Source organism: Chiloscyllium punctatum, chromosome 18 (assembly GCF_047496795.1).
Source record: "Chiloscyllium punctatum isolate Juve2018m chromosome 18, sChiPun1.3, whole genome shotgun sequence".
NCBI lineage: Eukaryota > Metazoa > Chordata > Chondrichthyes > Orectolobiformes > Hemiscylliidae > Chiloscyllium > Chiloscyllium punctatum.
The window spans coordinates 99598414-99886771 of NC_092756.1; the positions used below are offsets into that span (position 1 = coordinate 99598414).

The window sequence follows — 288358 nt, forward strand, 5'->3', positions numbered from 1 at the left end:
ACTGTCAGGAGGAATGGAAAACACACAAGCTCCAAAATCACGAGGAGCTGTCAGAACCACAAAACCCCGGCTTGTATTAAACACAGGAATGGAATTGACTCCCACTCAACACCATGTTCATTAAAATTACGTAAATGTTTGCATACTGACTAACCACATGATAAGATCTAATGGGATAGTCCCACAACACAAGTGCCCACTAACTTAATGCAATTCAACTCTGAGCTTAAATTTGTGAATTCTGAAATTCACTGATAGGCTTTAGGTTGCTCTGCATTTTTGAAAAATCAAAGAAGAAGGCACATTTCAATCCAATAATCAAAATTAAATGGAGGTGGCAGCTTAGTGGTGTTACCGCCAGACTAATGATCCAGAAACACAGCTAATGTTCTGGGGAGCTGAGTTTGAATCCCAGGAATGGTGGAATTTGGATTCTGTAATAACCTGGAATGAAGAGGATATAATAACCATTGTCAATTGTTGTTAAAAACCCACCTGGTTCACTAACATCATTTAAGGGAAGAGGATCATAGAATCTCTACAGTGTGGAAGCAGGCCATTCGAGTCCACACTGACCTTCCGAACAGCGTACCAACCAGTCCCACCCCCATACCCTATCTCTGTAACTATGCATTTCCCATGGCTCATCCTAGATTAGAGTGGTGCTGGAAAAGCACATCAGTTCAGGCAGCAACCCAGGAGCAGGAAAATCGACGTTTCGGGCAAAAGCCCTTCATCAGGAATAAAGGCTCTATTCCGAAACGTCAATTTTCCTGTTCCTCGGATGCTGCCTGAACTGCTGTGCTTTTCCAGCACCACTCTAATCTAGAATCTGGTTTCCAACATCTGCAGTCCTTGTTTTTAACCATGGATAATCCACCTAGCCTGCACATTTCTGGACACTACAGGCAATTTAGCATGGCCAATGCACTTAACCTGCACAACTCTGGGAGGAAACTTGTGCACCCTGACAAAACCTATGCAGACACACGGAGAATGTGCAAATTCCAAGAGACAATAGCCCGAGGCTGGAATTGAATTCGGGTCACTGGCGCCATGAGGCAACAGAGCTAACCACTGAGCCACTGTGCGCCCAAAAATCGATCCTCCTTATCTTGTCTGGCCTACATGTGACTCAGACTCTTAAGTACTCTCTGGGCAACGAGGGATAGGCAATAAATGCTGGCCTAACCAATGAAACCCACACATTGTGAATGAATAAAAACAACTCTGAGCTTTGGGAAAGGGAACTGGACCTTGAATGCATTTAAAGTACATAACCACACAGGTATCTCCAAGTCTCAGCTGTTCAGTTGGGGTGTTTGCTCAGTAAAATCGAAAGTTGGTGTGTGTGAGAGAAGTCGAGAGTGTTGTTCTGGAAAAGCACAGCAGGTTAGGCAATATCCGAGGAGTAGGAGAATCAACATTTCCCTTCATCAGGAAGGGCTTATGTGTGTAAGAAAAGGCAATGAGAGAATGGGACCAAGTAGTATCCCTGCTTCTGAGCCAGGAGGCCCAAGTTAAAGTGCAGAGGTGTGTCATAACATTTCTGAACAGAATGTTGGAAATTAAAAATCAAAGGTGTGTCACAGCATCTCTGGGTAGAAAATAAACGATTAGCCTAAGCAGCAAAAAGAGTGTGTGCCTCAGCTGGTTCATAATGTTCACCATTTGGTTAAGGCACGCCAGGATAGTGAAAAATAAATCATCCAAACTGTGTGAGGTGTATAATGTTCACTGATGTCATTATAGACTGTGCAAAGTTCACCATCAGTTGAAAAGAAGCACCACCCCCTCTTCGATTGGTCTCTAGAAGCATTAAAACCAGCCCAAATGAAAAAAGGTAAGACTTGAAACCAGAGGACAGAGGACTGTGTGTAATATCAACAATAAATTCCTGGGAACAATTGGGAAGAAAGAGACTGGAGTGTAACTGTGTAAAGTTAGGGATGGATGGAGCTGAGACATATTGGGAGAAGGACGTTGTTTAAAGCAATTAGTGCCTGAAAGGATTAACTGTCATCACGAGATCTGCTCCATTCATCTGGATTTAAAGGACAGTTCCTGGGAGAGCTAACTAGTGTGTTTGCTCCCTCTTCATGGATGCTGTCTGACTCGCTGTGATCTCCAGAATTTGTTGTTTTCAATACATTGCTGAGTTGTTCAGTTGTTTTTGTGTTCAGGAGGTGAACTTACTCACAAGACACTATTATGTATATCAAAAGATTACATAAAACAGACAATAAGGAAGAAGTAAAAGACTATCATTATTAATCAAGACTGAACCCATCTCTTTTAAAGAAAGCTTTGTGTGGATATCCTTGTCCTCTTGGTTTTAGTAGATTAGACCATTTCCAGTAAAGAGCTCAAGTCAGTGAGTACATACAAAGGCATCCCATATGTGTTCCAACCACACCACCTCCTAATTAGTGGTTCCAGTGAGGATTTTTCTCAATTATAAGAATGATCATAGCAATTTATTTGTGGAATTGGGGGATATGATGAAATATTTGAGGAGAGCCAGAGAAAAGCAGAACTGAGAAAGGGGACACATGCAGTATTTAATGACAATCTCTAACTAGAGAGAATCTAGTCTCTCCACATTCAATGACATCACCAACAGATTTTAAAATTCACTCATGGGACATGGGCATCTCTGGCTGGGCCAACATTTATTGCCTGTGCCTAGTTACCCTGGAGAAGGTGGTGGTGAGCTGTTGCCTTGAACAACTGGAGTCTATTTGTTGTAGGGACACACACAATGCTATTAAGGAGGGAGTTCCAGGATTTTAACCCAGCAAAAATGAGGGAACGACAATATATTTCCAAGTCTGGATGGTGAATGACTTGGAGGGGAACTTGCAGGTGATATGGAAACTTGAATGGTGATAACTTGGGAAAGACAGGTATAATGAGACCTGGATGTCCTTATACACCAGTTACTGCAAGTCAGCATTGCAGGTGTAGTAGGCAGTGAAGATGGCAAATGGAATGTTGGTCTTCATAATTAGAAGATTCCAGTACAGGAGCAGAGATGTCTTGCTGCAATTACACAACAACTCGGTGAGACCATACCTGGAATATTGTGGGCAGTTTCAATTTCCTTATCGGAGGAAGAATGTTTTGGTTATGGAGAAAGTGTATCAAAGGTTTCCCAGACTGATTCCTGGATTGGCAGAACTGATGTATTAAGAGAGACTGGATCAATTAAAACCTGTTTCACTGGAGATTAGAAGAATGAAGTGGAATCTCATAGAAACGTATAAAATTCTAACAGGACAGACAGGGTAAATTCAGGAAGATGACAAGGGGAGTCCAGAACCAGGGTCACACTGTAAGGATACAGGGTGAATCATTTAGGACTGAGATGAAGAGAAGTGTCTTCATTCAGAGAGTGGGGAGTCTGTGGAATTCTCTGTCACAGAAAACAGTTGAGGCCAAAGCATTGAATATTTTCAAGAAGGAGTTAGACATAGTTCTTAGGGCTAAAGAGTTTGAAGGGTGTGGGGAGAAAGCAGGAACATGGGACTGATTTGGATGATCAGCTTTGATCATATTGAATACAGGAACAGGCTCAAAGGGCCGAATGGCCTACCGCTGGTCCTATTTTCAATGTGTCTATGTGCCAGGGTTCCTGTCTACCTGCTGCCTTTTCTTCTTCTAGATGCAGGCAATAGCCAAGTGTTATCATTGCTAGGCAATTAATCCAAAAACTAAGCAAATGTTCTGGGGTCTCTGACTCAAACCCTGCCACAGCAGATGGTGGAATTTGAATTCAATATTAAGAACTAAGAATCCACTGATGACCATGAAACCACTGTCAATTTTCAAGAAAAACCTATCTGGTTCACTAATACCCTTCATGGAAGTAAAACAGCCATCCTCACTTGGTCTAGTGAATCCAGACTCATAGCAATGTGGCTGACTCTCAACTGGCCTAAGAAATGGCTATTTAACCCAGTCATTTCAAGGGCAGCTAGGGAAAGGCAATAAATGCTCGCCAGATAGCAACACTCAAATCCCAGGGGTGCATTTGAAAAGGTGGTTGTGAATTTGGAAAGTGCCGTTGAAGGAGCCCTAGTAAACAGTACACACTGCTGCTACTGAGGGTCAGGAGTGAAGAAAGTGGATGCTTGTGGATGTGGTGCCAAACAAGCAGCTGCTTTGTCCTGGATGGTGTGGAGCTTCTTGAGCGTTGTTGGGGCTGCACTCATCCAGGCAAGTGGGAAGTATCCCATCACACTCCTGAGTTGTGCCTTGTAGATGGAGGACAAGCTCTGGGGAGTCAGGAAGTGCGTTACTCACTGCAGGAACACAAGTGTAGGATTGAAATCTGGTGTACTTTATTCAATCTGGTGTGTCAATACTCAAGACTGTCCAAAGATGTTGAGAGGTTTGCAAGAGTCACATTCTCTCACTCACACCCCCCCACCCCACCCCGTGGATCTGATTCTCATCGCTCCAATGGCTGTGCCTCAGTCCCCTGGATTTTGAACTCTGGAATTCCCTCCCCTAACCTCTTTCTGTCTGTAAGATGCACCTCAAAACCAAACTCTTTGAGCAAGTTTTTGGTGGACTCTCTGAATATTTCCTGACGTGAGCTGATGTCAGATTCTAGCTATCACTCCTTTGAAGCCTCTGAAGATTAACTACTTGCCTTTAAAGTAATTTATGTTGAAGACTGAAAGGAACATTCCTCCAAAGAGGAAGGATTTTGGTTGAAACTAAGGGATTAATATCCAGACTGGGTGGAATGACAGTTGGAGTTAGTTAAACAAATGCTTTCCCATTCGTGCCATTGTGGAATGACAGAATTTAGCAAATTAAAACAAACCACATGTTTTAATGTTGCATCATTTTGGTAGATGGTGAAAAAAAAAGCTTTGATTCAGACACAACATTTCCTCCAGGGATCCTGCAACAAACAGGAGATGGCAAAGAAACTGAACATCAAAGGGATGCTTTTCAACCAAGTTTCCATTGATTATAGAAGGAAGTCATTAAACAGAAAAATTAACAATTAGCCAGATAAGAAAGTCTGATGTATTGTAGAGCACAATTTAAAGGGACAGACATTTGTACAGTTCTGTAATTTTAATGAGGTCCTTTCCATTCACTCTGTTAGAATTATTTAAATTTGGATCAGTGAGAACCCCCTCACCTCTGAAACAGGAGATTGAAACATTACTGCAGGACCTCAGCCGGGGTGGGGGTGAGTGAGAGAATGTGACTCTTGCAAACCTCTCAACATCTTTGGACAGTTGCAGGAGCTACACTGTAAATGGTGTCTGAGGTCCTTCTGCCAAAGTTAAATTGAGATCCATTCAATTACAGACCCTCCCAGTGCCTCAATGTATGTAAATATAGCACTGTCACAGTTGCTGCACTGGAAGTGCCGCACTGTCATAAAAACCCACCTGCTTCAGTAATGTCCTCTTGGGACGGAAATTTGCCATCCTTCCCCGGTCTGGGCTAGATATGACTCCGGACCCTCAACTTTTGACCCTTGACTACCCTGTGAGCAATAAGGGATGGGGAATAAATGCTAACCCAGCCAGAGACACCTACATCTTGGGAACGAATAACAAAAAACTGCCATTCCTGACAATTGTGACCATGTATTGCTGAGGACATAATTCTTGACTTTGATTTTGTTTCCTCTCTATTCTGGGGTAAATGGTCCACTGTTTCAAACATCTACCACAGTCACAGGTGACCAATGGGAATCTTCAATTAGCCTGCTCCAGATGCCTCAGGCAGCGACTTGTGAACACACACTGATCGGGTATTGATCACATCGGTGCTTGTGGGATCCTGCTGTGTACAAGGTGAGTGCACTCTCTCCCTTCAAGACAATGACTGCACTTCAGAAAAATAAAGCGTCTTGTTGGCTGCTAAGATCTCAAGAGAAATCCTGTTCTGGTGAGTAGATCATAAATTTTGGAGAGGAATGCTATGGGCCAAGTACTGGGAAGTGGGATAGGAATAGCCATACAGAAAGAAAACAGAACCCTCAATCCAACCAGTCCACACTGAATATAATCCCAAACTAAACTAGCGGGTTCAGACAGCGTCCATGGAGAGAGAGCAAGCTAACATTTCAAGTCTACATGATTGTTCATCAGAGCTGAAGCTGAAGTTCTGATGAAGAGTCATCTGGACACAAAATGTTAGCTTGCTCTCTCTCCATGGATACTGTCCGACCTGCTGAGATCTCCAGTGTTTGTTGTTTTTAGTACAGATTCCAGCATCTGCAGGAATTTGCTTCCAAACTAAACTTGTTCCACTTGCCTGCTCCTGGCCCATACCCCTCCAAACCTTTCCTATACAATAACTTATCTAAATCTCTTTTAAACATTATAAATGTACCCACATCCACCACTTCCTCAGGAAATTCATTCCACACATGAACCACCCTCTATGTAAAAAATTTGCCCACGTCTTTTTCAAATGTCTCCCCTCTCACCATAATAATATGACCCCTCGTCTTGAAACCCCCCAACCTAGGGAAAAGGCAACTACCATTAACTCTATCAATATCCCTCATTATTTTATAAACTTCTCACAACTTCCTATGCTCCAGTGATCAGTGGTTGTTTTGACTGGTGCAAACTTGATGGGTTGAAGGGCCTGTTTCTGAGCTGCAGCTCTCTATGACTTTATGCCAATGACTAAATATCAGCAAATGCTAAAATGTGAATTATCTGAGCTGTCACTAACTGAATTTCCAGAAATGATAATTCTCATTTACATTCTCAGGTGTAAACAAAATTTACCCATCAAAGCCGATCCCCCATTCAACACGATCAGTCTTTAACTTTCTCACCCAATCCCCATCTCCCAAAATTTCCTGAGAGATCAGGAATCCATCAATCCCAGACTTAAATATTTTCAGTGGTGGAGGCTCCACAATCCCCAGAAAGGGAGGGGCGGGGAGAGGTGGAGGAAGAGACAATTCTGAAGTGAAGTAATGTCCCCTTTGTCAGTCCAAAATGATCATCCCCTGATCCTGACACTGTACCCCTGTGTTTGAGATTCCCTACCCCTGGGGAAATTGCCTCCCAGTTTTCAATATCTCACTCCCTGCTTATTGAGACCATACATTGAAAAGATGTGGATTCATCTCACTCAAACTCATTTCAGCCTGCTCCAGGCAAACAGAGTCTGCTCCTCAGGAGGCAGGCTGGACTTGGAGCCTTGCTGCAAGTCCCAGGGGTAGGAAACCAGGACTGAACCTTTCTGTACCCCACACTGAGCTATTTCAAGATGCCATAGAGGAGTTTTCTACTTGTAACTAGTAACTGCCTGTAGAGATCTAACCCCGATAATGGATCCTGAGCCCAGAATGGAATATCAGGATGTTTATTCTGTTTGGGAATGTTATCAGATGAGAACTTGTGGTGAACATTTTTACACATGTTTTCAAATCGTTTGGGATTACAGAACATTCTTACGTGGAGTAGTTTAAACAGACACAGTGTGCTGAACTAATTCATTGGACCATGAATGCCAAGCATTCAACATGAACCATCTAAACATGGAACACTAGGATGCCCCATTATGTCAGAGAATCCAAAGGAAGTAGGACTTGCATTTATGTAGTACTGATCACACTCTCTGTCTCAAAGTATTTTACATCCAATTAATTACTTTTCAAATTCACTCTTTATAATTTGAAAACCAATTTGCACACAGCAGTTCCCCAAAACAGGAAAAAAGATAAAGCCAGTGCTGCACCTTCAGAGGGTCAGTTCTGAGGGAGTGCCACACTGTCGGAGGGTCAGTACTGAGGGAGTAAGCACCGTCAGAGGGTCAGTGCTGAGGGAGCGCACCACTGTTGGAGGGTCAGTATTGAGGGAGTGCCGTACTGTCAGAGGGTCAGTATTGAGGGAGTGCCGTACTGTTGGAGGGTCAGTATTGAGGGAGTGCCGTACTGTTGGAGGGTCAGTGCTGAGGAAGTGCTATTAATCCGAAGAGCTGTTGTCTCTCTCTGGTGGATGTAAATGATCACTATTGCAATCAAGTCCTGGAATGGAATATTATAAGATGATAAGACATAGAAGCAGAAGTTATTCAGCCCATCGTGTCTGCGCTGCCATTCAAAGATGGCTGATAAGTTTCTCAACCCCAATCTCTTGCTTTCTCCCTATAACCCTTGATCCCCTTGACGATCAAGAACCTATCTATCTTAGTCTTAAATACACTCAATGACCAGGCCTCCACAGCGTCCTGTAGCAATGAATTCCATAGATTCGCCACTGTCTGGCTGAAGAAGTGTCTCCTTATCTCCATAATGTTGTTCTTTCTTTCAAAAGGAATCGAGTATAAAGTAGGGAGATTTTGCTAAAACTACTCAAGGCAATAATCAGATCTTGCCTAGAATACCATGAACAATTCTGGTCTCCTCAACAAAGGATAAAAAATTAGCATTGGAGGCAGTTCAGAGAATATTCATCAGACTGATTCCACGATTGGAGGGATTTTATGAGGAAAGGTTGAGTAATCTGGGCTTGTGCTTACTAGAGTTTAGGGGAATGAGCAATTACCTTATTGAGGCCTACACGATTCTTAGGGGACTTGACAGGGTGGATGTGGACTGATTGTTTTCCCTTGTGGGACAGTCTAGGATCAAAGGGTATCATCTCAGAGTAAGGGGTTGCACATTTATAACATAGACGAGGAGGAATTCCTTCTCTCTGAGGAGAGTGAGTCTGTGGAATTCTTTACCACAGAGGGTTGTCGTGACTGGGTCTTAAGTATATTTAAGACTGAGAAGGACAGATTTTTGATTAGAAGGTGAACCAAAAGTTATTGGGTTAAGGCAAGAAAGTGGGGTTGAGGATTATCTGATCAGCCATAACCTCACTGAATGATAGAGCAGACTTGATGGGCTAAATGGTCTGCTACTGCAACTTATGGTCTTCTCTCCAGTCCTGGACAATGCTAAATACTCAGTGACCCACCACAAAGCCTGACCGTTTACTCAGCACTATTTGTGGGACCTTTTGGTAAAAGAAAATGCCTCACATTTCCCACAGTGCACAAATGATTACACTTCAAAAATACACCATTGACTGTAAAGTGCTTTGGGTGCTCCTGCAATTGTGATAGGCGCTATACAAGTTCACTGGTTATGGATTTGCTCAGGGTAATGTTTAACTTTCAGTGCTAGCCCCATATTCCCCAAAATGTGTCACTTGCCACCCACCCCCCCGACCTCCCCACCCTGACTCTGCTGTAGCCTCCCATACTCCCCAACTGAGATTACAGCCAGAGGTTGTGAGGTTGACATTCTGTACATCACTGCTAATAACCCAAATGTCTGCAGGAATGACAGTGCCTTCCCTGTGCCCAATTCCAAAACTTCACCCAGTGGAACCCACACCTTCAGGATTCTGTGAATTCAGGACTTCTCGTTACCTGAAACAAATCATTTTCTGAAGAAAAGAATCTTGAAGAGAGCAAATTTGGCAGCAGCTGCCAATTTCATAATAGCTCTTCTGTCCTACTGTGACTCTTTGCCAAAATGCCCACACCCATCATCATCAGCTTCGTCATCACTTTGTAAATAAACTGACTCTTATAACTGTCCCTGAGCTCAGGGTTCCTCAGACACACACTCTGGCTGATCTTGTGGGTGTAACGGAGACAAAATCAGACCAAGTGCTGGAACAAGATGAGGATCCTGATTCTGTTCAGTCTCTGTGCTCTGGCAGTTGTCTGTGTTGCAGGTAGGAACTCCTGTCTAAAAATAACAAATTTCCTTCAAATCTCTCGAACTACATATTGAGGGGGATTTCACAGAGAGATAGCTTAGCGTTGAAAACTAAATGTTCAGGACAAGAAAGTTTATCTTAATGTTTGATGGAACATTGTTGCTTAATGTAGAGATGTTTCAATGCTGGGGTTAAAAATATAGCCTGAGAATACAACTCTTTGCAGAATGAGTCTCACTCCCAACTCTGACCTAGATGGATGTGTATTTAAAACCTCATTCCTGTCTTAGAAGAACAAAGCACTTTGCGACAAACAAACCCAGTGTTGAGAGAGTGCCGCACTGTCGGAGGGCCAGTGCTGAAGGAGTGCCGCACTGTCGGAGGGCCAGTGCTGAAGGAGTGCCGCACAGTCTGAGGGACATTACTGACGGAGGGTCGCACTTTCGGAGGGACATTAGATTAGATTAGATTACTTACAGTGTGGAAACAGGCCCTTCGACCCAACAAGTCCACACCGCCCCGCCGAAGCGCAACCCACCCATACCCCTACATCTACCCCTTACCTAACACTACGGGCAATTTAGCATGGCCAATTCACCTGACCTGCACATCTTTTGGACTGTGGGAGGAAACCGGAGCACCCGGAGGAAACCCACGCAGACACGGGGAGAATGTGCAAACTCCACACAGACAGTCGCCTGAGGTGGGAATTGAACCCAGGTCTCTGGCGCTGTGAGGCAGCAGTGCTAACCACTGTGCCACCGTGCTGCATGTTAGAGTTAGATTTTATGGATAACATCTGAAGCCAAGGGCTGTGTGCCATCTCAGGCAGATGTAAACATTCCCTCAGTCCACTGTCTGTGAGGCCATTATTTGTTTAACATTCATCTCAAAACATCATCGAAGAAACAGACTCATATACCTCACCAACGACTAGGGTCCAATGAGGTATCCCACCTCCGGTTGCAGACAGATGCACATCGTTCACTTTGGGCAGGCTTGACTGCTGTGAGCTGAGACTATCTATCTGAAATTTAAAGAGGACCAGTGTTAGTGTAATTAGTTAAAGCTTCATGGTTAGTTACTTCCATGTCCAAGTAATTTCCAAATTTACAAGTGACAGCCTGTACAAATTACAGCAGAGCAAGGACCTTGTTGTGGTGCTGGTGGTTTGACCAGCAATTAGTTCCAGATGATCAGAAAATCAGTCCAGTGGAGAGGTTGAGTGTGCACTGAGTTAGGGAACAGCAAACTTAAACTGATCTCCCCCAGAAACTGAGATCAAGCTGTGAGATTTGAAATGACAGAAAATCACCTTCATTCTAATCCTGAAGCCACTATTCATCAGTTATTCTATAGATTCTCTGAGCTGATGTCACCAAATTGGAATGGACATGAGAGGTATTTCCAACAGGAGAGAGATTGGAGACCGATATAGACAACATCTGGCTCAAATACAGGCTCCCCATTCACTCCAAGCTGCAGTCTAGTCCCTGGGGATCTGATCCTTTCCTCTACCCTTCCCCCCTCCTCACTTTTCCCATTCTCTCTCCCTCCTCTTACCCTCTCCCACTCCTTTTCTCATAAAGTTATCTAAATTTACATTATAGAAACAGGTCCTCTGGTCCAACTTGGCCATGCTAACCAGACATCCCAAATTAATCTAGTACCATTTGCCAGCATTTGTCCCATATCCCTCTAAACCTTTCCTATTCATATACCCATCCAGATGCCTTTGGAGATTTCCAAGCAGTTCCTGGTTCTGGCTCTGAGCACCCAGAGTGTTCACTTGGGAGAGTTATTACAGTGATTTGAGTCAGCTCATGGGGGTGAACAGAAGTGTGCTCAAGTGAGCTTTTTCAGGAGATAGTCAGTAAAGTGAAACACAGACAGAGACCATTTCCATTGAGTTGGGAATGTGAAATATTAAAACTCTTGGTTATATGCAGAATGCAATATGTTTGGAATGCGAGCTGGGCAAGTGTTAAATGAGTGTGTTGATGTTATTAATCAATGGGGAGAGGTGGTTAACATGCACATACAAAATTCCTCTTGGAGATCATGTAATCCACAGGATTCTGCCCAATTCTCCAGAGTCCAGGACAATTTATTGTAGAAACAGGTTTCTTGCAAAAGAGCCCTTTTCAACAATAAATTGTTCCGGACTCAGGAGAATTGGCAATCTGAGAATTCCAGCAATCCGGATATTCCTGCACTCTGGATATTCCAACAATCTTGAAACTCCTACAAACTGGATATCTCTGTACTCTTGATATTCCAACAATCCTGATATTCCTGCAATTTGGATATTCCAGCAATATCCCAATATTCTGGAAATCTGAATATTCTGGCAATGGTCCAGACAAATTCTCTAATCTCCGGCTGTGGAGTTCCTATTTGAGTAACAGAAATGTGAAAGACAGAAGAGAGTGAAATCTCGAAGCCATGCACAGCATCTGACAGTACAGTAGTATCCCTTAAGCCCATTGAGCCTGCGCCAACAAAAACTACTCTCAACTCTATACTAGCCCCACTTTCCCACACTAAGCCCATAGTCTCGAGTGTTACAATACCACAAGTGGCTCATTCAAGGACTTTTTAAAGGTTGTGAGGTTTCCCGCTTCAAACCCACCCTCCCAGGCAGTGCATTCCACACCACCCTCTGGGTGAGAAATGGTTTCCTCAAATCTCCTTTTAAACCTCCTGCTTTTCATTTTAAAATGATGTCTCTTTAACTAAGAGAAACAGCTGCTCCTATCCAGCCTGTCCATGCCCCTCATAATCTTACACATCTCTATCAGGTCCTCCTCACCCTTCTCTGTTCTAAAGAAAACAAATCGAGCTCATCCAGCCTGTCTTCATCGCTGTAATGCTCCATCCCAGGCAACATCCTGGGGAATCTTCTCTGCACCCCCTCCAGTACAATCACATCCTTCCGACAGTATGGTGACCAGAACTGCACACAATACTCCTGCTGTAGCTTCACCAAAGTTCTGTCCAGCTCCAACATAACCTTATTGCTCTTATAATTTATGCTATGACTGATAAAGATAAGTGTCCTGTATGATGCCTGAACTCCCCCGCTAACCTGTCCTACCACCTTTAGGAGGGTCCCTTGAGCAAAATGCTAGCCCATTGGCTATATCAATGTGAACACACCTTATTGCCTGTTACAACACCAGGATTCATTCTCATTGATATTGTTTAAAATCCCAGGGATTTCTCATTTTTATCAATTCTTTGTGGTATTTCATTTTCCCTGGCTGTAGAAATTCAAATTTAATCATTACAGTTTACTAGTGTAATTAGTTAAGGTTTGTTGATTTAGTAGATCTTTGCTGAATTGGCTAATTATGGATATTTTCCCTCACAGATTCCTCCGAATCCAATGAAATAGATGATCGTAAGTGAAACTTTCCTAACAGCCTCTTTGTGACCACACCTTTATGGAAACATTGATCTTCATCAAATTGTGAAATCAGAAGGTGGCTCACACTGGAGGGAGAGACCATAGCAGTGACATGGGGGATGAATGCTGGGGGATGGAGGGAAACGGGGAGTGACCCGGTGGGAGTAACGCTGGGTAAGAACGGGGGGGGGGGGAACTGGCACTGGAGGTGGGGTTCAACAACTGAGGGAGTGACCCTGGAGGGACTGACACCGGAGGCAGGGGGATAGGTAGCTGACTCTGGGGGGAGTGCTCTGGAAGGAGATGGTAATAGGCAATGCGGGGACTGACACAGAATTATCAGATGGACTGATGGAAGGTAGCTACATTTTCTAAAGTCAGTGCCTTTTCTGATTAATTGACTCCATTCATCTTCAATCCTGCAGTTCTGTTCCTCGGGAGAAGAGATGCAAACTCCTTTATGAGACAACCGAGAGTTCCCAATCACTGGGGCAGGTGTGTAACTTCCTTTACAATCTCAGGAGATGATGCCAGCATTTTACCAAATGCTGTTTTATAAACTCGAGTCTTAGATCGATGTAATCTCAAAGTACAAGTCAAGAAAGAATGAGGATCGAGAGGTTATCTGATAAATTAAATAAATGCTGAAAGATATCAACAGAGTAAATGTGATGAAAATGATTCAATTTGTAAAGGAGACAAAACTGGGGCCATAAACATGAGGCAGTCACTCATGAAACCAATCAGAAATTCAGGAGAACATCAGTTATCCAGAGGGGGGAGATTGTGGACATCACCACCCCCAATAGGAAATGGTCGAGTTGAACTGAATGGACTGGTTAAAGGGACTTGGGGTGTGGGAATCAAACATGAAATTGGAACGGAGGGGCTGGATCAACTCTGCTCCTGTTGAATGGCAGACAGGGTTGATGGGTCTGAATGGCAAACTTTTTAAGGTTCTTATTGGGGATGGGTATAATAACATGAGAGGAAAGGAATAGAGAGAAACGTTAATAGGGTGCGATAGAGAAGGCTCACATGGAACGGAAACACAGGGTTGGACCAGTGGCCAGCATCTGTCATCTCTGTGTAATTCTCCACAAAATGGAATTTTGATTGATGAAACAGCTAATGGTTTCTGATGTATTCCGGCAGAAGGGACCGATTCAAGTCTCCATATGAGATAAACCGGGAGAAGTGTGAGGAGTTGCTGCCATGTGAGCGTCTGTCCAGGCAAGTGGGCCTCAAACTGGCCTTTGGCAAGTATTTCAGTAATAGGAGACAACGTCCCAGTGGCTATGGGAGATCGAAGCCCAGGAGACATCGAGGAAGACGAAACAGGAGACATCATTACAGATACTAGGCCACATTGCCTATGGAACCATTGCCAAAAAAACAAATACATACAATTAAAAGTTAAATCTGCAATTAGCAGGATAATGTTACCTGGGCTTGGCACCTGGATCACAGTGACTGAATCTGAGAGGCCCAGCCTAAACATCAACTCCAGGTTCTGATCTGAATGGATTGGAAAAAATCTCTTCCCCTGCCTTGGTATTACAACTCCCTCACCTGGTGGGCACTGATTAGTATCATTCATGTGGTCTTTACTTGGTGTCATGGTCAGCAATGTAGCCTGGCTGGACTGGAGGAAGTTGTTTCGAGACTGATGTTAAAGAGACCGCAAACTGGCACTGACAAAAAGTCCAGCTCCCACCAGCTCCCCAAGTTGAGACCACCATTGGAGCTCCTCTGTACTCCATCATCCCACTCCCCTTCAAGTGCATCCATCTACATCCTCTCAACCCTGACTATACCTCCCACTTAGATCCCACGACCCCAGGCACTGACCCCACACCCTAACCTCAGCCCCTTCTCAGCCAGGCTTACTCCTCTGTAGATTCACAAAAGAGAAACCAGCCGGAGGATGTCTGACAGGGTGATATACAGCTGGAGGTCATTGAGAGATAGGATTCAGCTGTCACTGAGAGGGAGCTGTGAAAGCTCACAAGGGGTAAGGCAATTCCTCTTCACCACAATACAAGTTGTGGGTAATTCAAATGTAGCAGCTCACAAGCTCAGTTGTGATCCCAGAAGGAGACTCTGAAGTAGTGTAGCTCAGGTGATGTTGCTGGACTAATGATCCTGAAATTGCTAGCTCTATGTTGTGAATACAAACTCAGTCTTTATTGTTTGTTGTAAAAAATTGATTTACTAATGCCGTTTAGGGATTTAAGGATGCCTTCCATCAATAGCTGGAGTCTGGGCCTGTGACTCCAGTCCCACACCAATAGGTTGGCCATCAAGTGCTCTCTGAGGTGATCTGCAAACCAGGCAAATTGAATCAAACAGTCAACAATGGCTCGGGGAGAGGCTCCAGACCTAACAAGAACAGTGATTGGCTGAGTAATAAAGGTCTGGCCTGATCCAACTTCCCCCAAAGCTGTGAGTGATTTCACTAACAGACTTGACATTCCCACCACATGTCCTCCTGCACCTGAAATAAAATCTTTTTGATTCATAACAGGCTGATGCCAGGCCCGGCAGTTAGGAAGATCATTCAGGAAGTCTCCCACTAGTTGTCAGAACCTTGGCACTAGCCGAGAGAAAGATGTGAGACTCAGCTTGGAAGGGAGGCTATGGGGAGACGGGCAAACCATCAGGTAATGGCCAAGAGTGGGAGACAGAATGAGGAAAGGTGGGACCACTCACAGATATTCAGGCCCAGGGATGAGGAATGCCCTTAAAGCTGAAGCCTTGATGTAAAGTGGGGAAACAGGTTGAAATGTAAAGCTGTCCTAGAGTCGTGCAGGGCAAGGCTTGTCTATTTCCTCTGATCACCACTCTGCAGAAAAATCCACTTTGTTAGAAAGGCAATTTATTCAGAGAAATATCACAGCAGAGACTGGGATTTGAGGTTACATTTTGAATTGGGGGTGAGGGTGTGGGTTAGAGTTTAGAGGCCACACTACCAGCGGGAACCATCTCTCAATATATTACCAATTCCAACATCATATCCTCTCCCTTGAAACCTGATTGCTGGGTGATAGATTCCTTGGGCTCCTTGCTCCTGGTAACAATATCCTTCTTGCTAAATATCTATAATCAAAGCAGCCTGCATTATATCAGCAGAGAAAACCAGATTCTGGATTAGTGGTGCTGGAAGAAAACCAGAGACTATAGTCAGCAAGGATATATTGTGTAAATAAAGCCTGCAGCCTCACAACTCATATTGTTCCTATCAATGCCTGAAGCTTCCTGCCTCATCATTATTCACAAAGTCATGTGAATCTGCAATGACATTTACAGAGATATATAATAAAGAATTATAGGAACTCTCTCCGTGTGCTGTCCAATTCTTCATTATCATGTTTAATATATCGTGTTGTCTGTCTCACTCCTACCCGATCACAACATTTATGTTGGATTACTAACATTCTCAAATAGAGTGAATTCCAAAATCAGCCACCATCCACCTGGACAATGTCCCTTCTCAAAGTTCAGTATGGTCTAAGACCACACTCAGAGACCAGGCTACATTCAGCACTGAGCTGAGACTGTGGCTACAATGTGTACCTGGCCCCTGACGTGGTGAGTCCAACAGATTTCCTGCTCCTGGTCACTCTCGTGGCAGAATGCCTGAGATATCACCTGGACAATAACACTACAATCACCTACAGAGCCTTCTTTTGCCAAACTGGAATGGCAAGTCCGTGAACCTAGCTCAGATACTGGAGGAATTAGGGGCATTGCTGTGACAAAGTTATGAAGCAGGAGATTGGACTGTAATTCCTTCTCCACAGAAGGTAACTCCTAGACAGAATGAGATAAAGCCCTCATGGTGTAAGATGCGGAAGGGGACTTGCAAGGGCATGTGCACAACATTCCCTCTCATTCCCTGTCCAATTACACAAGCCAACAATGTCCATAAGCAGAAGTCAATGCCATGATTGATGTGTTGACACAGAATGCCATGTATGGAACCTTGGAGCAGCTGCACAAACACAGAGGGAATGCTGGTCATGTTCCCATGTACCTGCTGCCCTTGTTCCTTCTAGATGGGAGAGATCACAAGTTTGGAAAGTGCTGTTGGAGGAGCACTTGTTGAATTTCTGCAGTGCATCTTGTAGCTAGTACACACTGCTGCTACAGAGCACTGGTGGTGGAGGGAGTGAATGTTTGCAGGTCTGGTACTAATCAAATGGACTGGTTTGTCTTGGATGGTGTGAAGCACCTGGAGTGTTGTTGGAGATGCACTCATCCAGGCAAGTGGAAATTATTCCATCACACTCCTGACTTGTGTTTTTGTAGATGGTAGACAGGCTTTGGGAGTCAGAAAGCGAGTTACTCACCAGAGTGTTCCCAGCAACTAACTATGTTGTAGCCACTGAATTTGTATGGTTAGCCCAGTTCAGTTTCTGGTCAATGGGATGTTGACAGTGGGGAATTCAGTGATAATAATGCCATTGAATGACAAGGGGAGGTGGTTAGGTTGCGTCTTGCTGGAGGTGGTCATAGGCTGGCATTTATGTGGCATGAATATCACTTTGCCAATTGTCAGCCTAGGATATTGTTCAGGCCTTGGTGCATTTGAACATGGACTACTTCAGTATCTGAGGAGTTGCAAATGGCGCTGAACATTGTGCAATCAATCATCGGTGAACATCCCCACTTCTGACCTTATGATGGAGGGAAGATCATGGATGAAGCAGCTGAAGATGGTTGGGCCTGGGACACCACCCAGAGGGACTCCCGCAGAGATGTCCTGGAGCTCAGATGACTGACCTCCGACGACTACGACCATCTTCCTATGGGCCAGATAAGATTCCAAACAGCATTTGTTCCCTGATATCACCGATTCCAGTTTTGTTAGGCTCCTTGATGCCACACTTGGTCAAACGTTGACTTGATGTCAAGGACAGTCAGTACAACTGTCAATCATTCTGAGGTCAATGCTGCTGTCAATCATTCTCTGTGTTTGTGCAAAATACATTCTAAAGTCCATTGTCACTTCCCAAGTGCCTGTGTTTAATAACCTGCTGTAGATTCCAATGCAATTTGTCGTGCTGGCCAAAATCCACTGTGTCTGTGAATAATTAAATTATGGAGTAAGTCAGGAGATTACAAACCTCAGTCCAAAACATGGTTTTGTACAAATGTGCAAGACTGGTTTCCTCTCTAAATTAACCCACACAGTCCTGATGGAAACTGAACCCAATCTCCACCTATTTCCATAATGAGAACAGGCCAATCACAGGGCTGGGAATAAACTCTGCAGTTTTTTTTTAAAAAGTGACGAGACTTTGAATCCAGTTTATTTCTTTTGCACGCTTTTTCTCTTTTCTTTGCATTTATCCCCCACATTACCACTGTACACCAGTAGTGTTTATTTTTTCCCTACATCACCCATGGTTATGTGTGCAGTGACTCAGTAACACTATTGGGCAAGATCTTTATGCTAAATTTTCCACGACCAGGAAAAACACCCATATGGCCTGAGAACTAGCAACAAGCAAGGCCCAATGAGGCTAATGCTTATGTGAAAAACAAAAGGGAAGGGGGAGGGTGAGGAATAAATCAAAATGGAGTTGGAGGGGGGAATAAAGCACTCTGCACCCCGGGGTGCCCATCTCTCCCTAAAGGCATCACGAGTATTGTTGGACACTACATGCTCCCTCCCCAGGGACACCTGGGCTTGAACATAACTGCGAAAGAGGGGCAGGCAGTTGGCAGAGACAGTTCCCAACTCTGCAGTAACTACTACAACTACTACAACAACCTGTTATCTGTTCAGCACCCTCAATAGAGTAAAACATTTCGGTGCAGTTGAATGAGGGAGATTTTGAGGAAAGGAGGAAGAGAGAGAGAGAGAGAGAGAGAGAGAGAGAGAGAGAGAGACTGAGAGGGTGGAATTCTAGAACTAAAGGCCTCACTTGCAGAACTGCAGTTGTGCCAAAATATTACCATCAATTGTTGTAAAAATCTCCACCTGATTCACTCATGTGCTTTAAGAGAAGGAAATCTGCTTTATCTCCACAGAGTGATCTCAGAATAAAGGGGTGCCAATTTAAGATTGAGATGAGGAGGTGTTGCCTCTCTCGGTGGGCTGAGTACGTCTGGAACTCCTTGCCACAAAGAGCTGTGTGGAGGCAGAGTTCTTATGTATATTTAAGGCTGAGATAGATAGATGCTTGATCAGTCAAAAAGATATGGAGCAAGGGTAGGAAAGTGGATAAGGAATGTTGGATCAGCTGTGATCCTATTGAATGGTGAAGCAGACTCAAGGGGCTGAATGGCCTACAGTTGTTCCTATTTCTTCAGGTTTTACATGTTACTCGAAACCCACAGTGATATGACTGACAGTTAACTGTCCCTCTGCAATGGCTGAACAAGCCCCTTGGCTCAAGGAGCAATCAGGATAGGCAACAAATACTGCTCTTACCAGCGATGCCCGTAGCCCATGAATGGATAAAGAGCAAATAAAGGAGGCATGCTCACCAACAGCGAAACAATTCAAATCTGGGAAGCACAAAAAGAATTTAATGAGCACTAAGATGTCGAATGGCTGTTGGGGCTGGAGGAAGCAAAAGAGATAGAGAGAGGCAATTGATGATGGAGGAATCGAGCTGAGGTGACAGCTAGTGTAAGTCAGTGAGGCCAAGGTGATCCAAACTAGCTGAAAGCAGACAGATTTTAGAAAGGTGCAGAAGTAATGCGATTGTTGCCATGGGTGATTTTAATCTCCCTAGTATTGATTGGAACCTCCTTAGTTCAAATAGTTTGGATGGAGCAATTTTTGGCAGGTGTGTCCAAGAAGGGTTCCTGATTCAATATGTAGATAGGCCGACTAGAGGGGAAGCCATATTGGATTTGGTGCTTGGCTATGAACCAGGTCAGTTGTCAGATCTCTTGGTGGGAGAGCATTTCAGTGATTGTGATCACAACCCTGTGATCTTTACTATACTCATGGAAAGGATTAGGAGCGGATGATATGGAAAAGTATTTAATTGGGGGAGGTGGAATTACAACGCTATTAGGCAGTAACTGGGGCACCTAAATTGGGAACAGATGCTCTCAGGAAAATGCAGGACAGAAATATGGAGGTTGTTTAGGAAACACTTGCTGATAGTGCTGGATCGGTTTGTCCCACTGAGACAAGGAAGGGATGGTAGGTTGAAAGAACCCTGGGTGACAAGAGATGTGGAACATCTAGTCAAGAGGAAGAAGAAAGCTTACTTAAGGTTGAGAAGAAAATCTTCCACTTTGGGATCTTCCAACCATACGAGATCAATGTGGATTTCACAAGACTACCCCGCCCGCAACCTTATTCCTGGGCCAACAATTTGGCACCACCCTCTTGAACTGTCCCACCTGTCCATCTTCCTTCCCACCTATCTATTCCAGCCTCTTCTCTGACTTATCACTTTCACCCCCACCTTTATCTACCTATGCCATTCACAGCTACCTTCCCCACAGTTCCACCCACCTCCCATTTACCCCTAAGCCCCCCTGGCCCACAAGCCTCATTCCTGATTAAGGGTGTACGCCCGAAATGTTGATTCTTCTGTTCCTCGGATGCTGCCTTATTTGCTGTTGTTTTCCAGCATCACACTCTTCGACTCTTAAGATTGAGGAGGCAAGGAACAGGCAGGATTACAAGGCAAAAACAGGGTAAAAACAATGACTGCAGATGCTGAAAACCAAATACTGGATTAGTGGTGCTGGAAGAGCACAGCAGTTCAGGCAGCATCCAACGAGCAGCGAAATCGACGTTTCGGGCAAAAGCCCTTCATCAGGAAGGGCTTTTGCCCAAAACATCGATTTCGCTGCTCGTTGGATGCTGCCTGAACTGCTGTGCTCTTCCAGCACCACTAATCCAGGATTACAAGACAGCCTGGAAAGAACTGAAGAATGGAATTAGGAGAGCTAGAAGGGGGCATGAAAAAGCTATAGTGGGTAGGATTAAGGAAAATCCCAAGGCATTTTACACTTATGTGAGGAACAAGAGGATGGCCAGAGTGAGGGTAGGGCAGTCAGGGATAGTGGAAGGAATTTGCACCTGGAGTCGGAGAAAGTAGGGGAGGTCCTTAATGAATACTTTGCTTGAGTATTCACTACTGAGAGGGACCGTGATGTTTCTGAGGACAGCATGAAACAGAGTGAAATGCTTGAACAGGTTGATGTTAAGAAGGAGGATGTGCTGAAAATTTTGAAAAACATAAGGATAAGTAAATCCTCTGGGCCAGACGGGATATACCCAAGGTTATTGCAGGAACAGAGGGAAGAGATTTCTACAATGATCTTTGCTTCCTCACTTCCACTGGAGTAGTACCAGATGATTAGAGGGTGACAAATGTTATTCCCTTGTTCAAGAAAGGGAATAGGGATAATCCTGGGAATTACAGACCAGTCAGCCTCACGTCTGTCGTGGATAAAGTATTGGAGAGGATTCAAAGTTTGTGAGAAGATTTGTAGCTCAGGTGCTCGTTGTTATGGTTCTGTTCGCCGAGCTGGGAATTTGTGTTGCGGACGTTTCGTCTCCTGTCTAGGTGACATCCTCAGTGCTTGGGAGCCTCCTGTGATGCGCTTCTGTGATGTTTCCTCCGGCATTTATAGTGGTTTGTCTCTGCTGCTTCCGGTTGTCAGTTCCAGCTGTCTGCTTCAGTGGCCGGTATATTGGGTCCAGGTCAATGTGTTTATTGATTGAATGTGTGGATGAGTGCCGTGCCTCTAGGAATTCCCTGGCTGTTCATTGATTGGCTTGTCCATTAAGAGCAGTGTTGTCCCAGTTGAACTCATGTTGCTTGTCATCTGCGTGTGTGGCTACTAAGGATAGCTGGTCGTGCCGTTTCGTGGCTAGTTGGTATTCATGGATATGGATCGTTAGCTGTCTTCCTGTTTGTCCTATGTAGTGTTTTGTGCAGTCCTTGCATGGGATTTTGTACACTACATTGGTTTTGCTCATGCTGGGTATCGGGTCTTTTGTCCTGGTGAGTTGTTGTCTGAGAGTGGCTGTTGGTTTATGTGTTGTTATGAGTCCTAGTGGTCGTAGTAGTCTGGCTATCAGTTCAGAAACGTTCTTGATGTATGGCAATTATCGGACAAGCCAAACAATGAACAGCCAGGGAATTCCTAGAGGCATGGCACTCATCCACAGATTCTATCAACAAACACATCGACCTGGACCCAATATATTGGCCACAGCAGCGGACAGCTGGAACTGACAACCGGAAGCAGCAGAGACAAAACACTATATATGCTGGAGGAAACATCATGAAAGTGCTTCACAGGAGGCTCCCAAGCACTGAGGATGTCACCTAGATAGGGGACGAAACGTCTGCAACACAAATTCCCAGCTCGGCGAACCCAACCACAACAATATTGGAGAGGATTCTGAGAGACAGGATTTAGGATTACTTTGAAAACTAGTTTGATTAGAAATAGTCAGCATGACTTTGTGAGGGGCATGTCTCTCAAACCTTATTAAATTCTTTGAGAATACAATAAAACACATTGACTAAGGCAGAGCAGTGGATGTGGTGTGCATGAATTTTAGCAAGGCATTTGATAAGCTTCGTTACGGTAGCCTCATTCAGAAAGTAAGGAGATTTTGGGTACAGGGAAATATGGCTGTCTGGATACAGAAAACAGAGGCTGGTGGTAGATGGAAAGTATTCAGCCTGGAGCTTGGTGAGCATGGTGTTTCACAGGGATCAGTTCTAGGACCTCTGCTCTTTATGATTTTTTTTTAATAAATGACTTGGGTGAGGAAATAGAAGGGTGGGTTAGTAAGTTTGCTGATGGCATGAAGGTTGGTGGAGTGGTGGATAGTGTGGAGGGCTCTTGTAGGTTGCCACAGGACATTGACAGGATGCAGAGCTGGATTGAGAAGTGGCAGACGGAGTTCACCCTGGAAAAGTGTGAAGTGATTCACTTTGGAAGGTTGAATTTGAATGTAGATTACAGGGTTAAAGGCAGAATTCTTGGCAGTGTGGAGGAACAAAGGGATCTTGGGGTCCATGCCCATAGATCCTTCAAAGTTGCCATCCAAGTAGATAGGGTTGTCAAGACAGCGTATGGTGTGTTGGCTTTCATTAGCTGGGGGATCGAGTTTAAGAGCCATGAGGTTATGCTGCAGCTCTATAAAACCCTGGTTAGACCACACTTGGAATACTGTGTTCAGTTCTGATCGCTTCATTATAGGAAAGATGTGGAAGGTTTAGAGAGGGTGCAGAGGAGATTTACCAGGATACTGCCTGGATTGGAGGGCATGACTTATGAAGAAAGGTTGAGGGAGCTAGGGCTTTTCTCATTGGAGCGAAGAAGGATGAGAGGTGACTTGATAGAGGTGTACAAGATGATGAGAGGCATACATGGAGTGGATAGACAGAGACTTTTTTCCCAGGGCGGAAATGGCTATCGTGAGGGGGCACAATTTTAAGGTGATTGGAAGAAGATTTAGGGGAGATGTCAGAGGTAGGTTCTTTACACAGAGAATTGTAGGTGTGTGGAATGCACTGCCAGCAGTGGTAGTAGAGTCAGATACTTTAGGAACATTTAAGCGACTCTTGGATAGGCATATGGATGATAATACAATGAAGGGTATGTAGGTTAATTTGATCTTAGAGTAGGATAAAAGATCAGCACAACATCTGTGCTGTTCTACGTTCTAAGTTCATGGGCATCAGAAGGTAGTAGGTCAGGGTCAGCGGAAAGGCAGGGAAATTACAGAGTTGGAAATAGGTGTGCCTTTTAAGTGAATTCCTAACTCAGGGATCTGAGTTATGGGTATCGGTGCCAGTGAATGTGGCGATTAGGGCAGTATAGGTGGCGCCAGTTGGATTTGATGCAATCTCCATGTGTCTGAAACTCAGGCAGTGTCGTCTTCCTGGGTGTTTTCAACCAGGGCCCAATACACAGTCACAGAGGGCTGCAGTGGTAATGTACCTGCCTCTGGGCTACACATCTGGGGTTCTAGTGCCATATGCCCCATAGCTGCCATGCAAATCTGTCTCAGCAAATTGGTTCAAAGCAATTACAAGCAATCATGAGCGCAGTATTTCCACTCGACGTTCTACAGGCAGAAAGAGAGGAGGGAGGGGCTTGAAACCAGGGACGAGCTGGAGAACAGGGCCATGGGAGTCAGTCAGTATGAAAATCATTAAACAGACCCTGGGCTCGGTAAAACTCAAAACACTTATCACTGACATCAAAAATATTCACAGTCAGACACAGGATCTCAGTTATAATGCAGGCTACATGAGGACAGTGACTGGGACACTACTACCTAGAGATCAGACTGGGTAATTCAAAAGACCGACTCAGTGCCTCATTTCCCCAGATGAATCTGGGATACTTTATAATTAAAACAGAATCAGAATATTACTTGATATAGGACAAATATTAAAGGGTGGAGGGAAAGAATGGGATTAGACTGGGTGGGATATTAAAGGATGGAGAAAGTGAGGGGCAGTGTGAAAGAAGACTGGATGGGATATTATGAAGGGTGTGGGGAGTGAGGGGGAAGTGGGATTAGACTGGGGAAATATTAAAGGATGCCGGGAGTGAGTGGGAGCATGAGATAAGACTTGGTGGGATATTAAAGAGTGCAAGTGTAAGGGGAAGAGTGGAATTAGACTGGATGGAATATGTACAGTAAAGCAATGGGGATCATTTATTTCTAAGTGGTAACTTGCTCCTTATGATTTGCATATTTTACAATAAGCAGTAAATGCTGATTCTACCTCCCTTATCTGGGATTAACAGAGTTTCTGCAAATTGCCACCTTCCTTCTGGGCAGAGAAGTTCTGAGCTGACCAGCAGGAGAGCTTAAAACAAAAAATGCTGGCAATCACAGCAGGTCAGGCAGCATCCATGGAGAGAAATCAAGCTAACATTTCAAGTCTTGATGACTCCTCATCAGAGCTGATGTGAATTCACTTCAGCTGTGATGAAGAGTCATCCAGACTCAAAATATTAGCTTTCTCTCTCTCTCCATGGATGCTGTCTGACCCGCTGTGATCTCCAGCATTTTTTGTTTTCAGTAGAGATTCCAGTATCTGCAGCAAATAGCTCCTTAGGCAGGACAGCTAGCTCCTGGTGAGGCATATATTTGGATCTCTCAGTTGTATCTTCAGCGTGTCTGTCAGCCACTGAAACACAAGAGAGATTGCAACATTGGCAAAGAGAGCAAAATAAATCTTTCAGACAGCATCTCACTCACCCAAACAGCTTTTGTTTACACAGAGAGTCGAAATGGCTAAATAAATATTGGAGTTACCCCATTTGAAAGGTTAGTGGTGGTCTGATGGTGTAAGCCACAGTGACACAGCCAAATATATCAACTCCCTGAGGGCTGGAGGGAGTGACCAACAGAACCATCCACCTGTTTAATTAAAACCTGAAGGAATGCTTCCAGACCGAGTCTGTAATAAACACACAGACATGACAGTAAACTTTCACCACAGATATTTTTGTTTTTTTCCTCTTGCCTTTGCATCTTTCCTTCAACCAGCAATTCCCCTTCAGCCTGCCTGACTCTGAACACACTGCTCCCTCCACAACCCAGCTCCATCCAGGGCCCCAACAGTGTGTATTCCCCTCAGACCCTGAATACACAGACTGTTTTAGCATGTACTCCTTTCCTGCCTTGATTAGTCCTCTGATGCTTTCTGATTCTCGGTTTCAGAACTTGTTTCAAAGATGAAAACACTAAGTGTTTTGTATGAAGTCACTCAGCCAGCTAGGCAAAGTGCAATCACTGACACCTCCTAACACAGTTTCATAGCCTCTGGAGTGTCACAATAATCATCATGTAACCAGCATAAACTGAGGCACATTCCTATGGCTAAGATGGACGAGGCTACAGTTCCTTGATGTTATATGAGTTGAGTATTTATAATCAACAAAATCAAACTCTCCATTCTCATGTTTAATTGTATATTATGTCAGCTTTTTCATAGTAAATCCAAATATCTGTGTTTACAATAGGAATAGTCCACGTAAACCGTCACGGTGTAATTACAATGTCACACCAGCGGAGGCACTGAAAGGCAAAGTTCTTCATTACCTACATTCATCAAAAAAAAACTCCTCACCTTCCTTAGGGCTAAACATGAAAGAATTGGAAAGAAACTTTTACAATGTTGACAGAATTATATTACAGTTAAAAGTGTGGACCTGGAAAAGCAAAGTAGGTCAGGCAGCAGGAGAGTTGATGTTTCAAGCATAAGCCATTCATCAGGAACTCTTGCCTGACCTTCTATGCTTTTCCAGTGCCACACTTTTGACTCTGATCTCTAGCATCGGCAGTATTCACTTTCTCCAAGAATTAAATTACAACCTGGTTGAATTATGCTCCGGCCCAACACCAAAGATTAATCTCAGTATTCTCACCAGATGAGTTGGGCTGCTTACTTATGATATATGAAAAATGTTTCTACCGTTGAGTTACTTTTGCAGACTTAAGAGTTCTCAAAAGTCAGTCTGAAGTTGTGGTAGTTTGTGGAGTGTAATTGTTCGTACATGGGTTGACTGGTAGCAGAATCATTGTTTTGCTTACCACAGAAAGACCACGTTTGCCCAATGCTGACCAAGTGAACTTCAATCTTCAAAACAATCAGCTCCCAGACCTGCCATAAACATCCAATTAGTGACTGGATCAGTGAGACAGTTTTTGGCTTCAGTGCACAGACATTGTGGCTTACGAAGAGGCTTTGAAGGATCCTGCTCAGGAGATAATGGCTAGCTTTTGTGACATTAAGGAAGACATTTCAATATAAGTGTCTTTTCTCAGGCCAACATAGAATCTTACAGCACTGAAACAGGCTATTCGGTCAAACTCATCCATGCCGACCAGGTTTCCCAAACTGAACTATTTGCCTGCATTTGGCCCAATCCCTCTAAACCATTCCTATCCATGTATCTGTCCAGATGCCTTTTAAATGGTGTAATTGTACCCGCCTCTACCATTACTTCTGGCAGCTGATTCTGTACACGCATCATCCTTTATGTGATAAAGTAGCCCCTCAGGTCCCTTTTAAATCATTCCCCTTTCTATGCCCTCTAGTTTTAGACTTCTCAAACCCAGGGAAAAGACCTTGGCTATTTACCCTATCCATTCCCCTTATGATTTTATACCCTCAGCCTCCAACACTCCAGGGAAAGAAGACCAAGCCTATCCAGCTTCTCCTTATAACTCAAAATGTCCAGTCCCAGTGAATCCTTGTCAATATTTTCTGCACCCTTTCTAGTTTAATACTAATCCTTCCTGTAGCATGAGGCATTTCTGTTTTATTCATTACAGAACGTCTCTCGAGGATCAATCTCCCCAGTTGATTCACCGTTGAAAGTGAACTGCTTCCAGTCTACCTTACCCTTTCTCTCCCATCAGTAAGCCAGCCAAACATGACCTACCAAAGGGTACATGTCCCTCAATGGACTAACACCACCCCCTCTAACCCCCACCCCAGGAACAATGGATGCAATCTAAAGGGGGTGATCACGGTTCGGCTTCTGCAAATCGGTTTTCAGCTCTGAAACTTTGACTGCAGGGTCACAGGGAAACTCTAGTAGTGTCTGTGGGATGATCTTGGGTTAGAGGGAACAGGAAATGACACTAACCGCCCATAGACAAGTCTAATGGAATGCCTGCAACTGAAACTCAAAAGGAAAGGGAACAAAGCCTCATCAATTGACACAGCAAACTCCTTATCTGACAGCAAGGCAAGAGGACTGATATAGAGTCAACACACTCAAAACATTAATTTTGTTTCTCTCTCTTTCTCTCTCCCCCCACACAGATACTGCCAGGCCCGTTGAGATTCTACAACACTTTCTGTGTTTATAACCTGTAATGTTAACTCTGCTTATCTCTCTTTCTCCACAGGTGCTGCCAGACCCTTAGCATTGAAGCACTGGTTATTCTCAACCAGCAGCTTTAACCGTCACCTCAACCACATCATCTGATTACACACTTTCATCAGTAGATCTCTGCTCTGAGCCCCATCACAGAGAGTGGTGGAGGAAGAGGGACAGAGGGAAATCTTCAAGGACACCCTTAAAACATCTGTGAAAAATGCAATGATCCCACCAACTGGTGGAAATCTCTAACCAAAAGATGACTAACTGCAGAAGAAATATCCACAAAAGTTCCAACTGCCTTGAGCATCTCTGACAGGCCTAGGCCAGGCCCTATAGCAAATACTGAAAGGAGAGGATGAAAACTTGAGCTTCCTGCCCACCTCCTCAAACAGCACATAGCCCACCTGACACAGGATCTGTGGATCCATCGTTGGACTGCTCCGTCATCTCAGGACCCACACTGTGGACTGGAAACAAGTCAACCCTGACCCTGACAGACTGCCTCAGAAGAAGATTACCTGTAGTTTATTGTTTTCTTGCTTTTCTGAAACTGTGTCCTACTTTCTTCAAGTAACCAACTTCATGAGAAAGCACTTGTAATAGCTGAACACTGACTGCGCCTGTGAAGTTTCTTTCCACTAGTCCTGGTTTCCTATGTGCGTCTTTCTGATTTTGTACTTTAAAAATTGAATTGATTTTACTGAACTCCTTTGCCAAGACTGATCTTAATCTCTTGGTATGAATCTGCGTTGCTTCCTGATTTTTCTTTCCACTCACCATCTAAACAGTTTTCTCCAAAGTCAGGTCTTCTTTGGACGTTAATACATCTGACAAGATTCATCAGATATCACCACAACAATTCTGTTTCTAATGAATTCTGATGTAAAGTTACCTTCATTGTATTTCTCCATGAATCTGCAGAGATCATTAATGAAATTGTCTGACCTACATGCCGACCACTTCTGTTGAATCGTACTCCTTCAAGAACTTTATTTATTTGATATTGAAGTAATTGTTAAAAGCATTCAGTAACTTTTTCTAAATTATCTGATATTTCTTTTACTATAACATCATGAACTATAGCCCCAGTTTCACAGAAAGGTGTATTTACTTGTTCACCTTCTGACTTAACAAGTAATTTGGAAGCTAATCTGTACCTCAGAAATGATTTTCTCTTGAGATGTCCGATACATTGATAGGATCACCACTGTTACATTGATCAGGAGGTGGACCAAATGTTAAGACGCACTCCCTTCTGACCGTCCTGTCCATAAGTCCAAATGACATTAACTGAGCAAGGTCCTTATGCACTCCTCAGCACTAACCTATTCACACCAATATATAAGAACTCTAACACTGCGGCACCCCTTGTTACTGACCATCTGACAGTGCAGCACTCCCTTAATACTGAACCTCCAACAGTGCGGTACTTCCTCAGTGCTAACACACCAATAGTGCAACACACCCTCACTGACCTTCCGACAGTACTGACCTTCTGACAGTACAGCCCTCCCTCAGTGTTGAAACACCGACAGTGCAGCACTCCTTCAGTACTGACCCTCTGACACTGCAGCACTCCCTTAGCACTGACTCTCCGACAGTGTGGCACTCCCTCAGCACTACACTGGGGAGATCAGGCTGGAATTTCTTGTGGTGGTTTTGAATGGAGAGTTGACTCTGTTGCAAAGGGATTACCCACTGATCCCTGGCTGATCAGAAAGAAGGAGGTGCGCAACACTCTGAGGGGGGTACAGTCTATCCTATTGGTGGAGAAGGCTCCGGTAACAGCTGCCTGTGCTGTGATTCTCTCGCTTTAGCAGAGATGTGGTGTACATGGGGTAGTAGCTGGCTTACATTGCAATAATGGGCAGCTCAAGAGTGGTATGGCATTGTACAGACATTCTCTTTATCAGCTTCCACACTCACCATTGTGACTTTTCCTAAAACAGGGGCACGCACCACTGTGGAAAATTTTCAACTCAATCAACATCTATCTGAGTGCATGTTTCTGCATCTGGACGTAACAATCAGTGTCTGGACTCTGGGCCTCTTGATAATTAACCCTGGCTCTGATTTGGAAGGTTGCTATTTGTAGCCTGTGGTCTGGGATCAGAGAGATTGTTCTCAATCGCACTCTGGCAGTGAGGTTTCATTTGTTACAGTTCATAAAACGATAATGTTTGGAAATGCATCAAGCTGTCTGGGGGTGGATTACATTCCAAACAGATGCTACATCTAAGTTGGCACACGCACTATTTCATAAACATGACGAAAGATTTCCAGGATGGAATGTCGATGTGTTCTATTCCAGTCACAGACACCAGCAGCACGAGCTCTTTGCTGTTATCACTGACCCTCAAAATCTCCTCCACCACTCCAATTGCACATTCAGTCCCATTTCTCAAACACTGAGCCCAGAAATCTATCAACACAGGACTATCCTACCATTGCCCTTCTCACTGAGTCAGACGTTGGACTTGCAACACCACCTTCACAACAAATCTGAGCTATTAATCCCTCTGCTCCAATCCCGACCTCACCATCAAGCCAGCAGATAAAGGGGGCGCAGTGGTAGTCTAGCGCACTGACCTCTACACCCTGAAGCCAAACACCAACTCAAGGACACCTCTTCCTACCATCCGCTCGACCATGACCCCACCCCCCATCACCTCCCAGACCATACAGATCCTCATCAGCTCAGGAGATCTCCCACCCACAGCTTCCAACTTCATAGTCCGGGAACCCCGCACTGCCCGGTTCTACCTCCTTCCCAAGATCCACAAGCCTGACCACCCTGGCCGATCCATTGTCTCAGCCTGCTCCTGCCCCACTGAACTCATTTCTACCTACCTCGACATTGTCCTATCCCCCCTAGTTCAGGAACTCCCCACATACGTTCGAGACAACACCCACGGCCTCCACCTCCTCCAAGACTTCTGTTTCCCTGGCCCCCAACACCTCATCTTCACCATGGATATCCAATCCCTCTACACCTCCATCCGCCATGACCAGGGTCTCCAAGCCCTCCGTTTCTTCCTCTCCCGACGTCCCCAACAGTATCCTTCCACTGACACTTTCATGCGTTTGGCTGAACTGGTCCTCACCCTTAACAATTTCTCCTTCGAATCCTCCCACTTCCTCCAGACCAAAGGGGGAGCCATGGGCACTCGTATGGGCCCCAGCTATGCCTGTCTCTTTGTTGGCTATGTAGAACAGTCGATCTTTCGTAATTACACCGGCACCACTCCCCACCTCTTCCTCCATTACATTGATAACTGCACTGGCACCACCTCGTGCGCTCGCGAGGAGGTTGAGCAATTCATCAACTTCACCAACACATTCCACCCTGACCTTAAATTTACCTGGACCATCTCTGACACCTCCCTCCCCTTCCTAGACCTCTCCATCTCCATTAATGACGACCGACTTGATACCAACATTTTTGACAAACCCACCAACTCCCACAGCTACCTGGATTACATCTCTTCCCACCCAGTCTCCTGCAAAAATGCCATCCCATAATCCCAATTCCTCCGCCGTATCTGCTCCTAGGAGGACCAGTTCCACCACAGAACACACCAGATGGCCTCCTTCTTTAGACAATAGACAATAGATGCAGGAGTAGGCCATTCTGCCCTTCGAGCCTGCACCGCCATTCAATATGATCATGGCTGATCATTCCTAATCAGTATCCTGTTCCAGCCTTATCTCCATACCCCTTGACTCCACTATCTTTAAGAGCACTATCTTTTAGAGATTGCAATTTCCCTTGCCACGTGGTTAAAGATGCCCTCCAACGCATCTCGTCCACATCCCGCACCTCTGCCCTCAGACCCCACCCCTCCGCCCTCAGACCCCACCCCTCCAACCGTAACAAGAACAGAATGCCCCTGGTGCTCACCTTCCACCCTATCAACCTTCACATAAACCAAGTCATCTGCCGACATTTCCGCCACCTCCAAACAGACCCCACCACCAGGGATATTTTCCTTCCCCACCCCTTTCCGCCTTCCGCAAAGACTGTTCCCTCCGTGACTACCTGGTCAGGACCACGCCCCCCTACAACCCACCCTCCCATCCTGGCACCTTCTCTCACAGCATGGGTGGTTAGCACTGCTGCCTCACAGCGCCAGAGACCCGGGTTCAATTCCCGCCTCAGGCGACTAACTGTGTGGAGTTTGCACGTTCTCCCCGTGTCTGCGTGGGTTTCCTCCGGGTGTTCCGGTTTCCTCCCACAGTCCAAAGATGTGCAGGTCAGGTGAACTGGTCATGCTAAATTGCCCGTAGTGTTAGGTAAGGGGTAGATGTAGGGGTATGGGTGGGTTGTGCTTTCGGCGGGGCGGTGTGGACTTGTTGGGCCAAAGGGCCTGTTTCCACACTGTAAGTAATCTAATCTAATCTAAACCTCCTCCCTCACCTCCATCCAAGGCCCTAAAGGAGCCTTCCACATCCAAAATTTTACCTACACATCCACCAATATCATTTATTGTATCTGTTGCTCCTGATGCAGTCTCCTCTACATTGGGGAGACTGGACGCCTCCTAGCAGAGCGCTTTAGGAAACATCTCCAAGATACCCATACCAATCAACCAAACCGCCCCGTGGCCCAACATTTCAACTCTCCCTCCCACTCTGCCGAGGACTTGGAGATCCTGGGCCTCCTTCACCGCCGCTCCCTCACCACCAGACGCCTGGAGGAAGAATGCCTCATCTTCCGCCTCGGAACACTTCAATCCCAGGGCATCAATGTGGACTTCAACAGTTTTCTCATTTCCCCTTCCCCCACCTCACCGCAGTTCCCAACTTCCACCTCAGCACTGTCCCCATGACTTGTCCTACCTGCCAATCTTCTTTTCCACTTATCCACTCCACCCCCCTCCCCCCCGACCTATCACCTTCATCCTCTCCCCCACACACCTATTGTACTCTATGCTACTTTCTCCCCACCCCTACCCTCCTCTCACTTATCTCTCCACACTTCAGGCTCTTTGCTTGTATTCCTGATGAAGGGCTTTTGCCCGAAACGTCGATTTTACTGCTCCTCGGATGCTGCCCAAACTGCTGTGCTCTTCCAGCACCACTAATCCAGAATCTGGTTTCCAGCATCTGCACTCTTTGTTTTTACCTAGTCCCAACGCACTACTGAGGGAGTGCTGCACTGTCAGAGGGTCAGTGTTGAGGGAGTGCCGCATTGTTTGAGGGTCAGTGGTAGAGGGATGGCTGCACTGTCAGAGGATCAGTACTGAGGGATTGGTATAGTATTTAATGTCCTTTTTCTCTGGTTCAGCATTACGGGAGGTCCCTTGTCTGCTCTGGGTCGTGGTCACAAAAGACAACAGATTCACAACACAATGTCACTCCTACACTCACATGGATTAATGTGCTGTCACACTCACAAACACACATTTGTTCAGACACACATGGACACTATCTCTCAAACAATCTGTCACACAGACAAATACTGTCTATCATTGAGAAATTACAAGTTTGAATTGATGGCGATGATCCTGAGGAAGGTTACACAGTGACTGGACCCTGTGTTGTGGCTGATGACCTTGACTGACAGAGAGCCTAGTTCAGCCTGAGGGAGTGTATGACAGAATCACTGCCAATTCTGAGGTTTTCCCATAGCCCCCCACCTCCAAACGGATGCCTCTGCTGAACTGGAACCAGTGTGAAATGTTGCCAGTTGGAAATTTCCTGAGCTCAGCTGGGATCCTGATCAAAGCTGCACTGACAGAGGGTGCCCAGCCTCTGACAGGAGATTCTGGTTGTGCCGTGTTGACACTGTTAAACCTGCAGGATGTTCAGCCCCGGATATTTTCAGCCAGTGACTGAAATCACTTTGATGATTATTTGCTCAGTTTTGCTTCTGAGCTGACAGTGAAGACCCATATCGTAGGTGGATGCTACTAAAGACAGCAGTGGTTCAGTTAGTTCCTTAAACCTTCTCTCATGTTTCTTCTATAAATATGACAATAACAAACACTGTCACAATTTCTGCCTGTTCTGTTTAATGTCATTTTCTGTCTTGTCTGAAGTTTTATTAAGTTAAAAGACTGGCCCCAAGATAGCAGAAGTAACACACAATTCCGCTATTCACATTTTGAGCTGACATAGTATCTGGGGCATCTGTATATATCTGGAAGTTTACTGCAGTTGCTGGAACACACAAATTTAAACAGAAAATGCTAGAAATAGTCAACAGGTCTGGCAGCATCTGTGGAGGGTGAGAGAGTGAGAGAAAAAAATAGGGAAATCAATGTTTCAGATCGAAAAGATTTCCAAACTGAAAAAAAACTTTGAGGTGCAAAACATTTTAAGCCAGTTCAGGCAAACAGTGGGGAGGGTTGAGTAAATGGGAACAGCTTAAAGGATAAAGACAATGATGCTGCAAGGAAAAAGGAGATGGTACCAGACAAGAAACAAAATGGGTTTAAAGAATGTGTAAATGGCAAAAGTGGCATCCCGCAGATTGGAAAGATTAACTCAGTTTCTCTCACCACAGCTGCAGTCCAACCTATTGGGCATTTCCAGTATATTCTCTTTCTCTCCCATGTTATTCACATAATCTGTAATACACAGCTGCAAAAACTGCACAGTGTGACCAACACCAGGCATTATAGCATACAATTGGGAAGCTGCTTGCTGCACTCAAAGTGCAGGCAGTGAATGAGTCTGAGATAAACAGTCTGTGTGTGTCTGTGAACACAGCTTCCCAGTTTGGTCAGTGCTGGCACTCCCTGACCAATGCTGGACCATCTATTTTTTAAAGATTTTACTGTCATGTGTCAAATACAGGAGTAGAGCGAACAGTGTAACATCATCACACACAGCTCCATCTGAGGTAGAAAGTAGTGAAAGGAACAAAATTTAAAAATTAAGCATTTCATTCATAGAATAAGTAGAAAAATAAAGTTAGAAGTTCAACAGTCTTTCATGAGTCCTCCATTTATCTTGTTCTCCATGAGACCTCAGCTGCCTGCTCTCGACACTGCCACTGCAGATGCTGGGGGGAGTTCCCTCACCGCTCACTCTTCCGCATTGCGCCACAATGCCACTGCTGCTGAAGCTAGCATCTCCCTGAACTCCTCCTAGTGCCTTCAGAATATGCCCAGACTGGATCCATTCACACACCGAGAGGCCGCCATGCCAGGCCGAGAGACCACTTCAGCAGGCCGGCAAAGACAGCCACATCAGGAGACCAGGCCAAGAGGCCACCATGGGCCGGGTCAGGTGGGATAAGGATCCCTCACTGGGTCCGCACTGAGGCCAGGAGTGAAGTAAAGAAGAATAGAAACACCAAGAGAGAAAAAGAGCAAAAAAAAAAGACACAAGAACGAAACAAATGGAGCAGATGAGCTCCTGCTGAAGCATCCTATTCCGCCGCCATCTTGCCACTTAGTGACTGATGATTGGAAGCAGATGGACTCGGCTATCAAAGAAGAAGAATCCAATGTAGGAAACAATTACTGACTGTGCTTTGCTTTTAAAAGTATTACATGGGTTTCTTCATTTAGGGAAACATAAACCACCAAAGTGCTAGAGTCTCTCATTCAGATCCCTGGTCCCCACCAAATAATCCTCAGCCCAAGGTGAGTGTGGGACCAGGTTCCATGTCAATCTGGTGAACAGTGAGAGAGTATGTGGTGGTGCAGTGAGACAATGGAGATGAGGAGATAGGGTAAGGAGAACTGTGGCAATAGATACGAAGGAATAAACCAAGGGGGTAAGGCAAGTGGGAGATGGGATAGAGGCACTCGAGAGTCAGGGAAGTGGAAGTGGGAAAATGGAATGTGGAAGGAGTTGCAGTGATGGGCTGAATGGATTTTATAATCACTGTGACTGCCTCATATGTGCCTTTAGTGGGGGTGGCATCAAGGAGCCCTAGGAATCTGGAATCAAGGGGAATCTGGGGGTAAACTCTCTGCTAGTTGGAATCATACTTAGCATATAGGAAGATGGATGTGCTTGTTGGAGGTCAGTATCTCACCTCCGAGACATTTCTGCAGGAGTTCCTCAGAGTACTGTCCTAGGCCCAACCATCTTCCGCTGCTTCATCAATGACCTTCCCTCCATCATAAGGTCAGAAGTGGGGATGTTCACCAATGATTGCACAATATTCATTTGCAACTCCTCAGATACTGAAGCAGCCCAAGACCAAATGTGACAAGGCTTGGATAACATCCAGACTGAGGGGGTGACCTGATAAGATGCCTTTAAAATTATGGTTGGGTTTGATGGGGTCAACATAGTTAAGATGTTGTTACTTGTGTAGGAGACTGAAATTCGGGACCATAAATATATAACAAACTCAGTTGAAGGTGGTCAGGAGAAAGCTCTTTATGCAGACTGTGGTGAAAATGTGGGACTTGCTCCCATAGGGACAGTCAAGGTGAAAAGATGTGGATATATTTAAGAGGAAGCCAGATACAAACTTGAGGGAGAGAGGTGTAGAAGGACTCAAAAGCACAAAACATTGGAAATGTGCAGCAAGTCGAGCAATGTCTCTGGAGGGAAATAAGGTGAATGTTTCACGTTGATCAGGAGATGTGCTGCTCTGCTGAGATAATGAGAGGTGCAATGAGGCTGGTGTACAGCAGATAGAATATCAAACAGCCTGATTCGCTGGAGCAGATTATGTCGGATTTCAGTCCAGTTACACATGGGGCATGGGAACCTAGACTGTAGCTTTAGGGTGCAGGACCTGGAGTGTAGGGAGGTTAGGAACATGGCATCAATCTCAAAGGAGGGTGCCTGTAAACAGGAAAGTGGCTTGAAGTGTGTATACTTCAATGCAAGAAGTATACGAAATAAGGTAGGTGAACTTGCAGCGTGGGTTGGTACCTGGGATTTCGATGTTGTGGCTATTATGGAGACATGGGTAGAACAGGGACAGGATTGGCTGTTGCAGGTTCCAGGATTTAAATGCTTTAGTAGGGTCAGACGTGAGGGTAAAAGAGGGGGAGGTGTGGCATTGCTTGTCAAAGATAGTATTACAGCGGTGGAAAGGACGATGGATGAAGACTCACCATCTGAGGTAGTTTGGGCTGAGGTTAGGAATAGGAAAGGTGAGGTCACCCTGTTAGGAGTTTTCTACAGGCCTCCTAATAGTCCTAGAGATGTAGAAGAAAGGATTGCGAGGATGATTCAGGAGAAGAGTGAAAGTAATAGGGTGGTTGTTATAGGGGACTTTAACTTTCCTGATATTGACTGGGAAAGCAATAGCTCGAGTTCGTTAGATGGGTCGGTGTTTGTCTAATGTGTGCAGGAGGGTTTCCTGACACAATAGGTAGACAGGCCAACAAGAGGTGAGGCCATACAGGATTTGGATCTGGGTAACGAACCAGGCCAGGTGTTAGAATTGGAGGTAGGTGAGCACTTTGGGGACAGTGACCACAATTCAGTGACTTTTACTCTAGAGATGGAGAAGGATAAGTGTGCACTGCAGGACAAGAGTTATAGCTGGGGGTAGGGAAATTATGATGCGGTGAGGCACGACTTAGGATGCGTGGCTTGGAAAAGTAGGCTTCAAGGCAAGGGCACAATGGATATGTGGAGCTTGTTCAAGGAGCAACTATTGAGTGTCCTTGATAAGTATGTACCTGTCAGGTAGGGCGGAAAGGGTCGTGTGAGGGAGCCGTGGTTTAATAAGGAATTGGAATCCCTTGTTAAAGGAAAGAGGGCGGCCTATGTAAAGATGAGGCGTGAAGGTTCATCGAGAGTTATAAGGTAGCCAGGAAGGATCTGAAGAGAGAGCTAAGAGCAGCAAGGAGGGGACATGAAAAGTCCTTAGTTGGTAGGATTAGGGAAAACCCAAAGGCTTTCTATAGGTATGTCAGGAATAAAAGAATGACTAGGGTAGGAATAAGTCCAGTCAAGGATAGCAGTGGGAAGTTGCGTGTGTAGGCTGAAGAGATTGGGGAGCCACTGAATGAAAACTTTTCGTCAGTATTCACTCAGGAACAGGACATTGTTGCTGATGTGAATACTGAGTCACAATTAATTAGAATGGACGGCTTTGAGGTATGTAGGGAAGAGGTGTTGGAAATTCTGGAAAGGGTGAAAATAGATAAGTCCCCTGGGCCTGATGGCATTTATCCGAGGATTCTCTGGGAAGCAAGGGAGGAGATTGCAGAGCCATTGGCCTTGATTTTTATGTTCTCATTGTCTACAGGAATAGTTTCAGAAGACTGGAGGATAGCAAATGTGGTTCCCTTGTTCAAGAAGGGGAGTAGGGATAACCCTAGTAACTATAGGCTGGTGAGCCTCACTTCTGTTGTGGGCAAAGTCTTAGAGAGAATTGTAAGGGATAGGATTTATGAACATCTGGATAGGAATAATGTGATCAAGGATAGTCAGCATGGTTTTGTGAAGGGCAGGTCGTGCCTCACAAACCTTATTGAATTCTTTGAGAAGGTGACTAAGGAGGTGGACGAGGGTAAAGCGGTAGATGTGGTGTATATGGATTTTAGTAAGGCGTTTGATAAGGTTCCCCATGGTAGGCTACTGCAAAAAAATACAGAGGTATGGCATTGAGGGTGAGTTCAAGGTTTGGATTTGGAATTGGCTGGCTGGAAGAAGACAGAGGGTAGTAGTTGATGGTAAAGGTTCATCTTGGAGTGCAGTTACTAGCGGCGTTCCGCAAGGATCAGTTTTGGGACCATTGCTGTTTGTCATTTTTATAAATGACCTGGAGGAGGGGCTAAAACGTTGGGTGAGCAAGTTTGCGGATGATACAAAAGTCAGTGGAGTTGTTGACAGTGAGGAAGGATGTGACAGGTTACAGCGGGATATAGATAAGCTGCAGAGCTGGGCAGAAAGGTGGCAAATGGAGTTCAATGTGGGTAAGTGTGAGGTGATTCACTTTGGGATGAGTAACAAATAAATGGGGTACTGGGCTAATGGTCGGATACTTGGTAGTGTGGATGAGCAGAGGGATCTTGGTGTCCATGTACACAGATCTCTGAAAGTTGCCACCCAGGTTAATAGTGCGGTGAAGAAGGCATATGGCGTACTGGCTTTTATTGGTAGAGGAATTGAGTTCCGAAGTCCTGAGGTCATGTTGCAGTTGTACAAGACTCTGGTGCGGTCTCATCTGGAGTATTGTGTGCAGTTTTGGTCGCCATACTATAGGAAGGATGTGGAGGCACTGGAACGGGTGCAGAAGAGGTTTACCAGGATGTTGCCTGGTATGGTAGGAAGATCGTATGAGGAAAGGCTGAGGCACTTGGAGCTGTTTTCATTGGAGAAAAGAAGGTTTAGGGGTGACTTGATAGAGGTGTACAAGATGATTAGGGGTTTAGATAGGGTTGACCATGAGAACGTTTTTCCACGTATGGAGTCAGCTATTACGAGGGGGCATAGCTTTAAATTAAGGGGTAGATTCTTTACTCAGCGAGTCGTGAGTTCATGGAATGCCCTGCCAGTAGCAGTGGTGGACTCTCCCTCTTTATGGGCATTTAAACGGGCATTGGATAGGCATATGGAGGATAGTGGGCTAGTGTAGGTTAGGTGGGCTTGGATCGGCGCAACATCGAGGGCCAAAGGGCCTGTACAGCGCTGTATTGTTCTATGTTCTATGTACACATTATCACACTGTCTGCTCTGTCCATCATTTCTGGAGAGCAGGGGTTTCTGAATGCAGTGAGGTTAAAATGTCTGTCATAGTCACTGCAATATTATTGTAGTCCAAAATAGTTGCTGAGGAGGCTACACTTTATGGATAACTAACAGCAGCAAGTTCCATCTGCAAAACAGCCCATTCCACATCTGGTTAACTGCAGACAGATTCTTTTGAATGTTCATGACCATTCTCACTTTCCTCTATATCACATGCACAAGTCTGGACAGTAAACCTGATGATTGTTACTGTTTGTCTCTAATGGAAGGAGAGAGATATTTACCCAGTGAAATAGTCCAGTACAGCCTACAATCCACAAAATATAAAGGTTTCTTGTGTCATCTCCCACATTCCAGTGACTAATGCTGCAGTGGAACATGTGGTTAACACTTCCTCGTCAGTAGAATGGGACTTCCACCCACTCACTACCTGGCCTGACCAGATACACACTTTACTCCATTCCCACAAAGTCATTTCCTAATTCTCAACAGTGTTTCCAAACCTCTCCTATCGTTCTCCCATATGTTCTCATTTCGTTCATTCCACTTACAGACGTTCACAGTCCAATTCCACTCGGAAATGTTTTCAGACAGTTAGCAACGTGATTTCCCTCTCCCTACCCGCTGTGTTAATGTAGAGGAGGGACCAACACTACCCAAGGGTTTTTATCACCTTCCCAGGGGTGTGGGCACTGCTGGCAATTATTGTCCACCTCCTAGTTGCCCCTTGAGAAGGTGGTGGTGAGCTACCATATTGAACCGCTGCCGGTGTGACAGTGACATTAGGAAGGGAGTTACTGTGCAGCATTAACCACAGCCAATGTAAGACCGTGCAGCTTTGATCACTGAATGGGGTCAGAGAGGAATTTTGCTGATCTTTTATTCTGAATTGGCCTGTGCCTTAATTTCTGTTCATGGCTCCGAGGCTGCAAGGGCTGACTATAGATTGCTGAATATTTGTGTGGGATCAGAATTTTCTTTTTCCATGTTTCTGTCCCCTCCCAAACTTCCCAGCAGGTTAGTAATCAGGAATGAGATTCCCAGTGGATACTCCCCTGAAATAAAAGCAAAATATTGAGGATGCTGGAAATCTGAAACAAACACAGGGTATGTTGGAGAAACTCAGCAGATCTAGCAGTGTCTGTTGGGAGAGAAGCAGAGTTAGCATTTCAAATCTGGTAACAGTCTTCTTCAGAACGCATATCAGACTCCAAGCATTAACTCAAATACTCCTCAGGACCAGAGTTATTTCACCTTGCCCAGAGGATACAAATTGGGAACAAAACTGAGCCTATCCTTGTAACTGCTTAAAACTACTGTATTCATAGTCCTATTCATGCTGATCGGACTAGAGGCCTGTGACTAGTAGAGTGCCTCAGGGGTCGGTGCTGGTCCCATTGCTGTTCGTTATCTACATCAATAATTTGGATGAGGATGTTCAAGGCATGATTAGTAAGTTTGATGATGTCAATATGAGACACAGAAAGATTCCAACATTTTCCACCTTGCATCTCAGGAACAAGCCAGACTGGAGTTAGACAGCAGATATCTACACATGCATTGCAGTCCTAAGAAAGCAGGTCAGTTCGAGGGCTCAATGGCTCCTCCTGTTCCTTTAGCTTGGTCTGGAAGATAAATATATCTGGACGCAACTGGGCTGGACCCTCACACACCTGAAAGAAGTCATGACTTGGAGATGCCGGTGTTGGACTGGGGCGTACAAAGTTAAAAATCACATAACACCAGGTTATAGTCCAACAGGTTTAATTGGAAGCACACTAGCTTTCAATTAGTGTGCTTCCAATTAAAACCTGTTGGACTATAACCTGGTGTTGTGTGATTTTTGACTTTGTACACTTGAAAGAAGAAGCTTTGGGTAGAAGTTTGACCGGAGTTGAGGGTGAGGAGAATGAAGAGTTTAATATGGGTCAGGACTGAACGAATAAGATGAGTCTGAGAACCATTCAGTGTTTGTGATTCTTCAGTGGAAATCCTCTTTATAAAACTGGGAGGACCCTGTACAACTCGAAGGACTGTCGATCTTTTCCATTGGTTTTAGTGAAGACCCCAAAACAACTTTTATCAGAGTTTTTCATAAGAACATAAAGAACTAGGAGCAGGAGTAGGCCATCTGGCCCCTCGAGCCTGCTCCACCATTCAATAGATCATGGCTGATCTTTTCATGGGCTCAGCTCCACTTACCCACCATAACCCTTAATTCCTTTACTGTTCAAAAATATATCTTTGCCTTAAAAATGTTTACCTAGGTTGCCTCAACTGCTTCATTGGGCAGGAAATTCCACAGATTCACAACCGTTTGGGTAAAGAAGTTCCTCCTCAACTCAGTCCTAAACCTACTCCCTCTTATTTTGAGACTATCCCCTAGTTCAAGTTTCACCCACCAGTAGAAACAACCTCCCTGCTTCTATCCTATCTATTTCCTTCATAATTCTATATGCTTCTGTAAGATCTCCCCTCATTCTTCTAAATTCCAATGAGGACTGTCCCAGTCTACTTACTCTCATTTCCGGATCAACCTAGTGAATGTTTTCTGCAGCACTTCCAGTGCCAGTACATCCTTTCTCAAGTAAGGAGACCAAAGCTGGACACAATACTCCAAGTGTGGCCTCACCAGTAGCATAACCTCCTTGTTTTTAAACTCCATCCCTCTAGCAATGAAGGACAATATTCCACTGTTGCAGCCACAGATCAACCTTCAATGATTCATGCACAAGGACACCCAGTCACTCAGCAAAGCAGCATGCTACAATTTTTCACCATTTAAATAAAAGTCCATTTTGCTGTTATGCCTATCAAAATGAATGATTTCATCTCATCCTCATCAGGACCGGGATGCAAGCAGCCAAATTTAGATAGGGAACTACAATTTATACAGTATGAGAAGAGGATGCTGATTGGTTAGACTATCGTTAGTGTGTAGCTGCAATAGGAACGGTGACCAGTCAATCTTAATTAGGTGGTTTAACATAGGCCAGGCAGGAGAGATCTCAGGGGAATGCAGTCATGATTGACAGGCACCATTTCCTTTTGTCAGTGGTAAAAATGTAACATATGGACACATTCCTTTTGCTTGCAAAGTACAGGATCCTGTGTACATATGTTGATTCCAGCAAGGGGAAAATAGGTCACACTGGAGAAAACCCCAAATGGTCATGTCTCTCCTGAGACCAGCAGAAGCAGTGAGCTAGTCCAATGTAAATGAGGTATTTTGAGAAAGATGGAACTAGTGAATAGATTAATACAACAGCATCCCTGGAGAAAAAAAACTGCAGCATGTGTTGTCTTAAGCAGATTGACTGTTTTGTTAAAATGATGGGAGGAAGAATTTCACATTGTCTGAGTAAAATTCCATCCTAAATCCGGCAGCATTTGTTCAGATTGTGAGGTATTTTGTGTAATAGTGGTAGATGTTCCATCAGTCGCTTCACTGTTACTTCTTGAATAAATAATTGGAAATCTTATATTAACGAATACGAGGGCATTCACTTCCTGCGCTTAGTATCCTGAAGCTACTGAGTTTTTCAAAGCTGCTTCATACAGTGTCAGGCCAGAGTCAGTGTACCAGTCTAACAAAAACTTCACACCCTCTCCCCTTGCCTGAAATGTGGTGACCCTCAGATTAAACCACCAACTGTCTCTCTCTCTCTCTCTCTCCCCAACGGGAAAAATACTGTGTAGGATTATGGTGACTTTACCTTTATCGTATAGAGCATCAAGCTATTTGCCAATAAGGTGCATCACAATATGGCATTCACATTTTGCAGTGGGTCCCATTAGATCTGGATCTGAATCAGGAGTGGAAACCATGCTGGATTTGTCTCTTTCCCTCACCTAGGACTGTGTCACTGTCTGTGTCATCTCAATTTCAGAGACCAGTCAATATGGCAAAGGGTAAAAACAAAATCAAAGTGCTAGAGAAACTCAGCAACTTTTGCAGCATCTCTGAAAAGAGAAACAGAGTTAACATTTTGAGTCTTTCTTCAGAAGTGTCAGGAGCTGGAAATGCTGGTATTTATATTACTCAGAGAGGGAGGAGTGAGTGGAACAGATTGAGGTTTCTTAGAGGATTAGATGGAGGGTTGATCAGGATCAAACACCAGACCTTGCATTAGTTTGGCTCAGTTTTCAGCTAGGCTGTGCCTCAGAGACTCAATCAAGGGTTACCACTGTATCCCAGTGTGAAACTCAGTTTGTAACTCACATGAGGGACATTGAGAGTCTGTGAGAACAGGTTTCAAATTTACTCCTTCAAAAATTGAAGGGAGTTGGCAACGAGCTGAGCTGGAGCTGGAGATACTGCCTTTTCCATTTCTTGTCCTACACTTCACCACGGAATCATGGTCATCTCATTACCCACTGCTTATCGAGTCAGTCATACAGCACAGAAACATACCCTTGATCCAACCAATACATAGTACATAGAAAAGTACAGCACAGAACAAGCTCTTTGGCCCATGATGTTGTGCCAAGGTTTAATTCTAATGTAAACTATAGTAACTTAACCTACGCAACCCTCAACTCACTGCTATCCATGTGCACGTCCAGCAGTTGCTTAAATGCCCCCAATGACTCTGCTTCCACCACCACAGCTGGCAACATATTCCATGCATTCACAACTCTCTGCATTAAGAACCTACCTCTGACGTCTCATTTATACCTTCCTCCTAATATCTTCAAACTATGATTCCCTGTACCAGTCAATCCTGCCCTGGGGAAAAGTCTCTGGCTATTGACTATCTATGCCTCTCATTCTTTTGTACACCTTGATCAGGTCTCCTCTCTTCCTCCTTCTCTCCAGAGAGAAAAGTCCGAGCTTATTCAACCTTTCTTCATAAGGCAAGCCCTCCAGTCTAGGCAGCATCCTGGTAAACCTTCTTTGCACCCTCTCCAAAGCCTCTGTATCTTTCCTACAGTAGGGCAACCAGAACTGGACACAATATTCCAAGTGTGGTCTTACCAGGGACTTGTAGAGCTGCAGCAAAACGTCGCAGCTCTTAAACTCGATCCCCCTGTTAATGAAAGCCAAAACACCATATGCTTTCTTAAAAACCCTATCCACTTGGGTGGCAACTTCGAGGGATCTATGTACTTGCACATCCAGATCCCTCTGTTCCTCCACATTGCCAAGAACCCTGTCTTTAATCCTATATTCAGCATTCAAGTTCGACCTTCCAAAATGCATCACTTCACATTTATCCAGGTTGAACTCCATCTGCCATTTCTCAGCCCAGTTCTGCATCCTGTCTATGTCTCGCTGCAGCCTGCAGTAGCCCTGTATACTATCGACGACACCTCCAACTGTCATCTGTAAATTTACTAATCCACCCCTCAACCTCCTCATCCAAGTCATTTATAAAAATTACAAAGAGCAGAGCCCCAAGAACAAAGCCCTGCAGGGCCCCACTCAACACTGACCTCCACACAGAATACTTTCCTTCTACAACCACTCTCTGCCTTCTGTCAGCCAGCCAATTCTGAATCCAGATAACCAAACCTCCCCGTATCCCAAACTTCCTGACTTTACAAATGAGCCTACCATGCAGAACCTTATTAAATGCCTTGCTGAAATCCATATACACCACATCCACTGCTCGAACTTCGTCAACCTGTCTCGTCACCTGCTCAAAGAACGCAATAAGATTTGTGAGGCATGACCTGCCCTTCACAAAGCCATGATGACTGCCTTTAATCACACTATGCTTTTCCAAATAGTTATATATCCTATCCCTCAGAATACTTTCCAAAACGTTGCTGACCACAGATGCAAGACTGACGGTAATTGCCCTGGTCTGTAATTGCCAGGGATTTCCCTATTACCCTTCTTGAAAGGAGGAACAACATTTGCCTCCTTCCAATCCTCCGGTATGACTTGCATAGAGAGTGAGGAGGCAAATATCCTCGACAGCGGCTTAGCAACCTCCTCTCTCGCTTCCCGGAGCAGCCTAAGATAAATCTGGTCTGGCTCTGGGGAATTATCAATCTTAATGCTTTCCAAAATTTCCAGCACATCAACTTCATCAATCTTGATCTGGTCAAGACTGTATCTCAGCTCCTCAAAGTTTTCATTTACATCAAGTTCCCTTTCCTTGGTGAAAACCAAAGCAAAAAACTCACTTAGGGCTTCCCCTGTCTGCTCAGACTCCATACACAAGTTCTGTCCGCTATCCCTGATTGGCCCTTCCTTCTCCCTGATCATTCTCTTATTCCTCACGTATGAGTAAAATGCCTTTGGGTTCTCCCTAATCCTTCTTGCCAAGCCTTTCTCGTGCCCCCTCCTGGCTCTCCTCAGTCCATTTCTGAGATCCGTTCTAGCAAGCCTGTAATCCTCTAAAGCTGTGCTAGATCCTTGCTTCCTCCACCTTACGTAAGCTGTCTTCTTCCTTTTGATGAGAAGTTCCTCTGTTCTCGTCATCCAAGGTTCCTTAATCTTACCCCTTCTTACCTGTCTCACAGGAACAAATTTGTGCATCACTCGCAACAACTGCTCCTTAAATAGTCTCCACATGTCTGCTGTGCCCTTTCTGTGGAACAATTGCTCTCATGCCAACCATAATTCCAAACTAAACTAGTCCCAGCTGCTTCCATTTGGCCCATATTCCTCCAAATATTTCTTATTCATGTACTTATCCAAATGCCTTTTAAATGTTGTAACTGTACCTGTATCTACAACTTCCTCTTGCAGTTCATTCTATACATGAACTGCTCTCTGTATTAAAATGTTGCTCCTCACGTCTTCTTTAAAATCTTTCGCCTCTCAACTTAAAAATATGCCCATGAGTCTCAAAATCCCCCACTCCAATGAAAAGACACCTGCCAATCACCATAATCAATACTCCTCATAATTTTATAAACCGAGGTCATCCCTCAAACTCCTCCACTCCAGTGAAGATGATCCCAGCTTATCCAGCCTCTCGTTACAACTCAAACTCTCCATTCCTGGCAACATCCTGGTAAATCTTTTCTGAACACTGTTCAGCTCAATAATATTGTTCCTATAACAGAATGACTTTATACTAGACACAGCACTCCAGAAGAAACCTCACCAATATTCTGTACAATCACAACATGACATCCAAACGCCAATACTCAAAAGGTCTGAGTAATGAAGGTAAATGTGCTAAAAAGCCTTCTTAAACATCCTGTCTATATATGAACCAAACTTCAAAGAATTATGTACCTGAACCCTTAAGTCCCTCTGTTCTACAGCACTATCCAAGGCCCCACCACTAATTGAATAGGCCCTACTCTTTTATTTTACCAAAATGCAATGCCTCACATTTATCCAAATTAAACTCCATCTGCCCCTCTGAGTCCATTGACCAAACTGATCAAGATTTCTTTGTAATCTTAGGTACAGGAGTTGGGAAGTCATGTTGCGGCTGTACAGGACATTGGTTAGGCCACTGTTGGAATATTGCGTGCAAATGTGGTCTCCTTCCTATTGGAAAGATGTTGAGAAACTTGAAAGGATTCAGAAAAGATTTACAAGGATGTTGCCAGGGTTGGAGAATTTGAGCTATAGGGAGAGGGTGAACAGGCTGGGGCTGTTTTCCCTGGAGCGTCGAAGGCTGAGGGGTGACCTTATAGAGGTTTATAAAATTATGAGGGTCATGGATAGGGTAAATAGGCAAAGTCTTTTCCCTGGGGTTGGGGAGTCCAGAACTAGAGGGCATTGGTTTAGGGTGAGAGGGGAAAGATATAAAAGAGACCTAAAGGGCAACTTTGTCACGCAGAGGGTGGTACATGTATGGAATGAGCTGCCAGAGGAAGTGGTGGAGGCTGGTACAATTGCAACATTTAAGGGGCATTTGGATGGGTATATGAATAGGAGGGTTTGGAAGGATATGGGTCGGGTGCTGGCAGGTGGCACTAGATTGGGTTGGGAAATCTGGTCGGCATGGACGGGTTGGACCAAAGGGTCTGTTTCCATGCTGTACATCTCTATGATTCTATGATTCTAATCCTCTTGATTGCTATACCACCCACTTTGGTGTCATCCATAAACTTACTAACCATGCCTCTAAATTCTCAAAATCATTTACATAAATGACAAACAGCCTCCATACCAAAAAGCAAACCTCCACTACCATTTTCTGTCTCCTGCTAAGCCAATTTTGTATGCAATTGGCAAGCTCAGCCCGAATCCCATGTGGTCTAACGTAACTAACTAGTCTACCATGCGGAACCTTGGCAAAGGCTTTACCAAAGTCCAAGTAGACAATATTAGCACTCTGCCTGCTGCTCTTGGTTACCTCAAGGAACTCAACCAAATTTGAGAGACACAATTTCCCTCATACAAAACCATGCTGACTACCCCAATCATTCCTTGCCTCTCCAAATACATATAAATCCTAACTTACCCACCAGTGCTGTCAGACTCACAGATCTATAGTTTCCAGGCAGCTCCTTACAACCTTTCTTCAGGAAAGGCACAATGTTAGCCACTCTCCAGTCATCTGGCACCTCACCCATGGCTACAGGTGACAAATATTTCTACAAGGGGTCCCCAGTTTCCTCCCTAACTTCCCGAACCAGTGGTAAGGTCCAAGTGAAGTCAGAGCCTTGACCAGTGTCTGAGTCCAGGGTAAGACCCTGAGTCACCCTGGACTATTTCGTTACAAAACCCTCTGTTTTGGAACAAAAACCTGCAGTCAGATAGCACTCTCAACATAGGTCAAACATCCCCAGCACTCTTTACAGGAGAGTTATTGGACCAAGTCTAACACTGAACCACAGAAGGGAACAATAACCTCAAGGCAATCAAGATTTTGTTGCAGAAAGAGGTTTAAAGGTGCATCTGAAGGACAGAGGCAGATTCCACAGACAATAGGCAAAGTTGGAGGGTCACGTCAACTAACTTACCTCAAATTCTCCCCTGTCCTGCCAGGCAGAGATTGACACCGCACTGACTGAGGTTGCACTTTTACTGGCCCCCACACTCACACTGACCCTAGTAATGACCAGGTACTAATCGACACTCATGATACCCTGGCTGTTTCAGGTGGATACACTAAAGTAATGGGTAGTACATTTGCAGCCAATGAAAACATTCTGGAAGTTTAATTAGAGATGTAATGGAGGAAAATGGGCAGCAAACCATGTGCACAGCAAGATTCCAGAAAACAAAAACTATTAATAATGAACAGACTGCCTGTTTCTCATGATGGTGACCAAGGGATATGTACTGACCTGGAAATGATGGGAAAATCCTGCATTTCGTTGAAACTGTGGCTGTCAGATCACATCAATTCACTTGAAAGGGCAGATACCTGATTAATGCTTCACGTGAAAGATGGCTCATCTAACAGGGTAGCACTCCCTCAGTGCTGACCCTCCAACAGTGCAGCGCCCCCTCAGCAGTGACCCTCCGACACAGTCTGGGACAGTGTGTGCCTGGGATATTCAATCGAAGGAGCTGAGCCAATCTTCGAATGCTGTGAGACTGCTCTCCTCTTGTTGTCTCCAGGAATTTCATTTTGAATGGTGTGCAACTTTCAGAGGTATGATTCAGGTTTGCTTAATAGAAGTTTCACTTTTTTTTGAGATAACTTCTGAGATTCCCTGTGCTGCTTGATTTTGCACAGAATGAGATCAGACCCTTGTCCTCAGGTAAGTGTTTGATACAGAGATCTCTTGTCCTGAGTGGGCCAAACAGAAACCAGCCTAAGGGCTTGTCCTGATCAAGCTCAGCAGCCTCTTCTCCAGGGCATTTAAGAGTGGGACAACAAACACTGGACCAGCCAGTGATACTCACCTCCTAAAGCTTTAAGAACACAGAGTTATAATTGTGAAGGAATCAGGGTAGAATAGCTCAGCTACCTTGGTTACCCAGCTTTGTGTGGGTAGAACAGGCAGTTGCAGGGGGGTGTACGAATGGTATTGGTGTGCTTGGGGTGGGGAGAGAATAAGAGAGCAGGGTAATGGGGGAATAGATGAACAGGGGCTGCTGTGAAAGAAGAGGGGACAGGAGTGGTATCAGTGTGCTTGGTGGGGCAGGGGGACAGGGGTCTGTGTGAAAGGAGAGGCACTGAGGCAGTAGGAAATCAGATGGAAAGCCGATTGCCAGTGCCTCTGATGTAAGCAGGCAATTCAAAGCCACGAGATTGTTACAGCAGATCGGAATCCTGGCTGCAGCACAGAAAAGGATGCTCAGAACTGGACCCAGCACCAAAATATGAAAGAGTAATTTTTGTGCAAATAGAAACATGGGCTAAATCCAGAATGACCACAACCTCCCGGAATAATAACAGCTAAGAGAGGTGGAATGATTTGTCTGAATCACCAGTCACTCAGTATTACACATTGTGATCTCTGACTCCTGGTCCTGTCGGGATTGTAACTGGGGCAGGGGGTTGTTTTGGAACTGCTCTGTGTGGTTACCTTTGGTCCTTCCTGTTAGCAGATGGTAGCAACCACAATATCACGTGGCTCCCTGTGACTGTCGATAGGAATGGTATAAAACACTTGAGCTGACCTGCAACTCCTCAACAATCACAGAACCGCCTGGCTTTGGGATTCTCTGCATTCAAAGCAAGGTCAAATGAAGATGAAGAGTCTGTTTCTGCTCGCTATCCTCGGGCTCTTAGGCCAGTCCTGTTGCAGAGGTAGGGAATTCTGTCTTGGCTAATAAATTCAGCAGCTTCAAACGTTCAGCTGCGAGTGAGAAAAGGGTCTAATGTGCAGGTTAATATTCAAATCTACAGCTTAAAAACAATTTCTACAAAAACCTTTCAACCGTAGAATGTCCCCTTCGAGCATTTGCCAGTTAATTAATCATTTTAATGTGTAATCTCTGTTATAATCTTGTAATTTATTTAACTATTTCCGTAACTATTAGAAAGGGGCTGAACACTAATATTTGCAGTCTCCCATCCCTAATACAGTTAGAAAGCTCTCAATGTCAAGGCTGTAGGGTTATTTACTGGGACTGATTCCCACACCCACCCACACAGCCATCCCTCCCTGCCCAATATTCTGTAAACGGGGAAGCTTTAGAATTTGGGCAAAGTCACTGAATTAGTAACCCAATACAAAAAACCCTAAGAATTGTAGATGCTGGAAATCTGAAAGAGAAAAAGAAATTTCTGGAGAAACTCAGCAAATCTGGCAGCATCTGTGGAGATCTGTTCTGAAGAAGAATAACTGGAGCTGAAATGTTAACTCTGTTTATCTCTCTCCCGAGATGCTGCCATACCTGCTGAGTTTTTTCTAGTTCTGTTTGTGTTTCCAGTAATCCAGAAATCAACAGCTTTCAAATCTCCCTACTGCCCCACCTCATCCCAGGTCCAGTTCTCCCTCTACATCCCACCCCTTTTTCTGACCTAAACCTGTCTTTCTTTCTTCCCACCTATCCACTCCACTTTTCCCACTGACCAATCACAATTACCTCCTACCTATATCTACCTATCACCATCCGACCTACCTTTCCCTGAGCTCCAACCCCCCCTCCCTCTATTTATTTCTCAACCCCCTTTCCCCTCCCAATCTTGATGGAAGGTTCTGATCCGAAACATCAACTCTGCCGCTCCTCTGATGCTGTGTGACCTGCCTTGCTTTTTTTCAGCTCCACACTCTTACCCATTCTGACTTTCCCGCATCTGCAGTCCTCACTATCTCTGAGTAATCTAGAACTCCAGGCTTGTGTTATGGGTTTGAATCCCACTGTGAATTAAACTGAAATCAGGAATAAAACATTAGCCCAATGATAACTGTGTTAGTGCTGTCAAATGTTGTAAAAATCTGGGTCACTAATGTCCTCAGAGGAAGGAAATCTGCCATCCTTACCTGGTCTGACCTACATGTAACTCCAGATGAACAGCAATGTGGTTAACTCCTAACTGCTGTCTGGGCAATTAGGAACAAGCAATAAATGCTGGGCTGGCCAGTGAAGCTGACATTATGTGAATGGGTAACATAAAAGGAACACAAGGCCTTTAGATCCCCATAAAAATCAACTCGGGATAGAGGCACTTTACAGTGACTCTGTGGCCCTGGATGCTGACCCTGTGACCTCTTGGTCCTACTCTCCTTGGACTCCTTCCCACAGGCCCCATGATCAGTGCCTCTATTTCCTGCAGCATCCTCTTCATGCAGGCAAGAGGCAATGGAAACAGGAAAGGGTTAAATCCTCCAGTCCTGCATGGTAGGGAGCTAGAGAAGGCAATGCAACATTGAATCCAGCAGGGTCACACATCAGGCAGTGAGAACAGGTAAAGGATCTTTGACACAAAGCAGGCACAAGTGCCGCAGGGAAATAAGGGCTGCAGCAGCATGCAGCTTCCTGCTGCCAACCTGGGACGACCTTCCATCTCTCAGGAGGCCCAGCCCCATTCGGATAGAGCGACAGACAGACAGACCAACTGAGAAGTCATTCATTGAATAATTTACAAACATTGAGCTTTGCTAATTGCCCTTTCAGGAATATACAGTAAGGGGTACAATTCTAAAGGGGATTCAGGAGCAGAGTGATCTGGGTGCATCTGTGTAGATAACTGAAGGTGACAGGCCAGAATGAGAATGTATGAAGTAAAGCATACAGTATTCTTGGTTTTATAGACAGGGCATTGAGCCCAAGAGCAAGAAAGTAATATTTAACTTGTAAACAATACTTGTTGGACCTCAGCTGGAAGATTCTGTACAGTTCTGGCAACCATGTTACAGGAGAGATGTGGCTGTGTTGGAGCCAGTGCAGAAGTGATTACAGGAATGGTTCCAGTGGGGAGGGATTTCAGCGATGAGGATAGATTGAAGAAGTTGAGACTGTTGTCCTTGGAGAGAAGGCCAAGAGGAGAATTGATCCAATAGGAGGCAGGTTCAACTGAGGCATCCAAGTGCACATCGGATGGAAATAAAACGCAAGGGGTTAGAGAAAAAGTAGGAGATCGGCACTGGGGGAATGATGCTCATTTGAAGAGCCAGTGCAGACACAATGAGTAAAATGGCCTCCTTCTGCTCCCTAATGCTCCTGTGATTCTGTGAAAGATTGTTCAATTCTGATTCTCTCTCTCTCTTTCTGTTTATTGCAGTTATTTTAAGCCGTTCTGATGAGAGTTTGGCTGATGGTCAGTATTATTGACTTTCTTCTTCATTTTTCAACATGTTCCCCTCTGAGATTTGATTGTAATTTTCTTGTGATTTTATTTTATTTTCATATTTAATTAATTTTTTTTGTTTCTACAGATAGACAAGAAGCTGCTGATATTGAAGGTTTGTATGTCTTAATATTTGAACAGGATTCTTAATGACCTTGGTTAAATTGACAAATTCTAGTAGTGATCAGTTACAGAAGCAAGCAGCTCTCATGCACAGGGTCTCTCACTGATCAGAGTGGAGTCTGACATGAGCAGGTCTCAAGGAGGGATGAGCACGTTATCTGCATTACAGAAATACATTGATTATTGAGAGAGGCAGAAAGAGAAAATTGAGAGAAGGACTGACAGACAGAACAAGGGAGATAGTGCAGCAAAAGAAACTGAGGCAGAATAAGACAGAGACAATACAAAAGAGAGACAAGGCAGACAAACAAAATGACAGGCCAAGGTGCTTTATACTGTTTATTTCCACTGTTCTGTCCTCCATCTGGGGAAAACAAACAGATCAAGACTAACAGACAGAATGAGAGACTGACAGACACACAGAGAGACTGATAAACAGAAAGTGTATTTTTCATGCAGGATCTTAACTTAGTGCTCCCTGACTTTCTGGTAATAAGACACAGGAGCAGCAGTAGACCTTTCAGCCCATCAAATGTGCTCTGCCATTCAATGACATCATAGCTGATCTGATAATGCTCAATTCTACTTTCCTGCTTTTTCCCCATAATCCTTGATTCCCTTCCTGATTAAAAATGTATCTCAATCTTGAATATCCTTAATGACCCACCTTCTCCACCCCTCTGCAGTAAGGAATTCCATGGATTCACAACACAGAAAAATTTCTTCTTTATCTGTGGAAATATGCAACACCCTTCCTCTGAGATGCCCTCCCTCTGGTCCTAGACTCTCCCAGGATGGCAAATAGCCTATCCACATCTACCATGTCAACCCCCCTAAGAATCTTGTCTGTTTCTATAATGTCAGCTCTCATTCTTCTAAACGCCAAAAAGAGTAGAGGCCCAACCCACTGAACCACACCTTGTAACACAATCCATCCATCCCCAGGATCAGCCGAATAAACCCTCCTATTTGAAGATGTTCTGGACCTGCCTATTTTAGTGTCTCTGACACAGGGACACAGTGAGTTCCTCATGTACTCCCACTGTCACAGCGGCCTACTCCTTGCTCCTGCATACATACTGAGATGTGAATCCCTCTGACAACACCACTCCTGCAGGAATTTTTTCTTTAAGCTCATTGTCTCTCTGTTTTGTTTTTACAGGAGTTTCAGGGCATTCTATGGAGAGTCTCAGTGATGTTCAGTATATTACCTTTCCTCATTCTCCTACCACTGTCCTCTCCTGAGAACCCTCAGACTAAGCAACACTCACTCAGGGCCAGCTCCTCATGGGTGACACAGCTACTGATCTTCAAGGGTTACATAATCCAGTCTGAGGTTGATGCCACCCAGTGCCAGCACAGGTCCCTGTCAGGGGTCACGAGACCATGGCACAGAACAGGAATTCTGCCTAATCTCCTCCTTTCTGAATGCCTAATGTGACAAGAGGTTAGTCTAAGCCTCTCTAACTCCATGGCAATCAGCAAGCAGAGTAAAAACCATAACTTCAGTGTTCTTGGAGATGAACCCATTAGGCAAATGGGCAGTATTCCATCACACTCCTTACTTGTGCTTTGTCAATGGTGGGCAGACTTTGGGGAGTCAGGTGGCGAGTTACTCACTGCAGGACTCCAAGTCTCAAATTTTCTCTTGTAACCACTGTTGAGATAACTCCACAGTGGCCAATATCTGTCACCAAGTCACTCTTTTGTTACACTTGAGCAGTCCAGGGATCCCTAATTGGACCAGACTAACAGCCCAAACAGAGAACTCATACTATGAGGTCCAGCTGGTTGACCTTGTTACAATCACTACAATTGCTTTTATATGGCTGGTTAATAGTAAACCCTCAGAATATTAATAGGAGGAGATTCAGTGATGGGAATATCATTACATCAAGAGGTAATGGTTAGATTCTCTCTTGATGGAGAGATTGGAGATTATCAACATATCCACAACCTTCAACATCCACTTCCTCACTGTGCACGATCTACAAGATGCACCGCAGAAATTCATCAAAAATCCTCACACAGCAGCTTCCAAACCCATGACTACGTCCATCTAAAAGAAAAAGGATAGTGGATATGTTGTTCCTGTTTGTTTATTATAATGTCTGCACTAACCTATCCTCCACACGAAAGGCAGAAGAACAGCAAATGAATAGAATGAAAGACAGAGGAAGGGTACTTACAGATACTTAGATGTAAGGGTGTCAACCTCACTGACTATGCTCCCTCCTACAAGACGTATTTCTTTAATCTCACTTTCTCTCTATGTTTTATAGTAATTTCAAGCCGTTCTGATGAGAGTCTAGGTAATGGTCAGTAAATCAGTTTTACTCCTGAGCTTTCACTCTTTCCCCTGACAATAACAGATAGCCTCCCAGGGTCAGGAATAGTGCACTCTCCTCACCCAGATCCTTCAACACTGCCCAGAACAAACCAGTTTGCTTGATTGACACAACAGCATAAGACCATAACAAATATGAACAGGAATAGGCCATTCGATCCTGCAAGCCTTCTCTGTCATTCAATACAATCTGATTTATTGAATTGATCTGATATTCCTCACATCTACTTTCCTGCCCCTTCCCTTAGATTCTTGATCATTTGGGGAATTAAGAGTTATCACAGCCCTAAATATATATAAGGACTCTGCTTGCACAACTGGAGTCCAGATTGACTTCCCATATCCCAGTTGGCCAGGCCGGTGGTCAACATTCTAAAACTATTGATTCCTGGTCCACAAATTTGTAAACGGAGTACAGAGCAGGCATGAAACCTGGGCCTTCTCATTGGGCTTGCTTCCAATCCCCATTGTTGCTGTGGTACAACTCACTATCCCTTCAACAAAACTCAAACTGAATCCCCAATTTCCAAACGACTCACCTTCTGGCCTCCCTCAGCCTTGCCTTCTTCAGGAGTGAATCCTAAACTAGAGGCCTTGGCACTAAACTACCATGCTTGACTTTCCCTCAGTCTGCGCCAGGCAGCATCCTGCAGTAATGTGAAACTTTCCTCATGGGCTGCTCGATAACAAAAGAAGTGACTAAACAGTTTCTGCACCTCCTCAAGATCTACCCATTTTAGAGAAGTCACTCATGTTAAAAGGTAAAAATTTCAAGGTTGTCCGATTCTCTGATAGGCTGCTAATGTCAAAGAACTTTCCAGAACAAACCCTGCCAAGCTGTGAACACTGACTATCAGCTGCTTCTTAAAGGAACATAGAGTCATACAGCATGGAATTTCGTCAAACCAGTCCATGCCAAACATAATCGCAAACTAAACACTCCTACCTGAATGCTCCTGGCCCATATCCCTCCAAACCTTCCCTATTCACGTACTGATCAAAGCATTTTTTAAGTGTTTAATTGTGCCCGTATCCACGTTCAGGAAGTTCGGACCACACCCAAACCACTGTTTTGGAAAAAAATTGTCACTCGTGTCTTTTTTTAAATCTCTCTTCTCACATGTTAAAAATATGGGTGGAATGGTGGCTCAGTGGTTAGCACTGCTGCCTCACAGCACCAGGGACCTGGGTTCGACTCCAGCCTTGGATGACTGTATGCAGTTAGCATATTTTCCCAGTGTCTGTTGGGTTTCCTCCCACAGTCCAAAGATGTGCAGGTTAGGTGAATTGGCCATGTTAAATTGCCCATAGTGTTCAGGGACATGTTAGGAGTAAACGTAGGGAATGTGTTTGGGTGGGATATTATTCGGAGGGTTGGTCTGGACTTGTTGGGCCAATCGGCCTGTTTCCAAACTATAGGGATTCTAAATCCCCCATTCTAGGGAAAAAATACCAACTATTTATTTGATCTTTACCCCTCATGAATTCATAAGCCTCTATTAGGTCACCTCTTAACCTCCTAAAACCCAGCCTATTCCGCCTTTCTTTGTGTTGTAGAGCTTGTCACCCTGTACATAAACAGCACCTTTTAATATCAAAAAACTGACTTATGATTCATAAGGATGATTAAAAACCATATGAAATATTCAACAAATCAATATTTGAATTTCCTCTTCTGTTGATACTACATTAGTACCTCTGTACATTTAGAAGGACGAGCACTGTTATAATGTGCCACTAATTTGCTGTTGATTCTGTTCCAGATCTGATACAGAATCCGACGCACTCTGAGGCTCAAGGTTAGTCTTTTAAAGGTTTTACTCAAGTACCATAATTACTGAACGGAGGATGTCAACATTCACAATCAGCTCAGTACCTGGTCAAAGTTTGGGAGAAGATTTGTAGCTCGGGTGCTGGTTGTTGTGGTTCTGTTCGCCGAGCTGGGAATTTGTCTTGCAAACGTTTCGTCCCATGTCTAGGTGACATCCTCAGTGCTTGGGAGCCTCCTGTGAAGCGCTTCTGTGCTGTTTCCTTCGGCATTTATACTGGCCTGTTTCTGCCGCTTCCAGTTGTCAGTTCCAGCTGTCCGCTGCAGTGGCCGATATATTGGGTCCAGGTCGATGTGTTTGTTGATTGTGGATGTTGATAGATTCTATCAACAAACACATTGACCTGGACCCAATATATCGGCCACTGCAGCGGACAGCTGGAACTGACAACCGGAAGCGGCAGAAACAGGCCACTATAAATGCCGGAGGAAATAGCACAGAAGCGCTTCACAGGAGGCTCCCAAGCACTGAGGATGTCACCTAGACAGGGGACGAAACGTTTGCAAGACAAATTCCCAGCTTGGCGAACAGAACCACATCAGTACCTGGTCATTGGTCTCCAGTACCACACCCTGCTACAGTCTTTCTACTTTTGGGTAGAAAGATCCAGGTCCAGGTCCCACCATACCAGGTGCCTGCCATCCCTTGTCCAATAACAGAGTAAACCAAAAGCTTCTCATCAGTGACTTGCAGAGAGTCACTGCACCTGCCACCAGTGACAATGCTCTGCATCAGAGAAGGCAGCCCATAGATAATCTCACACTTACGCTCATGATGGACCAGCCGTTCTCTGGTTGGAAGCAGTGAAGTTCAGCTCATATTGGCACAAGTGTGGGTACATCAGCACCCAGATCACATGTGTGCCAGAGTTGGTGACAAGTGAGACTCACACTCACCGTGGAGACTCCTGGTTTTTGCCCGGAGTTTCCTAGTAAAGTGAGCTGACCTCAATCCAACCCTGAGCTGGCCCTTTAGGCAATGGGAATGCAGGTCATGGTGAGCTGAGCCATTCAGTGGCTGCTGCAACGTGTGAGTGTGAGTACAAGGCAACATGTGACAGTGACACACTTTTCAATTCTGAATATTTCACACTCATTTTCCATTTGATCATCAAAAACCTGTTTCCATTTCAGATTCCAAAGAAAGCAGTGAAACGAAAATCAAAGTGATCGGCTCAAGACAAGATGATGGTTTGTAGATCTCTCTGTGTGGGGCATTATTGACTGAGCTAATATATGGGAATTGGGTCCATGAGGATTAACAAGTTCTTTATTGAAATAGATCAAATACATGCAGAGGCAGGGGGACAAGGCGGATGAAAAGCAAGCTGGTCACAAAACAGCAAATTAGAAGTCCTGGAGAAACTCAGCAGGTCTGACAGCAGTTATGGACAGAGAAACAGAATTGAGGGAAATGGAGTTCTGGACTCAACACTTTAGTTCTGTTTCTCTCTCCACAGATACTGCCAGACCTCCTGAGCTTCTCGAATATCTTTCCTCTGCATCTCAGAGCTCTCTCACCATCTACATAATGTGATTCATTCATTTTTTTTATATCCCAAAATGGAGAATTTCCCAGCTATACTTCATTTGCCAGGAATTTTTGAACTCATTAACTTCCCTTTATCCCTTTTGTCCTTTGTTATGTTCACTTCACAACTTCCTTTCCTCCCCATTTTTAACTCAGCAGCGAAGTTATTCAACATTTCTTCCGTCCCTCCATCCAAGTCCTTTCTATAAATGGTGAAAAGTTGAGGTTCTAGCACTGACCCCTGTGGCACACCTTCTCATTATTACATCATACCAACCAGAAATAAACCACCTACAATGGCCCTATATTTCCTGTTCGTTAGGCAATCGTCTACCCATCCCAGTAGGGTATGGGTAGACAATCTCCTAAGTAGGATCACAGAATCCCTAGTATGCAGAAAGAGGCCATTTGGCCCACTGAGTCTGACCGACCCCTGAAGAGCATTCCACCCTATTTCCGCATTTACAATGGCCAATCTTCCTACCTTACACATAGAATCACAAAGTCATACAGAACCAGGACTGTGGGAGGATACTGGAGCACCCAGCAGAAACTTTGCAGACTCACGGAGAACATGCAAACTCCACGTACACAGTCACCCAAAGCCGAAACTGAACCCAGATCCATGGTGCTGTGAGGCAGCTGTGCTAACCACTGAGTTGCTGTACCACCCCCATCATGGACATTTATTTTCCACAATGACAATTATCACATGCCTCTGGAATCCCAGTAACAGCACATCCAGCACCTCCCCATTATCCACAGCACTTGGTTCTCCCTCAACACACTCCAACTAATTTCTTAAACATCATTTCCCTCTCTCAAGACTTTGTTGACTCTCCCTCTTCAAAGGGAGATTACTAAAATAGACAAAATGTGCAAGGCATTGGGGAAAAGGCAGAAGCAGGACTCAAAGCCATGATTGTCATTTGGAGAGTTGTGTAGACACAATGGGCTGCATATTATCCGTGTGCACAGTAACACTATCGAGATTACCCAGACCTTTCCAAGTGTCCTGATTTCACATCTGACAGATGTTAAGATACATTCTTTTAAGCTCCTCCTTTTAGTCTCCATTAATTTTGGAATAAAAGAATTAAAGGGCTGGAGTTTAAAAGCAGGGAGGTTATGCTGCAGCCGTATGGGGTGAAAGCAACGACACACCTGTATTGTGTCCAGTTTTGGTCTCCTTCCTTGAGGAAGGATGTACTGGCACTGGACAGGGTGCAGAGGAGGTTCATTAGGTTGACTTTGGAGTTGAGAGGGTGAGCTTATGAGGAGACATTAAGTAGACTAGGACTATTCTCACTGGAATTTAGAAGAAAGGGGATAATCTTACAGAAACAAATAAAATTATGAAGGGAGTAGATAAGTTAGAAGCAGAGAGGTTGTTTCCACTAGTGGGTGAAACTAGAACTAGGGTACACTGCCTCAAAATAAGGGACAGCAGATTTCGGACTGAGTTGAGGAGGAACTTCTTCACCCAAAGGGTTGTGAATCTGTGGAATTCCCTGCCCAATGAAGCAGTGAGGCAATCCCATTGAATGTTTGTAAGTCAAAAATAGATTTTTGAATAGTAAATAAATTAAGGGTTATGATAAACGAGCAGGTAAGTGGAGCGGAGTCCACAAGATGATTAGCCATAATCTGAGCGAATAGTGGAGTAGGTTCGATGGGTCAGATGGCCCATTCCTGCTCCTTTTTGTTGCAAAGAACAAAGAAAATTACAGCACAGGAACAGGCCTTTCAGCCCTCCAAGTCTGCACCAATCCAGATTCTCTATCTAAACCTGTCACCTATTTTCTAAGGATCTGCTCCCTGCCCATTCATGTATCTGTCTAGATGCATCTTAAATGATGCTATCATGCCCACCTTTACCACCTCCACTGGCAACGTGTTCCAGGCTCCCACCAACCTCCACATAAAAACCTTTTGACACATATCTCCCTCAAAAGTTTCTCCTCTCACTTTGAACTCATGACCCCTAGTAATTGAGTCCCTCACTCTGGGAAAAAGCTTCCTTCTGCCCACACTGTCTATACCTCTCATGATTTTGTAGACCTCAAATCAGGTCCCCCCACAACCTCCACCTTTATAATGAAAATAATTCTAACCTACTCAACCTCTCTTCATAGCTAGCACCCTACATACCAGGCAACATCTTGGTGAAACTCCTCTGCGCCCTCTCCAAAGCAACCACGTCTTTTTGGTAATGCGGCGACCACAACACTACGCAGTATCCCAAATGTGGCAGAACCGAAATCTTATACAACTGTAATATAACCTACCCACTCTTGTACTCAATACCCTGTCCAATGAAGGAAAGCATACCATATGCCTTCTTGACCACTCTATTGACTTGTGTTTCCACTTTCAGAGTACAATGGACCTGAATACCCAGATCTCTTTGTACTTCAATTTTCCCAGGACTTTTCCATTTACTGTATAGTTCACTCTTGAATTGGACTTCCAAAATGCATCACCTAGCATTTGCCCAGATTGAAGTCCATCTGCCATTTTTCCACCCAACTCTCCAATCTATCTATATTCTACTGTATTCTCTGACAGTCCCCTTCCTACCTGCTACTCTACCAATCTTTATGTCATCAGATAAGTTAATTGTTGTTTTAAGTCTGTCCAAGAGAAAGGCTGCAGTAGTGAGTATAGTGGATTCTTTCTTGATTAGATGTTTTTGGAGATAAGTCTCCAAAAAGCTATTAATCTAACCTGGGGCAGTGTTTGTAGAGGAATAAGATGGTGTTATTTGCTGGATCTGTAGATTGTGAAGGAGCAAAAATGGCCTTTGCAGTGATATGTACTTCTTGTCAGATGTGGGAGTTTAAAGAGAGTTTAAGGGTTACTGCGGATTATAGCTGCCATAAATGCTGTTGGATGCGAATCTTATCAGATCGAGTAGATCGGTTGGAGAGACAGATAAAAGCAATGAGGAATTTGCAACAGCAACAGTATGTGATGGATGGCAGTTATAGGAAGGGAGGGAAAGTCTCAGATACAGTCACATAGATGGGTTAACTCCAGGAAGGGTAAGAAAGGTAGGCAGCTAGTGCAGGAGTCGTTTGTGGATATACCCTTTTCAAACAGGTATGCTGTTTTGGAAAATGTAGGGGGTGATGGATTCTCAGGGGAACGTAGCACGAACAGCCAAGTTTCTGGTATTGAGACTGGTTCTAAAGCAACGAGGGGTACGTTGGCTTCCAAGAGATCAATTGTGTTAGGGGATTCTGTAGTCAGAGGTACAGACAGACGTTTCTGTGGCCAGCAGAGAAAAAGCAGAATGGTGTGTTGTTTCCCTGGTGCCAGGATCAAGGAAGTCTCAGAGAGGGTACAGAATGTTCTCACGGGGGAGAGGAGCCAGCAAGAGGTCATTGGTTCCAATGTGGACAATGACATTGGAAGGAAAAAGGTTGAGATTCTGAAGGGAGATTACAGAGAGTGAGGCAGAAATTTAAAAAGGAAGTCCTCAAGGGTAGTAATATCTGGATTACTCCCAGTGCTTCGAGCTAGTGAGGGCAGGAATAGGAGGATAGAACAGATGAATGCATGGCTGAGGATCTGGTGTATGGGAGAAGGATTCACATTTTTGGATCATTGGAATCTCTTTTGGGATAGAAGTAACCTGTACAAGAAGGACAGATTGCACCTAAATTGGAAGGAGACTAATACTGGCAGGGAAATTTGCTAAAACTGCTTGGGAGGATTCAAACTAGTAAGGTGGGACCCAGGGAGATAGCGAGGAAAGAGATCGATCGGAGACGGATACAGCTGAGAACAGAAGTGAGTCAGTCAGGGCAGGCTGGGACAAGGTAGGACTAATAAATTAAACTGCATTTATTTCAATGCAAGAGGCCGAACAGGAAAGGCAGATGAACTCAGGGCAGGGTCAGGAACATGGGACTGGGATATCATAGCAATTATGGAAACATGGCTCAGGGATGGGCACGACTGGCAGCTTAATGTTCCAGGATACAAATGCTGCAGGAAGGTTAGAAAGGGAGGCAAGAGAGGAGGGGGAGTGGCATTTTTGCTAAGGGATAGCAATACAGCTGTGCTGAGGGAGGATATTCCCGGAAACACATCCAGGGAAGTTATTTGGGTGGAACTGAGAAATAAGAAAGGGATGATCACCTTATTGGGATTGTATTATAGACCCCCCAATAGTCAGATGAAAATTGAGAAACAAACTTGTAAGGAGATCTCAGCTATCTGTAAGAATAATAGGGTAGTTATGGTAGGGGAGTTTAACTTTCCAAACATCGACTGGGACTGCCATAGTGTTAAAAGGTTTAGATGGAGAGGAATTTCTTAAGTGTGTACGAGACAATTTTCTGATTCAGTATGTGGATGTACCTACTAGAGAAGGTGCAAAACTTGACCTACTTTTGGGAAATAAGGCAAGGCAAGTGACTGAGAGGTCAGTGGGGGAGCACTTTGGGGCCAGCGACCATAATTCTATTTGTTTTAAAATAATGATGGAAAAGGATAGACCCGATCTAAAAGTTGAAGTTCTAAATTGGAGAAAGGCCAACTTTGACTGTATTAGGCAAGAACTTTCGAAAGCTGATTGGAGGCAGATGTTCGCAGGTAAAGGAACGGCTGGAAAATGGGAAGCCTTGAGAAATGATATACCAAGAATCCAGAGAAAGTATATTCCTGTCAGGGTGAAAGGGAAGGCTGGTAGGTATAGGGAATGCTGGATGACTGAAGACGTTGAGGGTTTGGTTAAGGAAAAGAAGGAAGCATATGTCAGGTATAGACAGGATAGGTCGAGTGAATCCTTAGAAGAGTATAAAGGAAGTAGGAGTATACTTAATAGGGAAATCAGGAGGACAAGACGGGGACATGAGATAGCTTTGGCAAATAGAATTAAGGAGAATCCAAAGGATTTTTTTTACAAATATACTAAGGACAAAAGGGTAACTAGGGAGAGAATAAGGCCCCTCAAAGATCAGCAAGGCGGCCTTTGTGTGGAGCCACAGAAAATGGGGGAGATACTAAATGAATGTTTTGCATCAGTACTTACTGTGGAAAAGGATATGGAAGATATAGACTGTAGGGAAATAGATGGTGACATCTTGCAAAATGTCCAGATTACGAAGGAGGAAGTGCTGGATGTCTTGAAACTGTTAAAGGTGAATAAATCCCCAGGACCTGATCAGGTGTACCCGAGAACTCTGTGAGAAGCTAGAGAAGTGATTGCTGGGCCTCTTGCTAAGATATTTGTATCATCGATGGTCACAGTTGAGGTGCCTAAAGACTGGAGGTTGGCAAACATGGTGCCACTGTTTAAGAAGGGTGGTAAAGACAAGCCAGGGAACTTTAGACCGATGAGTCTGACCTCAGTCATGGGCAAGTTGTTGGGGGGAATCCTGAGGGACAGGATGTACATGTATTTGGAAAGGCAAGGACTGATTCGGGATAGTCAACATGGGTTTGTGCTTGGGAAATCATGTCTCACAAACTTGATTGAGTTTTTTTGAAGAAGTAACAAAGAAGGTTGATGAGGACAGAGCAGTAGATGTGATCTATATGGACTTCAGTAAGGCATTCGACAAGGTTCCCAATGGGAGACTGATTAGCAAGGTTAGATCTCATGGAATACAGGGAGAACTAGCCATTTAGATACAGAATTAGCTCAAAGGCAGAATACAGAGGGTGGTGGTGGAGGGTTGTTTTTCAGACTGGAGGCCTATGACCAGTGGAGTGCCACAAGGATCGGTGCTGGGTCCTCTACTTTTTGTCATTTACATAAGTGATTTGGATACGACCATAAGAGGTACAGTTAGTAAATTTTCAGATGACACCAAAATTGGAGGTGTAGTGGACAGCGAAGAGGGTTACCTCAGATTACAACAGGATCTGGACCAGATGGGCCAATGGGCTGAGAAGTGGCAGATGGAGTTTAATTCAGATAAATGCGAGGTGCTGCATTTTGAGAAAACAAATCTTAGCAGGACTTATACACTTAATGGTAAGGTCCTACGGAGTGTTGCTAACAAGAGACCTTGGAGTGCAGGTTCATAGCTTCTTGAAAGTGGAGTCGCAGGTAGATAGGATAGTGAAGGCGGCTTTTGGTATGCTTTCCTTTATTGGTCAGAGTATTGAGTACAGAAGTTGGGAGGTCATGTTGCGGCTGTACAGGACATTGGTTAGGCCACTGTTGGAATATTGCGTGCAGTTCTGGTCTCCTTCCTATCGGAAAGATGTTGTGAAACTTGAAAGAGTTCAGAAAAGATTTACAAGGATGTTGCCAGGGTTGGAGGATCTGAGCTACAGGGGGATGCTGAACAGGCTGGGGCTGTTTTCCCTGGAGCGTCGGAGACCGAGGGGTGACCTTATAGAGCTTTACAAAATTATGAGGGGCATGGATAGGATAAATAGACAATGTCTTTTCCCTCGGGTCAGGGAGTCCAGAACTAGAGGGCATAGGTTTAGGGCGAGAGGGGAAAGATATAAAAGAGACCTAAGGGGCAACTTTTTCACGCAGAGGGTGATACGTGTATGGAATGAGCTGCCAGAGGATGTGGTAGAGGCTAGTACAATTGCAACATTTGAAAGGCATTTGGATGGGCATATGAATAGGATGGGTTTGTAAGGATATGGGCCAGGTGCTAGCAGGTGGGACTAGATTGGGTTGGGATATCTGGTCGGCATGGACGGGTTGGATCGAAGGGTCTATTTCCCTACTGTACATCTCTATGACTCTATCTGCAAACTTGCTAATCAGACCATCTATACCTTCCTCCAGAATCATATATGTTTATCACAAACAACAGTGGTCCCAGCACGGATCCCTGTGGAACACCACTGGTCACAGTTCTCCATTTTGAGGAATTCCCTTCCACTACTACTCTGTCTCCTGCTGCCCAGCCAGTTCTTTATCATCTAGCTAGTATACCTTGGACCCCATGCCACTTCTCTTTCTCCATCAGCTTACCATGGGGAACCTTATCAATCGCCTTACTCAAGTCCATGGATATGACATCTACACCCCTTCTTTTCCAATCAGAATTCTGTAAGTCGGTAAGATATGACCTTCCCTGCACAAAACCATGTTGCCTATCACTAATAAGCACATTTTCTTCCAAATGGGAATAGATCCTATCCCTCAGTATCTTATCCAATTACCTGGATTATCCCTGCTACCCTTCTTAAACAAGCAGACAACATTAGCAATTCACCAGCCCTCTGGGAACTCAGCCATGTTCAAGGATACTGCAAAGATATCTGTTAAGGCCCCAGCTAGTTCCTCTCTTGTATCCATCAGTAACCTGGGATAGATCCTATCTGGACCTGGGGACTTGACCACCTTAATGCCTTTTAGAATACCCGACACTTCCTCCTGCTTTATTCCCACTTGACCTAGAGTAATCAAACATCTAACCTCAACATCCGTCATGTACCTCTCCTCATGGAATACGAATGCAAAGTACTCGTTAAGAATCTCATTCATTTTCTGACTCCACACATAACTTTCTTCCTTGAGTGGCCAACCCTTTCTCTGTTGCACCTTACATATGAATAAAAGCTTTGGGATTTTCCTGATTGCTAAAGATAGCTCATGACCCCCTTTTGTCCTAATTCCTCATTTCAGATTGGTCCTACATTCCCGATACTCTTCCAAAGCTTCATCTATCTTCAGTCGCCTAGACCTTATGTATGCTTCCTTTTTCCATTTAGCTAGTCTCAACTTCAAAGTTTTACCTGTCATCCATGGTTCCCTAATCTTACAATTTCTATCCCTCATTTTCACAGGAACATATCTCTCCTGAACTCTAATCAACCGCTCTTTAAAAACTTTCCACATATCAAATGTGCATATACCTTCAAATAGCTACTCCCAATCTACATTCCCCAGCTCCTGCTGAATTTTGGTATAGTTGGCCTTCCCCTAACATTTAAGAGGCATTTGGATGGGTATATGAATAGGAAGGGTTTGGAGGGATATGGGCCGGGTGCTGGCAGGTGGGACTAGATTGGGTTGGGATATCTGGTCGGCATGGACGGGTTGGACTGAAGGGTACGTTTCCATGCTGTACATCTCTATGACCACTCCTGTCTTAGTTGGTTAATGAGTATTCTAAAATTTATGAAATTGTGATCACTATTTCCAAAGTTATCCCCTACTGAAACTTCAACCACCTGGCTGGGCTCATTCCCCAACACAAGGTTCAGTATTGCTCCTTCCTGAATTGGAGTATTTACATACTGTTCTAGAAAACCCTCCTAGATGGTCCTTACAAATTCTGATCCATCTAAACTTCTAACACTAAGTGAATCCCAGTCAATGTTGGGAAAATTAAAATCTACCATCACCACTACCTGTTGCTCCTACATTCCCTCCCTCCCCCGCCCCCCACATTTATCTCTCCACTCCGGAGACTCCCTTTCCAAACCTTTTCCTACAGCAGATGTAAGGCTCACTGGTCTATAATTACCTGGGTCATCACTACTGCCCTTCTTGTATAAGGACACAACATTTGCAATCCTCTAGTCCTCTGGTACTAAATCTGTGGACAATGACGATTCAAAGATCAAAGCCAAAGGCTCCAGCACCTCCTCCCTAGCTTCCCAGAGAATTCTTGCATAAATCCCATCTGGCCCAGGGGACTTGTCTACTTTCACATTTTCTAGAATTGATAACACCTCCTCCTTACTAACCTTGATACTTTCTAGTTTAATATCTCCTTTACAATATTCTCCTTTTCCTGAATGAAAACCAGATCAGAAATATTTGTTTAGCACCTCTCTGATTTCCTCAGGGTCCACATTCACTTCCCACTTCTGTCTTTGACTGACACTATTCCTACCCCAGTCATCCTTTTATTCCTCACATATGTATAGAAAGCTTTAGGGTTCTCCTTTATTTTACCTGCTAAAGATTGCTCATGTCCTGTCCTTTCTCTTAACTCTCTCTTTAAATCCTTCCTCGCTAATCTGTAATGCTCCATCACCTCATCTGAACCACCTTGTCTCAACGTCACATAAGCCTCCTTCTTCCAATTAACAAGCGATGCAATTTCTTTAGTAAACCAGAGTTCCGTTACCTTATCACTTCCTCCCTGCCTGACAGGGTCATACTTATCAAGGACATGCAATATCTGTTCCTTAAACCAGCTCCACACTGATTGTCCTCACCCCCTGCACTTTGCTACCCTATTCTATGCATCCTGTCTTGCCTAATCGCATTATAACTTCCCTTCCCCCATTCATAACTCTTGCCCTGTGGCATGTACCTATCCCTTTCCATCGCCAAACTAAACGTAACCAAATTACAGTCACTCTCTCCAAAGTGCTCACCTACCACTAAATCAAACACCTGGCCTGGTTCGTTACCAAGCACCATATGCAATGTGACCTCCCCTCTTCTTGGCCCTTCGACATATTGTGTCAGGAAACCCTCCCGCACACATTGGACAAAAATTGATCCATCCAACGTACTATAGTTATAGCATTTCCAGTTAATTTTGGGGAAGTTAAAGACCCCATAATGACCACCCTGTTCCTTTCACTCCTACCCAGAATAGTTTTGCCGATCCTCTCCTCCACATCCCTGGAATTCTGCAGAGGTCAATATAAACTCCCAGCAGTGTGACCTTTCTTCCCCTGTTTCTAAACCTCAGCCCATATCACCTCAGTAGACAAATCCTTGTCAAAAGTTTTTTCAGCCACTGTTATACTGTCCTTGACTAACAAGGCCACACTTCCCCCTGTTCTTAATGAAAGACCTAAATCCTGGAACCTGTAGCATCCATTCCTGACTCTGCTCTATCCATGTCTCCGAAATGGCCACAACATCGAAGTCCCAGGCACCTGCCTATGCTGCAAGCTCACCTACCTTATTTCAGATACTTCTGGCGTTGAAGTAGACACACTTCAAACCAGTTTGCTATCTGCCAGCACATCCCTGTAACCATAAAATCCTGTCCATGTCCTCCTTACTCTTATCCTCCTGTGTAGTGGAACGACACCTCAGGTTCCCATTTCCCTGTTGAGTTATGGACAGAGAAATAGAATTGCAGGAAACAGAGCACCGAAAAACAGTCATACTTGAATCAGCACTTCAGCTCGGTTTTTCTCGCCACAGATATTGCCAGACCTGCTGAATTTCTCCAATATTTTTTGCTAATTATCCTAACACATGTTCAATTTCCCTCCCAATAAACATGGACATTGTGCCCTCTTTCCTTATTACTTGCTGTATTCACACACCTACATTTAAAAAAAATTATCTACATGGAAACCCAGATCCCTCTGCATCATAGAGCTCTGCAATCTCTGACCATCTACATCATGCGCTTCTTTCTTATTTTTTTCGACCAAAATGAACAATTTCCCAATGATATTCCATTTAACTGGTCTTTGCGCATTCATTAACTTCCCTTTATCAGTTTTATCCTTCATTGTTATGTTCATTTCACAACTTCCTTTCCTGCCAATTTTAACTCAGCATTGAATTTAATCACCATATCTTCGGTCCCTCTATCCAGGTTCTTTTCAATAAATTGTGTAAAATTCAGGTCCTAATACTAATCCCTGTGGCACACCACTCAGCTTGACATCTTACCAACCAAGATGGCGGCGGTAACCTGGTGCACAACTCCCTGAGCACACAACAACCTCCTTGCCCTCTGTCCGCTCTCTCCTCCTTGCCTTCACATATTTCGCTCCCTCCCCTCTCTTCTTACCTTCTCAGACTTCGCTCGGCCACTCCTGTTCCCGCAGCTCTGGAGAACGAGACCCGAGCACCGCTTGTTTCCCCGTCTCCGGCTGCCCCCGAGCAGGCTCTTCAGACGCGGGGCGCGGGAAGTGGGTCCTAGCAGCAACTGCCGCAGGTCACGCGGGTGGGCCAGAACTCGAGCTGCTGCAACTACAACCAGATTTTCGTAGCACCTCTACCCCCAGCCCAGTATTTACATAACCCCACAATTTTTATACCACCCTCCTCAGCGTTTTCTATAACCCTCTTTTTTTTAATAACTCCAATAATTTTTATAACCTCCTTCCCAGCCCAGTGTTTACATAAACCCCAAATAATTTGATAACAACTCCCCCGCTTAATGTTTGTGCAACACCTCCAGTGATTTTTTTTGTAATAACCCCACGAATAATTTTTATAACAACCTCCCCAGCGTTTTTAATAACTCCTCATGATTTTATTTTCAACCCTCCAGCCCAGTGTTTTCATAACCCCCATGACAACACCCCCAGACCAGCGTTTATATAATACAGCAATCCCTCAGCCCAGTGTTTATATAACCTCACCCAGTAATTTTATAATAATACCCTCAGTCCAGTGCATATATGACTCCCCAACCCAGTGTTTTATCACACTTTCCAGCCATGTAATTTTTATAACTTCTCCCAGCCCAGTACTTCTAACAATCCCCAGTCCATGTTTATATAATTTCCAGTAATTTATGTAACCTTCCATGCCAGTATCTTTTTAAACCACCTCCCCCGTAATCTTTATAACACTCCCCAGCTCTGTAATTTTATGACACCCTCCCAGCCCAGTGATCCTTTCTTATTAACAACCCTTGAGATGTCCAGGTTGTATAAAACACCCCTGCCTAGCCCTATAAATGTACCCAGCCCAATAATTTTATAACACCCTCCCAACTCAGTATGTACACAAACTCGTATCAACCCAGTAATTTTATAAACTGCTCACCCACCAGTTCAGTGATTTTATAAAACCCCCAACCCTGTTTAATTTTTTTAAAAATATAAACTCATCTCAACTGCCAGTACATTGAGTTTTACAACCCCCCTACCCCAGTGATCTTACAAAGCCACACTCCCAGCCCAGTGGTTCCACAGTTACAGACTGAGAATAACCAGCACAATGACAGCAACTGCTCTATCCTTCTCGTTCTCTCCCCTTCCTCCTACTCTCCTCACACCAGACCTCGCAATAACCCAGCATGAGGTGCTACCCAGTGCCAAACCGTTTAACTGCACTCCACTGCAAGCAGTCTAAGACAAATCAAGTGCCTGGTTTCCCATTATCTTGGACACCCCTTATCACTGGACCAAGACCTTGTGATGCTAAGCCTGTGCGGTAACCAGTGTGCAATGGTTTCCTCATGTTAAAAGACCTCTCAGACAGGCACCTTCCACACCCTCAGGATGAAGTTCAGGAATTGGAACATCACTACCCTTATAGGCAGTGCCTCCAGATATAGACTAGAACACCACACTGCCATCATTGCTCAGGAACTCAGTCGCTATAATATTGGCATCGCTGACCGGAATGAAACCTAGCAGGCAGGGGAAGGACAGCTCGAGAGCAAGGTGATTGTTACACCTTTTTCTGGAAAGGCAAGGCCAAAGAAGGGTATCATACCCATGGAGTTGGCTGACCGACTCAGAGACTCCCCTTGCGGAATAAGTGTGACGGCCCTTGATACTCTGATTCACCCTTGCTCGGAACCAATATGTCACAGTATTCAGTGGATATGCACTAATGCTTGATGCAGCAGCTGAGGACAAGGAGAAATTCTGCTCCAGCCTTGACCAATCTCTCTTACAGGTTCCTGTAGTGGACAAACTAATCGTCCTCATAAATTTCAACACATGAATCGACAAAAGTGCAGACCTTTGCAACGAGGTAATCAGGAAAGAGGGAATTGGGAAGCAAAATTCCAGTGGCACCTCCTGACCAAATGCCCCGAAGGAGAAAGTGAGGATGCTGAAGAGTCAGAGTCAAAAAGTGTGGTGCTGGAAAAACACAGCAGGTCAGGCAGCAACTGAGGAGCAGGAGAGCTGACATTTTGGGCATAAGCCCTTCATCACGTTCCGAACGAAGGGTTATGCCCGAAACAATGACTCTCCTGCTACTTGGATGCTGCCTGACCTGCTGTGCTTTTCTAGCACCACACCTTTCAAAAAATGCCACAATCCTCATCATCAACACACTGTTATTCCAAAGGAATAAACACAGTATAACATGACAGCGGCCATGCTACAAACACAGGCACCTCCTTTACTACATCATCGTCAGAGCGAGGGATTGGAAAGACATTAAAATCACACATGCCAAGACAGGACGCAATGACTGCTGTACAGGCTATCGCCTGATCTGAGCCAGGATCAACATAAACATAGCCCTGCCATTGCAGAGAAAACAGAAGCAATGCCGCAAAAAGTTTAACACTGAGAAACTTAAAGGCCCAGGAAAAATAACTTCAGCAAACCAACTTCTCTCCAAAACCCTAGTGGTCCTCAGCTACACCGAGTTGCAGGATCCCAACAGTCTCTGGTACGCCCTTAAGACCGTGATCATCAATGCCTGCAAAACCTTGGTCGGTCACTCAACCAGGAAACACTAAGGCTGGTTTGATGAGAATGATCATGATGTCCAGGAACTATTAAGCCAGAATCACATGGCATTTCTGGTTGGAAAACAACAACTGCATCAGAAGAAAAAAGGCAGGCCTACAGGCAACTGAAAGCTGAGGAACAACAACAAACCCGCGACCTAAAGAACAGATGGTGAGTGGAGAAAGCACTGGAGCTCCAACAAATGGCTGACAACATTGACATGTATGGTTTCTTCTGTTTTGTCAAGACTACGTGTGAACCAAACACTCAAGGCAATCACCTCTCTGCTCTGCCAAGGATGGAACGACTCTTACTAAAGATAAAGAAGCCATTCGAAAATGCTGGGAGGAGCACTTCAGAGACTTCCTCAACCAATGCTCTGTCATTGATCTGAGCATTCTTGAACACAGCATTCTGTACATCAGAAGCTCAGCAACACCCAGCCTTGCATGAAGTAGAGAGGGTCATCCACCAGCTTAAGAGCAACAAGACTGCTGGAGCAGATAGTATTCCCACCGAGGCATTGAAGTGTGGGGATGAAGAGCTCCTACTGCAGCTACATGCCCTACCTGCCTTATCTGGAAGGAGGAGAATGTCCGAGAGAGCTCCGAGATGTCACAATTGTGCTTATTTTCCAAAAAGGTCACAAGTCTGACTCTGGCAACTACATGGGAATTTCGTTGTTGCCAAGGTCCTCTTCTCCTATCTCCTCCCTGTGGCTGAGGAACCCCTTCCGGAATAGCAGTGTGACATTTGGCCATGGTGGGGTACAATGTACATGATTTACACCACAAAACAGAAGCAGGAGAAATGCAGAGAAAAGAACATACCTGTGTACGTGGTACAAAGGCCTTTGACATGATGAATCCTGAAGCACTATGGAGCATCCTGCTTTGGTTGCACCATGAAGTTTGCCATCATCCTTTGCCTGCTCCATGATAACATGGAAGTTGTAGTAATGACAAATGGCTCCACCACCAAACTATTCCCCGTTCAGACTGGTATCAAGTAGTGCTGCATCACAGCCCCAACACTGTTCTCAATCCATCTCACTGCAATGCTTCACCTCATCACCAACATGCTCCCCACTGGACTGGAGCTAACTTACAGAACCACAGGAAATTATTCAACCTCTACTGCCTTTAAGCCAAAAGTGAAGTCACCCCAATCAGTGGCATCGAGCTGCAGTATACAGATGATGCTTGTGTGTGTACTCCAGATCATTGTCAGCACCTTTATGGAGGTTTGCGAAAACAGGGGTCTCACCTTTAGTATTGTCAAGATGAAAGTCTTTCATCGAGCTGGTCTGGCATTATGAAGCAAACACCCAATCATTAAGGTCCATGGGGAAGTCTTAGAGAATATTGACCACTTCCAATACCTCGAAAGTGTCCTGTTGACCAAAGCAGATATTGATTAAGAGTTTCAGCATTACCTCCAGTGTGCTACTGCAGCCTTCAACCGCCTGAGAAAAAGGGTGTTGGAGGATAACAAGATCCAACACCAAGATCATGGTATACAGAGCTGTTGTGGGTCCTGCCCTCCCAAATGGTTCTGAGACATGAACTGTCTACTGCAGACACCTCAAGGTGCTGGCGCAGTAACACCAAACCTGCCTATGCAAGATCCTACAAATTCACTGGTACTAACATTGCAGCAACACAAGCATCTTCAACCTCACCCACATCCCTATTGTTGAGGCACTGAACACCCTTGTTCGGATGCAATGGGCTGGGCATGTCATCCGCATGACCAATATGAGACTCTCCAAGCAGGTGCTCTACTCCCAGAAACAAAAAGTCAGGCAAGCCCCAGGTGGACAGAAGAAGTGCTTCAGTGATACCCTCAAGGCCTCATTGGCAAAGTGCAACATTCACAGACACCTGGGAATCACTGGCCCAAGACTATCCAAAGTGGAGGAGAAGTATCCGGGAAGGAGTCAAGCATCTTGAGACTTGCTATCAGGAAAAAAAATTGAAGGCAGGTGAAAACAGCAAAAGGAGAACACTGCCACACCATTGGCCCACTCACCCACTCCCTTCCTGTGACCACCACTTGCCTCAAGTGTAACAGAGCCTGTGGTCGCCCCATGGGTCTGAACAGCCACCTACAGACTCACCCTGAGAGTGGAAGAGAGTCTTCCTCATCTGCGAGAGACTGCTGATGATGATGATTTATGCCAACCCTCCATTTCCTGTTCTTTAGCAAATTGTCCACCCATCCCAGTATTGTACTTTCTTCTTGGAATCCCTCATGTGCACAAAGAGGCCATTTGGTCCATCAGATTTGCACCAACTGTCCAAAGTGCATGCTACCCTATCCCCGTATTTAATATGGCTAATCTTCCAAGCCTGTGGGAGGATACTGGAGCACCCAGCAGAAACCCTTGCAGACATAGGGGAAGGGATTGTGCAAACTCCACGCAGACAGTTGCCACAAGGTGGAATCAAAGCCAGGTCCATAATGCTGTGAGGCAGCAGTGCTAACCCACTGCAGTAGGAGTGCAACCCTCATCATGAGGTATTATTTTCCACAATGACCTTTGATGTTGCAGCTTATCACCTGCCTCTGAATCCCAGTAACAGCACATCCAGCACCTCCCCATTATCCACAGCACTTGGTTCTCCCTCAATACACACCAAATGATTTGTTAAACGTGATTTCCCTGTCTCAAGTCTTTATTGACTCTTCCTAAAGCATTCAAAGGATGATTATTCCAACAGAAAAAAATGTGCAAGGCAAAGGGGAAAAGGCAGGAGAAGCACTCAAAGTCATGATGGTCATTTGGAGAGGTGTGCAGACACAATGGGCTGGATATCCTCCATTTACACAGTAACACCTTTTCCCAAGTGTCCTGCTTTCATGTTTTAAAGAATTACTTCCAACAACTTCCCTCTGACAGATATTAAGATACTGTCACCTAACTTTCTACTTTTAGTTTCCATTAACTTTGTAATAAAATAGTTAAATTTATTAAATAATGGTTGAATATTCATCTATAACTCATGTCTGGTGTTGTCCCCTGCCCAAGTGCTGAGTGTGGAGGGTGCTTGCAGAGGGAGGGGGGAATTATTGAAAACCAATCAGTTATCAGAAAGTGTGTGCTTTGGAAACTGAAATCCTGTTCCCTCTGTTTCAGGCTCAGCAGAGAATGAGAGTGCGCCTGATACTAAAGGTATTCATCCCTATCTTTCAACAACATGTCACAATTACAGATTTAAATATCAGTAAAACAGGAGGGACAGGTTTAAACCTATTCTGATAATGGGACACAGAGACTCTCCTGGGAACAGGGGAACTGAAACCTCTTTTTTTGATTCCAGATTCTGCACAAAGAGCGAGTCATTCAGAGGCTCAAGGTATCAATATTTCTAATTTAATCTGTCCCTGTTTCTAACAATCATGGCTGAATAATCTATTGATGATTGTACAAGAGATTCTGGGAAGCTGTTTGGATCCATTGGCCTTGGATAGAAAGCCAAAGCTCAGAGCCCAGAGTCCGTACTCAGCTCACGTTTCAACTGTGAACATTTCACACTCATTTTCCATTTGGTAATCAAAAACCTGTTTCCATTTCAGATTCCAAAGAAAGCAAAGAAAGGAAAATCAAAGTGGTTGCTTCAGGACTAGATGATGGTTTGTAGATTTTTCTGTATGGGGCATTATTGGGTGCGTTAATAAATGGGAGCTGGGTCAATGAGGATTAACAAGCTCTTTATTGAAATGATTCAAATACACGTGGAGACAGGGGAGAAGGAACAGGATGGAGAGCAAGCTGGTTACAAAACAGCAAACACAGAGTAGTGGTTAAAGTGACTTACTCAGACTGATGGGAATGTGGGAAGTGGTGTTCATCAGGGATCAGTGCTGGGATCACTGTTGGCCACCATTTACAGAAACAATTTGGTCTTGGTCATCAGATACATAATTTCAGCTTTTACTGAAGTCCATGTACACTACATCAACTGCCCTACCCTCATCCACATGCTTGGTCACCTTCTCAAAAAACTCAATGAGGTTTGACATGGCCTGCCCTTGACAAAACCATGTTGACTATCTGCAATCAAAATGTTGCTCGCTAGATGATTATAAATCCTATCTCTTATAATCCTTTCCAAACCTTTTCTTACAACAGATGTAAGGCTCACTGGTCTATAATTACCTGGGTCATCTCTACTGCCCTTCTTGAATAAGAACACAATTTTTGCAATCCTCCAGTCCTCTGGAACTAAACCCGTAGACAATGACGATTCCAAGTTCAAAGCCAAAGGCTCCAACACCTCCTCCCTAGCTTCCCAGAGAATCCTTGGGTAAATCCCATCTGGCCCAGGGGACTTGTCTACTTTCACTCCTTCCTGAATTGATAACACCTCTTCCTTACTAACCTTGACTCTTTCAGGTCTAATATCCCGTATCTAATTTTTCTCCTTTACAATATTTTCCTTTTTCTGAGTGAAAAACAGATCAGAAATATTTGTTTAGCACCTGTCCGATCTCCTCAGGGTCCACAGACACTTCCCACTTCTGTCTTTGACTGACACTATTCCTACCCCAGTCATCCTTTTATTCCTCACATATGTATAGAACGCTTTAGGGTTCTCCTTTATTTTACCTGCTAAAGACTGCTCATGTCTTCTCCTTTCTCTTAACTCTCTCTTTAAATCCTTCCTCGCTAATCTGTAATGCTCCATCGCCTCATCTGAACCACCTTGTCTCAACGTCACATAAGCCTCCTTCTTCCAATTAACAAGCGATGCAATTTCTTTAGTAAACCAGAGGTCCGTTACCTTATCACTTCCTCCCTGCCTGACAGGGTCATACTTATCAAGGATATGCAATATCTGTTCCTTAAACCAGCTCCACATTGATTGTCCTCACCCCCTGCATTTTGCTACCTCATTCTATGCATCCTGTCTTGCCTAATCGCATTATAACTTCCCTTCCCCCATTCATTACTCTTGCCCTGCGGCATGTACCTATCCCTTTCCATTGCTAAACTAAACAGTCACTCTCTTCAAAGTGCTCATCTACCACTAAATCACTTGGTTCGTTACCAAGCACCATATGCAATGTGGCCTCCCCTCTTGTCGGCCCTTCGTGTCAGTAAACACTCCCGCACACATTAGACAAAAATTGATCCATCCAACGTACTGTAGTTATAGCATTTCCAGTTAATGTTGGGGAAGTTAAAGACCCCATAATGACCACCCTGTTCCTTTCACTCCTACCCAGGATCGTTTTGCCGATCCTCTCCTCCACATCCCTGGAATTCTGCAGAGGTCAATATAAACTCCCAGCAGTGTGACTTTCCTTTCCTGTTTCTAAACCTCAGCCCATATCACCTCAGTAGACAAATCCTTGTCAAAAGTTTTTTCAGCCACTGTTATACTGTCCTTGACTAACAAGGCCACACCTCCCCCTGTTCTTAATGAAAGATCTAAATCTTGAAACCTGCAACATCCATTCCTGACTCTGCTCTATCCATGTCTCCGAAATGGCCACAACATCGAAGTCTCAGGCACCTGCCTATGCTGCAAGCTCACCTACCTTATTTCAGATACTTCTGGCATTGAAGTAGACACACTTCAAACCAGTTTGCTATCTGCCAGCACATCCCTGTAACCGTAAAATCCTGTCCATGTCCTCCTTACTCTCATCCTCCTGTGTACTGGAACGACACCTCAGGTTCCCATTCCCCTGCTGAGTTATGGACAGAGAAATAGAATTGCGGGAGACAGGGTACCAAAGAACAGTCATATTTGAATCAGCACTTCAGCTCAGTTTCTCTCGCCACAGATATTGCCAGATCTGCTGAATTTCTCCAATATGTTTTGCTAATTATGCTGACATATGTTCAATTTCCCTCCCAATAAACAGGGCCATTTTGTTCTCTTTCCTTATTACTTGCTGTATTCACACACCTACATTTTAAAAAAATTATCTACATGTACACCCAGATCTCTCTGCATCACAGAGCTTTGCAATCTCTGACCATCTACATCATGCGCTTCTTTCTTATTTTTTCGACCAAAATGAACAATTTCCCAATGATATTCCATTTACCTGGTCTTTGCGCAATCATTAACTTCCCTTTATCCATTTTTTCCTTCATTGTATTGTTCACTTCACAACTTCCTTTCCTGCCAATTTTAACTCAGCATTGAATTTAGTCACCGTATCTTCGATCCCTCCATCCAGGTTCTTTCAATAAATTGTGAAAAATTCAGGTCCTAATACTAATCCCTGTGGCACACCACTCAGCTTGACATCTTACCAACCAAGATGGTGGCGGTAACCTGGTGCACAACTCCCTGAGCACACAACCTCCATGCCCTCCGTCCCCTCTCTTCTTACCTTCTAAGACTTTGCTCGGCCTCTCCTGTTCACAGCTCTGGAGAGCAAGACCCGAGCAAACACAGATTAGTGGTTAAAGTGACTTTCTCAGACTGTTGTGAATGTGGTGTTCCTCAGGGATCAGTGCTGGGATCACTGTTGGCCACCATTTACAGGAACAATTTGGTCTTGGTCATCAGATACATAATTTCATCCTCGGTTGGCGACATCAAATTTTTGTTTATTTAATATAGAGGAGACTGCTGCTCAACTATGAGATATTACTAAACACGGGATGTAATTGTTAAATGATTTTCTGTCAAGGTCAATGTGAGGTTGTGCATTTTGACAGAAAGTATTGGGAGTTTAGAGATTCCTGGGAAAAGACATCTTTCATTTGGATATTGGGACAGAGGGAAAGTTGGAGGAAAGCGACAGATAACAAATCTTGTTCACATCTACTATATCCAGACCTCTCAGTATTCTGTAAGTTTTCACCTGATATTCCACCATCCTTTTAAACTTGTCACACTACCAGAAGGATGTGGAGGCTTTGGAGAGGGTACAGACATGGCTTACCAGGATGTTGCCTGATTTGGAGGGTATTAGCTGTGAGGAGAGATTGGACAAGCTTGGTTTGTTTTCACTGACACGTTGGAAGATGAGGGGGCAACCTGATAGAAGTTTACAAAATGATGAGAGTTATGGATAGAGTGGATAGTCAGAGTCTCTTTCCCAGGGTAGAAATGTCAATTACTAGGGGACATAGGTTTAAGGTAAAAGGGAGTAAGTTTAAAGGAGATATGAGGGACAAGAATCTTACACAGAGGCTGGTAAGTGTCTGGAATATGCTGCCAGATGACATGGTAGACAAGATACAATAGTAACGTTGACAGGTGCATCAATAAGCAGGGAATAAAGGATATGGACCACATAGAAGCAAAAGGTTTATAAAGGCTTCATGTGTTGCGTAGGCTTGTTGGGCCGAAGGGTCTGATCCTGTGCTGTACTATGAATTGTTCTGTTCTTTGTCCACTGAGCACAGACCCAGATTCCTCAACCATTACTTGTATGACAAGCTGTTCATCCCTGAGATCATTCTTGTCCTGGACCCCCTCCAAGGCCAGCACATCATTCCTTAGATATGGGACCTAAAATTGCTCACAATATTCCAAATGTGTTCTGACCAGAGCCTTATACAGCCTCAGCAGTGCTTCACTGCTCTTGGATTCTAACCCTCTCGAAATTAATGCTAACATTGTATTTGTCGACCTAACTGTCAACTGAACCTGCATGTCAAACTCAAGCAAATCCTGAACTAAGACTTCAAAGTCCCTTTGTGTATCAGATTTCTAAAACCTTACCCCATTTATAAAATACTCTATGTCTGAATTCTAACCAAAGAGCATAACCTCACACTTGCCCACATTGTATTCCATCTGCCACTTCTTTGCCCACACTCTTAGTCTGTGAAGCCCTTCTGCAGTCTCCTCACTCCTCAACACAACCTGTACCTCCATAAATCTTTGTGTCATCTGAAAACCTAACAACAATGCCCTCAGTTCCTTCCTCCAGATTGTTACTGTATAACATGGATAGTTGTGGTCCCAAAACGGACCTCTATGGAACTCCACCAGTCACCAGCTGCCATCCTGAAAAAGACTCCTTTCTCCTGACGCTCTGCCTTCTGCTAGTCAGCTAATCCTCTGTTCATGCCAGTACTTTGTCCCTGACACCATAGACTCTTATGTGATGGAGCAGCCTCCTGTGCAACACCTTGTCCAAGTCCTTCTGAAAATGCAAACACATCATGTCCATTGGCTCTCCTTTGTCTAACTTGCTCAAAGAATTCTAACAGATTTGCCAGGCATGTCCACCCCTCGATGAAACTATGCTAAACTCAGCCCCATGTTACCAAGCGTTTCTAAATAATCTGCAAACACATCCTCAATAATGGACTCCAAACTCTTAGCAACAATCAAGGTCAGGCTAAGTGGCCTATAGTTCCCTGGCTTCTGCCTCCTTTCCTAAACAGCAAGGTTACATTTGCCATTTTCCAGTCCTCTGGGACTCTTCCAGATTCCAGTGATTCCTTAAAGATCACGACCAATGTATCCAATTGAAACAAATAGGAGTTGTCCCCTGCCCAAGTGCTGAGTGTGGGGTGTGTTTACAGTGGGACAGGAATCATTGAAAGCCATTCAGATATTGGAATATGTTGTCTGGAACCTGAAAGCCTGTTTCCTCTGTTTCAGACTCAGTGGAGAATGAGAGTGAGCCGGATGTTAAAGGTATTTATCCCCATATTTCAACAATATGTTACAGTTACAGATTTAAATATCATTAAAACTGGAGGGACAGTTTAAACTATTCTGATAATGGGACACAAAGGCTCTCCTTGGATTGGAGAACTGAAAATCTCTTTACTCTATTCCAAATTCTGAACAAAGAACGAATCAATCAGAGGCTCAAGGAATCCATATATCTGTTTTAATGTGTCCCTGTTTCTAACAATCACCGCTGAATAATCTATTGATGATTGTACTAATTATTCTGGGAAGCTGTTTGGATCCATTGACCTTGGATGGAAAGCTAAAGCTCAGAGCCCAGAGTCAGTTCTCAGCTCACTGTTCCTATATCTGAAGAGCAAGGAGGCCAGAGGGACAATCTCAGCCCTGGGCAGAAAGTGAGATTCTCCCTCAACCTGGAAACTCCGGGATTCAACCTGTAGCTTCCTGGTAAAATGAGCTGACCCCAATCCAACCCTGAGCTGGCCCTTTGAGTGATGGGAATGCAGCTCATGGTGAGCTGAGCAGCTGCTGCAATGTGTGAGTGTGAGCAAAAAGCAAACATGTGACAAGGACACACTTTTCAATTGTGAACATTTTACACTCATTTTCCATTTGGTCATCAAAAACCTGTTTCCATTTCAGATTCTAAAGAAAGTAGAGAAAGGAAAATCAAAGTGATCACTTCAGGACAAGGTGATGGTTTGTAGATCTCTCTGTGTGGGGCATTACCAACTGCGCTAATATATGGGAGCTGGGTCTTTATTGAAATGACTCAAATACACGTGGAGACAGGGGACAAGGAGCAGGATGGAGAGCAAGCTGATTACAATATAGCTAACACAGAATGGGGGTTGAAGCTCATTATTCAGGCTGGGGGGGGGAGGGTTGCGGATCTGTGCTGGGATCACTGTTGGTCAACATTTATAGAAACAACTTGGTCTAAGGAATCAGAAATACAATTTTCGAATTTGTTGGTGACACCAATCTGGGGACAAACTTCATATTGCAGTGATTTTGCAATTTTATTTGAGAGTATTGCTTCAATCCCAGAGGATCCACGGTCTGCTCCCTTATTACAGAGGGATGACTGAAGATGGTTAACCTAAGAGTCACCAATTCAAAAACAGGGGGAGATTTTGAGGAGGAAGGACCTACTTGGTCACCTCAGCTGGTGGAGGAATTGAACCCACACTGTTGGCATCACTTTCCATCACAAACCAGCTGCCCAGCCGATGGAGCTGTATGGTAGGGATGAGGGGAACACGTGAACATCTGGAGAAGAGGAGGCAAGCTCTGGGTGACAGGGAGATGACAAACAGGAGACCAACGGCACACTTGATGGACGGTCAGTTTGAGCTGAGGAAAGAGGTTCAGAGTGAAGATTCTGGGAGAAGACCGACACTAAATCAACAGCTTCATGTCATTGGGGCCTGTGTTGCCATGAGATGGAAGCAGGAAATGAAAGTTAAACAATGTGTTCAGTCTGGTCTGGAGGGTTCGGAGGAGGTTCCGGGGAACATTATTTGACAGGAAGGGTTCACTGAAAGTGAAAGGAAGGATCTACAAACCAGTTGTGAGATTGGCTTTGTTCTATCGATCAGAAACCTGGGACACACCATGAAGAGAGGAACAGGGGCTGGATAATAATGAGGAGTAATGCAGATGTGGATGGGTTTAATAACAAGACAGAACAAAGTCAGGACCCAGCTTCAGAGGCTCAGTGAAGATTGTAGCTGAGAGACTGAGGACTAAAGTGTGACCTGACTGAGGACTCAACCAACAAATTACACCTTAATATGGTGACAGGGGCTTGATATCTGTTCCTGTGGAAACACCAAATACAACACTTTCTGGAAAAATTCAAGACAATTCAGAGAAATGTGTTTATTCGGAGAACGATGGGAATATGGAACTCGCTCCCAGAGAGAGAGGCTGAGGTCAATTGTTTTGACAGATTTGCATGAAATGAAGAGTGTTTACAACAAATTGTAAAAATCAGCAGAGTGTATTGGATTGCATGGCCTCCTTTCTGTCTCTAAATATCTTGGACATTTCCAACTAAAGCTCTGTTCTGGAGATGTGCTGTGCTCCAATGCTGAGTGTTGGCTGGTTGGGAGGGGTGTTGTTTGCAGTGGGAGAGGGATAATTGAAAACCATACAGATATTGGAACGTGTGGTTTGGAAACTGAAATCCTGATCTCTCTGTTTCAGACTCAGCGGAGAATGAGAGTGCACCTGATACTAAAGGTATTTATCCCCATCTTTTAATAACACATCACCATTACAGATTTAAATATCATTAAAACAGGAGGGACAGGTTTAAATCTATTCTGATAATGGGACACAGAGGTTCTCCTGGGATTGGAGAACCAAAATACCCTTCTTTCTATTCTAGATACCTTGGAAAAAAAAGTGAGTCACTCAGAGGCTCAAGCTATCTATCCTTCTGTTTCAATCTGTCATTGTTTCTCAACCATTTCCATTTCAGATTCCCAAGAAAGCAGCGAAAGGAAAATCAAAGTGATCACTTCAGGACAAGATGATGGTTTGTAGATCTCTCTATGTGGGGCATTATTGACTGCACTAATATATGGGAACTGGGTCCATGAGGATTAACAAGCTCTTTAGTGAAATCATTCAAATACACGCGGAGCCGGGGACAAGGAGCAGAATGGAGAGCAAGCTGGTTACAAAACAGCAAACTCAGACTAGTGCTTTAAGTGACTTACTCAGAGTGGGGGAAATGTGAGAAGTAGTGTTTCTCCAGGATCCATGCTGAGATCAGAAATAGATTTTAAACCTGTTGGTGACATCAAACTGGGTATTTTGTTTGTGTTGAAGAAATGGTCATAACCTTTGTTCTTGGCTAGATTATTGAAATACATTTCAGATTATATTGTTTCACAGGCATTTATATGGACTGCTTGATTGTATTTCTGAAATGTTGATCAGGGTCACCTTCTGAGTTCACCCATGGGAAAAGCAGTGATATTTTGAACTCAGCTTCCTACTCTGTGGGATTCCAGAAGCTGTGGAGCAGATTAGGCAGGAGCTTTCCAATCTGCCCATTGTCTCAGGAGCAGCCCAGAACCATCTTCCAGAAAACGTAGTTCAAAAGCAATTCAAAATCTGTTTTCACACAAATAATCTGATTATCTCTTCCTGAGACCACAGTAACCATTCAAAGTGTGCCATCTGCTTGAACATCAAGTCTCTTCCAGACTTGCCAGAACCAATTCCCAGATACAGACTTTGTTAATAGCCAACCTCTGCCGTCTGTTTAAACACAATGCTTTTCCCAGGATCACTGTGTCTGTTGGAATGTCTTTCATCAAGAATCACCCTGCAATTTACCTGCAGGTCTGGCCTCACAAACAAACAAAACTTATTTGTTCTATTCCTAATTCCACCAGTCAATTCCAGCCCATAATTCAAAATTAATAAAAGATTTAAAAATAATGAAAAATTGGTGAGGGTTCTAACACAGGTCATTTCTATTTCAGGATGATGAGAGTGAGGGTTGAGACTTTAGGTGTAAGAATATGGATGACACAGATTCCATTATAATGCTGAATTAAAATTCCATGGAGCAACCCAGAGATCTGGGGTTTCAGACACATTAAACCATTTAACCTATTGAGACAGGTTAATAAAGGGTCTGTTCCTGTGCTGTGCTGAGAGTTGATCTGTTCTTTGTCCATTGAGCACAGACCCAGATTCATTAACCATTCCTTGTTTGACAAGTCCTTCATCCATGGGACCATTTGTAAATCTCCTCTGGACTTCCTGCAATACCAGGACACCCTTCCTTAGATACGGGGCCAAAAAAAACCGCTTTCATATTTTAAGTGTGGTTTGACCAGAGCCTTATATAGCTTCAGCAGGACACCACTGCTCTAGAATTCTAGCTGTCTTGAAATTAATGCTAACGTTGTTTTTGCTTTCTTAAATGCCAACAGAACCTGCGTGTTAACCTTTTGCGAATCCTGAACTTGGACTCCCAAGTCCCTTTGTGCTTTAGATTTCCCAATCCTTTCCCCATTTACAAAAATAATCTACGTATTCATCCTACCTAATGGCATAACCTCCTACTTTCCTACATTGTATCCCATCTGCCACTTCTTTGTCCACTCTCCTAGAGTCATTCATTTTGCAGCCTTCCCAATTCCTCAACACCACCTCCCCTCTGTCTATCTTTGGTGTCATCTGCAAACCTAGCAACAATGTCCTCAGTTCTGTCACCCATTGTTAATATATAATGTGAACATTTATGGTCCAAGCACGGACCCCCGCGGGGGTCACCAGCTGCCATCCTGAAAAAAATCCTGTGCATTCTGCCAGTCTGCCATTCCTCTATCCATGCCAATATCTTACCCCAAACACTATGGCCTCTTATATACCAGCCTGCTGTGCATCATCTGCTCAGAGGCCTTCTGGAAATCAAAGTGCAATATGTCCACTGGCTCTACTGAATCTAACATGCACATTACCTTCTCAAAGAATTGTAAACTATTTGTCAGGCATGACCTTCCCTTGACCAAACCATGCTTTCTCAGCTCTATTTTACCATGCACTTCCAAGTATTCCACAATCTCATCCTTGATAGTGGACTCTAACATCATTCCAATGTCTGAGGACAGGTTAATTGGCTTATAGTTTCCTGTCTTCTGCCTCCCTCCCTTCTTAAACAATGGGTGTTACATTTGCCATTTTCCAGTCCTCTGGGACGACCCCAACACCAGTGATTCCTGAAAGATCACCACCAGTGTATCCAACTGAAATAATCAAGGGCTACCCAAGTGCTGAGTGTAGGCGGTGTTTACAGTGAGAGGGGGTATCATTGGAAACCGTTTGGATATTGGAATGTGTGGTCCATTCCAACTGAAATCCTGTTACCTCTGTTTCAGTATCAGCGCAGAATGAAAGTGCACCTGATACTAAGAGTATTTATCCCCATCTTTCAACAACATGTCACAGTTACAGATTTAAATAGCATTGAAACAGGAGGGACAGGCTGAAACTATTCTGACAATGGGGCACAGAGGCTCTCCTGGATTGGGGAACTGAAAATCTCTTTACTCTAATCCAGATTTTGCACAAAGAGCAAGTTATTTGGAGGCTCCATAGAGTGATATTTCAATTGTAATCTGACACTGTTTCGAACAATCATTGCTGAATAGTCTATTGATGATTGTACAAATGATTCTGGGAAGCTGTTTGGATCCATTGGCCTTGGATGGAAAGCCAAAGCTCAGAGCCCAGAGTCAGTGTTTGGCTTATTGTTCCTGTATCTGAAGAGCCAGGAGGCCAGAGAGTGCGGCTTAGAGACAATCTCAGCCCAGGGCAGGAAGGGACACTCACACTTACCCTGGACACTCCGGGATTCAAACTGCAGTTTCCTGGTGAAATGAGCTGATCTCAATCCAACCCTGAGCTGGCCCTTCAAGTGATGGGAATGCGGCTCATGGTGAGCTGAGCCATTCAGTGGCTGCTGCAATGTGTGAGTGTGAGCAAAAAGCAACATGTGACGGGACACACTTTTCAATTGTGAACATTTCACACTCATTTTCCATTTGATTATCAGAACCTGTTTCCATTTTAGATTCCAAAGAAAGCAAAGAAAGGAAAATCCAAGTGATCACTTCAGGACGAGATGATGGTTTGTAGATCTCTCTGTGTGGGACATTATTGAGAGCAAGCTGTTTACAAAACAGCAAAAACAGAGTAGGGGTTCAAGTGCTTAACTCAGACTGGCGGGAATTGGTGTTCCTCAGGGATCAGTGTTGGGATCACTATTGATCACTGCTTATGGAAACAGCTTGGACTTGGGAATCAGAAATAGAATTCCAAACCTGTTGGTGACATCAAACTGAGCGCCTTAGTCAGTATTGATGAACCATCACGAGATGTTCTGTTTTGTTACCAAATTAACTTTATATTCTCCACGGGACACGGGTGTTGCAAACTGGGCCCAGTATTTATTGCCCATCCCTGTTGCCCAGTGAGAAAGTAGCGGTGAGCTGCCTTCTTAAACTGCAACTGTTGGTGCGGTTTGGGGCCGTTTACAGTGCTGTTAGGGAAGGAGTTCCAGGATTCAGAGATTTCAGAAGAAAGGGAGTGAGGTGTTAGAGTTTAGCTGGAGGAAAATTAATTACTCACATGCCTGGAAAAATCCGAGTGAAAACTGCAAGGTGGAAGATAGGAATTTGGGCTTTAAAGCAGACATTTCATTAAAACAATAACACAGCTTAATAAATTCACAAATAGCAAATAATTCAATGCAATTGATGTTCATTTTGACAGAATTAAGAAGCTGAGCAGTTGTATTAAAAATGTCCTGAGCTTTGGTCAGTCTGCAATATGTCAACCCCATCACCATGTTCCTCAACTTTCAACAATAGGTCACAGTTACAGGTTTAAATATTATTCAAACAGGAAGGACAGATTTAAACTTACAGTGATAATGGGAGAAGACACTACCTTGGGATTGGAGAACTGAAATTCTCTTCATTCTATCCCTGATCCTCCCAGAAGGAGAGTCACTCTGCAGAGACAGCAGGTATCTAACAGAGATTTCCATATCACATCGTCCCGAGTCAGGAATTAACCAGAGACCGCAGTCTGATTGGTCACGGTTTCTTCCAAATGAGGTTCGTGTTTGCTGATACTTGATACCAATCCAATCCCAGTGCAAAGCCAGACAGTCCCTCCAGATCCAGTCCAGGTTCTGGATTGAGATCCTGGATTATTTGAATACTGTGTTGATGTCTCAGGAGCAAAGTCCAAACCAAACCGGTCCCATCACCAGTTCAGGTCAGCATGGGGTTCGTGTCAGACATACAGAATTCCTCGCTCCCTGCCCCTTCCACCCCAAACCCCACCCCACCCCCGATTACTGTGAAATCAATGATATAATCAGTTCTCAAATCTTTCTCTTTCAAGTATAATCTTCAATGGACAACACTTACTCTCTTCTTTCTGTTTCAGGATCGGATGAGATTAGAAAGTGGAACAGAAACAACCACAACTCCAGTGAGTGCACAATTCTAGGATTTATTGATTCAAGCTGAGTTCCAAGCCAGTGTCAATCTATCTCCTATGCCTTTATTCCAAACTCTCTGTTCGTCCATTGAAATTTCAGGCCAAACCCAAAACTAGTGTGTGTGTTCCATACTTTAGACAAGAGTTCAGTTTGTGTGTGAGGAGCGTGAGGGGAAAAGTAAACCCAATTCTCAGGAGAAGCAATTCTAAGCTCAGTGGCTTTCCTGGGGTGGGGGAACTGAAATTCTCTTCCTCCTGTTTGAGATTCTTCAGAAAAAATGAGTCATTTGAAGGTATATACATTTCTATTTTAACCTTTCCCAATTTTTGACAATAATTGCTGAATAAATAAGAGAGCAATAAAGAAGTAGTGTTGGGTCTCTTGAAGAGCATTAAGCTGGATAAACCCCCAGGGCCTGATGGGATCTGGAGTGGTGGAGGCTGAGGGGAGAGTTGATAGAAGTCTATAAAATGTTGCGATGCATGGATAGGGTTGACTGTCAGAATCTTTTTCCCAGTGTTGAAACTTCTAATACAATGGGATGTGCATTTGAGGTGAGAGGGGAAAAGTTCAAAGGAGATGTGAGGGGAAAGTGTTTTTTCCACTAAGAGTAGTAAGCATCTGAAACACACTGCCAGGGGTGGTGGGGAGGACAGACACGATAGGAGCATTTACAGGACTTTTAGATAAGCACAAGAATATGTAAAGACTGGAGGGATATGGACTAAGGGCAAGAAGAAGGGATTATTTTAATTTGATATCATGTTTAGCACAACATCCTGGGCTGAAGAGCCCATTGCTGTGCAGTACTGTTCTGTGTTCTATGTTCTAATCTTTGATGATTCCATTAACGTCTCTGGAGATTGATTTAGATTTTTAACTTTTTGTTAATATGTAATTCTCTTGTGGGACATGGGTGTCACTGGCTGGGCTAGCATTCATTTCCTGTCCCTAGTTGCCTCTTGACAAGGTGGTGGTGAGCTGCTTTCTTGAACCAATGTAGTCCATGTGCTGTCGGAAGTCACACAATGCCATTCAGGAGGGAATTCCAGGAATTTGACCCAGTGACACTGAATGAGCAGCGATGTATTTCCGAGTCGGGACGATGAGTGGCTTGGAGGGAAACTTGCAGATGGTGGTGTTCCCAAGTATTTCCTGCCTTTGTCCTTCCAGATGGAAGTTGTTGTGGGTTTGGAAGATGCTGCTTAAGGATCTTCAGTGAATTTCTGCAGTGAACCTTGTAGATAGTATACACTGCTACTACTGAGCTGCATGGAGGGAGTAAATGCTTGCGGATGTGGTACCAATCAATCATGCTGCTTTGTCCTGCATGGCGACTGGGGAATATTCTATTAGATTCCTGACTTTTGCCTTATGGATTGTGGACAGGCTTTGGGGAGTCAGGAGGAGAGTTACTCACTGCACTCCTAGCCTCTGACCTGGACTTGAGGCCAGTGTATTTATATGGTGAGTTATGGTCAATTACATGGTCAGTTTCTGGTCAATGGTAACTTCAAGAGTTGTTGATAGTGGGGGATTCTGCATTGCATATCAAGGGGCGATGATTAGATTCTCCCTTATTGGAGAGGTCAATAGCTTGCATTTGTATGGTGAGAACATTAGTAGGCATTTGTTAGCCCAGGCCTTGCTGCATTTGAACATGGACTGCATCAGTATCTGAGGAGTCATGAATGGGACAGAGCATTCTGCAATCATTTGTGACTTTATGATGGAGAGAAGGTAATTTTTGAAGCAGCTGAACATGGTTGGGCCTAGGACAGTTCTCTGAGGAACTCCTGCAGAGATGTTCTGGAGTTGAGATGACTGATCTCCAACAACCACAACCATCTTCCTACGTGTCAAGCCTGACTCCAAATAGATGAGAGTTTGCCCCCGATACCCATTGATTCCAGTTTTGCTTGGGCTCCTTGATGCCACACTCACTCAAATGCGTCCTTGATGTTAAGGGCTGTCACTATCACCTCACCTCTGGAATTCAGCTCTTGTTCCATATTTGAGCAAAGGGTATAATGAGGTCAGGAGCTGAGTGGTCCTGACAGAACCCAAAGTGGGCATCACTGAGCAGGTTATTGCTGAGCTTGTGCTGCTTGATAGCACTGTTGATGACACCTTCCATCACTGATGATTGAGAATAGACTGATGGGGTGGTAATTGGCCTGGATTTCTCCTGCTCTTTTAGGTCAGGACATACCTGGCGATACATAGGTCTTGGATGGAAAACCAAAGATCAGAGCACGGAGCCAGTGCTTGGCTCACTGTTCCTGTATCTGAAGAACCAGGAGGCCAGAGAGTGCGGCTTAGGGACATTCTTAGCCCCGGGCAGGAAGTGAGACTCACACTACTCTGGAGACTCCAGGATTCAACCTGCAGTTTCCTGGTGAAATGAGCCAACCCCAATCCAACCCTGAGCTGGCCCTACGAATGATGGGAATGCAGCTGATGGTGAGCTGAGCCATTCAGTGGCTGCTGCAGGGTGTGAGTGTGAGCAAAAAGCAACATGTGACAGGGACACACTTTTCAATTGTGAACATTTCACACTCATTTTCCATTTGATCATCAAAAACCTGTTTCCATTTCAGATTCTAAAGAAAGTGGTGAAAGGAAAATCAAAGTGATCGCTTCAGGACGGGATGATGGTTTGTAGATCTCTCTGTGTGGGACATTATTGACTGCACTAATATATGGGAGCTGGGTCCATGAGGATTAACAAGCTCTTTACTGAAATGATTCAAATACACGTGGAGGCAGGGGACAAGGAGCAGGATGGAGAACAAGCTGGTTACAAAACAGCAAATAGAAAGTCCTGGAGAAACTCAGCAGGTTTGACAACAGTTATGGACAGAGAAATAGAATTGACGGAAATGGAGTTCTAGAGAACAGTCAGACTGGACTCAATGCTTTAACTCTGTTTCTCTCTCCACAGATACTGCCAGACCTGCTGTTTCTCTAATTTATTTTGGTTTTTATATGACATTTGTATTCAATTTCCTTCACAAAAAGCAGGGGCACTGTGTTGTCTTTTGTAATTACTTGCAATACTGGCACACCAACATTTTTTGATTTTTCCATGCAGATGCTCAGATCCTTCTGCAAATCCTCACCATTTACATAATGTGATTCTTTCATTTTTTTCTGCCAAAATGGACAATTTCAGGTTTTCCCAACTATACTCCATTTGCCAAGTCATTGCAAACTGATTAGCCTCCCTTTTTCCTGTTCTTCCTTTGTTATGTGCACTTCACAATTTCCTTTCCAATCCATTTTTAACTCATCAGTGAATTTCATCACCATCTCATCCCTCCCTCCAACCAAGTCCTTTCTATAAATTGCGATAAGATGAGGTCCCAGCACTGATCTCTATGGCACACCTCTCATCATTACATCATACCAACCAGAAATGATCCACCTACGATGACCCTATATGTTCTGTTCATTAGCCAACAACCTATCCATCCCAGTATGCTGCCTCCTATGTAGGATCATAGAATCACTCTAGTGCAGAAAGAGGTCCATCCGGTCTGCTCAAACTGTCCAAAGGACATCCCAAATTAGCCTTGTATCTGGAGTTCTATGGCATGGATGTAATCCCTTTGGCCCAAACTGGTCCATGCTGATCAAAATGTCCCTCCATGTTAGCCCCATTTCCCTGCACTTGGCCCATATCCTTCTGAGGTAAAAACAATGACTGCAGATGCTGAAAAGCAAATACTGGATTAGTGGTGCTGGAAGAGCACAGCAGTTCAGGCAGCATCCAACGAGCAGTGAAATCGACGTTTCGGGCAAAAGCCCTCCATGCATTTGTCCAAATGCCTTTTAAATGTTGTTAATTGTACCTGCCTCAACTACTTCTGCTGGCAACTCATTCTACGTGCATACCACCATCTGTGTGAAAAAGCAGCCCCTTTTATTCTTTCCCCTCTAACCTTAAACCCATGCCCTCCAGTCCGCAATTCCCCAACCCTGAGAAAAAGACTAAGTGCATTCACCCTATCCATGCCTCTCATGAACTTATACACTTCTATATGGTCCCACCTCAGTCTCCTATGCTCTAAAGAAAAAAGTCCTAGCTTTTCCAACCTCTCACTATAACTCAGACCATTGAGTCCAGGCAACACCCTTGTAAATTTCTTCTGCACTCTTTCCAGTTTCATAATATCCTTCCTATAACAAGGTGACTAAAACTGAAGGTATAACTTCAATACTATATAACTGTATCACTGCAATATAACTTCCCAACCTCTATACTTGGTGCACTGACTGATGATGGCCCATTTGTCAAAAGACTTCTTCACTGCCCTGTTTACCTGGGACTCCACTTTCAGAGAATGGTGTACCTCAATTCCAAGGTCCCTCTGTTCCACTACACTCCTTAAGGTCCTACCATTCACCATGAAACTTCGACCTTGATTGGCCTTTGAAAAATACAAGACTTCACACTTATCGATATTAAACTCCATTTGCCATTTCTCAGCCCACTTCCCCAGCTGATCAAGGTTCTGATAATCTTCCTCACTGTCTACGATGCTGCCTATTTTAGCGTCATCAGCAAACTTACTAATCATGCCTTGTACATTCTCATCCTAATCAATGATATAGATTACAAACAGTAATGGGCCCAGCACCGACCGCTGAGACTCTCCATTAGTCACAGGCCTCCAGTCCGACAACCATCTTTCCATTATTACACTCCACTTCCTAACATCAAGCCAATTTTATATCCAATTTTCCAGGTTTTCCTGGATTCCATGTGATCTAGCCTCCAGAGCAGTCTACCATGTGGAATCTTATCAAAGGCCTTACTGAAATCCAAGTAGACTACATCTACCACCCTGCCCTCATCAACCTTCTTGGTCACTTCATCAAATAACTCTGACAAGCTCTAATTGTCCTATCCTACACATCTTTGCACTGTGGGAGGGAATTGGAGTACCTAAGGAAGTCCATGCAGACAGTGGGGGGACGGCACAAACTCCATATAGTCGCCCCAGGGTGGAATGGAACCCAGGTTCCTAGCGCTCTGAGACAGCAGTGCTGATCACTGAGCCACAATGCTGCCCTCGTTATAAACGTATACTTTCCACAATGACCTTTGATGCTGCATCTTATCACCTGCCTCTAGAATCCCAGTGACAGCACATCCATCACCTCCCCATTATCCACAGTGCATACTACTGCCTCAATACATTTCAATTAATTTGTTATCATTACTTCCCTGTCTCAAGACTTTGTTGGCTCTCTCAAAAGCATTTAAGGGATGATTATTTCAATAGACAAAAATATGCATGGCAAAGGGGAAAGGGCAGGGGCAGGACTCAAAGCCATGCTGGTGTGCAGACACAATGGACTACATATCCTCCATGTACACAGTAACACTGCTGGCATTATTCTGACCTTCCCAAGTGTCCTGATTCACGTCCGAACAAATAATTTCAATAACATCCCTCTGACAGATGTTAAGATACTGTTCTCTAAGTTTCTTCTTTTAGTCTCCATTAATTTTGGAATAAAGTAGTTAAGATCATTGAGTAATGGTCTGATATTCAGCTTAAACTCATATCCAGAACTGTGCCATGCCCAAGTGCAGAGTGTGGGAGGTGTTTGCAATGGGAGGATGATGAGTGAAAACCATTCAGATATTGGAACATGTAGTCCAGAGACTGAAATCTTGTTCCCTCTGTTTCAGACTCAGCGGAGAATGAGACCGTCCCTGATACTGAAGGTATTTATCCCCATCTTTCAACAACACATCACAGTTACAGATTTAAATGTCATTAAAACAGGTGGGACAGGTTAAATCTATTCTGATATTGGGACACAGGCGCTCTCCTGGGATTGGGGAACTGAAAATCTCTTCTTTCTGTTCCAGATTCTGCACAACGAACAAGTCACTCAGAGGCTCAAGGTGTCAATATTTGTATTTTAATCTGTCTCTATTTCTAACAGTCGCTGCTGCATAATCTATTAATTATTGTACTAATGATTCTGGGAAGTTGTTTGGATCCATTGACCTTGGATGGGAAGTCAAAGTTCAGAGTCTAGACTCACTTTTGCCTAGTTGATTTTAATCTTACTGCGAATCCTTTTGCAAGGATGCCTACCTTGAAGAAGTTCCCCTCCGCTTGCTACAAGAATCTCAGTGAGTCTCCCTCTCACTGCAACCCCCAGGTCATCTCCTCTGCTCTAAAGCTCTTCAACCATGTCCTGAAACAAACTCGACCTATCACCTCCATCCCCACCTCCATCCACCTATTGTACTCTTGGCTACCTTCTCCCCAGCCCCACCCCACTTCCATTTATCTCTCCACCCCAGATGAAGGGCTTTTGCCCGAAATGTCAATTTTCCTGCTCCTCGGATGCTGCCTGACCTGCTGTGCTTTTCCAGCACTACTCTAATCTAGCCAAAGTTCAGAGCCTAGAGTCAGAGCATGGCTCACTGTCATTGTACCTGAAGAGCCAGGAGGCCAGAGAGTACAACTTCAGTACAATGTCAGCTCCGGGCAGGAAGTGAGAGTTTCCCTCACCTTGGAGACTCCAGGATTCAACCCATAGTTTCCTGGTGAAATGAGCTGACCCCAATCCAAACCTGAGCTGAATCTTCGAGCACTGGGAATGCAGCTAATGGTGAGCTGAGCCATTCAGTGGCTGCTGCAATATGTGAGTGTGAGCACAAAGCAATGTGTGACAGGGACACACTTTTCAATTGTGAACATTTCACGCTCACTTTCAATCAAACTCCCGTTTCCATTTCAGATTCCAAAGAAAGTAATGAAAGGAAAATCAAAGTGATCGTTTCAGGACGAGATGATGGTTTGTAGATCTCTGTGTGTGGGGCATTATTAACTGCGTTAATATATGGGAGCTGGGTCCATGAGGATTAACAAGCTCTTTATTGAAATGATTCAAATACATGTGGAGCCAGGAGACAAGGAGCAGGATGGAGAGCAAGCTGGTTACAAAACAGCAAACAGAGTAGGGGTTAAAGTGAGGTACTCAGACTGCAGGGAAATGTGGGAAGTGATGTTCCTTAGGGATCAGTGCTGGGATCACTGTTGGTCACTATTTACAGAAACAGCTTGAACTGGGGAATCAGAAATACAATTTCAGAGTTTGTTGGTGATGCCAAACTGCGGGTCTCAGTCGGTATTGATGAATCAATACTAGCCTTTTGATTTGTTATCAGATTAACATTATATTCTATCATGGAAACCCATTCAGGACTGAGATGATGAAGAATTTATTTACTCATAGACTTGTAAACCTGTGGAATTCTCAACCACAGAAAGCTGTTGAGGCAAGTTCTTAGGATATATTTAAGAGTGAGCTCGATATGGCCCTTGCAGCTGGAGAGATCTAGGGGTATGGAGAGAAAGCAAGATTGGGATACACCGAAACTGCATGATCATAGTGAACGGTGGTGCAGGTTTTAACAGCCAAATGACCTACTCCTGCTCCCACATTCCATGTTTCTATGTCTCTAATCAGAGCTACTTCAGTTTAGGAAACCTGGTAAGCACGGATTAGTTTGGCCGAACAGGCTGTTTCTGTTCGGTATGTGACTCTATCCAGAGAAATAGAAGCATTGGAGAGCACACAGTGTCCATTCCCCAGGGTAATCCTGGAAATGGGAGGTTAGAACAATCAGCATAGACTGAACAGGTTCAGGATTATTTCACTGGGAGACAGATGATTGAGGATGAGTCTCTGACACAGGCCATTACAATGAAAACTCATGTTTGACCGGGTTCACAGAGAGAAACTCCTTCCCGTTCAGTGGGAGCCCAGATCTTGGGTATAACTGTTCGACAATTGCAGAAGAATCCAGTGGGGAATGGAGGGTGCTGACAGTAATGGAAGGGAATGTGAAGACTGTGAGGTAAAGAGATATGGGAGGATGCTCTTGTTGAGGATAAACACCAGCACACAGCAGTTCATTGTTTCCATGTTCTCAATGCTCTGTCATTCTGCTTCAACTCACACCAGGAACTGTCCCCTGTCCAAGTGCTGAGTGTGGGGGGAGGGTTTACAGTGGGAGGGAGATCATTGAAAACCATTTGGATATTGGTTCATGTGGTCTTGAAACTGAAATCCTGTTCCCTCTCTTTCAGACTCAGCGGAGAATGAGAGTGCGCCTGATACTAAAGGTATTTATCCCCATCTTTCAACAACATGTCACCGTTACAGATTTAAATTTCATTAAAACAGGAGGGACAGGTTTAAACCTATTCTGATTACGGGACACAGAGGCTCTCCTGTGAAATTCTCTTCTTTCTGTTCTAGATTCTGCACAAAGAGCGAGTCACTCGGAGGCTCAAGGTATCAATATTTCTATTTTAATCTGTCCATGTTTCTAACAATCATTGCTGAGTAATCTATTGATAACTGTACTAATGGTTGGGAATCTGTTTGGATCCATTGGCCTTGGATTGAAGGTCAAAGCTCAGAGCCCAGAGTCAGTGCTCAGCTCACTGTTCCTGTATCTGAAGATCCAGGAGGCCACAGAGTATGGCTCGTGGTGAGCTGAGTCATTCAGTGGCTGCTGCAATGTATTAGTGTGAGCAAAAATCAACGTGTGACAGGGACACACTTTTCAATTGTGAACATTTCACACTCATTTTCCATTTGATCATCAAAAATCCGTTTCCATTTCAGATTCTAAAGAAAGCAAAGAAAGGAAAATCAAAGTGATCACTTCAGGACGAGATGATGGTTTGTAGATCTCTGTGTGGGGCATTATTGACTGTGCTGGTATATGGGAGCTGGGTCCATGAGGATTAACAAGCTTTGTATTGACATGTTTCAAATACACGTGGAGGCAGGGGACAAGGAGCAGGATGGAGAGCAAGCTGGTTATAAAACAGCAAACACAGTGTAGGGGTTGAAGCAGTTACTCAGACTGGGGGGAATGTGGGAAGTGGTGTTCCTCAGTGATCAGTGCTGGGATCACCGTTGGTCACTGTTTACAGAAACAACTTGACTCAGGAATCAGAAACAAAATTACAAATCCTGTATGTGACATCAAAACTGGTGTTTTGGCAGTATTGAGGAGATGATCATGAACTTTGTTCTTGGACAGATTACTTAAATACCTTTCAAATTGCATTGCTTCACAGGCATCTATTTGGGCTGCATGGTTGATTTTCTGAAAGTTTGGTCAGGGTCACATTCAGAGTTCACCTGGGGAAAAGGAGCAAATTTCCCACTCAGCTTCCTAATCTGTGGATTCGGGATATTGGTTGACAAGATTATGCAGGAATATTTCCAATCTACATGCTGTCTCAACAGCAGCCCAGAACTATCTCCCAGAAAACATCATTCAAAAATAACTGGAAAAGCTCAGTAGGTCTGGCAGTGTCTGTGAAGCAAAATCAGAGTTAACGTTTCAGGTCTGGTGACCCCTTCTCAGAACAGATGTTTTGTTCTGAAACAATTATAGTTGTACTTTCACACTGATTGACTGATCATCTCTTCCCGAGACCTCAGTTATCATTCAAAATGTGCCATCTGCTTGAACATCGCGTCTCTTTCGGACTTGCCAGAATCAATTCCCAGATACTGACCCTGTTAATAGCCAGCCTCTTCTGTCTGTTTAAACACAATGCTATTCCGAGGATCACTGTGTCTGTTGGAATGCCTTTAATCAAGAATCATCCTGCAATTAACCTCCAGGTCTGGCCTCACAAACAAACAAGGCTTGTTTGTTCTGTTCCTTTCTTTCTCCCATAGGCTGTTCCAAATCCCATCAATCAATTCCAGTCCATAATTCAAAATTGATAAAAGGATAAAATTAATGAAAAGTTGGTGAGGGTCCAAACACAGCTCATTGCTATTTCAGGATAATGAGAGTGAGAGTGAGGGTGAGACTTCAGTTGTAAGAACATGGATGACACAGATTCCTTTGAAACTCTGAATCGAAATTGTGAGGAGGAACATGGAAATCTAGGGTTCCAGACACATTAATCCAATGAACCTAGTGAGACAAGTTAAAAAAGGGCCGTTCCTGTGCTGTGCTGAGAGTTGTTTTGTTCTTTTTCCATCAAGCACAGAGCCAGATTCCTCAACCGTTCCTCATATGAGAAGCCCTTCATCCATGGGACCATTGTTGTAAATCTCTTCTGGACTCCCTCCTTTACCAGCACATCCTTCCTTAAATACAGGGCCCAAAACAGCTCACAATATTTTAAATGTGGTCTGACCACAGCCTAAAACAGCCTCAGAAATAAATCTCTGCTGTTCTATTCTAGCTGTCTTTAATTGAATGCTGACAGTACATTTACCTTCCTAACTGCCAACTGAACCGGCATGTTAACCTTAGGAGAATTCTGAACTCGGACACCCAACTTCCTTTGTGCTTCGGATTTCCAAACCCTTTCCCCATTTAGAAAATAGTCTACACCTCTATTCTTCCAATCAAAGAGAATAACCTCATGCTCCCCCACATTGTATTCCATCTGCCAATCTTTTGCCCACTCTCCTAGCCTGTCCAAGTCCATCTGCAGTGTCCCCAGTTCCTGAATACTACCTGTCCCTCCACCTATCTTGGTGTGATCTGAAAACATAGCAACATTGCCCTCAGTTCCTTTGTCCGGAGCGTTAATGTATAACAGAGAAACATAGGAACATAGAAGATAGGAGCAGGAGAAGGCCTTTCAGCCCTTCAAGCCTGCTCTGTCATTCATCACGACTATGGCTGATCGTCCAACTCAATAGCCTAATCCTGCTTTCTCCCATGAACTTTGATCCCATTTGCCCCAAGTCATATATTTAGCTGTTTCTTGAATGCATTCAATATTTTGGCATCAATTACTTCCTGTGGTAATGTATGAATAGTTGTGGTCCCAACACCGATCCCTGCGGAACTCCAGTAGTCATTGGCTGCTGTCCTGAAAAAGACCTCTTTGTCCCTGCTGTCTGCCTTCTGCCAGTCAGCCAATCCTCTATCCATGCCAGTATCTTGCCCCTAACAACACAGGCTTTTATCTTATTTAGCAGCGTCCTGTGCAGTACCTAGTTAAAGGCCTTCTGGAAATCAAAATACATCACGTCCACTGACTCTCCTTTTTTCTAACTTGCTCATTATCTCCTCAAAGATTTTTAACACATATACCAGTCATCACCTCCCCTTGATGAAGCCATGCTGACACAGCCCAATTTTATCATGCAGTTCCAGATGCTTTGCAAACTAATCCTTAATAATGGAGCGAAAAACCTTACCAATGGTCATTAGATTAACCAGCCTATAGTTTGTCATCTTCTGCCTCTCTTGCTTCTAAAACAGCGAGGTTACATTTGCCATTTTCCAATCCTCTGGACTCTCCCTGACTCCAGTGATCCCTGAAAAATCACCAACAATGTAACTGATTGAAACAATTGGGAGCTGTTCCCTGCCCAAGTGCTGAGTGGGTGGGGAGAGGGTTTACAGTGGGAGAGAAATCATTGAAAACTATTTGGATATCAGAACGTGTGCTCTGGAAACTGAAGTCCTGTTCTCTCTGTTTCAAACTCAGCGGAGAATGAGAGTGCACCTGATACTGAAGGTATTTATCCCCAACTTTCAACAACATGTCACAGTTACAGATTTAAGTAGCTTTGAAACAGGAGGGACAGGTTTAAACTATTCTGACAATGGGACACAGAGGCTCTCCTGGGATTGGGGAACTGAAAATCTGTTATTTTCTATTCCAGATTCTGCACAAAGAACAAGTCACTCAGAGGCTCGAGGTATTGATATTTCTGTGTTAATCTGTCCCTATTTCAAACAATCACTGCTGAATAATCTATTAATGATTGTACTAATGATTCTGGGCAGCTGTTTGGATCCATTGGCTTTGGATGGAAAGCCAAAGCTCAGAGCCCGGAGTCAGTACTTGGCTCACTGTTCCTGTATCTGAAGAGCAAGGAGGTTAGAGAGTGCGGCTTCCTGGTAGAAAGTGAGGCTCTCCCTCATCCTGGAGACTCCAGGATTCAACCTGCAGTTTCCTGGTGAAATGAGCCAACCCCAATCCAACCCTGAGCTGGCCCTACGAATGATGGGAATGCAGCTGATGGTGAGCTGAGCCATTCAGTGGCTGCTGCAGGGTGTGAGTGTGAGCAAAAAGCAACGTGTGACAGGGACACACTTTACAATTGTGAACATTTCACACTCATTTTCCATTTGATCATCAAAAACCTGTTTCCATTTCAGATTCTAAAGAAAGCGGTGAAAGGAAAATCAAAGTGATCGCTTCAGGACGGGATGATGGTTTGTAGATCTCTCTGTGTGGGACATTATTGACTGCACTAATATATGGGAGCTGGGTCCATGAGGATTAACAAGCTCTTTACTGAAATGATTCAAATACACGTGGAGGCAGGGGACAAGGAGCAGGATGGAGAACAAGCTGGTTACAAAACAGCAAATAGAAAGTCCTGGAGAAACTCAGCAGGTCTGACAACAGTTATGGACAGAGAAATAGAATTGACGGAAATGGAGTTCTAGAGAACAGTCAGACTGGACTCAATGCTTTAACTCTGTTTCTCTCTCCACAGATACTGCCAGACCTGCTGTTTCTCTAATTTATTTTGGTTTTTATATGACATTTGTATTCAATTTCCTTCACAAAAAGCAGGGGCACTGTGTTGTCTTTTGTAATTACTTGCAATACTGGCACACCAACATTTTTTGATTTTTCCATGCAGATGCTCAGATCCTTCTGCAAATCCTCACCATTTACATAATGTGATTCTTTCATTTTTTTCTGCCAAAATGGACAATTTCAGGTTTTCCCAACTATACTCCATTTGCCAAGTCATTGCAAACTGATTAGCCTCCCTTTTTCCTGTTCTTCCTTTGTTATGTGCACTTCACAATTTCCTTTCCAATCCATTTTTAACTCATCAGTGAATTTCATCACCATCTCATCCCTCCCTCCAACCAAGTCCTTTCTATAAATTGCGATAAGATGAGGTCCCAGCACTGATCTCTGGCACACCTCTCATCATTACATCATACCAACCAGAAATGATCCACCTACGATGACCCTATATGTTCTGTTCATTAGCCAACAACCTATCCATCCCAGTATGCTGCCTCCTATGTAGGATCATAGAATCACTCTAGTGCAGAAACAGGTCATTAGGTCCACCCGGTCTGCTCAAACTGTCCAAAGGGCATCCCAAATTAGCCTTGTATCTAGAGTTCTATGGCATGGATGTAATCCCTTTGGCCCAAACTGGTCCATGCTGATCAAAATGTCCATCCATGTTAGCCCAATTTCCCTGCACTTGGCCCATATCCTTCTAATCCTTTCCTATCCATGCATTTGTCCAAATGCCTTTTAAATGTTGTTAATTGTACCTGCCTCAACTACTTCTGCTGGCAACTCATTCTACGTGCATACTACCATCTGTGTGAAAAAGCAGCCCCTTTTATTCTTTCCCCTCTAACCTTAAACACATGCCCTCCAGTCTGCAATTCCCCAACCCTGAGAAAAAGACTAAGTGCATTCACCCTATCCATGCCTCTCATGAACTTATACACTTCTATATGGTCCCACCTCAGTCTCCTATGCTTTAAAGAAAAACGTCCTAGCTTTTCCAACCTCTCATTATAACTTAGACCATTGAGTCCAGGCAACACCCTTGTAAATTTCTTCTGCACTCTTTCCAGTTTAATAATATCCTTCCTATAACAAGGTGACTAAAACTGAAGGTATAACTTCAATACTGTATAACTGTATAACTGCAATATAACTTCCCAACCTCTATACTCGGTGCACTGACTGATGACAGCCCATTTGTCAAAAGACTTCTTCACTGCCCTGTTTACCTGGGACTCCACTTTCAGAGAATGGTGTACCTCAATTCCAAGGTCCCTCTGTTCCACTACACTCCTTAAGGCCCTACCATTCACCATGAAACTTCGACCTTGATTGGCCTTTGCAAAATACAAGACCTCACACTTATCGATATTAAACTCCATTTGCCATTTCTCAGCCCACTTCCCCAGCTGATCAAGGTTCTGATAATCTTCCTCACTGTCCATGATGCTGCCTATTTTAGCGTCATCAGCAAACTTACTAATCATGTCTTGTACATTCTCATCCTAATCAATGATATAGATTACAAACAGTAATGGGCCCAGCACCGACCGCTGAGACTCTCCATTAGTCACAGGCCTCCAGTCCGACAACCATCTTTCCATTATTACACTCCACTTCCTACCATCAAGCCAATTTTATATCCAATTTTCCAGGTTTTCCTGGATTCCATGTGATCTAGCCTCCAGAGCAGCCTACCATGTGGAACCTTATCAAAGGCCTTACTGAAATACATGTAGACTACATCTACCACCCTGCCCTCATCAACCTTCTTGGTCACTTCATCAAATAACTCTGACAAGCTCTAATTGTCCTATCCTACACATCTTTGCACTGTGGGAGGGAATTGGAGTACCTAAGGAAGCCCATGCAGACAGTGGGGGGACGGCACAAACTCTATATAGTCGCCCCAGGGTGGAATGGAACCCGGGTTCCTGGTGCTCTGAGACAGCAGTGCTGATCACTGAGCCACAATGCTGCCCTCGTTATAAACGTATACTTTCCACAATGACCTTTGATGCTGCATCTTATCACCTGCCTCTAGAATCCCAGTGACAGCACATCCATCACCTCCCCATTATCCACAGTGCATACTACTGCCTCAATACATTTCAATTAATTTGTTATCATTACTTCCCTGTCTCAAGACTTTGTTGGCTCTCTCAAAAGCATTTAAGGGATGATTATTTCAATAGACAAAAATATGCATGGCAAAGGGGAAAGGGCAGGGGCAGGACTCAAAGCCATGCTGGTGTGCAGGCACAATGGACTACATATCCTCCATGTACACAGTAACACTGCTGGCATTATTCTGACCTTCCCAAGTGTCCTGATTCACGTCCGAACAAATAATTTCAATAACATCCCTCTGACAGATGTTAAGATACTGTTCTCTAAGTTTCTTCTTTTAGTCTCCATTAATTTTGGAATAAAGTAGTTAAGATCATTGAGTAATGGTCTGATATTCAGCTTAAACTCATATCCAGAACTGTGCCATGCCCAAGTGCAGAGTGTGGGAGGTGTTTGCAATGGGAGGATGATGAGTGAAAACCATTCAGATATTGGAACATGTAGTCCAGAGACTGAAATCTTGTTCCCTCTGTTTCAGACTCAGCGGAGAATGAGACCGTCCCTGATACTGAAGGTATTTATCCCCATCTTTCAACAACACATCACAGTTACAGATTTAAATGTCATTAAAACAGGTGGGACAGGTTAAATCTATTCTGATATTGGGACACAGGCGCTCTCCTGGGATTGGGGAACTGAAAATCTCTTCTTTCTGTTCCAGATTCTGCACAACGAACAAGTCACTCAGAGGCTCAAGGTGTCAATATTTGTATTTTAATCTGTCTCTATTTCTAACAGTCACTGCTGCATAATCTATTAATTATTGTACTAATGATTCTGGGAAGTTGTTTGGATCCATTGGCCTTGGATGGGAAGTCAAAGTTCAGAGTCTAGACTCACTTTTGCCTAGTTGATTTTAATCTTACTGCGAATCCTTTTGCAAGGATGCCTACCTTGAAGAAGTTCCCCTCCGCTTGCTACAAGAATCTCAGTGAGTCTCCCTCTCACTGCAACCCCCAGGTCATCTCCTCTGCTCTGAAGCTCTTCAACCATGTCCTGAAACAAACTCGACCTATCACCTCCATCCCCACCTCCATCCACCTATTGTACTCTTGGCTACCTTCTCCCCAGCCCCACCCCACTTCCATTTATCTCTCCACCCCAGATGAAGGGCTTTTGCCCGAAATGTCAATTTTCCTGCTCCTCGGATGCTGCCTGACCTGCTGTGCTTTTCCAGCACTACTCTAATCTAGCCAAAGTTCAGAGCCTAGAGTCAGAGCATGGCTCACTGTCATTGTACCTGAAGAGCCAGGAGGCCAGAGAGTACAACTTCAGTACAATGTCAGCTCTGGGCAGGAAGTGAGAGTTTCCCTCACCTTGGAGACTCCAGGATTCAACCCATAGTTTCCTGGTGAAATGAGCTGACCCCAATCCAAACCTGAGCTGAATCTTCGAGCACTGGGAATGCAGCTAATGGTGAGCTGAGCCATTCAGTGGCTGCTGCAATATGTGAGTGTGAGCACAAAGCAATGTGTGACAGGGACACACTTTTCAATTGTGAACATTTCACGCTCACTTTCAATCAAACTCCCGTTTCCATTTCAGATTCCAAAGAAAGTAATGAAAGGAAAATCAAAGTGATCGTTTCAGGACGAGATGATGGTTTGTAGATCTCTGTGTGTGGGGCATTATTAACTGCGTTAATATATGGGAGCTGGGTCCATGAGGATTAACAAGCTCTTTATTGAAATGATTCAAATACATGTGGAGCCAGGAGACAAGGAGCAGGATGGAGAGCAAGCTTGTTACAAAACAGCAAACAGAGTAGGGGTTAAAGTGAGGTACTCAGACTGCAGGGAAATGTGGGAAGTGATGTTCCTTAGGGATCAGTGCTGGGATCACTGTTGGTCACTATTTACAGAAACAGCTTGAACTGGGGAATCAGAAATACAATTTCAGAGTTTGTTGGTGATGCCAAACTGCGGGTCTCAGTCGGTATTGATGAATCAATACTAGCCTTTTGATTTGTTATCAGATTAACATTATATTCTATCATGGAAACCCATTCAGGACTGAGATGATGAAGAATTTATTTACTCATAGACTTGTAAACCTGTGGAATTCTCAACCACAGAAAGCTGTTGAGGCAAGTTCTTAGGATATATTTAAGAGTGAGCTCGATATGGCCCTTGCAGCTGGAGAGATCTAGGGGTATGGAGAGAAAGCAAGATTGGGATACACCGAAACTGCATTATCATAGTGAACGGTGGTGCAGGTTTTAACAGCCAAATGACCTACTCCTGCTCCCACATTCCATGTTTCTATGTCTCTAATCAGAGCTACTTCAGTTTAGGAAACCTGGTAAGCACGGATTAGTTTGGCCGAACAGGCTGTTTCTGTTCGGTATGTGACTCTATCCAGAGAAATAGAAGCATTGGAGAGCACACAGTGTCCATTCCCCAGGGTAATCCTGGAAATGGGAGGTTAGAACAATCAGCATAGACTGAACAGGTTCAGGATTATTTCACTGGGAGACAGATGATTGAGGATGAGTCTCTGACACAGGCCATTACAATGAAAACTCATGTTTGACCGGGTTCACAGAGAGAAACTCCTTCCCGTTCAGTGGGAGCCCAGATCTTGGGTATAACTGTTCGACAATTGCAGAAGAATCCAGTGGGGAATGGAGGGTGCTGACAGTAATGGAAGGGAATGTGAAGACTGTGAGGTAAAGAGATATGGGAGGATGCTCTTGTTGAGGATAAACACCAGCACACAGCAGTTCATTGTTTCCATGTTCTCAATGCTCTGTCATTCTGCTTCAACTCACACCAGGAACTGTCCCCTGTCCAAGTGCTGAGTGTGGGGGGAGGGTTTACAGTGGGAGGGAGATCATTGAAAACCATTTGGATATTGGTTCATGTGGTCTTGAAACTGAAATCCTGTTCCCTCTCTTTCAGACTCAGCGGAGAATGAGAGTGCGCCTGATACTAAAGGTATTTATCCCCATCTTTCAACAACATGTCACCGTTACAGATTTAAATTTCATTAAAACAGGAGGGACAGGTTTAAACCTATTCTGATTACGGGACACAGAGGCTCTCCTGTGAAATTCTCTTCTTTCTGTTCTAGATTCTGCACAAAGAGCGAGTCACTCGGAGGCTCAAGGTATCAATATTTCTATTTTAATCTGTCCATGTTTCTAACAATCATTGCTGAGTAATCTATTGATAACTGTACTAATGGTTGGGAATCTGTTTGGATCCATTGGCCTTGGATTGAAGGTCAAAGCTCAGAGCCCAGAGTCAGTGCTCAGCTCACTGTTCCTGTATCTGAAGATCCAGGAGGCCACAGAGTATGGCTCGTGGTGAGCTGAGTCATTCAGTGGCTGCTGCAATGTATTAGTGTGAGCAAAAATCAACGTGTGACAGGGACACACTTTTCAATTGTGAACATTTCACACTCATTTTCCATTTGATCATCAAAAATCCGTTTCCATTTCAGATTCTAAAGAAAGCAAAGAAAGGAAAATCAAAGTGATCACTTCAGGACGAGATGATGGTTTGTAGATCTCTGTGTGGGGCATTATTGACTGTGCTGGTATATGGGAGCTGGGTCCATGAGGATTAACAAGCTTTGTATTGACATGTTTCAAATACACGTGGAGGCAGGGGACAAGGAGCAGGATGGAGAGCAAGCTGGTTATAAAACAGCAAACACAGTGTAGGGGTTGAAGCAGTTACTCAGACTGGGGGGAATGTGGGAAGTGGTGTTCCTCAGTGATCAGTGCTGGGATCACCGTTGGTCACTGTTTACAGAAACAACTTGACTCAGGAATCAGAAACAAAATTACAAATCCTGTATGTGACATCAAAACTGGTGTTTTGGCAGTATTGAGGAGATGATCATGAACTTTGTTCTTGGACAGATTACTTAAATACCTTTCAAATTGCATTGCTTCACAGGCATCTATTTGGGCTGCATGGTTGATTTTCTGAAAGTTTGGTCAGGGTCACATTCAGAGTTCACCTGGGGAAAAGGAGCAAATTTCCCACTCAGCTTCCTAATCTGTGGATTCGGGATATTGGTTGACAAGATTATGCAGGAATATTTCCAATCTACATGCTGTCTCAACAGCAGCCCAGAACTATCTCCCAGAAAACATCATTCAAAAATAACTGGAAAAGCTCAGTAGGTCTGGCAGTGTCTGTGAAGCAAAATCAGAGTTAACGTTTCAGGTCTGGTGACCCCTTCTCAGAACAGATGTTTTGTTCTGAAACAATTATAGTTGTACTTTCACACTGATTGACTGATCATCTCTTCCCGAGACCTCAGTTATCATTCAAAATGTGCCATCTGCTTGAACATCGCGTCTCTTTCGGACTTGCCAGAATCAATTCCCAGATACTGACCCTGTTAATAGCCAGCCTCTTCTGTCTGTTTAAACACAATGCTATTCCGAGGATCACTGTGTCTGTTGGAATGCCTTTAATCAAGAATCATCCTGCAATTAACCTCCAGGTCTGGCCTCACAAACAAACAAGGCTTGTTTGTTCTGTTCCTTTCTTTCTCCCATAGGCTGTTCCAAATCCCATCAATCAATTCCAGTCCATAATTCAAAATTGATAAAAGGATAAAATTAATGAAAAGTTGGTGAGGGTCCAAACACAGCTCATTGCTATTTCAGGATAATGAGAGTGAGAGTGAGGGTGAGACTTCAGTTGTAAGAACATGGATGACACAGATTCCTTTGAAACTCTGAATCGAAATTGTGAGGAGGAACATGGAAATCTAGGGTTCCAGACACATTAATCCAATGAACCTAGTGAGACAAGTTAAAAAAGGGCCGTTCCTGTGCTGTGCTGAGAGTTGTTTTGTTCTTTTTCCATCAAGCACAGAGCCAGATTCCTCAACCGTTCCTCATATGAGAAGCCCTTCATCCATGGGACCATTGTTGTAAATCTCTTCTGGACTCCCTCCTTTACCAGCACATCCTTCCTTAAATACAGGGCCCAAAACAGCTCACAATATTTTAAATGTGGTCTGACCACAGCCTAAAACAGCCTCAGAAATAAATCTCTGCTGTTCTATTCTAGCTGTCTTTAATTGAATGCTGACAGTACATTTACCTTCCTAACTGCCAACTGAACCGGCATGTTAACCTTAGGAGAATTCTGAACTCGGACACCCAACTTCCTTTGTGCTTCGGATTTCCAAACCCTTTCCCCATTTAGAAAATAGTCTACACCTCTATTCTTCCAATCAAAGAGAATAACCTCATGCTCCCCCACATTGTATTCCATCTGCCAATCTTTTGCCCACTCTCCTAGCCTGTCCAAGTCCATCTGCAGTGTCCCCAGTTCCTGAATACTACCTGTCCCTCCACCTATCTTGGTGTGATCTGAAAACATAGCAACATTGCCCTCAGTTCCTTTGTCCGGAGCGTTAATGTATAACAGAGAAACATAGGAACATAGAAGATAGGAGCAGGAGAAGGCCTTTCAGCCCTTCAAGCCTGCTCTGTCATTCATCACGACTATGGCTGATCGTCCAACTCAATAGCCTAATCCTGCTTTCTCCCATGAACTTTGATCCCATTTGCCCCAAGTCATATATTTAGCTGTTTCTTGAATGCATTCAATATTTTGGCATCAATTACTTCCTGTGGTAATGTATGAATAGTTGTGGTCCCAACACCGATCCCTGCGGAACTCCAGTAGTCATTGGCTGCTGTCCTGAAAAAGACCTCTTTGTCCCTGCTGTCTGCCTTCTGCCAGTCAGCCAATCCTCTATCCATGCCAGTATCTTGCCCCTAACAACACAGGCTTTTATCTTATTTAGCAGCGTCCTGTGCAGTACCTAGTTAAAGGCCTTCTGGAAATCAAAATACATCACGTCCACTGACTCTCCTTTTTTCTAACTTGCTCATTATCTCCTCAAAGATTTTTAACACATATACCAGTCATCACCTCCCCTTGATGAAGCCATGCTGACACAGCCCAATTTTATCATGCAGTTCCAGATGCTTTGCAAACTAATCCTTAATAATGGAGCGAAAAACCTTACCAATGGTCATTAGATTAACCAGCCTATAGTTTGTCATCTTCTGCCTCTCTTGCTTCTAAAACAGCGAGGTTACATTTGCCATTTTCCAATCCTCTGGACTCTCCCTGACTCCAGTGATCCCTGAAAAATCACCAACAATGTAACTGATTGAAACAATTGGGAGCTGTTCCCTGCCCAAGTGCTGAGTGGGTGGGGAGAGGGTTTACAGTGGGAGAGAAATCATTGAAAACTATTTGGATATCAGAACGTGTGCTCTGGAAACTGAAGTCCTGTTCTCTCTGTTTCAAACTCAGCGGAGAATGAGAGTGCACCTGATACTGAAGGTATTTATCCCCAACTTTCAACAACATGTCACAGTTACAGATTTAAGTAGCTTTGAAACAGGAGGGACAGGTTTAAACTATTCTGACAATGGGACACAGAGGCTCTCCTGGGATTGGGGAACTGAAAATCTGTTATTTTCTATTCCAGATTCTGCACAAAGAACAAGTCACTCAGAGGCTCGAGGTATTGATATTTCTGTGTTAATCTGTCCCTATTTCAAACAATCACTGCTGAATAATCTATTAATGATTGTACTAATGATTCTGGGCAGCTGTTTGGATCCATTGGCTTTGGATGGAAAGCCAAAGCTCAGAGCCCGGAGTCAGTACTTGGCTCACTGTTCCTGTATCTGAAGAGCAAGGAGGTTAGAGAGTGCGGCTTCCTGGTAGAAAGTGAGGCTCTCCCTCATCCTGGAGACTCCAGGATTCAACCTGCAGTTTCCTGGTGAAATGAGCCAACCCCAATCCAACCCTGAGCTGGCCCTACGAATGATGGGAATGCAGCTGATGGTGAGCTGAGCCATTCAGTGGCTGCTGCAGGGTGTGAGTGTGAGCAAAAAGCAACGTGTGACAGGGACACACTTTACAATTGTGAACATTTCACACTCATTTTCCATTTGATCATCAAAAACCTGTTTCCATTTCAGATTCTAAAGAAAGCGGTGAAAGGAAAATCAAAGTGATCGCTTCAGGACGGGATGATGGTTTGTAGATCTCTCTGTGTGGGACATTATTGACTGCACTAATATATGGGAGCTGGGTCCATGAGGATTAACAAGCTCTTTACTGAAATGATTCAAATACACGTGGAGGCAGGGGACAAGGAGCAGGATGGAGAACAAGCTGGTTACAAAACAGCAAATAGAAAGTCCTGGAGAAACTCAGCAGGTCTGACAACAGTTATGGACAGAGAAATAGAATTGACGGAAATGGAGTTCTAGAGAACAGTCAGACTGGACTCAATGCTTTAACTCTGTTTCTCTCTCCACAGATACTGCCAGACCTGCTGTTTCTCTAATTTATTTTGGTTTTTATATGACATTTGTATTCAATTTCCTTCACAAAAAGCAGGGGCACTGTGTTGTCTTTTGTAATTACTTGCAATACTGGCACACCAACATTTTTTGATTTTTCCATGCAGATGCTCAGATCCTTCTGCAAATCCTCACCATTTACATAATGTGATTCTTTCATTTTTTTCTGCCAAAATGGACAATTTCAGGTTTTCCCAACTATACTCCATTTGCCAAGTCATTGCAAACTGATTAGCCTCCCTTTTTCCTGTTCTTCCTTTGTTATGTGCACTTCACAATTTCCTTTCCAATCCATTTTTAACTCATCAGTGAATTTCATCACCATCTCATCCCTCCCTCCAACCAAGTCCTTTCTATAAATTGCGATAAGATGAGGTCCCAGCACTGATCTCTATGGCACACCTCTCATCATTACATCATACCAACCAGAAATGATCCACCTACGATGACCCTATATGTTCTGTTCATTAGCCAACAACCTATCCATCCCAGTATGCTGCCTCCTATGTAGGATCATAGAATCACTCTAGTGCAGAAACAGGTCATTAGGTCCATCCGGTCTGCTCAAACTGTCCAAAGGGCATCCCAAATTAGCCTTGTATCTAGAGTTCTATGGCATGGATGTAATCCCTTTGGCCCAAACTGGTCCATGCTGATCAAAATGTCCATCCATGTTAGCCCAATTTCCCTGCACTTGGCCCATATCCTTCTAATCCTTTCCTATCCATGCATTTGTCCAAATGCCTTTTAAATGTTGTTAATTGTACCTGCCTCAACTACTTCTGCTGGCAACTCATTCTACGTGCATACTACCATCTGTGTGAAAAAGCAGCCCCTTTTATTCTTTCCCCTCTAACCTTAAACACATGCCCTCCAGTCTGCAATTCCCCAACCCTGAGAAAAAGACTAAGTGCATTCACCCTATCCATGCCTCTCATGAACTTATACACTTCTATATGGTCCCACCTCAGTCTCCTATGCTTTAAAGAAAAACGTCCTAGCTTTTCCAACCTCTCATTATAACTTAGACCATTGAGTCCAGGCAACACCCTTGTAAATTTCTTCTGCACTCTTTCCAGTTTAATAATATCCTTCCTATAACAAGGTGACTAAAACTGAAGGTATAACTTCAATACTGTATAACTGTATAACTGCAATATAACTTCCCAACCTCTATACTCGGTGCACTGACTGATGACAGCCCATTTGTCAAAAGACTTCTTCACTGCCCTGTTTACCTGGGACTCCACTTTCAGAGAATGGTGTACCTCAATTCCAAGGTCCCTCTGTTCCACTACACTCCTTAAGGCCCTACCATTCACCATGAAACTTCGACCTTGATTGGCCTTTGCAAAATACAAGACCTCACACTTATCGATATTAAACTCCATTTGCCATTTCTCAGCCCACTTCCCCAGCTGATCAAGGTTCTGATAATCTTCCTCACTGTCCATGATGCTGCCTATTTTAGCGTCATCAGCAAACTTACTAATCATGTCTTGTACATTCTCATCCTAATCAATGATATAGATTACAAACAGTAATGGGCCCAGCACCGACCGCTGAGACTCTCCATTAGTCACAGGCCTCCAGTCCGACAACCATCTTTCCATTATTACACTCCACTTCCTACCATCAAGCCAATTTTATATCCAATTTTCCAGGTTTTCCTGGATTCCATGTGATCTAGCCTCCAGAGCAGCCTACCATGTGGAACCTTATCAAAGGCCTTACTGAAATACATGTAGACTACATCTACCACCCTGCCCTCATCAACCTTCTTGGTCACTTCATCAAAGAACTCTGACAAGCTCTAATTGTCCTATCCTACACATCTTTGCACTGTGGGAGGGAATTGGAGTACCTAAGGAAGCCCATGCAGACAGTGGGGGGACGGCACAAACTCTATATAGTCGCCCCAGGGTGGAATGGAACCCGGGTTCCTGGTGCTCTGAGACAGCAGTGCTGATCACTGAGCCACAATGCTGCCCTCGTTATAAACGTATACTTTCCACAATGACCTTTGATGCTGCATCTTATCACCTGCCTCTAGAATCCCAGTGACAGCACATCCATCACCTCCCCATTATCCACAGTGCATACTACTGCCTCAATACATTTCAATTAATTTGTTATCATTACTTCCCTGTCTCAAGACTTTGTTGGCTCTCTCAAAAGCATTTAAGGGATGATTATTTCAATAGACAAAAATATGCATGGCAAAGGGGAAAGGGCAGGGGCAGGACTCAAAGCCATGCTGGTGTGCAGACACAATGGACTACATATCCTCCATGTACACAGTAACACTGCTGGCATTATTCTGACCTTCCCAAGTGTCCTGATTCACGTCCGAACAAATAATTTCAATAACATCCCTCTGACAGATGTTAAGATACTGTTCTCTAAGTTTCTTCTTTTAGTCTCCATTAATTTTGGAATAAAGTAGTTAAGATCATTGAGTAATGGTCTGATATTCAGCTTAAACTCATATCCAGAACTGTGCCATGCCCAAGTGCAGAGTGTGGGAGGTGTTTGCAATGGGAGGATGATGAGTGAAAACCATTCAGATATTGGAACATGTAGTCCAGAGACTGAAATCTTGTTCCCTCTGTTTCAGACTCAGCGGAGAATGAGACCGTCCCTGATACTGAAGGTATTTATCCCCATCTTTCAACAACACATCACAGTTACAGATTTAAATGTCATTAAAACAGGTGGGACAGGTTAAATCTATTCTGATATTGGGACACAGGCGCTCTCCTGGGATTGGGGAACTGAAAATCTCTTCTTTCTGTTCCAGATTCTGCACAACGAACAAGTCACTCAGAGGCTCAAGGTGTCAATATTTGTATTTTAATCTGTCTCTATTTCTAACAGTCACTGCTGCATAATCTATTAATTATTGTACTAATGATTCTGGGAAGTTGTTTGGATCCATTGGCCTTGGATGGGAAGTCAAAGTTCAGAGTCTAGACTCACTTTTGCCTAGTTGATTTTAATCTTACTGCGAATCCTTTTGCAAGGATGCCTACCTTGAAGAAGTTCCCCTCCGCTTGCTACAAGAATCTCAGTGAGTCTCCCTCTCACTGCAACCCCCAGGTCATCTCCTCTGCTCTAAAGCTCTTCAACCATGTCCTGAAACAAACTCGACCTATCACCTCCATCCCCACCTCCATCCACCTATTGTACTCTTGGCTACCTTCTCCCCAGCCCCACCCCACTTCCATTTATCTCTCCACCCCAGATGAAGGGCTTTTGCCCGAAATGTCAATTTTCCTGCTCCTCGGATGCTGCCTGACCTGCTGTGCTTTTCCAGCACTACTCTAATCTAGCCAAAGTTCAGAGCCTAGAGTCAGAGCATGGCTCACTGTCATTGTACCTGAAGAGCCAGGAGGCCAGAGAGTACAACTTCAGTACAATGTCAGCTCTGGGCAGGAAGTGAGAGTTTCCCTCACCTTGGAGACTCCAGGATTCAACCCATAGTTTCCTGGTGAAATGAGCTGACCCCAATCCAAACCTGAGCTGAATCTTCGAGCACTGGGAATGCAGCTAATGGTGAGCTGAGCCATTCAGTGGCTGCTGCAATATGTGAGTGTGAGCACAAAGCAATGTGTGACAGGGACACACTTTTCAATTGTGAACATTTCACGCTCACTTTCAATCAAACTCCCGTTTCCATTTCAGATTCCAAAGAAAGTAATGAAAGGAAAATCAAAGTGATCGTTTCAGGACGAGATGATGGTTTGTAGATCTCTGTGTGTGGGGCATTATTAACTGCGTTAATATATGGGAGCTGGGTCCATGAGGATTAACAAGCTCTTTATTGAAATGATTCAAATACATGTGGAGCCAGGAGACAAGGAGCAGGATGGAGAGCAAGCTTGTTACAAAACAGCAAACAGAGTAGGGGTTAAAGTGAGGTACTCAGACTGCAGGGAAATGTGGGAAGTGATGTTCCTTAGGGATCAGTGCTGGGATCACTGTTGGTCACTATTTACAGAAACAGCTTGAACTGGGGAATCAGAAATACAATTTCAGAGTTTGTTGGTGATGCCAAACTGCGGGTCTCAGTCGGTATTGATGAATCAATACTAGCCTTTTGATTTGTTATCAGATTAACATTATATTCTATCATGGAAACCCATTCAGGACTGAGATGATGAAGAATTTATTTACTCATAGACTTGTAAACCTGTGGAATTCTCAACCACAGAAAGCTGTTGAGGCAAGTTCTTAGGATATATTTAAGAGTGAGCTCGATATGGCCCTTGCAGCTGGAGAGATCTAGGGGTATGGAGAGAAAGCAAGATTGGGATACACCGAAACTGCATGATCATAGTGAACGGTGGTGCAGGTTTTAACAGCCAAATGACCTACTCCTGCTCCCACATTCCATGTTTCTATGTCTCTAATCAGAGCTACTTCAGTTTAGGAAACCTGGTAAGCACGGATTAGTTTGGCCGAACAGGCTGTTTCTGTTCGGTATGTGACTCTATCCAGAGAAATAGAAGCATTGGAGAGCACACAGTGTCCATTCCCCAGGGTAATCCTGGAAATGGGAGGTTAGAACAATCAGCATAGACTGAACAGGTTCAGGATTATTTCACTGGGAGACAGATGATTGAGGATGAGTCTCTGACACAGACCATTACAATGAAAACTCATGTTTGACCGGGTTCACAGAGAGAAACTCCTTCCCGTTCAGTGGGAGCCCAGATCTTGGGTATAACTGTTCGACAATTGCAGAAGAATCCAGTGGGGAATGGAGGGTGCTGACAGTAATGGAAGGGAATGTGAAGACTGTGAGGTAAAGAGATATGGGAGGATGCTCTTGTTGAGGATAAACACCAGCACACAGCAGTTCATTGTTTCCATGTTCTCAATGCTCTGTCATTCTGCTTCAACTCACACCAGGAACTGTCCCCTGTCCAAGTGCTGAGTGTGGGGGAGGGTTTACAGTGGGAGGGAGATCATTGAAAACCATTTGGATATTGGTTCATGTGGTCTTGAAACTGAAATCCTGTTCCCTCTCTTTCAGACTCAGCGGAGAATGAGAGTGCGCCTGATACTAAAGGTATTTATCCCCATCTTTCAACAACATGTCACCGTTACAGATTTAAATTTCATTAAAACAGGAGGGACAGGTTTAAACCTATTCTGATTACGGGACACAGAGGCTCTCCTGTGAAATTCTCTTCTTTCTGTTCTAGATTCTGCACAAAGAGCGAGTCACTCGGAGGCTCAAGGTATCAATATTTCTATTTTAATCTGTCCATGTTTCTAACAATCATTGCTGAGTAATCTATTGATAACTGTACTAATGGTTGGGAATCTGTTTGGATCCATTGGCCTTGGATTGAAGGTCAAAGCTCAGAGCCCAGAGTCAGTGCTCAGCTCACTGTTCCTGTATCTGAAGATCCAGGAGGCCACAGAGTATGGCTCGTGGTGAGCTGAGTCATTCAGTGGCTGCTGCAATGTATTAGTGTGAGCAAAAATCAACGTGTGACAGGGACACACTTTTCAATTGTGAACATTTCACACTCATTTTCCATTTGATCATCAAAAATCCGTTTCCATTTCAGATTCTAAAGAAAGCAAAGAAAGGAAAATCAAAGTGATCACTTCAGGACGAGATGATGGTTTGTAGATCTCTGTGTGGGGCATTATTGACTGTGCTGGTATATGGGAGCTGGGTCCATGAGGATTAACAAGCTTTGTATTGACATGTTTCAAATACACGTGGAGGCAGGGGACAAGGAGCAGGATGGAGAGCAAGCTGGTTATAAAACAGCAAACACAGTGTAGGGGTTGAAGCAGTTACTCAGACTGGGGGGACTGTGGGAAGTGGTGTTCCTCAGTGATCAGTGCTGGGATCACCGTTGGTCACTGTTTACAGAAACAACTTGACTCAGGAATCAGAAACAAAATTACAAATCCTGTATGTGACATCAAAACTGGTGTTTTGGCAGTATTGAGGAGATGATCATGAACTTTGTTCTTGGACAGATTACTTAAATACCTTTCAAATTGCATTGCTTCACAGGCATCTATTTGGGCTGCATGGTTGATTTTCTGAAAGTTTGGTCAGGGTCACATTCAGAGTTCACCTGGGGAAAAGGAGCAAATTTCCCACTCAGCTTCCTAATCTGTGGATTCGGGATATTGGTTGACAAGATTATGCAGGAATATTTCCAATCTACATGCTGTCTCAACAGCAGCCCAGAACTATCTCCCAGAAAACATCATTCAAAAATAACTGGAAAAGCTCAGTAGGTCTGGCAGTGTCTGTGAAGCAAAATCAGAGTTAACGTTTCAGGTCTGGTGACCCCTTCTCAGAACAGATGTTTTGTTCTGAAACAATTATAGTTGTACTTTCACACTGATTGACTGATCATCTCTTCCCGAGACCTCAGTTATCATTCAAAATGTGCCATCTGCTTGAACATCGCGTCTCTTTCGGACTTGCCAGAATCAATTCCCAGATACTGACCCTGTTAATAGCCAGCCTCTTCTGTCTGTTTAAACACAATGCTATTCCGAGGATCACTGTGTCTGTTGGAATGCCTTTAATCAAGAATCATCCTGCAATTAACCTCCAGGTCTGGCCTCACAAACAAACAAGGCTTGTTTGTTCTGTTCCTTTCTTTCTCCCATAGGCTGTTCCAAATCCCATCAATCAATTCCAGTCCATAATTCAAAATTGATAAAAGGATAAAATTAATGAAAAGTTGGTGAGGGTCCAAACACAGCTCATTGCTATTTCAGGATAATGAGAGTGAGAGTGAGGGTGAGACTTCAGTTGTAAGAACATGGATGACACAGATTCCTTTGAAACTCTGAATCGAAATTGTGAGGAGGAACATGGAAATCTAGGGTTCCAGACACATTAATCCAATGAACCTAGTGAGACAAGTTAATAAAGGGCCGTTCCTGTGCTGTGCTGAGAGTTGTTTTGTTCTTTTTCCATCAAGCACAGAGCCAGATTCCTCAACCGTTCCTCATATGAGAAGCCCTTCATCCATGGGACCATTGTTGTAAATCTCTTCTGGATTCCCTCCTTTACCAGCACATCCTTCCTTAAATACAGGGCCCAAAACAGCTCACAATATTTTAAATGTGGTCTGACCACAGCCTAAAACAGCCTCAGAAATAAATCTCTGCTGTTCTATTCTAGCTGTCTTTAATTGAATGCTGACAGTACATTTACCTTCCTAACTGCCAACTGAACCGGCATGTTAACCTTAGGAGAATTCTGAACTCGGACACCCAACTTCCTTTGTGCTTCGGATTTCCAAACCCTTTCCCCATTTAGAAAATAGTCTACACCTCTATTCTTCCAATCAAAGAGAATAACCTCATGCTCCCCCACATTGTATTCCATCTGCCAATCTTTTGCCCACTCTCCTAGCCTGTCCAAGTCCATCTGCAGTGTCCCCAGTTCCTGAATACTACCTGTCCCTCCACCTATCTTGGTGTGATCTGAAAACATAGCAACATTGCCCTCAGTTCCTTTGTCCGGAGCGTTAATGTATAACAGAGAAACATAGGAACATAGAAGATAGGAGCAGGAGAAGGCCTTTCAGCCCTTCAAGCCTGCTCTGTCATTCATCACGACTATGGCTGATCGTCCAACTCAATAGCCTAATCCTGCTTTCTCCCATGAACTTTGATCCCATTTGCCCCAAGTCATATATTTAGCTGTTTCTTGAATGCATTCAATATTTTGGCATCAATTACTTCCTGTGGTAATGTATGAATAGTTGTGGTCCCAACACCGATCCCTGCGGAACTCCAGTAGTCATTGGCTGCTGTCCTGAAAAAGACCTCTTTGTCCCTGCTGTCTGCCTTCTGCCAGTCAGCCAATCCTCTATCCATGCCAGTATCTTGCCCCTAACAACACAGGCTTTTATCTTATTTAGCAGCGTCCTGTGCAGTACCTAGTTAAAGGCCTTCTGGAAATCAAAGTACATCACGTCCACTGACTCTCCTTTTTTCTAACTTGCTCATTATCTCCTCAAAGATTTTTAACACATATACCAGTCATCACCTCCCCTTGATGAAGCCATGCTGACACAGCCCAATTTTATCATGCAGTTCCAGATGCTTTGCAAACTAATCCTTAATAATGGAGCGAAAAACCTTACCAATGGTCATTAGATTAACCAGCCTATAGTTTGTCATCTTCTGCCTCTCTTGCTTCTAAAACAGCGAGGTTACATTTGCCATTTTCCAATCCTCTGGACTCTCCCTGACTCCAGTGATCCCTGAAAAATCACCAACAATGTAACTGATTGAAACAATTGGGAGCTGTTCCCTGCCCAAGTGCTGAGTGGGTGGGGAGAGGGTTTACAGTGGGAGAGAAATCATTGAAAACTATTTGGATATCAGAACGTGTGCTCTGGAAACTGAAGTCCTGTTCTCTCTGTTTCAGACTCAGCGGAGAATGAGAGTGCACCTGATACTGAAGGTATTTATCCCCAACTTTCAACAACATGTCACAGTTACAGATTTAAGTAGCTTTGAAACAGGAGGGACAGGTTTAAACTATTCTGACAATGGGACACAGAGGCTCTCCTGGGATTGGGGAACTGAAAATCCGTTTTTTTCTATTCCAGATTCTGCACAAAGAACAAGTCACTCAGAGGCTCGAGGTATTGATATTTCTGTGTTAATCTGTCCCTATTTCAAACAATCACTGCTGAATAATCTATTAATGATTGTACTAATGATTCTGGGCAGCTGTTTGGATCCATTGGCTTTGGATGGAAAGCCAAAGCTCAGAGCCCGGAGTCAGTACTTGGCTCACTGTTCCTGTATCTGAAGAGCAAGGAGGTTAGAGAGTGCGGCTTCCTGGTAGAAAGTGAGGCTCTCCCTCATCCTGGAGACTCCAGGATTCAACCCACAGTCTCCTGGTGAAATGAGCCGACCCTAATCCAAACCTGAGCTGGCCTTTTGAGTGATGGGAATGCAGCTCATGGTGAGCTGAGCCATTCAGTGGCTGCTGCAGTGTGTGAGTGTGAGCAAAAAGCAACGTGTGACAGTGACACACTTTTCAATTGTGAACATTTCACACTCATTTTCCATTTGATCATCAAAACTCTGTTTCCGTTTCAGATTCCAAGGAAAGCAGTGAAAGGAAAATCAAAGTGATCGCTTCAGGACGAGATGATGGTTTGTAGATCTCTGTGTGTGGGACATTATTGACTGGGCTAATATATGGGAGCTGGGTCCATGAGGATTAACAAGCTCTTTATTGAAATGATTCAAATACACGTGGAGGCAGGGGACAAGGAGCAGGATGGAGAACAAGCTGGTTACAAAACAGCAAATAGAAAGTCCTGGAGAAACTCAGCAGGTCTGACAACAGTTATGGACAGAGAAATAGAATTGACGGAAATGGAGTTCTAGAGAACAGTCAGACTGGACTCAATGCTTTAACTCTGTTTCTCTCTCCACAGATACTGCCAGACCTGCTGTTTCTCTAATTTATTTTGGTTTTTATATGACATTTGTATTCAATTTCCTTCACAAAAAGCAGGGGCACTGTGTTGTCTTTTGTAATTACTTGCAATACTGGCACACCAACATTTTTTGATTTTTCCATGCAGATGCTCAGATCCTTCTGCAAATCCTCACCATTTACATAATGTGATTCTTTCATTTTTTTCTGCCAAAATGGACAATTTCAGGTTTTCCCAACTATACTCCATTTGCCAAGTCATTGCAAACTGATTAGCCTCCCTTTTTCCTGTTCTTCCTTTGTTATGTGCACTTCACAATTTCCTTTCCAATCCATTTTTAACTCATCAGTGAATTTCATCACCATCTCATCCCTCCCTCCAACCAAGTCCTTTCTATAAATTGCGATAAGATGAGGTCCCAGCACTGATCTCTATGGCACACCTCTCATCATTACATCATACCAACCAGAAATGATCCACCTACGATGACCCTATATGTTCTGTTCATTAGCCAACAACCTATCCATCCAGTATGCTGCCTCCTATGTAGGATCATAGAATCACTCTAGTGCAGAAACAGGTCATTAGGTCCTCCGGTCTGCTCAACTGTCCAAAGGGCATCCCAATTAGCCTGTATCTAGAGTTCTATGCATGGATGTAATCCTTTGCCCAAACTGGTCCATGCTGATCAAAATGTCCATCCATGTTAGCCCAATTTCCCTGCACTTGGGCCAAATCCTTCTAATACCTTTCCTATCATGCATTTGTCCAAATGCCTTTTAAATGTTGTTAATTGTACCTGCCTCAACTACTTCTGCTGCAACTCATTCTACGGGCATACTACCATCTGTGTGAAAAAGCAGCCCCTTTTATTCTTTCCCCTCTAACCTTAAACACATGCCCTCCAGTCTGCAATTCCAACCCTGAGAAAAAGACTAAGTGCATTCACCCTATCCATGCCTCTCATGAACTTATACACTTCTATATGGTCCCACCTCAGTCTCCTATGCTTAAAAGAAAAACGTCCCTAGCTTTTCCAACCTCTCATTATACTTAGACCATTGAGTCCAGGCAACACCCTTGTAAATTTCTTCTGCACTCTTTCCAGTTTAATAATATCCTTCCTATAACAAGGTGACTAAAACTGAAGGTATAACTTCAATACTGTATAACTGTATAACTGCAATATAACTTCCCAACCTCTATACTCGGTGCACTGACTGATGACAGCCCATTTGTCAAAAGACTTCTTCACTGCCCTGTTTACCTGGGACTCCACTTTCAGAGAATGGTGTACCTCAATTCCAAGGTCCCTCTGTTCCACTACACTCCTTAAGGCCCTACCATTCACCATGAAACTTCGACCTTGATTGGCCTTTGCAAAATACAAGACCTCACACTTATCGATATTAAACTCCATTTGCCATTTCTCAGCCCACTTCCCCAGCTGATCAAGGTTCTGATAATCTTCCTCACTGTCCATGATGCTGCCTATTTTAGCGTCATCAGCAAACTTACTAATCATGTCTTGTACATTCTCATCCTAATCAATGATATAGATTACAAACAGTAATGGGCCCAGCACCGACCGCTGAGACTCTCCATTAGTCACAGGCCTCCAGTCCGACAACCATCTTTCCATTATTACACTCCACTTCCTACCATCAAGCCAATTTTATATCCAATTTTCCAGGTTTTCCTGGATTCCATGTGATCTAGCCTCCAGAGCAGCCTACCATGTGGAACCTTATCAAAGGCCTTACTGAAATACATGTAGACTACATCTACCACCCTGCCCTCATCAACCTTCTTGGTCACTTCATCAAAGAACTCTGACAAGCTCTAATTGTCCTATCCTACACATCTTTGCACTGTGGGAGGGAATTGGAGTACCTAAGGAAGCCCATGCAGACAGTGGGGGGACGGCACAAACTCTATATAGTCGCCCCAGGGTGGAATGGAACCCGGGTTCCTGGTGCTCTGAGACAGCAGTGCTGATCACTGAGCCACAATGCTGCCCTCGTTATAAACGTATACTTTCCACAATGACCTTTGATGCTGCATCTTATCACCTGCCTCTAGAATCCCAGTGACAGCACATCCATCACCTCCCCATTATCCACAGTGCATACTACTGCCTCAATACATTTCAATTAATTTGTTATCATTACTTCCCTGTCTCAAGACTTTGTTGGCTCTCTCAAAAGCATTTAAGGGATGATTATTTCAATAGACAAAAATATGCATGGCAAAGGGGAAAGGGCAGGGGCAGGACTCAAAGCCATGCTGGTGTGCAGACACAATGGACTACATATCCTCCATGTACACAGTAACACTGCTGGCATTATTCTGACCTTCCCAAGTGTCCTGATTCACGTCCGAACAAATAATTTCAATAACATCCCTCTGACAGATGTTAAGATACTGTTCTCTAAGTTTCTTCTTTTAGTCTCCATTAATTTTGGAATAAAGTAGTTAAGATCATTGAGTAATGGTCTGATATTCAGCTTAAACTCATATCCAGAACTGTGCCATGCCCAAGTGCAGAGTGTGGGAGGTGTTTGCAATGGGAGGATGATGAGTGAAAACCATTCAGATATTGGAACATGTAGTCCAGAGACTGAAATCTTGTTCCCTCTGTTTCAGACTCAGCGGAGAATGAGACCGTCCCTGATACTGAAGGTATTTATCCCCATCTTTCAACAACACATCACAGTTACAGATTTAAATGTCATTAAAACAGGTGGGACAGGTTAAATCTATTCTGATATTGGGACACAGGCGCTCTCCTGGGATTGGGGAACTGAAAATCTCTTCTTTCTGTTCCAGATTCTGCACAACGAACAAGTCACTCAGAGGCTCAAGGTGTCAATATTTGTATTTTAATCTGTCTCTATTTCTAACAGTCACTGCTGCATAATCTATTAATTATTGTACTAATGATTCTGGGAAGTTGTTTGGATCCATTGGCCTTGGATGGGAAGTCAAAGTTCAGAGTCTAGACTCACTTTTGCCTAGTTGATTTTAATCTTACTGCGAATCCTTTTGCAAGGATGCCTACCTTGAAGAAGTTCCCCTCCGCTTGCTACAAGAATCTCAGTGAGTCTCCCTCTCACTGCAACCCCCAGGTCATCTCCTCTGCTCTAAAGCTCTTCAACCATGTCCTGAAACAAACTCGACCTATCACCTCCATCCCCACCTCCATCCACCTATTGTACTCTTGGCTACCTTCTCCCCAGCCCCACCCCACTTCCATTTATCTCTCCACCCCAGATGAAGGGCTTTTGCCCGAAATGTCAATTTTCCTGCTCCTCGGATGCTGCCTGACCTGCTGTGCTTTTCCAGCACTACTCTAATCTAGCCAAAGTTCAGAGCCTAGAGTCAGAGCATGGCTCACTGTCATTGTACCTGAAGAGCCAGGAGGCCAGAGAGTACAACTTCAGTACAATGTCAGCTCTGGGCAGGAAGTGAGAGTTTCCCTCACCTTGGAGACTCCAGGATTCAACCCATAGTTTCCTGGTGAAATGAGCTGACCCCAATCCAAACCTGAGCTGAATCTTCGAGCACTGGGAATGCAGCTAATGGTGAGCTGAGCCATTCAGTGGCTGCTGCAATATGTGAGTGTGAGCACAAAGCAATGTGTGACAGGGACACACTTTTCAATTGTGAACATTTCACGCTCACTTTCAATCAAACTCCCGTTTCCATTTCAGATTCCAAAGAAAGTAATGAAAGGAAAATCAAAGTGATCGTTTCAGGACGAGATGATGGTTTGTAGATCTCTGTGTGTGGGGCATTATTAACTGCGTTAATATATGGGAGCTGGGTCCATGAGGATTAACAAGCTCTTTATTGAAATGATTCAAATACATGTGGAGCCAGGAGACAAGGAGCAGGATGGAGAGCAAGCTTGTTACAAAACAGCAAACAGAGTAGGGGTTAAAGTGAGGTACTCAGACTGCAGGGAAATGTGGGAAGTGATGTTCCTTAGGGATCAGTGCTGGGATCACTGTTGGTCACTATTTACAGAAACAGCTTGAACTGGGGAATCAGAAATACAATTTCAGAGTTTGTTGGTGATGCCAAACTGCGGGTCTCAGTCGGTATTGATGAATCAATACTAGCCTTTTGATTTGTTATCAGATTAACATTATATTCTATCATGGAAACCCATTCAGGACTGAGATGATGAAGAATTTATTTACTCATAGACTTGTAAACCTGTGGAATTCTCAACCACAGAAAGCTGTTGAGGCAAGTTCTTAGGATATATTTAAGAGTGAGCTCGATATGGCCCTTGCAGCTGGAGAGATCTAGGGGTATGGAGAGAAAGCAAGATTGGGATACACCGAAACTGCATGATCATAGTGAACGGTGGTGCAGGTTTTAACAGCCAAATGACCTACTCCTGCTCCCACATTCCATGTTTCTATGTCTCTAATCAGAGCTACTTCAGTTTAGGAAACCTGGTAAGCACGGATTAGTTTGGCCGAACAGGCTGTTTCTGTTCGGTATGTGACTCTATCCAGAGAAATAGAAGCATTGGAGAGCACACAGTGTCCATTCCCCAGGGTAATCCTGGAAATGGGAGGTTAGAACAATCAGCATAGACTGAACAGGTTCAGGATTATTTCACTGGGAGACAGATGATTGAGGATGAGTCTCTGACACAGACCATTACAATGAAAACTCATGTTTGACCGGGTTCACAGAGAGAAACTCCTTCCCGTTCAGTGGGAGCCCAGATCTTGGGTATAACTGTTCGACAATTGCAGAAGAATCCAGTGGGGAATGGAGGGTGCTGACAGTAATGGAAGGGAATGTGAAGACTGTGAGGTAAAGAGATATGGGAGGATGCTCTTGTTGAGGATAAACACCAGCACACAGCAGTTCATTGTTTCCATGTTCTCAATGCTCTGTCATTCTGCTTCAACTCACACCAGGAACTGTCCCCTGTCCAAGTGCTGAGTGTGGGGGGAGGGTTTACAGTGGGAGGGAGATCATTGAAAACCATTTGGATATTGGTTCATGTGGTCTTGAAACTGAAATCCTGTTCCCTCTCTTTCAGACTCAGCGGAGAATGAGAGTGCGCCTGATACTAAAGGTATTTATCCCCATCTTTCAACAACATGTCACCGTTACAGATTTAAATTTCATTAAAACAGGAGGGACAGGTTTAAACCTATTCTGATTACGGGACACAGAGGCTCTCCTGTGAAATTCTCTTCTTTCTGTTCTAGATTCTGCACAAAGAGCGAGTCACTCGGAGGCTCAAGGTATCAATATTTCTATTTTAATCTGTCCATGTTTCTAACAATCATTGCTGAGTAATCTATTGATAACTGTACTAATGGTTGGGAATCTGTTTGGATCCATTGGCCTTGGATTGAAGGTCAAAGCTCAGAGCCCAGAGTCAGTGCTCAGCTCACTGTTCCTGTATCTGAAGATCCAGGAGGCCACAGAGTATGGCTCGTGGTGAGCTGAGTCATTCAGTGGCTGCTGCAATGTATTAGTGTGAGCAAAAATCAACGTGTGACAGGGACACACTTTTCAATTGTGAACATTTCACACTCATTTTCCATTTGATCATCAAAAATCCGTTTCCATTTCAGATTCTAAAGAAAGCAAAGAAAGGAAAATCAAAGTGATCACTTCAGGACGAGATGATGGTTTGTAGATCTCTGTGTGGGGCATTATTGACTGTGCTGGTATATGGGAGCTGGGTCCATGAGGATTAACAAGCTTTGTATTGACATGTTTCAAATACACGTGGAGGCAGGGGACAAGGAGCAGGATGGAGAGCAAGCTGGTTATAAAACAGCAAACACAGTGTAGGGGTTGAAGCAGTTACTCAGACTGGGGGGACTGTGGGAAGTGGTGTTCCTCAGTGATCAGTGCTGGGATCACCGTTGGTCACTGTTTACAGAAACAACTTGACTCAGGAATCAGAAACAAAATTACAAATCCTGTATGTGACATCAAAACTGGTGTTTTGGCAGTATTGAGGAGATGATCATGAACTTTGTTCTTGGACAGATTACTTAAATACCTTTCAAATTGCATTGCTTCACAGGCATCTATTTGGGCTGCATGGTTGATTTTCTGAAAGTTTGGTCAGGGTCACATTCAGAGTTCACCTGGGGAAAAGGAGCAAATTTCCCACTCAGCTTCCTAATCTGTGGATTCGGGATATTGGTTGACAAGATTATGCAGGAATATTTCCAATCTACATGCTGTCTCAACAGCAGCCCAGAACTATCTCCCAGAAAACATCATTCAAAAATAACTGGAAAAGCTCAGTAGGTCTGGCAGTGTCTGTGAAGCAAAATCAGAGTTAACGTTTCAGGTCTGGTGACCCCTTCTCAGAACAGATGTTTTGTTCTGAAACAATTATAGTTGTACTTTCACACTGATTGACTGATCATCTCTTCCCGAGACCTCAGTTATCATTCAAAATGTGCCATCTGCTTGAACATCGCGTCTCTTTCGGACTTGCCAGAATCAATTCCCAGATACTGACCCTGTTAATAGCCAGCCTCTTCTGTCTGTTTAAACACAATGCTATTCCGAGGATCACTGTGTCTGTTGGAATGCCTTTAATCAAGAATCATCCTGCAATTAACCTCCAGGTCTGGCCTCACAAACAAACAAGGCTTGTTTGTTCTGTTCCTTTCTTTCTCCCATAGGCTGTTCCAAATCCCATCAATCAATTCCAGTCCATAATTCAAAATTGATAAAAGGATAAAATTAATGAAAAGTTGGTGAGGGTCCAAACACAGCTCATTGCTATTTCAGGATAATGAGAGTGAGAGTGAGGGTGAGACTTCAGTTGTAAGAACATGGATGACACAGATTCCTTTGAAACTCTGAATCGAAATTGTGAGGAGGAACATGGAAATCTAGGGTTCCAGACACATTAATCCAATGAACCTAGTGAGACAAGTTAATAAAGGGCCGTTCCTGTGCTGTGCTGAGAGTTGTTTTGTTCTTTTTCCATCAAGCACAGAGCCAGATTCCTCAACCGTTCCTCATATGAGAAGCCCTTCATCCATGGGACCATTGTTGTAAATCTCTTCTGGATTCCCTCCTTTACCAGCACATCCTTCCTTAAATACAGGGCCCAAAACAGCTCACAATATTTTAAATGTGGTCTGACCACAGCCTAAAACAGCCTCAGAAATAAATCTCTGCTGTTCTATTCTAGCTGTCTTTAATTGAATGCTGACAGTACATTTACCTTCCTAACTGCCAACTGAACCGGCATGTTAACCTTAGGAGAATTCTGAACTCGGACACCCAACTTCCTTTGTGCTTCGGATTTCCAAACCCTTTCCCCATTTAGAAAATAGTCTACACCTCTATTCTTCCAATCAAAGAGAATAACCTCATGCTCCCCCACATTGTATTCCATCTGCCAATCTTTTGCCCACTCTCCTAGCCTGTCCAAGTCCATCTGCAGTGTCCCCAGTTCCTGAATACTACCTGTCCCTCCACCTATCTTGGTGTGATCTGAAAACATAGCAACATTGCCCTCAGTTCCTTTGTCCGGAGCGTTAATGTATAACAGAGAAACATAGGAACATAGAAGATAGGAGCAGGAGAAGGCCTTTCAGCCCTTCAAGCCTGCTCTGTCATTCATCACGACTATGGCTGATCGTCCAACTCAATAGCCTAATCCTGCTTTCTCCCATGAACTTTGATCCCATTTGCCCCAAGTCATATATTTAGCTGTTTCTTGAATGCATTCAATATTTTGGCATCAATTACTTCCTGTGGTAATGTATGAATAGTTGTGGTCCCAACACCGATCCCTGCGGAACTCCAGTAGTCATTGGCTGCTGTCCTGAAAAAGACCTCTTTGTCCCTGCTGTCTGCCTTCTGCCAGTCAGCCAATCCTCTATCCATGCCAGTATCTTGCCCCTAACAACACAGGCTTTTATCTTATTTAGCAGCGTCCTGTGCAGTACCTAGTTAAAGGCCTTCTGGAAATCAAAGTACATCACGTCCACTGACTCTCCTTTTTTCTAACTTGCTCATTATCTCCTCAAAGATTTTTAACACATATACCAGTCATCACCTCCCCTTGATGAAGCCATGCTGACACAGCCCAATTTTATCATGCAGTTCCAGATGCTTTGCAAACTAATCCTTAATAATGGAGCGAAAAACCTTACCAATGGTCATTAGATTAACCAGCCTATAGTTTGTCATCTTCTGCCTCTCTTGCTTCTAAAACAGCGAGGTTACATTTGCCATTTTCCAATCCTCTGGACTCTCCCTGACTCCAGTGATCCCTGAAAAATCACCAACAATGTAACTGATTGAAACAATTGGGAGCTGTTCCCTGCCCAAGTGCTGAGTGGGTGGGGAGAGGGTTTACAGTGGGAGAGAAATCATTGAAAACTATTTGGATATCAGAACGTGTGCTCTGGAAACTGAAGTCCTGTTCTCTCTGTTTCAGACTCAGCGGAGAATGAGAGTGCACCTGATACTGAAGGTATTTATCCCCAACTTTCAACAACATGTCACAGTTACAGATTTAAGTAGCTTTGAAACAGGAGGGACAGGTTTAAACTATTCTGACAATGGGACACAGAGGCTCTCCTGGGATTGGGGAACTGAAAATCCGTTTTTTTCTATTCCAGATTCTGCACAAAGAACAAGTCACTCAGAGGCTCGAGGTATTGATATTTCTGTGTTAATCTGTCCCTATTTCAAACAATCACTGCTGAATAATCTATTAATGATTGTACTAATGATTCTGGGCAGCTGTTTGGATCCATTGGCTTTGGATGGAAAGCCAAAGCTCAGAGCCCGGAGTCAGTACTTGGCTCACTGTTCCTGTATCTGAAGAGCAAGGAGGTTAGAGAGTGCGGCTTCCTGGTAGAAAGTGAGGCTCTCCCTCATCCTGGAGACTCCAGGATTCAACCCACAGTCTCCTGGTGAAATGAGCCGACCCTAATCCAAACCTGAGCTGGCCTTTTGAGTGATGGGAATGCAGCTCATGGTGAGCTGAGCCATTCAGTGGCTGCTGCAGTGTGTGAGTGTGAGCAAAAAGCAACGTGTGACAGTGACACACTTTTCAATTGTGAACATTTCACACTCATTTTCCATTTGATCATCAAAACTCTGTTTCCGTTTCAGATTCCAAGGAAAGCAGTGAAAGGAAAATCAAAGTGATCGCTTCAGGACGAGATGATGGTTTGTAGATCTCTGTGTGTGGGACATTATTGACTGGGCTAATATATGGGAGCTGGGTCCATGAGGATTAACAAGCTCTTTATTGAAATGATTCAAATATACGTGGAGGCAGGGGACCAAGCTGGTTACAAAACAGCAAATAGAAACTCCTGGAGAATCTCAGTAGGTCTGACAACAGTTATGGACAGAGAAATAGAATTGAGGGAAATGGAGTTCTGGAGAACAGTCAGACTGGACTCAATACTTTAACTCTGTTTTTCTCTCTCCACAGATACTGCCAGACCTGCTGAGTTTCTCCAATATATTTTGGATTTTATCCTGACATTTGTGTTTCATTTCTCTCACAATAGATGACAACATTCTGTTCTCTTTCCTAATTACTTGCGGTACTGCCACACCAACATTTTTGATTTATCCACACGGACACTCAGATCCCTCTGCATCTCAGAGCTCTGCAATCTCTCAGCATCTACATCATGTCCTTCTTTCATATTTTTTTTGATCAAAAAAGATGATTTCTTGTTTTCTCGGACATACTCCATTTGCCTTATCTTTATGCACTCATTAATCTCCTGTTATCCCTTTTCTCCTTTGTTATGTCTGCTTCCCAACTTTCCTTCCCATTTTTAACTCATCAGCAAATTTAGTCACCGTACTTTTGGTCCCTTCCTCCACGTCCTTTATATAAATTATAAAAAGTTGAGGTTCTAGCACTGATCCCTGTGGCACACCCCATTCATCATTATATCTCACTAACCAGAAATGACCCATTTATGATGACCCTCTATTCCCTGTTTGTTAGCCAATCATCTACCCATCCCAGCATATTACCTCTTCCTTAATGAAATTTTATTTTCCACAATGACCTGTGATGTTGCATCTTATCACATGTCTCTGGAATCCCAGTAAGAGCACATCCAGCACTTCCCCATCATCCATTGCTCATGACACTTCCTCAATTTACTCCAATTAATTTGTTAAACATGATTTCCTTGTCCCAAGACTTTGTTGACTCTCCCTAAAGCATTCTAAAGATCACTATTTCAACAGAACAAGATCTGAAGGGCATTCAGAAAAGGCAAAGAATGGCACAAAGTCATAATCATCATTCAAAGAGCCACTGCAGACCCAAAATACTGAGTGGCCTTGCTGAGGTTGATCCACTGCTGTTATGATCTTGAACCTTTACAAGTGTTATGCTGTAACATCCAAAAGAGTTGCTCCTAACCCCTTCTCTGTGACAGATGTTAACCCAGTGGTCCATAATATCCAGCTTTTAAAATTATTCTCTTTTGAATTGAAGAGTTAGACTCAAGAAGTAATATTCTGCAATTCCCCTCAAACCTAAATCCAGAGCTGTCCCCTGCCCAAATACTGAATCTTGGAGCTGTTTGCAGTGGGAGGGGTATCTTTGAAATCCATGCAGATATTGGAATCTGTGCTCTGGAAACTGAAATCCTGTTCCCCTCTGTTTCAGATTCAGCGGAAAATGAGAGTGCGCCTGATACTGAAGGTAATTACACCCATCTTTCAACAGCACGTCACAGTTATAGATTTAAATATCATTACAACAAGAGGGACAGGTTTAAACCTATTCTGATAATGTGCCACACAGAGGCTGTCTTGGGATTGGGGAACTGAAATTCTCTTCATTCTATCCCTGATCCTCCGAGAAGGAGTGTCACTCTGCAGAGACCTCAGGTACCTCACAGAGATTTCAGTATCACATCATCCTGAGTCAGGAATGGGGTTCGTGTCGGCTGCTACTTGATTCCAATCCAATCCCAGTGCAGACCCGCACGGCCCCTCCAGATCCAGTCCAGGTTCTGGATTGAGATCCTGGATTATTTGAAACCTGAGGCAATGTCTCAGGAACAAAGTCCAAACCAAACCGGTCCCATCACCCAGGAGAGGTCAGCATGGGGTCAGTGTGGGACATACACAATCCCTCACTCCCTGCCCCTTTTCCCCCAATTACTGTGAAATCAATGATGTCATCAGTTCTCAAATCTTTCTCTTTCAAGTATAATCTTCAGTGGACAACACTTACTCTCTTCTTTCTGTTTCAGGATCAGATGAGATTGGAAAGTGGAACAGAAACAACCACAATTCCAGTGAGTGAACAATTGCCTAATTCAAAGCTAGGAATCACGGTGTGAGTGTGAACTATACTTTAGATGAGAGCTCAATTTGTGTGTGTGGAGGGTGAAGGGAAAATTTAACCCAATTCGTAGGAGAAGCAATTCCAAGCTCAGGACACAATGACTTTCCTGGGATTGGGGAACTGAAATTCTCTTCTTTCAGTTCAAGATTCTTTATAACAAGTGAGTCACATGGAGACTCAAGGGGTCTATATTTCTATTTTAACCTGTCCCTATATCTACCACATAATTGCTGATTAACCCATTGACAATTGCAGTAACACTGGAGATGTGTTTGGATTTTTACCTTCTTGAATCTTCTTATTATTCTCTCAGGGGCCATGTGTGTCCCTGGCTGGGCGAGCATTTATTGCCCATCTCCAGTCAGCCCTTGAGAAGGTGGGGGTGAGCTGCCTTTTTGAACCACTGCTGTCCATGCACTGCAAACAGTTCCACAATGTCCTGAGAGGGATTTCCAGGTATTACCAGCAATAGTGAATGAATGGCAATATATTTCCAAGTGAAGATGGTGAGTTCCTTGGCAGGTAACTTGCAGGCTGTGCTGTTCCCATCTATTTGCTGCTCTTGTCCTTCTAGATGGATGTTGACGTGGGTTTGGAAGTTTCTGGCTGAGGATCTTTGGTGAATTTCTGCACTACGTATTGGAGTTAGTACATACTGCTGCAACTGAGCAGCAGTTGTGGAGGAAGTGAATGTTTGTGGATGTGGTACCAATTAACCAGGCTGCTTTATCCTGGATGATGGCGAGCTTCTTGAGTGTTGTTGGAACCGCACCCATCCAGGTAACTGGGGAATATTCCATCAGGTTCCTGACTTGTAGCTTGGAGCTGTTAGACAGGGTGTGGGGAGTCAGGAGGTGAGTTATTCACTGCCGCATTCCAAGCCTCTGACCTGGTCTTGTGGCAGGTGTGTTTACTGTGGTGAATCCAGTTCAGTTTCTGATCAATGGTAACCTCAAGGATGTCAATTGTGGGGAATTCAGCATCGAAGGATCTGTTTCCATGCTGTACAGATCTATGACACTATAGAAAAAGAAGAGATCAAACAACAGCACTTTAAAAAAGGAGGAAAAAAGAGAGTCAAAGCAGAGAACATGTGGGAAGTGAAACAAATGGAGAAGTAGATGTGCCCAGCTGTCTGACCTAGCAGTGAATGGGTATATGAAGAGGAAAGGTTTAGAGGCATATTCACCAAATACTGGCAAATGGGACGAGGTTAATTTAGGAGACCTGGCCAGCATGGATGAGTTGAACTGAAGGATCTGTTTCCATGCTGTCCAGTTCAATGATTCTATGGAATGTCAAAGGGCAGATTCTCTCTGATTGGAGAGGTCAGTAGCTGGTCTTTGTGCGGTATGAATGGTAGTAGCCACTTGTCAGCCCGAGCCTGGATACTGTACAGATCTTGCTGCATTTGAACATGGACTGCTTTAGTATCTGAGGTGTCATGAAGGGGCCTGAATATTCTGCAATCATCAACAAACATCCCCATTAGTGACTTTATGATGGCCAGTGATGAAGTAACTGAAGATGGTTGATCCTAGGGCATGACCCTGAGGGACGCCTACAGAGATGTTCTGGAACAGAAATGACTGACCTCTAACAACCACAATCATCTTCCATGTGCCAAGCCTGACTCCAACAAGAAGAGAGTTTGTACATAATACCCATTGATTCCAGTTTTGCTCAGGCTCCTATATACCACATTTGGTTGAATGCACCCATGATGTTAAGGGCTGTCACTCTCACCTGCCCTCTAGAATTTAGCTTTTATTCCATATTTGAAGCAAGGCTGAGTGGTCCTGGCAGAACCCAAACTGGGCGTCATTGAGCAGGTTATTGCTGAGCAGGTGCTGCTTGATAGCACTGTTGATGGCACTTTCCATTACTGATGATTGAGATTAGACTGATGGGATGGTAATTGACCTGGAGTTTTCCTGCTCTTTTAGGTCAGGACATACGTGACGATTGATTGGCCATGGATGGAAAGCCAAATCCCAGAGTCCTGAGTCAGTGCTCAGCTCACTGTACCTGTATCTGAAGAGCCAGGACACCAGAGAGTACAGCTTAGGGACAGTCTCCAGCCCAGACAGAAAATGAGACTCACTCACCCTGGAGACTCTGGGATTCAACCCGCAGTTTCCTAGTGAAATGAGCTGACCCCAATCCAACCCTGAGCTGGCCCTTCGAGTGATGGGAATGCAGCTCGTGGTGAGTTGAGTCATTCAGTGGCTGCTGCAGGGTGTGAGTGTGAGCAAAAAGCAACATGTGACAGGGACACTCTTTTCAATTGTGAACATTTCACACTCATTTTCCATTTGATCATCAAAAATCCATTTCCATTTCAGATTCCAAAGAAAGCAAAGAAAGGAAAATCAAAGTAATCACTTCAAGACGAGATGATGGTTTGTAGATCTCTCTGTGTGGGGCGTTATTGACTGGGCTAATATATGGGAGCTGGGTCCATGAGGATTAACAAGCTCTTTACTGAAATGATTACAATACACATGGAGCCAGGGGACAAGGAGCAGGATGGAGAACAAGCTGGTTACAAAACAACAAATAGAAATTCCTGGAGAAACTCAGCAGGTCTGACAACAGTTATGGACAGAGAAATAGAATTGACGGAAATGGAGTTCTTGAGAACAGTCAGACTGGACTCAACACTTTAATTCTGTTTCTATCTCCACAGATACTGCCAAACCTGCTGAGTTTCTCCAATATTTACTGGTTTTTGTGTTCAATTTCCCTCACATTAAACAAGGGCATTGTGTTCTCCTTCCGAAATGCTTGCTGCATTCACATACCTACATTTTTAAAATATTTATTTCCGCACAGATACTCAGATCCCCATGTGCCTCACAGCTCTACAATCTCTCTCCATCTACCGCATGTGATTCTTTCATCACATATATTCTGCCAAAATGGACGATTTCAGCTTTTCCCACTATACTCCATTTGCCTGGTCTTCATGCACTCATAAACCTCCCCTTATCCCTTTCTTCCTTTGTTGTGACCACTTTGGAACTCCCTTTCCTCCACATTTTGAACTCAGCTGTGAATTTAGTCACTGTATCATCCCTCCCTCCATCCAAGTCCTTTCTATAAATGGTGAAAGGTTGAGGTCCCACCACTGATCCCTGACACCCCATTACATCTTACTGAACAGAAATGACCCATTTATGATGACTCTCTACTTGCTGTTCATTAGCCAACCATCTACCCATCCCAGCATGACAGCTCCTACATAGAATTCCAAGACCTCACCAAGAGGCCGTTTAGCCCTTAAGGTCTGCACTGACCCTCTGAAGACTATCCCACCCTCTCTCTGTATTTACAATGGCTAATCTTCCTAACGTTCCCATCTTTGGATTGTGGGAGGAAACCGGAGCAGCTGGCAGAAATTCATGCATACAGAGAGGGAACATGCAAACTCCACACAGTCAACAAGGGTTGAATCGATCGCAGGTCCCTGGTGCTGTGAGACAGCAGTGCTAACCACTGCACCACCACGTGAACCCCTATCATGGACATTTATTTTCCACAATGACCTTTGAGGTTGCAGCTTATCACCTGCCTCTAGAATCCCAGTAACAGCACATCCAGCACCTCCCCATTATCCACAGCACATGGTTCTCCCTCAATACACTCCAATTAATTTGTTAAACATCATTTCCCTGTCTCAAGACTTTGTTGACTTGCCAATCACCAAGTAATGGTCTGAAAATGAGGTTCAACTCATTTGAACCTGTCTCGTGACCAAATGCTGAGTGTAAGGGGGGTTTGCAGTGTGAGGAGAATGACTGCAAACCATTCGGATGTCAGAACGTGTTGTCCAGAAACTGAGATCCTGTTCCCTCTGTTTCAGACTCAGCAGAGAATGAGAGTGCACCTGATACTAAAGGTATTTATCCCCATCTATCAACATCACATCGTAGTTACAGATTTAAATATCAGTAAAACGGGAGGGACAGGTTTAGAACTATTCTGATAATGGGATACGGAGGCTCTCCAGGGGATTGGAGAATTGAAATTCTCTTTAATCTATTCCAGATTCTCTAGAAAAAAATAGTCACTCACACACTCAAGCTATCTGTATTTCTGATTTAATCTGCCATTGTTTCTAAACCATTTTTATTTCAGATTCTAAAGAAAGCAGCGAAAGGAAAATCAAAGTGATCGCTTCAGGACGGGATGATGGTTTGTAGATCTCTCTGTGTGGGACATTATTGACTGGGCTAATATATGGGAGCTGGGTCCATGAGGATTAACAAGCTGTTTATTGAAATGATTGGAGCCAGGGGACAAGGAGCAGGATGGAGAGCAAGCTGGTTACAAAACAGCAAACACAGAGTGGGGAGTTGAACTGAGTTAGTCAGCCTGGGGGGAATGTGGGAAGTGATGCTTCTCAGGGATCAGTGCTGGGATCACTGTTGGTCACCATTTACAGAAACAACATGGACTTGGGAATCAGATGTAGAATTCCATATCTGTTGGTGACATCAGAGTGTTTAGTCAGTATTGAGGAGATGATCATGAACTCTATCCTTGGACAAATTGTTGAAGTACCTTTCAGATTGCATCGTTTCACAGGCATCTATTTGGAGTCCTTGGTTGATTTTCTGAAATGTTGATCAGGGTCACCTTCTGAGCTCACCCAGGGGAAAGCAGCGATACTTCAAACTCAGCTTCGTGCTCCGTGAGATTCCGGAAGCTGATGGAGCAGATTAGGCAGGAGCTTTCCAATCTGACTGATGTCTCAGGAGCAGCCCAGAACCATCTCCCAGAAAACATAGTTCAAAAACAATTCTAATTCGGCTTTCACACTGATAGACTGATCATCTGTTCCTGAGACCTCAGTTACCATTGCAAATATGCCGACTGCTTGAACATCGAATCTTATCCAGACTTGCCGGAACCAATTGCTAGATATTAAGCTTATTCATTGCCAAACTCCTGCTTTCTGTTTAAACACAATGCTCTTCTGTTGTAATGCCTTTACACAAGAATCATCCTGCAAAATACCTCCAGGCCTGTTCTTTTCCTTCTCCCACAGGCTGTTCCAAATTCCACTAGGCAATTCCAGCTGACAATTCAAAATTGATAAAAGAATAAAAATTGGCAAAAGTTCTAACACAGGTCATTGCTATTCAGGAGAACGAGAGTGAGGGTGAGACTTTAGGTGTAAGAACATGGATGACACAGGTTCCTTTAAAATGCTGAATTGAAATTGCATGGAGAAGCACAGGGATCTGGGGTTCCAGACATATTAAACCATTGAATGTCATGAGACAGGTTAATAAAGGGCCTGTTCCTGTGCTGAGAGTTGTTCTGTTCGTTGTCCATCGAGCACAGAGCCAGATTCCTCAACCGTTCCTTGTATGCGAAGCCCTTCATCCATGGGATCATTGTTGTAAATCTCCTCTGGACCCCCCTTCTGTGCCAGCACATCCTTCCTTAGATATGGGGCCCATAAACTGCTCACAGAATTTAACATGTAATCTGACCACATGCTTATACAGCCTCAGTATTACATCTCTGCTCTAGTATTCTCCCCTCTTGAAATGAATGATAACTTTATTTTTGTCTTCCTATCTGCCAACTAAACCTGCATGTTAACCTTAAGCAAATTCTGAACTAGGACACTCAATTCCCTTTGTGCTTCAGATTTCCAAAGCCTTTCCCCATTCAGAAAATACTCTATGCCTATCTTCCTCCCACCAAACAGCATAAACTCACACTTTCTCACATTGTATTCCATCTGCTACTTCTTTGCCCACTCTCCGAGCCTGTCCAAGTCCTTCTGCAGCCTCCCTGCAGCCTCCCTGCTTCCTCAGCATTACCCATCCCTCCACCTATCAATGTGTCATCTGCACACTTATACACCATTGCCCTCAGATCCTTCGTCTGGATCATTTATGTATAATGTGAATCGTTGCGGTCCGAGCACAGGTCCCTGCGGAACCCCTCTAGTAACCAGCTATCATCCTGATAAAGACTCATTTCGTCCTACTGTCTTCCAGTCAGCCAATCCTCTAACCATGCCAGTTCCTTGTCGGTAACATCGTGAGCTCTTGTCTTATTTAGCAGCCTCCTGTGTGGCACCTTGTCAAAGGTCTTCCAGAAATCCAAATCGATCACATTCACTGGCTGTCCTTTGTCTAATGTGGTCATTATGTCCTCAAAGATCTTTAACAGATTTGTCAGGCATGACCAGCCCCTGATGAGTCTGTGCTGACTCAGCTCTATTTTACCATGCATATCGAAGTATTCCACAATCTCATCCTCAATAATGGACTGCAGAGTCTTCCCAATAACTGAGGTAAGGCTAATTGACCTATAGTTTCCTGTCTCCTGTCTCCTTCCCTTCTTAAACAGGGGTGTTACCTTAGTCACTTTTCAGTCCTCTGGAGCTTTCCCTGACTCCAGTGATTTCTGACAGATCACAACCAATGGCCCCGACTGAAACAATTGGGAACTGACCCCTGCCCAAGTACTGAGTGTGGGGGGAGGGTTTACAGTGGGAGTGGGAGCATTGAAAACCATTTGGATATCGGAACATGTGCTCTGGAAACTGAAATCCTGATCTCTCTGTTTCAGACTCAGCAGAGAATGAGAGTTCACCTGATCCTAAAGGTATTTATCATCATCTTTCAACAACGCATCACAGTTACAGGTTTAAATATCATTAAAACCAGAGAGACAGGTTTAAACTTCTGATAATGGGACACAGAGACTCTCCTGGGGATTGGGGAACTGAAATTCTCTTTATTCCAGATTCTGCACAAAGAACGAGTCATTCAGAGGCTCAAGGAATCTATATTTCTGTTTTAATCTGTCTCTGTTTCTAACAATCATTGCTGAATAATCTATTGATGATTGTACTAATGACCCTGGGAAGCCATTTAGATCCATTGACCTGGAATGGAAAGCCAAAGCTCAGAGCCCAGAGTCAGTGCTCGGCTCACTCTTCCTGTATCTGAAGAGCCAGGAGGCCAGAGAGTGCAGCTTCCTGGGCAGAAAGTGAGGCTCACACTCAGCCTGGAGACTCTGGGATTGAATCCACAGTTTCCTGGTGAAGTGACTGAACCCCAATCCAGCCCTGAGGTGGCCCTTCGAGCAATGGGAATGTAGCTGATGGTGAGCTGAGCCATTCAGTGGCTGCTGCAATGTGTGAGTGTGAGCAAAAAGCAACATGTGACGGGACACACTTTTCAATTGTGAACATTTCACACTCACTTTCCATTTGATCATCAAAAACCTGTTTCCATTTCAGATTCCAAAGAAAGCAGTGAAAGGACAATCAAAGGTCAAGCTAATGGTTTGTAGATCTCTCTGTGTGGGACATTATTGACTGCGCTAATATGTGGGAGCTGGGTCCATGAGGATGAAAAAGCTCTTTATTGAAGTTATTCAAATACACGTGGAGGCAGGGGACAAGGAGCAGGGTAGAGCACAAACTGATTACAAAACGCAGAGTGGGGGTTAAAGCACATTACTCAGACTGAAGGCAATGTAGGAAGTGTTATTCCTCAGGGGGTGGTGCTGGGATCACTGTTGGTCACCAGAAACAGAAACAGCTGCCTTCTTGGACTACAACTGTTAGAGTCACAGAGATGTGCAGCATGGAAAAGACCATTCAGTCTGTGTCATCCATGCCAATCAAATATCCTTAATTAATCTAGTCCCATTTACCAGTATTTGTCCCATATTCCTCTGAACCCTTCCTTTTCATGCAAACATCCAGAAGCCTTTTAAATGTTGTAACTGCCCCTTAGCACCCTTTTTATATCTTTCCCTTCTGACCTAAAACCTATGCTCTCTAGTTTTGTACTCCATTCTCTGAGGAAAAGACCTTGAGTATTTGCCTGATACATTCCCCTCATGATTTATAAACTTCTATAAACTCACCCCTCAGCCTCCAATGCTCCAGGGAAAATAACCCCAGCCTATTCAGCCGCTCCCTATAGATCAAGCCCTCCAGTCCCAGCAGTATCCTTGTAAATCTTTTCTGAACTCTTTCAAGTTTCACAACATCCTTCCTCAAGCAGGCAGTCCAGATTTGAACACAGTATACTAAAAGTGGGCAAGTCAATGTCCTGCACAGCCACAACATGACCTCCCAACCCTTGTACTCAATGCACTGACCAATAAAGGTAGGCACATCAAACACCTTCTTCACTTGACTGTATACCTTTTCTTCATCAACGATCTGGATGAAGGAACTGAGGGCATTCTGGCTATGTTTGTAGATGATGCAGAGTTCAGTACAGGGACAGGTAGCATTGAGGAGGCTGGGAGGCTGCAGAAGGATTTGGACAGGTTAGGAGAGTGGGCAAAGAAGTGGCAGATAGAATACAGCGTGAGAAAGTGTGAGGTCATGCTCTTTGGTAGGAAGAATGGAGGCATGGACTATTTTCTAAATGGAGAGAAAATTCAGAAGTCTAATGTGCAAAGAGACTTGAGAGTTCTAGTCCAGGATTCTCTCAAGGTAAACTTGCTGGTTGAGTCAGTAATGAGGAAGACAAATGCAATGGTTGTACTTAGTTTGAGAGGATTTGAATATAAAAGCAGGGATGTACTTTTGAGGCTCTATAAGGTTGTGGTCAGACCACATTTGGAGTATTGTGTGCAGATTTGGGCCTCATATCTCAGGAAGAATGTACTGCCCTTGGAGCGTGTTCAGAGGAGGTTCAGGAGAATGGTTCCAGGAATGAAAAGTTTAACATATGGGGAATGTTTAAGGACCTTGGGTTTATACTCGATGGAGTTTAGAAGGATGAGGGGGATCTAATTGAATCATACAGAATACTGAATGGCCTGGACAGTGTAGATGTTGGGAAGATATTTCCATTAATAGGAGAGATTAGGATCCAAGGGCACCACCTTAGAGTAAAGGGAAGACCTTTTAGAATGGAGGTAAGGAGAAACTTCTTCAGCCAGAGAGTGGGGAATCTATGGAATTCACTGCCACAGAAGGCTGTGGAGCCCCAGTAATTGGTTATATTTACCGGTTCTTGAGAGAGAGAGGTTCTTGAGTATCAAGGGGATCAAGGGTTATAGGGAGAAAGTAGGAGAATGGGGTTGAGAAATTTATCAGCCATGATAGAATGGTGGAGCAGACTTGATGGGCTCAATGGCCTAATTTCTGTTCCTAATTACCTGTGACTCTACTTTCACAAGATCCTGTATGTGCTCTGTACATGCACCCCAAGGTCCCTTTGTTCAACAATACTCCCCAGGATCTTCACACTATCGGTCCTGCCCTGATTTATTCTACCAAAATGCAGCACCTCGCATTTATTAAAGTTGAACTCCATCTGCCACTCCTAAGCCCATTTGCCCATCTGATCAAGATCCCATTGTACTCTGAGCTAACCTTTTTCACTGTCCACTACACCATCAATTTTGGTCTCATGTGCAAAATTAATATCCGTACCTCCTATATTCACATCCAAACGATTGATATAAATGAGGAAAAGCAGTGAACAGGATGCCCAAGACTGTAGGGAGGCTGTGGAGAAGGTAGCACTGACAGGGACTACTTGCGGACACAGAGATGGGCTCAAGTGTGTATACTTCAACGCAAGGAGTATCAGAAATAAGGTGGGTGAACTTAAGGCATGGATCGGTACCTGGGACTACGATGTTGTGGCCATCACGGAAACATGGATAGATGAGGGACAGGAATGGCTGTTGGAGGTTCCTGGTTACAGATGTTTCAGTAAGATTAGGGAGGGTGGTAAAAAAGGAGGGGGGGTGGCATTGCTAATTAGAAATGGTATAACGGCTGGAGAAAGGAAGTTTGAGGGGGATCTGCCTCTGGAGGTAGTATGGGCTGAAGTCAGAAATAGGAAAGGTGCAGTCACCTTGTTGGGTGTTTACTATAGGCCCCCGAATAGCAGCAGAGATGTGGAGAAACAGATTGGGAAACAGATCTTGAAAAGGTGCAGAAGCCACAGGATCGGAGTCATGGGCGACTTCAACTTCCCAAATATTGATTGGAAGCTCTTTAGATCAAGTAGATTGGATGGGGCGGTGTTTGTGCAGTGTGTCCAGGAAGCTTTTCTAACGCAGTATGTAGAGTGTCCAACCAGAGGGGAGGCCATATTGGATTTGGTACTCGGTAATGAACCGGGACAAGTGGTGGGCTTGTTAGTGGGTGAACATTTTGGTGATGGTAACCACAATTCTGTGACTTTCACCTTGGTTATGGAGAGAGATAGGTGCGCACAACAAGGTAGATTTTACAATTGGGGGAAGGGAAATTATGATGCTGTAAGACAGGATTTGAGGAACATACGTTGGGAGCATAGGCTGTCAGGGAAGGATGTGGTGGAAATGTGGAACTTTTTCAAGGAGCAGCTACGACGTGTCCTTGATATGTATGTACCGATCAGGCAGGAAAGAAATGGTCGTGTGAGGGAGCCTTGGTTGACGAGGGAGGTTGAATGTCTAGTAAAGAGGAAGAAGGAGGCTTACATAAGGTTGAGGAAACAGGGTTCAGACAGAGCAGTGGAGGGATACAGGATAGCCAGAAGGGACCTGAAGAAAGGGATTAGGAGAGCTAAGAGAGGGTATGAAAAATCCTTGGCGGATAGGATCAAGGATAACCCTAAGGCATTCTATGCGTATGTGAGAAACCTGAGAATGACGAGAACGAGGGTAGGTCCGATCAAGGACAGTAGTGGGAGACTGTGTATTGAGTTGGAAGAGATAGGAGAGGTCTTGAACAAGTACTTCTCTTCAGTATTTACGAACGAGAGGGACCGTATTGTTGAAGAGGAGAGTGTGAAATGGACTGTTAAGCTAGAAGAGATACCTGTTAGGAAGGAAGATGTGTTGGACATTTTGAACAACTTGAGGATAGACAAGTCCCCCGGGCCTGACGGGATATATCCTAGGATTATGTGGGAAGCAAGAGAGGAAATTGCAGTACCGTTGGCAATGATCTTCTCGTCTTCACTGGCAACGGGGGTGGTACCAGGGGACTGGAGAGTAGCGAATGTTGTGCCCCTGTTCAAAAAAGGGAATAGGGATAACCCCGGGAATTACAGGCCAGTTAGTCTTACTTCTGTGGTAGGCAAAGTAATGGAAAGGGTACTGAGGGATAGGATTTACGAGTATCTGGAAAGACACTGCTTGATTAGGGACAGCCAGCACGGATTTGTGAAGGGTAGGTCTTGCCTTACAAGTCTTATTGAATTCTTCAAGGAGGTGACCAAGCATGTGGATGAGGGTAGAGCAGTGGATGTCGTGTACATGGATTTTAGTAAGGCGTTTGATAAGGTTCCCCATGGTAGGCTTATGCGGAAAGTCAGGAGGCATGGGATAGAGGGACATTTGGCCAATTGGATAGAAAACTGGCTAACCGGTCGAAGGCAGAGAGTGGTGGTAGATGGTAAATATTCAGCCTGGAGCCCAGTTACAAGTGGAGTTCCGCAGGGTTCAGTTCTGGGTCCTCTGCTGTTTGTAATTTTTATTAATGACTTAGATGAGGGAGTCGAAGGGTGGGTCAGTAAATTTGCAGATGATACGAAGATAGGTGGAGTTGTGGACAGTGAGGAGGACATTTGTCGTTTGCAAAGGGACTTAGATATGATGCAGAGCTGGGCTGAGGAGTGACAGATGGAGTTCAACCCTGCCAAGTGTGAGGTTGTCCATTTTGGAAGAACAAATAAGAATGCGGAATACAGGGTTAATGGTAGGGTTCTTAGTCAGGTGGAGGAACAGAGGGATCTTGGGGTCTATGTACATAGATCTTTGAAGGTTGCCACTCAGGTGGATAGAGTTTGTAAGAAGGCCTATGGAGTATTATCGTTCATTAGCAGAGGGATTGAATTCAAGAGTCGTGAAGTGATGTTGCAGCTGTACAGGACTTTGGTTAGGCCACAGTTGGAGTACTGTGTGCAGTTCTGGTCGCCTCACTTTAGGAAAGATGTGGAAGCTTTGGAGAGGGTGCAGAGAAGATTTACCAGGATGTTGCCTGGAATGGAGAGTAGGTCGTACGAGGATAGGTTGAGAGTTCTCGGCCTTTTCCCGTTGGAACGGCGAAGGATGAGGGGTGACTTGATAGAGGTTTATAAGATGATCAGAGGAATAGATAGAGTAGACAGTCAGAAACTTTTTCCCCGGGTACAACAGAGTGTTACAAGGGGACATAAATTTAAGGTGAAGGGTGGAAGGTATAGGGGAGATGTCAGGGGTGGGTTCTTTACCCAGAGAGTGGTGGGGGCATGGAATGCGCTGCCCGTGGGAGTGGTAGAGTCAGAATCATTGGCGACCTTTAAGCGGCATTTGGATAGGTACATGGATGGGTGCTTAATCTAGGTTAGAAGTTCGGCACAACATCGTGGGCCGAAGGGCCTGTTCTGTGCTGTATTGTTCTATGTTCTATGTTCTATGTTCTATGAACCCAGCACTGATCCTTGTGGCACACTGGGGATCACTGGCCTTCAGTCCGAAAAGCAACCCTGCACAACCACCATCTGTCTCCTACCTTCAAGCCAATTTTATATCAAAATGGTTAGATTTCCTTGTGATCCAACCTTGCTAGCCAGTCTATCATATGGAACCTTGTCAAATGCCTTACTGATCTTCATACAGACAACATCTCCCGCTCTGTCTTCATCAATCTTCTTTCTCACTTCTTCAAAAACTCAATTGAGTTAGTGAGACATGATTTCCCATGCACAAAGTCATGTGAACTCGTTCTAGTCAGTTCTTGCATTTCCAAATACATGTAAATCCTGTCCCTCAGGAGCCCTCCAATAACTCATCCACCACTGACATCAGGCTCACCGGTCTAGAGTTTCCTGGCATTTCCTTACCACCTTTCTTAAACGATGGCAGTACGATACCCAGCCAGCAGTCTTCGGCATCTTACACATGACTATCAATGATACAAGTATCCCAGCAAAGGGGGTCAGCAATCACTTCCTGAGTATTCCACAGAGTTCTGGGTAACACCTGATCCAGTCCTGGGAAATTCTCCAGCTTTATATATTTTAAGGCATGGCTTGGGACCACTCAGCGCAGTTCGGGAGAGAGGGATTTCCAGGATTCAGAAATTTCAGGATAAAGGGAATGAGGGGTTAGGCTTTAGCCGAAAAGATCTGAGTGTAAACTTTAAGTGAGACTCTACCTCACCCGCAATTTCTTGGTGAAATGAGCCGACCCCAATCTAACCCCGAGCTGGCCCTTCAAGCGATGGGAATGCTGAGCAATTCAGTGGCTGCTGCAATGTGTGAGTGTGAGCAAAAAGCAACATGTGACAGGGACACACTTTTCAATTGTGAACATTTCACACTCATTTTCCATTTGATCATCAAAAACACGTTTCCATTTCAGATTCTAAAGAAAGCGGTGAAAGGAAAATCAAAGTGATCGCTTCAGGACGAGATGATGGTTTGTAGATCTCTCTGTGTGGGACATTATTGACTGGGCTAATATATGGGAGCTGGGTCCATGAGGATTAACAAGCTCTTTATTGAAATGATTCAAATACATGTGGAGGCAGGGGACAAGGAGCAGGAGGGAGAGCAAGCTGGTTACAAAATAACAAAAAAAGAGTGGGGATTGAGGTGTGTTATTCAGACTGGCGGCCAGGTGGGAGGTGATGTTCCTCAGGGATTAGTGCTGTGATCACAGAGAATCATCCTTTGCAGGAACAATTTGGTGTTATAATTCGATGGAATTTCAAACTGTGCGAAGGACACCAAAATGGGGATGAACTTCATACCGCAGTAACTTGTGAGATTATATTGTTGGGAAACATGCCATAATCCCAGAGGACCCAAGGGCTACCCTCCCATTAGAGACAGAAGGCTCGAGGTGGTTTAACCTGAGAGTCAACCTACCAAAGGCAGTTGGAGACATTGAGAGGGAGGAACCTACTTGGCCACCTCAGCTGGTGGAGGAATTGAACCCACACTGTTGGCATCACTTTCCATCACAAACCAGCTGCCCAGCCGATGGAGCTGTATGGTAGGGATGAGGGGAACATGTGAACATCTGGAGAACAGGAGGAAAGCTCTGGGTGACAGGGCGATGACAGTGAGGAGACTGGTCAGTTTGAGCTGAGGAAAGAACTTCAGAGTGAAGATTCTGGGAGAAGACTGACACTAAATCAACAGCTTCATGTAATTGGGGCCTGTGGTGCCATGAGATGGAAACAGGAAATGAAAGTTAAACAATGTGTTCAGTCTGGTCTGGATGGTTCGGAGGAGGTTCCGGGGAACATTATTTGACAGGAAGGGTACACTGAAAGTGAAAGGAAGGATCTACAAACCAGTTGTGAGATTGGCTTTGTTCTATCGATCAGAAACCTGGGACACACCATGAAGAGAGGAACAGGGGCTGGATAATAATGAGGAGTAATGCAGATGTGGATGGGTTTAATAACAAGACAGAACAAAGTCAGGACCCAGCTTCAGAGGCTCAGTGAAGATTGTAGCTGAGAGACTGAGGACTAAAGTGTGACCTGACTGAGGACTCAACCAACAAATTACACCTTAATATAGTGACAGGGGCTTGATATCTGTTCCTGTGGAAACACCAAATACAACACTTTGTGTAATAAATGCAAGACAGAATTCAGAGAAATGTGTTGATCCACAGAATAATCAGAATGTGGATCTCGCTCCCAGTCAGAGCGATTAAGGTCAATAATATCAACAGATTTAACAAGAAGCTGGATAAACACACCTTAGAAAAGGAAGAGAAGAATGAAGAGTGTTTAAAGGAAATTGTGTAGCAGGTAAATCCCAGCAGACAGTATTGGATTGAATGGCCTGCCTCTCTCCTCGAAATACTGTGTGCATTTCCAACTAAAGCTCAATTCTGATGGTGTCCCTGTCCAAGTGCTGAGTGAGGAGGGAGGGTTTACAGTGGGAGGGGGATCATTGCAAAGCATTTGGATATCAGAGCATGTGCTCTGGAAGCTGAAATCCTGTTCCCTTTGTTTCAGACTCAGCGGAGAATGAGAGTGCACCTGATACTAAAGGTATTTATCCCCATCTTTCAACAACACATCACCGTTACAGATTTAAGTATCATTAAAACCGGAGGGAGAGTTTTAAAACTGTTCTGATAATAGGACACAGAGGCTGTACTGAGATTGGGGAACTGAAAATCTTTTTTTCTATTCCAGATTCTGCACAAAGAACAAGTCACTCTGCGGCTCGAGGTATTGATATTTCTATTTTAATCTGTCTCTGTTTCTAACAATCCCTGCTGAATTATCTTGTGATGATTGCACTAATGATTCTGGGAAGCTGTTTGGATTCATTGGCCTTGGATGGAAAGCCAAAGTCCAGACCCCAGAGTCCGTACTCAGCTCACTGTTCCTGTATCGGAACAGCCAGGAGAACAGGGAATGTGGGTTCAGGACAGTCTCTGACCCAGGCAGGAAGTGAGACTCACACTCACTCTGGAGACTCTGAGATTCAACCTGCAGTTTTTCCAGGTGATGGGAATGCAGCTCATGGTGAGCTGAGCCATTCAGTGGCTGCTGCAATGTGTGAGTGTGAGCAAAAAGCAACGTGTGACAGGGACACACTTTTCAATTGTGAACATTTCACACTCATTTTCCATTTCATCATCAAAAACTATTTCCATTTCAGATTCCAAGGAAAGCAGTGAAAGGAAAATCAAAGTGATCGCTTCAGGACAAGATGATGGTTTGTAGATCTCTCTGTGTGGGACATTATTGACTGGGCTAATATATGGGAGCTGGGTCCATGAGGATTAACAAGCTGTTTACTGAAATGATTCAAATACACGTGGAGGCAGGGGACAAGGAGCAGGATGGAGAACAAGCTGGTTACAAAACAGCAAATAGAAATTCCTGGAGAAACACATCAGGTCTGACAACAGTTATGGACAGAGAAATAGAATTGAGGGAAATGGGATAATGAAGAACTCTCAGATGGGTTTCAACACATTTACCTCTGTTTATCGCTCCACGGATTGTGCCAGACCTGCTGAGTTTCTCCAATAAGTTTTGGTATTTATCCAGACATTTATGCTCTATTTCCTTCACATTTCACAAGAACATTGTGTTCTCTTTCCTATTTACCTGCTGCACCATCACACCATCATTTTTTGATTTATCCACATCGACACTTTGATCCCTCTGTATCTCAGAACCCTGTTGCACTGGGGTGTACAAAGATACAAATCACACAACAACAGGTTATAGTCCAACAGGTTTATTTGGAATCACAAGCTTTCGGAGCACTGCTCCTTCATCAGGTGGTTGTTCTTCAGGTGTCAATGATGAAGGAGCAATATGCTGAAAGCTAGTGCTTCCAAACAAACCTGTTGGACTATAACCTGGTGTTGTGTCATTTTTAACTTCCTTTGTTTTGTTCATTCCATGACTCCCTTTCCTAAACGCTTTTAACTCAGCAGCAAATGTCATCACCATCTCATCCCTCCCTCCATCCAAGTCTTTTGTAAAGATTGTGAAAAGTTGAGGTTCCATCAATGATCCCTGTGGTATTCCACACATCATTACATCACACCAACCTGAAATGACCCATTTATGATGGGCCTCTCCCTCTGGTTTGACATTGATACGTCCGACATTGGATCATAGAATCCCTAGAGTGCAGAAAGAGGCCATTTGGCCCATCAGTTCTGTACACACCCTCTGAAGAGCATCCCACACTATCCCTGTATTCAAGACTTTGGTGTCTCGCCCTAAAACATTCAGTGGATGATAACTAAAATAGAGAAGAATGTGCGAGGTGAATGGGAAAAGGCAGGAGAAGGACTCGAAGCCATGCTGATCATTTGGAGAGACGTGCAGACTCAATGGGCTGGATATCCTCCATGTACACAGTAACACTGCTGGCATTATTCTGACCTTTCAGAACGTACTGATTTAATGAATTACTTCCAACAATTTCCCTCTGACAGATGTTAAGATACTGTCTTCTAACTTCCTGCTCTTAGGCTCCATTAATTTTGGAATAAAGGTGTTACATGTATTAAGTAATGATCTCATATTCAGCTTCAACTCATATCTGGAGCTGTATCCTACCCACGTGAAGAGTGTGGGGATATTTGCAGTGGGACGGGGCTGATTGAAAACCATTCAGATATTGGAATGTGTTGTCTGGAAACTGAAATCCTGTTCCCTCTGTTTCAGACTCAGCGGAGAATGAAAGTGCCCCTGATACTGAAGGTACGTATTCCCATCTTTCAACAACATGTCACAGTTACAGATTTAAATATCATTGAAACAGGAAAGATAGGTTTAAAACTACTCTGATAATGGGACAGAGAGGTTCTCCTGTGAAATTCTCTTCCAGATTCTGCACAAAGAACAAGTCACTCAGAGGCTCAAAGTGTCAATATTTCTATTTTAATCTGTCCCTGTTTCTAACAATCACTGCTGAATTATCTTGTGATGATTGCACTAATGATTCTGGGAAGCTGTTTGGATTCACTTGCCTTGGATGGAAAGCCATAGCTCAGAGCCCAGAGTCCGTACTCAGCTCACTATTCCTGTATCGGAACAGCCAGGAGAACAGGGAATGTGGGTTCAGGACAGTCTCTGACCCAGGCAGGAAGTGAGACTCACACTCACCCTCGGAGACTCTGGGATTCAACCTGCAGTTTCCTGGTGATGGGAATGCGGCTCATGGTGAGCTGAGCCATTCAGTGGCTGCTGCAATGTGTGAGTGTGAGCAAAAAGCAACGTGTGACAGGGACACACTTTTCAATTGTGAACATTTCACACTCATTTTCCATTTGATCATCAAAAACCCGTTTCCATTTCAGATTCCAAAGAAAGCGGTGAAAGGAAAATCAAACTGTTCGCTTCAGGACGAGATGATGGTTTGTAGATCTCTCTGTGTGGGACATTATTGACTGGGCTAATATATGGGAGTTGGGTCCATGAGGATTAACAAGCTCTTTATTGAAATTATTCAAATACACGTGGAGGCAGGGGACAAGGAGCAGGATGGAGAGCAAGCTGGTTACAAAACAGCAAACACAGAGTGGTGGTAAAAGCACATTACACAGACTGGCGGCAATGTGGGAGGTGATGTTCCACATTGGGATCACTGTTGGTCACCATTTACAGAACAATTTAGTGTCAGAAATTAGATGGAATTTCAGACTGTGGGGGGGAGCCAGAATGTGAATAAAATTCATATTGCAGTAACTTTTGAGATTATATTATTGGGGAAGTTGCCATAATCCCAGAGGACCCAAAAGGGCTACTCGCTCATTACAAAGAGACGACTGGAGGTGCTTTAAACTGAGAGTCAACATACCAAAGGCAGTTGGAGACATTGAGAGGGAGGCACCTACTTGGTTATCTCAGCTGGTGGAGGAAGTGAACCCACACTGTTGGCCTCACTTTCCATCACCACCGTCTGTCTCCTACCTTCAAGCCAATTTTATATCAAAATGGCTAGATTTCCTTGTGATCCAACGTTACTAGCCAGTCTATCATATGGAACCTTGTCAAATGCCTTACTGATCTTCATACAGACAACATCTCCTGCTCTGCCTTCATCAATCTTCTTTCTCACTTCTTCAAAAACTCAATTGAGTTAGTGAGACATGATTTCCCATGCACAAAGCCATGTGAACTCGTTCTAGTCAGTTCTTGCATTTCCAAATACATGTAAATCCTGTCCCTCAGGAGCCCTCCAATAACTCATTCACCACTGACATCAGGCTCACCGGTCTAGAGTTTCCTGGCATTTCCTTACCACCTTTCTTAAACGATGGCAGTACGATACCCAGCCAGCAGTCTTCGGCATCTTACACATGACTATCAATGATACAAGTATCCCAGCAAAGGGGGTCAGCAATCACTTCCTGAGTATTCCACAGAGTTCTGGGTAACACCTGATCCAGTCCTGGGAAATTCTCCAGCTTTATATATTTTAAGATGCGGCTTGGGACAACTCAGTGCAGTTCGGAAGAGAGGGATTTCCAGGATTCAGAAATTTCAGGATAAAGGGAATGAGGGGTTTGGCTTTAGCTGGAGGAAAATGAATTACACACGTTCCCTGAAAATTCTGAGTGTAAACTTTAAGTGAGACTCTACCTCACCCGCAATTTCTTGGTGAAATGAGCCGACCCCAATCTAACCCCGAGCTGGCCCTTCAAGTGATGGGAATGCTGAGCAATTCAGTGGCTGTTGCAATGTGTGAGTGTGGAAAAAACGTTTCCATTTCAGATTCTAAAGAAAGTGGTGAAAGGAACATCAAAGTGATCGCTTCAGGACGAGATGATGGTTTGTAGATCTCTGTGTGTGGGGCATTATTGACTGGGCTAATATATGGGAGCTGGGTCCATGAGGATTAACAAGATCTTTATTGAAGTAATTGTGCATGGGTGTCTGCATGAGTTTCCTCCGGGTGCTCCGGTTTTCTCCCACAATCCAAAAATGTGCAGGTTAGGTGAATTGGCCATGCTAAATTACCGCGTAGTGTTAGGTGAAGGGGTAAAATGTAGGGGGTCTGGGTGGGTTGCGCTTCGACGGGTCGGTGTGGACCTGTTGGGCCGAAGGGCCTGTTTCCATGCTGTAAGTAATCTAAAGTAATCTAAATACACTTGGAGGCAGGGGACAAGGAACAGGATGGAGAGCAAGCTGGTTACAAAACAACAAAAACAGTTCCTCAGGGATTAGTGCTAGGATCACTGAGGATCATCCTTTACAGAAACAATTTGGCGGTGTAGTTCGATGGAGATTCAAACTGGGCAAAGGACAACAAAATGGGGATGAACTTCATACCGCAGTAACTTGTGAGATTATATTGTTGGGAAACATGCCATAATCCCAGAGGACCCAAGGGCTACCCTCCCATTAGAGACAGAAGGCTCGAGGTGGTTTAACCTGAGAGTCAACCTACCAAAGGCAGTTGGAGACATTGAGAGGGAGGAACCTACTTGGCCACCTCAGCTGGTGGAGGAATTGAACCCACACTGTTGGCATCACTTTCCATCACAAACCAGCTGCCCAGCCGATGGAGCTGTATGGTAGGGATGAGGGGAACATGTCAACATCTGGAGAAGAGGAGGAAAGCTCTGGGTGACAGGGTGATGACAGTCAGGAAACCGACGGCACACTTGATGGATGGTCAGTTTGGGCTGAGGAAAGAGCTTCAGAGTGAAGATTCTGGGAGAAGACCGACACTAAACCAATCGCTTCATGTCATTGGGGCCTGTGGTGGCATGAGATGGAAACAGGAAATGAAAGTTAAACAATGTGTTCAGTCTGGTCTGGAGGATTCGGAGGAGGTTCAGGGGAACATTATTTGACAGGAAGGGTGCACTGAAACTGAAAGGAAGGATCTACAAACCAGTTGTGAGATTGGCTTTGTTCTATCGAACAGAAACCTGGGACACACCATGAAGAGAGGAACAGGGGCTGGATAATAATGAGGAGTAATGCAGATGTGGATGGGTTTAATAACAAGACAGAACAAAGTCAGGACCCAGCTTCAGAGGCTCAGTGAAGATTGTAGCTGAGAGACTGAGGACTAAAGTGTGACCTGACTGAGGACTCAACCAACAAATTACACCTTAATATGGTGACGGGGGCTTGATATCTGTTCCTGTGGAAACACCAAATACAACACTTTGTGTAATAAATGCAAGACAGAATTCAGAGAAATGTGTTGATCCAGAGAATGATCAGAATGTGGATCTCGCTCCCAGTCAGAGCGATTAAGGTCAATAATATCAACAGATTTAACAAGAAGCTGAATAAACACACCTTAGAAAAGGAAGAGAAGAATGAAGAGTGTTTCAAGGAAATTGTGTAGCAGGTAAATCCCAGCAGACAGTATTGGATTGAATGGCCTGCCTCTCTCCTCGAAATACTGTGTGCATTTCCAACTAAAGCTCAATTCTGATGGTGTCCCTGTCCAAGTGCTGAGTGAGGAGGGAGGGTTTACAGTGGGAGGGGGATCATTGCAAAGCATTTGGATATCAGAGCATGTGCTCTGGAAGCTGAAATCCTGTTCCCTTTGTTTCAGACTCAGCGGAGAATGAGAGTGCACCTGATACTGAAGGTATTTATCCCCATCTTTCAACAACACATCACCGTTACAGATTTAAGTATCATTAAAACAGGAGGGACAGTTTTAAAACTGTTCTGACAATGGGACACAGAGGCTGTACTGAGATTTGGGAACTGAAAACCTGTTTTTTTCTATTCCAGATTCTGCACAACGAACAATTCACTCTGCGGCTCGAGGTATTGATATTTCGATTTTAATCTGTCCCTGTTTCTAACAATCCCTGCTGAATTATCTTGTGATGATTGCACTAATGATTCTGGGAAGCTGTTTGGATTCATCGGCCTTGGATGGAAAGCCATAGCTCAGACCCCAGAGTCTGTACTCAGCTCACTGTTCCTGTATCGGAACAGTCAGGAGAACAGGGAATGTGGGTTCAGGACAGTCTCTGACCCAGGCAGGAAGTGAGACTCACACTCACTCTGGAGACTCTGGGATTCAACCTGCAGTTTTTCCAGGTGATGGGAATGTGGCTCATGGTGAGCTGAGCCATTCAGTGGCTGCTGCAATGTGTGAGTGTGAGCAAAAAGCAACGTGTGACAGGGACACACTTTTCAATTGTGAACATTTCACACTCATTTTCCATTTCATCATCAAAAACCCGTTTCCATTTCAGATTCCAAAGAAAGCAAAGAAAGGAAAATCAAAGTGATCGCTTCAGGACGAGATGATGGTTTGTAGATCTCTCTGTATGGGACATTATTGACTGGGCTAATATATGGGAGCTGGGTCCATGAGGATTAACAAGCTCTTTATTGAAATGATTCAAATACACGTGGAGGCAGGGGACAAGGAGCAGGATGGAGAGCAAGCTGGTTACAAAACAGCAAATAGAAATTCCTGGAGAAACACATCAGGTCTGACAACAGTTATGGACAGAGAAATAGAATTGAGGGAAATGGGATAATGAAGAACTCTCAGATGGGTTTCAACACATTTACCTCTGTTTATCGCTCCACGGATTGTGCCAGACCTGCTGAGTTTCTCCAATAAGTTTTGGTATTTATCCAGACATTTATGCTCTATTTCCTTCACATTTCACGAGAACATTGTGTTCTCTTTCCTATTTACCTGCTGCACCATCACACACCATCATGTTTTGATTTATCCACATCGACACTTTGATCCCTCTGTATCTCAGAACCCTGTTGCACTGGGGTGTACAAAGATACAAATCACACAACAACAGGTTATAGTCCAACAGGTTTATTTGGAATCACAAGCTTTCGGAGCACTGCTCCTTCATCAGGTGGTTGTTCTTCAGGTGTCAATGATGAAGGAGCAACATGCTGAAAGCTAGTGCTTCCAAACAAACCTGTTGGACTATAACCTGGTGTTGTGTGATTTTTAACTTCCTTTGTTATGTTCATTCCATGACTCCCTTTCCTAAACGCTTTTAACTCAGCAGCAAATGTCATCACCATCTCATCCCTCCCTCCATCCAAGTCTTTTGTAAAGATTGTGAAAAGTTGAGGTTCCATCACTGATCCCTGTGGTATACCACACATCATTACATTATACCAACCTGAAATGACCCATTTACATTGGCACTATATTTCAACTTCCTGAGCCAAATGTCTATCGATGCCAGTATGTTACCTTCTACATTGGATCAGAGAACCCTTTGTGTCAAGAAAGAGGTCTCTTCGCCCATTAAGTCTGAACAGTATCCCACCCTACACCGTATTTACTGTGCCGATTCGGCCTAGCCTACACCGCGTTGGACTGTGGGAGAAAAACGGAACACCCAGTGGAAACCCAAGCAGACACAGGGAGAATGTGGATACTCCACACAGAGAGACACACAAGGCCAGAATCAAATCCAGGTCCGTAGCACTGTGAGACAGCAGTGTTAACCCACACCCCACCGTGCCACCCCTAACATGAGCTTCTCAGTTCCAAAAACCTTTGAGGTTGCAGCTTATCACCTGCCTCTGGGATCCCAGTAACAGCACATCCAGCACCTCCCCATTATCCACAGCACGTGGTTCTCCCTCAACACACTCCAATTAATTTGTTCAACATCATTTCCCTGTCTGTCTCAAGACTTTGGTGTCTCGCCCTAAAACATTCAGTGGATGATAACTAAAATAGAGAAGAATGTGCGAGGTGAATGGGAAAAGGCAGGAGAAGGACTCGAAGCCATGCTGATCATTTGGAGAGACGTGCAGACTCAATGGGCTGGATATCCTCCATGTACACAGTAACACTGCTGGCATTATTCTGACCTTTCGGAACGTACTGTTTTAATGAATTACTTCCAACAATTTCCCTCTGACAGATGTTAAGATACTGTCTTCTAACTTCCTGCTTTTAGGCTCCATTAATTTTGGAATAAAGGTGTTACATGTATTAAGTAATGATCTCATATGTAGCTTCAACTCATATCTGGAGCTGTATCCTACCCACGTGAAGAGTGAGGGGATATTTGCAGTGGGACGGGGCTGATTGAAAACCATTCAGATATTGGAATGTGTTGTCTGGAAACTGAAATCCTGTTCCCTCTGTTTCAATCTCAGCGGAGAATGAAAGTGCCCCTGATACTGAAGGTACGTATTCCCATCTTTCAACAACATGTCAAAGTTTCAGATTTAATTATCATTGAAACAGGAAAGATAGGTTTAAAACTACTCTGATAATGGGACAGAGAGGTTCTCCTGTGAAATTCTCTTCCAGATTCTGCACAAAGAACAAGTCACTCAGAGGCTCAAAGTGTCAATATTTCTATTTTAATCAGTTCCTGTTTCTAACAATCACTGCTGAATTATCTTGTGATGATTGCACTAATGATTCTGCGAAGCCGTTTGGATTCACTGGCCTTGGAGGGAAAAACAAAGCTCAGAGCCCAGAGTCCGTACTCAGCTCACTATTCCTGTATCGGAACAGTCAGGAGACCAGGGAATGTGGGTTCAGGACAGTCTCAGTCCTGGGCAGGAAGTGAGACTCACACTCACTCTGGAGACTCTGGGATTCAACCTGCAGTTTCCAGGTGATGGGAATGTGGCTCATGGTGAGCTGAGCCATTCAGTGGCTGCTGCAATGTGTGAGTGTGAGCAAAAAGCAACGTGTGACAGGGACACACTTTTCAATTGTGAACATTTCACACTCATTTTCCATTTGGTCATCAAAAACCCGTTTCCATTTCAGATTCCAAAGAAAGCAAAGAAAGGAAAATCAAAGTGATCGCTTCAGGACGAGATGATGGTTTGTAGATCTCTCTGTGTGGGACATTATTGACTGGGCTAATATATGGGAGCTGGGTCCATGAGGATTAACAAGCTCTTTATTGAAATGATTCAAATACACGTGGAGGCAGGGGACAAGGAGCAGGATGGAGAGCAAGCTGGTTACAAAACAGCAAACACAGAGTGGTGGTAAAAGCACGTTACACAGACTGGCGGCAATGTGGGAGGTGATGTTCCACATTGGGATCATTTTTGGTCACCATTGACAGAACAATTTAGTGTCAGAAATTAGATGGAATTTCAGCCAGAATGTGCATAAAATTCATATTGCAGTAACTTTTGAGATTATATTATTGGGGAAATTGCCATAATCCCAGAGGACCCAAAAGGGCTACTCGCTGATTACAAAGAGACGACTGGAGGTGCGTTAAACTGAGAGTCAACATACCAAAGGCAGTTGGAGACATTGAGAGGGAGGGACCTACTTGGTCACCTCAGCTGGTGGAGGAATTGAACCCACACTGTTGGCATCGCTTTCCATCACAAACCAGTTGCCCAGCCGATGGAGCTGTATGGTAGGGATGAGGGGAACATGTGAACATCTGGAGAAGAGAAGGCAAGCTCTGGGTGACAGGGCGGTGACAGTCAGGAGACTGATGACACAATTCATGGATGGTCAGTTTGAGCCAAGGAAAGAGCTTCAGAGTGAAGATTCTGGGAGCAGATCGACACTAAATCAACAGCTTCATGTCATTGGGGCCTGTGTTGCCATGAGATGGAAGCAGGAAATGAAAGTTAAACAATGTGTTCAGTCTGGTCTGGAGGATTCGGAGGAGATTCAGGGGAACATTATTTGACAGGAAGGGTGCACTGAAACTGAAAGGAAGGATCTACAAACCAGTTGTGAGATTGGCTTTGTTCTATCGATCAGAAACCTGGGACACACCATGAAGAGAGGAACAGGGGCTGGATAATAATGAGGAGTAATGCAGATGTGGATGGGTTTAATAACAAGACAGAACAAAGTCAGGACCCAGCTTCAGAGGCTCAGTGAAGATTGTAGCTGAGAGACTGAGGACTAAAGTGTGACCTGACTGAGGACTCAACCAACAAATTACACCTTAATATGGTGACAGGGGCTTGATATCTGTTCCTGTGGAAACACCAAATACAACACTTTGTGTAATAAATGCAAGTCAGAATTCAGAGAAATGTGTTGATCCAGAGAATGATCAGAATGTGGATCTCGCTCCCAGTCAGAGCGATTAAGGTCAATAATATCAACAGATTTAACAAGAAGCTGGATAAACACACCTTAGAAAAGGAAGAGAAGAATGAAGAGTGTTTAAAGGAAATTGTGTAGCAGGTAAATCCCAGCAGACAGTATTGGATTGAATGGCCTGCCTCTCTCCTCGAAATACTGTGTGCATTTCCAACTAAAGCTCAATTCTGATGGTGTCCCTGTCCAAGTGCTGAGTGAGGAGGGAGGGTTTACAGTGGGAGGGGGATCATTGCAAAGCATTTGGATATCAGAGCATGTGCTCTGGAAGCTGAAATCCTGTTCCCTTTGTTTCAGACTCAGCGGAGAATGAGAGTGCACCTGATACTAAAGGTATTTATCCCCATCTTTCAACAACACATCACCGTTACAGATTTAAATATCATTAAAACAGGAGGGGCAGTTTTAAAACTGTTCTGATAATGGGAGACAGAGGCTGTACTGAGATTTGGGAACTGAAAACCTGTTTTTTTCTATTCCAGATTCTGCACAAAGAACAAGTCACTCAGCGGCTCGAGGTATTGATATTTCTATTTTAATCTGTCTCTGTTTCTAACAATCATCACTGAAATATCTATTGATGATTGCGCTAATGATTCTGGGAAGCTGTTTGGATTCATTGGCCTTGGATGGAAAGCCAAACCTCAGATCCCAGAGTCCGTACTCAGCTCACTGTTCCTGTATCGGAACAGCCAGGAGAACAGGGAATGTGGGTTCAGGACAGTCTCTTTCCCGGGCAGGAAGTGAGACTCACACTCACCCTCGGAGACTCTGGAGTTCAACCTGCAGTTTTTCCAGGTGATGGGAATGCGGCTCGTGGTGAGCTGAACTATTCAGTGGCTGCTGCAATGTGTGAGTGTGAGCAAAAAGCAACATGTGACAGGGACACACTTTTCAATTGTGAACATTTCACACTCATTTTCCATTTGGTCATCAAAAACCTGTTTCCATTTCAGATTCCAAAGAAAGCAAAGAAAGGAAAATCAAAGTGATCGCTTCAGGACGAGATGATGGTTTGTAGATCTCTGTCTGGGACATTATTGACTGGGCTAATATATGGGAGCTGGGTCCATGGGGATGAACAAGCTGTTTATTGAAATGATTCAAATACTCGTGGAGGAAGGGGACAAGGAGCAGGATAGTTGCAAAACAGCAAACACACAGTTGGGGGGGGTGAAAGCGATTTACACAGATTTGGGAGAAATGTGGGAAGTGGTGTTCCTCAGGGATCGATGCACGGATCACTGTACATCACTATTTGGAGAAAAAAAAATTAGTGTCAGAAACTGGGTGGAATTTCAAACTTTAAGAGGGGCCGGAGACAAGGGATGAACTTCATACTTCAGTAATTTGTGAGGTTATATTATTGGGGAAGTTGACATAATCTTAGAGGCTCCAAGGACTACTCGCTCATTACAAAGAGACGACTAGAGGTGGTTTAACCTGAGAGTCAACATACCAAAGGCAGTTGGAGACATTGAGAGGGAGGGACCAACTTGGTCACCTCAGCTGGTGGAGGAATTGAACCCACACTGTTGGCATCACTTTCCATCACAAACCAGCTGCCCAGCCGATGGAGCTGTACGGTAGGGTTGAGGGGAACATGTGAACATCTGGAGAAGAGGAGGAAAGCTCTGGGCGACAGGTCAATGACAGTCAGGAGACTGATGAAAGAATTCATGGACGGTCAGTTTGAGCTGAGGAAAGAGCTTCAGAGTGAAGATTCTGGGAGCAGACCGACACTAAATCAACAGCTTCATGTTATTGGGGCCTGTGGTGCCATGAGATGGAAACAGGAAATGAAAGTTAAACAATGTGTTCAGTCTGGTCTGGAGGGTTCGGAGGAGGTTCAGGGGAACATTATTTGACAGGAAGGGTTCACTGAAAGTGAACAGAAGGATCTACAAACCAGTTGTGAGATTGGCTTTGTTCTATCGATCAGAAACCTGGGACACACCATGAAGAGAGGAACAGGGGCTGGATAATAATGAGGAGTAATGCAGATGTGGATGGGTTTAATAACAAGACAGGACAAAGTCAGGACCCAGCTTCAGAGGCTCAGTGAAGATTGTAGCTGAGAGACTGAGGACTAAAGTGTGACCTGACTGAGGACTCAACCAACAAATTACACCTTAATATGGTGACAGGGGCTTGATATCTGTTCCTGTGGAAACACCAAATACAACACTTTGTGTAATAAATGCAAGACAGAATTCAGAGAAATGTGTTGATCCAGAGAATGATCAGAGAGAGCGACTGAGGTCAATAATATCAACAGATCTAATAAAAAGCTGGAAAGGCAGACAAACTGGGGAAAACAAGGATGAAGAGTGTTTAAAGGAAGTTGTGTAGAAGGTAAATCCCAGCTGAGAGTCCTGGATTGAATGGCCTGCCTCTCTCCTCGATAAAGTGTGTGCATTTCCAACTGACGCTCAATTTTGGAGATGTCCCCTGCATAAGGGCTGAGTGTGGGGGGAGGGTTTACAGTGGGAGGGGGATCATTGAAAATCATTCAGGTATCAGAGTGTGTGCTCTGGAAGCTGAAATCCTCTTCCCTCTATTTCAGACTCAGCGGAGAATGAGAGTGAGCCTGATATTAAAGGTACTTAACCCCATCTTTCAACAACACGTCACAGTTACAGATGTAAATATCATTAAAACAAGGGCTTATCAAATAATTCTGATAATGGGACATAGAGACTATCCTTGGATTGGGGAACTGAAATTCTCTTCATTCTATCCCTGATCCTCCCAGAAGGAGAGTCACTCTGCAGAGACAGCAGGTACCTCACAGAGATTTCAGTATCACATCGTCCCGCGTCAGGAATTAACCAGAGACCGCAGTCTGACTGGTCACTGTTTCTTCCAAATGGGGTTCGTGTCGGCTGCTACTTGATTCCAATCCAATCCCAGCGCAGACCCGAACGGCCCCTCCAGATCCAGTCCAGGTTCTGGATTGAGATCCTGGATTATTTGAAACCTGAGGCGATGTCTCAGGAACAAAGTCCAAACCAAACCGGTCCCATCACCCAGGAGAGGTCAGCATGGGGTCAGTGTGGGACATACACAATCCCTCACTCCCTGCCCCTTTTCCCCCCAATTACTGTGAAATCAATGATGTCATCAGTTCTCAAATCTTTCTCTTTCAAGTATAATCTTCAGTGGACAACACTTACTCTCTTCTTTCTGTTTCAGGATCAGATGAGATTGGAAAGTGGAACAGAAATAACCACAATTCCAGTGAGTGAACAATTGCCTAATTCAAAGCTAGGAATTACGGTGTGAGTGTGAACTATACTTTAGATGAGAGCTCAGTTTGTGTGTGAGGAGGGTGAGGGGAAAATTGAATCCAATTTGCAGGAGAAGCAATTCCAAGCTGAAGACGCAATGACTTTCCTGGGATTGGGGAACTGAAATTCTTTTCTTTCTGTTCACGATTCTTCATAAAAGCGAGTCACGTGAGACTCAAGGGGTCTATATTTCTATTTTAACCTGTCCCCATATCTACCACATAATTGCTGATTAACCCATTGCCAATTGCATTAACACTGGAGATGTGTTTAGATTTTTACCTTCTTGAATCTTCTTATTATTCTCTCAGGGGCCATGTGTGTCCCTGGCTGGGCGAGCATTTATTGCCCATCTCCAGTCAGCCCTTGAGAAGGTGGGGGTGAGCTGCCTTTATGAACCGCTGCTGTCCATGTGCTGTCGATAGTCCCAAATCTCCTCAGGGAGGGAATCCGGGGTTTTGACCCAATGACACTGAAGGAATGGCGATATATATCCAAGTCAGGATGGTGAGTGGATTGAAGGGGAATATACAGAGGGGGGTGTTCCCATGTAACTGCTCCCCTTGTGCTTCTAGATAGAAGTAGTCATGGGTAATGTCGCCCAAACCTGGATACAGTCCAGAACCTGCTGCATTTGTACAGGCATTGCTTCAGTATCTGAGGAGTCATGAGTTGGGCTGAATATCCTGCAATCCTTAGCAAACATTCCCACTTCTGACCTTGTGATGATCAGTCAAGAAGCAGCATAAGATGGTTGGCCAAGGCCACTACCCTGAGGAACTCCTGCAGAGCTGTCCTGGAGCTGGGATAACTGACCTCCAACAACCACGGTCATCTTCCTATGTGCCAGCTTGTACTCTAACCACTGGAGGGTTTGCCCCCAATGCCCATTGCCCCCAGATTTGGTCGGGCTCCACAGTAGGTTGAATGCAGTCTTGATGTCAAGGCTGTCCCTCTCCCCTCCCCTCTGAAATACAGCTCTTTGTCCATGTTTGACCCAAGGCTGTACTGAGGTCAGGAGCTGAGTGGCCCTGGCAGAACCCAAACTGGGCATCACTAAGCGGGATATTGCTGAGCAGGTGCTGTTTGATAGCACTGTTGATGATACTTTCCATCCCTTCACCGATGATTGAGAGTCGACTGACGGGACAGTATTTGGCCTGGTACTGTGTGGTCTTCGACCACAGGACATACCTGGAGATCCATTGGCCTTGGCAAGGTTCAGAGCCTGGAGTCAGTGCTCAGCTCGCTGTATGTGAAGACCAGGAGGCGAGAGAGTGTGGGTTCGACCCAATTTCAGCCCTGGGCAGGAAGTGAGGCTCTCCCTCACCCCGGAGACTCCGGGATTGAATCTGCACTTGCCTGGTAAAATGAACTGACCCCAATCCATAAGACCATAAGACATAGGAGTGGAAGTAAGGCCATTCGGCCCATCGAGTCCACTCCGCCATTCAATCATGGCTGATGCGCATTTCAGCTCCACTTGCCAGCGTTCTCCCCGTAGCCCTTAATTCCTCTAGACAACAAGAACCTATCAATCTCGGCCTTGAAGACATTTAGCGTCCCGGCTTCCACTGCACTCCGTGGCAATGAATTCCACAGGCCCACCACTCTCTGGCTGAAGAAATGTCTCCGCATTTCCGTTCTGAAATGACCCCCTCTAATTCTAAGGCTGTGTCCACGGGTCCTAGTCTCCTCGCCTAACAGAAACAATTTTCTAGCATCCACCTTTTCAAAGCCATGTATTATTTTGTACGTCTCTATTAGATCTCCCCTTAATCTTCTAAACTCCAACGAATACAATCCCAGTATCCTCAGCCGTTCCTCATATGCTAGACCTGTCATTCCAGGGATCATCCGTGTGAATCTCCGCTGGACACGTTCCAGTGCCAGTATGTCCTTCCTGAGGTGTGGGGACCAAAACTGGACACAGTACTCCAAATGGGGCCTAACCAGAGCTTTATAAAGTCTTAGTAGTACATCTCTGCTTTTATATTCCAACCCTCTTGAGATAAGAGACAACATTGCATTCGCTTTCTTAATCACAGACTCAACCTGCATGTTTACCTTTAGAGAATCCTCGACTAGCACTCCCAGATCCCTTTGTGCTTTGGCTTTATTAAGTTTCTCACCATTTAGAAAGTAGTCCATTCCTATATTCTTTTTGCCAAAGTGCAAGACCTCGCACTTGCTCACGTTAAATTCCATCAGCCATTTCCTGGACCACTCTCCCAACCTGTCTAGATCCTTCTGTAGCCTCCCCACTTCCTCAGTACTACCTGCCTGTCTACCTAACTTTGTATCATCGGCAAACTTCGCTAGAATGCCCCCGGTTCCCTCATCCAAATCATTAATATATAATGCGAACAGCTGTGGCCCCAGCACCGAACCCTGCGGGACACCGCTCGTCACCGGCTGCCATTCTGAAAAAGAACCTTTTATCCCAACTCTCTGCCTTCTGTTAGATAGCCAATCCTCAATCCATCCCAGCAGCTCACCTCGAACACCATGGGCCCTCACCTTGCTCAGCAGTCTCCCGTGTGGCACCTTATCAAAGGCCTTTTGAAAGTCCAGATAGACCACATCCACTGGGTTCCCCTGGTCTAACCTACTTGTTACCTCTTCAAAAAATTCCAACAGGTTTGTCAGGCATGACCTCCCTTTACTAAATCCATGTTGACTTGTTCTAATCAGACTCTGCTCTTCCAAGAATTTAGAAACCTCATCCTTAATGATGGATTCTAGAATTTTACCAACAACCGAGGTTAAGCTGATTGGCCTATAATTTTCCATCTTTTGCCTTGATCCTTTCTTGAACAAGGGGGTTACTACAGCCATCTTCCAATCGTCCGGGACCTTTCCTGACTCCAGTGACTCTTGAAAGATCTCAACCAATGCCTCTGCTATTTCCTCAGCAACCTCTCTCAGAACTCTAGGGTGTATCCCATCGGGGCCAGGAGATTTATCAATTTTAAGACTTTTTAACTTTTCTAGCACTATCTCTTTCGTAATGGCAACCATACTCAACTCAGCCCCGTGACACCCTTTAATTGTTGGGATATTACTCATGTCTTCCACTGTGAAAACTGACGCAAAGTACTTGTTAAGTTCTCCTGCTATTTCCAACCCAGAGCTGGCCCTTCGAGCAATGGGAATGCAGCTGATGGTGAGCTGAGCCACTCAGTGGCTGCTGCAATGTGTGAGTGTGAGTAAAAAGCAACATGTGACAGGGACACACTTTTCAATTGTGAACATTTCACACTCATTTTCCATTTGATCATCAAAAACTTGTTTACATTTCAGATTCCGATGAAAGCGGTGAAAGAAAAATCAAAGTGATCGCTTCAGGACAAGATGATGGTTTGTAGATCTCTCTGTGTGGGACATTATTGTCTGGGCTAATATATGGGAGCTGGGTCCATGAGGATTAACAAGCTCTTTATTGAAATGATTCAAATACACGTGGAGGCAGGGGACAAGGAGGAGGATGGAGAGCAAGCTGGTTACGAAGCACAGTGTGAGGCTTAAAGCTTTTACTCAGACCGGGATGAGTGTGGGAAGTGGTGTTCCTTCGGGATCAGGGCTGGGATCACTGTTGGTCACCATTTACAGAATCAACTTGGACTGGGGAATCAGAAATACAATTTCAAAACCTGTTGATGACATCAAACTGAGGGTCTTCATCAGTGTTGATGAACCATTACGAGACATTCTTATTTGTTATCAGATTAACCTTATATTCTCCATGGGTCACCGGAGTCACAGACTGGGCCCAGTATTTATTGCCCATCCTCGGTGTCCCGTGAGAAAGTGGTGGTGAGCTGCCTTCTTCATTTGTAACTGTTCGAGTCACTGAGATGTGCAGCACAGAAACAGACCCTTCAGTCCAACTCATCCATGCCAACAGATATCCCAAATTAATTAATCCCATTTGCCAGCATTGGCTCCATGTCCCCTCTACACCCTTCCTATTCATGCACCCATCCAAATGCCTTTGAAATGTTGCAATTGTACTAACCTCCACCACCTCCTCTGGCAGCTCATTCCATACACGTAACAATCTCTGAGTGAGAAAGTTGCCCCTTAGGTTCCTTTTTCATCTTTTCCCTCTCACATTAAATTTATGCCCTCGAGGTTTGGAATCCCTTCTCTGAAGAAAAGACCTTGTCTATTCAACATATCCATGCCCCTCATATTATTATAAACCTCTATAACATCAACCCTCACCCTCCGAAAATCCAGGGAAAACAGCCCCACCCTATTCAGCTTCTCCTTATAGATCAAACCCTCCAAACCTGGCCACATTCTTGTAAATCTTTTCTGAACCCTTTCAAGTTTCACAACATCTTTCTATTGAAGACAGACCAGAATTGAACACAGCATACCAAAAGTGACCCAACCAATGTCCTGTACAGTCACAACATGACCTCCCAATCGCTACACTCCATGCACTGACCAATAAAGGCAAGCATACCAAATGCCGCCTTCACTATCCTGTCTGCCTGCAACTCCAATTTCAAGGAACTCTGTTCATTCCCCCCAGGTCCCTTAGTTCAGCAATACACCACAGAATCGTCACACTACACCACCAATTTGGTCTCACCAGCACATCTAGTGTCTGTACCTCCTATATTCACATCCAAACAATTGATATAAATGAGGAAAAGCAGTGAACCCAGCACCAGACCTTGTGGCACACCACTGGTCACAGGCCTCCAGTCCAAAAAGCTGCTCCCCACCACCACACTCTGTCTCCTATCTTCGATCCAATTCTGTATCCAAATGGCAAGCTGTCCCATTATTCCAGGTGATTAACTTTGCTAATCAGTCTACCAAACAGAGCCTTGACGAACGCCTTACTGATCTTCATACAGACAACATCTCCCGCTCTGCCTTCATCAATCATCTTTGTCACATCTTCAACAAACTCAATCAAGACAGTGGGACATGATTTCCCACACACAGAGCCATGTTGACTATCCCTAATCAGTCCCTGCCTTTCCAAATACATGTAAATCCTGTCCCTCAGGATCCCCTCCAATAACTCACCCACCACTGACATCAGGCTCACTGGTCTATCGTTTCCTGGCATTTCCTTACCAGCTTTTTGAAACGATGGCAGTACGATACCCATCCTCCAGTCTCCTGGCATCTCACATGTGACTATCAATGATACAAATATCCCTGCAAGGGGGTCAGCAATTACTTCCTGACCAACCCACAGAGTTCTGGGGTATGTCTGATCAAGTCCTAGGAATTTCCCCAGCTTTAAATGTTTTAAAAACGTGGCTTGGGACCACCCAGTGTGGTTCGGGAGGGATTTCCAGGATTCAGAGGTTTCAGGATAGTGGGAATGAGGAGTTTGACTTTAGATAAAAGAAAATGGATTACAGACATTCCTTAAAAAATCTGAGGGTAAACTATAAGTGAGACTCTCCTTCAGCCTGGAGACTCTGGGATTCAACCCATAGTTTCCTTGTGAAATGAGCCGACCCCAATCCAACCCTGAGCTGGCCCTTTGAATGATGGGAATGCAGCTGATGATGAGCTGAGCCATTCAGTGGCTGCTGCAGGGTGTGAGTGTGAGCAAAAAGCAACATGTGACAGGGACACACTTTTCAATTGTGAACATTTCACACTCATTTTCCATTTCATCATCAAAAATCCGTTTCCATTTCAGATTCCAAGGAAAGCAAAGAAACGAAAATCAAAGTGTTCGCTTCAGGACGAGATGATGGTTTGTAGATCTCTCTGTGTGTGGGACATTATTGACTGGGCTAATATATGGGAGCTGGGTCCATGAGGATTAACAAGCTCTTTATTGAAATCATTCAAATACACGTGGAGGCAGGGGACAAGGAGCAGGATGGAGAACAAGCTGGTTACAAAACAGCAAATAGAAATTCCTGGAGAAACACATCAGGTCTGACAACAGTTATGGACAGAGAAATAGATTTGAGGGAAATGGGATAATGAAGAACACTCAGATGGGTTTCAACACATTTACCTCTGTTTATCGCTCCACGGACTGTGCCAGACCTGCTGAGTTTCTCCAATAAGTTTTGGTATTTATCCAGACATTTATGCTCTATTTCCTTCACATTTCATGAGAACATTGTGTTCTCTTTCCTATTTACCTGCTGCACCATCACACACCATCATGTTTTGATTTATCCACATCGACACTTTGATCCCTCTGTATCTCAGAACCCTGTTGCACTGGGGTGTACAAAGATACAAATCACACAACAACAGGTTATAGTCCAACAGGTTTATTTGGAATCACAAGCTTTCGGAGCACTGCTCCTTCATCAGGTGGTTGTTCTTCAGGTGTCAATGATGAAGGAGCAACATGCTGAAAGCTAGTGCTTCCAAACAAACCTGTTGGACTATAACCTGGTGTTGTGTGATTTTTAACTTCCTTTGTTATGTTCATTCCATGACTCCCTTTCCTAAACGCTTTTAACTCAGCAGCAAATGTCATCACCATCTCATCCCTCCCTCCATCCAAGTCTTTTGTAAAGATTGTGAAAAGTTGAGGTTCCATCACTGATCCCTGTGGTATACCACACATCATTACATTATACCAACCTGAAATGACCCATTTACATTGGCACTATATTTCAACTTCCTGAGCCAAATGTCTATCGATGCCAGTATGTTACCTTCTACATTGGATCAGAGAACCCCTTGAGTCAAGAAAGAGGTCTCTTCGCCCATTAAGTCTGAACAGTATCCCACCCTACACCGTATTTACTGTGCCGATTCGGCCTAGCCTACACCGCGTTGGACTGTGGGAGAAAAACGGAACACCCAGTGGAAACCCAAGCAGACACAGGGAGAATGTGGATACTCCACACAGAGAGACACACAAGGCCAGAATCAAATCCAGGTCCGTAGCACTGTGAGACAGCAGTGTTAACCCACACCCCACCGTGCCACCCCGAACATGAGCTTCTCAGTTCCAAAAACCTTTGAGGTTGCAGCTTATCACCTGCCTCTGGGATCCCAGTAACAGCACATCCAGCACCTCCCCATTATCCACAGCACGTGGTTCTCCCTCAACACACTCCAATTAATTTGTTCAACATCATTTCCCTGTCTGTCTCAAGACTTTGGTGTCTCGCCCTAAAACATTCAGTGGATGATAACTAAAATAGAGAAGAATGTGCGAGGTGAATGGGAAAAGGCAGGAGAAGGACTCGAAGCCATGCTGATCATTTGGAGAGACGTGCAGACTCAATGGGCTGGATATCCTCCATGTACACAGTAACACTGCTGGCATTATTCTGACCTTTCAGAACGTACTGATTTAATGAATTACTTCCAACAATTTCCCTCTGACAGATGTTAAGATACTGTCTTCTAACTTCCTGCTTTTAGGCTCCATTAATTTTGGAATAAAGGTGTTACATGTATTAAGTAATGATCTCATATTTAGCTTCAACTCATATCTGGAGCTGTATCCTACCCACGTGAAGAGTGAGGGGATATTTGCAGTGGGACGGGGCTGATTGAAAACCATTCAGATATTGGAATGTGTTGTCTGGAAACTGAAATCCTGTTCCCTCTGTTTCAATCTCAGCGGAGAATGAAAGTGCCCCTGATACTGAAGGTACGTATTCCCATCTTTCAACAACATGTCACAGTTACAGATTTAATTATCATTGAAACAGGAAAGATAGGTTTAAAACTACTCTGATAATGGGACAGAGAGGTTCTCCTGTGAAATTCTCTTCCAGATTCTGCACAAAGAACAAGTCACTCAGAGGCTCAAAGTGTCAATATTTCTATTTTAATCAGTTCCTGTTTCTAACAATCACTGCTGAATTATCTTGTGATGATTGCACTAATGATTCTGCGAAGCTGTTTGGATTCACTGGCCTTAGAGGGAAAAACAAAGCTCAGAGCCCAGAGTCCGTACTCAGCTCACTATTCCTGTATCGGAACAGTCAGGAGACCAGGGAATGTGGGTTCAGGACAGTCTCAGTCCCGGGCAGGAAGTGAGACTCACACTCACTCTGGAGACTCTGGGATTCAACCTGCAGTTTCCAGGTGATGGGAATGCGGCTCATGGTGAGCTGAGCCATTCAGTGGCTGCTGCAATGTGTGAGTGTGAGCAAAAAGCAACGTGTGACAGGGACACACTTTTCAATTGTGAACATTTCACACTCATTTTCCATTTGGTCATCAAAAACCCGTTTCCATTTCAGATTCCAAAGAAAGCAAAGAAAGGAAAATCAAAGTGATTGCTTCAGGACGAGATGATGGTTTGTAGATCTCTCTGTGTGGGACATTATTGACTGGGCTAATATATGGGAGCTGGGTCCATGAGGATTAACAAGCTCTTTACTGAAATGATTCTAATACACGTGGAGGCAGGGGACAAGGAGCAGGATGGAGAGCAAGCTGGTTACAAAACAGCAAACACAGAGTGGTGGTAAAAGCACGTTACACAGACTGGCGGCAATGTGGGAGGTGATGTTCCACATTGGGATCACTGTTGGTCACCATTGACAGAACAATTTAGTGTCAGAAATTAGATGGAATTTCAGCCAGAATGTGCATAAAATTCATATTGCAGTAACTTTTGAGATTATATTATTGGGGAAGTTGCCATAATCCCAGAGGACCCAAAAGGGCTACTCGCTGATTACAAAGAGACGACTGGAGGTGCGTTAAACTGAGAGTCAACATACCAAAGGCAGTTGGAGACATTGAGAGGGAGGGACCTACTTGGTCACCTCAGCTGGTGGAGGAATTGAACCCACACTGTTGGCATCGCTTTCCATCACAAACCAGCTGCCCAGCCGATGGAGCTGTATGGTAGGGATGAGGGGAACATGTGAACATCTGGAGAAGAGGAGGCAAGCTCTGGGTGACAGGGCGGTGACAGTCAGGAGACTGATGACACAATTCATGGACGGTCAGTTTGAGCCGAGGAAAGAGCTTCAGAGTGAAGATTCTGGGAGCAGACCGACACTAAATCAACAGCTTCATGTCATTGGGGCCTGTGTTGCCATGAGATGGAAGCAGGAAATGAAAGTTAAACAATGTGTTCAGTCTGGTCTGGAGGGTTCGGAGGAGGTTCCGGGGAACATTATTTGACAGGAAGGGTACACTGAAAGTGAAAGGAAGGATCTACAAACCAGTTGTGAGATTGGCTTTGTTTTATCGATCAGAAACCTGGGACACACCATGAAGAGAGGAACAGGGGCTGGATAATAATGAGGAGTAATGCAGATGTGGATGGGTTTAATAACAAGACAGAACAAAGTCAGGACCCAGCTTCAGAGGCTCAGTGAAGATTGTAGCTGAGAGACTGAGGACTAAAGTGTGACCTGACTGAGGACTCAACCAACAAATTACACCTTAATATGGTGACAGGGGCTTGATATCTGTTCCTGTGGAAACACCAAATACAACACTTTGTGTAATAAATGCAAGACAGAATTCAGAGAAATGTGTTGATCCAGAGAATGATCAGAATGTGGATCTCGCTCCCAGTCAGAGCGATTAAGGTCAATAATATCAACAGATTTAACAAGAAGCTGGATAAACACACCTTAGAAAAGGAAGAGAAGAATGAAGAGTGTTTAAAGGAAATTGTGTAGCAGTTAAATCCCAGCAGACAGTATTGGATTGAATGGCCTGCCTCTCTCCTCGAAATACTGTGTGCATTTCCAACTAAAGCTCAATTCTGATGGTGTCCCTGTCCAAGTGCTGAGTGAGGAGCGAGGGTTTACAGTGGGAGGGGGATCATTGCAAAGCATTTGGATATCAGAGCATGTGCTCTGGAAGCTGAAATCCTGTTCCCTTTGTTTCAGACTCAGCGGAGAATGAGAGTGCACCTGATACTAAAGGTATTTATCCCCATATTTCAACAACACATCACCGTTACAGATTTAAATATCATTAAAACAGGAGGGGCAGTTTTAAAACTGTTCTGATAATGGGAGACAGAGGCTGTACTGAGATAGGGGAACTGAAAACCTGTTTTTTTCTATTCCAGATTCTGCACAAAGAACAAGTCACTCAGCGGCTCGAGGTATTGATATTTCTATTTTAATCTGTCTCTATTTCTAACAATCATCACTGAAATATCTATTGATGATTGCGCTAATGATTCTGGGAAGCTGTTTGGATTCATTGGCCTTGGATGGAAAGCCAAAGCTCAGATCCCAGAGTCCGTACTCAGCTCACTGTTCCTGTATCGGAACAGCCAGGAGAACAGGGAATGTGGGTTCAGGACAGTCTCTTTCCCGGGCAGGAAGTGAGACTCACACTCACCCTCGGAGACTCTGGAGTTCAACCTGCAGTTTTTCCAGGTGATGGGAATGCGGCTCGTGGTGAGCTGAACTATTCAGTGGCTGCTGCAATGTGTGAGTGTGAGCAAAAAGCAACGTGTGACAGGGACACACTTTTCAATTGTGAACATTTCACACTCATTTTCCATTTGGTCATCAAAAACCTGTTTCCATTTCAGATTCCAAAGAAAGCAAAGAAAGGAAAATCAAAGTGATCGCTTCAGGACGAGATGATGGTTTGTAGATCTCTGTCTGGGACATTATTGACTGGGCTAATATATGGGAGCTGGGTCCATGGGGATGAACAAGCTGTTTATTGAAATGATTCAAATACTCGTGGAGGAAGGGGACAAGGAGCAGGATAGTTGCAAAACAGCAAACACACAGTTGGGGGGGGTGAAAGCGATTTACACAGATTTGGGAGAAATGTGGGAAGTGGTGTTCCTCAGGGATCGATGCACGGATCACTGTACATCACTATTTGGAGAAAAAAAAATTAGTGTCAGAAACTGGGTGGAATTTCAAACTTTAAGAGGGGCCGGAGACAAGGGATGAACTTCATACTTCAGTAATTTGTGAGGTTATATTATTGGGGAAGTTGACATAATCTTAGAGGCTCCAAGGACTACTCGCTCATTACAAAGAGACGACTAGAGGTGGTTTAACCTGAGAGTCAACATACCAAAGGCAGTTGGAGACATTGAGAGGGAGGGACCAACTTGGTCACCTCAGCTGGTGGAGGAATTGAACCCACACTGTTGGCATCACTTTCCATCACAAACCAGCTGCCCAGCCGATGGAGCTGTACGGTAGGGTTGAGGGGAACATGTGAACATCTGGAGAAGAGGAGGAAAGCTCTGGGTGACAGGTCAATGACAGTCAGGAGACTGATGAAAGAATTCATAGACGGTCAGTTTGAGCTGAGGAAAGAGCTTCAGAGTGAAGATTCTGGGAGAACACCGACACTAAATCAATAGCTTCATGTTATTGGGGCCTGTGGTGCCATGAGATGGAAACAGGAAATGGAAGTTAAACAATGGGTTCAATCTGATCTGGAGAATTCGGAGGAGGTTCAGGGGAACATTATTTGACAGGAAGGGTGCACTGAAACTGAAAGGAAGGATCTACAAACCAGTTGTGAGATTGGCTTTGTTGTATCGATCAGAAACCTGGGACACACCATGAAGAGAGGAACAGGGGCTGGATAATAATGAGGAGTAATGCAGATGTGGATGGGTTTAATAACAAGACAGAACAAAGTCAGGACCCAGCTTCAGAGGCTCAGTGAAGATTGTAGCTGAGAGACTGAGGACTAAAGTGTGACCTGACTGAGGACTCAACCAACAAATTACACCTTAATATGGTGACAGGGGCTTGATATCTGTTCCTGTGGAAACACCAAATACAACACTTTGTGTAATAAATGCAAGACAGAATTCAGAGAAATGTGTTGATCCAGAGAATGATCAGAGAGAGCGACTGAGGTCAATAATATCAACAGATCTAATAAATACCTGGAAAGGCAGACAAACTGGGGAAAACAAGGATGAAGAGTGTTTAAAGGAAGTTGTGTAGAAGGTAAATCCCAGCTGAGAGTCCTGGATTGAATGGCCTGCCTCTCTCCTCGATAAAGTGTGTGCATTTCCAACTGACGCTCAATTTTGGAGATGTCCCCTGCGTAAGGGCTGAGTGTGGGGGGAGGGTTTACAGTGGGAGGGGGATCATTGAAAATCATTCAGGTATCAGAGTGTGTGCTCTGGAAGCTGAAATCCTCTTCCCTCTATTTCAGACTCAGCGGAGAATGAGAGTGAGCCTGATATTAAAGGTACTTAACCCCATCTTTCAACAACACGTCACAGTTACAGATGTAAATATCATTAAAACAAGGGCTTATCAAATAATTCTGATAATGGGACATAGAGACTATCCTTGGATTGGGGAACTGAAATTCTCTTCATTCTATCCCTGATCCTCCCAGAAGGAGAGTCACTCTGCAGAGACAGCAGGTACCTCACAGAGATTTCAGTATCACATCGTCCCGCGTCAGGAATTAACCAGAGACCGCAGTCTGACTGGTCACTGTTTCTTCCAAATGGGGTTCGTGTCGGCTGCTACTTGATTCCAATCCAATCCCAGTGCAGACCCGCACAGCCCCTCCAGATCCAGTCCAGGTTCTGGATTGAGATCCTGGATTATTTGAACCCTGAGGCGATGTCTCAGGAACAAAGTCCAAACCAAACCGGTCCCATCACCCAGGAGAGGTCAGCATGGGGTCAGTGTGGGACATACACAATCCCTCACTCCCTGCCCCTTTCCCCCCAATTACTGTGAAATCAATGATGTCATCAGTTCTCAAATCTTTCTCTTTCAAGTATAATCTTCAGTGGACAACACTTACTCTCTTCTTTCTGTTTCAGGATCAGATGAGATTGGAAAGTGGAACAGAAATAACCACAATTCCAGTAAGTGAACAATTGCCTAATTCAAAGCTAGGAATCACGGTGTGAGTGTGAACTATACTTTAGATGAGAGCTCAGTTTGTGTGTGAGGAGGGTGAGGGGAAAATTGAATCCAATTCGCAGGAGAAGCAATTCCAAGCTGAAGACGCAATGACTTTCCTGGGATTGGGGAACTGAAATTCTTTTCTTTCTGTTCAAGATTCTTCATAAAAGCGAGTCACGTGGAGACTCAAGGGGTCTATATTTCTATTTTAACCTGTCCCCATATCTACCACATAATTGCTGATTAATCCATTGACAATTGCATTAACACTGGAGATGTGTTTAGATTTTTACCTTCTTGAATCTTCTTATTATTCTCTCAGGGGCCATGTGTGTCCCTGGCTGGGCGAGCATTTATTGCCCATCTCCAGTCAGCCCTTGAGAAGGTGGGGGTGAGCTGCCTTTATGAACCACTGCTGTCCATGTGCTGTCGATAGATCCAAATCTCCTCAGGGAGGGAATCCGGGGTTTTGACCCAATGACACTGAAGGAATGGCGATATATATCCAAGTCAGGATGGTGAGTGGATTGAAGGGGAATATACAGAGGGTGGTGTTCCCATGTAACGCTCCCCTTGTGCTTCTAGATGGAAATGGCCACGGGTTTAGAAGGTGCTGCCTGAGGATCTTTGGTGTATTTCTATAGTGCATCTTGTAGCGAGTACACACCGCTGCACCTGAGCATTGGTGATGGAGGAAGTGAATGTTTGTGGATGTGGTACCAATCAACCAGGCTGGTTTATCCTGGATGATGTCGAGCATCTTGAGTGTTTTTGGAACTGTACTCATCCAGCCAAGTGGGGAATATTCCACCAGATTCCTGACGTGTGCCGCCAAGGGGTGGTGATTATATTCTCTCTTATTGGAGATGGTCATTGCCTGCCATTTGTGTGGTACAACTGTCAGCATCCACTTGGCGCCCAAACCTGGATACAGTCCAGAACCTGCTGCATTTCTACAGGCATTGCTTCAGTATCTGAGGAGTCATGAGTTGGGCTGAATATCCTGCAATCCTTAGCAAACATTCCCACTTCTGACCTTGTGATGATCAGTCAAGAAGCAGCATAAGATGGTTGGCCAAGGCCACTGCCCTGAGGAACTCTTGCAGAGCTGTCCTGGAGCTGAGATAACTGACCTCCAACAACCACGATCATCTTCCTATGTGCCAGCTTGTACTCTAACCACTGGAGAGTTTGCCCCCAATGCCCATTGCCCCCAGATTTGGTCGGGCTCCACACTTGGTCGAATGCAGCCTTGATGTCAAGGCTGTCCCTCTCCCCTCCCCTCTGGAATACAGCTCTTTGTCCATGTTTGACCCAAGGCTGTACTGAGGTCTGGAGCTGAGTGGCCCTGGCAGAACCCAAACTGGGCATCACTAAGCGGGATATTGCTGAGCAGGTGCTGTTTGATAGCACTGTTGATGATACTTTCCATCCCTTCACCGATGATTGAGAGTCGACTGACGGGACAGTATTTGGCCTGGTACTGTGTGGTCTTAGACCACAGGACATACCTGGTGATCCATTGGCCTTGGCACGGTTCAGAGCCTGGAGTCAGTCCTCGGCTCCCTGTCCCTATACCTGAAGAGCAAGGAGGCCAGAGAGTGCAGCCTCAGGACAATCACAACCCGGGGCAGGAAGTGAGACTCACACTCACCCTGGAGACTCCAAGATTCAACCCAGAGTTTCCTGGTGAAATGAGCCAACCCCAATCCAACCCTGAGCTGGCCCTTCGAGCAATGGGAATGCAGCTGATGGTGAGCTGAGCCATTCAGTGGCTGCTGCAATGTGTGAGTGTGAGCAAAAAGCAACATGTGACAGGGACACACTTTTCAATTGTGAACATTTCACACTCATTTTCCATTTGATCATCAAAACTTGTTTACATTTCAGATTCCGATGAAAGTGGTGAAAGAAAAATCAAAGTGATCGCTTCAGGACGAGATGATGGTTTGTAGATCTCTCTGTGTGGGACGTTATTGTCTGGGCTAATATATGGGAGCTGGGTCCATGAGGATTAACAAGCTCTTTATTGAAATGATTCAAATACACGTGGAGGCAGGGGACAAGGAGGAGGATGGAGAGCAAGCTGGTTACGAAGCACAGTGTGAGGCTTAAAGCTTTTACTCAGACTGGGATGAGTGTGGGAAGTGGTGTTCCTTAGGGATCAGGGCTGGGACCACTGTTGGTCACCATTTACAGAATCAATTTGGACTGGGGAATCAGAAATACAATTTTAAAACCTGTTGATGACACCAAACTGAGGGTCTTCATCAGTATTGATGAACCATTACGAGACATTCTTATTTGTTATCAGATTAACCTTATATTCTCCATGGGTCACCGGAGTCACAGACTGGGCCCAGTATTTATTGCCCATCCTCGGTGTCCCGTGAGAAAGTGGTGGTGAGCTGCCTTCTTCATTTGTAACTGTTCGAGTCACTGAGATGTGCAGCACAGAAACAGACCCTTCAGTCCAACTCATCCATGCCAACAGATATCCCAAATTAATTAACCCCATTTGCCAGCATTGGCTCCATGTCCCCTCTACACCCTTCCTATTCATGCACCCATCCAAATGCCTTTGAAATGTTGCAATTGTACTAACCTCCACCACCTCCTCTGGCAGCTCATTCCATACATGTAACAATCTCTGAGTGAAAAAGTTGCCCCTTAGGTTCCTTTTTCATCTTTTCCCTCTCACATTAAATTTATGCCCTCGAGGTTTGGAATCCCTTCTCTGAAGAAAAGACCTTGTCTATTCAACATATCCATGCCCCTCATATTATTATAAACCTCTATAACATCAACCCTCACCCTCCGAAAAACCAGGGAAAACAGCCCCACCCTATTCAGCTTCTCCTTATAGATCAAACCCTCCAAACCTGGCCACATTCTTGTAAATCTTTTCTGAACCCTTTCAAGTTTCACAACATCTTTCTATTGAAGACAGACCAGAATTGAACACAGCATACCAAAAGTGACCCAACCAATGTCCTGTACAGTCACAACATGACCTCCCAATCGCTACACTCCATGCACTGACCAATAAAGGCAAGCATACCAAATGCCGCCTTCACTATCCTGTCTGCCTGCAACTCCAATTTCAAGGAACTCTGTTCATTCCCCCCAGGTCCCTTAGTTCAGCAATACACCACAGAATCGTCACACTACACCACCAATTTGGTCTCACCAGCACATCTAGTGTCTGTACCTCCTATATTCACATCCAAACAATTGATATAAATGAGGAAAAGCAGTGAACCCAGCACCAGACCTTGTGGCACACCACTGGTCACAGGCCTCCAGTCCAAAAAGCTGCTCCCCACCACCACACTCTGTCTCCTATCTTCGATCCAATTCTGTATCCAAATGGCAAGCTGTCCCATTATTCCAGGTGATTAACTTTGCTAATCAGTCTACCAAACAGAGCCTTGACGAACGCCTTACTGATCTTCATACAGACAACATCTCCCGCTCTGCCTTCATCAATCATCTTTGTCACCTCTTCAAAAAACTCAATCAAGACAGTGGGACATGATTTCCCACACACAGAGCCATGTTGACTATCCCTAATCAGTCCCTGCCTTTCCAAATACATGTAAATCCTGTCCCTCAGGATCCCCTCCAATAACTCACCCACCACTGACATCAGGCTCACTGGTCTATCGTTTCCTGGCATTTCCTTACCAGCTTTTTTAAACGATGGCAGTACGATACCCATCCTCCAGTCTCCTGGCATCTCACATGTGACTATCAATGATACAAATATCCCTGCAAGGGGGTCAGCAATTACTTCCTGAGCAACCAAAGAGTTCTGGGGTATGTCTGATCAAGTCCTAGGAATTTCCCCAGCTTTAAATGTTTTAAAAACGTGGCTTGGGACCACCCAGTGTGGTTCGGGAGGGATTTCCAGGATTCAGAGGTTTCAGGATAGTGGGAGTGAGGAGTTTGACTTTAGATAAAAGAAAATGGATTACAGACATTCCTTAAAAAATCTGAGGGTAAACTATAAGTGAGACTCTCCTTCAGCCTGGAGACTCTGGGATTCAACCCATAGTTTCCTTGTGAAATGACTGACCCCAATCCAACCCTGAGCTGGCCCTTCAAGTGATGGGAATGCAGCTGATGGTGAGCTGAGCCACTCAGTGGCTGCTGCAATGTGTGAGTGTGAGCAAAAAGCAACATGTGACAGGGACACACTTTTCAATTGTGAACATTTCACACTCATTTTCCATTTCATCATCAAAAATCCGTTTCCATTTCAGATTCCAAGGAAAGCAAAGAAACGAAAATCAAAGTGTTCGCTTCAGGACGAGATGATGGTTTGTAGATCTCTCTGTGTGTGGGACATTATTGACTGGGCTAATATATGGGAGCTGGGTCCATGAGGATTAACAAGCTCTTTACTGAAATGATTCAAATACACGTGGAGGCAGGGGACAAGGAGCAGGATGGAGAGCAAGCTGGTTACAAAACAGCAAATAGAAATTCCTGGAGAAACACATCAGGTCTGACAACAGTTATGGACAGAGAAATAGATTTGAGGGAAATGGGATAATGAAGAACTCTCAGATGGGTTTCAACACATTTACCTCTGTTTATCGCTCCATGGAATGTGCCAGACCTGCTGAGTTTCTCCAATAAGTTTTGGTATTTATCCAGACATTTATGCTCTATTTCCTTCACATTTCACGAGAACATTGTGTTCTCTTTCCTATTTACCTGCTGCACCATCACACCATCATGTTTTGATTTATCCACATCGACACTTTGATCCCTCTGTATCTCAGAACCCTGTTGCACTGGGGTGTACAAAGATACAAATCACACAACAACAGGTTATAGTCCAACAGGTTTATTTGGAATCACAAGCTTTCGGAGCACTGCTCCTTCATCAGGTGGTTGTTCTTCAGGTGTCAATGATGAAGGAGCAACATGCTGAAAGCTAGTGCTTCCAAACAAACCTGTTGGACTATAACCTGGTGTTGTGTGATTTTTAACTTCCTTTGTTATGTTCATTCCATGACTCCCTTTCCTAAACGCTTTTAACTCAGCAGCAAATGTCATCACCATCTCATCCCTCCCTCCATCCAAGTCTTTTGTAAAGATTGTGAAAAGTTGAGGTTCCATCACTGATCCCTGTGGTATACCACACATCATTACATTATACCAACCTGAAATGACCCATTTACATTGGCACTATATTTCAACTTCCTGAGCCAAATGTCTATCGATGCCAGTATGTTACCTTCTACATTGGATCAGAGAACCCCTTGAGTCAAGAAAGAGGTCTCTTCGCCCATTAAGTCTGAACAGTATCCCACCCTACACCGTATTTACTGTGCCGATTCGGCCTAGCCTACACCGCGTTGGACTGTGGGAGAAAAACGGAACACCCAGTGGAAACCCAAGCAGACACAGGGAGAATGTGGATACTCCACACAGAGAGACACACAAGGCCCGAATCAAATCCAGGTCCGTAGCACTGTGAGACAGCAGTGTTAACCCACACCCCACCGTGCCACCCCGAACATGAGCTTCTCAGTTCCAAAAACCTTTGAGGTTGCAGCTTATCACCTGCCTCTGGGATCCCAGTAACAGCACATCCAGCACCTCCCCATTATCCACAGCACGTGGTTCTCCCTCAACACACTCCAATTAATTTGTTCAACATCATTTCCCCGTCTCAAGACCTTGACTCTCCCTAAAGCACTCTAGGGATGATTATTTCAACAGACAGTAATGTGTGAGGTGAATGGGAAAAGGTAGGAGAAGGACTCGAAGCCATGTTGGTTTTTTGGGAGGTGTGCAGACACAATGGGCTGGATACGTTCCATGTGCTCAGTAACACTTTTGGGATTATCCTGACCTTTTCCAAGTGTCCAGATTTCACGTCTTAAACAGTTGCATCCAACAACTTCCCTCGAACAAATGTAAGGACCCCTGTCCCCTAAGTTTCTGCTCTCAGGATCCATTAATTTTGGAATAGTAGAGTTATATTCACTTAATAATAGTCTGATATCCAGCTTCAACTCATATCAAGGGCTCTCCCCTGCCCAAGTGCTGAGTGTGGGGTCAGTTTGCAGTGGTGGTGGTGGGGGAGATCATTGAAAACCATTCAGATATTGGATTGTGCAGTCTGGAAACTGAAATCCTGTTCTCTCTGTTTCAGACTCAGCAGAGAATGAGAGTGGGCCTGATACTAAAGGTACTTATCCCCATCTTTCAACAACACATCACAGTTACAGATTTAAATAGATTAAAATAAATGGGGCAGGTTTAAACCTATTCTGATAATGGGATACAGAGGCTCTCCTGGGATTGAGGAACTGAAATTCTCTTCTGAGATTCTGCACAAATAACGATTAACTCGGAGGCTCATGGTATCGATGTTTCTATTTTAATCCATCCCTGTTTCTATCAATCACTGCTAATGGATCCAAAGCTCAAAGAATGGAAAGCCAAAGCTCAAAGCCTCAAATCAGTGCTTGGCTCACTGTTCCTGTATCTGAAAAACCATCTTAGGGACAGTCTCAGCCTCGGGCAGTAAGAGACACACACTCACCCTGGAGACACTGGGATTGAACCCACAGTCTCCTGGTGAAATGAGCTGACCCCAATCCAACCCTGAGCTGGCCCTTTGAGCGATGGGAATGCAGCTGATGGTGAGCTGAGCCACTCAGTGGCTGCTGCAATGTGTGAGTGTGAGCAAAAAGCAACGTGTGACAGGGACACTCTTTTCAATTGTGAACATTTCACACTCATTTTCTATTTGATCATCAAAAATCTGTTCCGATTTCAGATTCCAAAGAAAGCAGTGAAAGGAAAATCAAAGTGATCGCTTCAGGACAAGATGATGGTTTGTAGATCTCTCTGTGTGGGGCATTATAAACTGGGCTAATATATGGGAGCTGGGTCCACGAGGATTAACAAGCTCTTTACTGAAATGATTCAAATACACGTGGAGGCAGGGGACAAGGAGCAGGATGGAGAGCAAGCTGGTTACAAAACAGCAAATAGAAAGTCCTGGAGAAACTCAGCAGGTCTGACAACAGTTATGGACAGAGAAATAGAATTGAGGGAAATGGAGTTCTGGAGAACAGTCAGACTGGACTCAACATTTTAGCTCTGTTTCTCTCTCCACAGATACTGCCAGACCTGCTGAGTTTCTCCAATATATTTTGGATTTTAACCTGATATTTGTGTTCAATTTCTCTCACAATAAATGAGGAGGACATTCTGTCGTCTTTCCTAATTGCTTGCTGTACTGCCACACCAACATTTTTTTGATTTATCCACACGGACACTCAGATCCCTCTGCAGCTCAGAGCTCTGCAATCTCTCACCATCTACATCATGTCCTTCTTTCATATTTTTTCTGCCACGATGGACAATTTCAGATTTCCCCAAATATGCTCCATTTGTCTGCTCTTTGCACATTCATGAACCTCCCTTTATCCCTTTCTTCCTTTGTCGCATCCATTTTGCAAATCCCTCTCCTAAACTCAGCAGCAAATGTCATCACCATCTCATCCCTCCCTCCATCCAAGTCCTTTCGAAAAATTGTTAAAAGGTTCAGGTTCCATCACTGATCCCTGTTCTTACCACACATCATTACATCACACCAACCTGAAATGACCCATTTATGATGGGCTTCTCCCTCTGGTTTGACATTGATACGTCCGACATTGGATCATAGAATCCCTAGAGAGCAGAAAGAGGCCATTTGGCCCATCAGTTCTGTACACACCCTCTGAAGAGCATCCCACGCTAACCCTGTATTCAAGACTTTGATGTCTCGCCCTAAAACATTCAGTGGATGATAACTAAAATAGAGAAGAATGTGCGAGGTGAATGGGAAAAGGCAGGAGAAGGACTCGAAGCCATGCTGATCATTTGGAGAGACGTGCAGACACAATGGGCTGGATATCCTCCATGTACACAGTAACACTACTGGCATTATTCTGACCTTTCAGAACGTACTGTTTTAATGAATTACTTCCAACAATTTCCCTCTGACAGATGTTAAGATACTGTCTTCTAACTTCCTGCTCTTAGGCTCCATTAATTTTGGAATAAAGGTGTTACATGTATTAAGTAATGATCTCATATTCAGCTTCAACTCATATCTGGAGCTGTATCCTACCCACGTGAAGAGTGTGGGGATATTTGCAGTGGGACGGGGCTGATTGAAAACCATTCAGATATTGGAATGTGTTGTCTGGAAACTGAAATCCTGTTCCCTCTGTTTCAGACTCAGCGGAGAATGAAAGTGCCCCTGATACTGAAGGTACGTATTCCCATCTTTCAACAACATGTCACAGTTACAGATTTAAATATCATTGAAACAGGAAAGATAGGTTTAAAACTACTCTGATAATGGGACAGAGAGGTTCTCCTGTGAAATTCTCTTCCAGATTCTGCACAAAGAACAAGTCACTCAGAGGCTCAAAGTGTCAATATTTCTATTATAATCTGTCCCTGTTTCTAACAATCACTGCTGAATTATCTTGTGATGATTGCACTAATGATTCTGGGAAGCTGTTTGGATTCACTTGCCCTGCATGGAAAGCCATAGCTCAGAGCCCAGAGTCCGTACTCAGCTCACTATTCCTGTATCGGAACAGTCAGGAGACCAGGGAATGTGGGTTCAGGACAGTCTCAGTCCTGGGCAGGAAGTGAGACTCACACTCACTCTGGAGACTCTGGGATTCAACCTGCAGTTTCCAGGTGATGGGAATGCGGCTCATGGTGAGCTGAGTCATTCAGTGGCTGCTGCACTGTGTGAGTGTGAGCAAAAAGCAACGTGTGACAGGGACACACTTTTCAATTGTGAACATTTCACACTCATTTTCCATTTGGTCATCAAAAACCCGTTTCCATTTCAGATTCCAAAGAAAGCAAAGAAAGGAAAATCAAAGTGTTCGCTTCAGGACGAGATGATGGTTTGTAGATCTCTCTGTGTGGGACATTATTGACTGGGCTAATATATGGGAGCTGGGTCCATGAGGATTAACAAGCTCTTTACTGAAATGATTCTAATACACGTGGAGGCAGGGGACAAGGAGCAGGATGGAGAACAAGCTGGTTACAAAACAGCAAACACAGAGTGGTGGTAAAAGCACGTTACACAGACTGGCGGCAATGTGGGAGGTGATGTTCCACATTGGGATCACTGTTGGTCACCATTGACAGAATAATTTAGTGTCAGACATTAGATGGAATTTCAGATTGTGGGGGGGAGCCAGATTGTGAATAAAATTCATATTGCAGTAACTTTTGAGATTATATTAATGGGGAAGTTGCCATAATCCCAGAGGACCCAAAAGGGCTACTCACTGATTACAAAGAGACGACTGGAGGTGCTTTAAACTGAGAGTCAACATACCAAAGGCAGTTGGAGACATTGAGAGGGAGGCACCTACTTGGTTATCTCAGCTGGTGGAGGAAGTGAATCCACACTGTTGGCCTCACTTTCCATCACCACCGTCTGTCTCCTACCTTCAAGCCAATTTTATATCAAAATGGCTAGATTTCCTTGTGATCCAACCTTGCTAGCCAGTCTATCATATGGAACCTTGTCAAATGCCTTACTGATCTTCATACAGACAACATCTCCCGCGCTGCCTTCATCAATCTTCTTTCTCACTTCTTCAAAAACTCAATTGAGTTAGTGAGACATGATTTCCCATGCACAAAGTCATGTGAACTCGTTCTAGTCAGTTCTTGCATTTCCAAATACATGTAAATCCTGTCCCTCAGGAGCCCTCCAACAACTCATCCACCACTGACATCAGGCTCACCGGTCTAGAGTTTCCTGGCATTTCCTTACCACCTTTCTTAAACGATGGCAGTACGATACCCAGCCAGCAGTCTTCGGCATCTTGCACATGACGATCAATGCTACAAGTATCCCAGCAATGGGGGTCAGCAATCACTTCCTGAGTATTCCACAGAGTTCTGGGTCCAGTCCTGGGAAATTCTCCAGCTTTATATATTTTAAGATGCGGCTTGGGACAACTCAGTGCAGTTCGGAAGAGAGGGATTTCCAGGATTCAGAAATTTCAGGATAAAGGGAATGAGGGGTTTGGCTTTAGCTGGAGGAAAATGAATTACACACGTTCCCTGAAAATTCTGAGTGTAAACTTTAAGTGAGACTCTACCTCACCCGCAATTTCTTGGTGAAATGAGCCGACCCCAATCTAACCCTGAGCTGGCCCTTCAAGCGATGGGAATGCTGAGCAATTCAGTGACTGCTGCAATGTGTGAGTGTGGAAAACACGTTTCCATTTCAGATTCTAAAGAAAGTGGTGAAAGGAAAATCAAAGTGATCGCTTCAGGACGAGATGATGGTTTGTAGATCTCTGTGTGTGGGGCATTATTGACTGGGCTAATATATGGGAGCTGGGTCCATTAGGATTAACAAGATCTTTATTGAAGTAATTGTGCATGGGTGTCTGCATGAGTTTCCTCCGGGTGCTCCGGTTTCCTCCCACAATCCAAAAATGTGCAGGTTAGGTGCATTGGCCATGCTAAATTACCGCGTAGTGTTAGGTGAAGGGGTAAAATGTAGGGGGTCTGGGTGGGTTGCGCTTCGACGGGTCGGTGTGGACCTGTTGGGCCGAAGGGCCTGTTTCCATGCTGTAAGTAATCTAAAGTAATCTAAATACACTTGGAGGCAGGGGACAAGGAACAGGATGGAGAGCAAGCTGGTTACAAAACAACAAAAACAGTTCCTCAGGGATTAGTGCTAGGATCACTGAGGATCATCCTTTACAGAAACAATTTGGCGGTGTAGTTCGATGGAGATTCAAACTGGGCAAAGGACAACAAAATGGGGATGAACTTCATACCGCAGTAACTTGTGAGATTATATTGTTGGGAAACATGCCATAATCCCAGAGGACCCAAGGGCTACCCTCCCATTAGAGACAGAAGGCTCGAGGTGCTTTAACCTGAGAGTCAACATACCAAAGGCAGTTGGAGACATTGAGAGGGAGGGACCTACTTGGTCACCTCAGCTGGTGGAGGAATTGTTGGTTGAGTCCTCACTTTCCATCACAAACCAGCTGCCCAGCCGATGGAGCTGTATGGTAGGGATGAGGGGAACATGTGAACATCTGGAGAAGAGGAGGAAAGCTCTGGGTGACAGGGTGATGACAGTCAGGAAACCGACGGCACACTTGATGGACGGTCAGTTTGGGCTGAGGAAAGAGCTTCAGAGTGAAGATTCTGGGAGCAGACCGACACTAAACCAATAGCTTCATGTCATTGGGACCTGTGGTGCCATGAGATGGAAACAGGAAATGAAAGTTAAACAATGGGTTCAATCTGGTCTGGAGAATTCGGAGGAGGTTCAGGGGAACATTATTTGACAGGAAGGGTTCACTGAAAGTGAAAGGAAGGATCTACAAACCAGTTGTGAGATTGGCTTTGTTCTATCGATCAGAAACCTGGGACACACCATGAAGAGAGGAACAGGGGCTGGATAATAATGAGGAGTAATGCAGATGTGGATGGGTTTAATAACAAGACAGAACAAAGTCAGGACCCAGCTTCAGAGGCTCAGTGAAGATTGTAGCTGAGAGACTGAGGACTAAAGTGTGACCTGACTGAGGACTCAACCAACAAATTACACCTTAATATGGTGACAGGGGCTTGATATCTGTTCCTGTGGAAACACCAAATACAACACTTTGTGTAATAAATGCAAGACAGAATTCAGAGAAATGTGTTGATCCAGAGAATGATCAGAATGTGGATCTCGCTCCCAGTCAGAGCGATTAAGGTCAATAATATCAACAGATTTAACAAGAATCTGGATAAACACACCTTAGAAAAGGAAGAGAAGAATGAAGAGTGTTTAAAGGAAATTGTGTAGCAGGTAAATCCCAGCAGACAGTATTGGATTGAATGGCCTGCCTCTCTCCTCGAAATACTGTGTGCATTTCCAACTAAAGCTCAATTCTGATGGTGTCCGCTGTCCAAGTGCTGAGTGAGGGGGGAGGGTTTACAGTGGGAGGGGGATCATTGCAAAGCATTTGGATATCAGAGCATGTGCTCTGGAAGCTGAAATCCTGTTCCCTTTGTTTCAGACTCAGCGGAGAATGAGAGTGCACCTGATACTAAAGGTATTTATCCCCATCTTTCAACAACACATCACCGTTACAGATTTAAATATCATTAAAACAGGAGGGGCAGTTTTAAAACTGTTCTGATAATGGGAGACAGAGGCTGTACTGAGATAGGGGAACTGAAAACCTGTTTTTTTCTATTCCAGATTCTGCACAAAGAACAAGTCACTCAGCGGCTCGAGGTATTGATATTTCTATTTTAATCTGTCTCTGTTTCTAACAATCATCACTGAAATATCTATTGATGATTGCGCTAATGATTCTGGGAAGCTGTTTGGATTCATTGGCCTTGGATGGAAAGCCAAAGCTCAGATCCCAGAGTCCGTACTCAGCTCACTGTTCCTGTATCGGAACAGCCAGGAGAACAGGGAATGTGGGTTCAGGACAGTCTCTGACCCAGGCAGGAAGTCAGACTCACACTCACCCTCACCCTCGGAGACTCTGGAGTTCAACCTGCAGTTTTTCCAGGTGATGGGAATGCAGCTCATGGTGAGCTGAGCCATTCAGTGGCTGCTGCAATGTGTGAGTGTGAGCAAAAAGCAACATGTGACAGGGACACACTTTTCAATTGTGAACATTTCACACTCATTTTCCATTTGGTCATCAAAAACCTGTTTCCATTTCAGATTCCAAAGAAAGCGGTGAAAGGAAAATCAAAGTGATCGCTTCAGGACGAGATGATGGTTTGTAGATCTCTATCTGGGACATTATTGACTGGGCTAATATATGGGAGCTGGGTGGTGTGCAGTCACAATGTGCTGGATACGTTCCATGTGCTCAGTAACACTTTTGGGATTATCCTGACCTTTTCCAAGTGTCCAGATTTCACGAATTAAACAGTTGCATCCAACAACTTCCCTCGAACAAATGTAAGGACCCCTGTCCCCTAAGTTTCTGCTCTCGGGATCCATTAATTTTGGAATAGTAGAGTTACATTCACTAAGTAATGGTCTGATATTCAGCTTCAACTCATATCAAGGGCTCTCCCCTGCCCAAGTGCTGAGTGTGGGGTTAGTTTGCAGTGGTGGTGTTGGGGGAGATCATTGAAAACCATTCAAATATTGGATTGTGCAGTCTGGAAACTGAAATCCTGTTCTCTCTGTTTCAGACTCAGCAGAGAATGAGAGTGGGCCTGATACTAAAGGTACATATCCCCATCTTTCAACAACACATCACAGTTACAGATTTAAATAGACTAAAACAGATGGGGCAGGTTTAAACCTATTCTGATAATGGGACACAGAGGCTCTCCTGGGATTGAGGAACTGAAATTCTCTTCTGAGATTCTGCACAAATAACGATTAACTCGGAGGCTCATGGTATCGATGTTTCTATTTTAATCCGTCCCTGTTTCTATCAATCACTGCTAATGGATCCAAAGCTCAAAGAATGTAAAGCCAAAGCTCAAAGCCTCAAATCAGTGCTTGGCTCACTGTTCCTGTATCTGAAAAACCATCTTAGGGACAGTCTCAGCCTCGGGCAGTAAGAGACACACACTCACCCTGGAGACACTGGGATTGAACCCACAGTCTCCTGGTGAAATGAGCTGACCCCAATCCAACCCTGAGCTGGCCCTTTGAATGATGGGAATGCAGTTCATGGTGAGCTGAGCCATTCAGTGGCTGCTGCAATGTGTGAGTGTGAGCAAAAAGCAACATGTGACAGTGACACACTTTTCAATTGTGAACATTTCACACTCATTTTCCATTTGATCATCAAAAATCCGTTTCCATTTCAGATTCTAAAGAAAGCAAAGAAAGGAAAATCAAAGTGATCACTTCAGAACGAGATGATGGTTTGTAGATCTCTCTGTGTGTGGGGCATTATTGACTGGGCTAATATATGGGAGCTGGGTCCATGAGGATTAACAAGCTCTTTATTGAAATGATTCAAATACACGTGGAGGCAGGAGACAAGGAGCAGGATGTAGAGCAAGCTGGTTACAAAACAGCAAACACAGAGTGGTGGTAAAAGCACATTACACAGACTGGCGGCAATGTGGGAGGTGATGTTCCACATTGGGATCACTGTTGGTCACCATTTACAGAACAATTTAGTGTCAGAAATTAGATGGAATTTCAGCCAGTATGTGCATAAAATTCATATTGCAGTAACTTTTGAGATTATATTATTGGGGAAGTTGCCATAATCCCAGAGGACCTAAAAGGGCTACTCGCTCATTACAAAGAGACGACTGGAGGTGCTTTAAACTGAGAGTCAACATACCAAAGGCAGTTAGAGACATTGAGAGGGAGGCACCTACTTGGTTCTCTCAGCTGGTGGAGGAAGTGAACCCACACTGTTGGCCTCACTTTCCATCACCACCAACTGTCTCCTACCTTCAAGCCAATTTTATATCAAAATGGCTAGATTTCCTTGTGATCCAACCTTGCTAGCCAGTCTATCATATGGAACCTTGTCAAATGCCTTACTGATCTTCATACAGACAACATCTCCCGCGCTGCCTTCATCAATCTTCTTTCTCACTTCTTCAAAAACTCAATTGAGTTAGTGAGACATGATTTCCCATGCACAAAGTCATGTGAACTCGTTCTAGTCAGTTCTTGCATTTCCAAATAAATGTGAATCCTGTCCCTCAGGAGCCCTCCAATAACTCATCCACCACTGACATCAGGCTCACCGGTCTAGAGTTTCCTGGCATTTCCTTACCACCTTTCTTAAACGATGGCAGTACGATACCCAGCCAGCAGTCTTCGGCATCTTACACATGACTATCAATGATACAAGTATCCCAGCAAAGGGGGTCAGCAATCACTTCCTGAGTATTCCACAGAGTTCTGGGTGACACCTGATCCAGTCCTGGGAAATTCTCCAGCTTTATATATTTTAAGACGCGGCTTGGGACAATTCAGTGCAGTTCAGAAGAGAGGGATTTCCAGGATTCAGAAATTTCAGGATAAAGGGAATGAGGGGTTTGGCTTTAGCTGGAGGAAAATGAATTACACACATTCCCGAAAAAATCTGAGTGTAAACTTTAAGTGAGACTCTACCTCACCCGCAATTTCTTGGTGAAATGAGCCGACCCCAATCTAACCCCGAGCTGGCCCTTCAAGCGATGGGAATGCTGAGCAATTCAGTGGCTGCTACAATGTGTGAGTGTGAGCAAAAAGCAACGTGTGACAGGGACACACTTTACAATTGTGAACATTTCACACTCATTTTCTATTTGATCATCAAAAACACGTTTCCATTTCAGATTCTAAAGAAAGCGGTGAAAGAAAAATCAAAGTGATCGCTTCAGGACAAGATGATGGTTTGTAGATCTCTGTGTGTGGGACATTATTGACTGGGCTAATATATGGGAGCTGGGTCCATGAGGATTAACAAGATCTTTATTGAAATAATTCTGCATGGGTGTCTGCCTGAGTTTCCTCCGGGTGCTCCGGTTTCCTCCCACAGTCCAAAAATGTGCAGGTTAGGTGAATTGGCCATGCTAAATTGCCCCGTAGTGTTAGGTGAAGGGGTAAAATGTAGGGGGTCTGGGTGGGTTGCGCTTCGACGGGTCGGTGTGGACCTCTTGGGCCGAAAGGCCTGTTTCCACGATGTAAGTAATCTAAAGTAATCTAAATACACTTGGAGGCAGGGGACAAGGAACACGATGGAGTGCAAGCTGGTTACAAAACAACAAAAACAGTTCCTCAGGGATTAGTGCTAGGATCACTGAGGATCATCCTTTACAGAAACAATTTGGCGGTGTAGTTCGATGGAGATTCACACTGTGCGAAGGACAACAAAATGGGGATGAACTTCATACCGCAGTAATTTGAGAGATTATATTGTTGGGAAACATGCCATAATCCCAGAGGACCCAAGGGCTACCCTCCCATTAGAGACAGAAGCTCGAGGAGGTTTAACCTGAGAGTCAACATACCAAAGGCAGTTGTAGACATTGAGAGGGAGGGACCTACTTGGTCACCTCAGCTGGTGGAGGAATTGAACCCACACTGTTGGCATCACTTTCCATCACGAATCAGCTGCCCAGCCGATGGAGCTGTATGGTAGGGATGAGGGGAACATGTCAACATCTGGAGAAGAGGAGGAAAGCTCTGGGTGACAGGTCGATGATAGTCAGGAGACTGACGGCACACTTGATGGACGGTCAGTTTGAGCTGAGGAAATAGCTTCAGAGTGAAGATTCTGGGAGAAGACCGACACTAAATCAACAGTTTCATGTCATTGGGGCCTGTGGTGCCATGAGATGGAAGCAGGAAATGAAAGTTAAACAATGGGTTCAATCTGGTCTGGAGGATTCGGAGGAGGTTCCGGGGAACATTATTTGACAGGAAGGGTTCACTGAAAGTGAAAGGAAGGATCTACAAACCAGTTGTGAGATTGGCTTTGTTCTATCGATCAGAAACCTGGGACACACCATGAAGAGAGGAACAGGGGCTGGATAATAATGAGGAGTAATGCAGATGTGGATGGGTTTAATAACAAGACAGAACAAAGTCAGGACCCAGCTTCAGAGGCTCAGTGAAGATTGTAGCTGAGAGACTGAGGACTAAAGTGTGACCTGACTGAGGACTCAACCAACAAATTACACCTTAATATGGTGACAGGGGCTTGATATCTGTTCCTGTGGAAACACCAAATATAACACTTTGTGTAATAAATGCAAGACAGAATTCAGAGAAATGTGTTGATCCAGAGAATGATCAGAATGTGGATCTCGCTCCCAGTTAGAGCGATTAAGGTCAATAATATCAACAGATTTAACAAGAAGCTGGATAAAGACACCTTAGAAAAGGAAGAGAAGAATGAAGAGTGTTTAAAGGAAATTGTGTAGCAGGTAAATCCCAGCAGACAGTATTGGATTGAATGGCCTGTCTCTCTCCTCGAAATACTGTGTGCATTTCCAACTAAAGCTCAATTCTGATGGTGTCCCCTGCCCAAGTGCTGAGTGAGGGGGGAGGGTTTACAGTGGGAGGGGGATCATTGCAAAGCATTTGGATATCAGAGCATGTGCTCTGGAAGCTGAAATCCTGTTCCCTTTGTTTCAGACTCAGCGGAGAATGAGAGTGCACCTGATACTAAAGGTATTTATCCCCATCTTTCAACAACACATCACCGTTACAGATTTAAGTATCCTTAAAACAGGAGGGACAGTTTTACAACTGTTCTGATAATGGGACATAGAGGCTGTACTGAGATTGGGAAACTGAAAATCTGGTTTTTTCTATTCCAGATTCTGCACAAAGAACAAGTCACTCAGAGGCTCGAGGTATTGATATTTCTATTTAATCTGTCTCTGTTTCTAACAATCCCTGCTGAATTATCTTGTGATGATTGCGCTAATGATTCTGGGAAGCTGTTTGGATTCACTTGCCTTGGATGGAAAGCCAAAGCTCAGACCGCAGAGTCCGTACTCAGCTCACTGTTCCTGTATCGGGACAGCCAGGAGACCAGGGAATGTGCGTTCAGGACAGTCTCTGTCCCGGGCAGGAAGTGAGACTCAGACTCACTCTGGAGACTCTGGGATTCAACCTGCAGTTTTTCCAGGTGTTGGGAATGCGGCTCATGGTGAGCTGAGCCATTCAGTGGCTGCTGCAATGTGTGAGTGTGAGCAAAAAGCAACATGTGACAGGGACACACTTTTCATTGTGAACATTTCACACTCATTTTCCATTTCATCATCAAAAACCTGTTTCCATTTCAGATTCCAAAGAAAGCAAAGAAAGGAAAATCAAAGTGATCGCTTCAGGACGAGATGATGGTTTGTAGATCTCTCTGTGTGGGGCGTTATTGACTGGGCTAATATATGGGAGCTGGGTCCATGGGGATGAACAAGCTGTTTATTGAAATGATTCAAATACACGTGGAGGAAGGGGACAAGGAGCAGGATAGTTGCAAAACAGCAAACACAGAGTTGGTGGGGTGAAAGCGATTTACACAGATTTGGGAGAAATGTGGGAAGTGGTGTTCCTCAGGGATCGATGCACGGATCACTGTACATCACCATTTGGAGAAAAAAAAATTGGTGTCAGAAACTGGGTGGAATTTCAAACTTTAAGAGGAGCCGGAGACAAGGGATGAACTTCATACTGCAGTAATTTATGAGGTTATATTATTGGGGAAGTTGACATAATCTTAGAGGCTCCAAGGACTACTCGCTCAATACAGACAGACGACTGGAGGTGCTTTAACCTGAGAGTCAACATACCAAAGGCAGTTGGAGACATTGAGAGAGAAGGACCTACTTGGTCACCTCAGCTGGTGGAGGAATTGAACCCACACTGTTGGCATCACTTTCCATCACAAACCAACTGCCCAGCCGATGGAGCTGTATGGTAGGGATGAGGGGAACATGTCAACATCTGGAGAAGAGGAGGCAAGGTCTGGGTGACAGGTCGATGACAGTGAGGATACTGATGACACAATTCATGGACGGTCAGTTTGAGCTGAGGAAAGAGCTTCAGAGTGAAGATTCTGGGAGCAGACCGACACTAAATCAACAGCTTCATGTCATTGGGGCCTGTGGTGCCATGAGATGGAAACAGGAAATGAAAGTTAAACAATGTGTTCAGTCTGGTCTGGAGGGTTCGGAGGAGGTTCCGGGGAACATTATTTGACAGGAAGGGTTCACTGAAAGTGAAAGGAAGGATCTACAAACCAGTTGTGAGATTGGCTTTGTTCTATCGATCAGAAACCTGGGACACACCATGAAGAGAGGAACAGGGGCTGGATAATAATGAGGAGTAATGCAGATGTGGATGGGTTTAATAACAAGACAGAACAAAGTCAGGACCCAGCTTCAGAGGCTCAGTGAAGATTGTAGCTGAGAGACTGAGGACTAAAGTGTGACCTGACTGAGGACTCAACCAACAAATTACACCTTAATATGGTGACAGGGGCTTGATATCTGTTCCTGTGGAAACACCAAATACAACACTTTGTGTAATAAATGCAAGACAGAATTCAGAGAAATGTGTTGATCCAGAGAATGATCAGAGAGAGCGACTGAGGTCAATAATATCAACAGATCTAATAAAAACCTGGAAAGGCAGACAAACTGGGGAAAACAAGGATGAAGAGTGTTTAAAGGAAGTTGTGTAGAAGGTAAATCCCAGCTGAGAGTCCTGGATTGAATGGCCTGCCTCTCTCCTCAATAAAGTGTGTGCATTTCCAACTGACGCTCGATTTTAGAGATGTCCACTGGGCAAGTGCTGAGTGTGGGGGGAGGGTTTACAGTGGGAGGGGGATCATTGAAAATCATTCAGGTATCAGAGTGTGTGCTCTGGAAGCTGAAATCCTGTTCCCTCTATTTCAGACTCAGCGGAGAATGAGAGTGAGCCTGATATTAAAGGTACTTAACCCCATCTTTCAACAACACGTCACAGTTACAGATGTAAATATCATTAAAACAAGGGCTTATCAAATAATTCTGATAATGGGACATAGAGACTATCCTTGGATTGGGGAACTGAAATTCTCTTCATTCTATCCCTGATCCTCCCAGAAGGAGAGTCACTCTGCAGAGACAGCAGGTACCTCACAGAGATTTCAGTATCACATCGTCCCGCGTCAGGAATTAACCAGAGACCGCAGTCTGACTGGTCACTGTTTCTTCCAAATGGGGTTCGTGTCGGCTGCTACTTGATTCCAATCCAATCCCAGTGCAGACCCGAACGGCCCCTCCAGATCCAGTCCAGGTTCTGGATTGAGATCCTGGATTATTTGAAACCTGAGGCGATGTCTCAGGAACAAAGTCCAAACCAAACCGGTCCCATCACCCAGGAGAGGTCAGCATGGGGTCAGTGTGGGACATACACAATCCCTCACTCCCTGCCCCTTTTCCCCCCAATTACTGTGAAATCAATGATGTCATCAGTTCTCAAATCTTTCTCTTTCAAGTATAATCTTCAGTGGACAACACTTACTCTCTTCTTTCTGTTTCAGAATCGGATGAGATTGGAAAGTGGAACAGAAACAACCACAATTCCAGTGAGTGAACAATTGCCTAATTCAAAGCTAGGAATCACGGTGTGAGTGTGAACTATACTTTAGATGAGAGCTCAGTTTGTGTGTGAGGAGGGTGAGGAGAAAATTGAATCCAATTCGCAGGAGATGCAATTCCAAACTCAGGACGCAATGACTTTCCTGGGATTGGGGAACTGAAATCTTCTTCTTTTTGTTCAAGATTCTTCATAAAAGCGAGTCACGTGGAGACTCAAGGGGTCTATATTTCTATTTTAACCTGTCCCCATATCTACCACATAATTGCTGATTAATCCATTGACAATTGCATTAACACTGGAGATGTGTTTAGATTTTTACCTTCTTGAATCTTCTTATTATTCTCTCAGGGGCCATGTGTGTCCCTCGCTGGGTGAGCATTTATTGCCCATCTCCAGTCAGCCCTTGAGAAGGTGGGGGTGAGCTGCCTTTATGAACCACTGCTGTCCATGTGCTGTCAATAGATCCAAATGTCCTCAGGGAGGGAATCCGGGGTTTTGACCCAATGACACTGAAGGAATGGCGATATATATCCAAGTCAGGATGGTGAGTGGATTGAAGGGGAATATACAGAGCGGGGTGTTCCCATGTAACTGCTCCCCTTGTGCTTCTAGATAGAAGTGGTCATGGGTTTAGAATGTGCTGCCTGAGGATCTTTGGTGTATTTCTATAGTGCATTCTTGTAGTGAGTACACACCGCTGCACCTGAGCATTGGTGATGGAGGAAGTGAATGTTTGTGGATATGGTACCAATCAACCAGGCTGGTTTATCCTGGATGATGTTGAGCATCTTGAGTGTTTTTGGAACTGTACTCATCCAGCCAAGTGGGGAATATTCCACCAGATTCCTGAGGTGTGCCGCCAAGGGGTGGTGATTATATTCTCTCCAATTGGAGATGGTCATCGCCATCTCAGACTCACACTCAACCTGGAGACTCCAGGACTCAACCCACATGAGCCGTCCTCAATCCAACCCAGAGCTGGCCCTTCGAGCAATGGGAATGCAGCTGATGGTGAGCTGAGCCATTCAGTGGCTGCTGCAATGTGTGAGTGTGAGCAAAAAGCAACATGTGACAGGGACACACTTTTCAATTGTGAACATTTCACACTCATTTTCCATTTGATCATCAAAAACTTGTTTACATTTCAGATTCCGATGAAAGTGGTGAAAGAAAAATCAAAGTGATCGCTTCAGGACGAGATGATGGTTTGTAGATCTCTGTCTGGGACATTATTGACTGGGCTAATATATGGGAGCTGGGTCCATGAGGATTAACAAGCTCTTTATTGAAATGATTCAAATACACGTGGAGGCAGGGGGCAAGGAGGAGGATGGAGAGCAATCTGGATACGAAGCACAGTGTGAGGCTTAAAGCATGTTACTCAGACCGGGATGAGTGTGGGAAGTGGTGTTCCTTCGGGATCAGGGCTGGGATCACTGTTGGTCACCATTTACAGAATCAACTTGGACTGGGGAATCAGAAATACAATTTCAAAACCTGTTGATGACATCAAACTGAGGGTCTTCATCAGTGTTGATGAACCATTACGAGACATTCTTATTTGTTATCAGATTAACTTTATATTCTCCATGGGTCACCGGAGTCACAGACTGGGCCCAGTATTTATTGCCCATCCTCGGTGTCCCGTGAGAAAGTGGTGGTGAGCTGCCTTCTTCATTTGTAACTGTTCGAGTCACTGAGATGTGCAGCACAGAAACAGACCCTTCAGTCCAACTCATCCATGCCAACAGATATCCCAAATTAATTAACCCCATTTGCCAGCATTGGCTCCATGTCCCCTCTACACCCTTCCTATTCATGCACCCATCCAAATGCCTTTGAAATGTTGCAATTGTACTAACCTCCACCACCTCCTCTGGCAGCTCATTCCATACACGTAACAATCTCTGAGTGAAAAAGTTGCCCCTTAGGTTCCTTTTTCATCTTTTCCCTCTCACATTAAACTTATGCCCTCGAGGTTTGGAATCCCTTCTCTGAAGAAAAGAACTTGTCTGTCCCTTATATTATTATAAACCTCTATAACATCAACCCTCATCCTCCGAAAATCCAGGGAAAACAGCTCCACCCTATTCAGCTTCTCCTTATAGATCAAACTCTCCAAACCTGGCCACATTCTTGTAAATCTTTTCTGAACCCTTTCAAGTTTCACAACATCTTTCTATAGAAGACAGACCAGAATTGAACACAGCATACCAAAAGTGACCCAACCGATGTCCTGTACAGTCACAACATGACCTCCCAATCACTACACTCCATGCACTGACCAATAAAGGCAAGCATACCAAATGCCGCCTTCACTATCCTGTCTGCCTGTAACTCCAATTTCAAGGAACTCTGTTCATTCCCCCCAGGTCCCTTAGTTCAGCAATACAACACAGAATCGTCTCACTACACCACCAATTTGGTCTCACCAGCACATCTAGTATCTGTACCTCCTATATTCACATCCAAACGATTGATATAAATGAGGAAAAGCAGTGAACCCAGCACCGGACCTTGTGGCACACCACTGGTCACAGGCCTCCAGTCCAAAAAGCTGCTCCCCACCACCACACTCTGTCTCCTATCTTCGATCCAATTCTGTATCCAAATGACAAGCTGTCCCATTATTCCAGGTGATTAACTTTGCTAATCAGTCTACCAAACAGAGCCTTGACGAACGCCTTACTGATCTTCATACAGACAACATCTCCCGCTCTGCCTTCATCAATCATCTTTGTCACATCTTCAAAAAACTCAATCAAGACAGTGGGACATAATTTCCCACACACAGAGCCATGTTGACTATCCCTAATCAGTCCCTGCCTTTCCAAATACATGTAAATCCTGTCCCTCAGGATCCCCTCCAATAACTCACCCACCACTGACATCAGGCTCACTGGTCTATCGTTTCCTGGCATTTCCTTACCAGCTTTTTTAAACAATGGCAGTACGATACCCATCCTCCAGTCTCCTGGCATCTCACATGTGACTATCAATGATACAAATATCCCTGCAAGGGGGTCAGCAATTACTTCCTGACCAACCCACAGAGTTCTGGGGTATGTCTGATCAAGTCCTGGGAATTTCCCCAGCTTTAAATGTTTTAAAAACGTGGCTTGGGACCACCCAGGGAGGGATTTCCAGGATTCAGAGGTTTCAGGATAGTGGGAGTGAGGAGTTTGACTTTAGATATAAGAAAATGGATTACAGACATTCCTTAAAAAATCTGAGTGTAAACTATAAGTGAGACTCTCCTTCAGCCTGGAGACTCTGGGATTCAACCCATAGTTTCCTTGTGAAATGACTGACCCCAATCCAACCCTGAGCTGGCCCTTCGAGTGATGGGAATGCAGCTGATGGTGAGCTGAGCCACTCAGTGGCTGCTGCAATGTGTGAGTGTGAGCAAGAATCAACGTGTGACAGTGACACACTTTTCAATTGTGAACATTTCACACTCATTTTACATTTGATCATCAAAAATCCGTTTCCATTTCAGATTCCAAAGAAAGCGGTGAAAGGAAAATCAAAGTAATCGCTTCAGGACGAGATGATGGTTTGTAGATCTCTGTGTGTGGGACATTATTGACTGGGCTAATATATGGGAGCTGGGTCCATGAGGATTAACAAGTTCTTTACTGAAATGATTCAAATACACGTGGAGGAAGGGGACAAGGAGCAGGATGGAGAGCAAGCTGGTTACAAAACAGCAAATAGAAATTCCTGGAGAAACACATCAGGTCTGACAACAGTTATGGACAGAGAAATAGATTTGAGGGAAATGGGATAATGAAGAACACTCAGATGGGTTGCAACACATTTACCTCTGTTTATCGCTCCACGGATTGTGCCAGACCTGCTGGGTTTCTCCAATAAGTTTTGGTATTTATCCAGACATTTATGCTCTATTTCCTTCACATTTCACGAGAACATTGTGTTCTCTTTCCTATTTACCTGCTGCACCATCACACACCATCATGTTTTGATTTATCCACATCGACACTTTGATCCCTCTGTATCTCAGGACCCTGTTACACTGGGGACAGTCTCAGCCTCGGGCAGTAAGAGACACACACTCACCCTGGAGACACTGGGATTGAACCCACAGTTTCCTGGTGAAATGAGCTGACCCCAATCCAACCCTGAGCTGGCCCTTTGAGCGATGGGAATGCAGCTCATGGTGAGCTGAGTCATTCAGTGGCTGCTGCAATGTGTGAGTGTGAGTACAAGGCAACATGTGACAGTGACACACTTTTGAATTGTGAACTTTTCACACTCATTTTCCATTTAATCATCAAAAATCAGATTCCAAAGAAAGCAGTGAAAGGAAAATCAAAGTGATCGCTTCAGGACGAGATGATGGTTTGTAGATCTCTCTGTGTGGGACATTATTGACTGGGCTAATATATGGGAGCTGGGTCCATGAGGATTAACAAGCTCTTTACTGAAATGATTCAAATACACGTGGAGGCAGGGGACAAGGAGCAGGATGGAGAACAAGCTGGTTACAAAACAGCAAATAGAAAGTCCTGGAGAAACTCAGCAGGTCTGACAACAGTTATGGACAGAGAAATAGAATTGAGGGAAATGGAGGTCTGGAGAACAGTCAGACTGGACTCAACACTTTAGCTCTGTTTCTCTCTCCACAGATACTGCCAGACCTGCTGAGTTTCTCCAATATATTTTGGATTTTAACCTGATATTTGTGTTCAATTTCTCTCACAATAAATGAGGAGGACATTCTGTCGTCTTTCCTAATTGCTTGCTGTACTGTCGCACCAACATCTTTTTGATTTATCCACACGGACACTCAGATCCCTCTGCAGCTCAGAGCTCTGCAATCTCTCACCATCTACATCATGCCCTTTTTTCATATTTTTTCTGCCACGATGGACAATTTCAGATTTCCCCAAATATGCTCCATTTAGAATATAGAACATAGAACAGTACAGCACAGAACAGGCCCTTCAGCCCACGATGTTGTGTTGACCATTGATCCTCATGTAAGGTAAACCTAATGTACAAACCCTCAAATCTCTGTGACCATATGCATGTCCAGTAGTCTCTTAAATGTCCCCAATGACCTCGCTTCCACAACTGCTGCTGGCAACGCATTCCATGCTCTCACAACTCTCCACGTAAAGAACCCACCTCTGACATCCCCTCTATACTTTCCGCCAAACAGCTTAAAACTATGTTAACAATTTCTGCCCTGGGAAAAAGTCTCTGGCTATCAACTCTATCTATGCCTCTCATTATCTTGTATACCTCAATTCGGTCCCCTCTCCTCCTCCTTTTCTCCAATGAAAAACGTCTGAGCTCAGTCAACCTCTCTTCATAAGATAAGCCCTCCAAGTCCAGGCAGCATCCTGGTAAACCTCCTCTGAACCCTCTCCAAAGCATCCACATCTTTCCTATAATAGGGCGACCAGAACTGGATGCAGTGTTCCAAGTGCGGTCTAACCAAAGTTTTATAGAGCTGCAACAAGATCTCACGACTCTTAAACTCAATCCCCCTGTTAATGAAAGCCAAAACACCATATGCTTTCTTAACAACCCTGTCCACTTGGGTGGCCATTTTAAGGGATCTATGTACCTGCACACCAAGATCCCACTGTTCCTCCACACTGCCAAGAATCCTGTCTTTAATCCTGTACTCAACTTTCATATTCGATCTTCCAAAATGCATCACCTCACATTTATCCAGGTTGAACTCCATCTGCCACCTCTCAGCCCATCTCTGCATCCTGTCAATGTCATGCTGCAGCCTACAACAGTCCTCTATATTGTCAACGACACCTCCAACCATTTGTGTCATCTGCAAACTTGCTGACCCATCCTTCAATCCCCTCATCCAAGTCATTAATAAAAATTACAAACAGTAGGGGCCCAAGGACAGAGCCCTGTGGAACACCACTCACCACGGACTTCCAGACAGAATACTTTCCTTCCACTACCACTCGCTGTCTTCTGTCGGCCAGCCAATTCTGTATCTAGGCAGCTAAATTTCCCTGTATCCCATTCCTCCTGACCTTCTGAACAAGCCTACCATGGGGAACCTTATCAAATGCCTTGCTGAAGTCCAGATACACCACATCCACTGCTCGACCCTCATCAACTTGTCTAGTAACATCCTTAAAGAACTCAGTAAGACTTGTGAGGCATGACCTGCCCCTCACAAAGCCATGCTGACTGCCTTTAATCAAGCCATGCTCTTCCAGATGATCATAAATCCTATCCCTCAGAATCCTCTCTAACACCTTGCAGATGACAGACGTGAGACTGACTGGTCTGTAATTGCCGGGGATTTCCCTATTTCCTTTCTTGAACGGAGGAATTACATTTGCCTCCCTCCAGTCCTCAGGTATAACTCCGGTGGAGAGCGAGGATGCAAAGATCTTCGCAAGCGTTGAAGCAATCACATTTCTTGCTTCCCAAAGCAGCCGAGGACAGATCTGGTCTGGTTCTGGTGACTTGTCAATCTTAATGTTTGTCAAACTTTTCAGCACATTTGCGTCCTCAATCTCTATCCATTCCAGCAAGCTGACCTGCTCTTCAATGGTTTCATTCACTACAAGGTCCTTTTCTTTAGTAAAGACAGAAACAAAAAACTCATTTAGGGCTTCCCCTACCTACTTACAACAATATGTCTGCTCTTTACACATTCGTGAACCTCCCTTTATCCCTTTCTTCCTTTGTCACATCCATTTTGCAAATCCCTCTCCTAAACTCAGCAGCAAATGTCATCACCATCTCATCCCTCCCTCAATCCAAGTCCTTTCTAAAAATTGTAAAAAGTTCAGGTTCTAACCCTGATCCCTGTGGTATTCCACACATCATTACATCACACCAACCTGAAATGACCCATTTATGATGGGCCTCTCTCTCTGGTTTGACATTGATACGTCCGACATTGGATCATAGAATCCCTAGAGTGCAGAAAGAGGCCATTTGGCCCATCAGTTCTGTACACACCCTCTGAAGAGCATCCCACGCTATCCCTGTATTTACTTCAGCTAATTTTCCAAGTCTGCACAACATTGGACTGTGGGAGGGAACTGGAGCAGCCGGCAGAAACCCAGGCAGACATGGGGGAAATGTGCAGACTCCACACGGTCACCCAAAGCCCGAATCAAACCCGGGTCCCTGGTGCTGTGAGACAGCAGTGCTAACCACTGCACCACCACGTGAACCCCTATCATGGACATTTATTTTCCACAATGACCTTTGAGGTTGCAGCTTATCACCTGCCTCTAGAATCCCAGTAACAGCACATCCAGTACCTCCCCATTATCCACAGCACATGGTTCTCCCTCAACACACTCCAATTAATTAGTGAAACATCATTTCCCTCTCTATCTCAAGACTTTGGTGTCTCGCCCTAAAACATTCAGTGGATGATAACTAAAATAGAGAAGAATGTGCGAGGTGAATGGGAAAAGGCAGGAGAAGGACTCGAAGCCATGCTGATCATTTGGAGAGACGTGCAGACTCAATGGGCTGGATATCCTCCATGTACACAGTAACACTGCTGGCATTATTCTGACCTTTCAGAACGTACTGATTTAATGAATTACTTCCAACAATTTCCCTCTGACAGATGTTAAGATACTGTCTTCTAACTTCCTGCTCTTAGGCTCCATTAATTTTGGAATAAAGGTGTTACATGTATTAAGTAATGATCTCATATTCAGCTTCAACTCATATCTGGAGCTGTATCCTACCCACGTGAAGAGTGTGGGGATATTTGCAGTGGGACGGGGCTGATTGAAAACCATTCAGATATTGGAATGTGTTGTCTGGAAACTGAAATCCTGTTCCCTCTGTTTCAGACTCAGCGGAGAATGAAAGTGCCCCTGATACTGAAGGTACGTATTCCCATCTTTCAACAACATGTCACAGTTTCAGATTTAAATATCATTGAAACAGGAAAGATAGGTTTAAAACTACTCTGATAATGGGACAGAGAGGTTCTCCTGTGAAATTCTCTTCCAGATTCTGCACAAAGAACAAGTCACTCAGAGGCTCAAAGTGTCAATATTTCTATTATAATCTGTCCCTGTTTCTAACAATCACTGCTGAATTATCTTGTGATGATTGCACTAATGATTCTGGGAAGCTCTTTGGATTCATTGACCTTGGATGGAAAGCCAAAGCTCAGACCCCAGAGTCCGTACTCAGCTCACTATTCCTGTATCGGAACAGTCAGGAGAACAGGGAATGTGGGTTCAGGACAGTCTCAGTCCTGGGCAGGAAGTGAGACTCACACTCACCCTCGGAGACTCTGGGATTCAACCTGCAGTTTCCTGGTGATGGGAATGCGGCTCATGGTGAGCTGAGCCATTCAGTGGCTGCTGCAATGTGTGAGTGTGAGCAAAAAGCAACGTGTGACAGGGACACACTTTTCATTGTGAACATTTCACACTCATTTTCCATTTGGTCATCAAAAACCTGTTTCCATTTCAGATTCTAAAGAAAGCAGTGAAAGGAAAATCAAAGTGATCGCTTCAGGACGAGATGATGGTTTGTAGATCTCTGTGTGTGGGACATTATTGACTGGGCTAATATATGGGAGCTGGGTCCATGAGGATTAACAAGCTCTTTATTGAAATGATTCTAATACACGTGGAGGCAGGGGACAAGGAGCAGGATGGAGAGCAAGCTGGTTACAAAACAGCAAACACAGAGTGGTGGTAAAAGCACATTACACAGACTGGCGGCAATGTGGGAGGTGATGTTCCACATTGGGATCACTGTTGGTCACCATTGTCAGAACAATTTAGTGTCAGAAATTAAATGGAATTTCAGACTGTGGGGGGAGCCAGAATGTGAATAAAATTCATATTGCAATAACTTTTGAGATTATATTATTGGGGAAGCTGCCATAATCTTAGAGGATCCAAGGACTACTCGCTCATTACAAAGAGACAACTGGAGGTGCTTTAACCTGAGAGTCAACATACCAAAGGCAGTTGGAGACATTGAGAGGGAGGGACCTACTTGGTTATCTCAGCTGGTGGAGGAATTGAACCCACGCTGTTGGCCTCACTTTCCATCACAAACCAGCTGCCCAGCGGATGGAGCTGTATGGTAGGGATGAGGGGAACATGTGAACATCTGGAGAAGAGGAGGAAAGCTCTGGGTGACAGGTCGATGACAGTCAGGAGACTGATGACACAATTCATGGACGGTCAGTTTGAGCTGAGGAAAGAGGTTCAGAGTGAAGATTCTGGGAGAAGACTGACACTAAATCAACAGCTTCATGTAATTGGGGCCTGTGGTGCCATGAGATGGAAACAGGAAATGAAAGTTAAACAATGTGTTCAATCTGGTCTGGAGGGTTCGGAGGAGGTTCCGGGGAACATTATTTGACAGGAAGGGTTCACTGAAAGTGAAAGGAAGGATCTACAAACCAGTTGTGAGATTGGCTTTGTTCTATCGATCAGAAACCTGGGACACACCATGAAGAGAGGAACAGGGGCTGGATAATAATGAGGAGTAATGCAGATGTGGATGGGTTTAATAACAAGACAGAACAAAGTCAGGACCCAGCTTCAGAGGCTCAGTGAAGATTGTAGCTGAGAGACTGAGGACTAAAGTGTGACCTGACTGAGGACTCAACCAACAAATTACACCTTAATATGGTGACAGGGGCTTGATATCTGTTCCTGTGGAAACACCAAATACAACACTTTGTGTAATAAATGCAAGACAGAATTCAGAGAAATGTGTTTTTTTTTAGATTAGATTAGATTACTTACAGTGTGGAAACAGGCCCTTCAGCCCAACAAGTCCACACCGCCCCGCCGAAGCGTAACCCACCCATACCCCTCCATCTACATCTACCCCTTACCTAACACTACGGGCAATTTAGCATGGGCAATTCACCTGACCTGCACATCTTTGGACTGTGGGAGGAAACCGGAGCACCCGGAGGAAACCCACGCAGACACGGGGAGAACGTGCAAACTCCACACAGTCAGTCGCCTGAGGCGGGAATTGAACCCAGGTCTCTGGCGCTGTGAGGCAGCAGTGATGATCCAGAGAATGATCAGAATGTGGATCTCGCTCCCAGTCAGAGCGATTAAGGTCAATAATATCAACAGATTTAACAAGAGGCTGAATAAACACACCTTAGAAAAGGAAGAGAAGAATGAAGAGTGTTTACAGGAAATTGTGGAGCAGGTAAATCCCAGCAGACAGTATTGGATTGAATGGCCTGTCTCTCTCCTCGAAATACTGTGTGCATTTCCAACTAAAGCTCAATTCTGATGGTGTCCCCTGCCCAAGGGCTGAGTGAGGGGGGAGGGTTTACAGTGGGAGGGGGATCATTGCAAAGCATTTGGATATCAGAGCATGTGCTCTGGAAGCTGAAATCCTGTTCCCTTTGTTTCAGACTCAGCAGAGAATGAGAGTGCACCTGATACTAAAGGTATTTATCCCCATCTTTCAACAACACATCACCGTTACAGATTTAAATATCATTAAAACAGGAGGGACAGTTTTAAAACTGTTCTGATAATGGGACACAGAGGCTGTACTGAGATTGGGGAACTGAAAATCTGTTTTTTTCTATTCCAGATTCTGCACAAAGAACAAGTCACTCAGCGGCTCGAGGTATTGATATTTCTATTTTAATCTGTCCCTGTTTCTAACAATCCCTGCTGAATTATCTTGTGATGATTGCGCTAATGATTCTGGGAAGCTGTTTGGATTCATTGACCTTGGATGGAAAGCCAAAGCTCAGACCCTAGAGTCAGTGCCCAGCTTACTGTTCCTGTACATGAAGAGCCAGGAGGCCAGAGAGTGCATTGTAGGGACAATGTCAGCCCCGGGCAGGAAGTGAGATCTCACACACCCTGGAGACTCCGGGATTCAACTCACAGTTTCCTGGGAAAATGAGCTGACCCCCAATCCCACCCTGAGCTGGCCCTTTGAGCGATGGGAATGCAGCTGATGGTGAGCTGAACCATTCAGTGGCTGCTGCAGGGTGTGAGTGTGAGCAAAAAGCAACGTGTGACAGGGACACACTTTTCAATTGTGAACATTTCACACTCATTTTCCATTTGATCATCAAAAACCCATTTCCATTTCAGATTCTAAAGAAAGTGGTGAAAGGAAAATCAAAGTGATCGCTTCAGGACGAGATGATGGTTTGTAGATCTCTCTGTGTGGGACATTATTGACTGCACTAATATATGGGAGCTGGGTCCATGAGGATGAAAAAGCTCTTTATTGAAATGATTCAAATACACGTGGAGGCAGGGGACAAGGAGCAGGATGGAGAGCAAGCTGGTTACAAAACAACAAACACAGAGTGGTGGTAAAAGCACATTACACAGACTGGCAGCAATGTGGGAGGTGATGTTCCTCAGGGACTGATGCTGGGATCACTGTTGGTCACCATTTACAGAAACAACCTGGACTCAGGAATCAGAAATACAATTTCAGAATTTGTTGGTGACACCAAACTGAGGGTCTCAGTCAGTATTGATTTATCAATACTACACATTTTGGTTTGTTATCAGACTAACTTTATATTCTCCATGGGACATGGGAGTTGCAGACTGGGCTCAGTATTTATTGCCCATCCCTGGTGTCCCATGAGGAATTGGTGGTCAGGCCCCAGGTATCATCTGTACACAGTCCCCATCTCCATGTTCCTTAGAGAAATAGAAGCATTGGAGAGCACACAGTGTCCATTCCCCAGGGTAATCCTGGAACTGGGAGGTTAGAACAATCAGCATAGACTGAACAGGGTCAGGATTATTTCACTGGGAGACAGATGATTGAGGATGAGTCTCTGACACAGGCCATTACAATAAAAACTCATGTTTGACCGGGTTCACAGAGAGAAACACCTTCCCGTTCAGTGGGAGCCCAGATCTTGGGTATAACTGTTCGACAATTGCAGAAGAATCCAGTGGGGAATGGAGGGTGCTGACAGTAATGGAAGGCAATGTGAAGACTGTAAGGTAAAGAGATATGGGAGGATGCTCTTGTTGAGGATAAACACCAGCACACAGCAGTTCATTGTTTCCATGTTCTCAATGCTCTGTCATTCTGCTTCAACTCACACCAGGAACTGTCCCCTGTCCAAGTGCTGAGTGTGGGGGGAGGGTTTACAGTGGGAGGGGGATCATTGAAAACCATTTGGATATTGGTTCATGTGGTCTTGAAACTAAAATCCTGTTCCCTCTCTTTCAGACTCAACGGAGAATGAGAGTGCGCTTGATACTAAAGGTATTTATCCCCATCTTTCAACAACACATCACCGTTACAGATTTAAATATCATTAAAACAGGAGGTACAGGTTTAAACCTATTCTGATTACGGGACACAGAGGCTCTCCTGTGAAATTCTCTTCTTTCTGTTCTAGATTCTGCACAAAGAGCGAGTCACTCGGAGGCTCAAGGTATCAATATTTCTATTTTAATCTGTCCATGTTTCTAATAATCATTGCTGAGTAATCTATTGATAACTGTACTAATGGTTGGGAATCTGTTTGGATCCATTGGCCTTGGATTGAAGGTCAAAGCTCAGAGCCCAGAGTCAGGGCTCAGCTCACTGTTCCTGTATCTGAAGATCCAGGAGGCCAGAGAGTATGGCTGAGGGATAATCTCAGCCCCTATAATTAGGTTCCTGTGTTATATAGTAATGTTAAAGATGATCCGCAGTTGCTGCCTGTGTTTATCATTTGTTGTGCTAATCCTGGCCTCCCGAGCAATACTCATTAGCATTGTTCTGTCATTGGAGGCTATGCCTTCAGCTGTGTTGAACGTGACAGTCTGAAGCTTCCTACCCAAACCGTTTTGTCTATCCCTGCTACCCTGAGCTGATTGCTCTCTGTAACAGCGTTAATTCCCACATGAAAATGCTGAGTCACAGATACTGCCATGTTAGTGGTTCGTATACTGTCACAATGCACTCAGTAACTTCTTAATCCCAATCCACTGCTCTTGCAAAATTGGACAGCAATACTGAGGCAAGTGAGACAAGTCCTGGTTTACCCAATGACTGACCCACAAAAAACTTAAAACAGGTCAGAGTACAACGTTCATGCTGTTATTTTAGAACATAATCTTCATTGACAACTCCCATCTTTCAACTGTTGATTCAGAATCAGATGAAATAGGACATGGCCAAAGAAACAGGCCCAAAGATACTGGGTCCTTTTATGTTGTGCAGAATTCAGATGTCGCTCTCCTGGTGATTATTGTGCCTGATCTACATTTTGTCACCTTCCCTTCCCAATTCAACACTTCTCTCTTTCCTCCGCATCAATTTGTCTGGGAACCAGTTCAGCCATTAACGTTCTAAAATCAGACACTCACGCGGATCCATCTGCAAATGGTTCCCAGGCCAAAGGAGCCCAGCGATCATGATGAGATCCCTGGCTGAGTGACTCCACTAGGTCGTGGTTTGAGGCCCAGTCAGTGCCCAAGCTGAAAGCCATACACTAGGGACAGAAACAGGCCGAACTGCTGCAGCAACTGAGAGGGGAATCTCACTGCTAACCTTCAGAGGACGCTTCAGGGGACGCTTCAGGGGTGTCAACTCGCTCTTTATTGCCAGGTTGACAGATGAGATTTATTAAATGAGTTCTATTGAATGCTGACTGCTCTCACAGTTTAATGGTTTCTAGTGGAAGTACCAACATCTGGCTCCCAGCTGTTGCAATATAATGGCCTTTGAAAATGTAAAACCACCGAACGGAAGAATGTCAACAAGGAGAGTGTTTTATTGGGAGGAGACAATGAATTGCAGCCAGTAGTCTCCCAATTTTGGATAAATTCCTCCCTAAGACAGACAGTCAGTGTTCGCTGTTTTGAGAACAGTTCAATTCAGCCCCAGGAAGCAGACAGTCCTATCCTGTGACAGATGAATTGAATCAGTGGGATCCTTTGCCGACCATGGACCCTGCTTCCATAGCTCCCCGAGCCCCAACTTACCCAACAGCCCCCACTTCCCAAATTTCTAGCTCCTTCCAAGCCCAGCAACCACCCCCACTCCCAACTCAACCAGTCCCCCATGACCCATGTTCCAATTCCCACCCAGACCACCCCCCCCTTCCCAGCCTATATGTTCCTGGTGACCATCCCTGCCCTCAGATTCAAATCTGTGCATCCACCAGCATCTGGTTTCTTGCAAAGCACAATGAACTGATTTTTCCAGGTTTATCAGAAAGCAATTGCAGCAACAGGAAAGGTTTGTCAACTCTAAAAATAAATAAAGACTGCCTTTTTAAAATTATAAATATTGTTAATCAAAGAACGTGCAGAATGGGCTGTAGGAGAGGGTAGTGTGCAGGATTTGGCCTTGATAACACTCTGACTCTCCAGCCCTCCATTTTCTCATATTGCTGTCATTTCCACAACTTTTGTTCCAGGTCCTTTTCTTGAAAAACATGAAGCTGATTCTGTTGTGAAGAGGTCCAGGAGGTCAATTCAGGAATACTATGAAAGGTCATTCAATTAGTTCTTACCTCAATGGGTTGTTTATAATGATGTACCTGCACAGGACTCCACTGCACTCAGCACCAAATGTTTATCACTGATGTGTGAAAATGTTTCACATCCAGGACGTTGGCAACAGAGACAGTCTGAGATGAGGAGAGATGGCCAAAGGTTTGGTACGGTTAGAGGAGGATTAAAGGAGAGAGACTGAAGTGAAGTTGATTTTAGGAGGGGACTCCAGGCTGCACAAGGGGGATCAGAGTAGGACAATCAGCTATGATCATACTGAATGACAGAACAGACTCTAAGGGCTGAATGGCCTGGTCCTCTTATTTTGCATGTATCTACGTAAAAGCCAAAAAGCTGAGAGGCTGTCAAGTGGGTGGAATCGAGGGTGTGGAGGAGAGTCTGGCTCTGAAAATGAGAAAGGAAGAGGCCAGTGGGTTATTTAAAATGGTGGGGGGGGGGGGGAAGAGATGAGGTTTTACATTGTAAACTTTGGGAGACCAGCATTCATCAGTGGTCAACGGATTAAGTGGTGAAAATATGGAGGTTTTGACCAGGACGACATAGACTAATACAGACAGGGAGCTCACAATGAAGACATAGAGGTACATGCTGGGTATCTGCACTAGAGGTAGGACTAATCATTGACCAGCAGGCTCAAAGTTTTTGAAAAAACTTTGTAAAGGGATATAAACTGAGACATCATTAACAATAGCTGCTGGTTTCTAAAATGTCAGACAGTGAGGGAATCGCCTGTGAGGGTGAGAGCAGCAGTGTCACATTCTCACTTCTCCAAATCCCCATTTCCCTGGTGAGTGTTCCTGGTCACTGGGCATTGTTTGGGTGGACGGTGGGCAGGACATGCTCCAAAGCTGCTTCTTGGAAACTGGGAGCTGTGTGGAACACTTACCTTGGCTTGCCCCCAGAAAAAACTGCCTTGCTCACCTCAAGAATGTCTCTGATCACCTCCCAAAAACGTGCAGTCCATCTGCTAAGGAATGAAATGGCTGCAGTTTGTTTACTGGCGTGTGCCAGGTCACTGTTGGCAATGGGCACGGTGAGTCAGTCAGTCAGTTCCGAATTACAACAGTGCTGCCATTTTAAACACAGTACTTCACCTCACTGCTTTCACTCCAACACCTGCTGCCAAGAGTCAACATCCAAAGAACATACAGCCCATATTTACACCTCAGTGTCATGTCTGAGAGACTCTCACTATATATCCCTTTACAAATCAAAGAATTAATCGGGATACATCTCTCGTTGGGTCAATGTTCTGGAGCAACTGTGTTTAATTAGCGACAACGGCTGAAATGGGGAGGGAAGGGTGAACAACCTCACCTAATCTACCCACCCTGAGATTCCAACACCTCGTCCACTCCCCACACCCTCCCAAGCTGTTGAACCCTGTGGCACTGACCATCTGTAACACTGATTCCTGGGAAATCTCGGGCAAATCTGGGGAAGTGCTCTGGAAATAAAGCTGGGAGGTAGAGTGGGACAGTACAATTAATTGATTTACACTCCCAAGAGCTGGTATTGACTTGATGGCTGAATGGCCTCTTCCTTGCCATTAAAATCCTAACAATCAGGCAAATACTGTGAGACTATGAATGGATTTCACCAACAAATCCAATACACTTCCCAATTAAATCTCATATCTCTGTTCCCCCACACTCCACAAATTGTTTAAATTCTCCTGAAAGGAGAATTTAACCCCTCAGCCAGACAATGACTTTGATTCTTACTGAAGTGGGGTTTGAACCCAACAATTCAGACCCTGGGGTTATTTCTGTGAAATAATTAATCTGGAAAATCCAAACTCATGCTCAATTCAGAGAGCACTCTGTCAGCCTATCCAAACCAGATTCCAGTTGTCTTAAGAATTAAACCTGCGGGCTCTTTATTATGTTAATATTGATGTTAATTTGTTTTAATTGCAGGCACCGTGAATATTATTATAAGACACCATACGAGAAGCGCAGGGAGATATGCGAGTCCTACTATCCCTGTGACTACCTGGCTGACAGAATTGGATTTCAGAACGCCTACATACAATACTTTGGATACTATTAATAATGACACAGTCAGACAGAAACATTATTAACATCAAAGTACTTTACACCACACAAAACGTCAGAGACAGTTGATCAAGCTGCATAATTTGCAATGTTGCTCAAGAATTTAGGAAGAGCTTCAGTAGTGTATTTCAATCTAGTTCTGTTGCTCATAACATGGTTCTAAAGGTCCTCAGTACACCCAACAGACAAAAAGCTTCTCACCAGCTTAAAGATTAATCAAACTTTGCCACAGATCTCAATAAGGCCCCCCCCCCTCAACACATATCTGTTCACCCTCTTTCGACTGTCTTTTATTACTAACTCATTCCCTACTCACTTCCACGGAGTGCCTTCCTTACCCAAACTTACTTAGCTCACATTCCCTGCAATGAAGCCTTCCACTTGAATGTACCATCCTGTTTCTCTGAATTACCTCCAGATCCTTGACGTGCCTGATTTTATTCCCCAAATACAATTGTTCCTTTTCCATCTTCATTTTTCCTTCAATGCTGCTAGTTTTACAAATAATTAAGGAAAACTGAAATATTCTATCCAAGGTTCTGAGTCTACCTCACCTCATTGTTTTTGCTCACATTGTCTTAAAAAGGGGGAATAAAACATCTCGAGAAAACCTTTTCTTCAACTTTCTGTTCTCTGTGGCGGCTATTCAACAGAGTTTCACCCCAGAGGATCGGATTATCAGTCTAACCTCTCCAGCTGCAAGTTGAAGTCTACATGAAAAGATTTGGGTCAGTCCCTATTGTTATTAACAGGAATGGACTTCTTACATTGTCCCTGTCAAAGGGAACAGAGCAGCTTACATATCAAATAATTTTTCTCTGCGAATATGATTCACATTATTCACCATGAATAGAAGCAGCGTTCATAGAGCACCTGTGTTGGACCTAACCTGCTCACGTTTGATTTCAACATGAAATGTAATGCTTTCTATAGTCAGCTAAAATAAACTTCATATAAAAAGTAATTACATTATTCTACTTCTTCCAACAATCCATCCCCACACCCTTGTATCAAATGGCCAACAAGGTTATCTCCAACCCATCAACCAGAAACACAGTGAGATCTCAGTCAGGAGGAGGTCAAATGGGAAACTGAGGGATTATTCCATAACAATCAGATTGAATCGATTAAAACAAAAAGATTTAAAGTGAAAGAAGTTCTTTAAAGAGGAGTATGCTTGAGTCACTGTGAGTATATTCTGTGTGGTGTAAACATACACACGCTGGATAGTGAGCTGTTATATCCAGTCAATGCCTTCATCGGGAGAAGAGCAGGTCCTAATTGAGCAGGCACTCAATTATTGCACCAAACATTTATATTTCTGTCAAACCTCTTTGGCTGCTGCATTAAAGGAAATAAACAGATTAACCACTGTTAAATTTGCAGCCAAGAGGAGATTCGCATTAGCAATTACTTTGTGCAATAATATCATACCAACACATGTCTTTATGCAATAATGTCACACAGGCGAAGATTCAACTAGCCCACACGCCTGTGCAGCCTCGATGACGGAGTTGACTGGGTTCCATCACACTGTCCCACATCTCTCATAACTCAACACTAATGTTTACTTTTGTCTAAGGCACAGATGTATTATAATTTAAACACTAAAGGCACTTAGTCCCTTCATTGCTCCAAACCGCAATATTGACTGTACAGTTGTATCATAGCTGAATTTTAGGCTTTCTTTTGTAAATTAATATTTGCTGTTGTTGCAAATTGTCTCCATGCTGTGGAAATGAACACTCATGTAAGACAAGGAGAATCAGAATGTTGTTTCAGAACTAACCCTGCCACTGGCTTTGAATCACTTTTGTTCCAATTTTAAAGTTTTGCAGAAATTTAATGGAATGAAGTTTTGAATTTTTTTCTCTCAGAAGCTATGATCCAAGGCTGCAAAAGATGGTCATCTTCAATCTTCTACCTTCCAAAAAGAAACTAAACATATTCCAGTCAGGAGGGTTATTGTTGTTGGTATCAATCCTCATTTCCATCACACGTTAAAACAGTTCAGAGGATAAAATGCTTGGGAAAAGGTTTACAAATGAAACTTTTTCCTTTTTGAAAATGGTCCAACAATGTTTGGAGGAGTAAGATATTATCAATGAAGTGAGTAACTGTTTTGGAGCAGGGTTGGAGGTGGGGGAGGAGTGGATCAGACAAGGGGAGGCAAGTGTCTTTAGTTAAATTAATTTCGCATGACAATAACAATCACTGCTTTGTTGTACCTGAAGATACTGTGCTCAAATAATTGCAATTTATTTTCTTATTTTGTTAAGCAAAAGGCTGTAGTTTCTGATGTCTGTATATGATAACAATAAAAATAAACAAGAGTAATTCACTTTTATACTGGATTGCTTGTTCTTTCAACAAATGCATTTATAGAGTCATAGAGATATACAGCATGGAAACAGTGCTGACAACCTGTGCCTGCTGACAAGATATCCCAACCCAATCTAGTCCCATCTGCCAGCACCCGGCCCATATCTCTCCAAACCCTTCCTATTCATATACCCATCCAAATGCCTCTTAAATGTTGCAATTGTACCAGCCTCCACCACTTCTTCTGGCAGCTCGTTCCATACAGCTCATTTGACAAGATCACAACAAGTTCCCATCACTTGTGCTCCTGACAGAGTCATGTTCACAGCTATTAATGTTCCATTGTGTAACTCCCCTTTCATCAACCAAGTTATCATCCTGAAGACCCTACGCCCACCAACTCACACTCAATCACACCTCTTCAGGGCTATTACCCTCCAATCATTTATTGACCAGACCTGAGAGGGCGATCCATCAGTAGCATATCAACCAGCTGGGACACCTCTCTCCAAAAAGAGAAGGTGGGGGCAACAAAGAGAGAGGCAATAAAGGGCAACATGGATAAGTTTGTGGCAGGGATCCAGAACTGGAAGCTTGGAATAAGATGGTCACTCCTAAATCCATTAAGGAATTTCAGGAGAACCATCTTTACGCAGGGTACAGTAGGAATGTGGAACACACTTCCAAAGGGAACGGTTTTGATAGAGTGCTGCAGGCACAAAGACCAAATTGGATAAGGACATAATGACGGAGCTGAGATGAAGACAAGAGGAACAGAAATACTGGCAGATCTTTCCAAATAGTCTGTGCCTGTCAGGACATTACATTCAAGCAGTGCAATGTTTGAATCATTGAACACTGGTCTCAGTTGCTCACCATGTGTGGGCGGCTCGGTGAGGCAGAACCTGGCTCCAACTCCATGTACACATTGGCTTCCCTGCATCTGCAGTGGGCAAGGACAGCAGTTGGGGAAATTTATCAAACTGCCTGCAACTAAACAAATATCCTTCCTGATTTGTGCCCCCATTGATTGGGGCATTTTATTGGCAGATGGAATATAATGTGGGGAAATATGAGGTTATGCACTTTGGCAGGAAGAATTGAGGAGATGAATATTATTTAAGTGGAGAAAAGGCAGGAAAGTGGAGTTGATGTTTATCAGATCAGTCGTGATCTCATTGAATGGTGGAACAGTCTTGATGGGCTGAAGGCCTGCTTCTGTTTCCAAAGCTTATGGTATTACTAGGAGTGGGCTGTGGGGTTCAGGGAGGTGACTGAACAGGTGGGGTACACAAAGATCTTGCTGTGGGAAAGGCAATTGTTTAGAAAGAAAAAATCAAGAGAATGGGGCAAAGTGGTCAAAGACACCAGCAAGAAGAGATGCAAGTCAGGCAGGAGCAGCAGATAGGGCTGGGGGAATTTGCAGAGATAAGGAGGCAAGGAGCCATAAAAGGGTCTGTAAACAAGAGAAGCAGACTGCAGGATAACTCTCAGACACCAGTTTTCATGTGTTATTTAATTTCACTGCTGGATAAATATTGTATCTGGCACATCCAAAGACCATTGGAAGCATTAATGGCAACAAGATAGAATTTGCAGCATTTATTTAGGAAATTTTTTAAAACTTGTACAGTTTTGAACATTTCTCAAATGACACTTTGCAGGTGGAGCATTTGTTTTAAATAGTAACAGAATCTGCTGCTATTTACTGAAGGAAATGGAATCGGATAAAGAGAACATTGAGTTACTGGATAAATGGGAGCATGTCATCATAAAGGACACATCCTCATCAGTTTAGTCTGTCAGTTACAGTCTTCACAACAGATATCTAAACAGATGCATCAAACTGATAGAATTCAGCTGTAGTCCAGTTTATAATATATAAATATCACATCCAATTTGAAAGGAATTTCAGCACATTGTGCACTTTAACGTGGCCTTTTCCTTGCTTTACCTCCTGGTACTTTTTGTCTGATACCCAAAGATTCTTCTGTGTCATCATCGGCATTTTCACGTGAGCGCTTCCTCTTGTCTCCCTGCTCTCGCAGTTCCTGTTGCAAGTACACACATTCAGAGTTACAGTAAGCACCTAGATCCCCAACAGTCACACCTGCAACACACCCTAATGCATCGATTGGTTCCAGTATGGTACACTGTCTCGGATAAATGGCTTCAGCCACACTGCCTGGGAGCAGTGGGTAAACTGCCCATAATTGTGATGTTACTTCCTGGTCAGCATAGCCTCTGATCAGTTACCAAGAGACACAAATATTTACCACTCATTAAGGTCAATCCTAAAAGATGCACAAGACAACGAAACGGCACAATCCACTTGATTAAGTTCACACCGAATCCCATCGTTCTATCCCATGTGCCTGAGCAGATATGAAAGATGCTCCCAAGTTCCTATGAACATCAACAAATGGCAACGTCCCAACAATGTCACAAACTTTAATCACATTGTGCTGGTTCCCAAACCCTTGTTCATATTGTGTGTGTGTGTGTGTGTGTGTGTGTGTGTGTGGGGGGTGGGGGGGGGGGCGGGGGGGGGGGGGTGAGAGAGAGAGAGAGAGAGAGAGAGAGAGAGAGAGAGAGAAAGAGAGGCTCTGTAAGGTTTGTCACAATCAAAAATAACATCTTATTCTGCCCCAGCGCTAACCACTGGACCATTGCTGTCCCATTCATTAGTGAATGGATTTCACCGGCAGCCTTGTGAGATATCCAACACAAACCCATCATCTGCCACTGAGGGGTAAACACGACAGCAACGCACAATGCACACACACATATCTCAGATGCACAAACACTCTTCCCAATACCAAATCAGAGTCACAGTTTAAATAATAATCAAAACAAGTGGCTTTAGCTACTTGGTCATAAAAATTCTAATCTGTTGAAGAAATGCTGTGATATTCCTGATTTGGCACAGCAGCATGATCTATAACAGGGGAATGTCTCATCGAGGATGAATTCACCAGCAGGACTCCTGACCAGAGTGCCAATAAGGCTTCTGGCAGATCCAGATTACATAATGGACACTGTGTACACCACGTCCCAAAATGAACTTTCCCAACACATGGTAAACGGAGTGGGAAAGGTAGCGGAGGCTGAAGCAGCTGAGGTGGGATATGACGGCCTGGCCCAGACAGGATGGCTGCCACTGGCTTGGACTGCAGATGGTGTTGTTCTAGTTAAATTAGATCAAATCCAGAATGTCTACAGCCCGGCACAATTTACATAAACCAGAAAGAGCTAGGCATTTCTGCTTTGGCACTAGAGCTGAATACCAAGGCTGCTGTTAGAGAAACAAAAACAATGATTTCACAAATTACCAAGCTCACTGGAGATTTCCCACTAGGGTCTGGAGAAGGTTCAATTGTCTGCCAGCACTCAAATGTTGCTGCAGACAAACAAGAGTCCATGCTCGCTCTCTCTCTCTCTGCGATTTTGCATCTTACTGAGGTTCAGTTCCACTGACACCAGCTACCCTCAGGCACTTGTGATCATTCACACATGGAATTCTGACATGTGCTCACAGCCATCAGCCATCATGCCCAATCCTGACATCCACAGACATAGCTTCGAGCAGCAGTCACAAGGTAGTGATTAGGGAAGGACACTTGGCTAATTTCCTGCCTCTTCAATCCGTTTAACACATGCTCAATGCAGTGCTACAGGAAGCAAGATAAACTGAGCAGATGCCAAGGGATTAAACCTCATCCTGAGCTGAGTGTTCAATACCGGGGTGGGGGAGTTTAAAAAAAATGTTTCCATTGTCTTGCAAAAATATATTGGAGCTGCTGCAAACTGCAAAACTATTATCGTCATTCATTTGGAATGGTCAACTCTGTGAACTTACAGTTCAGCACAAGAGTCTAACACAACAATGATTCAGATAGAATTCATAAGGAGCAGATAATTTACACAAGGGAAACTTCCAGTCAGCCAAACCACTTCCACTGTGGGATTGTAACCACTTCCAACTCACCCTAAACAATGCAGGCCCCAACCGAAAATCTTCACAAAACAGTTACAGCAGCTTTGAGATTTGGCTTATTTAGGATAACCATGCTTTGGAAAAATTGTGCTGAAGATATATTTTTATAAGTTAACATTCTTCCAGGGCAAAGCGATGAAATTCACCACAGAACAAAGTGAATCAGTGCTGTTCGAGCAGGGTCATGACATTCCACCTAATTATCAGGACTCTACAACGAGAAGAGGCACAATATCTTCCTCCGCAGATTGAGGAATCAATTAAAGCTGCTCATGTTAAAACAAACCTAATAGCAAGATGTAATAAGTCTTTGGTTTTTGCCTCTTCAATAGAATGTTGACCTTACATTAAAACTTTAGGCCAAAGCACTGTATACTGAGCTTGGTACCAATTGTAGGCAATGGGAAAACAGGAATACCGAAACCTGGCTACATGCCTGTGTCTGAGTTACACTGGGAAGACAGATCTAAGGTCTGGGCTAAAGCTGATTAAGGAGACCTAGACAGAGGAATGCTGATTGATTAGATTATCCCCCTCCTCCCTTACACATACAATGGTATTGTCAAGCATGGTATTGAAATGAGAAGTCTTCATACCATGCGAGCGAATCGCTGTGCTTCTGACACTCGCTCCACCAGCAGCATCACTTCCTCTTCCTGCGTGGGGAAGGCTGGGAGCTTCTTCCCAATCAGGTGCTCAATCCTCTGGAACAGTTCCACATCATACCTGACAACGACATTAGCACATCAATAACAAAGTGCAGCAGAAAACCCACTGCTCATCACATCAACAACTAACTGCCAACATTACAGAGAGATGGAAATATCTTTATTATCTAACAAGGTCTAACAGATGATCCATCAAATAATTGGGGTTCATCAGTTAAGAGTCACTTCTAAAAACACTAGGAGCTTGTGAGTGAGAGCAAGTTCAAGAGCGAGAGCGTGATAGAACATGCAAGTGCACAACAGCGTGAGTGAGAGTGGGTGAAAGCTCACGTGCGTGAGTGCGCATGATTGTGCATGAGTGTGAATGAGTTTGTGCGTGTGAGGGAGAGTGTGAGAGTGCGCACATGTGTGACAGTGTCAGAGTGTATGCATGTGAGAGTGACAGAGTGAGTCGGTGGGTGTGTGTGAGGGGTTGGGTGGAAACCGAAAGAACTGCAGATGCTCTAAATCAGACAAAATCAGAAATTGCTGGAAAAACTCAGCAGGTCTGGCAGCATCCATGGAGAGAAATAAAAGTTAACGTTTTAGGTCGACTGATGCTACCTTAAAACTGAAAGGTTAATTCTGATTTCTCTCCACAGATGCTGCCAGACCTACAGAGCTTTATAGAGTCTGGCTAACCAAAATAAAGTTCTCATTAAAAGTGTGGACAAGAATTCGGTTTAAACAAAGTCATCTTCTGGAGTATAACATTGACTGTCTTTCCCTTGGAGTCTGCTCTGTGAATCAGTAAGATGATGCTGATCTCTTCGCTTCCTGCAGCATCCCAGTTGGTTTGTGCCTGAACACCTATCAGACCCCATCTTGAATACACTCAGCAACTAAGCATGGCCACCTCTGATCAGAAAGTTCAAAGGTTTCACCACCCGCTCAGTGCACACATTTCCAACCTTTGATCAAAAGCAGCCAACCCCTTAGTCTGAGAATGTGACATCATGTTCTATATTCCCCAACTTTGGAGGGGGGGGGGATAGCATCCTGTAAACCAATTGAGAACTTAACATGTTTCAATGATTCTTCCAATCTCAGTTGACTATCGGTCCTCACCCTCACTCTCGATATCAGTTCCGTGAACTTTCATTGGAAGCAAGATTATGTGACTTCATTCTGTCCCCTTGCTGTGGAAAGCTCTCCTCACTGGAGAGATTCCCTGCCTTGCTCTCCTCCATTCAGATATTCTTTGAAACCTGCCTCTTTGACTTAGAGTTTGGTCACCCTTCCCACCACTGTCACCCACAATTCAGTGTCAAGTTCTGTTTGTCATTTGTTGCTGTGAAGTGTTTAGGTTGTTTCACTACGGTAAAAATGCTTTATTGGTGCAAGTTGTCGTCTTTCAGCTCCTGGAGTTGCACCCACTGAGTTGTGTCAATCAGTTCCACGAATGATGACAATAGTTAGGCATCAAGAGAGAGAAAGAGAATGAGAGCGTCGATACATCCCAGGCACAACTAATCCATGCTGTCAGGAACCAGCCAGTCTCCCCCTGGCTGGTCCCCACCAGCTCGTCTCACTGTCAAACTTCAATAAACCAGAAACTCAGCTGCACTCAAGGTAATTGTGAGGAGCCAGAAGAGATGAGACAAGGGAAGGGCAGCTACATCTGTGTTTAAAACAAGTGGTCTTGACGACAGCATGGCTGTGAATTCAGCTCTGCACCAAACAGGGTACTGCACAAACATCAGGCTCCTGCAATCAAACTGCACTGCCTTCCAACTCGGAGATAAAATCCAACTCATTCCCAGCCACCAGCTATCAAATACCTAAAAGCCTGAACCCTGGGTGACCGGATGTCGGGAGAAAGATTAACTCAGTTTCTGCTCTGGCTCCTTTATCATTCAGAATTTCTCATTACGGGCCTTTTGTGACACAGCGGCAGCAGCATCCCCACCTCTCAAGTGGGAAGCCCAGGTTTAAGTCCCACCTGTTCCAGAGATGTGTATTAACATCTCCAAACAGGCCGAGCAGAAAAACTAGTTAAATTAAAAAAACAAAATGACCTCATTGTAGTGATTATCAGATTTTAAAAAAAAAGCTAAAAAGTGCCAGTGATGTTGCTGGTGGGAACGTTGCACTGCTGTGAGAAATACCGGGGAGAAAAACAAACTGACCTCATTCAGTAACCAGCCACATGGTTTTGAACGTTAACAAGACCAAGCCACAGTGTGAAATCAAGGACTTCAGAGAGTGGGGGGCTGCTTGGGGATTTTTCTTGTGAATAGAAGTTTCCATTGTAAAACAAGCTGTTGATTTATTTACTCCAGTCCTCACTCCCGCCCAGTCAAACAGTGCAGCTTGTAGCCACGACAGAGGTTGAACCTATAGCTGGCAGGGCTGAGGTGAGTTAACTGACTGCAGTAAATTACAAACAGACTTTGTTCAGTCTCCCAATTTGTTTTCTATTTGATCTATACTATGTTCGGTTGGGAGCCTGTGGAAGTCACTAGCTGCCCTCAGTCAGTTGATTGAAAGGAGATCTGGGTGCAAACAGCAGCAGTCACATTGCAGTCATTAGGGGTCCCCTTGTGTTACGAGCCTGGGAAACACTGCAGCCAGAGCAGCACACATTCAGGCTGCACTCCGTGCTGTGAGCCAGCTAACCCCCGCAGAGGGTCAGTGCACGGCTGGGTCCAAACAAAGACCTGAAAAGTCTTACGAGTCCCAGACCTAACAATGCTCTGAACCCAGATACAGTGCTGGAGGAGCACTGCACTGTCGGAGGATCAGTGCTGAGGGAGCGCCGCACTATCAGGGGGTTAGCGCTGAGGGAGCGCCGCACTGTGGGAGGGTCAGTGCTGAGGGAGCACTGCACTGTCAGAGGGTCAGTGCTGAGGGAGCGCCGCACTGTCAGAGGGTCAGTGCTGAGGGAGCACTGCACTGTCAGAGGGTCAGTGCTGTGGGAGTGCCGCACTGTCAGAGGGTCAGCACTGTGGGAGGGTCAGCACTGTGGGAGGGCCGCACTATCGGGGGGGTTAGCGCTGAGCGAGTGCTGCATGTCAGAGGGTCAGTGCTGAGGGAGGTGCCGCACTGTCAGAGGATCAGCGCAGATGGAGCGGGGCACTGTCAGGGATCAGCACTGAGGGAGTGCCGTGCTGTCAGGGGGTCAGCACTGAGGGAGCACTGCACTGTCGGAGGGTCAGCGCTGTGGGAGCGCCGCACTGTCGGGGGGTTAGTGCTGAGGGAGCAGGCACTGTCGAAGGGTCAGCAATGAGGGAGCGCCGCACTGTTGGAGGGTCAGTGCTGAGGGAGTGGGACACTGTCAGGGGGTCAGTGTTGAGGGAGCGCCGCACAGTCGGGGAGTTAGCGCTGTGGGAGTGCCACACTGTCAGGGGGTTAGCGCTGGGGGAGCGCCGCACAGTCGGGGAGTTAGCGCTGTGGGAGTGCCGCACTGTCAGGGGGTTAGCGCTGGGGGAGCGCCGCACTGTCGGGGAGTTAGCGCTGTGGGAGTGCTGCACTGTCGGGAGTCAGTGCTGTGGGAGTGCCGCACTGTCAGGCGGTCAGCACTGAGGGAGTGCCGCACTGTCGGAGGGTCAGCACTGAGGGAGCGCCGCACTGTCGGAGGATCAGCACTGAGGGAGCACCGCACTGTCAGGGGGTCAGCACCGAGGGAGTGCCGCACTGTCAGGGGGTCAGCACTGAGGGAGCGCCGCACTGTCAGGGGGTCAGCACTGAGGGAGCGCCGCACTGTCAGGGGGTCAGCACTGAGGGAGCGCCGCACTGTCGGAGGGTCAGTGCTGAGGGAGGGCCAGACTGGGGGTGCCAAATTTCAAAAGATACATTAACCAAGGCTCTGGCTGCTACCTTCCTCGCATGACAGTTTAGGACCTGACCATCTTGGTCAGTCGCCCTGATGTACCACCCTGGGTAATGGACAGGGAAGGATCCCAGTGAGAGGACATTCTGCCCCCTTGGTGCTTCCTCCAAGTGACATTCAACATGGAGTGGTGTTGACATTGGTTTCACTGCCTGTTTTTGATTTGATGCTATCAGACCTCACGGTGCTTGGTGTCAATGTTGAGGACTCTCAGGGTAACGCCACCCTGATTATATACTATAATGTCACCACCTCTGCCAATGTGACAGGGCATATCCAGAGACGGTGATGGTGGTGCCCAGGACATTGTCTGTAAGGTATGATTCTGTGAGTACGAATGTGTCAGGCTATTGCTTGACTAGTCTGTGAGACAGCTCTCCCAATGTTGGCTCTCGCCCCTCGACGTTAGTGAGGAAGACCCTGCAGGGCTGGCTAAGCTGTGGTTGCAATTCTCCCTTCAATGCCTAGGGCAGTGCCAACTGGTCCCATTTTTCTGGATACATTGTAGCAAGTTGATGCAACGGAGTGGCTTGGTGGGCCATTTGGGAATCATCCACATTGCTGCGGGACTGGAGTCACATGTAGGCCAGGCAAGGATGACAGAGTCCTCCCCTAAAAAAGGCGCTTTTACACCAAGGTTTCATTGTCATCATTAGACTTTTAATTCCAGATCATTTTTGAATTCACATTCTCAGGGCACTAACTCTAGACCAACAATAATGCCACGACACCAGTGCCTCCCACTGTCTGTATGGAGCATGGTTGAAGTAAGGTCAGCAGGTGGGTGTCTTGGTGGATTCGAAGTTCCAATGGGCAGGTTATTGCTGAGCAAGCTACACTCAATAGAACTGTCGATAACTCCTTCCATCACTTTGTCTTTGATTCACTAATGAGGCAATAATTGTCCCCTTGAATTCGCCCTGATTTTTGTGCAGGGGGCCTACCTGGGCAATCTTCCACATCATTTGGCAGACGCCAGCAATGTAGCTGTCCAGGGAGATGCCGGTGTTGTATCTATCTGGGGGCAGTTTGCCGGGGGACACAGCCTCCGTCAGTATTGTCAGAATGTCTTCGGAGCTCAGAGCCTGTGTGTTATCCAGTGTCTTCAGCTGTTTCGTGGTATCATGGCAAGTGAACAGAATTGGCTGATGCTGGGAACTTCAGGCAGAAGCCAAGATGGATCATGCGTTCAGCAGGTCTGGCTGAAGATGGATGCTTATATCACAGTCTGGTCTTTTATACATTCCTGACGAAGGACTTAGAACCGAAACGTGGACTCTCCTGCTCTTCAGATGCTGTGCTTTTCTAGCACCACACTTTTCGACTTTTACACCAATGTGCTGGCCTCCCCCACTGTTAAGGATGGGGTTATTTAGGTAGCCCCTAACTCCTGTTAGTTGTTTTACTATCCACAAGCATTTACGGCTAGATGTATCAGGAGTACAGGGGTTGGGAGGTCATGTTGCGGCTGTACAGGACATTGGTTAGGCCACTGTTGGAATATTGCGTGCAGTTCTGGTCTCCTTCCTTTTGGAAGGATGGTGTGAAACTTGAAAGGGTTCAGTAAAGATTTACAAGGATGTTGCCAGGGTTGGAGGATATGAGCTACAGGGAGCAGCTGAACAGGCTGGGACTGTTTTCCCTGGAGCGTCAGAGGCTGAGGGGTGACCTTATAGAGGTTTATAAAATCATGAGGGGCACGGGTAGGGTAAATAGACAAAGTCTTTTCCCTGGGGTGGGGGAGCCCAGAACTAGAGGGCATAGGTTTAGGATGAGAGGGGAAAGATATAAAAGAGACCTAAGGGACAACTTTTTCAAGCAGAGGGTGGTACGTGTATGGAATGAGCTGCCAGAGGATGTGGTGGAGGCTGGTACAATTGCAACATTTAAGAGGCATTTGGATGGGTATATGAATAGGAAGGGTTTGGGGGGATATGGGCCGGGTGCTGGCAGGTGGGACTAGATTGGGTTGGGATATCTGGTGGGCATGGACGGGTTGGACTGAAGGGTCTGTTTCCATGCTGTACATCTCTATGACTGTATGACTGCAGAGCTGAGATCAGAGCCACTGGTTGCAGGACTGCTTAACGCCATCTGTCTTATATTACTTCACCTGTTTGACCTACAAGATATCCTGTTGTGTAGCTTTAGCAGTTTAACACCTCAATCTTAGGGAACGCCCTCACAGCATTCTGTAACAATCAACTACCTGTACTCTACAGTGGAATCGTGACTACAATACTGAGTGTTCAGTGCTCTGGGACATCCTGAGGTCAGTTAAGGCACTATATAAATACAGGTCTCCCTGATGGGGAGTGGCAGAAGTTGCAAGACTTTACAAATAACCTGGTGGTGTGGTGCGAATGTGGGATCTAACTGTAGACCAGCTGGGGCCAGGCTGACCACAGTCAATACTGTCCCCTCCTCAGCCACTCACCCACAGCAGCAACCTCTGCTCCCCATGGCAACCGAGCGTACTGAGGGTAAAATAAACTGTCAAACCTGGAATCAGTAGCAATCCAGTGAGGTGTTGCATTCTACAATCTGAGTCAGAGCCTTTGGAACCACATGGCACCAGCACAAGAGACAGATAAACTGAACAAAATCACAGTCTAATCAACAGAAGGCAAGTCACTGAGGGGGCATTCTGGGGCAGGGTGGGGCACAGGCCCTCTGTGACTGGAAGCAGTGGGTGTGTTTTGGTCAACTCCATAACTTCTGAAAAGAAAGGTCTTCAATGTTTAACGTCAGCAATGAATAGATCACAAGGAGCCAACAGGCAGCCTTCCAGAAGCTGATTGAGTGAATCCAGGCACAGAGAGCAGAAAGAGTTGGGTTCAGTGATTAGATAAGAGACATAGTCCAGACGCTATCAATCCATCTGTATTCAGGAGCAAGAAACACGACAGTTCATGTTCCTGAACACTGTGCACTGACTGCACTCTCCCTCAGCTTCTATGGAGCAGGGTCAGAAAAGACTGAACTCAACTGTGCTGCTCACATAGTCGAATAGCCAGTCACCCTCTGCCCAAGCTTATGAGATTAATTTGGGCACGGCAATGAAGGGAGTTGGGCATTGTGGATCATGTGGGGGTAAGGGGGGATCCAGCTTCAGTCAAGAAATTCGGCAGTGTTCATGAGACTAGCCCACAAAGTGAATTTAAAGCTCAGATGATGCATCTTCAGCTCTGCCCCAAGCCACTGCTGTCACAACTACCTCAACAGTCTGAAATAATCCTCAAATCTCAAAAATAGATTGGTCCCAGGTCAGACGACCAAACTGTGATCACACTAGAGTCCTTAAGAACCTTCTAATGCTCCGATTTACTTGATTTGAGACTTAATAAGGTACAAGTGAAGTCCGGAGTCTGGATTCCCAGGACACAGCAGTAATATGAATGCAGGCTGTTTATTCGCTGACAGGTTACTGTGCAGGATGCTTCTAAAATCTCACTTTCTTCAGACAACAACTGCCCTGCATTAACAGGGGTGAGTGACATTCGCAGAGGAACTAATCAGGGTGTATCCCCATTCAGTCTGGCACACTGTAGCAGAAGCTGCAGGGAGTGAACAGGAAGCTGGGATATGGAAACTCAATAATGAAAGTGGAACTCACTGGGTAACGAAGGTGATGGACTTGCCTGCCCGTCCTGCTCTGGCCGTCCGCCCCACACGATGAATGTAATCCTGAAAGAGAAACAACAGGCAGCTAAACCCAGGGCATGGGCAGGAAACAGCAGCTGCCTAGCCCAGAGAGGGCAAGCACTGAGATGGAGTGACTGAGATTAGTACATAACAGTGCAATAACAGCACCCAGTGTGAGCACTGTTGGTGAAAGCAGGGGGGATATCTGGGGGGGGGGGGGGGGGGGGGGTGCAAGGCAAGAGCAATGCAAGGTGGTGCCAGGGAGAGATGTGTGTGGTGAAGGAGTCTGGTCAGGGATGATGGGCTGGGGACAGTGGGGGGAATGCCCAGGGTAGAGTCAGTGAAGCCATACCCTGTCAGAAGCTGCTACCTCCCCTCTTCACTGGAAAGCTCCGGTGCTGAGTCTCTGAAGCCTGAACATGACAGCAGATCCTGTCCTGACCTTGTATGAGAGCCCAAGGACAACATGGCAGCAGCCTAACCTCTGGCTGGTGTTTCTCTGCACTCTCGGGTGCAGTGGGTCAGTACTGTGTACAGTGCACAGGGTGGCATCAGTTTATTCAGCATAGTGACCAACAGACACCATGCATGAAATCTTCCAGTACAGGGAAATGAAGACAGCCCACAGCTACTCAACAGGTTGAGGTGCCTTTAGCTCCGTTTGGTTCCCCTATTCCAATTCTGGAAAGCTTACCTTGGAATGGGTAGGAATATCGAAGTTGATGACTACATCCACATGTGGAATATCAAGGCCGCGACTCGCTACGTCTGTGGCCAGTAAGATCGACCGTGACTTCGCTTTGAATTTATTCAAAGCTCCCAATCTTTTGTTCTGTAATTTGTAAAGAAAGTGAGCGAATAGCTTTTTAACCACAGAACAACAGTGAGAGCATACAAAAAGCAGCAGCCCACCTGATTCATTTGGCCATGTAAGGGAATAGCAGTAAAGCCGAGGTTGCGTAGCAGCAGTGCTGTCCGCTGTGTGTTGTTACATGTGCTGCAGAAGATGATGAAGGAATTTCCAGCCAGCTCATTGAGAATGGAAACCAAGTAACAATCCTACAGAGAGAAGCAGCAAACTTTGAAACAACCTACAACTTAGAAACAAGAGCTTCCAATCATGTACACCTTATAAAACTCTCCAGCTTCTTTTGTGTAGGGAACTCAGCTCTGCCCACAGAACTACATGCTGTTGTCATGACACTTGTGGCTACTGTAAGTTGCTATGTGATCATTTCGAGCGAAATGCTGCCACTGTGAACAAAATTCTGCAATTTCTCTCAACTCCATCTTGTGTAAAACATTATTACATATACTGAGGCCAAGACTGAGAAATAAGCAGATATCCTTTAACAATAGGTTCAGATATAATTTTTAAAATGTGCACTCATGCAATTTAGGGAAAGTGACTCACACTAAAATATAATCTTTTCCATTATATAAGCTGAAAAAGCTGCAACACAGTGATATAGCAGTGCACCCTGCACTGAATGCTGGTCTTCATTCCCAAGGGAACGAACGGTAAAAATAGGGAGGCCTTGCAAAAAAGACATTAGCCCGATCACATTAAAAATACTTTCAACAGTTTAGGTGCCCTTATCTGAAGAGAAATATGTTGGCATTGGAGGCAGTCCTTATGGACCAGGAGGCCCACCTGAGGGGGCAAAGATTGAGTCAGTGTCCATTCAGCCCATCCAGTTTACTCCACCATTCAATGAGATTCATGGCTGATTTGATAATCTTCAATTCCACTAACCTGCCTAAGAATTTCAAACCTTCACTGCTCTTGGGAGAAGAAATTCCTCATCTCGGAGTCCACTTTCCCTATAATCCTTGATTCTCTTTTAGATTAAAATTCTGAGAGTGCACCCTTATTCCAACATTACACCCACCGGTCTCCCTCAATTGGAAACAATCTCTCCAGATCTACCCCTAAAAATGTTCAAGTTTCAATCAGGTCACCTCTGATTCTTTCAATTTCAAGCGGGTACAGGTTAAATTAACTAAACCTTGCCTCATAAAGTCCCTCCCCTTCTTACACAGTCTGATTCAAGTGAACTTTCTCTTGCCTCCAATGTCAATCACCAGTGAGATCTTTATTTCAGTTACCACACACCACAAAAACCCATGATTATCTAACCAATTCACACCCAATTAACCCTTAACTAATATATCCATCACATTGCTTCAGGTTTCAGACATTCCTGCAGACCATATCTGCATGGAACCTACATTGTCTGATGTAAGATTATTCCTACAATTATGCTAGTTCCATCCTGTGCTAACAGAGCTGCCCCATTACCCTTTCCTAACTGCCAGACGATCTCATCAGAAAGGCAGGACTTGGATTTGAAAGGAATCTGACAAAGAGCTAATTTAAAGGAAGTATCTTGCGATAATCATTTACATTTATCCGATAATGCCAGGTATCTAACTGCAGCAGTTATTCAGGGCTCCAATGACAGTCGTTACCTTGAACTTTGCGGGAATAAACACATAATACTGCTGCAGTTTCTCCACAGTCTGATACTTGGTCGAAACAGCACACTTCACAGGATCTTTCAGTGCTGCTCGCTGGAGCTTTTGTACCTGATGGAGAGCAAGGGAAGACCAATTTCAGCCTGAAATACTGAAGCAGCTTTTAAATTCATAATAGACCGCTCTGAACTGCCAAGGTCTTTTCCCCATGGTACAGGAGGGCATAGGTTTAAGATGAGAGGGGAAAGATTTAAAAGGGATCTGCGGGGCAGCTTTTTCACACAGAGGGTGGTATGTGTATGGAACGAGTTGCCAGAGGAAGTGGTGGAGGCTGGTACAATTACAACATTTAAAAGACATGTGGACAGATACATGGATAGGAAAGATTTAGAGGGATATAGGCCAAACGCAGGAAAATGGGACTAGTTCAATTTAGGAAACCTGTTTGACATGGATGAGTTGTAGGAAGTGAGGACTACAGATGCTGGATGAGTTGGGCCAAATGGCCAGTTTCCATATAAAAGCAAATCACCGCAGATACTGGAATCTGAAACCAAAAGAGAAAATGCTGGAAAATTTCAGCAGGTCTGGCAGCATCTGTAAGGAGAGAAAAGAGCTGACATTTCGAGTCTAACTGACCCTTTGTCAAAGCTCGGGCTGAGAGAAAGGGATGGAGTCCTTACAGGACGTAGGGTGAGAAGAGCTGTCGTCCAGATAGCAAGGTGACTTACGGATGCTGCCAGACCTGCTGAGATTTTCCAGCATTTTCTCTTTTGGCCGGTTTCCGTTCTGTATGACTCAATGACATTGACTCAGAATGGACTTATTAACCTGTGCAAAGCTGGAGGTGTGTTAGGACTCCTGAATACCCTTCTATTTCTGTATTTACTATGGCAGTGAGACACTGCAAGCAATTCATTCAGCACAGATCAGAGACTGGATCTTGCTGCTCATAACAGTAACTCCCTGTCCCCCACCACCCCCCTGGAAACACACCACCACCCATCAGGCTCCACAGTGACCCCCCCACCACCACCCACAGAGATATATTAAATAAAAGTTCTGCAACAAACCTTCTTAGTCATTGTTGCAGAGAATAGGTAGGTCTTCCGCTCCCTTGGAATCACTTTGAGAATTTTGTCAACCTGCAAAATAAGGTGTGGGCCGACATGAACAATAAATCACAGGACAGAGAACAATTCCAGAGTATCATAACTAACAGGCAGAGAGTAGCTGTGAGCACCAGAACATGGACTGTTTCTTTAAATCTTTCATTAAAATATATTTACTCACTTCACACAATCTGAAAGGGGTTGGAACTGATACACAGAATAATCTGAGAGTTTTGTCTTTAACGGGTCGCTGCTTCTTAGGCAATGGCTCCATCTGCTGGCTCCTGTACAGATGACAGGTTAATTCCCCCTGCCTCCCACAGCTCAGTGCTCCATATTGATTCAGCAGGTTTTTTTTTTATGTTCCCTCTAAACACTTGCACAGCAAAGGTGAACTAGTATTTATATTCAAAACCCTTCCTGATCTTGGGGCATGTATTACAGTTAATGAGATATTTCTGAATTAATGTGGGAGACAACAGGTAAATTCAGAGTACAACAGGACCTTGATCAGATGGTCCAAAGGGCTGAGGAGTGGCAGATGGAGTTTAATTTAGATAAATGGGAGGTGCTGCATTTTGGAAAGGCAAATCAGAGCAGGGCTTATACACTTGTGGGTGTATACACTAGGGAGTGTTGCTGAACGAACATACATTGGGGTGCAGGTTCACAGTGGAATGGCAGGTAGATGGCACAGTGAAGGAGGCATTTGGTAAGTTTTCCTTAATATTGAGTATATGAATTGGGAGGTTATGTTATGGCTGTACAGGACATTGGTTAGGCCACTTTCGCAATATTGCATGCAATTCTGGTCTCCCTCCTGCCGGAAGGATGTTGTAAAACTTGAAAGAGCTCACAAAATAGTTACAACGATGTCGCCAGGGTTGGATGGTTTGAGCTACAAGGACAGGCTGAACAGGCTGGGGCTGTTTTCCCTGGAGCGTTGGAGGCTGAGGGGTGACCTTATAGAGGTTTATAAAATCACGAGGGACATGGATATGGTAAATAGACAAAGTCTTTTCCCTGGGATTGGGGAGTCCAGATCTAGAGAGCATAGGTTTAGGGTGAGAGGGGAAAGATATAAAAGGGACCTAAGGGGCAACTTTTTCACTCAGAGGGTGGTGTATGTAAGGAATGAGCTGCCAGAGGATGGGGTGGAGACTGGTACAATTACAACATTTTAGATTAGATTCCCTACAGTGTGGAAACTGGCCCTTCGGCCAAACCAGTCCACACCGACCCTCTGAAGAGTAACCCACCCAGACCCATTTCCCTCTGACTAATGCACCTAACACTACGTGCAATTTAGCATGGCCAATTCACCTGACCTGCACATCTTTGGACTGTGGGAGGAAACCGGAGCACCCGGAGGAAACCCACGCAGACACAGGGAGAATGTGCAAACTCCACACAAACAGTTGCCCAAGACTGGAATTGAACCTGGGACCCTGGTGCTGTGAGGCAGCTGTGCTAACCACTGAGCCACCGTGCTGCCCCCTTTAAAAGGCATCTGGATAGGTATATGAACAGGAAGGGTTCAGAGGGATATGGGCCAAGTGCTGGCAAATGGGACTAGATTAGGTTAGGCAGAAGTGGGTACTGTAGATGCTGGAGATTAGAGTCAACATTCGAGTGGTGCTGGAAAAGCACAGCAGGTCAGGCAGCATCCGAGGAGCAGGAAAATCGACGTTTCAGGCTGGAGCCCTCCTTCAGGAATGAGGCTGGGAGCCTCGGGGGTGGAGAGATAAATGAAAGGGGGGTGAGACTGGGGGAAAGGTACCTGAGAGTGCAATAGGTGGATGGAGATAGGTGTAAAAGTGATAGGTCCGAGGGGAGGGTGGAGTGGATAGGTGGGAAGGAAGATTGATGGATGAGACAGGTCATGAGGGTGGTGCTGAGCTGGAAGGTTGAAACTGGGGTAAGGTGGGGGGGGAATGACGAAACTGGTATAGTCCATATTGATGCCCTGGGGTTGAAGTTTTCCGAGGCGGAAGATGAGGCGTTCCTCCTCCAGGCATCGGGTGGTGAGGGAGCGGTGGTGGAGGCGGCCCAGGACCTCCATGTCCTCGGCTGAGTGGGAGGGGGAGTTGAAATGTTCAGCTATGGGGCGGTGGGGTTGATTGGTGCAGGTGTCCCGGAGATGTTCCCTGAAGGGCTCTGCAAGAAGGTCTAATGTAGAGGAGACCGCATCGGGAGCGATGAATACAATAAATGATATTAGTGGATGTGCAGGTAAACCTTTGATGGATGTGGAAGGCTCCTTTGGGACCTTGGATGGAGGTGAGGAGGGAGGTTGCGGGCACAGGTTTTGCAATTCCTGAGGTGGCAAAGGAAGGTGCCAGGATGGGAGGGTGGTTTGTTGGGGGGCATGGACTTGACCAGGTAGTCACGGAGGGAATGGTCTTTGCGGAAGGCGGATAGGGGTGGGGACAGAAATATATCCCTGGTGGTGGGGTCCATTTGTACGTGATGGAAATGTCGGCGGATGATGAGGTTTATGCAGAGGTTGGTGGGTGGAAGAAAGGTGAAGACCAAGGGAGTTCTGTCCTCGTTACGGTTGGAGGGGTGGGGTTCGAGGGCGGAGGTGTGGATGTGGATGAGATGCGTGGGAGGGCAGCTTCAACCGCATGGGAGGGGAAATTTTGGTCTTCAAAGGAGGTGGTCATGTGGTGTGTTATGTGGTGTAACTGGTCCTCTTGGAAGCAGATGCAGTGGAGGCAGAGGAATTGGGAATAAGGGATAGCATTTTTGCAGGAGACAGGGTGGGAGGTGGTGTAATCCAGGTAACTGTGGGAGTCGGTGGGTTTGTAGAAAATGTCAGTGTTGAGTCGGTCATCGTTGATGGAGATTGAGAGGTCCAGTAAGGGGACACAGGTGTCAGAGATGGACCAGATGAATTTAAGGTCGGGGTGGAATGTGTTGGTGAAGCTGATGAACTGTTCAACCACCTTGCAGGAGCACGAGGTGGTGCCGATACAGTCATCGATGTAGCGGAGGAAGAGGTGGGGAATGGCGCCAGCATAACTCCAGAAGATGGACTGTTCTACATAGCCAACAGAGAGACAGGCATAGCTGGGGCCCATGGCGACATGTTCGTCTGAAGGAAGTGGGAGGATTGGAAGGAGAAATTGTTGAGGGTGAGCACCAGTTCAGCCAAACGAATAAGAGTGTCAGTGAAAAGGGTACTGGTGGGGGCCTCTACTTTTTGTCAATTACATGAATGATTTGGATGCGAGCACAAGAGGTACAGTTAGTAAGTTTGCAGATGACACCAAAATTGGAGGTATAGTGGACAGCGAAGAGGGTTACCTCAGATTACAACAGGATCTGGACCAGATGGGCCAATGGGCTAAGAATTGGCAGATGGAGTTTAATTCAGATAAATGCGAGGTGCTGCATTTTGGGAAAGCAAATCTTAGCAGGACTTATACACTTCATGGTAAGGACCTAGGGAGTGTTGCTGAACAAAGAGACCTTGGAGTGCAGGTTCATAGCTGCTTGAAAGTGGAGCCGCAGGTAGATAGGTTAGTGAAGAAGGCGTTTGGTATGCTTTCTTTTATTGGTCAGAGTATTGAGTACAGGAGGTGGGAGGTCATGTTGCAGCTCTACAGGACATTTGTTAGGCCACTGTTGCAATATTGTGTGCAATTCTGGTCTCCTTCCTATCGGAAACATGTTGTGAAATTTGAAAGGATTCAGAAACGATTTACAAGGATGGTGCCAGGATTGGAGGGTTTGAGCTACAGAGAGAGGTTGAACAGGCTGGGGCTGTTTTCCCTGGAGTGTCAGAAGCTGAGGGGTGACCTTATAGAGGTTTACAAAATTATGAGGGGCATGGATAGGATAAATAGACACAGTCTTTTCCCTGGGGTGGGGGAGTCCAGAACTAGAGGGCATAGGTTTAGGGTGAGAGGGGAAAGGTATAAAAGAGACCTAAGGGGCAACTTTTTCACGCAGAGGGTGGTACGTGTATGGAATGAGCTGCCAGAGGAAGTGGTGGAGGCTGGTACAATTGCAACATTTAAGAGGCATTTGGATGGGTATATGAATAGGAAGGGTTTGGAGGGATATGGGCTGGGTGCTGGTGGGTGGGACTAGATTGGGTTGGGATATCTGGTCGACATGGATGAGTTGGACCAAAGGGTCTGTTTCCGCGCTGTACATCTCTATGACACCATGAGAGGAAGAAACGGAGGGCTTGGAGGCCGTGGTCATGGTGGATGGAGGTGTAGAGGGACTGGATGTCCATGGTGAAGAGGTGTTGGGAGCCGGGGAAACAGAAGTCTTAGAGGAGGGGGAGGGCGTGGGTGGTGTCTCAAATGTATATGGGGAGTTCCTGGACTGATGGGGTGGGGGGAGGGGGGGGGGGGGGGGAATAGGACAGTATCGAGGTAGGTGGAGAGGTGGAGATGAATTTGGCGGGGCAGGAGCAGGCCAAGACGATGGGTCGGCCGGGGTAGTCAGGTGGTAGAATCAGTGGTGCGGGATTCCTGAACTATGAGGTTGGAATCTGTGTGGGGGAGATCCCCTGAGGTGATGAGGTTGTGGATGATCTTGAAGATGATGGTTTGATTGTAGGAGGTGACGTCATGGTCAAGGGGACAGTAGGAGGTGTCTTTGAATTAACTCCTGGCTTCAGCAGTATAGAGATCAGTGCACCGAACTACAGTGCGCCAACAGTTTGCCTGAATCGTCCATTTTCCTGCACCTCAGATGCTGCCTGACCTGCTGTGCTTTTCCAGCACCACTCAACTCTAGTCTCTAGATTAGGTTAGGTTAGGTTGGTCTGAACGAGTTAAACCAAAGAGTCTACTTCTGTGATGTACTTATCTATACCTCTATGACAAGGCAGCCAATGTGCATAGCAAGATCCCACAACCAACAGCATGACAGCCAGATAATGTCCTAGCAACAGTGAGAACTAGATATCATCCTTTTCCTGGTGGCGTCAGTGGATTTGGTGATGAAGCAGGGAGGTTCCTGAGCTCACTGGTATTTTCAGAGGGTCTTTAGGGGTACGTTACTGTCACAGAGAAAGTGTCAATCTCTGCTCCACCACCTTCCAGGAATCAACATGTTTGCTGTGTCCTTGTGGACACCTCAGTCACCTTAGGAGATAACAAAACAAACCTACCCAAAATCTGAATATCACAGTTCACGCACCTCAGTTTCAAAATCCATGTTGAGAATCCTGTCTGCCTCATCCATCACCAGGTATTTGAGAGCTCGCAGATTGAAGCCCTTGGTGTTCTGAAGGTGATCAATCAGGCGGCCTGGGGTAGCTGGTAAAGAGGATACACATTGTTAACACCAGGCAGTGTCCTCCTGGATAACCTGGGTAACCTTCCATCTTCTCACACAGCTCCTTTAAACTTCCTTGCTCTCACGTTAAACCTATGCCCCCCTAGTATTTGAAATCTCCACCCTGGGCAAAAGACTCCAGCAATTTCATAAACCTCTATCAGTCAGAGCTGCAGATTCTGACACTCTAGCAAAAACAATCCAAGTTTTTCCAACCTCACCTGACAGCTAATTCACACTAATCCAGACAACATCCTGGTAAATCTCTTCTGCACCCTCTCCAAAACCTCCACATCCCTCCTACATTGTGGAGACCAGAACTAGCACAGTACTCCAAATAAAGTCTTATACAGTTTACACTCAATGCCTCGACTGATGACCTAAGGGGCAACTTTTTCACACAGAGGGTGGTGCGTGTATGGAATGAGCTGCCAGAGGAAGTGGTGGAGGCTGGTACAATTACAGCATTTAAAATGCATCTGGATGGGTATATGAATAGGAAGGGTTTAAGAGAGATATGGCCCAAATCCGGCAAATGGGACTAGATCAAGTTAGGATATCTGGTTGTCACGGACGAGTTGGATCAAAGGATCAGTTTAGAACAGTAGGGAACAGTTCAGGCCATTCACCCCACGATGTTGTGTCGAGCATTTATCTCAATCGAAGATCAACCTAACCTACACACTCCTCAATTTACTGCCATCCATGTGCATGTCCAGCAGTCACTTCAATGTCCCCAATGTCTCTGACTCTATTACCACCACTGGCAGTGCATCCCACACACCCACCACTCTGTGTTAAGAACCTACCTCTGACATCTCCCCTATACCTTCCTGCAATCACCTTAAAATTATGACCCCTCATAACAACCATTTCTGCCCTGGGGAAAAGTCTCTGGCTATCGACTCTATGCCTCTCATTACCTTGTACACCTCTATCAAGTCACCTCTCTTCCTCCTCCTCTCTAGTGTGAAAAGCCAGAGTTCCCTCAACCTTTCTTCATAAGATATGCCCTCCAGTCCAGGCAGCACCCCAGTGAATCTCCTCTGCACCCTGTCTAAAACATCTACATCCTTCCGATAATAAGGCAATCAAAACTGGACACAATATTCCAAGTGTGGTCTAACCAGGGTTTTATACAGCTGCAGTAAAACCTCGCAGCTCTTAAACTCAATCCCTCTGTTAATGAAAGCCAAAAAACCATTTGCCTTCTTACCAACCCTATCAACTTGGGTAGCAACTTTGAGGGATCTATGTATGGGGACCCCAAGATCCCACTGTTGCTCCACACTGCCAAGAATCCTGCCTTTAACCCTGTATACTGCATTCAAATTTGACCTTCCAAAATGAATCACTTTGCAGTTATCCAGGTTGAACGCCATCTGCCACATCTTAGCCCAGCTCTGCATCCTGTCTATTTCTGTGCTGGACATCTCGATGACTCTATGATAAAATCAAGCGTGCTATATGCCTTCTTTAACATCTTATCCACTTGGTCCACAATATCTTTAACTGGTGCAGAGTTCTCCTGGATAACTGGAGTAAGCCAGTGGGAACCAGTGAATGATGGTGTAGAATTAAACAATTAACAGGTGGAGAAGGTTCCAGAAATATCCCCATGCTCAATGCTGGGGGAGCCCAACACAGCAAAGCAGAAGACAATGCTGAAGCATTCATAATGATCCTCAGCCAAAGTGCTGAGTGAATGATCCATCTCATCCTCCTCCAATGGTCCCCAGCACCAGAGATGCCAGTTTTCAGCCAATTCGGTTCAAGAAACAGCTGGAGGGACTGGATACTGCAAAAGATGTAATCTCTGATAATATCCCCACAACAGCACTGACAACTTGTAAAGCCTTTAGCCAAGCTGTTCCAGTACAGGATAATGGAACATTCCTGAAGAAGGGCTCATACCCAAAACGTCGATTCTCCTGCTCCTTGGGTGCTGCCTGACCTGCTGCGCTTTTCCAGCAACACATTTTCAGCCCAGTACAGATAACACTGGCAGCTAGCCAATATGGAAAAGTCTGGGGATTTTTCACAATTCAACCTGAGCAATACACTGAGTCATCATCTCTTTAGGCAAAGAATGGTAAGGGTGTGGAACCTGCGAATGTAGTCAACTCAGCCACATTAGGGAGATTCAAACAATCCTTGGATAAGCACATGGATGATTTTGGGATAGTGTTGGGGATGAGCTGAGAATAGTTCACAGGTCAGTGCAACATCGAGGGCTGAAGGGCCTGTTCTGCGCTGTATTGTTCTAGGTTCTAGGTTCTATGTTCTAAAGTGATGGAAGGTGGCATCAACAGTGCCATCAAGCAACACCTGCTCAGTTTGGGATCCCCCAGGGCCACTCAATATTCAAACACAGACAGAAAAGCTGAGTCCTAGAGCTGAGTTGAAAGAGATAGCAAGTCACCACCTGACCGAGGGCGGCATCAATGAGCCAGAGCAAAGCTGGGATAAATGGGAATCAGGGGCACACTTTCCACAAGCTGGAGTCATACCAGGCACAAGGAAGATGGTTGTGGGTTGTTGAAGGTCAGTCATCTCAGCTCCAGGACATCTCTGCAGGGGTTCCTCAGGGTGGTGTCCAAGACTCAACCACCTTCAGCTGCTTCATCAATGACCTTGGTTAAGGTTAGGAGTGGGGATGTTCGCTGATGATTGCACAATGTTCAGCATCATTCACAACGTGTCAGATACTGAAGCAGCCCATGTCCAAATGCAACAAGATCAGGACAATATCCAGGCTTGCGCTGACAAGTGGCAAGTAACACGTGTGGCACACAATGACCCTATTCAACAAGATAGAATCACCCCTTGACATTCAGCAGCATTGCCATCAATGAATCCCCTACTATTAACATCCTGGGAATTACTACTGACCAGAAACTGAACTGGATCAGCCACATAATACATTGGCTCCAAGAGCAGGTTACAGACTAAGCATCCTACAGTGAGTAACCAACCTCCTGACTCCCCAAAGCCCATCCACCATCTACAAAGCACAAGTCAGGAATGTGATGGAATACTCCCCACTTGCCTGGATGGGGGCAGCTCCAACAACACTCAAGAAGCTTCACACCATCCAGGACAAAGCAGCCCATTTGACCAGCTCCCCGTCGTAACTGATTTGCAGGAGCAGCAGTGTGTACCATCTACAAGCTGCACTGCAGTAACTTACCCAGGCTCCTTAGTCAGCCCCTTCCAAACCCACAACCTCTGCCATCTTGAAGGATAAAGGCAGCAGATCCATGGCAACACTACACCCTGTACATTCCCCTGCAATCCACAGACCATCCTGACTTGAAAGTATATCACCTTTTCTTCAATATTGCCAAGTCAAAATCCTCAAACTCTCTCCCTAGTAAAACTGTGGGTACTCCCTGAGGGGCACCTCCCATCCCCTCAGGGGCAATAAGGTGCAGAAGAAATACTGGCCTCGCCAACAATGGTCGCATCCCTTCAGTGAAGAAAAAAAAAGTGTCCTTCCAAATAATTGGAGTAATCAGTTCACTGTTCTCCTGGATAAAATGCTTCACCTGGTCAGTGTCATTCCTGTTAACCAGGCTATCTTATCCAATGTCTTCCTAGTTAACCAGGATGACTTGCTTTCAATAACCTGTCCAAAGCTGTCCCAGATCACTAAAGTAATCTGTCCAGTGTCTACCTGGTCAACCAGGGTCACAGGCACAGGCTGCTGTGGGAGATTTGTCTGGGCAGAGGTCACCAGAGTCTGTGTCCAGCTCAGTACCACAGGCCTCAAGAGACACAAGGAAGGTCTATTTCTCCCTCATCCTGTTAGCTATTCTCTGGGGTCAGGGAGATGGGATTTGTTACCACAACAGGGCTCAGCAATCCTGCATTTTTCAGAACAAGAAAACAGTTCCTGAACAGGAGGCCATGATTCCTATCAGGAAGCATATACTTAAACATCAGGCGAGGGGAGTGCAACATTCCACCTCCCCACTGCCAGGTACCTCACCTTGCTCCCAGCCCACAGTCCATTAGCATTCCCCATGAACACTCTAATAAAACATATGGGTGAATGAACAGTGTCTCTCACCTTCACAGCAGCAAAGAAAGCACCACCAAACTCTCAAACATCAGGCATACCAAACCCAGGTACATGACAAATATGAAGATAAGAACCACAATCATTAATACTCCAGTTACAATCCACCTCCAACACTCACTTCCTGCACTCCATCGCAAAGGAATTGAAAAGACAGTCATGGTGGTTCACAGGCTCATTCGGACAGATCACACTGACACAGAACCAGAACCAGAGTCCAGGCTCTCTCCCCAGAAACTGATAGCTGACCTCACTCAGGTCTGGAGGCTGGATACTCCTTTTGACCTCAATATCTGGTTTAGGGTTAGATGGAATGGCGGGACTGGAAGGAGACAGGAGCTGCAAGGGTTTTACCTCTGACCATACCTCTGAAAGTTGGTAGGCAAGGGAAGATAAGGATTTAAGGAAAGGTATTAAATTGGAGGCATTTCGGAGAAAATTCACTCAATGATCCTCGGTATGGAGGGATTATTTTATGAGCAAAAGTTAAACAGGTTGGGACTCTACTGTCTAGAGTTTAGAATAGTATAAAGTGATCTCATTGAAATATACAGGATCCTTAAGGTGCTTGACAAAGGCAATGCTGAAAGGATATTTCCCTCATGAGAGAGTCGAGCTGCAGCAGGCATAATCTTAGAATAAAGGGAGCGAATTTAAGGCTGAGATGAGGAGGAATTTCTTTTCTTAGAGGATGGAGAGTCTTTGGAACTCCTTGCCACAGAAAGCTGTGGGATTTTTAAGTCTGAGATAGACTCTTGACCAGTCGGGGAATCAAGGGTTACAGATAACGGCAGGAAAGTGGACGAATGTCACGGATCAGCCATAATCCTATTGGATAGTGGAGTAGGCTGGAGGGGCCAAAAGGGCCGCCTCCTGTTCCTGTGTGTATGGCCTTATTGCAGTAAACAGGAGGAGGTTCAGCAGTGAAGCACTCCAGAGCTGACTGCCCTAGTACATGTACATGAGTAAAGAGCAGGTATAGAGCTACAGCATTCCATCACAGTGAGCTCGGCAAGTGGAGGCGATGTAAACACTCACCAATAATAACATGAGGCTTCTTTGCCAGAGCGAGACTTTGTGACATCATATCGATTCCACCCACTATCACCGCTGTAAGTAAAAAGAAAGACAATCTTTCAGATTATCGTGGAAAGCAGAACCTCACCATCACACTGAGGTCAAACCACTCAGTCAAAACCGAAACATTTGGGTACTTTTAACCAAAGAATGTGCTAAATAAACACAATCTTATTAAATGGGATATTTACATAAATGATTTGGATGCGAGCATAAGAGGTACGGTTAGTAAGTTTGCAGATAACACCAAAATTGGAGGTGTAGTGGACAGTGAAGAGGGTTACCTCAGATTGCTGGATTAGTGGAGCTGGGAAAGCACAGCCGTTCAGGCAGCATCCGAGGAGCAGGAAAATCAACGTTTCGGGCAAAAGCCTCCATCAGGAATAAAGGCAGAGAGCCTGAAGGGTGGAGTGACCTCAGATTACAACAGGATCTGGACCAGATGGGCTAATGGGCTAAGAATTGGCAGGCAGAGTTTAATTCAGATAAATATGAGGTGCTGCATTTTGGGAAAGCAAATCTTAGCAGGACTTATACACTTCATGGTAAGGTCCTAGGGAGTGTTGCTGAACGAAGAGACCTTGGAGTGCAGGTTCATAGCTGCTTGAAAGTGGAGTCGCAGGTAGATAGGATAGTGAAGAAGGCGTTTGGTATGCTTTCTTTTATTGGTCAGAGTATTGAGTACAGGAGGTGGGAGGTCATGTTGCAGCTGTACAGGACATTGGTCAGGCCAGTGTTGGAATATTGTGTGCAATTCTGGTCTCCTTCCTATCGGAAAGATGTTGTGAAACTTGAAAGGTTTCAGAAAAGATTTACAAGGATGTTGCCAGGGTTGGAGGATCTGAGCTACAGGGAGAGGCTGAACAGGCTGGGGCTGTTTTCCCTGGAGCGTCGGAGGCTGAGGGGTGACCTTATAGAGGTTTACAAAATTATGAGGGGCATGGATAGGATAAATAGACAAAGTCTTTTCCCTGGGGTCGGGGAGTCCAGAACTAGAGGGTATAGGTTTATGGTGAGAGGGAAAAGATATAAAAGAGACCTAAGGGGCAACTTTTTCACACAGAGGGTGGTACATGTATGGAATGAGCTATCAGAGGATGTGGTGGAGGCTGGTACAATTGCAACATTTAAGAGGCATTTGGATGGGTATATGAATAGGAAGGGTTTGGAGGGATATGGGCTGGGTGCTGGCAGGTGGGACTAGGTTGGGCTAGGATATCTGGTCGCATGGACGGGTTGGACCGAAGGGTCTGCTTCCATGTTGTACATCTCTATGACTGTGTGTGGTGGGGTGCAAGCGTTGCTTCTCGTGTTATCACTCAGTCTCTATATTTCATTACTTAAATAAAGGGAGTCAGGTTTGGTCTGTAGTTATCTTTAGTTCTTAATAGTTTTTAGATCAGGACAGTTGTTAATTGAAGTTAGCGAGCGCTGCATTAGAGTTAGACTGTAACCAAATTACCCGTGAATGCCTCATGTGAGAACCTCGCCACTCAACCACAGCATCTGATTAAAATTCAGGTGACCCCACATCTCATTCGCCGTCATCGCCTGAATCAAGTCAGTACTCACCGGATTTCACTCCAATGGAAGAGCCTAGAGCTTCAAATTGCTCTGAGATCTGAAAGGCAAGCTCCCGAGTTGGCGTCAGGACGAGGGCAAACAGTCGCTGGGGCTTCTCTAAGAGGGCCTGCAGGATTGGGAGAGCAAAAGCTCCTGTCTTCCCAGAGCCCGTCTCAGCCAGTCCAATAATGTCCCGTCCTGAAAGAGAGAGAGGGTAGGACAAGATCAAACAGGGCTTGACACACAGACTGTCACTAGATTTAAATTAGATTTGTGAAGTTAATGTCCCAGTAGAGAAGGAAGGATAACGCTGTGGAAACCCAGGAAACCAGTCAGTAAACTCTCCTTGTGAGGAGTAAACTTTTAGGGCGACTGGAGCTTATGATAAAACCAGCTCTCTGCTTTCTAGCATTAACAAACACTGTTACAACTTACCACTCACTGGAGCATCTCACAGATTCACCTGCACAGGGAAATAATTTCCTCAAGTGAAGGCAAGAGAGAGTCCAGAACAAACCATACAAAGGTTTCACTACACAAAGAGGTCATTCAGCTAACCCTGGGTGATAGATTTAAGACAGTTGTCAGAGGCAAGTTCTTTACACAGAGAGTGGTAAGGGCGTGGAATGCCCTACCTGCTAATGTAGTCAATTCAGCCACACTAGGGAGATCTAAACAATCCTTAGATAAGCACATGGATGATTTTGGGATAGTGTAGGGGGACGAGCTGAGAATAGTTCACAGACTGGTGCAACAGCAAGGGCTGAAGGGCCTGTTCTGCGCTGTATTGTTCTCTGTTCTATGTCTGCGCCAGTTGAATAAACTAGCTCCTTATTCTCATTCCCCCTCCCCTTGCAGGCCCCAGTGCCTCAGGGTCAGATCCAGGTTCCCTTTTTCAACCAGCTGAGAGTTTCAGCCTCAAGCAGCAAATTCCAGACTCTTCACACAGAGGGCGATAACAGTTTCCCTCACATCCCCTCTAATTCTCCTACTGATCATCTTAAGCACCAGGAAGTGGCATCAAGGAGAATACTGACAAACAGGATACTAGACTAGATTAGATTAGATTACTTACAGTGTGGAAACAGGCCCTTCGGCCCAACAGGTCCACACCGACCCTCTGAAGAGCAACCCACCCAGACCCATTCCCCTACATTTACCCCTTACCTAACACTACGGGCAATTTTAGCATGGCCAATTCACCTGACCTGCACATCTTTGGACTGTGGGAGGAAACCGGAGCACCCGGAGGAAACCCACACAGACACGGGGAGAATGTGCAAACTCCACACAGACAGTTGCCTAGACGGGAATTGAACCCAGGTCTCTGGAGCTGTGAGGCAGTAGTGCTAACCACTGTGCCACCGAGCCACCGTTGAGGTTCACAAGGAGGTTTTAGCAATTATGGAAAGTGTAAAAATAGATAAGTCCCCTGGGCCACAAGGGATTTAACTGAGGATTCTCTGGAAAATCAGGGAGGAGATTAGAGAGCCTTTGGCTTTGATCTTTATGTTGTCATTGTCTACGGGAATAGTGCCCGAAGACTGGAGGATAGCAAATGTTGTCCCATTGTTCAAGATTTGGAGATGCCAGTGTTGGACTGGGGCGTACAAAGTTAAAAATCACACAACACCAGGTTATAGTCCAACAGGTTTAATTGGAAGCACTAGCTTTCGGAGCGACACTCCTTCATCAGGTGATGACCACCTGGTGAAGGAGCGGCATTCCGAAAGCTTGTGTGCTTCCAATTAAACCTGTTGGACTATAGCCTGGTGTTGTGTGATTTTTACCATTGTTCAAGAAGGGGAGTAGAGACAATCCTGGTAATTATAGAACTGTGAGCCTTATTTCAGTTGTGGGAAAGTATTGGAAAAGGTTATAAGATATAGGATTTATCGTCGTTTAGTGAGGAATAAGTTGATTAGGGATAGTCAACACAGTTTTCTGAAGGGTAGGTCGTGTCTCACAAACCTCCTTGAGTTCTTTGAGAAGGTGACCAAACAGGTGGATGAAGGTAAAGCAGTTGATGCGGTGTATGTGAATATCACCAAGGCATTTGATAAGTTCCCTATGGTGGGCTATTGTACAGAATACGAAGGCATGGGATTGAGGGTGATTTAGCGACCTGGATCAGTAATTGGCTAGCTGAAAGACGACAGAGGGTGGTGGTTGATGGGAAATGTTCATCCTGGAGTTACTCGTGGTGTACCACACGGATCTGTTTTGGGGCCACTGCTGTTTGTCATTTTTATAAATGACCTGGATGAGGGCGTAGAAGGATGGGTTAGTAAATTTGCGGGTGACACTAACATCAGTAGAGTTGTGGATAGTGCTGAGGTTACAGAGAGACATAGATAAACTGCAGAGCTGGGCTGAGAGGTGGCAAATGGAGTTTAATGCGGAAAAGTGTGAGGTGGTTCACTTTAGAAGGAGTAACAGGAATGCAGAGTACTGGACTAATGGTAAGATTTTTGATAGTGTAGATGAGCAGAGAGATTTCTGTGTCCGTGTACATAGATCCCTGAAAGTTGCCAACCAAGTTGATAGGGTTGTTAAGAAGACATGTGGTGTGCTAGCTTTTATTAGTAGAGGGATTGAATTTGGAACCTTGAAGTCATGCTGCAGCTGTACAGAACTCTGGTGTGACCGCAGAGTATTGCGTACAGTTCTGGTCACTACATTATAGGAAGGATGTGGAAGCTTTGGAAAGGGTTCAGAGGTGATTTACTAGGATGTGGTCTGGTACGGAGGAAAGGTCTTACAAGGAAAGGCTGAGGGACCTGAGGATGTTTTCCTTGGAGAGGTGTTTTAATTGAGACATATCAGATAATCAGAGGGTTAAATCGGGTGGACAGTGAGAGCCTAGTTCCTCGGATGGTGATGACTAGCACGAGAGGACAAAGCTTTAAATTGAGGGGTGATAGATATAGGACAGATGACAGAGGTGGGTTTCTTTACTCAGAGAGTAGTAGGGGTGTGGAACACACTGCCTGCAACAGTAATAGACTCGCCAACTTTAAGAGCATTTAAATGGTCATTGGATAGTCACGTGGATGAGAATGGAATAGTGTAGGTTAGATGAGCTTCAGACTGGTTTCACAGGTCAGCGCAACATCGAGGACCAAGGGCCTGTACTGCGCTGGAATGTTCTGTTCAGGGAAAACCAGTCCTCCTTGTCCACTTTATCAAAACCCTTCATCATTTTTTTTGGACCTCAAAGTCACTCCTCATCCTCCTCTGTTCTCAGGAAAACAACCCGAACCTGTCCAATCTCTCCTTATTGCTACTCAGGCATGAAGCACAGCAGTTTTATAAATCTCCCTTACACACGCACTCAAGCAATTGTGTCCTTCTTGTAACGTAGTGACCAAAACTGTTCACAAAACTCCAGAAGTAGCCTAACCAGTATCTTATATAGTTCCACCATCACATCCCTGGTCTTGCATTCAATCCTCACCCAATGAAGGAATGTATTCCAATTGCGTTCTTTACCACTTTGTCTACATGCCATCTTCAGGGACGTGTGGACACACCCCGAGGCTCTCACTTCCTGTACCCCTCTCACTCGCCTTCCCAAGTTATTGAACAAGGAGAAGCTGAAGCTTCTATTCTGAGTCGGGCCATTTGGGATGATGCCAGGAAGCCCCTCTTTACTCAAAGGGCAGTGAGAACCTGCCCCATTCTCCCCCTCAAAAATTAGGGCAGAGAACTGAAAATTTCAAACCAAATGATAAGATTTCTGTGGAGAGAAAGTTAACATTTCAGATCGATGCTCTGTCATCACCTTAAATCAGTTCTTATATAAAGTCACAGACCTGAAACTATTAACTCAGATTCCAATCCACAAACAATGCCTGATCTACTCCGTATTTCCAGCATTTTCTTTTTTCCATTTAAAATTCTATGATCCACAGACCATTGTTTTTGCTGTTCTGGATTTCTCATGAGCAGAATATGAAGATTTGTCCAATTAAGACGGACTGATTGAGATACATTACCAATGGTGACCTAAGTGACTAGATGGGCAGGTTCAATGATTGAATGACCATCTCTTGGTCATTATGAGCCTTTCAGCTCAGGATGGGTTTATGGGCAAAGTTACCAGAGGGCAAAGCAAAGAACATGCATGTGCAGAAATGCAGCAATCCAGACATTGTCTGACAATTAATTTAATTCAGTCTTGTTTCAAAAGTTTCCTGCAGAACAGTACTCACTTTCCCCAGTCCTAACATCATATCGTGTCTGCAGGGAATCTGCATGGAGTGATCACAAAGCAGGCTATTTCCAAGTCTTTTCACATGCCCCAGTCTCAAATAATCAACAAAGTTCTTACTATGTGAAGCTTCATTTCTCTCAGTTCCACATTCTTGTCACCTGATGAGTAAAGGAACTCAAAATTGTACAAGAATAGTTAGCCTCTTGATTTTGAGTCATAGAGATGAAAACAGACTGTTTGGTCCAACTCATCCATGCTGACCAGATATCCCAACCCAATCTAATCCCACCTTCCAGCACCGCACCCATATCCCTCCAAATCTTTGCTATTCATATCCTGTGGAAGAAAATCCACTTCCCTGTCCTCCTACAGCATGGCCACAAAGAGCATAAAGAACCATGTCTGCCTTAGCCACAATAGAAACTACCCAGAGTGCCTCAGCCTTGACCAAACAGGCTAACTAAGACACAAGGCAGCAAACAGGAGATGACTCAAGCCCCTTTCAGACTGGGGAATACACTTTCCGAGATAGACTAACAATAGACTTTCTCACCCTCAGTAAGCACAACTGCTCCCAATTCCCTAGGGGCAGCCTCACTCCTCACACATACTGGAACTCCACAAAGGATGCACAGACTGAAAGGCAACAAGACACCTCACTTGCGGACTAACCACAATGGAAACCCATTGATGCCAGGATGAGAGACATTAGCATCTACTCTCACAGAGGATCGGGATCTCCTAACTCAATCACGGACTGATTCCTGCTACCGCACGACTGATTGTCCTCCCATTGATTGTGTTTTACTCTTGATTGTACTGTAACTCACACCAGATTACTGCACCCCGATAAAACTGCCTGGGCCCACTGCTCAGGGAAGAGAACCTTTGATCTACCTGTACAGACAGTCAGTTCTGTGTCAGCCTCGTCAATTTCTCTTTCAGTGATATTGCTTGTAATAAACAGCTTGTCAGTGTCACCCGATCTGAAATCGTGTGGTCTCTGTTCAATTGGGTAAATTCTCTGACAGCGTGTAATTCTTTCGGAAGTATGTTGTGAAACTTGAAAGGGTTCAGAAAAGATTTACAAAGGTCTTGCCAGGGTTGGAATGTTTGAGCTATAAGGAGGCACTGAATAGGCTGAAAACAGAAACAGGGCTGTTTTCCCTGTTTGGAGTGTCAGAGGCTGAGGGGTGACCTTATAAAGGTTTATAAAATCATGAGGGGCATGGATAGGATAAACAGAGAAAGTATTTCCCTGGGGTCGGGGAGTCCAGAGCTAGAGGGCATAGGTTTAGAGTTAGAGGGGAAAGATATAAAAGGGACCGACGGGGCAACTTTTTCACACAGAGGGTAGTACGTGTATGGAATGAGCTGCCAGAGGAAGTGGTGGTGGTGGTACAATTGCAACATTTAAGAGGCATTTGGATGGGTATATGAATAGGAAGGGTTTGGAGGGATATGGGCCGGGTGCTGGCAGGTGGGACTAGATTGGGTTGGGATATCTAGTTGGCATGGACGGGTTGGAATGAAGGGTCTGTTTCAGTGCTGTACATCTCTATGACTCTGTGACTCTTCTAAACTCCGGAGACCACAGGCCTATCCTGTCTAGCCTTTCCCCAATCCATTCATTCCAGGAATTAGTTTAGTTGAGCCTCTGTGAATATCCATCACCATTTCAAAACATATCAGCTTCTTTCCAGCCAAGGTGTAGTCAACTGTTGTTAAGGTAGGAATGGAGCAGTCAGTAGTGCACAGCAAGAGCCTAGCAGGAGCAATTTCACAATGAATGGCTAAATGTTTCAATAATACTAATGAATATCGGCCCAGGAACACCAAATAAAATTATCCATGAATTCAGAGAAAAAACACAGGATCATTAGTGTTCACTTAAAGAAGCAAACAGAGAGTTCAAATATGTAAACATTAAGCAATTAGGAAGCGGGTGTGATGTGACCATGTAGGGATGAAGCAATATCCAACCCAATGGACCCACCTTGCAGAGCGACTGGCAGAGCTTCCTTCTGGATTCTGGTGGGGCATTTCCATCCCAACTGCTCACAGGCCTCACAGAGAACATTCGTGACTCCCTGGGGGAAGAGACACAGGTTATACACCGTCACATGGTTACACTGCATGGGGACACCCTCATCACCCAGGGGTTTGGGGGAAAACACCATCACCCGGGGGTTTGGGGGAAACACCATCACCCGGGGGTTTGGGGGAAACACCCTCACCCGGGGGTTTGGGGGAAACACCCTCACCCGGGGGTTTGGGGGAAACACCCTCACCCGGGGGTTTGGGGGAAACACCCTCATCACCCGGGGGTTTGGGGGGAAACACCCTCATCACCCGGGGGTTTGGGGGGAAACACCCTCATCACCCGGGGGTTTGGGGGGAAACACCCTCATCACCCGGGGGTTTGGGGGGAAACACCGTCATCACCCGGGGGTTTGGGGGAAACACCCTCATCACCCGGGGGTTTGGGGGAAACACCATCACCCGGGGGTTTGGGGGGACACCCTCATCACCCGGGGGTTTGGGGGGAAACACCATCACCCGGGGGTTTGGGGGGAAACACCCTCATCACCCGGGGGTTTGGGGGGAAACACCATCATCACCCGGGGGTTTGGGGGGAACACCATCATCACCCGGGGGTTTGGGGGGAACACCATCATCACCCGGGGGTTTGGGGGGAACACCATCATCACCCGGGGGTTTGGGGGGAACACCATCATCACCCGGGGGTTTGGGGGGAACACCATCATCACCCGGGGGTTTGGGGGGAACACCATCATCACCCGGGGGTTTGGGGGGAACACCATCATCACCCGGGGGTTTGGGGGGAAACACCATCATCACCGGGGGGTTTGGGGGGAACACCATCACCCGGGGGTTTGGGGAAACACCATCATCACCCGGGGGCTTGGGGGGAACACCATCATCACCTGGGGGTTTGGGGGGAACACCATCACCCGGGGGTTTGGGGAAACACCCTCATCACCCGGGGGTTTGGGGGAAACACCCTCATCACCCGGGGGTTTGGGGGAAACACCCTCATCACCTGGGGGTTTGAGGGAAACACCCTCATCACCCGGGGGTTTGGGGGAAACACCCTCATCACCCGGGGGTTTGAGGGAAACACCCTCATCACCCGGGGGTTTGGGGGGAACACCATCACCCGGGGGTTTGGGGAAACACCCTCATCACCCGGGGGTTTGGGGGAAAGACCCTCATCACCCGGGGGTTTGGGGGAAACACCATCACCCGGGGGTTTGGGGGGAACACCATCACCCGGGGGTTTGGGGGAAACACCCTCATCACCCGGGGGTTTGGGGGGAAACACCCTCATCACCCGGGGGTTTGGGGAAAGACCCTCATCACCCGGGGGTTTGGGGGAAACACCCTCATCACCCGGGGGTTTGGGGGGAAACACCATCACCCGGGGGTTTGGGGGAAACACCCTCATCACCCGGGGGTTTGGGGGAAACACCCTCATCACCCGGGGGTTTGGGGGAAACACCATCACCCGGGGGTTTGGGGGGAAACACCCTCATCACCCGGGGGGTTGGGGGAAACACCCTCATCACCCGGGGGTTTGGGGGGGAACACCCTCATCACCCGGGGGTTTGGGGGGAAACACCATCACCCGGGGGTTTGGGGGAAACACCCTCATCACCCGGGGGTTTGGGGGAAACACCATCACCCGGGGGTTTGGGGGGAAACACCATCACCCGGGGGTTTGGGGGGAAACACCATCATCACCCGGGGGTTTGGGGGAAACACCCTCATCACCCGGGGGTTTGGGGGAAACACCCTCATCACCCGGGGGTTTGGGGGGAAACACCATCACCCGGGGGTTTGGGGAAACACCCTCATCACCCGGGGGTTTGGGGGGAAACACCCTCATCATCCGGGGGTTTGGGGGAAACACCCTCATCACCCGGGGGTTTGGGGGAAACACCATCACCCGGGGGTTTGGGGGGAAACACCATCACCCGGGGGTTTGGGGAAACACCCTCATCACCCGGGGGTTTGGGGAAAGACCCTCATCACCCGGGGGTTTGGGGAAACACCCTCATCACCCGGGGGTTTGGGGGGAAGACCCTCATCACCCGGGGGTTTGGGGGAAACACCCTCATCACCCGGGGGTTTGGGGGAAACACCCTCATCACCCGGGGGTTTGGGGAAACACCCTCATCACCCGGGGGTTTGGGGGGAAACACCATCATCACCCGGGGGTTTGGGGAAAGACCCTCATCACCCGGGGGTTTGGGGGGAAACACCCTCATCACCCGGGGGTTTGGGGGAAACACCCTCATCACCCGGGGGTTTGGGGAAAGACCCTCATCACCCGGGGGTTTGGGGGGAAACACCATCATCACCCGGGGGTTTGGGGAAAGACCCTCATCACCCGGGGGTTTGGGGGGAAAGACCCTCATCACCCGGGGGTTTGGGGGAAACACCCTCATCACCCGGGGGTTTGGGGGAAACACCCTCATCACCCGGGGGTTTGGGGGAAACACCCTCATCACCTGGGGGTTTGGGGGAAACACCCTCATCACCCGGGGGTTTGGGGAAACACCCTCATCACCCGGGGGTTTGGGGAAACACCCTCATCACCCGGGGGTTTGGGGAAACACCCTCATCACCCGGGGGTTTGGGGAAACACCCTCATCACCCGGGGGTTTGGGGGAAAGACCATCACCCGGGGGTTTGGGGGAAACACCCTCATCACCCGGGGGTTTGGGGAAACACCCTCATCACCCGGGGGTTTGGGGAAACACCCTCATCACCCGGGGGTTTGGGGAAACACCCTCATCACCCGGGGGTTTAGGGAAACACCCTCATCACCCGGGGGTTTGGGGGGAACACCCTCATCACCCGGGGGTTTGGGGAAACACCCTCATCACCCGGGGGTTTGGGGAAACACCCTCATCACCCGGGGGTTTGAGGAAACACCCTCATCACCCGGGGGTTTGGGGAAACACCCTCATCACCCGGGGGTTTGGGGAAACACCCTCATCACCCGGGGGTTTGGGGGGACACCCTCATCACCCGGGGGTTTGGGGGGACACCCTCATCACCCGGGGGTTTGGGGAAACACCCTCATCACCCGGGGGTTTGGGGAAACACCCTCATCACCCGGGGGTTTAGGGAAACACCCTCATCACCCGGGGGTTTGGGGGGAACACCCTCATCACCCGGGGGTTTGGGGAAACACCCTCATCACCCGGGGGTTTGGGGAAACACCCTCATCACCCGGGGGTTTGGGGAAACACCCTCATCACCCGGGGGTTTGGGGAAACACCCTCATCACCCGGGGGTTTGGGGAAACACCCTCATCACCCGGGGGTTTGGGGGAAAGACCATCACCCGGGGGTTTGGGGGAAACACCCTCATCACCCGGGGGTTTGGGGAAACACCCTCATCACCCGGGGGTTTGGGGAAACACCCTCATCACCCGGGGGTTTGGGGAAACACCCTCATCACCCGGGGGTTTGGGGGAAAGACCATCACCCGGGGGTTTGGGGGAAACACCCTCATCACCCGGGGGTTTGGGGAAACACCCTCATCACCCGGGGGTTTAGGGAAAACACCCTCATCACCCGGGGGTTTGGGGGGAACACCCTCATCACCCGGGGGTTTGGGGAAACACCCTCATCACCCGGGGGTTTGGGGAAACACCCTCATCACCCGGGGGTTTGGGGAAACACCCTCATCACCCGGGGGTTTGGGGAAACACCCTCATCACCCGGGGGTTTGGGGGAAAGACCATCACCCGGGGGTTTGGGGGAAACACCCTCATCACCCGGGGGTTTGGGGAAACACCCTCATCACCCGGGGGTTTGGGGGAAACACCCTCATCACCCGGGGGTTTGGGGGAAAGACCATCACCCGGGGGTTTGGGGAAACACCCTCATCACCCGGGGGTTTGGGGGGAAACACCCTCATCACCCGGGGGTTTGGGGGAAAGACCATCACCCGGGGGTTTGGGGGGAAACACCATCATCACCCGGGGGTTTGGGGGAAACACCCTCATCACCCGGGGGTTTGGGGGGAAACACCCTCATCACCCGGGGGTTTGGGGGAAAGACCATCACCCGGGGGTTTGGGGGGAAACACCATCATCACCCGGGGGTTTGGGGGAAAGACCATCACCCGGGGGTTTGGGGAAACACCCTCATCACCCGGGGGTTTGGGGAAACACCCTCATCACCCGGGGGTTTGGGGGAAACACCCTCATCACCCGGGGGTTTGGGGGGAAACACCCTCATCACCCGGGGGTTTGGGGGAAAGACCATCACCCGGGGGTTTGGGGGGAAACACCATCATCACCCGGGGGTTTGGGGGAGAGACCATCACCCGGGGGTTTGGGGAAACACCCTCATCACCCGGGGGTTTGGGGGAAACACCCTCATCACCCGGGGGTTTGGGGGAAACACCCTCATCACCCGGGGGTTTGGGGGAAACACCCTCATCACCCGGGGGTTTGGGGGAAACACCCTCATCACCCGGGGGTTTGGGGGAAACACCCTCATCACCCGGGGGTTTGGGGGAAACACCCTCATCACCCGGGGGTTTGGGGGGAAACACCATCACCCGGGGGTTTGGGGGGAAACACCCTCATCACCCGGGGGTTTGGGGGAAAGACCCTCATCACCCGGGGGTTTGGGGGAAACACCATCACCCGGGGGTTTGGGGGAAACACCCTCATCACCCGGGGGTTTGGGGGGAAACACCCTCATCACCCGGGGGTTTGGGGGAAACACCCTCATCACCCGGGGGTTTGGGGAAAGACCCTCATCACCCGGGGGTTTGGGGGAAACACCCTCATCACCCGGGGGTTTGGGGGGAAACACCATCACCCGGGGGTTTGGGGGAAACACCCTCATCACCCGGGGGTTTGGGGGAAACACCCTCATCACCCGGGGGTTTGGGGGAAACACCATCACCCGGGGGTTTGGGGGAAACACCCTCATCACCCGGGGGGTTGGGGGAAACACCCTCATCACCCGGGGGTTTGGGGGGGAACACCCTCATCACCCGGGGGTTTGGGGGAAACACCATCACCCGGGGGTTTGGGGGGAAACACCATCACCCGGGGGTTTGGGGGGAAACACCATCACCCGGGGGTTTGGGGAAACACCCTCATCACCCGGGGGTTTGGGGGAAACACCCTCATCACCCGGGGGTTTGGGGGAAACACCATCATCACCCGGGGGTTTGGGGGAAACACCCTCATCACCCGGGGGTTTGGGGAAACACCATCATCACCCGGGGGTTTGGGGGAAACACCCTCATCACCCGGGGGTTTGGGGGGAAACACCCTCATCACCCGGGGGTTTGGGGGAAACACCCTCATCACCCGGGGGTTTGGGGGGAAACACCATCACCCGGGGGTTTGGGGGGAAACACCATCACCCGGGGGTTTGGGGGAAACACCCTCATCACCCGGGGGTTTGGGGGGAACACCATCATCACCCGGGGGTTTGGGGGAAACACCCTCATCACCCGGGGGTTTGGGGAAACACCCTCATCACCCGGGGGTTTGGGGGGAAACACCATCACCCGGGGGTTTGGGGGGAAACACCCTCATCACCCGGGGGTTTGGGGGAAACACCCTCATCACCCGGGGGTTTGGGGGGAAACACCATCACCCGGGGGTTTGGGGGGAAACACCATCACCCGGGGGTTTGGGGGAAACACCCTCATCACCCGGGGGTTTGGGGGGAACACCATCATCACCCGGGGGTTTGGGGGAAACACCCTCATCACCCGGGGGTTTGGGGAAAGACCCTCATCACCCGGGGGTTTGGGGGGAACACCATCATCACCCGGGGGTTTGGGGGAAACACCCTCATCACCCGGGGGTTTGGGGGGACACCCTCATCACCCGGGGGTTTGGGGGAAACACCCTCATCACCCGGGGGTTTGGGGGGAACACCATCATCACCCGGGGGTTTGGGGGAAACACCCTCATCACCCGGGGGTTTGGGGAAAGACCCTCATCACCCGGGGGTTTGGGGGAAACACCCTCATCACCCGGGGGTTTGGGGGAAACACCATCATCACCCGGGGGTTTGGGGGAAACACCATCATCACCCGGGGGTTTGGGGAAAGACCCTCATCACCCGGGGGTTTGGGGGAAACACCCTCATCACCCGGGGGTTTGGGGGAAACACCATCATCACCCGGGGGTTTGGGGGAAACACCATCATCACCCGGGGGTTTGGGGGAAACACCCTCATCACCCGGGGGTTTGGGGAAACACCCTCATCACCCGGGGGTTTGGGGGAAACACCCTCATCACCCGGGGGTTTGGGGGAAACACCATCATCACCCGGGGGTTTGGGGGAAAGACCATCATCACCCGGGGGTTTGGGGGGAACACCATCATCACCCGGGGGTTTGGGGGGAACACCATCATCACCCGGGGGTTTGGGGGAAAGACCATCATCACCCGGGGGTTTGGGGGAAACACCATCATCACCCGGGGGTTTGGGGGGAACACCATCATCACCCGGGGGTTTGGGGGAAACACCATCATCACCCGGGGGTTTGGGGGAAACACCATCATCACCCGGGGGTTTGGGGGAAACACCATCATCACCCGGGGGTTTGGGGGAAACACCATCACCCGGGGGTTTGGGGGAAACACCCTCATCACCCGGGGGTTTGGGGGAAACACCATCATCACCCGGGGATTTGGGGGAAACACCATCACCCGGGGGTTTGGGGGAAACACCCTCATCACCCGGGGGTTTGGGGGAGAGACCCTCATCACCCGGGGGTTTGGGGGAGAGACCCTCATCACCCGGGGGTTTGGGGAAACACCCTCATCACCCGGGGGTTTGGGGGGAAACACCCTCATCACCCGGGGGTTTGGGGGAGAGACCCTCATCACCCGGGGGTTTGGGGGGAAACACCCTCATCACCCGGGGGTTTGGGGAAACACCCTCATCACCCGGGGGTTTGGGGGAGAGACCCTCATCACCCGGGGGTTTGGGGGAAACACCATCATCACCCGGGGGTTTGGGGGAAACACCATCATCACTGGGTTGTACAAAGTTTAAAATCACACAACGCCCGGTGCCGTCTCACGGGTTTATTGTGAAGCACGAGCTTTCGGAGCGGGGCCCCGGTGTCTCCAAGTCACCCCCCAGGGGGGGGGGGGCACTGCCCCCAGTGAGGCCCTCTCCTCCGGCCTCCCGGTGTCCGGTGTCCGGTGTCCGGTCCCCCCTCCCCCGGTGTCTCCCCCCTCCCCGGTACCAGGTCTCGGAAACTGCTTTCGGCCTCGCTTTCCGCCGCCGCCGCCATCTTCCTCCCGGAGACACTCCACACATGCGCCGCGCGGTGGATTCTGGGAGATGTAGTCCTAAGACTGAGGAGCATTGGGGCTGTGTCCTGAGACATGGGGGTGGACCCTGGGTGAGTGTACACTGGGGTATAAGGGTGGACCCTGGGTGAGTGTACCATGGGGCATTGGGGTGGACCCTGGGTGAGTGTACCATGGGGCATTGGGGTGGACCCTGGGTGAGTGTACACAGGGGTATAAGGGTGGACCCTGGGTGAGTGTACCATGGGGTATGGGGGTGTACCCTGGGTGAGTGTACACTGGGCTATAAGGGTGGACCCTGGGTGAGTGTACCATGGGGCATTGGGGTGTACCCTGGACCATGAGGATGTACCCTGGGTGAGTGTACCACGGGGTATGGGTTGTACCTGGGTGAGTGTGCCCAGGGGATGGGGGTATCCCTGTGTGGGTGTTCCAGGGGTCATGGAGGTGTACTCTGTATGAGTGTACCCAGGGGCATGACATTGTACGTTGGGCGAGTGTCACTTGGGACATAAGGGTGTGCCCTGGGTGAGTGTAACCTGGGGCATGGAGGTGTACCCTGGGGCATGGGGGCTATCTCCTGGGGTATGGAGGTGTACCGTGAGAAATGGGGGTGTACCCTTGGTATGGAGGTGCACCCTGGGGCATGAGGGTGTTCTCTGAACTGTTTCCTCCATTTCAATTAACCCCGAGCTCCACCTCATTTTGCCAGACATATCTCATGGGTTTGGTCTCAAGAGAGCTCTGAGAAAGTGGGGATTGCAGATGCTGGAGATCGGGATTGAAAAGTGTGGCGCTGGAAAAACCCAGCAGGTCAGGCAGCCTCCAAGGAGCAGGAGAATCGAGGTTTCGGGCATGAGCCCTTCATCAGGGCTGTCTCAGGAGAGCTGCTGCATTTTCTGCTGTTTACACACCCCTTTAATACCTACACTTCATAGAACCATCGAAATGATCCAGCAAAGAAGATGGCCGTTTGACCAATCTTGTCCATGCTGACCCAAAGACACCCCAATGCCCTCCTTCATGCACACAGCCCATAGCCCTGCAGCTTCCAGCACTCAAGGTGCAGATCCAGGTATTATTTGGAGTCTCTGCCTCCATCACCAACTCAGGAGTAGTGAATTCCAGACACCCACCTCCAACTGTGTAAAAACGTTTTTCCTCACATGACCTCTTATCCTTTTGCCACTTTGCGTGAATCTATGATCCCTGGTTTTTGAACTTTCAGCTAAGGGAAACACATTCCCCCGTGTATCTTCACCCCTCACAATTTTGTATATCTCAATCATTTTTTGAACAAGTAACAAAGAAGATTGATGAGGGCAGAACAGTAGATGTGTTCTATATGGACTTCAGTAAGGCATTCGACAAGGTTCCCCATGGGAGACTGGTTAGCAAGGTTAGATCTCATGGAATACAGGAAGTACAAGCCATTTGGATACAGAACTGGCTTGAAGGTAGACAATAGAGGGTGGTGGTGAATGGTTACTTTTCAGACTGGAGGCCTGTGACCAGGGGAGTGACACAAGGATTGGTGCTGGGTTCACTACTTTTTGTCATTTATATAAATGATTTGGATGTGAGCTGAAGAGGTATAGTTAGTAAGTTTGCAGATGACACTAAAATTGTGGGTGTAGTGGACAGCGAAGAAGATTACCTCAGATTACGATGGGTTCTTGATCAGGTGGGCCAATGGACTGAGAAGTGGCAGATTGAGTTTAATTTAGATAAATGTGAGGTGCTGCATTTTGGGAAAGCAAATCTTAGCAGGACCTATACACTTAATGGTAAGGTCCTCGGGAGTGTTGCTGAACAAAGATCTTAGAATGCATGTTCATAGCTCCTTGAAAGTAGAGTTGCAGGTAGATAGGCTAGTGAAGAAGGCATTTGGTATGCTTTCCTTTATTGGTCAGAGTATTGAGTACAGACGTTGGGAGGTCATGTTGCGGCTGTACAGGACATTGATTAGGCCACTTTTGGAATATTGCGTACAATTCTGGTCTCCTTCCTATTGGAAGGGTATTGTGAAACTTGAATGGGTGCAGAAAAGATTTACAAGGATGTTGCCAGTGTTGGAGGATTTGAGCTACAGGGAGAGGCTGAACAGGCTGGGGCTGTTTTCCCTGGAGCGTCGGAGGCTGAAAGGTGACCTTATAGAGGTTTACAAAATCATGAGGGGCATGGATAGGATAAATAGACAAAGCTTTTTCCCTGGGATGGTGGAGTCCAGAATAGGACATAGGTTTATGGTGAGAGGGGAAAGATATAAAAGAGACCTAAGGGGCAACTTTTTCACACAGAGGGTGGTGCATGTATGGAATGAACTGCCAGGGCAAGTGGTGGAGGCTGGTACAATTACAACATTTAAAAGACGTTTGGATGGGAATGTGAATAGGAAGGGTTTGGAGGGATATGGGCCGGTTGCTGGCAGGTGGGACTAGATTGGGTTGGGATATCTGGTCAGCATGGACAGGTTGGACTGAAGGGTTTGTTTCCATGCTGTACATCTCTATGACTCTATGTCACCCCTCAGTTATCTTTGTTTCAAAGAAAACAACGCCAAAGTTTCCAATCTCCCCTCATAGCTAAAATTCTCCAGCCTGGCAACAGTCTAGTAAATCTTAACTACACTCTCTCCAGATCAATTATGTCCTCTCTCTAATGTGACCAGAACTGCACACAATACTCCAGCTGTGGCCTCACCAATGGCTTATCCAGTTTCGTCATCATAACCGTATATTTGTACTCAACACCTCTAAGAGAAAGTGAGGACTGCAGTTGCTGGAGATCAGAGTGGAGTGTGTGGTTCTGGAAAAGCACAGCAGGTCACTCAGCATCAGAGGAGCAGGAGAATCAATGTTTCGGGCATAAATCCTTCCTGATGAAGGGCTTATGCCCGAAATGTCAATTCTCCTGCTCCTCAGATGCAGTCTGACCTGCTGTGCTTTTCGGATGCTGCCTGATCTGCTGTGCTTTTCCAGCACCACTAATCCAGAATCTGGTTTCCAGCATCTGCAGTCATTATTTTTACCTGCTGTGCTTTTCCAGCACTACACTCTCGACTCTACACCTCCAACAGTCCACCTTCTTTACAACCTTATCACCTTTACTGCTACTTTTATTCTACTGGGAAAACCTGAAGAGGAGATCATAAACTCTCAATGTCTCTCCTCTAATGCTGTCAGGCCTGCTGAGTACATCCGGAAGTGGAGAAGTCAACGTTTCGGGGGTAACACTTCTTCAGGACTGGGGAGTAGGTGTGGGTAGTGCTGCAGATAATGTGTGTGTGAGGCACAGTGGTGAGGTGGGGATAGGTAGAGACAGGTAGAGGGTACAATCTTGTTGGTCAATGGGAGGAACGAATCTGGTTGGTGGCAGGAAGGAAGGGTCGATCAGAGGAATGGAAGGGAGGGGAAGGGGCTGGGAAGGGAGTCGGGGGAGAGGTTATGTGAAATTGGAGAACTCAGTGTTGAGTCCTCCGCTGTAGGCTGCCCAAGTGGAAGATGAGGTGTTGTTCCTCCAATTTGCGGTCTGATTCGTTGTGGCAATGGAGGAGGCCAAGGGTGGTCATGTTGAAAAGGGAGTAGGAAGGGGAATTAAAATGGGCGGTGACTGAATTCATTCTTCCCATTGACCAACCAGGTTGTACCCTCTACCTGTGTTCACCTATTCCCACCTCACCAGCCTCTTCCCCCACACCTATCCCCAGTTTTGAAGAAGAGTTATACCCGAAACATTAACTTCTCCAGCTCCTGATGCTGCCTCGCTTAGTGTGTTCTTCCGGCCTCTGCCTGTCTACCTTGGATTCCAGCACCTGCAGTTTTTTTTTGTCTCTGCTAAGTATATCCAGCATTTTCTATTTCTGTTTTTATTTCAGAATCCAGAGTGTTTTGTGTTTACACTTCATCTATCGCTGTCCTCTCCCACCATGTGTGTTCAGATGGAGGGCAGGAGAGATTAAAGAGCAAAAGGGATGAGGGGTCATGTAAAGGAGCAAAGGATTCATTCAGACAAGCTATACAAGGTGCTAATTAAAATTGATAGCAAACTCTCCATAGGGTGTATTTTTCCAACTTTAATTCATCATTTAGGCCATTAGGATCAGGAGTGAGAACTTCCTTTCCCTTTCCCATTGCAAATAAAAACCTGGTCATCAGGTATGAGATACTTTCTATTGTTGTATGTGGCACAGGTCTGGCCCATTCTTTGAACCTGTGCCATTGCAGTCATCTGAGTCATCTTCCACTTCATGTGGAGGTTTAAGATGGATGGGGAGAACACACACACTCTTACAAAGCCAGGAGAAGGAGGCGATGGGATGCAGCCTGTGTCCCCAAGGCTGGAAAGACAAGAACTCTGCAGTGGCCCTTATCCTGATGGACACAGGTTGCATTAAGCTGCGCGCAGATCCTGGGTACACAGGTGTCACTACGTACTGAGGTTCGACCTGCCCTGGTGTTGCAAAGGGTGGGACTTGCTCAGCGGCACGTAAAACCTGTTCTTTGTGGAGAAATTTTCAAAGAAAAACACCTTTGACCACAAGTCCATCAGGAAGTGGTAGCATGTAGCATCCTTGAGACCCTATGTGAAAAGGAGATGGTGGATACTGTTGGGTTGTTCCCTGAGCAGATTGTCAAAGTCACTTGACAGAATGCCTCAGCGCCAGAACTTTTGAACAATTGCCAAGACATCACTTGGCTGGTGGTGAGAAGGGCTTTACTTGTGAGATCATTCATGTACACCTTGACTCTGTGCACCATCACGTGCTACCCTCGAAGGGGCTGCAGTGGGTAGAGACATCCCCTCTGGAATGTGCCTTTGTAAAGGAAGTCTGGAGAGAGATGCAGTGCTAAGGTTCATCCTGAGCAGCTCCATGACGGGGGACTCTGTGCTCTACGGTCCGTTCACAAGGGCATATACCAAGACAAACATCAACTGCACCTGGAGGACCATCAGTCAGTGAAAGACGCTCTTTGATCTGCCTGAAGCTTATTGGTCTTCCAGAGCAAGGAGCTGACCCTGACCAAGTGTTGCAGTCTGGCACATTTCAATGTTCAGGCCTACATGCTGAAGGATGCACTAAAATTTAGGACATAGCACCAAGGCACAGTGGAAAAAGACCCCTGTCTGAGGGTAAATGGGGGCCCGTTCAGTTATTGGACCCTCTTGTTTCAATTGTAGGTAAATATTGTCCCATATAAGTCAGAAATGCTAGGCAATGTCAGATCAATGTTTGTCTCTGTGAATGTGCAAAGACTGTATTGGTTTCTGTACGTAAAGCTGAGTAAAGTATATTTTTGCAATAAAAATACAATATATATTCTTACATAAAATCAAAACTGTTTTAGCTATGGTTTAACTACAACTTGTCCAGGTTTAGTAAGGCTTCCCTGTTTTTATAGTCCATTCCTTTGACATAAAGGCTAACGTTTCCATTAGCCTTCCTTATTCCTGACTGAAGTGGGATGTTAGAACTTTGTGATTGATATGCTGGGACTCCCAAATGCCTGTGCTGTTATAACGATAGATCACTTTACAAAATGCGATAATGGACTGTGACCCTACAGTTTCGCTCCGTCGTTTAGTTCAGGAAGGTTTTATTGAACTAAAGCTGCAAACAGCTTTCAACATTTGCTATTCTTTGGAAGTACACGTGAGGCGAGAGTAGAGTTTTCTGGTTGCCGCGTTGTTTGGGGCGGAGGAAGGAAGGGTTAGTTTCCCACTGTCCTTGATTGTCTCACGTTGCTCTGTGTGTGTGGGTGTGTGTGTGTGTGTGGGTGCAGCAGAGGCTCGGAGTGGATCTCTGTCTCTGGGTCAGCGTCAGGCAGGCGGAGTCCGGGACAATCTGTCTGACAGGGAGAGCCGCAGGTAAGTACCAACCACAGAGACCCTGCACCCGCTCCCACTCTCCCTGGGAGGGGGGAACTGAGTGGCTCTCAGAGGGAGGGGGCAGTAACCTCTCCCCGGACTGAGCCAGGCTGTTTACCCCCCCCCCCGCCCCAGCCTCCTCTCAATCTCTGTGTACCACCCTCCACCGGAGGCCAGCAACAGCATGTGCCCCCCTTTGCAGCTTCTTGCATTTTGTTTGTTTTTTGGGGGGGGGGGATGGGGTATGGGCTGTGCCCTGAACCCCGGAAGCTGGCCCTTTTTACTCAATCTCTTGTTGTGTTTGTTTCCAGGCGCTTTCCGACCCGCCTCCCGCTTTAGTTTCTGTTTCGTTTCAGCAAAATTTAAACTGAAATTCGTTGAGATGCGGTCACCCGACACCGTCTGCTCGAATCACAGCTCCTCCAGATCTGACTTGTGAGGTTTTACTGTGCTTTTCCTTTCAGGCTGTGTATGACACTATGGCCACTTCATCCACTATTACTGATAAAATCCAAAGTGATATTTTAAATTGTAAAATCTGCCTTAATACAATGGAACAACCGAAAATGTTGCCCTGTCTACACACTTACTGCCAAGAATGCTTGAAGAAGCTGGTGAGGGCCAATATGATCCAATGCCCGGAGTGTAGGCTCAGCGTTGACGTGAGTGCAGGCATTAGCAGTTTGAAAACAAACTTCCATATTAACACCCTTCTGGATATCTTACAAAGTCAGGAGAAGGAGGCGATGGGATGCAGCCTGTGTTCCCAAGGCTGGAAAGACAAGAACTCTGCAGTGGCCCAGTGTATCAGTTGTCCATGTTACCTGTGCAGAGCCTGTGGGGACAGTCATCGGATTAGCCACAGCACCCACACAGTGTTGGACCTGGCCCCAACCCCACTGGATAAAGCTGATGCAGGGATGATTCTGCAGCAAAGGATCTCCTGCCAATTTCACCCCAAGGAGCAAGTCTGTCATTACTGCAGCACGTGTGACCGACTCATTTGTTTCCAATGTTACTCACTCAACTGCATCAAACACAAACGGCTTGGGATTGCTGAGGCAGCCAAGCTGAAGAAACCCACCGTGATAAAACTTGTGGAAAGACTCGGCACTGATCTCCAGTCACTGGCCCAACAAGAGGAGGAACTGAATGAAGCAATGGACAAAGTGAAAGCGACAGAGTTGTCTATAATTTCCAACTTGGAGAGCACTCTGACAGAGGTTATAAATGATCTGTTTAAACAGGGAGATGCCATCAAAAAAACTGTTTCGGAGTGTGTGAAGAAACAGGAAGAGTTAATCAAAGCAGCCAAATCTAACCTTGAGCTTCAGAAGGAGAAGACAAAGAGCATGAAAGAACTTGGTGTGAGGGTTATAATGGGCTCTGATGTGAAGGAGATGGTGTGTTTGGAGAGCATTATACAAGATCAGATCCATGCATTGCAGCCAGTCAACATCCAAGAATTAAACAAATCCTGGCCCAGGCTAATGGTTAACAAATCTGTCCGGAGTATGATATCAGAAACTCATCTCTTTACAGTCACCTTGGGTGACAGTGCAGTTACTGAGTCTGAGCTGACTGTCCCCAGTGTTGGGCAGGCTTCACACATTCCAGAAACCCACCCGCCAAACCAGCCTGATGCTCAGCCCACACAATGGGCAGTTCAGAGATATTACTTTGACACCATGCTGGGGTATAACATGATGCCCAAATTGACGGGCATCTGTTGTTCGGAAGATGGGGACATCATTGTTGCAGATGAAGAGAATGGGGTGCTGAAGTGTTACTGGAATGGTGGATCATTGAATCAGATTATCTCGCTGCCAGATGAAGATGATGACCCATGCAGTGTGGCCATCTGTGACAATATTATTGCATGTTCTGCCAAAAACAGGCTTTATTACTTGGAAATGGATGGATCGCTGGTGAAAAACTTTTTGCTCCGAGGTTCGGAGTCAGCATACCCTATCGCTGCGTATGAGGATGAATATGTGGCTGTGAGTGAAGGGACATTATGTTCTGTATCTCTGTATGATCTCAATGGCCAAGTAGTTGGCAGGATTAAGCCAAAGGGTTATGATGGCATTAGATTTCTCTTCATTGCAGTGAACAGTGAAGAAGAATTCATCGTATCTGACTGTGGGAAGAAATGTGTTGTTATTTTCACTCGAAATGGAGACCTTGTCACCGTCTGCAGTGAGAGCTTCGTGAATGGGATACAGAGGCCTCTTAATCCTTTCAGTGTTTGTGTTGATGCAAATGACAATATCTATGTCACTGAGCCCAACAGGATCCTGGTGTTTTCACCTATGGGAAGTTTTAAGAGGCAGTTGTTGAGCACGGCCGATGGCCTTTCCAAGCCACGGATCCTTACCATTGATCCAGATGACAATCTGATTGTAGTCCAAGACAGCAGGTTTGTTTATGTGTATGCATTGACTGTGGATTAGCAGCATTGCTGCCTGGGGTAGGATTCAGAGTAACCATTTCCTGCTCCCCTGAATGAAAATCAATGTGAATCAGGCTGGGGGAGAATATCACTCGCTGGCTTCCAAAATCGAGAGGCTAATCCTGAGCATTGGACTGAAAGGCTGACTTTGTAAATAAATACTTTGGACAGGGAGCAGGATGCTGGGCGTGGTTTGCAGGGGGCTGCTGGGGTTTGGAGAGTGATTGTTCAAGGTTATCTGGCCGTCCCAAAACCAGGTTTCCAATCCAATGGAGAATAAGAGATGGCCACTCTCTGCCACTTTCCTACCTTGGTCAAAATGAGGCTGGAGGCAGGTAGGCTCATGGGTGACCTTCCCAACTTCCTCCCAACCCCAAAAAACAAGCCTTTGCACCCCAGCTTCTCCCACCAGCCCCAAGGATAGTGTGCCTGTTGACCTGGGATCCATGCTGATCCTTGGCCTCTCTGATTACTGTGAGTCCTGACAGCTGCTGACTTTCGATTGGCTGCTTGTTGTCGATGGGTGGGCTTTCTGCCCACAGGATACCTGACCCTTGCTAAGAGGCCCTTAATTAGGCAGAACAAGACATCCACCAGCAAACAAGACCTCATAGCCATTAATTGTACGGTGGCTCAGTGGTTAGCACTGCTTCACTGTGCCAGGGGCCCGGGTTCAGTTCCACCCTCAGGTAACTGCCTGTGTGGAGTTGGCATATTCTCCCCATGTCTGCATGGGATTCCTTCAGGTGTTTTGGTTTCCTCCCACTGTCCAAAGATGTACAGGTTAGGGTGTTTTCGCCATGGGAAATTGCCCATAGTGTCCAGGGATGTGAAGGCTGGGTGGGTTAGTCATGGAAAATGCAGGGTTACAGGGATTGGGTAGGGGGGGGATTGGGTCTGGGTGGGATGCTCTTCAGAGGGTTGGTGTGAACTTGATGGGCCAAATGGCCTGCCTCCACACTGTAGGGATTCTGTGATTCTAAATCCTGCCCAGTCTTGACAGAAATTTGAGAAATCTCAGAATTGTTCATTCCAGACCTAGTTCAATGTGATAAACTTTCGATTAGTATTTGCAAACTGCATGACCAAGGATTTTCTCAGTGATGGAGCCTGGGACCAATTTAGAGTGCCCTCCCCTTTTGAACATGCTCCATCTGTCTGTGACAATGTGCTGGCACTGGGCACTCAGTGTCATTTCATTCTCCTACATTCCTTTGAAACATTCCAATGTTTGAATATATTCCCTTATGCTTAATTTCAAACTGGTTAAAAGAAGTGGTAATTTGTGGCTCCCCATTCCTATTGGACAATAGTGTCTCATGGTGACCATTAATTGGTTACTCTTCATTGGCTCAGCGCCAAGGCTTTGATTAGCTTGACCAATGGGATTGCAGGACATATGGCAAGTGTTCCAGCACTACTGTCCAATTGAATTCCGCAGGACCAATCCTCTCAGTGGAAATTGTCACGTGGTTCAGGTAGCTGATTAAATGTGTGAAAGGGATTGCAGTGGTTATTTAGATTGTTTAGCTGTTAGAGGGAAGGCATTTAATTATAATCTCAAATGTTTTGCATTTATCTAATTTGTTTATAATTTTTTTTGTAAATAGAGCATTGAGTGATGATAATCAAAGACTTGCTGATGAGGTTTTAATAGCAGCTCAGGGTGTGTCCTGAATCTCCTCCCACATCCACACCTTTGGGGAGGTGGGAGGTCAGGAAAAGGCTTTGTCTTCTCTGTCTCCCGATTCCAATCAAAGGGCAGGTCCAGTGTTTGTTGACCAACACCCGATAAAAGCCTACTCTACTCGTTAACCTCGCTTTAGACCTCCTCAGCTCGATCGGTATAATCATATTGCTAATTATCAAATACATGTAACTTTTTGGATGCAGACCACAAATACCATCACTGCACATGCTGAGTAATTTTAATCATACATTCCATAATGTCATCATCATCACTGGCACTCCCTTGCAGACAAGGGTGATGCTATTCTGTTCTCAGGGTCAGTCTGTAGGGCTGTACAGATTGATCGGACTAGAGCAGGCTCTCTTACACTTGGATAAGGTGGTGGCGGGGAGGCATGGGTGGAGTGTTAGTGTGCCAGCACGATGCTTTTGCCTGGTTCTAGTTTTTCTCTGCTGGAACGTCTCGAGGTATTCAAACACCTTCCTGGATGCTGCTCCTCCACTTTGGACACTCCTGGCCCAGTGATTCCCAGATGTCTGTGGGAATGCTGCATTTTGCCAGTGAGGCCTTGAGGATATCCCTGAAGCATTCCCTCTATCCACCGTGGGGCTCACCTGCCGTTTCGGAGGTGGGATTGGAGCACCTGTTTGGGGAGTCTCGTGTTGGTCATGGGGTCGATGTGCCCAGACCATTGCAGCCCATCAGGGGGTGGGGGGCACGGGATGTCAGTGCCTCGATTCTGGGGATGGTGGCCTGGTCGAGGACACTGGTGTTGGTGTATCTGTCTTCCTAGTGCAGTTGCAGGATCTTATGCATTATGTACTTATTGTCTGCATCTTTGAACCTTGTTCTATTTTGATTATAAACTGTAATAAACATACTGGAATTCCCTGTTGACTTTGTGAGTTTATCCAGATGGTGAACACAATACCTCATTGATCTACTCTGAATTATCTGCCCGGACCAGGGACCATTACATTGGCCTAAGTATCTCTGTGTAAGATTGGCTGCTGGTTTCATATCCATCACCAGCCACAAACATTGTCCCCCCTCCCAGACCTCCAATGAAGAGATGGGGGAATAAAGCCAACAGTTGCATGGACTGAGCTTGAGTTGGAAGATTAGGGCACAAGTGTTTTAGAAAGAGGAGGGCTCCATGGGAAAGTTTAAAAATAAAAGAAACGTGGACCAATTGAATGGTGTATTGATGGGAGCAGACAGAGAAATTATTTCCTTTATGACAAATGCAAAATACTGCAGGTGTTGGAGATCTGAAATAAAGTCAGAAAGAGCCTGAGAAACTCAGCAGGTCTGGCAACATTTGTGGAAAGAGTTACCACTTTGTGTTAATTTGTGTTCTTTTGAACAAAATATTTCCTTGGTGTGGGAGGACGAATCGAAAAGAGGTTTTAAAATTCGAGCAAGGTCTGGACCAAGGAACAGGATCTAAAACTTCACAAGAAGCTGGGAGTTAGGTAACAACTGAAAAGCTGAGATCGTGAGGATTTTGATATGAAGGATATTGACAGTTATGGAACTCGGGCAGCTAGAGGTTAGACAGAGGTCACCTATGAATGATATAATGGCCTCAAGGGGCTGAATGACCTCTAGTTCCTCGGTCTTTACAAAGTTTCCTCAGGTTTGGCATTCTCCTGATATCTTCAGGGTAAACCATTCTGAATCATTATATCACAGCAAGTGATTCAAACAGATCATTGGGAGGGGACAGGAACATCAGATTTAATCACGTTACTGACGGCTCAAGTTCGCAGACGGGGTTCGCAGTGTGAGTAACCAGTGTGAGTGGAATTCAGACACATTTCTCAGTTTGCACTGTGTTCTCATTGATGGTAACTCAGGATCGTCTCCAAGTCACCCAGTTATCCATGAGCCTTGATACTGTGCACCACGTAGCCACACCAATTTCTCACTCATCATTCCCAGTGACAAAGTAAAACTGATCATGAATTCAAAAAGACACTTATTATTGGGAATGAACTGAATCACCACAAATGAAGAGGTTAGTGACCAGGTTAACATTGTAGAAGCAGCGATCACACCGTCAGTGTCCAGCAAATGGTCTGTACACACATCCAGCGGCAGGTTCCTCAGATGTTGACTCTCCTCTGGTCTGCACTTCAATTCTCCTTAGGTAGTGAGCAAATTCTGGAATTCTGCAATTTTAGGACAGCTACTTTCACTTGTTTGTTAGTGGCAATAATTTCTGTTCCATTCCTAACCCAGAATTAGGAAATGATAATGATAAAGGCACAGCACATACACCCACTGACTACAGACCATTTAGGAACTGTACCCCTGTGAGAGTCAGACTCTTCAGGAACTGTGTCCCAGTGAGAATCAGCTCCTTCAGGAACTGTGTCCCAGTGAGAGTCAGCCCCTTCAGGAACCGAATCCCAGTGAGAGTCAGCCCCTTCAGGAACCATATCCCAGTGAGAGTCAGCCCCTTCAGGTACTGTATCCCAGTGAGAATCAGCACCTTCAGGTACTGTATCCCAGTGAGAGACAGTCCCTTCAGGAACTGTATCCCAGTGAGAGTCAGCACCTTCAGGAACTGTATCCCAGTGAGAATCAGCACCTTCAGGTACTGTATCCCAGTGAGAGACAGTCCCTTCAGGAACTGTATCCCAGTGAGAGTCAGCACCTTCAGGAACTGTATCCCAGTGAGAGTCAGCACCTTCAGGAACTGTATCCCAGTGAGAGTCAGCCCCTTCAGGAACCGTATCCCAGTGAGAGACAGCACCTTCAGGAACTGTATCCCAGTGAGAGTCAGCCCCTTCAGGAACTGTATCCCAGTGAGAGTCAGCCCCTTCAGGAACTGTATCCCAATGAGAGTCAGCCCCTTCAGGAACTGTATCCCAGTGAGAGTCAGTCCCTTCAGGAACTGTATCCCAGTGAGAGTCAGCCCCTTCAGGAACCATATCCCAGTGAGAGTCAGCACCTTCAGGAACCGTATCCCAGTGAGAGTCAGCACCTTCAGAAACTGTATCCCAGTGAGAGTCAGCCCCTTCAGGAACCGTATCCCAGTGAGAGTCAGCCCCTTCAGGAACCGTATCCCAGTGAGAGTCAGTCCCTTCAGGAACTGTATCCCAATGAGAGTCAGCCCCTTCAGGAATTGTATCCCAGCGAGAGTCAGCCCCTTCAGGAACCGTATCCCAGTGAGAGTCAGCCCCTTCAGGAACCGTATCCCAGTGAGAGTCAGCCCCTTCAGGAACTGTATCCCAGTGAGAGTCAGCCCCTTCAGGAACCGTATCCCAGTGAGAGTCAGCACCTTCAGGAACTGTATCCCAGTGAGAGTCAGCCCCTTCAGGAACTGTATCCCAGTGAGGGTCAGCCCCTTCAGGAACTGTATCCCAGTGAGGGTCAGCCCCTTCAGGAACTGTATCCCAGTGAGAGTCAACCCCTTCAGGAATTGTATCCCAGTGAGAGTCAGCACCTTCAGGAACTGTATCCCAGTGAGAGTCAGCACCTTCAGGAACCGTATCCCAGTGAGAGCCAGCCCCTTCAGGAACTGTATCCCAGTGAGAGTCAGCCCCTTCAGGAACTGTATCCCAGTGAGAGTCAGCTCCTTCAGGAACTGTATCCCAGTGAGAGTCAGCACCTTCAGGAACTGTATCCCAGTGAGGGTCAGCCCCTTCAGGAACTGTATCCCAGTGAGAGTCAACCCCTTCAGGAATTGTATCCCAGTGAGAGTCAGCACCTTCAGGAACTGTATCCCAGTGAGAGTCAGCACCTTCAGGAACCGTATCCCAGTGAGAGCCAGCCCCTTCAGGAACTGTATCCCAGTGAGAGTCAGCCCCTTCAGGAACTGTATCCCAGTGAGAGTCAGACCCTTCGGGAACTGTATCCCAGTGAGAATCAGCTCCTTCTCGGATGGTGGAATGAAATGAGGGAAATAACACCAACTTGTGTCATAATCAAATTGTTTGTGAAATAATCGTGTATCCCTATCATCTCTCTGATAAACACCCTCCTGCTTAGAGTCTCAGTAATTCCGGCGAAGGCTGCGTTTGGTTAGAAACTGAACGATAAGTGAGTTATTGTAAATGTTTAAACACTGACCAGAAAGATTGATTTTCCCATCTCCATCTGCATCTCCCGCTGATACAAAACTGTCCATCTCGGAGTCACTCAACTTACGGGCCTGAGGAACGAAATACTGGAGGAACGACCTTTGATGAAAAAAAAGCAGATGAGCCCTGCATCAAACCCCTAAGAGAGATTAACACAGTTGGTCAGGAGATGAGTGTGTATATTTGTGTGATATGTATGTCTGGGCTGTGATAATTGGGTATCCTGCTGGTGTTTGCAGTACATTTATCAACAGCTGTCAGGACAGGGAGGATCCATCGCAGTGTGAAGCTTTCCCGTTTTCCCTGTTACACTCCCTGTCTTCAGGGTCGTTCCCTGTCCTTGACTCTGTCAGTGTACTATGTTAACATTGAGACAGAAGTGAGTAAATTCCTACCTGAGTTCACTTTTCTCAATGAAGCCACTCTTGTTGTCATCAAGAATTGCAAAGATTTGCTCAATTTCTTTCACAGATTTTTTTGCCAAGCCGGAGGTTTTGCAGAATTTCTTGAGCTGGAAGGAGCCAGGATCTGAAAGAGGACAGAGTTGGTCAGAGAAGAGCACCTGAGAAACCTCCTATAGAGAGGGATTGCTCACAGGCTTTTTCATAGCATCAAACCAGCCTGAACAAAGAAGCAGAGAGCTATGCACTGAACGTCATCGACTACAATGCATTTAAACTGGGAACTTTAATCAAATCATTAAACTGAACATAATCTCAGATATATGCATAACACACAGACTCAGAGTATTATACACAGTGTCAGGGTGACACACGGTCAGAGTGGTCAGAGTGTCATACACAGGGTCAGGGTGTTACAGGGTCAGTGTTACACACAGGTTCAGGGTGTCACAGGGTCAGTGTTACACACAGGTTCAGGGTGTCACAGGGTCAGTGTGTTACATACAGGGTCAGAGTGTTATACACAGGGTCAGAGTGACACAGGGTCAGTGTTACACACAGGGTCAGGGTGATACAGGGTCAGGGTGACACAGGATCAGTGATACACACAGAGTCAGGGTGACACAGGGTCAGTGTTACACATGGTCAGGGTGACACAGGGTCAGTATGATACAGGGTCAGTGTTACACACAGGGTCAGGGTGATACAGGGTAAGTGTGTTCCATACAGGGTCAGGGTGATACAGGGTCAGTGTTACACACAGGGTCAGTGTGACACAGGGTCAGTGTGTTACACACAGGGTCAGGGTGATACAGGGTCAGTGTTACACACAGGGTCAGTGTCACACACAGGGTCAGTGTGATACAGGGTCAGTGTTACACACAGGTCAGGGTGATACAGGGTCAGTGTGTTACACACAGGGTCAGTGTTACACACAGGGTCAGGGTGAAACAGGGTCAGGGTGATACAGGGTCAGTGTTACACACAGGGTCAGGGTGACACAGGGTCAGTGTTACACACAGGGTCAGGGTGATACAGGGTCAGGGTGATACAGGGTCAGTGTGTTACACACAGGGTCAGTGTGACACAGGGTCAGTGTTACACACAGGGTCAGGGTGATACAGGGTCAGTGTGATACAGGGTCAGTGTGTTACACACAGGGTCAGTGTGACACAGGGTCAGTGTTACACACAGGGTCAGGGTGAAACAGGGTCAGTGTGATACAGGGTCAGTGTGTTACACATAGGGTCAGTGTGACACACACAGGGTCAGTGTGACACAGGGTCAGTGTTACACACAGGGTCAGGGTGAAACAGGGTCAGGGTGGCACAGGGTCAGTGTTACACACAGGGTCAGGGTGATACAGGGTCAGGGTGATACAGGGTCAGTGTTGCACAGAGGGTCAAGGTGACACAGGGTCACTGTGTTACACACAGGGTCAGGGTGTTACAGGGTCAGTGTTACACACAGGTTCAGGGTGTCACAGGGTCAGTGTTACACACAGGTTCAGGGTGTCACAGGGTCAGTGTGTTACACACAGGGTCAGGGTGACACAGTGTCAGTGTTACACACAGGGTCAGTGTGTTACACACAAGGTCAGGGTGACACAGGGTCAGTGTGTTACATACAGGGTCAGAGTGTTATACACAGGGTCAGAGTGACACAGGGTCAGTGTTACACACAGGGTCAGGGTGATACAGGGTCAGGGTGACACAGGATCAGTGATACACACAGAGTCAGGGTGACACAGGGTCAGTGTTACACATGGTCAGGGTGACACAGGGTCAGTATGATACAGGGTCAGTGTTACACACAGGGTCAGGGTGATACAGGGTAAGTGTGTTCCATACAGGGTCAGGGTGATACAGGGTCAGTGTTACACACAGGGTCAGTGTGACACAGGGTCAGTGTGTTACACACAGGGTCAGGGTGATACAGGGTCAGTGTTACACACAGGGTCAGTGTATTACAGGGTCAGTGTCGCACACAGGGTCAGTGTGATACAGGGTCAGTGTTACACACAGGTCAGGGTGATACAGGGTCAGTGTGTTACACACAGGGTCAGTGTTACACACAGGGTCAGGGTGAAACAGGGTCAGGGTGATACAGGGTCAGTGTTACACACAGGGTCAGGGTGACACAGGGTCAGTGTTACACACAGGGTCAGGGTGATACAGGGTCAGGGTGATACAGGGTCAGTGTGTTACACACAGGGTCAGTGTGACACAGGGTCAGTGTTACACACAGGGTCAGGGTGATACAGGGTCAGTGTGATACAGGGTCAGTGTGTTACACACAGGGTCAGTGTGACACAGGGTCAGTGTTACACACAGGGTCAGGGTGAAACAGGGTCAGGGTGGCACAGGGTCAGTGTTACACACAGGGTCAGGGTGATACAGGGTCAGGGTGATACAGGGTCAGTGTTGCACAGAGGGTCAAGGTGACACAAGGTCACTGTGTTACACACAGGGTCAGGGTGATACAGGGTCAGTGTGTTACACACAGGGTCAAGGTGATACAGGGTCAGGGTGATACAAGGTCAGTGTTACACACAGGGTCAGGGTGATACAGGGTCAGTGTGTTACACACAGGGTTGGGGTGATACAGGGTCAGTGTTACACAGTGTCAGGGCAATACTGGGTCAGGATGATGCACGGTCAGTGTTATTCACGGTGAGGATGACACAAGGTTAGCATGATACAGGGTCAGGGTGATACAGGATCAATGTTACACAGGGTCAGGGCGATACTGGGTCAGGGTAATGCACGGTCAGTGTTACATAGGGTCAAGATGACATAAGGTTAGGGTGATACAGGGTCAGGATGATACAGGGTCAGTGTTACACACAGGGTCAGTGTGATACAGGGTCAGGGTGATGCTGGGTGAGTGTGTTACACACGTTCAGGGTGATACAGAGTTAGGGTGATACAGACAGGGACGGGATGATACAGGATCAGGGTGATGCAGGATCAGTGTTACACACAGGGTCAGGGTGACAAAGGGTCACTGTGTTACACACAGGGTCAGGGTGACACAGGGTCAGTGTTACATACAGGGTCGAGGGATAAAATGTCAGGGCGATACAGATAGGGTCAGGGTGTTACACCCAGGGTCAGGGTGATACAAGGTCGGTGTTACACACAGGGTCAGGGTGAAACAGGGTCAGTGTTACACACTGGGTCAAGGTGATACAGGGTCAGTGTTACACACTGGGTCAGGGTGAAACAGGGTCAGGGTGATACAGACAGGGTCAGGGTGTTACACACAGGGTCAGGGTGATACAGAGTCAGGGTGATACAGAGTCAGTGTTACACACAGGGTCAGGGTGATACATACAGGGACAGGGTGATACACACTGGGTCAAGGTGATACAGGGTCAGTGTTACACACTGGGTCAGGGTGAAACAGGGTCAGGGTGATACAGACAGGGTCAGGGTGTTACACACAGGGTCAGGGTGATACAGAGTCAGTGTTACACACAGGGTCAGGGTGATACAGACAGGGACAGGGTGATACACACTGGGTCAAGGTGATACAGGGTCAGTGTTACACACTGGGTCAGGGTGATACAGGGTCAGTGTTACACACAGGGTCGGGGGATACAAGGTCAGGGTGATATGGACAGGGTCAGGGTGACACAGGGTCAGTGTTACACACAGGGTCAAGGTGATACAGGGTCAGGATGACACAGGGTCAGTGTTACACACAGGGTCAAGGTGATACAGGGTCAGGGTGATACAGGGTCAGTGTGTTACACACAGGGTCAAGGTGATACAGGGTCAGTGTTACACACAGGGTCAGGGTGATACAGGCAGGGATGTTGAGCTGTATATATTGAAAAGCCTTCAGCAATGAGCTGTGTTTGATGATCTCAGTGTGTGAGCAGTGTCAATCAATTCTTGATCATATTGTTAAAGAAATATGGTTGGCAATGACTCCACATCAGTTTAGAGTCCACGAGACCATAAGATTTGGAGCAGAAATTAGGCCATTGAGCCCATCGAGTCTGCTCCACCATTCTATCATGGCTGATAAATTTCTCAATCCCATTCTCCTGCTTTCTCCCTGTAACCTTTGATCCCCTTGATACTCAAGATCCTCTCTATCTCGGTCTTAGATATACTCAATGACCTGGCCTCCCCAGCCTTCTGTGGCAGTGAATTCCATAGATTCCCCACTCTCTGGCTGAAGAAGTTTCTCCTTATCTCCATTCTAAAAGGTCTTCCCTTTACTCTAAGGCTGTGCCCTTGGATCCTAATCTCTCCTACCAATGGAAACATCTTCCCAACATCCACTCTGTCCAGGCCATTCAGTATTCTGTATGATCCCTCACCCTTCTAAACTCCATTGAGTATAGACCCAGAGAATGAGACAAGGATCTGTAATGCTGCAGTTACAGATTACAGCTGTGGTCAGTGACCTGTGAGCTCCTTCTGCAGTTTATGTGGATCTATGGGGCAGCATTGAAATCCCATTGAGGAGCACTGGCCCAGAGAGTGGGGAATCCATGGAACTCATTGCCGCAGATGGCTGTGGAGGCCAGGTCATTGAGTACATTTAAGACTGAGATAGAGAAGTACTTGAGTATCAAGGGGATCACGGATTACAGGGAGAAAGCACGAGAATGGGGTTGAGAAACTGATCAGCCATGATTGAATGGCAGCGTAGACTCGATTGGCTGAATGGTTTAATTTCTGCTCCAACTCTTATGGCCTTAAGGACTCTTATCCATTAAGGAGCACTGACCCTGAGCTCCAGGGGAAGGGGAGGTCAGCCTCAGTGAGCTTTCACAGACAGACCAAGGAGTTGAGGATGCTGTGAAACTGCAGGTGACAGGAACACTGGTGAACAGGAGAGTTTTAGCAGAGTCGCAACGTCTTACCTTTACATTCAGCAAGAGCAGCAGCCACATCCCCAGCAGCGAGAAAGTCTGTGATCTTCATTGTAATCCTGTTAATGTGATCACACACATTATTATCCAGAACAAGCTGAGACAACCTGCCTGTTGTATTTATTCACCGAACACATCTGAACCCTTAACGTTCTCTCCGATTACCCTCAGTAGTAACGTTTCTCTCTCTGGCTCTCTAGTTACTTTCACACTCTCCCTCAGACCTCACTGCAGTGTCCATGAATCTCACAGGGAACACAAAGCTGCAATGAACTCCTCATCATCACTGAGATTCGGAGTAATCCTGTGTTTCTGTAATTAAAATACTGAAGCAGTCCATGTTCAAATGCAGCAAGTTCTGGACAATATCCAGGGACTTGGGCTGACAAATGGCAAGTAACATTCACTCCACACAAATGCCAGGCAATGACTATCGCCAACAAGAGACAATCTAATCACTACCCCTTGACGTTCAATGTTGGTACCATCACTGAGTTCCCCCAATATCAACATCGTGGGGGTTACCATTGGCCAGAAATACAACTGGACTCACCACATAAACACAGTAGCTGCAAAAGTGGGTAAAAGGCTCGGAATATTGTGGCAGGCAATATTCCTCCAGACTCGCCAAATCCTGTCCACTATCTATAAGGCACAAGTCCAGGGATGGAATACTCCCCACTCGCCCTGGATGGGGGGCAGCTCCAACAACACTCAAGAAGCTTGAAACCATCCAGGGACAAAGCAGACCACTTGATTGACACCACATCCACAAACATCCCCTCCCTCCCCCACCAACACTCAGTGGCAGCAGGGTGTACTATCCCCTCCCTCCACCACTGACACTCAGTGGCAGCAGGGTGTACTATCCCCTCCCTCCACCACCGACACTCAGTAGCAGCAGCAGGGTGTACTATCCCCTCCCTCCCCCACCGACACTCAGAAGCAGCAGAGTGTACCATCTTAAAGATGCACTGCAGAAATTCACCGAAGATCCGAAGATCCTTCCAAATCCATGACCACTTCCTTCTCGAAGGACAAGGGCAGCAGAAACATGGGAACACCACCCCCTGCAAGTTCCCCTCCAATCCACTCACCATCCTGACTTGGAAATACACCACCGTTCCTTCAAAGTCGCTGGGTCAGAATCCTGGAATTCCCTCCCTGAGGGGATTGTGGGTCTACCTACAGCACATGGACTGCAGCGGTTCAAGAAGGCAGCTCACCCCCCACCTTCTCAAGGGGGCAACTAGGGATGAACAATAAATGCTGACCCAGTCAGTAACACCCATGTCCCATGAGAGACATAACCAAAAAATTAATTGAGAAGTATAAACCCTTCAGATAAATCCCTTCTGCTGAAGAACATGATGAACAGTTTGGATCTAAATCCTGTTGGGAAGATTTCATCGTTAACTCGTTATCACATTTCACAGAGAGCTGTGCCATATTAATCTGTTCAGTGCATTTCTCCAGATAATTCAGCAAACAAGATGAAAAATCACTTACCTCTCGTGATCTACTGAGTCTAGGGCAGTAGCCAAGAGCACTTGCATTTATACTCAGTTCAGATGCTGGTCTTTATATACAGAGTGTCTGACACAGTTTGTAATGACAGTTACAAAGGGGAGGAGTTCAGGAACATGTGAACGATTACCCTGGTGTAAAACTGGGACTGTTGAGGCTCGAATTTGCCCTGTTTACATGATAGACAAAGCTGAGCAGGAATCCCCCACATTTTCCACTTGTATCCGGTGAGTTCATTCTCCTTACAAAGGCACAGAATCATTCAGATTGGATAGTTAAAGCCATTTAATAAACCAACAGCATCTGTGTTCATCTAGACATCCTGTGGTCAATGTAGTTTCAACATCAGCCAAACAAATTACTTGGTCATTATCACACCGTTATTGGTGAGAGCTGGCTGTTTGCAAACTGATTGCTGTATTTCCAACTTTACAAAAATGATGGGACCTAAAACAGAATTTCATTGGCAGACAAATGAATTAGAATGTCCTGGGCTTAGGAAGGTAAAGGTACTCCATTTATACAATGCCTTTCATCAGCTCAGAGTGTGTCACAAAGCTTAAGAACGTGAAAACCAGGAACAGGAGTAGGCCATTACTCACCCTCTCACCATAACCCTTAATTCTTTTACTGTTCAAAAATATGTCTTTGCTTTAAAAACACTGCAGCGCTCCCTCAGCACTGACCCTCTGACGGTGCGGCACTCCCTCAGCACTGACCCTCCGACAGTGCTGCACTCCCTCAGCACTGACCCTCTGACAGTGCGGCATTCCCTCAGCACTGACCCTCCGACAGTGCGGCACTCCCTCAGCACTGACCCTCTGACGGTGCGGCACTCCCTCAGCACTGACCCTCCGACAGTGCAGCACTCCCTCAGCACTGACCCTCCGACAGTGCGGCACTCCCTCAGCACTGACCCTCCGACAGTGCGGCACTCCCTCAGCACTGATCCTCTGACGGTGCGGCACTCCCTCAGCACTGACCCTCTGACGGTGCGGCACTCCCTCAGCACTGACCCTCTGACGGTGCGGCACTCCCTCAGCACTGACCCTCCGACAGTGCGGCACTCCCTCAGCACTGACCCTCCGACAGTGCGGCACTCCCTCAGCACTGACCCTCTGACTGCGCACCACTCACTTTGAATGAGAGCCTCTCTTTAATGCGCTATAATGGATATTCCAGCATTCTCTTTACAATCTGAGTGCTGTGATATTTGTTAAATATAAAATGTGTGAATGAAGAAGGAGTGATCCCCAATTTGACTGTCAGTGAGAGGATACTCCAGTCAGTTATTCACTGAGTGCAGAACACAGCCATACTCTATGGAAGCAGAGGCCATCCCTCAGTGTGTAGCCAGACAGACATTCGCCAGCTCCCATGGACTTTATTGCAGCCAGAGTTCCTGCTCCCAAAAGTACAAGGCAATGGCTAATCAGCCCCTCAAATGTATCTGCTGTTCAATTTGATATTTGTCTCGCTGCTCAATTGCAATTATCCTCAGTTGGAAAAGCCTGAGAGTGTTTCTGGGCTAAAATCAGCTTCCACCTTCAAGGTGAAACCCTGAATAGTTCACAGCACATTTGCACACTCACATTCACACAGATACACACTTGCTCCCACACTTATAGATACATGCTGACTCACAGACACACATGCTGATACACACTTACACTCAGACACATACACACACCTCCACTCTCACACATACACTCATATATTCTCACACACATTCTCACACACTCTCTCACATTCACTGATATACATTCACACTCACACAGACACTGTCACGCTCAATTCACTTATATTCACACACATGCACTCACTCATACACACACATATACACACAGACACACTCAGTCACACACACTTTCTCACACTCACTCGCTCACACTCATTCTCTCAATCACACACATTCTCTCTCTCTCACAAACGCACTTCCTCTCTCACATTCACTCAGGGATTTGGCTGGGACACTTGCAGCCTCTACTGGGATTCTGTTCCCGTGTAACCAAGTCCCAGCATTCAGCAGGGAACCGGTGACTGCCCAGGCAAGTGTGAAGGCCCATGCTACTGATGTACTGAGACAGTGAGGGGGCTGTCAGGGTGTGGGGTTTGGTGGAAAGGTCTGTGTGGGACTCAGTCACAGGCGTTTTCAGAGCAGCTGCAGAGCTGTTGACACTGTCACTCTGAGTGAAATAGCAGGTGTATATGAGCACACAGGTGTGTCATTGCTATCATCACAGCTGGCAGTGAGCTGGGCTCCAAGACTAGAGCAAGGTCAGGCTCGTGTCTGCGTCTATTGCTGCTTCACTCGACATGGAGCTGGATGTGAGTGAAGCCTGTGACTCCCAGCACAGACTGCACAGTGTGACGCAGAATGGGGGGTGTTGCACGGTCATTGGGAAGGGAGAACAGCTGCAGATAAAGGGGGTGATGGGGACAGGGTGGTGAGGTGGGGATAGGTGGAGATAGACAGAGCCTTCGACCTGGTTGATTACTGGGAGGAGCTGGAGGGCAGAGGAGGTCACAGTGTCGTGGCAGTGAGAAAGGGACTCAGTGAGTGCTCATCTGAGGGAGGCAGAGAGCGGCTTCAACGTGGGCAGTGGAACAAACTTGGTTAGAGACCAAATTAAAATCTGCAGATTGTGTGCTTTTTGAACAAAATTGAATGTATCTGCAAATATAATTCTGCTAATGCAAATTCACCCCATAGACTTAGATGTATGTGTGTGTTCACGTTAGAGAGTGACTGGGAGAGGGAGAGAGAGAGAGACAGAGAGAGAGTGTGTGTGTGTGTGTGTGTGTGTGTGTGTGTGTGAGAGTGTGTGTGTGTGAGTGTATGTGATGGAGTATAGGCCTGTGAGAGGGTGTGTGCTTTGGTGTGAGTGCATGTGTGTCTGACAGAGAGTGTGTGTATGAGAGATGGTCTGCGTGAGTGTGTAAGTATGTAAGTGTGTGCGTGTGAGACAGAGTGTATAGTGCAATGGTGGTCACCTGTAATGTGACATGAACCCAAGGTCCCGGTTGAGGCCATCCCCATGGATACCGAACTTGGCTATCAGCCTCTGCTCGGTCACTTTTCGTTGTTGCCTGTCCCGAAGTCCACCTTGGAGGATGGTCACACGAAGGTCCGAGGCCAAATGTCCTGGACCGCTGAAGTGTTCCCCAACTGGGAGGGAACATCCCTGCCTGGTGATTTGTTGTGCAATGGCCATTCATCTGTTGCTGCTGCCTCTACTTGGTCTCACTAAGGTACCTTGCCTCAGGGCATCCTTGCCTGCAGCGTATGAGATAGACAATGTTGGCTGAGTCACATGAGTACCTGCCGTGTACACCGTGGGTGGTGTCCCTTCGTGCAATGGTGGTATCTGTGTCGACACTCTGTTATGTCTTGCAGTGGTTGCCATGACAGGGTTGTATGGTGTTATGGTCCAAGTTGTCCTGAAGGCTGGACAGTTTGCTGTGAACAATGGTCTGTTTTGAGGTTGTTTAAAGGTGAGAAGTGGAGGTGTGGGGAATGTCTTGGCGAGGTGCTCCTCCTCATCGATAACGTGGGAAAAACAATGGCTGCAGATGCTGGAAACCAGATTCTGGATTAGTGGTGCTGGAAGAGCACAGCAGTTCAGGCAGCATCCGAGGAGCTTCGAAATCGACGTTTCGGGCAAAAGCCCTTCATGTGTTGCAGGCTGCGAAGAACATGGCATAGTTTCTATGCTCCCGGGAAGTACTGGACAAGGAAGGATATATTTCCAAATCAGTACAGAGCAGTTTGTGGGGTCTCCAAGGCTGTGTTCGACATTGTCGTTTCTGGTGCCTTAGTTAATGCCAGGTGGTTCGTCTGGTTTTATTCCTGTTTTTAAGATTTTTAAAGTGGTTAATACAACTGAGATGCTCACTCAGCCACGTCGGAGGGCCCTGTAGCAGTCTCCTGGCTGACAAGACACAGATAGATTGTTAACTTGGCCAAGGGATACTGGGTACATTGGCCAAGTAAAACACTGAAATCAGAAAAACCCGTACACCAGACACAGTGCAAACACAGCAGGCAGGTGTTAATGATATCAGCACGATGTAAAAGGTGACAGTTATCCTGAATAGACCATCCCCCAACAACTTATCCACAAAACAAAGGAGAGCTCAGGCAGAAAGGCACTAGCTCCTGCTACACAAATGATTGACATTGTTTCAAACTGAGCCTCCCTAACTGGTCAAAACTACAGAAAGTTCCAGAAAGCTATCTAAAACAGTATAAAAACAGGGTTTCCCAGCTGACCACTCTCTTGGGCCTTCTGAGGAGACATGCAAGGCCAAAGGCAGAGACCCGTTCACCATCCAGAGAGAGACAGAGTGAGAGCGAGAGAGAGAGAGAGAGAGAGAGAGAGAGACATACAGACACAGACACAGAGAGAGAGAGACAGACAGACAGAAACAGAGAGAGAGAGACAGAGACACAGAGAGAGGCAGAGAGAGAGACAGAGGCGGAGACAGAGACATGGGGAGAGAGAGACAGACAGACAAACAAAGACAGAGAGAGACAGGAAGAGACAGAGAGAGAGAGTGACAGAGAGAGATAGAGACAGGGAGACAGAGAGAGAGAAACAGACACACAGAGACAGAGGAAGAGAGACAGACAGAGAGACACACACAGAGACAGAGAGAGAGAGAGAGAGAGAGACAGACAGACAGACAGAGACACACAGAGTGATAGAAAGAGAGAGCAAGAGAGAGAATGGGAGAAAGAGAGGGGCTGTGCAAATCTACAAGAGACTCGGGAAATATTGTAAACTTAAAGGGACCACACAGGATTTGAGATTGTATTGTTTTATAATAACTTGTTTCCTAATAAAATTCATTCATAACATTTTTCTGGAGTTCAGGACTTGTTTGAAGGCTGCTCCTTGGATGCTGCCTGAACTGCTGTGCTCTTCCAGCACCACTAATCCAGTAACAGCTTTTGCTGTCAACCCCATTGCTGTGGGTCTGGAGTCACATGTAGGCCAGACCAGGTAAGGAAGGCAGATTTCTCTCTCTAAAGGGCATCAGTGACCAGGTGGGCCTTAATGCCATGTTGGGATTTGAACCCAGGTCCTCAGGGCATTTCTTGGGTCTCTAGATAACAAGTCATGACATCATTGCCTCATGACTGATCCTCTCCCTCACAGCTAACTCATCACTGTGTCCCCATGGACTTTGATGTCATCAGTAAGTGACCGTAGGACCGTGGGAGAGGGAGCCATTTGGGCAAGGGAGGGTAGGGAAAAGAGAAATGTAGCTGTAATGGGGGTAGTATAGTCAGGGGAATGGACACTGTCCTCTGAAGCCAGGATTGAGAGTCCCTAAGGCTGTGTTGCCTGTCTGGTCCCCAAGTTCGGGATTTCTCATCTGGGCTGAGGAACTTGGAGTAGGAGGGGAAAGATCCAATCGTCAAAGTCCATCCTGAGTACCAACAATATCGGGAGAAAGAGGAAGGAGGTTCTGATGTGGGAATATTAGCAGATTGGAGCTAAACTGAGAAGCAGACCCAAAATAATCATCTTTGGATTACTACCTGAGCCATGAGCTAACGGGCACGAGGTTAGTGAGTCTAAAGAGGTAAATGTGTGGCTCAAAGATGAGTATGGGAGAAACAGGTTCAAATTGGTGAGACACAGGCCCCAGGACTGGGGAAGGTGGGGGCTGTTCCAATGGGACGCGAACCACGTGAATCAGGGTGGGACCAGAGGCCTGGCCAATCGCAGAATGAGGGCAGTGTGAGCAGGCAGCATGGGGGATGTTGGTGGCGGGGAGGAGGAGAGGGTAAGGTTCAGTCTGGGGGCAGGGTCAGTGAGGAGGGAGTCAGTGACAGGAGGGTGGCGAGGGGGGTTGGTGAAGGGGCAGGGGCAGTGAGGGGGCAGGGTCAGTGAGGGGGCGGGGTAGTGAGGGGACAGGGTCGGTGAGGGGGCAGGGTCGGTGAGGGGGCAGGGTCAGTGAGGGGGCGGGGTAGTGAGGGGACAGGGTTGGTGAGGGGGCAGGGTCGGTGAGGGGGCAGGGTCAGTGAGGGGGCGGGGTCAGTGAGGGGGCGGGGTCAGTGAGGGGGCGGGGTCAGTGAGGGGGCGGGGTCAGTGAGGGGGCGGGGTCAGTGAGGGGGCGGGGTCAGTGAGGGGGCGGGGTCAGTGAGAGTTGGGATCAGTGAGGGGGTGGGGTCAGTGAGGGGGGTGGGGTCAATGAGGGGGTGGGGTCAGTGAGGGGGCAGGGTCAGTGAGGGGGTGCGGCCAGTGTACGGGGTGGGGTCAGTGTGGGGGTTGGGGTCAATGAGGGGGTGGGGTCAGTGAGGGGGCAGGGTTGCTAAGGGGGGGTGGGGTCGGTGATGGGGCAGGGCGGTGAGGGGGTAGGGTTGCTGAGGGGGGTGGGGTAGGTGAGGGTGGTGAGGTGAAGGTTGAGCCAAAGCTGTTGTTGGGAGTGTGAGCCCAGTGTGGCCACACTGTTACAGACTGTGTTTCTTAATTTTTCTACTCCTCAGTGAGAAGGACTGTCATGTTTAACGTTTTAACTTTGTGTCTTTATTTTTGAGGTTTGTATCAGATTCTGTACCTGGGTATCCTTGTACAACAAGTGGTGACTTATAAACCTTTCACTGCACTCATTGAGTACATGTGACAATAACGTGAATTCATTTCAGTTCAATGGCGCGGGGGGGAGGGAGGGGTGTCAGGAGACACCGGGGGTTTCAGTGGGATATTGGGGATACAGGGAGGCTGGGGGACATGGGGGTTTTGGAGGGACATGGGGAGCTGGGATCATGGTGGGGAGGTATTGGGGGCAGCAGTTGCTTCGAAAATTATGAAAAACATCAAGGGGGAGCAGCAGAGGTTTTTAAAGTTTCCAGAACAAGTAATTGGACAGAGTATGGAAAGAGTCAGGAATCTAACTTCAGGAACAGCAATGGGGACAACTGAGGAGGAGGCAGTCACTGTCATAGTGAGGGTATTGATCTTAAATCCATGCGGTATTTGAGTATGAAATAAGATAAATAAGCTTGTAGCACAAAGTGATATTGGCATGTTCAATCTTGTGGGTGTTATAGAGACATGGCTGCAAGAGAATCAGGGCTGGGAACTAAATATCCAAGGATATACGTTCTATCGAAAAAACAGGCCAATGGGCAGAGGAAGCAGGGTTACTTATCAGTAAGAAATGAAATTATGTCAATAGCAAGAAGTGACATAGAGTTGGAAAGAGTAGAATCTGTGTGGGCAGAGTTGAGGAACCACAAAGGAAAAAAGGACCCTGATGGGAGGTGTGTACAGGCCTCCTAACAGTAGTCGAGATATGGGGAAGAAGATAAATCAGAGATAGAAAAGGCATGTCAGAAAGTCATGCAATAGTCATAGGGACTGCAATATGCAAGTGGCTTGGGAAAACTAGGTTGGTGTAGGGAATTACAGCCCAGACGGCTGAATGTACTTTCCAGGGATGCAACCTGACCTACAGAAATTTTCCAGCATTTTCTGTTTCTAATTCCTCTGTTAAACCTATTTCAGGTCAAAATCCTTTGTCTCTCAGCCCACTCCCATGAACTAGCTGCTCAAAGACTCTCAGTCTTGCTGAACAGCAGCAGATCCCACATTCCTACACTTCACCCTGACTGAGGCAGCTTGGAAAATGCAGAACGAAGGAATTACCTAGAATGTAAACACTGCAAACGAGGTCACAGTTACATCTGATCAACAGATTGGGACGAAATGGTGACTTCATCTTCACTTCTCTCAATATGCTGTTCAGCCATTCACCAGCAGGGAGCCTTACTGAGCTATCATTCCACACACAGGCAAGTGAGCCCTCAGATTAACCCCATCAATCAGGGGTGTTCATTGCACAAAGAGGGGTACATTGTGGAAACCATTGTCTCCCCCTTTTTAACACAAAAAAAATGTAAATTAAACTTAAAGCCAACTATGTTTTGCTCTGAACAGTGACAAATTTTGTTTGTGAAGTGCATTTGGAGCAGCTTTATGACATTGAAGGCACTGCTGTGTATAAATGTACAGTGTTATTTTTGAGGACGAGAAAGATTTAAATTTCAGATCAATAACTTTTCATCATAGCAGGAAGATGTTAGGAGATGATGATAGGGCCTAAAATGCTCCATTCTGAATGTGTTTGAATAAGTCCAAGAAATAAAGACAATGGTTTCAATCTCACATTTTTTTTTGGCTCCATTTGAGGTGCATCAAGCTTTTTGGAAAATTTCTGTCCATAAAACCTGGTAAATTTTGCTTAAATAGTTCCCGTCAGTAACTACCCACCAGCCCTATAGCATCCCTCACATCTGATTCCATTCATAAGTTCATAAGATACAGGGGTGGAATTAGGCCATTTGGCCCATCGACTCTGCTCCACCATTCGATCATAGCTGATATGCTCCTCACCTCCATTTTCCTGCCCTCTCTCCATATCCCTTCAACCCATTACTGATTAAAAATCTGTCTAACTCCTCCTTAAATTTACTCACTGTCCCAGCATCCTCTGCACTATGGGGTAGTGAATTCTACAGATTCACAGCCCTTTGGGAGAAGTCGTTTCTCCTCAATTCTGTCTTAAATTTGCTTCCCCTTATCCTAAGACTATGGCCTCTCGTCCTGGAATGAAATTATATTAATAGCAAGAAGTGACATAGAGTAGAATCTGTGTGGGTTGAGTTAAGGAAGCACAAAGGAAAAAAGACCCTAATTCCCATCTCATCACATGCCATTCCCAGAATAACTCACCCTGACCAGGATATCTGGGATTTACCACCACGCCCTGCTCCCGTGCCATCTTTAAAAGCCCATGGTGTATCCAGACAAACCCTGTCAGTCCAGAGGCGCCCTGCCCAGTTCCTGATATTTACCCCGGATGTTACAGACTGGGGTGTATCAATGCCCCACACAGTGGGCAGGGACACAGAGATCCTCCCCACTGGCACTGACAGTAACAGACATGTCACCCATTTCCCTCTCCCTCCGTTCCCGTCTGCCTTTCATTCCAGTTGTAAGGAAGCCCAGAGTGGGGGCAGCAGAAACACTCAGGAAATGCTGACCTGCCCACTATCTGTCTCCTCACCCCCACTGTGGAGGGCACCCTGACCCGGGAAGTGCCCCCATTGGCCCCAGACTAAACTTGGAGGCTGCCCCTGACAGGCTGTGCCCTCCACCCTCAGAATGAAGACATTTTTCCTCATCTCAGTCTGAATGGGCCTACTCTGTATCCCGAGAATGTGCCGCGAATAAGGGGAACAGTTGGAGAAGGGAACCGCTTGGATGGGTTTTCCAAAGGGCTAGTACAGTCAGGTCAGGATGAATGGCCCTCTCCCATTAAGAGCAAATTATTCTAACCCACTGTTTTCCAGGCCTGATGTCTGCCATCACAGTCAGTCTTTGTTTCTGAATTTGCCACTTTGTTCTTTGTGTAATCACAGTCTGACGTAGAGTCTAACCTTAGTCAGTGTTTTGCTGCTTACTCAGTGTTGTCAAGGACATTGTGTGAATCATCCGCAGGAACAAGATTGGGAGTTGCACACGTGGGCAATTGGTTTTTATTAACTCCGACCCACTTTCCTGAAATAACTTTAGAGTAAACCTGAGGACATTCACAATTTCTGACTCAGAATTTCTCAATTTGCCATGACGTTAATTATTTCCTGGCCCAGCCTCTCACATGACGTAAGACAGAGAGTAACAAACAGGCCGACAGAGAACTGACAGAACCAGACTGACCACACCTGTTAATGAGGGAGAGAAATCAAGGTGTTGCACTTCCCAATTATTTGTCAATGTGTAGAAACAACCTGGTGTTTCACAAGAACAGAGACCAAACCCAGACACTGAGACACAAAAAAGAATATCAGACCCAGAGCAACCAGACACCAGGTCAAAGATGAAGGCTGTACGGAGTGTTTTAACAGGCAGACAGAGCTGGAGAGGTTGAGGACTTTGGGAAGGGAATTGAGACTCTCGGAAGCTAAATACCCAGCCACTGGACGGTGAGGAGATGGTGGGAGGGAGGTACAATTTCTGGAGGGTGATACAGAGACAGGACATTTCAGACTTATAACCAAAAACCTGCAGATTCCAAAAATCAGAAACAAACAGAATGTTCTTCAGCCTTATGAGGAAGGGTCACTGGATCTGAAACATCAACTCTGCTTTCTCTCCACAGATGCTGCCAGACCTACTGAATTTCTCCAGTAATTTTGGTTTTCACTCCAGACAAATGAGACGATTGATGCCTCAGGGGAGTATAGCTTTCTTAAAGTTACTGATGATGGGCTTGGAGCTGTTGTGCAATGGAGAGATTATAAATTGAAAAGATCAGTCTCCATCAAAACACAGAAACTAGGAGAAGGAATAGTCCGTTCAGCTCATCGAGCCTGCTGCACCATTCAACAGGATCATGGCTGATCCTCTATCTCAATGCCGTGCTCCCGCACTCTCCTTCTATCCTGGTATTTTACAGAAATTTAGCTATTTCTTTCTCAAACATATTCAGAGACCTGATGTTCACAGCCTGCTGTGGGAGAGAATTCTACAGGCTCACCACCCTCAGAGTGGAGACATTTCTCCTCATCTGAGTCTGAAGCAGCCTATCCTGCATCCTGAGAGTGCAGCCCCTTGTTCTATAACCCCATTTCCACCCCCCCCCCCCCACCACCGCCAACCCCAGTTACACAGGGGGAACATCATCGCTGCCTCCAGTCTGTCCAGCCCTGACAGAATTTGATCTGTTTCAATCAGATTCCCTCATTCCTCAAAACTCCAGTGAATACAGGTCCAGTTGACCCAATACAACAAACCTGCCATCTCAGGAATCAGCCTGGTGAGGTTTCACTACACTCTCTCTATGGCAAGTATATTCTTTCTCAGGAAAGGAGACCAAAACTGCACACAATACTGCAGGCATGGTCTCTCCATGGGCCCTGTACAGCTGCAGTAAAACATCTCTGCTCCCGTACTCAAACCCTCCTGTAATGTATGTTCCTGTCTGCCTGCTGCCCCTGCATGCTCACTGTCAGTTACTGGTGCACACGGACACCCAGGAGAAAATGAAGACTGCAGATGTTGGAGAATTGACGTTTCAGGCAAGAGCCCTTCATCAGAAATTCGAAGGGCTCTTGCCTGAAACATTGACTCTCTTGCTTCTCAGATGCTGCCTGACCTGCTATGCTTTTCCAACACAACACTCTCCACACAGACACCCAGGTCCCTTCGTACATCCACATTTTCCAACATATCACTTTTTAAAAATATAATCATTCCATTTTTCCTATCAAAATGGGTAGCTTCACTCTTATCCATATTAAACTACATCTGTCAATTTACTCAACTTGTCAAAATCATCTTAAAATCCCTTTACTTCCTCCTCATCACTCATAATCCCACCTGGTCTTGTACTGTCAGCATTATAGTTGATTCCTTTATCCAAATAATTCTCACAAATACCCAGGGAATGAGCTCTGGACCCTCTGGTACCTCATTAGTTACCACCTCTCACTCTTACAATGACCCATTTCTTCCTGAACTCTGTCTCCTGCCTGTTACCCGATTCTCAATCCATTCCAGGGCTTTGCCACCAATCTCATGGGTTTTAACTTGCTCATTAAGCTCCTCTGTGAAGCTTATCAAAAGCTTCCTGAAAATTCAAATACACCACATCCACTGGTCCTCCCTCATCAATCCCACTGATTACGGCTATGTAAGGGCTTCAGGACCTGGAACAATTTTGCAAGCTGTACATCACTGAGTGAAAACAGTACAGTGTGGATGGAGTTTGAACAGACTAGAAAGATTGAGAGAACACAATGACATAAAGAAGATAAATTAGTCCTTACCAAATGAAACAAAAAGTCAGAGTTTGATGTATCAAGATTACCTTGTACAGCAGTATTTATTTTAATTTATAGTAAATAGTGGCTAAAATCTAAGCCTAAAGATAGTCCTTGACTTTGCTTTCTCCCTAGCCAGCCTGTCTCGATCCACACTCATTGTATCAGGTGACACAATACAAGAGTTACATCATCAAGGTTCTCCCACAAATTCACCTGCACCTCCACACACATCATCTATTGCATCCGCTGCACCCGATGTGGCCTCCTCTACATTGGGGAGACAGGCCGCCTACTTGTGGAATGTTTCAGAGAACACCTCTGGGACACCCGGACCAACCAACCCAACCACTCCGTAGCTCAACACTTCAACTCCCCCTCCCACTCCACCAAGGACATGCAGGTCCTTGGACTCCTCCATCGCCAGACCATGGCAACACGACGGTTGGAGGAAGAGCACCTCATCTTCCGCCTGGGAATCCTCCAACCACAAGGGATGAACTCAGATTTCTCCAGTTTCCTCATTTCCCCTCCCCTCACCTTGTCTCAGTCAAATCCCTTGAACTCAGCACCGCCTTCCTAACCTGCAATCTTCTTCCTGACCTCTCCGCCCCACCCCACTCCAGCCTATCACCCTCACCTTGACCTCCCTCCACCTATCGCATTCCCAACGTCCCTCCCCCAAGTCCCTCCTCCCTACCTTTTATCTTAGCCTGCTGGAGACACTTTCCTCATTCCTGAAGAAGGGCTCATGCCTGAAATGTCGATTCTCCTGTTCCTTGGATGCTGCCTGACCTGCTGCGCTTTTCCAGCAACACATTTTCAGCTCTGATCTCCAGCATCTGTAGTCCTCACTTTCTCCTCTCCAGTGGATCTGTCAAACATGATTCCATTTCAATATAAATCCATCTTTATTTTGTATAATCCCATCAGTATTATTAAAGTATGCTGTTATTACATCCTTTCCATCGACTCCAACATTTTTCACATTCCTGATGTTCGGGTTATGCACTCTCTTAATTCCCAGATCTCTCCCTCCCTCCCTCCTTTTTAAAACAAGGGGGATTGTATTTACCACCCTCCAATCTGCTGGGACTGTTATTGAATCGACAGAACTTTGGAAGTTGATAACCAACACATCCCAGCTCCATGGCCAGCTCCGTCAGGATCCTGGGTTCAGTTTGTACTGACTATTTTCTCAATTTGGAGATGCCAGTGCTCTACAACCAGCTGATGAAGCAGCAGAGCTTCGAAAGCTAGTGCTTCCAAGTAAACCTGTTTTTGGACTATAACCTGCTGTTGTGTGATTTGTAACCCAGTATTTTCACAAGCACTATTATTTTCAGATTAATTTCCTACTTCCCAACAGTCCCTCGCTTCTCTCACATTTTTGAGATGTTTCTTGTGTCTCTGCCTGTGAAGACAGACAAAAGACACTGTTCAAAAGATCTTCCATTTCCTTGTTTTTCATTATCAATTCTTGTGGTTCAGACCATAAAGGACCTATATTTGTTTTAATTAATCTTTTTCTTTTTACATACTTACAGAAACTTTTCCAAGCCACTTTTATATGTAGTCATAGAGTCATAGAGATGTACAGCATGGAAACAGACCCTCCGGTCCAACCCGTCCATGCTGACCAGATATCCCAACCCAATCTTGTCCCACCTGCCAGCACCCGGCCCATATCCCTCCAAACCCTTCCTATTCATATACCCATCCAGATGCCTCTTAAATGTTGTAATTGTACCAGCCTCCACCACTTCCTTTAGCAGCTCATTCCATACACATACCACCCTCTGTGTGAAAAAGTTGTCCCTTACTTCTCTCTTATATCTTCCCCCTCTCACCCTGAACCTATGCCCCTTTAGTTCTAGTCTGCCCGACCCCAGGGAAAAGACTTTGCCTATTTACCCTATCCATGCCTCTCACGATTTTATAAACCTCTATAAGGTCACCCCTCAGCCTCTGACGCTCCAGGGAAAACAGCCCTAGCATATTCAACTTCTCCCTATAGCTCAAATCCTCCAACCCTGGCAACGTCCTTATAGATCTTTTCTGAACTATTTTAAGTTACACAACATCTTTCCGATAGGAAGGAGAGCAGAATTGCACGCAATATTCCAACAGTGGCCTAACCAATGTCCTGTACAGCCGCAACATGACCTCCCAACTCCTGTACTCAATACTCTGACCAATAAAGGAAAGCATACCAAACGCCTTCTTCACTATCCTATCTACCTGCAATTCCACTTTCAAGGAGCTATGAACCTGCACTCCAAAGTCTCTTTGTTCAGCAACACTCCCTAGGACCTTACCAGTAAGTGTATAAGACCTGCTAAGATTTGCTTTCCCATAATGCAGCACCTCACATTTATCTGAATTAAACTCCATCTGCCACTTGTCAGCCCATTGGCCCACCTGGTCAAGGTTCCGTTGTAATCTGAGGTAACCCTCTTCGCTGTCCACTACACCTCCAATTTTGGCATCATCTGCAAACTTACTAACTGTACCTCTTATGCTCGCATCCAAATCATTTATATAAATGATGAAAAGTAGTGGACTCAGCACCGATCCTTGTGGCACTCCACTGGTCACAGGCCTCCAGACAGAAAAACAACCCTCCACCACCACCCTCTGTCTTCTATCTTTGAGCCAGTTCTGTATCCAAATGACTAGTTCTCCCTGTATTCTGTGAGATCTAACCTTGCTAACTAGTCTCCCATGGGGAACCTTGTTGAATGCCTTACTGAGTCCTCATCAATCCTCTGTGTTACTTCTTCAAAAAACTCAATCAAGTTTGTGAGACATGATTTCCCATGCACAAAGCCATGTTGACTATCTCTAGTCAGGCCTTGCCTTTCCAAATACATGTACATCCTGTCCCTCAGGATTCCTTCCAACAACTTGCCCACCACCGAGGTCAGGCTCACCGGTCTATAGTTCCCTGGCTTGTCCTTACTACCCTTCTTAAACAGTGACACCATGTTAGCCAACCTTCAGTCTTCCAGCACCTCACCTGTGACTATCAATGATACAAATATCTCAGCAAGAGGCCCAGCAATCATTTCCCCAAATTCCCCAAGTTCTAGGTACACCTGATCAGGTCCTTGGGATTTATCAACTTTTATGCGTTTCAAGATATCCAGCAATTCCTCCTCTGGAATATGAACATATTTCAAGATGT

The 288358-nt window shown here is 45.5% G+C and overlaps 5 protein-coding genes across 6 annotated transcripts; 3 read left to right on the forward strand and 2 right to left on the reverse strand.

Annotated features, from left to right (window-relative positions):
* The first annotated feature begins 9623 nt into the window (after positions 1-9623).
* mgp (matrix Gla protein) lies at positions 9624-16463 on the forward strand. The gene is made up of 4 exons (XM_072588941.1): positions 9624-9731; positions 13090-13119; positions 13551-13620; positions 14281-16463. Exons 1-4 carry the CDS (start codon positions 9677-9679, stop codon positions 14486-14488), a joined length of 363 nt encoding a protein of 120 aa, XP_072445042.1. The 5' UTR covers positions 9624-9676; the 3' UTR covers positions 14489-16463.
* A 33576-nt stretch (positions 16464-50039) lies between these two features.
* Positions 50040-211088, forward strand: LOC140489128 (uncharacterized). Its single transcript, XM_072588362.1, has 85 exons — positions 50040-50234; positions 52656-52691; positions 52810-52836; positions 56955-56990; positions 58154-58210; positions 75034-75069; positions 75218-75253; positions 75474-75530; positions 80483-80518; positions 81161-81211; positions 82730-82765; positions 83007-83063; positions 86121-86177; positions 87506-87550; positions 90161-90217; positions 93265-93300; positions 93448-93483; positions 94332-94388; positions 95687-95722; positions 95859-95894; positions 96231-96287; positions 99264-99299; positions 99763-99819; positions 102765-102800; positions 102948-102983; positions 103832-103888; positions 105187-105222; positions 105359-105394; positions 105731-105787; positions 108764-108799; positions 109263-109319; positions 112267-112302; positions 112450-112485; positions 113334-113390; positions 114688-114723; positions 114860-114895; positions 115232-115288; positions 118265-118300; positions 118764-118820; positions 121757-121792; positions 121940-121975; positions 122824-122880; positions 124179-124214; positions 124351-124386; positions 124723-124779; positions 127756-127791; positions 128255-128311; positions 129789-129824; positions 130381-130425; positions 132821-132877; positions 134341-134376; positions 134616-134672; positions 137073-137108; positions 137749-137793; positions 143823-143879; positions 145441-145476; positions 145624-145659; positions 146096-146152; positions 178261-178296; positions 178891-178947; positions 180343-180378; positions 180977-181033; positions 182384-182440; positions 184184-184219; positions 184369-184404; positions 184849-184905; positions 185331-185366; positions 185961-186017; positions 187440-187496; positions 189244-189279; positions 189429-189464; positions 189900-189956; positions 191511-191546; positions 192140-192184; positions 193347-193403; positions 195698-195754; positions 200031-200066; positions 200665-200721; positions 202595-202630; positions 202780-202815; positions 203295-203351; positions 204406-204441; positions 204578-204613; positions 206588-206663; positions 208604-211088. The coding sequence occupies exons 1-85, from the start codon at positions 50171-50173 to the stop codon at positions 208734-208736; spliced, it is 3939 nt and encodes a 1312-aa protein (XP_072444463.1). The 5' UTR covers positions 50040-50170; the 3' UTR covers positions 208737-211088.
* A 1562-nt stretch (positions 211089-212650) lies between these two features.
* Positions 212651-252424, reverse strand: ddx47 (DEAD (Asp-Glu-Ala-Asp) box polypeptide 47). The gene is made up of 12 exons (XM_072588942.1): positions 252346-252424; positions 245069-245162; positions 238866-239054; positions 237255-237326; positions 231998-232116; positions 226796-226867; positions 225717-225833; positions 224157-224303; positions 223939-224076; positions 223216-223286; positions 215657-215786; positions 212651-213114 (listed from the first exon to the last, which is right to left on the reverse strand). Exons 1-12 carry the CDS (start codon positions 252391-252393, stop codon positions 212992-212994), a joined length of 1320 nt encoding a protein of 439 aa, XP_072445043.1. The 5' UTR covers positions 252394-252424; the 3' UTR covers positions 212651-212991.
* A 5524-nt stretch (positions 252425-257948) lies between these two features.
* LOC140489414 (E3 ubiquitin-protein ligase TRIM56-like) lies at positions 257949-261605 on the forward strand. 2 transcript variants are annotated; one of them, XM_072588943.1, is made up of 2 exons: positions 257949-258280; positions 258592-261605. In XM_072588943.1, exon 2 carries the CDS (start codon positions 258760-258762, stop codon positions 260731-260733), a length of 1974 nt encoding a protein of 657 aa, XP_072445044.1. In that variant the 5' UTR covers positions 257949-258280; positions 258592-258759; the 3' UTR covers positions 260734-261605. The 2 variants fall into 2 exon arrangements, with proteins under 2 accessions (XP_072445044.1, XP_072445045.1); XM_072588944.1 differs by having other exon boundaries at positions 258745-261605.
* Positions 261606-264137: 2532 nt separating this feature from the next.
* LOC140489415 (oncomodulin-1-like) lies at positions 264138-273400 on the reverse strand. The gene is made up of 5 exons (XM_072588945.1): positions 273315-273400; positions 271797-271864; positions 266909-267041; positions 266503-266612; positions 264138-264596 (listed from the first exon to the last, which is right to left on the reverse strand). The coding sequence occupies exons 1-5, from the start codon at positions 273359-273361 to the stop codon at positions 264571-264573; spliced, it is 384 nt and encodes a 127-aa protein (XP_072445046.1). The 5' UTR covers positions 273362-273400; the 3' UTR covers positions 264138-264570.
* Between the last annotated feature and the right edge of the window lie 14958 nt (positions 273401-288358).

Coding starts and splice junctions, on each gene's coding strand:
- mgp (XM_072588941.1), top strand. CDS start 9,677: ATGAGGATCCTGATTCTGTTCAGTCTCTGTGCTCTGGCAGTTGTCTGT. Junction 9,732..13,089: donor GGCAGTTGTCTGTGTTGCAG/GTAGGAACTCCT, acceptor TTTCCCTCACAG/ATTCCTCCGAATCCAATGAA. Junction 13,621..14,280: donor GTTCCCAATCACTGGGGCAG/GTGTGTAACTTC, acceptor GTATTCCGGCAG/AAGGGACCGATTCAAGTCTC.
- ddx47 (XM_072588942.1), bottom strand. CDS start 252,393: ATGGCGGCGGCGGCGGAAAGCGAGGCCGAAAGCAGTTTCCGAGACCTG. Junction 232,117..237,254: donor GAAGCCTCATGTTATTATTG/GTGAGTGTTTAC, acceptor CCTCTTTACCAG/CTACCCCAGGCCGCCTGATT. Junction 223,287..223,938: donor ATATTCCTACCCATTCCAAG/GTAAGCTTTCCA, acceptor TTTCTCTTTCAG/GATTACATTCATCGTGTGGG.
- LOC140489128 (XM_072588362.1), top strand. CDS start 50,171: ATGAAGATGAAGAGTCTGTTTCTGCTCGCTATCCTCGGGCTCTTAGGC. Junction 87,551..90,160: donor CAGAAACAACCACAACTCCA/GTGAGTGCACAA, acceptor TTTCCATTTCAG/ATTCTAAAGAAAGTGGTGAA. Junction 124,215..124,350: donor GAGTGCGCCTGATACTAAAG/GTATTTATCCCC, acceptor TTTCTGTTCTAG/ATTCTGCACAAAGAGCGAGT.
- LOC140489414 (XM_072588943.1), top strand. CDS start 258,760: ATGGCCACTTCATCCACTATTACTGATAAAATCCAAAGTGATATTTTA.
- LOC140489415 (XM_072588945.1), bottom strand. CDS start 273,361: ATGCAAGTGCTCTTGGCTACTGCCCTAGACTCAGTAGATCACGAGAG. Junction 267,042..271,796: donor TGCTCTTGCTGAATGTAAAG/GTAAGACGTTGC, acceptor GTCCTCTTTCAG/ATCCTGGCTCCTTCCAGCTC. Junction 266,613..266,908: donor ATTGAGAAAAGTGAACTCAG/GTAGGAATTTAC, acceptor TTTTCATCAAAG/GTCGTTCCTCCAGTATTTCG.